Raw genomic sequence first — 278,874 nt, 5'->3', positions numbered from 1 at the left:
CATGAGCAAGATCACTCTGAAGAGTTCAGGTCCAACACTTTCTTATGGCTAGTCTCCTATGGGAGCAAGTCGTGCCTATGGTGATAGGAGTCCCTGGCTGTGTTCCACTACATACACTCCCACATCAAACTTTCTGGGCTCTGCACTGGCTGAAATTCTGCTCTTACCGGTTGTCTTAGTATCTCTTGTTTCAAATTCAAGTGTTCTTGGTGGTCTTGGGGGTTCTCCCTCTTCGATCCAGCATCTGTGTCTTCTCTCCATCCACTCTCAATGCTTTACCTCTGAAGATCTGCTAGAAGTGTGCCAGTCATCCGAGTGTCCTGGTCCCTTGGCGGCATATGTTCATCCTGGCCGTATGTAGTCAGTCATCTTGCCACTGTAACCAAAACTAAAAATGTTTAAATGTGAATATTATTAACCCCGGTCTTCTAGCCTTCAAAAATGACTGATTTATTATAGCCAATCCATCAAAAATTGATAATTAAACCTTATACATTTTCAGAGAAAAGTGTATTTGTTATTCTTCCCTTTTTTTAGTAATTGACTTTTGCTTCCCATGTTTAACTTGTGGCACCACTGCACTCCAGCCTGGGTGACAGAGTGAGACCCTGTCTAAAAAAAATAAAAAATATGGACACAAGCTGTAGAGTTAAAATAAGGTTGTATCCCTTTATCACAACATGTGCTAAGACGAGTTTTAAATATAAAAGTATAAAGACATAAGATAAAAAATTCATAGAAATTGTAAAAAAGAAGACAATATAAACTTGAGATGGGGAAATAGTTTCAAGCATAACAGCAAAGACATAAAGTGAAATGTTTACATGCTTGACTACATAAAAGTATATACATCAAAAACATAATTAGCATAAATAAGACAAATTTAATGAGGAAAATATTCGCAGCATCTCTGACAAATACTTAATGCGTGCATTAACATAAAAAGAAAATCTCAACCTCACAAAAATAGTGCAAGCTAAAACAACTGTGAAATAGAGATTCACTGATCACATTGGAAGGGTGTTTAAAAATGGCAATACTTAGGGTTGGTCAGGGTTAGGAAAGTGGGCCTCTCGCACTGAATTGGTGGTACAATCTGTCTAGCTGAGAGCTTGTCAATATTCATAAAAGTGTTGAAAATACACACATACATATGGCCCATTTAGGAAAACAGCCGTGTGAAGAACACATCAAATTATGGTTCTTAATAGTGAGAAGCTGGAAACAGCCGAATGGGTGAAGATAGAGGGTTGATAATGCAGTTATCAAATGATGTGTCCATTGCAAACAATGAAGCAGGAACTAAAAGATAAGCAGGCTGTGTTGGGGAGGAAGAAGAGTGGAATTAACAAGAAGGTTCTGGGGTGTGAAGGAGGGCAGAGGAATGCAGTCTCGATAAGCAGATAGCAAGCAAATAAAGGGGAGGCCAGCATTGGCAGGGAGACCGACTCAGGCCCAGGAATTCTTGTTTTGAACTCAGCTTCCTGCTAGTAACAACTTGGCTAATGAGTCTTGCTAACCAAAGTACTGAACTCCCCCAGCACTAATTGGCCTCCTCCACTCTCTAAGGTCCCAGTTTCTTCCAGATTAAGGACCAAAAAGAAAGTTTCTTTCTGTGCATCCCTTCCCTCTGGCCTTATTAGTGGAGACGCGGAAGACAATCAAATCTCCAGCCTTGAATTGCCTGAACCCAGGAGGAGGAGGTTGCGGTGAGCCGAGATCACGCCATTGCACTCCAGCCTGGGTAACAAGAGCGAAACTCCGTCTCAAAAGAAAAGAAAAGAAAAAAAATCTCCAGCTGCCTCTGTGGGAACCTTTGTTTTTCTTTTTTTTTTTGAGACCGAGTTTGACTCTTATTACGGAGGCTGGAGTGCAATGGCGCGATCTCGGCTCAGCCTTCTGGATTCAGGCAATTCTCCTGCCTCAGCCTCCTGAGTAGCTGGGATTACAGGCACGCACCACCATGCCCAGCTAATTTTTTTGTTTTTGTTGAGACAGAGTTTCGCTCTTGTTACCCAGGCTGGAGTGCAATGGCGCGATCTCGGCTCACCGCAACCTCCGCCTTCTGGGTTCAAGCAATTCTCCTGCCTCAGCCTCCCGAGTAGCTGGGACCACAGGCGTGCGCCACCATGCCCAGCTAATTTTTGTATTTTTAGTAGAGACGGGGTTTCACCATGTTGACTAAGATGGTCTCGATCTCTTGACCTCGTGATCCACCCACCTCGGCCTCCCAGAGTGCTGGGAATACAGGCATGAGCCACTGCGCCTGGCCTTCTCTCCTCTTCCCTTCCTTGCTCCCGCCGAATGGGCTGCTGGCAGCGGGGCAACTCGGAGGGAGAAAGAAGCAAGGGAGGCTGTGAGTAAGAGACGCTGCTCAGGAGGGAGCGAGGGTGACACTACATTGCCCCTTAAGGAACTTAGACATGTTGTTATCGAGGCTTCGTAAATGACATCATATGTGATAAAGAGAAGAATCGGCCAGGCGCGGTGGCTCACGCCTTTAATCCCAGCACTTTGGGAGACCGAGGCGGGTGGATCACGAGGTCAAGAGATCGAGACCATCCTGGTCAACAAGGTGAAACCCTGTCTCTACTAAAAATACAAAAAATTAGCTGGGCATGGTGGCGTGTGCCTGTAATCCCAGCTACTCAGGAGGCTGAGGCAGGAGAATTGCCTGAACCCAGGAGGCAGAGGTTGCGGTGAGCCGAGATCACACCACTGCACTCCAGCCTGGGTAACAAGAGCGAAACTCCGCCTAAAAAAGAAAAAAAGAAAGGAGCTGTGGAACGTGATTTGCATACATAGAGCCAGTCCCATCCGGAGGCCTTTTGTATACCCAGTGTCAGTCAGTCCTTGGCCACTGGTTGCCCTTCTGTTCCCCAAGGCAGTGGGAGCTGAAAACGGTGTTTAACTTCTCTGGCCAAAAAAGGGACAGTTATGACTGGACGCAGTAGCTCACAACTGTAATCCCAGCACTTTGGAAGGCCGAGTGGGCGGATCACAAGGTCAGGAGTTTGAGTTCAGCCTGGCCAACATGGTGAAACCCCATCTCTACTAAAAATACAAAAATTAGCCAGGTATGGTGGTGCGCACCTGTAATCCCAGCTACTCAGGAGGCTGAGGCAGGAGAATTACTTGAACCCAGGAGGTGGAGGTTGCAGTGAGCCCAGATCATGCCACTGCACTGCAGCCTGGGCAACAGAGTAAGATTCCATCTTGAAAAAAAAAAAAAGCAGGGGACAGTTATGAACCTTTAGCAGCCAACACTTACTGCAGCTGGCCGGTGAGGATGGGTGCATCAGCCAGTGAAAGGCACCCACAGCATCTGCTGGTAAACATGAAGGTGCTCATGGCTTTCCTCCCGACAATTCATTCTTAGCGATACATCCCAGAGAACCTTCATCTCTGTGCCCAAAATTATGTGTACAAGAAAAAAGTCATTTCGGCATTGTTTAAAATGATAAACTAGAAGTAACCTAAATGTCCTTCAACAGAAGAATGGATAAACAAATTGTAGTATATCTTTACTAGAGCAGTAAAAATAATGAACTTGAATATATGTATCAGCATGGATAAATCTCAAGAACATAATTTTAGCAAAAAAAGAGAGCAAACTTAACACATACTAGAGGACACCATTGAAATAAAATGGTAAAATCTGTAAAACGATGTTAAATGTTTTCATGGGTGCATGAAAAGAACTTTCAAATAAAATTATTAAAATGTGTGTAAGAATGACCAAGTTGGTCATGGTAGTTAACTCCAGGGAAGAAGAAACTAGGATGAAATCAGCAGTTTGAAGAGTCTCTCAACTGTAACACTAATGTTTTATTTAAAACATGACTGCATGTACTCAGGCAACATTTTAAGATTTATTAAAATTGAAGGGTACATACATAGTGATTATTCTTTATTCTATATACTAGTTTGTAATATTCACACCATTCTACTTTTTTTTAAATTATACTTTAAGTTCTAGGCTTCATGTGCAGAAGGCGCAGGTTTGTTACATAGGTATACATGTGCCATGGTGGTTTGCTGCCCCCATCAACCCATTATCTTCATTAGGTATTTCTCTTAATGCTCTCCCTTCCCTAGCTCCCCCACCCCCTGATAGGCTCCAGTGTGTGATTTCCCTTCCCTGTGTCCATGCGTTTTCATTGTTCAACACCCACTTATGAGTGAGAACATGTGGTGTTTGGTTTTCTGTTTTTGTGTTACTTTGCTAAGAAGGATGGTTTCCAGCTTCATCCATGTCCCTGCAAAGGACATGAACTCATCCTTTCTTATGGCTGCATAGTATTCCATGGTGCATATATGCCACATTTTCCTTGTCCAGTCTGTCATCAGTGGGCATTTGGGTTGGTTCCAGGTCTTTGCTATTGTACACAGGGCTGCAATGAACATTCGTGTGCATGTGTCTTTATAATAGAACAATTTATAGTTCTTTGGATATATACCCAGTAATGGGATTGCTGGGTCAAATGGTATTTCTATTTCTAGACCTTGAGGAATTGCCACACTGTCTTCCACAATGGTTGAACTAATTTACGCTCCCACCAACAGTGTAAAAGTGTTCCCATTTCTGCACATCCTCTCCGGCATCTGTTACCTCCAGACTTTTTAATGATCGCCATTCTAACTGGCGTGAGGTGATATCTCAATGTGGTTTTGATTTGCATTTCTCTAATGACCAGTGATGATGAGCATTTTTTCATATGTTTGTTGGCCTCATATATGTCTTCTTTCGAAAAGTGTCTGTTCATATTCTTTGCCCACTTTTAAATGGGTTTGTTTTTTTCTTGTAAATCTGTTTTAGTTCTTTGTAGATTCTGGATATTGGCCCTTTGTCAGATGGGTGGATTGCAAAAATTTTTTTCCCATTCTGTTGGTTGCTGGTTCACTGTAACAATTGTTTCTTTTGCTGTACAGAAGCTGTGGAGTTTGATTAGGTCCCATTTGTCTATTTTAGCTTTTGTTGCCAATGCTTTTGGTGTTTTAGTTATGAAGTCCTTGCCTATGCCTATGTCCTGAATGGTATTGCCTAGGTTTTCTTCCAGGGTTTTTGTGGTGTTAGGTCTTGTGTTTAAGTCTTTAATACATCTGGAGTTAATTTTAGTGTAAGGTGTTAGGAAGGGGTCCAGTTTCTGCTTTCTGCACATGTCTAGCCAGTTCTCCCAACACCATTTATTAAACAGGTAATCCTTTCCCCATTGTTTGTTTTTCTCAGGTTTGTCAAAGATCAGGTGATTGTAGATGTGTGGTGTTGCTTTTGAGGCCTCTGTTCTGTTCCATTGGTCTATATCTCTGTTTTGGTACCAGTACTATGCTGTTTTGATTACTGTAGCTTTGTAGTATACTTTGAAGTCAGGTAGCGTGATGCCTCCAGCTTTGTTCATTTTGCTTAGGATTGTCTTGGCTATGCAGGCTCCTTTTTGGTTTCATGTGAAATTTAAAGTAGTTTTTTTCCCCAATTCTGTGAAGAAAAATAATGGTAGCTTGATGGGAATGGCATTGAATCTATAAATTACATGGGGAGTATGGACATTTTCATAATATTGATTCTTCCTATCCATGAGCATGGAATGTTTTTCCATCTGTTTGTTTCCTCTCTTATTTCCTTGAGCAGTGGTTTGTAGTTCTCCTTGAAGAGGTCCTTCACATCCCTTGTAAGTTGTATTCCTAGGTATTTTGTTCTCTTTGTAGCAATTGTGAATGGAAGTCTGCTCATGATTTGGTTGTTTGTCTGTTATTGGTGTATAGGAATATTTGTGATTTTACACATTGATTTTGTGTCCCGAGACTTTGATAAAATTGCTAGTTTAAGGAGATTTGGGGCTGAGATGATGGGGTTTTCTAAATATACAATCATCTCATCTGCAAACAGAGACAATTTGACTTTCTGTCTTCCTATTTAAGTATGACCTTATTTCTTTCTCTTGCCTGATTTCCCTGATCAGAACTGCCAATACAATGTTGGTAGGAGTGATAAGAGAGGACATCCTTGTCTTGTGCTTATTTTCAAAGGGAATGCTTCCACCTTTTTACTTTAAAAAATTACAGGCTTAGTGCAGTGTCTCATGCCTGTAATCCCAGCTCTTTGGGAGGTCAAGGCAGGTGGACAACCTGAGGTCAAAAGTTCAAGACCAGTCTGAGCAACATGGTGAAACTCTGTCTCTACTAAAAAGACAAAAAATTAGCTGAGAATGGTGGTGCACGCCTGTAGTCCCAGTTACTTGAGAGGCCGAAGCCAGGAGAATCGCTTGAACCCGGAGGCAGAGGTTGCAGTGAGCCAATAGCACCACTGCACTCCAGCCTGGGCAACAAGAGAGAAACTGCATCTAAAAAAAATTCAGAAAAATCTATTTGTGTAGTTATATTACATCTACAGTGATGCTTCTTGTATATAATAGTTTGCTGTGAATATTTACCAGATTTACCCATTTCCCCTTGGAATGAACACCAAACTCCCTAATAAAAAAAAAAAAACAATGCTTTCAATCATCTTGTGCATGTCTCTCTAGGGACCTTGAGACAGTTTCTCTGAGATATATGCCCAAGAGTGGGATTTCCCAGGTCATAGGAGATAGATATATAGGTGAACGGATGAATAGGTAAAATAGATATAATTAATTTTACTAACTATGCTAAGTTGCCCTTCTGATTGCCTCTATCAGTTTACACTACTATCACAATACAGGATATTTTCATTTATCCAACATCCTCATCAATACTTGGTATCATCTGACTCTCTCGTGTTCTGATTGGTGTAAAGACTATCCCATTACTTCTCTGATTACAAGTAAGATTTAACGTCTCTTCATATCTTGTTAACAATTTGGGTTTTCCTTTCCAAAATTCTCTTTTCATATACCTTACCAACTTTGTTCTGGATTTTCTTCCTATTAACATTTTTCTTTGGTAGAAGTGTCTTATAAACCTAGATATCAATCAATCCCTTATTTGTTGTAAGATATTGAAAATATTTGTGTCTGAAAATATCTCAAAATCACTTTGTCTGATGTATTTTCTGGTAACTTTGTCAATGATCCTCTTTCTTAAACAAAAGCCATAAATTTCAACTTTGTTTCTTAAAATTAAACTTTCTATTTTGAGGTAATTGTAGACTTACCTGTAATTGTAAGAAATAATACTGAGAGATCCAGGATATCCTTTACCCCGTTCTTCCAGTGGTCACAGCTTGAAAAACTCTAGAACAATTTCATGACCAGGATGTAGACATTGATACGACCAAGATATGGAACACTTCCATCACCACAAAGGCCCCTCATGGTGCCCTTTCATAGCCATGCCCATTTCCCTCCCAACCCCTTCCTTGCCTTAACCACAGGAAACTACTGATCTGTTTTACATCTCTATAATTTTCTTATTTCAAAAATGTGATGTAAGTGAAATCATACAGTATATATTTTTAGGGGATTAGCCTTTTCCACTCAGCATAATTATCTGGGGATTCATCCAAGGTGTTGCAAGTACCCATAGTTCATTCTTTTCGTTGCTGAATAATATTTCGTGGTGTGGATGTACACAGTTTGAAGAACACCTGGGTTGCTTCCAGTTTTAGGCTATCACAAATAAAGCTTCTATGAATATTTGTGTGTACATTTTTATGTGACTGTAAGTTTTTGTTTTTTTTTGAGACAGAGTCTTGCTCTATTGCCCAGGCTGGAGTGCAGTGGCATGATCTTGGCTCACTGCAAACTCCACCTCCCAGGTTCAAGTGATTCTCATGCCTTAGCCTCCCAAATAGCTGAGACTACAGATGCCCACCATCAGGCCCAGCTAATTGTTGTATTTTTAGTAAAAATGGGGTTTTGTCATATTGGCCAGGCTGGTATTGAACCCCTGACTTCAAGTGATCCACCTACCTTGGCCTCCCAAAGTACTGGGATTACAGGCACGACCCACCATGCCCAGCCTTGACTGTGAAAGTTTTTATTTCTGTGGCATAAATGCCCAGGAGTGCAATTCCTGGGGTGTACAGTAGTCACTTGTTCAGTTTTACAACAAACTGCCAAACTGCTTTCCACAGTGGCTGCAACATTTTCTATTTCCTATTGGAACATTTTCTATTCCTAGCATTTAGTGTTGTCACTACTCTTTATTTCAGCCATTCGAACAAACGTGTAGTAATGTCTAATTGTGGTTTAATTTGCCTTTCCCTAATGCTTTATAATGTTGAACATCTTTTCATGTGTTTGCTGATTATATATGTATATTCTCTTCAATAAAATGTCTGCACATATATTTTGCCCACTTCCTATTGGCTTTTTAAAAAGAAATTTAAATTGATACATAATAATTGTACGTATTTATGGGATACATAGTGATGTGCTACATATAATGTATAGTGATCAGATGGTAATTAGCATGTCCATCATCTCAAACGTTTACTGTTTCTTTGTGTTGAGAACATTCAGTATCCCCCTTCTCGCTATTTGAAATTAAATATTAACTATAGTCATACCTAACAGTGCTATAGAACAGTAGAATTTATTACGTTTGTGGAGTTCTTTATACATTGTATTAGGTTGAAGTGAGAGCAATTTCAGTTTTTGCCATTACTTTTAGTAATGTAATAATTTTTACATTAATAAATAATAATTCTTTTAATAATTACTTTGAATGACAAAAACTGTAATTACTTTTGCAACAACCTAATAGATAATAGTCCTTTGTCAGATAATGCGGTTTGTAAATGTTTACTCCTGGGCTGTGGCTTGTCCTTTCATCCTTTCAGCAGGATTTTTTTTTACAGAGAAGAAGACTTTATTTTGATAAAGTCCAGTTTTCAACTTTTCCTTTTATGGATCATGATTTTGGTGGAAGACTAAAAACTCTTTGCCTATCCTTAGATTCCCTTGAAAATCTCTAGGAAATTTCCTCTTTTTTTTCCATAAGAGTATTATACTTTTTATATTTAATTTCATGATCCATTTTGAGTTTTTGAATAATGTCTAAAACTTGGTCAAATTATATTTGTCTGTCTGTTTGCTTGTTTTGCCTATGAATGTCCAATTGCTCCAGGACCATTTGTTGAAAGGGCTATCTTCTCTTCATTGAATTGCTTTTACACCTTTGTCAAAAATCAATTGGGCAAGTTTCTGGGTTCTTCAGTCTGTTCCATTGATTTTTGTGTCTATCCCTCCAATACCCCAGTCTTTTTTTTTTTTTTTAAGTTCCTGGATACATGTGCAGAACATACAGGTTTGTTACAGGTATACATGTGCCATAGTGCTTTGCTGCACCTATAAACCTGTTACCTAGGTTTTAAACTCCACATGTATTCCTCATCTATGTTCCTGCAAAGGATATGATCTTGTTCTTTTTTATGGCTGCATAGTATTTCATGGTGTATATATACCACATTTCTTTATTCAGTCTATCACTGATGGAATTGTGTGGGTTCCACTTCTTTGCTATTGTAAATAGTGCTGCAGTAAATGTATGTGTGCATGTGTTGTTACAACAGAATGATTCATAATCCTTTGGGTGTATCCCCAGTATATACCCAATGGGATTGCTGGATCAAATGGTATTTCTAGTTCTAGATCCTTGAGGAATTACCACACTGTCTTCCACAATGGTTTAACTAATTTATATTCCCAACAATGTAAAAACATTTTTATTTCTCCATAGCCCCACCAACATCTATTGTTCCTTGACTTTTTAATAATTGCCATTCTGACTGGCATGAGATGGTATCTCATTGTGAAACAGAGAAATAACACCACACATCTACAACCATTCTCTGCATCTACAAATGCAGAAAAATGCATTTTGATTTGCATTTGCCTAATAATTGGTGATGATGACCTTTATTTCATGTGTTTGTTGGCCATATAAATGTCTTCTTTGGAGAAGAGTCTGTTTATATCCTTTGACCACTTTTTGATTTTTTTTTTTGGTAATTTGTTTAAGTCCCTGTCTCTAAGAACCTGTTTTATGAATCTCAATGCTCCTATATTGGATGTGTATCTATTTCAGATAGTTAGCTCTTCTCATTGCATTCATCCCTTTACCATGATGTAACACCTTACTTTGTCTTTTTGATCTTTGTTGGTTTAAAGACTCTTTTATCAGAGACTAGGATTGCAACTCCTGCTTTTTTTTTTTTTGCTTTCCATTTGCTTGGTAAGTTTTCCTCTTTCCCTTTTTTTCAAGCTTATATGTGTCCTTGCATGTGAGATGGGTCTCTTGAATATAGCACGCTGATGAGTTTTGACTCTATCCATTTTACCAGTCTGTATCTTTTAATTGGGGCATTTAGCTCATTTACATTTAAAGTTAATATTGTTATGTGTGAATTTGATCATGTCATCATGATGCTAGCATGTTATTTTGCACACTAGTTGATGCAGTTTCTTTGTAGTGTCATTGGTCTTTATATTTTTGGTGTGTTTTTGCAGTGGCTAGTACTGGTTTTTCCTTTCCATATTTAGTGCTTCCTTCAGGAGCTCTTTCAAGGCAGACCTGCAGGTAATGAAATCCCTTAGCATTTGCTTATCTGGAAAGGATTTTATTTCTCCTTCACTTACGAAGCTTAGTTTCGTTGGATATGAAATTCTCAGTTGAAAATTCTTTTCTTTGAGGATGTTGAATATTGGTCCCCACTCTCTTCTGGCTCGTAGGGTTTCTGCTGAGAGATCTACTGTTGGTCTAATGGACTTCCCTTTGTATATGACCTGACTTTTCTCTCTGGCTGCCCTTAACATTTTTTTTTTTCATTATGACCTTGGAGAATCTGATGATCATGTGTCCTGGGGCTAATCTTCTTGTGAAGTATCTTATGGTGTTCTCTGTATTTCCTGAATTTGAATGTTGGTCTGTGTTGCTAGGTTGGGTAAGTTCTCCTGGATAATACCCTGAAGTGTGTTTTTCAACTTGGTTCTACTCTCCCTGTCTCTTTCAGATGCTTGAATCAATCATAGGTTCAATCTTTTTATGTAGTTCCATATTTCTTGGAGGGTTTGATTCTTTTCATTCTTTTTTCTCTAATCTTGTCTGCCTGTCTTATTTCAAGATAGTCTTCAAGCTCTGAAATTCTTTTCTCTGCTTGGTCTATTTGGTTATTGATACTTGTGGTTGCATTGCGAAGTTCTCATGTTGCATTTTTCAGTTCCATCAGGTATTGGTGATATTTCTCTCTAAACTGGTTATTGTGGTTAACAGTTTCTGTAATGTTTTGTCGTGGTTCTTAGCTTTTTTGCATTGGGTTAGAACATGCTCCTTTAGCTCAGTGAAGTTCATTATTACCCACCTTCTGAAGCCTACTTCTGTCAGTTCTTCTCTCTCAGCCTTCTCTCAGTTCTGTGCCCTTGCTGGAGAGGTGTTGCAATCATTTGGAGGAAAAGAGGCGCTCTGGTTTTCTGAGTTTTCAGTATTCATTCATTGATTTTTCTTTTCATCTTCATGAGTTTATCTAGCTTTGATCTTTAAGGTTTGGATGGGTTTTTTGTGGGGACTTTTTTGTTGATGTTGTTTTTGCTGTTTGTTTTTCTTTTAACAGTCAGGCCCCTCTTCCGTAGTTTGCTGTGGTTCACTCCAGACCCCGTTCACCTGGGTCCCCCTCCTATACCTGGAGGTGTCATCGGAGGAGGCTGCAGAATGGCAAAGATGGCTGCCTGCTCCTTTCTCTGGGATCTCTGTCCCGGGGTGGGGCGGGGGCCAGACTCGATGCCAGCGGGAATGCTCCAGTATAAGGTATCTAGCAACCCCTGCTGAGCGTTTTCACCCAGTCAGGAGGCACTTGATCCCAGACCTGCTTAGCAAAGTACTGCGGCAGCCCCTTGGCAGAGTGGGTGTGCTGCGTTTGGTGGAACCCTCCCATCTGGATGGCCCGGATTCCTCAGAGCTGGCAGGGGGATAGACTAAGTCTGCGGGTCCTGGAGACCATGGCAACCCCTCCATCCAGGGGCTCAGTCCCGGGAGGTCACAGTTTTGCCCCTAAACCCTGGCCTGGAGTTGCTGAAATTCCTGCAGGGAGGCGCAAGGAGGCGCAAGGAGGAATGGGTCAGGATCCAGCCGCAAGAGGCACTCTGGCCACGATCTACCACTGCTGTGGTGCAGCCCTGCGCTGTAGGGAATTCCTCCTGGGGCCAAACCATCCAGTCTCCCAGCACCGGCAGGGCAAAAAATGGCCGACTGGAGCAGCAGTGATGGCTACCACCTCTTCTCTGGGAGTGCAGCCTCTTTTTTTTTTTTTTTATTTTTTTCAAGATGGAGTCATCCAGGTTGGCACCCAGGCTGGAGTGCAGTGGTCAGATCTAGGCTCACTGCAACCTTTGCCTCCCAGGTTCAGGTGATTCTCCTGCCTCAGCCTCCCGAGTAGCTGGGATTACAGGCACCCTCCATCATGCCTGGCTAATTTTTATTTATTTACTTATTATTTACTTATTTATTTTGTATTTTTGTAGAGATGGGGTTTCATCATATTGGCCAGGCTGCTCTTGAACTCCTGACCTCAGGTGATCCGCATGCCTCAGCCTCCCAAAGTGCTGGGATTACAGGCGTGACTACCTCACCTGGCGGGGAGCTCAGTCTTAGGCAGCCCCTTCCCACAGGGAACTCAGTAGCCTTAGGCAGTCGCGGGCTGAGTGGCCGCTGAGAGTCTGCACAGCCCTGTGCTCGGGACCCAAGGCCCTTGTGGCATGGGATAACCAAGGGGATCTCCTGAGCTGTGGGTTGCACAGATCCATGGAAAAAGCATGGTTCCCTGGACAGCAGAGCACCATCACTCACCACCTCCCTTGGCTGTGGGTGGGAGCTCCCTTGCCCTGTGTGGCTCCCAGGTGGAACATTGCACCACCCTGCTTTTCTTCACTCTCCATGGGTCACACCATCCACCTAGTCAGTCCCAATAAGAGGACCTGGATACCTCAGCTGCCTTGCAGAATTCACTCACCATTTTCATTGTTCTCAGTGGGAGCCTCTGACTGCAGCTCTTTCTAGTCAGCCATCTTGGTCCCTCCCCCCTGCATTTTCTTATAAATTTTAGAATACTCTTGTTTATATCTAAAAAACAAAACAAAACAAAAAAACCCTGCCAGAATTTTGATAGAAATTTAATTAAATCTAAATCTCAATTTGAGGAGAATTGGCCACTTTACTATGTTAACTTTCACAATTCATGAACATGTTCCGTCTCTCCATTTATCTAGGTCTTCTTTATGTCTTTCATGTGTTTTGTAGTTTTGAACATAAAAGTCCTGTACATGTGTTTTGAAGATTTACATCTATTTTCCTGAGCGATTGTAAATGCTTTCGTATTTTTAAGTTTGGTGTCTGCATACTTATTGCTACTGTACAGATATACAGCTGATTTTTGTATGTTTATCATGCATTTTGTGACCTTCTGAACTCACATAAGCATTTTTTAGGTTTTTAAAGAAATTTCTTGGAATTTTCTATGTCGTCTGAAGATGGTGACAATTTCATTTCTTCATTTCTGTTTGTATGCCTTTTATTTCCTTTTCTTATCTTACTGCCCTGAACCTTTATTGAATGAGAGTAGTGACAATGAACATTCTTGATTTGTCCCAAATTTTCATGTATTAAAATTTAGTCTTTCCTCATAACCTCTAGTATAATGTTAGCTGTAGGTTTTTCATAGATGCTTTTTATCAAGTTGAGGAAATTCCTCTTTATTCCTCTCCTTCTGAGTTTTTTGTTTGTTTTTTTTAAATCATGAAAGTGTTAAATGTTGTCAAATGAGTTTACTTTGTCAATTAGTGGGATCCTGCAATTCTTCTTTAGGCTGTTAGTATGCTGGATTGGATTGATTGGCTTTCAAATACTGAACCAACTATGCATACCTGGAATAAACCCAACTTGATCATGGTGTATAATTTCTTTTATATATAAGGATATTGATCTGTAGTTCTCTATGTGTGTATTCTTCATCTGGTTTTGGCATCAGGGTAATTTCTTCTCTCTCCTTTTCTATTTCTGGAAGAGATTGTGTAGAATTTGTGTTAATTCCTTTGATGTGTTAATTCATTTGATGGAGATCTCCAGTGAAACCATCTGGACCTGTACATTTCTTTTGAGGAGTTATAAAATTATTTCAATTACCTCAATAGCTGTGAGTCTACTCAAATGATCTATTTCATATTGGATGAGTTGCATTAGTTTGCATTTTTTTGAGGAATTCATTTATTTTACTTTCATTGTTAAAATTATGTGTGTAGAATTGCTAATAGTATCCTCTTATCTCTTTTATGTCTGCAGGGTCTGTAGTGAAACACCTCGTTTCATTTCTTATATTGTCTTCTCTGTTTTTCCTTTGTCAATCTTGCTAGAGATTTGTAAATGTTATTGATTTTTACAAAGAACTCTCTTTGCTTCATTGATTTTTCTCTGTTGTTTTTTATGTTCAATTTCACTGATTTTTGATCCTATCTTTATTACTTCTTTCCTTCTGTTTGCTTTGAATTTATTTTGTTCTTTTCTAGGCTTAAATGGGAACTTAGATTATTGATTTGAGGCTTTCCTCTTTTCTTTTTTTTTTTTAATTTTTTATTGGATTATAGGTTTTGGGGTACATGAGCAGAGCATGCAAGACAGTTGCATAGGAACACACATGGCAGTGTGCTTTTCTTTCCTTCTCCCCTTCACCCACATTCGGCATTTCTCCCCTGGCTATCCCTCCCCACCTCCCCCTCCCACTGGCCCTCCCCTTTTCCCCCCAATAGACCCCAGTGTTTAGTACTCCCCTTTCTGTGTCCATGTGTTCTCATTTTTCATCACCCGCCCATGAGTGAGAATATGCAGTGTTTCATTTTCTGTTCTTGTGTCAGTTTGGTGAGGATGACGTTCTCCAGATTCATCCATGTCCCTACAAACGACACAAACTCATCATTTCTGATTGCTGCATAATATTCCATGGTGTATATGTGCCACATTTTTCCAATCCAGTCTATTATCAATGGGCATTTTGGTTGATTCCAGGTCTTTGTTATTGTAAACAGTGCTGCAATGAACATTCGTGTGCATGTGTCCTTATAGTAGAACGATTTATAGTCCTTTGGATATATACCCAGTAATGGGATTGCTGGGTCAAATGGAATTTCTATTTCTAAGGCCTTGAGGAATCGCCACACTGTCTTCCACAATGGTTGAACTAATTTACACTCCCACCAACAGTGTAAAAGTGTTCCTTTTTCTCCACATCCTCTCCAGCATCTGTTGTCTCCAGATTTTTTAATGATCGCCATTCTAACTGGCGTGAGATGGTATCTCAATGTGGTTTTGATTTGCATCTCTCTGATGACCAGTGATGATGAGCATTTTTTCATATGATTGTTGGCCTCATATATGTCTTCTTTCGTAAAGTGTCTGTTCATATCCTTTGCCCAATTTTGAATGGGCTTGTTTGTTTTTTTCCTGTAAATCTGTTTGAGTTCTTTGTAAATTCTGGATATCAGCCCTTTGTCAGATGGGTAGACTGCGAAAATTTTTTCCCATTCTGTTGGTTGCCGATCCACTCCAGTGACTGTTTCTTTTGCCGTGCAGAAGCTGTGGAGTTTCATTAGGTCTCATTTGTCTATTTTGGCTTTTGTTGCCAATGCTTTTGGTGTTTTGTTCATGAAGTCCTTGCCTACTCCTATGTCCTGGATGGTTTTGCCTAGATTTCCTTCTAGGGTTTTTATCATGCCAGGTCTTATGTTTAAGTCTTTAATCCATCTGGAGTTAATTTTAGTGTAAGGTGTCAGGAAGGGGTCCAGTTTCTGCTTTCTGCACATGGCTAGCCAGTTTTCCCAACACCATCTGTTAAACAGGGAATCCTTTCCCCCTTGCTTGTTTTTGTCAGGTTTATCAAAGATTGTATAGTTGTAGATATGTTGTGTTGCCTCCGGTGCCTCTGTTTTGTTCCATTGGTCTATATCTCGGTTTTGGTACCAGTACCATGCTGTTTTGATTACTGTAGCCTTGTAGTATAGTTTGAAATCCGGTAGTGTGATGCCCCCCGCTGTGTTCTTTTTGCTTAGAATTGACTTGGCTATGCAGGCTCTCTTTTGGTTCCATATGAAGTTCATGGTGATTTTTTCCAGTTCTGTGAAGAAAGTCAATGGTAGCTTGATGGGGATAGCGTTGATTCTGTAAATTACTTTGGGCAGTATAGCCATTTTTACGATATTAATTCTTCCTAACCATGAACATGGAATGTTTCTCCATCTGTTTGTGTCCTCTCTGATTTCGTTGAGCAGTGGTCTGTAGTTCTCCTTGAAGAGGTCCCTTACGTTCCTTGTGAGTTGTATTCCAAGGTATTTTATTCTTTTTGTAGCAATTGTGAATGGCAGTTCGTTCTTGATTTGGCTTTCTTTAAGTCTGTTATTGGTGTAGAGGAAGGCTTGCGATTTTTGCACATTGATTTTATATCCTGAGACTTTGCTGAAGTTGCTTATCAGTTTCAGGAGTTTTTGGGCTGAGGTGACAGGGTCTTCTAGGTATACTATCATGTCATCTGCAAATAGAGACAATTTGGCTTCCACCTTTCCTATTTGAATACCCTTTATTTCTTTTTCTTGCCTGATTGCTCTGGCTAGAACTTCCAGAACTATATTGAATGGGAGTGGTGAAAGAGGGCATCCTTGTCTAGTGCCAGATTTCAAAGGGAATGCTTCCAGTTTTTTCCCATTTAGTATGATATTGGCTGTTGGTTTGTCATAAATAGCTTTTATTACTTTGAGATACGGTCCATCGATACCTAGTTTATTGAGGGTTTTTAGCATAAAGGGCTGTTGAATTTTGTCAAATGCCTTCTCTGCGTCAATTGAGATAATCATGTGGTTTTTGTTTTTGGTTCTGTTTATGTGGTGAATTACGTTTATAGACTTGCGTATGTTGAACCAGCCTTGCATCCCTGGGATGAATCCTACTTGATCATGGTGAATAGGTTTTTTGATTTGCTGTTGCATTCGGCTTGCCAATATTTTATTGAAGATTTTTGCATCTATGTTCATCATGGATATTGGCCTGAAGTTTTCTTTTCTTGTTGGGTCTCTGCCGGGTTTTGGTATCAAAATGATGTTGGTCTCGTAAAATGATTTGGGAAGTATTCCCTCTTTTTGGATTCTTTGAAATAGTTTTAGAAGAAATGGTGCCAGCTCCTCTTTGTGTGTCTGGTAGAATTCGGCTGTGAACCCGTCTGGACCTGGGCTTTTTTTGTGTGGTAGGCTCTTAATTGCTGCCTCGACTTCAGACCTTGTTATTGGTCTATTCATAGTTCCAGCTTCCTCCTGGTTTAGGCTTGGGAGGACACAGGAGTCCAGGAATTTATCCATTTCTTCCAGGTTTACTAGTTTATGCACATAGAGTTGTTTGTAATATTCTCTGATGATGGTTTGAATTTCTGTGGAATCTGTGGTGATTTCCCCTTTATCATTTTTTATTGCATCTATTTGGTTGTTCTCTCTTTTATTTTTAATCAATCTGGCTAGTGGTCTGTCTATTTTGTTGATCTTTTCAAAAAACCAGCTCTTGGATTTATTGATTTTTTGAAGGGTTTTTCGTGTCTCAATCTCCTTCAGTTCAGCTCTGATCTTAGTTATTTCTTGTCTTCTGCTGGGTTTTGAGTTTTTTTGATCTTGCTCCTCTAGCTCTTTCAATTTTGACGATAGGGTGTCAATTTTGGATCTCTCCATTCTCCTCATATGGGCACTTATTGCTATATACTTTCCTCTAGAGACTGCTTTAAATGTGTCCCAGAGGTTCTGGCATGTTGTGTCTTCGTTCTCATTGGTTTCGAAGGACTTCTTTATTTCTGACTTCATTTCATTGTTTACCCAGTCAACATTCAAGAGCCAGTTGTTCAGTTTCCATGAAGCTGTGCAGTTCTGGGTGGGTTTCTGTATTCGGAGTTCTAACTTGATTGCACTATGGTCTGAGACACTGTTTGTTATGATTTCAGTTGTTTTGCATTTGTTGAGCAGTGCTTTACTTCCAATTATGTGGTCAATTTTTGAGTAGGTGTGATGTGGTGCTGAGAATAATGTATATTCTGTGGATTTGGGGTGGAGAGTTCTGTAAATGTCTATCAGGTTTGCTTGTTCCAGGTCTGAGTTCAAGCCCTGGATATCCTTGTTGATTTTCTGTCTGGTTGATCTGTCTAATATTGACAGTGGAGTGTTAAAGTCTCCCACTATTATTGTGTGGGAGTCTAAGTCTCTTTGTAAGTCATTAAGAACTTGCCTTATGTATCTGGGTTCTCCTGCATTGGGTCCATATATGTTTAGGATCGTTAGCTCTTCTTGTTGTATCGATCCTTTTACCATTATGTAATGGCCTTCTTTGTCTCTTTTGATCTTTGTTGCTTTAAAGTCTATTTTATCAGAGACGAGTATTGCAACTCCTGCTTTTTTTTGCTCTCCATTTGCTTGGTAAATCTTCCTCCATCCCTTTATTTTGAGCCTTTGTGTATCCTTGCATGTGAGATGGGTTTCCTGGATACAGCACACTGATGGGTTTTGGATTTTTATCCGATTTGCCTATCTGTGTCTTTTGATTGGTGCATTTAGTCCATTTACATTTAGGGTTAATATTGTTATGTGTGAATTTGATACTGCCATTTTGATGCTAAGTGGCTGTTTTGCCTGTTAGTTGTTGTAGATTATTCATTATGTTGATGCTCTTTAGCATTTAGTGTGATTTTGGAATGGCTGGTACTGGGTGTTCCTTTCTATGTGTAGTGCCTCTTTCAGGAGCTCTTGTAAAGCAGGCCTGGTGGTGACAAAATCTCTGAGTACTTGCTTGTTCACAAAGGATTTTATTTTTCCTTCACTTCTGAAGCTCAGTTTGGCTGGATATGAAATTCTGGATTGAAAGTTCTTTTCTTTAAGAATGTTGAATATTGGCCCCCACTCTCTTCTGGCTTGTAGTGTTTCTGCCGAGAGATCTGCTGTAAGTCTGATTGGCTTCCCTTTGTGGGTAACTCGACCTTTCTCTCTGGCTGCCCTTAGTATTTTCTCCTTTATTTCAACCTTGTTGAATCTGACGATTATGTGCCTTGGGGTTGCTCTTCTTACAGAATATCTTTGTGGTGTTCTCTGTATTTCCTGCATTTGAGTGTTGGCCTGTCTTGCTAGGTGGGGGAAGTTTTCCTGGATGATGTCCTGAAGAGTATTTTTCAGCTTGGATTCATTCTCTTCGTCCCCTTCTGGTACACCTATCAAACGTAGGTTAGGTCTTTTCACATAGTCCCACATTTCTTGGAGACTTTGTTCATTCCTTTTTGCGCTTTTTTCTCTAATCTTGGTTTCTTGTTTTACTTCATTGAGTTGGTCTTCAACTTCAGATATTCTTTCTTCTGCTTGGTCAATTCGGCTATTGAAACTTGTGCATGCTTCGCGAAGTTCTCGTATTGTGTTTTTCATCTCCTTTAATTCATTCATATTCCTCTCTAAGTTATCCATTCTTGTTATCATTTCCTCATATCTTTTTTTAAGTTCCTTAGTTTCTTTGCATTGATTTAATACATGTTCTTTTAGCTCACAAAATTTCTCATTATCCACCTTCTGAAGTCTAATTCCGTCATTTCGTCACAGTCATTCTCTGTCCAGCTTTGTTCCCTTGCTGGTGAGGAGTTTTGGTCCTTTCTAGGAGGCGAGGTGTTCTGGTTTCGGGTGTTTTCCTCCTTTTTTCGCTGGTTTCTTCCCATCTTTGTGGGTTTATCCACTTGTCGTCTGCATAGTTGCTGACTTTTCGATTGGGTCTCTGAGTGGACACCCAGATTGTTGATGATGAAGTATTTCTGTTACTTGGTTTTCCTTCTACCAGCCTAGCCCCTTCGCTGTACGACTGCTGAGGTCCACTCCAGGCCCTGCTTGTCTGGGGTGCACCTCTAGCAGCTGTGGCACAGTGAGGGATGCTACCAGTTTCTTTTTCTGCTATCTTTGTCCCAGGATGATGCCTGCCAAATGTCAGTCTTTTGGATATAGAGGGGTCAGGGAGCTGCTTGAGGAGACAGTCTGTACTTTTTGGGAGCTCAATTGCTGAGCTGTGAGCTCTGTTGTTCATTCAGGGAGGTTAGGCTGCTATGTTTGATTCTGCTGCAACAGAGCTCATTAAAAAAACCCTTTTTTTCTCAAATGCTCTGTGTTGGGGGGTTCGGGCTTTATTTTTCGATGTCCGTTGAGGTGTCCTGCCCAGCTAGGAGGCAGACTAGCCACTGTTTGCCTGCCGAGGCTCTGCCCTGCTGTTGTGTGATTCGCCCTGTTCCTGCAGGCTCTGCTGTGGTCTCCGCCACGCCCTGCGGCGGAGTCTCTTCGTTGTAGCGTGTTGCCTCGGCAACGGCAGGCTGCATCAGCAGTGGGCGTGTATCTCAGTAGGGACAGGTTGCCTCGGCAACGGCTGGCTGCATCAGCAGTGGGCGTGTATCTCAGTTGGGGCGGGTTGCCTCGGTAGTGGTGGATGCCCCTCCCCCACAGAGCGTCTCGGACCGTCTGCTGGGTATAGTTTGAAATCACGGTTTTGTTCGTCCCACTGGGTACCCCAAACACTCTGTCCCTGCAATCCCCTGGGCTGGGCTACTGTCCAAGTCTCATTCAGTCTCAAGTCCAGCCCTCTCAAGTCTCAGGTTGCCGGTTCAACAGGGCACCCGGACAAGCGTGCCCTGTGGGGATTGCTGGGTAGGGCCGACCGCCGCCGCCCCAGCTGCTGGCTTCGCCAGGCAGACATACTGCCTGGCGTCCCGTGTCTTTTTTATACTTGGGAGTTTCCCCGTTCTGTGGGCAACAAGGATCAGTCTGGAAATGCAGCTCCGACTCACCTCTTTGCAGATTCAACGAGAGCTCCAATCCTGGGTTGTTCTCACAGTGCCATCTTGAGTCCTCCTCCTCCTCTTTTCTAATATATGTATTTGATGCTATACATTTTTTTCTCATTGCTCTTCTAATTTTGTTCCATGAATTCTGATATATTTTCATTTTAATTCGGCTCAAGGTAGTTTTTAAAAATTACACTTGCAACTTACCCATGGATTAATTAATGTGTTGTTTAGTATTTGAGTGTCTGGAGATTTTCCTCATCTTTATTACTGATTTCTAATTTGATTTCATTGTGGTCAGAGAACACACTCTATGATGTATGATTTCAATTATTCTAAAATTGTTGAAGTTTGTCTTATGCCCTAGTATATGATCTATCTTGGCATATATTCGGCGGTACGTGAAAATAATATTAGTTCTGCTGATTGAAGGGGGTGCTCTATAAATGTCAAATAAATACTCTCGGTTACTGCTGTTGTAGAGTTATCCCGTATCCTTACTGATCTTCTGTCCAGTTATTCTATCACTGTTGAGAGAGGGGTTTTGAAGTCTTCAGCGATAATTGTGGACATTCGTCACACATCAGTTTAATCAGTTCTTTTCTCACATATTTTGCATTTCAATGTCATGATGAATACATTTTTAGGATTCCTATATCTTCTTGGTGGATTGAATCCGTTATTGTATCATAGCCCTCTCTGTCACTGGTAATTCAAAAAAAATTTTTTTATTATACTCTGTTTTGGGGTACATGTGCAGAACATGCAGGGTTATTACATAGCTATACACGTGTTATGGTAGTTTGCTGCATCCATCCCCCCCGTTATCTACATTAGGCATTTCTCCTAATTTTATCCCTCCCCAATCCCCCCACCTCCTGTTATCCATCCCCTAGCCCCCCGATCCCCGACAGGAGCTGGTATGTGATATTCCCCTCCCTGTGTCTATGTGTTTTCACTGTTCAACACCCACTTGTGAGTAAGAACATGCGATGTTTGTTTTTCTGTTCTTGTGTTACTTTGCTGAGAATGATGGTTTCCAGCTTCATCCATGTCCCTGAAAAGGGCATGAACTCATCTATTTTTATGGCTGCATGGTATTCCATGGCATATATGTGCCACATTTTCTTTATCCAGTCTATCATTGATGGGCATTTGAGTTGGTTCCAAGTCTTTGCTATTGTAAACAGTTCTGCAATAAATGTATGGGTACATGTGTCTTTATAATAGAATGATTTATAATCCTTTGGGTATATACCAGTAATGGGATTGCTGGGTCAAAGAGTATTTCTATTTCTAGGTCCTTGAGGAATCACCATTGTCTTCAACAATGGTTGAACTAATTTATACTCCCACCAACAGTGTAAAAGCATTCCCATTTCTCCACATCTACTCCAGTATCTGTTGTCTCCTGACTTTTTAATGATACCCATTCTAACTGGTGTGAGATGGTATCTCAATGTGGTTTTGATCTGCATTTCTCTAATGATGAGTGATGATGAGCATATTTTCATATGTTTGTTGGCTGCATAAATGTCTTTTGAGAAGTGTCTGTTCATATCCTTCACCCACTTTTTGATGGGGTTGTTTTTTTTTCTTGTAAATTTGTTTAAGTTCTTTGTAGATTCTGGATATTAGCCCTCTGTCAGATGGATAGATTGCAAAAATTTTTTCCCATTCTGTTGGTTGCCAGTTCACTCTAATGATTATTTCTTTCGCTGTGTCGCTGGTAGTTTTCTTTATGCTGAAATCCACTTATATAGCCACTTTTCTTTTCATTAATGTTTATATATGTGTTTCTCCATTCTTTTCCTTTCAACCCGCCTAAGTTGTTGTATTTGAATATTTGAGGGGAGTTTCTTGTGGATAGTATAGAGTTGGGTAATGTTTATTTTGAATCCACTCTGCCAACCTCTGTCTTTTAATTGGAGCATTTAGACCGTTTGCATATAATATAATTATTAATATGTCCATACTTAAATTTCCCATTTTATTTTTTGTTTGTATTAGTTTTCTCTGTTATTTATTTCTTTTTTCTGCCTTCTTGTGAGTTGCTTTAACATTTGATTCATGTATAGTGCTTTTGAGTGTATCTCTTTGTATAGTTTTTTTGTGGTTGCATTAAACATATACACATATTGTATCACATTTCACTGTTTTCATCATTTTAGCATTTCTAGTGTGGAACTTACTTCCCTTTAATTAATTCACTGAAATGAAAACCAGCTACTGCTAACCATTTTGTACTCCTCATGCAGTAGACCACCAGAAAAAGATTTGAGTCATTTTTTAACTGAGATAATTGATATTGATTATCATGATGATTTTTGCTACTACGTAATTGAAAACGATACAGAAAACAATATGTCTTAAACTTAGGACATTCACTTGGATACGCCATGAACTTTCATATTAATTCCATAAATAGTAATAAATGCTAGTAAGCATTTTAGTCATAACACAAAGCAGAATAACTAAAACGTTTAATGGGTGAAGGATTAATTCATTCTACCAGTCATCAACACAGACCTCCCAGAGTGATAGCCTAGATGAGGGAGATCTGAAATAGGTAGTAGAAAGTCAAGCTAATTATCTTCAGTCTTTGGAACAACTTATCATAGTACGGACTGTGTCTTGTTTTGACTAGACTCTTGTAAAATATTTCCAACTCCTAACTGGCCACCACCTTTGAGGGGATTCTGACTTATGGGCTATCTACTCACCGTATTTGGGAAGGAATGAGACTGTTCATTTTAACAACAACACAAAGAGGCTCCATATGACAGGATGAGAGCTGGATACAATGGGGAACTGCAAGTGGATCTGAGCAGCACAAGGCGTGGACTGCATTGCACATGAGCCACAGGCACCTGCTCATTTCTCTTGACAATCTCCTTCTTTCTGAAGTCATCCCCCGCCTCCTGGACCAAGTCACTACTACTGACAGCCTTACCCCTCTTGTGGGAGATGGGGTGTGCTGTTCAGCACAAGGAAGCACAAGTGTGTGTGGTCCACCATTCTCTTTGCCAAATTCCTCACAATGGATACAACCCCAGTTTTTGACCCAGATCTGTGTGAGCCATAGACAGATTCATACACACAACACTTATAGTCAGCCAGGGCTTATGCAGATAAGGAAGAAAGTTAGAAAGAAATACACACTAGTTACCATAATATATAACTTACATTTATTATATCTTCTCATTACAAATTGTAAATCTCTTTACTAAGAGAAAATAGATCACTCCTATATTGTCAAGATCTTTAACAACTGCAGATATTTCTGATTCATAACCTTGAGACAATAAGTGTTTGTATAATTTCCTATTTTTTGTAGGAAAACATACGTGTTACTCAAAGTTATAAAGTCTTTGCCATCTGCTATTGACTTTATTGCTAATATTATTGTCATGAACCCACTTTCCATGACCTCTTTTGGTTTTGATAAACTAGCATAAAAGGTTATACAGCCTTTTAGAATTAAAAGTGTTGCAAAAGTCATGCCTCTTAGTGAAAAATTATGAAGTAAAATAAGCAAAGTAAAATGAGCAAATAACAGATGAACTTTAAGCACACAGCAAAATATTGATTTTCCTTCATAACACCAAACTTCTTATCCCTTATCACCACTCCAGCTGCAATTCCGGGAGGAGAGTGGTGATAAGGGATACATGGGATTCAGAAATGAGAACCTTGAGGTAGAAATTTCTGCCAAGTCCCTCACTGCAGGGGATGGAGAACACCTTCAGTTTCTCAGCAGAAGTCACTGGACCCATGAAAAGGAGACTCTGCCCTTGAGAAGTCTAAGCACTGCAGCCTTCATGTCCTTGTTCTGCAGACTGTAAATAAAAGGGTTCAGCAGGGGAGTCACCACTGTGTACATGACAGCAGCCACTGTAGCCTCCTCTACTGAGTTGGAGGAATGAGGGACACAGATAAGCCCTGATCACCGTCCCAAAGAACAGAGCAACAATAGGGAGGTGGGAGCCACAGGTAGAGAAGGACTTGCACCGTCCCTGGGCCGAGAGGACCCTGAAGAGGGCTGAAATAATGTGGATATAAGAGGCCAGGATGAACATAAAAGGGATTAAGATGACTGCTCCCCCTAGGAAGAGGAGCACAAGCTCATTGACCTGGATATCAGAGCAGGACACCTTCATCAGTGGTCCCAAATCACAGAAGTAGTCAGGAATTATCTTCTCAGAGCAGAAGGAAAGCCGGAAGATGAGGAAGGTGTGAGTCATGGCGACAAGACTCGTGAGGGTCCATCAGGCAGTCACCAGGAGGGCACAGCGGCGGAGGCTCGTGATCATCAGATAGTGGAGTGGGTGGCAGATGGCCACGTAGCGGTCATAGGCCATTGTAGCCAGGAGAAAGATGTCCATGTCCCCAAAAGTCAAGAAGAAGTAGAGCCAGGCCAAGCACCCTGCATAGGAAATGGACCTGCTCTGGGTCTGGATGTTGGCTAGGGCCTTGGGCATGGTGGTAGAGGTGAAAAGGATGTCTGCACATGACAGGCTGGTGAGGAGGAAGTACATGGGGCTGTGGAGGTGCATCGGTGCCAATGGCCAGGACGATGAGCAGGTTCCCAGCCACAGTGACCACGTACATCCACAGAAACAGCAGGAAGAGGATGTGTTGCTGCTCTGGTTGGCTCAAGCCCCCAGAGAAGGAACTCAAAGACGCTAGTCTGATTTCCTGCTTCCATGGGCTCAGAGGTCAGAGGAAAAAGAAATCTTGAGTGAGCCCCATTACAATTCCGTTAAAATATTTTACTTTAGATTGGTGAGCATGCTATTCTCTGAGCTTTATGGAAGAAGAAAGTGTACTTTTATTGGCCATCTATTGTGTGCACTGTAAATTTTTATTGAAATACACTGCATACACTATGCTAGAAAGTGTGGGAGATACAATGTAAGGTAATTAAAATGCATTTCTCATTTGTTTTTCTACACTCTTTCCTAACCCAAATTTCTTAAGTCGTACTTTCTTTTTCTTTAGCTATACTCTCAGAGGAGTTAAGGCGCTTTCATTCATTCATTCTACTGACTCTGGACCTGGCATAGCGCTAGGTAAATAAGATAGTGATAACCCTTAACCTCAGGATTTTTTTTTTGGTGGGGTAGGGGGGCTATGGAGTGCAGTGGTGCAATCTTGGCTCACTGCAATCTCCACCTCCCAGGTTCAAGCCATTCTCCTGCCTCAGCCTCCCAAGTAGCTGGGATTATAGGCACACATCACCAAACCCAGCTAACTTTTGTATTTTTAGTAGAGACAGAGTTTCACCATATTGGCCAGGCTGGCCTCAATCTCCTGACCTCATGACCCACCTGCCTTGGCCTCCCAAAGTCCTGGGATTACAGGTGTGAGCCACCGTGCCTGGCCCAGAATTTCTGATCTAATGGGCTGGACATAACTGCCTCTATTAAAATCTTATAAGACTTGGATTCTGAGTTTCCCACCCATTCACCTGCTTTCAAAGCACTCTCAGACCCCAAGACTGCACCTGCTCTGATTCATCAAGCCCAAAACTCCGTATACTCTGAAGATGCAATTTCATATGATCTATTCTTCCAGAAACCAATTCAACAAACAACTATTTAGTAAAGACCCACTGTGTACAGATTACTTTTTGAGGTGTCAGTGAAACAACAAAGAACAAGTCATATTCTCTAGTCTGCAGAATCTAAAACACTGGTGGGTCTCCACACACAGACACACACACACACACACACACACACTTTCTGATGCAAGCAGACTCAGGCACAATAGGAAGACTTTCTGGGCCACAGTTAGGACTTTACCAGATGGACGTGGACAGCACATTGAGGCAAACTCTTGAACTGAGGCCAGAAGATAGGAAGCCCTGGAGAGATCCAGAGATGGAGAGCAGGAGCTTTGAACATGAGATGAAGGGGAAAGGGACAGCAGGCTGAGATAAATGGGAACATGTGTTAAGGGTCACATTTGGGAAAGTTCTGAATGGCAAGTAAGGAATTTGGAAACTTCTCTTTTTTTTGAGATGGAGTCTTGCTCGTTACTCAGGCTGGAGTGGCAGTGGTGCAATCTCGGTTCACTGTTGCCTCCTGGGTTCAAGTAATTCTCCTGCCTCAGCCTCATGAGGAGCTGGGTCTACAGGCATGTGCCACCATGCCCAGCTAATTTTTGTATTTTTAGTAGCGATGGGGTTTCACCATGTTGGTCAGGCTTGTCTTGAACTCCTGACCTCAGGTGATCTGCCCACCTCAGCCTCCCAAAGTGCTGGGATTACAGGTGTGAGCGACCATGCCCAGCCTGGAATCTTATTCTATATGGTATAAGGAGCCACTAAAACTATATGAGCAGCAGCCATGTCAGGGCTTGAACAGGTGCAATACACGAAAATCCTGTTCCCATCCCCTATGTGAAACCAACAGAGCATTAGACACGGAGTTGATCATCAGATGGAGAAAAAAAATTACCTTTGTTACTAACAAAGACGAGGTTGGAGAATGTGTCTCAGCTGTCTTTGCTAAGTGATCCTTTTCATACTCTTCCAAAATTAAGTATATTTTCCTTTTCACAGGCTCAGCTGGACAATCACAGGCCTCCTCCACAAAGGAAGAGCCTGCACCTACAGAAAGTAAAACTTGGAAGGAAGAACAGAACAGGATGTGCCCTGAAATCAGATTCCTGAAGAGAAGGGAGAAGCTGAAGGCCAAAACTTAGCAATCAGGTAACTCGCTCCAGGGTAGGACCAGAGAAAACAGCCAGGGCTGTTCTGATGGAAGAGGCCTTCCTATGGATAGAAACAGCAGCAATAGGCCGGGGGCGCTGGCTCAGGCCTGCAATCTCAGCATTTTGGGAGGCCTGGGTGGGCAGATGAGCAGATCGCTTGAGGTCAGGAGTTTGAGAACAGCTTACAACATGATGAAAACCCCGTCTCTACTAAAGATACAAAAATTAGCCGGGTGTGGTGGCGGGTGCCTATAATCCCACCTACTCGGGAGGATGAAGCAGGAGAATTGCTTGAACCCTGGAGGCAGAGGTTGGCAGTGAGCCAATATTGCCCCACTCATGCCAGCCTGGGTCCAGAGAGTGAGACTCTGAAAAAACAAAAACAAAAACAAAAACAAAAAAATTAAAAAAGACAGGAAAGAAGGGAGGGAGGGAGGAAGATCAGCAACAGGGAGTGAATGGCCACTGTGTTGGGGTGACTTTTCTTTCCATCTCTGATTGGTCAAATTCCACACAAATGCCACCTACTACTTAACATTTCACAGGTCATTCTATGAGAAAAATGCTGTCCCTGCACCAAGCTTCTGCAATATTTTGCCTTCACGTTTATTTTCATCCGCACTTGACCATTTTTGTACCCTGTATTACTGACAGATTCTTTAACATGCTATGTCTTCCACACAGTAGCTGTAGTAGTGTCCTGAATACAAAAAAATGAAATAAATCTTAATTAAGTGATTAGAGTTTCCATTTACTTTTCTACTTTCGTAGGGCTTACCTTCCTTTCCTGAATTTATTCCTCTAAAGGCTGAGAATTTTCAAACACGAGTTTGGGTCGATCTAATTCAGTTCAATTCCGCAAACATTTATCAATCTTCTCACCCTCTGTATATGCATCTCAACTGTCTTTACCCCGAGAAGAAGTGCATTCTGTATATTTTATCTACGTAAACACCCTTGGGCTGAATGGCGTGAAGTGTTAACTCTTGACCAGTGGTGATGGCTTTGAGGATTCTGTGAAAGAGAGAAGTTTTAAAACGTAATTTTATCAAGTCACAGATGAAACATTCAGAGACTTTTGGTATCCTTTTCAACAAGCACATATCCATAAAGAAAGAATAAAAAGGGTACAAAGGGAACTACACTTAAAAAACAGTGCAGTAGAACCATTCATACTGAATGACATATCCGGGACTGAACAGTGAAGTCCTTGTGTCTCCACTAAGAACCACACAAAACGAAGACAAGGAGGGGACATAAGCTCAGACATGTATACTGTCACTGAAACGGAGACTCAGTAACATCCCACATTAAAAACAAACACACACCACCTTGGCAATGAGTGGAAGACGACATCATGAATCAGTCCCCTCAATGTGGGAAGTAAAGGCCAAGTAGCAAAGTAGGCGAGTAGGGCAGGGAGTAAGGCAGAGTGCCAGAATCTACAAATCCTCAGCTGACATTCGAGCCTAGAAAGAGGGCGTAACCCTGAGGGACCGTTGTTATGTACAGATCTGAGGAAACAGGGCAAGAAGTAATGCTGAGCCAGAGTGAAGAGGACAGGTAAGGCCCTTGTACAGAGAAGCCTCACGCACTAAAACAGCCTTCATCATGGCAGCAACAGAAGGAGTCCTCGAATAGAGGATCTGGGCAAGTTACCCTAATCTCGCTAAGTCTCTGGTACAGAGAAAAAGCAAATTGTTCAGATGTGAATCATAACTAATGACTACATTGTTGGACCTATAGGGAGAAATACAAAAAAGGAACCCCTGAAAAGTCAAGTTTTTATTTTTTATTTATTTATTTTTGTTGCATTTTAGGTTTTGGGGTACATGTGAAGAACATGCAAGGTAGTTGCATAGGTACCCACGTGGCAGTATGATTTGCTGCCTTCCTCCCCTTCACCTATATCTGGCATTTCTCCCCATGCTCTCTCTCCCCAACTCCCCACCCCACCTCTTCCCCCCAACTGACCCCAGTGTGTGGTGCTCCCCTCCCTGTGTCCATGTGTTCTCATTGTTCAACACCTGCCTATGAGTGAGAATATGCGGTATTTCATTTTCTGTTCTTGTGTCGGTTTGCTGAGAATGATGGTCTCCAGGTTCATCCATGTCCCTATAAGGGACACAAACTCATTGTTTTTGATGGCTGCATAATATTCCATGGTGTATATGTGCCACATTTTCCCAATCCAGTCTATCATGTATGGGCATTTGAGTTGGTTCCAGGTCTTTGCTATTGCAAACAGTGCTGCAGTGAACATTCGTGTGCATGTGTCCTTATAGTAGAACGATTTATAGTCCTTTGGATATATACCCAGTAATGGGATTGCTGGGTCAAATGGAATTTCTATTTCTAGGTCCTTGAGGAATCGCCACACTGTCTTCCACAATGGTTGAACTAATTTACACTCCCACCAACAGTGTAAAAATATTCCTATTTCTCCACATCCTCTCCAGCATCTGTTGTCTCCAGATTTTTTAATGATCGCCATTCTAACTGGTGTGAGATGATATCTCAATGTGGTTTTTTATCAGAAGAGAACTCACTAGGAAATTATCTCTATTGAGAAAAAGTCCAATACAATATGTCTTCAAGAATTTTCTTTTTTCTTTTTCTTTTTTTTGAGATGAAGTTTTGCTGTTGCCCAGGCTGGAGTGCAGTGGCGTGATCTCAGCTCACTGCAACCTCCACCACCCAGGTTCAAGCGATTGTCATCTCAGCCTCCCAGATAGCTGGGATTACAGGCGTCCACCACCATGCCCAGCTAATTTTTTGTATTTTTGGTAGAGATGGTATTTTACCATGTTGGCCAGGCTGGTCTTGGACTCCTGACCTCAGGTGACCTGCTCACTTTGGCCTTCCAAAGTGCTAGGATTACAGGCATTAGCCACTACACCCAGCCAAGAATTTTCAGTCATAAAACTAATTGTGAAGGAGTACTAAAAAGAGGAAGTAAGTACACTCAGAGAATATATGCCCGAACCACAAGAAGGTGTGAAACAGGAACTGAGAGAAGTCTGGAAATAAATTGAAGCAATGTCACTTATTTTATGAACACTAAGTTACAAAGACTTAAAGAATGAACAATACAGAAATCACTATAAAGGACATAAAGGCTATAAATCAGAAAAGCAAAAGAAACAAAAATAAAAATCGGGTAAAAGAATTAGAAAGAAATTGGTATAGAAGACTGACCAAGAAGATTCAGTATATTATAAGCAGAATTCCCCCAGAAAAAAGTAAACTTTGGAGTAGAAGATGATTTAAAATTAATTTCAATGAACTTCCTAGAAATAAAAGAAGACTTTAGTCTACATATTGAAAAGGTATATATCTTGGAAAATTGATATAAAATAGTAAATTCCAAAAAATATCTTAGTAAAATTGTTAGATCTTTAAAATAAAGAATTCTTCATGTAACCAGTTCCTCCTCCTCCACCAAAAAAGAAAAAAAAATCAGGTTGGCATCAGTTTTGATAACATTCTATACCAGAAAATAATAAAAGAACACTTACACTATGGAATACTATGCAGCCATAAAAAAGGATGAGTTCATGTCCTTTGCAGGACATGGATAAAGCTGGAAACCATCATTCTCAGCAAACTGTCACAAGAACAGAAAACCAAACACCACATCTTCTCACTCACAACTGGGTGTTGAACAATGAGAACACATGGACACAGGGAGGGGAACATCACATCCTGGAGCCTATTGAGGGGGTGGGGGTTAGGGGAGGGATAGCATTAAGAGAAATACCTAATGTAGATGACGGGGTGATGAGTGCAGCAAACCACCATGGCACGTGTATACCTATGTAGCCTGCACGTTCTGCATGTACCCCAGAACTTAAAGTATAATGAAAAAAAACAACCCAAAGCTTACAAGAAACTCAGAAATATAGAGATGAGCCAGGAGTTTGATAGCAACCAATCTGTACTTTAAGGGTTACAAGCAAAGCATTTTGAGCATAAAGAAACTCAGGGATTATTGTTCCATGATTCTTTCTGGGATTTCTACTGGAAAATGAGGTTCATATAATCCAGATGATGTTCGAATATACTTAGCAAAAATACAAGTGAAAAGCATTGAATATAGATTTACTGTAAAACTAAAGTAGGATCAGAATGTGGGGCTAAAAGTGGCAGGATAATACCGAAATGCAATATATGCTAATAATATGCAAATAACTAACCAGTAAATGGGAAAAGGAAGAAAGTAGGACGTGTAAGTCTCTGACTCTCTCTTAGGAACACTTAGGAGGAAAGGAATATCATATTAAGCAAATAAGTCAAATAGAAGCTTAAGCTTGTTTAAGAAGATAAAGACTACTCTTGAAAAAAAACAGGAGAAGAGAATAAAGCTTACAAGTTAATTTTATTATTGCATATAGTAAGGAACAAAAGATACTGTAAAGAAAGAAGAGACTAAAAGTATTAAGATATTAGCATTATGAAAACTTCCTATGATCAGAAAGAGAATGCCAGACCACATACCAAAAAAGCATAAAGCCATATGGCACATGGAGGCCTAACACATCAGTCATGTTAATTAATGTAAATGAACTTAATGAACCTTTTAATAGAAAAATGCTTTAAATTGACTCTCAAAGCAAAATATACTATTTTGTATATAAGAGACATTGCTAAAATAAAGTAATTCAGAATGATTGAAAAGGAAATGATAGACAAAAGCACAGGAGGCTAATGTGACCCAAAGAGCATGATCCTTCTATCAAAACAACAGAATTCAGGACAAAAACCGCTAAACAATATGCAGGCTACTTTATAAAAATAACACGATCACAATAAAATTATTTTAAAAAATCTATACTATCTGGGTACCATATAAAACAGAAATTTTCTTAAAGTAGAAACTATAAAAAATACACAAAGAAACAGAAATGCAATAATAAAAAGAGAAAGAAGCTTTTGTCAGGCAAGGCAGATCAAGTGATTAAAAAGAAAGGATAGAAAATATCAAATAAGGCTGGGCGGGGTGACTTACGCCTGTCATCCCAGCACTTTGGGAGGCCATAGTGGGTGGATCGCAAGGTCAGGAGTTCAAGATGACTAGCCTGGCCAATATGGTGAAACCCCATCTCTACTAAAAATACAAAAATTAGCCAGGTGTGATGGTGCACACCTGTAATTCCAGCTACTTGGGAGGCTGAGGCAGGAGAATCACCTGAATACAGGAGATGGAGGTTGCAGTGAGCCAAGATCATGTCACTGCATTCCAGCCTGGGCAACAGGGCAAGACTCCATCTCAGAAACAACAACAACAACAAAAAAACCCCAAAATAATATGTGTGTGAATATATGTGTGTATATGTGTATATCACTATGTTTTGATAATGGTAATAAATACACTTTACTTTCTTTTTTTAATTAATTAATTTATTTTTTTTAATTTTTATTTGTTTATTTTTTTATTGCATTTTAGGTTTTGGGGTACATGTGCAGATCATGCAAGATAGTTGCATAGGTACACATATGGCAGTGTGTTTTGCTGCCGTCTTCCCCTTCACCCACATTTGGCATTTCTCCCCAGGCTATCCCTCCCCCCCTTCCCCCCCACCACTGTCCCTCCCCTATTCACCCCAGTAGACCCCAGTGTGTAGTACTCCCTGCCCTGTGTCCATGTGTTCTCTTTTTTCATCACCTGCCTATGAGCGAGAATATGTGGTATTTCATTTTCTGTTCTTGTGTCAGTTTGCTGAGAATGATGGTCTCCAAATTCATGCATGTCCCTACAAAGGACACAAACTCATTCTTTTTGATTGCTGCATAATATTCCATGGTGTATATGTGCCACATTTTCCCAATCCAGTCTATCGTGGATGGGCATTTGGGTTGGTTCCAGGTCTTTGCTATTGTAAACATTGCTGCAATGAACATTCGTCTGCATGCGTCCTTATAGTAGAATGATTTATGGTTTTTTGGATATATACCCAGTAATGGGATTGCTGGGTCAAATGGAATTTCTATTTCTAAGGCCTTGAGGAATCGCCACACCGTCTTCCACAATGGTTGAACTAATTTACACTCCCACCAAAAGTGTAAAATTGTTCCTATTCCTCCACATTTTCTCCAGCATCTGTTGTCTCCAGATTTTTTAATGATCACCATTCTAACTGGCGTGAGATGGTATCTAAATGTAGTTTTGATTAGCATTTCTCTAGTGACCAGTGATGATGAGCATTTTTTCATATGTTTGTTGGCCTCATGTATGTCTTCTTTAGTAAAGTGTGTCTGTTCATATCCTTTGCCCATTTTTGAATGGGCTTGTTTGTTTCTTTCCTGTAAATCTGTTTGAGTTCTTTGTAAATTCTGGATATCAGCCCTTTGTCAGATGGGTAAACTGCAAAGATTTTTTCCCATTCTGTTGGTTGCTGATTCACTCTAGTAACTGTTTCTTTTGCCGTGCAGAAGCTGTGGAGTTTGATTAGGTCCCATTTGTCTATTTTGGCTTTTGTTGCCAATGCTTTTGGTGTTTTGTTCATGAAGTCCTTGCCTACTCCTATGCCCTGAATGGTTTTGCCTAGATTTTCCTGAAGGGTTTTTATGGTGCCAGGTCTTATATTTAAGTCTTTAATCCATCTGGAGTTAATTTTAGTGTAAGGTGTCAGGAAGGGGTCCAGTTTCTGCTTTCTGCATATGGTTAGCCAGTTATCCCAACACCATTTATTAAACAGGGAGTCCTTTCCCCATTGCTTGTTTTTGTCAGGTTTATCAAAGATTGTATGGTTGTAGATATGCTGTGTTGCTTCCGATGCCTCTGTTCTGTTCCATTGGTCTATATCTCTGTTTTGGTACCAGTACCATGCTGTTTTGATTACTGTAGCCTTGTAGTATAGTTTGAAGTCCGGTAGTGTGATGCCTCCCGCTGTGTTCTTTTTGCTTATAATTGACTTGGCTATGCGGGCTCTCTTTTGGTTCCATATGAAGTTCATGGTGGTTTTTTCCAGTTCTGTGAAGAAAGTCAATGGTAGCTTGATGGGGATAGTGTTGAATCTGTAAATTACTTTGGGCAGTATAGCCATTTTCATGATATTGATTCTTCCTAACCATGAACATGGAATGTTTCTCCATCTGTTTGTGTCCTCTCTTATTTCATTGAGCAGTGGTTTGTAGTTTTCCTTGAAGAGATCTCTTATGTTCCTTGTAAGTTGTATTCCTAGGTATTTTATTCTTTTTGTAGCAATTGTGAATGGCAGTTTGTTCTTGATTTGGCTCTCTTTCAGTCTGTTGTTGGTGTATAGGAATGCTTGTGATTTTTGCACATTGATTTTGTATCCTGAGACTTTGCTGAAGTTGCTGATCAGTTTCAGGAGTTTTTGGGCTGAGGTGACAGGGTCTTCTAGGTATACTATCATGTCGTCTGCAAATAGAGACAATTTGGCTTCCTCCTTTCCTCTTTGAATACCCTTTATTTCTTTTTCTTGCCTGGTTCCTCTGGCTAGAACTTCCAGTACTATATTGAATAGGAGCTGTGAAAAAGGGTATCCTTGTCTAGTGCTAGATTTCAAAGGGAATGCTTCCAGTTTTTGCCCATTCAGTATGATATTGGCTGTTGGTTTGTCATAAATAGCTTTTATTACTTTGAGATATGTTCCATCAATACCGAGTTTATTGAGGGTTTTTAGCATAAAGGGCTGTTGAATTTTGTCAAATGCCTTCTCTGTGTCAATTGAGATAATCATGTGGTTTTTGTTTTTGGTTCTGTTTATGTGGTGAATTACATTTATAGACTTGCGTATGTTGAACCAGCCTTGCATCCCCGGGATGAATCCTACTTGATCATGAGCGATAAGTTTTTTGATGTGCTGTTGCAATCGGCTTGCCAGTATTTTATTGAAGATTTTTGCATCTATGTTCATTATGGATATTGGCCTGAAGTTTTCCTTTCTTGTTGAGTCTCTGCCGGGTATTGGTCTCAGGATGATGTTGGTCTCATAAAATGATTTGGGAAGGATTCCCTCTTTTTGGATTATTTGGAATAGTTTCAGAAGGAATGGTACCAGCTCCTCTTTGTGTGTCTGGTAGAATTCAGCTGTGAACTGGTCTGGACATGGGCTTTTTTTGTGTGGTAGGCTCTTAATTGCTGCCTCGACTTCTGCCCTTGTTATTGGTCTATTCGTAGTTTCAGCTTCCTCCTAGTTTAGGCTTGGGAGGACACAGGTGTCCAGGAATTTATCCATTTCTTCCAGGTTTACTAGTTTATGTGCATAGAGTTGTTTGTAATATTCTCTGATGATGGTTTGAATGTCTGTGGAATCTGTGGTGATTTCCCCTTTATCATTTTTTATTGCTTCTATTTGGTTGTTCTCTCTTTTCTTTTTAATCAATCTGGCTAGTGGTCTGTCTATTTTGTTGATCTTTTCAAGAAACCAGCTCTTGGATTTATTGATTTTTTGAAGGGTTTATCGTGTCTCTATCTCCTTCAGTTCTGCTCTTATCTTAGTTATTTCTTGTCTTCTGCTAGGTTTTGAGTTTTTTTTATCTTGCTCCTCTAGCTCTTTCAATTTTGACGATAGGGTGTCAATTTTGGATCTCTCCACTCTTCTCATATGGGCATTTATTGCTATATATTTTCTTCTGGAGACTGCTTTAAATGAGTCCCAGAGATTCTGGTATGTTGTGTCTTCATTCTCGTTGCTTTCGAAGAACTTCTTTATTTCTGCCTTCATTTCATTCTTTATCCATTCAACATTCAAGAGCCAGTTGTTCAATTTCCATGAAGCTGTGCGGTTCTGAGTTCGTTTCTGAATTCTTAGTTCTAACTTGATTGCACTATGGTCTGAGAGACTGTTATTATGTCAGTTGCTTTGCATTTGCTGAGCAGTGCTTTACTTCCAATTATGTGGTCAATTTTAGAGTAGGTGTGATGTGGTGCTCAGAAGTATGCATATTCTGTGGATTTGGGGTGGAGAGTTCTGTAAATGTCTATCAGGTTTGCTTGTTCCAGGTCTGAGTTCAAGTCCTGGATTTCCTTGTTAATTTTCTGTCTGGTTGATCTGTCTAATATTGACAGTGGAGTGTTAAAGTCTCCCATTATTATTGTGTGGGAGTCTAAGTCTCTTTGTAGATCGTTAAGAACTTGCCTTATATATCTGGGTGCTCCTGTATTGGGTCCATATATATATAGGATCGTTAGCTCTTCTTGTTGTATTGATCCTTTTACCATTATGTAATGACCTTCTTTGTCTCTTTTGATCTTTGTTGCTTTAAAGTCTATTTTATCAGAGATGAGAATTGCAACTCCTGCTTTTTTTTGCTCTCCATTTGCTTGGTAAATCTTCCTCCATCCCTTTATTTTGAGCCTTTGTGTATCCTTGCGTGTGAGATGGGTTTCCTGGATACAGCACACCGATGGGTTTTGGCTTTTTATCCAATTTTCCAGTCTGTGTCTTTTGATTGGTGTATTTAGCCCATTTACATTTAGGGTTAATATCGTTATGTGTGAATTTGATACTGCCATTTTGATGCTAGCTGGCTGTTTTGCCCGTTAGTTGGTGCATATTATTCTTTCTTTGTTGTTGATGCTCTTTAGCATTTGATATGTTTTTGGAATGGCTGGTACTGGTTGTTCCTTTCTATGTGTAGTGCCTCTTTCAGGAGCTCTTGTAAAGCAGGCCTGGTGGTGACAAAATCTCTGAGTCCTTGCTTGTTTGCAAAGGATTTTATTTTTCCTTCACTTATGAAGCTCAGTTTGGCTGGATATGAAATTCTGGGTTGAAAGTTCTTTTCTTTAAGGATGTTGAATATTGGCCCCCACTCTCTCCTGGCTTGTAGAGTTTCTGCCGAGAGATCTGCTGTGAGTCTGATGGGCTTCCCTTTGTGGGTGACCCGACCTTTTTCTCTGGCTGCCCTTAGTATTTTCTCCTTCATTTCAACCTTGTTGAATCTGACGATTATGTGCCTTGGGTTGCTCTTCTTGCGGAATATCTTTGTGGTGTTCTCTGTATTTTCTGGACTTGAATATTGGCCTGGCTTGCTAGGTTGGGGAAATTTTCCCGGATAATATCCTGAAGAGTATTTTCCAGCTTGAATTCATTCTCTTCGTCACATTCTGGTACACCTATCAAACGTAGATTAGGTCTCTTCACATAGTCCCACATTTCTTGGAGACTTTGTTCATTCCTTTTTGTGCTTTTTTCTCTAATCTTGGTTTCTCATTTTATTTCATTGAGTTGATCTTTGACTTCTGATATTCTTTCTTCTGCTTGGTCAATTTGGCTGTTGAAGCTTGTGCATGCTTCGCGAAGTTCTCGTGTTTTTCAGCTCCTTCAATTTGTTTATATTCCTCTCTCTAAGTTGCCCATTCTTGTTATCATTTCCTCGAATCTTTTTTCAAATCTTTTTTCAAGGTTCTTAGTTTCTTTGCATTGATTTAGAACATGTTCTTTTAGCTCACGGAAGTTTCTCATTACCCACCTTCTGAAGTCTGATTCTGTCATTTCATTACACTCATTCTCCGTCCAGCTTTGTTCCCTTGCTGGTGAGGAGTTTTGGTCCTTTGTAGGAGGTGAGGTATTTTGGTTTCAGGTGTTTTCCTCCTTTTTGCGCTGGTTTCTTCCCATGTTTGTGGGTTTATCCTCCTGTGGTCTGAGTAGTTGCTGACTTTTTGGTTGGTTCTCTGAGTGGACGTTCAGATTGTTGATGATGAAGTATTTCTGTTACTTAGTTTTTCTTCTAACCGTCTAGCCCCTCTGCTGTATGACTGCTGAGGTCCACTCCAGGCCCTGCTTGTCTGGGGTACACCTGTAGCAGCTGTGGAACAGTGAGGGATGCTACCAGTTTCTTCTTCTGCTATCTTTGTCCCAGAATGATGCCCACCAAATGTCAGTCTGACCAGTCCTTTTTGAGGTGACTCTTTGGATATTCAGGGGTCAGGGAGCTGCTTGAGGAGACGGTCTGTACTTTATAGGAGCTTGAGTGCTGAGCTGTGAGCTCCATTGTTCATTGAGGACTGTGTGGCAAATACTTTTAAGTCTGCTGCAGCAGAACTCATAAAACCCTTTTTTTTCCCTCAGATGCTCTATCTCGGGGCATTAGGGCTTCCTTTATGAGTATCTGTTGCACTTTCCTGCCCAGCTAGGGGGCAGTCTAGTCACTATTTGCCTGCCGAGGCTCTGCCCCGTTGGCATTGGCTCCGCCCTACTGTGGCGGGCTGTGCTCTGTTGCCTTGGGCTTCGGCCTGTTGCTGAGGGCTCCACCCTGCTGTCGTGTGCTCAGCTCTGTTGCCTCTGTATTGGCGGAGTCTCTCTGTTATGGCGGGTTGCCTCGGCAACGGCAGGCTGCGACAGCAATGGGAGTATACTTCTGTAGGTGCGGATTGCCTTGGCAATGGGGGACGCCCCTCCCGCACTGAGCTGCGCCGTCCCAGGCTCAGTTGCTTTCGCAGTGAAATTCTCACCCCTGGGTGTATGGAATCGCTACCCTGCTTGTCCCTGTGGGGGTGGGACCTGCCGAGCCTGGTCACCTGGCTTGCCGCCTCAGAGCCCCTCTTTTTTTTTCCTTTCCTAAGTTGAAAGGTTGACTCTCTCCCAGGTATTTCAGTCGCCTGCTGATTGGGGACCTGGATCCCTGTGATTTCCTGTGCAGCGACCCACTGTGCCGGCTCAAATGTTGCCTCCCGGGAATCTCCTGGTCTGGGTCACTGTCCAAGTCCCGTTCAATCAGATGGATATACTAATCTGCCCTCCCAAATCTCAGATTGCCGGTTTAACAGGGCATCCAGACCAGTGCGCCTTGTGCGGAGTGCCGCTGCGCTGCTGCGCCAGCCGCAATGGCAGTCCTGGCCAAAACAGCCACGGCGGCGCTCGGTGTCTCTCCTCCACCTGGGAATCCCCCAGTTCTGTGGGCAACAAAGATCCGTCTGAAAATGCGGTGTGAACTCACCCTCTGAGCCTTCACTGAGAGCCACAACCCCGAGCTGCTGCAACCCCAAGCTGCTCCTACCCCGCCATCTTGAAGAGTCCCCCTAACTTCTCTATTTTAAAACGTATTATAGTTAATACTTTCCTTCTCCTCTGAAGAGTGAGATCCTTCAGGGAAGAAACCATGTTTTATTCATTTTTGCATCCCTGCCTCTTGGTATAATGTCTGTCACACACAGACCCTCGATAAATACCACGATTTATTGAAGAATAAATAATGAGAGAAATAAATATGTTAATTAGCTTGATAGTGGAAATTATTACATGAAGAGGACACATCAAATGAACCATTCATTCATTCATGCAATGTGACTTAAGGAATATTATCAAAAGCAAATAAACTACATTGACAGCTCCTTTAAGCAGTTGGAATATCAAATTTAGAATCTGTTATCACTCATTAGACAAGCTGAGATCTGCTTTAATCATGGGTCTCCTTTGCTTACCTTAAAAGCTGATTTCATACCCACACAACTGCCTGTGTCCATGGCAACTGAAATGCATGAATTCCTGTTCTGAAACATAATCTCTCTAGAAGGTCAGGCCCTCTATTAAAACTGTAGGTTACATTTATATCTTCCAAGACAGGTATTATCACAAGCTTGCATAGGTGTCTGTTTCCAATAGGAAATGGCAATTTCATTCATCATCTTGTTTACAAAGTAGCTTCCACTTGGCGTATAGTGAGCTGTTGATAGATCTTGTGTGGTGGGAATCCAGGAGCACATCAATTGCTGAGAGAGCCACCAATAGTGAGGGTAGAGCCTATGGCATTTTCTTTATGTGTCAGCTGGTATTACAATCTCTTTGCCCCAGTTTAATAAAATGGCAGCTCCATCTGTGCTTTAAGTAGACTTCTGGAGGTGAAGACAGCATCGTGTATCCACGTCCCTCAGTGAAAGGATCCTATGTGGGAATGGCTCCTATGTGAGGATGCAGATCCTATTCTTCAATGTTGTTAACCTAATCTTATGACCAAATTAAGACTTAATGTAATATAGTGACTTGGTCAATATATGCTGCAAAGTGGTAGAGGTGTGGCTGGAACCACAACCTTTCAATGTGAGGTGCCACACTCATCCTTTCATTGCATTTTCTTCCTGTTTATAATTTATAAGAACATGAATTTAATGAAACTGGGTGTAAACAGGACTTTTATATCCTGCTCTAGTGGATATGAAATAAATATATATCTTAAGTTTGAATGAAAAAATGTGTATTTTGTTCTCAGAGCAATTTAAGACTAAAATAGAGGATTTCAGGATTCTGGAAGACATTATCTTAGCTGTGGTTTGCAGTTTATCATAACATTAAATTCATGCTACCCATAATAAATTGTGGATTCTAGTTCAGAAAAATATCCCAAGCTCCTCTAAGTCAGATCTTTGTGAAATTAAAGTTCAAGGCAAGAAAATGTCATTTTTTAGCAATTCTCCATATCTCACCATGGAGGGATGTCCTATCACACAATGCAGGTGTGAGGGACCAGAGGGTGAGGGAAAGAGATTAGGCCTAGGAAAATATGACTGACTGTTATTTTAACCTGGGTAGTAAGTGAATTCTCTTCTTTGTGGATTTTATATTTTATAAGCTCTGCTCTCACATAAGGACTTTAAATTAGAACCTTACTATGACTAGCAAAAAACAGAGTTTTTAAAAAAGAACTCTGTCTTTACCAGCTTAACTTAGCTTCACTAAATGCCTTCTTGAAAAAGCAAAATTACCCCTCTGGTTGAGGCAGGCAAGAGGAAGGAAGCTTCCTGGGGCTTAGACAGCAACAGCTCCTTTATTCCTAACTTTTGGTACACTAGTAGCATAGGCATTTAACTTCTGACACTTTCTTTTATTTTTTTCGCTAAATTCTATTTTAGATTAAAAAAAACTGATGTAGTCAAAGAATATTGAGTGACTATAAGCTTATCTATATCCATTTTGTTCAAACATCCAGTCTCTTTCTGCAGAGAAACATTGTTGCTAGTTTCTGGTAACCATTTACCTGAGATTCTCTGTAGAGGGCAAGCGAGGGTTTATAATTGTCTTCACAGAGCCAAGTCCTAAAGGATGGACATGTACCTACAAGAGAGGGTGCAGCATTCCAGGAAGGGAGTGACATGTGCAAAACATTGACATATGAAGTCATAGGTACACAGCAAACCTAATGCTCCAAACCTCCTTTTACCAGGCTCATTATTTCTTCATTGTCCCTCGGCTTAAAAGTAGTTTTGCCTCTCCTTGAATTCATATAAATGGAATCATTCAGTACATACCTTTTTGCTTTATCACTTTGTTCACTCAATGTTTTGCCTATTTCTTAGCGTTGTTGTGTTTAGCAGCAGTTAATTCATTTCAATGTTGTGCCACATTCTATTGCATGACTCTAACAAAATTTACTCACCCATTTTCTTGATATAGGACATTGATTCTATATTCTAACTTTCACCGCACTGCTCAGTATTAACAGTTCACATTTATTTCTCTGGCAGATCTTGCATAGTTTCTGAGGGCATACCTCCTCCCAGAAGTAAACACAGTATTGGTTTGATCACTGGAAGGCGATGCCCCAAGGTCATTGCTCTTTCCTTTGGTCTGGATGACTCTGACAGCACAGATGATGTGGTTTAAGATCGTATCTGTGTTGTTATGCCTCCCTATTTATATTGCTAATGACCAAATAATTTTCATATTTTTAATCGTTCTATTATAAAGACACATGCACATGTATGGTTATTGCAGCACTGTTCACAATAGCAAAGACCTGGAATCTACCCAAATGCCCATCAATTATAGACTGGACAAAGAAAATGTGGCACATATATACCATGGAATACTATGCAGCAATAAAAAAGGATGAGTTCATGTCCTTTGCAGGGACATGGATGAAGCTGGAAACCATCATTCTCGGCAAACTAACCCAAGAACAGAAAACTGAACGCTCCATGTTCTCACTCACAGTGAGAGTTGAACAACAGGGGCGGGATAGCATTAGGAGAAATATCTAACATAGATGATGGGGTGATGAATGCAGCCAACCACCATGGCATGTGTATACTTATGTAACAAACCTGCATGTTCTGCACATATACCCCAGAATTTAAAGTACAGCTGAAAAAAAATTCATTCTGGTGATTCAAAAACCATATTTTCACCAAATTTGTGGATAAAAGGCTGTCTTTTTACATTATTCTGCTAAATTCTGAGAGCAGTGATATCACAGAAACCATCAGCACTTGTGCCCATTTTCCTCCATGGGAAATACTTTTCTGAAGTCTGTATGGACTATCAAGTTATTGGGAGCTACACCTCTTCTGTCTCTACAAAGGCCTTGATTAGATAGAGATCAGGAGTTATATAAAATCATGTCTGCATTACTCTCCTGCAGTTAAACTTATAACTCCTACCAAGTAATTTCTGCAAGGCATTTATTCTGCAAATTGGTGAGAGGAAAATGTTTTTGTATTTCCAGGTTGGGTCCTGCAGCTTGGACCTTCTGATGTGGTGACAGAGACAGCTATCCTGGGTGGGCCTGTCACTAGGAGGGACGAGTCTGCAGGAATCTCTGCTTAAAGTATTTCCTGAGTTGTGCCCTCCTGGCAAACCCAGCTGCCTTCTTAGTAGGCCCATCTATCCTCGGAAATGTTTTTCAGACTTCTGGACAAATCAAATTCCCTCCCCACTTCCTATGATAGCAGCTGCATGAATAAAAGCAAACCCAGCTAGCTTTCTAGCGTGATAAAATATCTGGAGACAAAAACACCAAGGAGCTTATGCAAATGAAGCCACAAAAATATTGAAGTTCAGCGTAAGCTGGTGTGTTATAAGAACTCAAAGGGTCATGTCTAGATGGTCCAAGGATAGATCACAGAATTTAAATTGGTACCCATAGAATTCAATTAAACCTGACAAATATTGACTCAGTGTCTAGTCTCATTGGGACACATTAGCAAGAAGGTAGGATGCAATAGGCAGGGTGAAATGAGAGGTGAATAAGACATAAATCCTGCTTTCAGGAAACTCTCAGCCTAGGGTAGAGAGGGTGGAGGGATATAAGAAAAATGACTATGCTAAACTATGGAGGCAGAAAATAGTAATGTTGAAGTCCCAGGTGCCGGGGTCAGACTGCTGCCTGGTCTCATCACTTAAATCTGAGTGACCTTGGGCACATTGTGTCTTTAAGCTTCAGTTTCATCATCTGTAAGACTGAGTGTAATGAGGCTTTCTACTTTATTTTTGTTGTTTTGAAAATTAAACCACATAAACTGTCCACAAAACTTAACTCAGCAACTGCCACATAGTGCTTTACAGATGAGAGATATGAAATGTCAAGGGAGGGACAAAGCAGGTAGGAAAGCTTGCACCCAATTGAAGAATTTAGAACAAACTTCAGTGAATAGGTAACATGGAAAACAGAAATAAGATATCAAGTAATGGAAACTGGGAAGAGACACACTTAATATATGTTCATAGTGGCTTCCTGTGGGGCTCAGTAGTCTCTGAGGTCAGGGTCCGTGTCTGCCACATTTGTCAACATGTCCCCAGCACCCAGCACCAGAGAAGGGCTCATTTATGACTAAAATAATAAATGATCTGGTAAAACAAATACCATGAGGGACAGAGGCACAAGGTATGCTTGTGGTAACCTGTAGAGGCAATTTCATCAGTGGTCTTGCTTCAGGTAAACCTGGAATGTGAGATTGGAGGCAAATTGTGTAGGGCTTTGAGCACAGAACAAAAAGCTAGGCCCACAGGCAGTGAAATCATTCTGCTTGCATTTCTATCCCTTCAAATTTTGAAGGAAATAAAAAATGCCACTGAGCTATACTGCAGAGTCAGCTGAATTATTATGAACTCATCTTTCATTTTCCTGCCATCAGTTATATGCAAATTAGACATTCTCTCATGCCTATAAATTGCTTAATCTAAGTTTGTGTCACAAATGATGCCAGTGGCTTCAGAAGTGGCTGGCTGATCTGACGATGAGGTTGATAGCGTCTGTAAGGATTATTTTCTAGAGCAGGCAAAGTTTGTAGCAATCAAATGCTTCTTAGATAAAGATGTTGTGTGACTTTACTGGTCTCAGATACACAAATATCAGGATTTGTTTTTAATCCCTGGTTCTCTTTAACTTGTTATGTGTCTCTTATGAGGTTGGTAGTCCAAAGCTACTATTGGTCAGTCCAGTAGTAGCTGCCTGTTGGGCTAAGTAGTCTCTGAGGTACGTGTCCATGCCTGTCATATTCATCAACGTATCCCCAATATTATGGTCATTTCCAAGCCTTTACTTCATCAGGCTTCAACGTTTAGTGTTTATAAAGACTTTTACAAATATTCTCCAAATGTAACATATTACTTACTTCTCAGAACAACTTTATTCTGTGGATTTTATCATATAACAAAGAAGTCCTAAAACTCAGACTCATTCATCTGATTCCCAGTAGCAGGCTCTCACTGCTCAACTCCACAGTCTTTGTAAAGCGTTCTGGCATGTGCTGTGTCCCGCGCTGCATGAGGGTTCAAAGACCTAAAAGGGAATGGTGGGGGATGAAGAAAAACATGAAGATGAACATAGAGAAAAGCGGGGCCAGGTGGTCCGGGAAAGTGAAAGTATCAGTTTCTTTGGCCCCATTCTACCTCAAAGTACTTTATTTTATATATTCACAAAGTATATAGCAGAGGGAGGGTGCAGTTACCCAGAACAGCCTGTGGTTATAATTCTCATACTTCAGTTAACATACCTCAGCTAACAACTGTCTTGCAGCAAGGTCAGTGAAAGCTGGTTATCTTTCGATAGGTCCGACTGCTCTTCTCGGAGACATACACATTTCCCTAATATGGTTTCACTTCTCTTGGAGTTCACCCAAAGTTCACAGCAGCCTAGCTGCTGATCACCCCAGAGCGGGTGGGCTGCTCTGGCTCTCTGCAAAGCATCAGTGTTTTCTGAGCTCTCCAGTCTTCCTGCACTGACTGCCTATGTGTGCAATGCTTCATCTTCAAGACACAAAATGGTTTCTCACTTCTTTGGGGCTTCCTTTATATACTTGATACAGCTATTCTTCTCTTGATCACTTTTTATTTTAAAGTTCAGTTATGGCTTCTTGTCTTTGACAGAAAAACAACAGAGAAAATGATCTGATAATTAACTGGGTTACCTTTCATAAGATCTCTTGATCTGATAATGGCAGCAGGCCCAGCCAAAGCTATGAGTAAGATTCTAATGCAGAAATCAAAAGACGTTCATCTAGATCTTCAGGTGGAAGAATTAGGAGAAAGAAGGCAAATAAGTGCCTGCTACTCCATTAACAAGTATGTTCCTACCGGAAGCTGAGAGCAGCATAGGGTGATGTAGTAGGAAGTGTATGTGCTTCACAGTCAGGCTCACCTGGGTGAACTGTCTCAGCTGCTCTCAAGCCATCCAAACTTCATCTTGATCTTGAGCTGAGTGCAGATGCCAACACTCAGTTTTCTCATTTGTAAAGTGGAATTAGTAATAGTTATATAATATTCACTCATTTCAATCATTCACAAGTTAACAGATATTTACCGAATACCTATTATGATACAGGCATTATTCTAGTAATTGGGAATGCCTCCAAGGATAAATATAAAAATATGGCTGGGCGCGGTGGCTCACGCCTGTAATCCCAGCACTCTGGGAGGCCAAGGCGGGTGGATCACGAGGTCAAGAGATTGAGACCATCCTGGTCAACATGGTGAAACTCCATCTCTACTAAAAATACAAAAAATTAGCTGGGCATGGTTGCGCGTGCCTGTAATCCCAGCTCCTCAGCAGGCTGAGGCAGGAGAATTGCCTGAACCCAGGAGGCGGAGGTTGCGGTGAGCCGAGATCGCACCATCCTGGGTAACAAGAGTGAAACTCCCGTCTCCAAAAAAATAAATAATTAATTAAATAAAAATATATGCTTACTATCTTGATGGACTTGGGGTCTACGGAAGAAGTCAACATTTTATAGATAATTATGCAAATGACCAAAATGTTGATGAAGGCTATGGGGGATGATACAGTTAGAAATTTGTCCTTGGTCAAATCTCATGTTCAAATATTATAATCCCCAATATACTGGAAATATTAGAGATGGATTAGTGGGAGGTGATGGATCATGGTGGTGGATCCCTCATATATGCCTTTGTGCTGTACTCATGATAGTGAGTGAGTTCTCATGAGATCTGCTCATTTTTAAGTGGGTAGCACCTTCCCTGCCACATTCTCTCTTGCTTCTGTTTTCACCGTGTGAAGCGCCTGCTTCTGCTTTGCCTTCTGCCATGAGTAAAAGCTCCCTGCGGCCTCCCCAGAAGCCAAGCAGATGTTGGTGCCATGCTTTTACAGCCTGCAGGAAAAAAAAAGCCAATTAAACCTCTTTTCTTTATGAATTACTCAGTTTCAGGTATTTCTTTATAGCAACACAAGAACAGCCTAATACAGGAAAATGAAAACATCTTGATTTGGGGCAATGTTTGGGAGATCAAAACATCTTGATTTGGGGGATATTTTAAATAAAAAATATTAATTTTGGGGGAATCAAAAAGTTCTAAAATTGAGACAAAAAGGATGAACAGGATGAGTTGCCTTACAGGGTTGTTGAGAGGATAATGGGCTTTGCTTATTGGAGTGCCTAGCATAGCAACTGAGTAATAGCAATGAGAATGATAATATTGGACTCGGTAACTGCACACTCCAGGCACTTTGGGGTACTTCTAGAAGTGAGTGTCCCCATCACATTTCCCTTTCCCAGCTCAGATCTCTTCTCTGCAGAGATTTATTCTAAGTTACCCTAAGTCATGCTATGTTGTTATTGAGTGATGTAAAATCAGTCCTGAGACTGATAGAAATAACACAGGAATTAGTTATTCCAATCTATGCTAAGTAACTAATAATTGATACAATATCCCATCCTGAGAGCAGCTTTTATTAAAGGGGAGAAAACGTAAGAATGATTTTTGAGAATGGAAAAGGCACCACATAGTGTGAATGTGTGTGCGTAGGGGAGGAAGGGACAGAGAATGTCAAACAAAAGGTTTAGGAACTCTCAAACTGAGGTTACTAGGAAAAGGTGGGGGTGTCTGAAAGCATTCTGGTGCTTCCTGAGGAACTTATCCAGGAAGCCTATAGGGTGTGTATTTTCTGATGGCAAAAGTGGTTCCTGCCACATTCACAATCCATGAAGTTCTTTAGTTAAACATGACCACATTGATAGTCCCTCATGTTTCCATGGAGTTTGGGACTGAGGTTGTTCCACAGTCATAGTCACCTCTGATTGTCTCCTCAGTCTTGGAGACTGACTAGTGTGGGCTGTGCTGGTAAGAACATACTGTTTCTGTATTGTTGGGCCTTCTGATGACTGAGAGCAAATAGACTCATCTTTCCATTTGGCATCTATCTAGAATTTTTGAGCACCTGTTAATTCTTGATCCTGCGTTAGAAGTTGTGGATAAAGAATGAATGAAAAATCATTTCTGCTCTCAAGGAGTTTACAGTCTAGTGTTTTGACAGAGCAAAGTAGCAGGACCTATGAAAGCACAGATGAAGAAATTAGTAACTTGGCATAGACATACTCGGAAAGGGAATGTATTTGGGGAGGCCTTGAAATGAGGTCTACCTACCAGAAAGGTGGGTGATATATTCTAGGCAGGGCATATCCTGTGAAAATGCCCAGCAGAATGAGAAAGAACATATTTTTCAGATGAAGTGATCCATGAACCAGACATATTTAAGAATCATTAGTTAAATATATTGTTTCAAGATCCTTTGAGTAGTTCAGAAAGAGAGAAGGAGAAAGAGAGAGAAAGAAAGAGGAGGAAGGAGAGGGGAATGAAGGAAAAAAGAAGGTAGGTAAGGAATAGGGCCATAGCTATCTCTGGTGGAGGGACATTGACTAAATGAAGTGAAGGCGGCATATTTGACTCAAAGGTTCACAGGTTAAAGATGCCCAAATTCTCATTAGTCTTAGGTACTTGGCCATGCTGTTAACCTAATTTTTCTTCATTTATGTATTTGTCCGTGTTTTCAACCTCATTTTTCCTTTGGCACGGAAGACACAGCCTGACAACATGTTCCCATAACTGATGATTCTTTCCTGGCCTCCTAATTCTAAAAAGCAGTGATTTTAGGGCTTGATAACCCAAGGGTTGAATCCCAACTCCTCCATTACTTCTCATATGACCTTGAATAAGTCTCTCAACATCTCTGTGCCTCATTTTCTTCTTACATACATAAGGAGGTGCTCCCTGTCTTGCATTGCTATTGTAGGGATCAGATATAATTTATATAAAGGTCTAGTGTGGTCCTTGATATACAGGAGGGATCCAGTGAATGGGTATCATTGTGATTATTTCTGTTATTATTTCTTGTTTTCAATAGTAATTGTTCTAGTATTATTTCACTTTTTTATGAGATTTTTCTATATTAAATTGTAAAATCTGTGGAGAACAGTTAGACGTTACTCCTCCCTAGGCACCTGACTGGTACTAAATGCTTAGCAAATACTTGGTAACTTACTGATAGAAAATCCTGTGGTGCTTGAAAATGTGGAGTTGACAGAGTAAATTCCTCTTGACTTTTCTGGTATAAACAATTTTATGTAATATTTTATATGCTACATAAAATTTATAGGAACTTCACCAAAGAGAAAAATGGGTAACATTCAATCATTAAAGTGATATGCAATCTCGGAATGATTCAGAAAGAGTCCTTGCTCTTGTGTATATTGTCAGAAAAAGAATGAGTTTCATCTACAATGAGGGACAAGATGCAGGGAAATATTTTGAGGGCATGCCATTAGTTGGATCTTACACATAATTATTTGTTTTGACCAAGGCTTCCTTCTAATAGGATTAATACTGAATAGAAGGCATTCTCTTTTATTAGAGAATTCCAAAAGTTAGTGTACATAGGAGTTACATAGAGAAGCTTTAAAGATGGGAGGGTTCTAACCCCAGAGATTCTGCTTCAGAACTTCAGTTCTGTTTGTGTCCACTTATATCCTGAGGTTCTGCTCAGGCTATAGACTTGTCCTGGGTCCTGTCCTCCCACCCTTCCAGCCTTGCCCTAGGGTGAGACACGGATGTGCTTGTGCTCTCACAGAGGCCACCTCAGCCAGTACTGTCATCTGATGGCCATTATTCTCAGCTGCTATGTGGCCTGCTGAGCCAGTGGATAATTATCCTCTTTAGTATCCCTGCAAGCAGAGCCAGCATTCAGGAATTTGCTAATTACTGTTCCCTGTTGACTAGTTATCCATATCCATCATGTATATACTTGGACACATTTAGTTTCAATATCAATTCAAATCCCAAGTCCACAGCTACTTACCGGAGTGGATGCCCATGATATATTTATGTGTTGCTGCCACCGCCACCACTGAAGGCTGAAAACACTAATAATTACTGCTACAGAAGCAGCTATTACCGCCTGACACTGACCACTTCCCAAGAGCTTCTGTGGAGGCTCCAACATTTCCCTTTGAAGTAGATTTGTCCCTTACTATGAATACAGAATCCTTGGCTCAGAGAAATTAAGTAGCATGTTCAAGGTGACAGTGTTGGTAAACAACAGAACTGTGATCCAAACCCAAATCTGTCTGATTTCAAAACCTCTGCTACTTCCACTAAAATGAAGGGAAGACAAATAGTGTCTTTTCATTGTTTGTGTTAGTTGAGTATGAATTGTAGCATTTCAAACTTAGGTCTGGATGATAAAAGAACCAGTTTTACTTTTTCAAGATGAGAATTTAGAAGGATTTCTCATATTTATTAGATTAGATTATGCTTATTCTTTTATTCCAAAGATTTGCTGTGAGCCAGTATGAGTCAGTGCCGTGCATTGTAAGGGAGCATAAACATCCTCAGGTGTAACCCAAGCCACGGGCTCCAAATGCAGAGTTTGAATACAAGAAGCAAAATACAGCCTTTTGAAATCTTTGTCCTTTTCTTTGTTAAGCCAGATAATATAATTTGCTACACATATTTCAAGGTACTTTAGAAATGGAATAGCTTCACCACGAGCCTTTCTGCAGAGGACAGCCTGAGAGTCAAGTGAGAAAGTGACAGCTGGAAGCTAGTCCATCTCAGGCAACAGAGGAAATCTACTGCATTGTGGAGTCCCGGGGACGACCGAATGGAAAACAAAGAGGGAGTGTGAGCCAGGGCTCTGCTGGTGGAGTTGGGAAGTACAGCTGCAATTCCGAGACACCCAGAGACTACACATGGGTAGAAGGATGCAGAAAGAATGTTTGCATCTTTCCTGAAAGATGAGCAGAAAACATCCCTCCCTACAAAATGATTGCAGGTGAAAACTTCCTGGATACTGAGAATAACATGCAAAAATAATGTCCTGTGCTGAGGAAATTTGAGCCTGAGTGTGCACTAAGGAATGACCTTTGAGAGGAACCACTCACACCTAGAAGTCATTCAGTAATGGGTGCTGGATGGAGTTAAGACACGAGGGTGGTGGGGACATGTACAGGGAGATTTTTAGAGGTATCAGAAGGACAGTCTTCTATAAATTCTCAGTATGGGGTCACTTCTCCGGTTGCAAATTATGTGTCTCCATTTCCTATTCAAATACAAATATGGTACCAGTGAAGCTTCCTGGTGTGAGGGAAAGAACATTAAAATCAGCATAGGATCTTATTCCTTGGGCAGTTCATGCCCTCTTTCAACCTCAGTTTACTATCTCTCACAAAAGGGATATGGACTATTTTAGTGCTTCTCAAACTCTAGGTGTGTGGAAATCACCTGGGAATCTCATCAAATGCAGATTCATGCCCAGACACGGTGGCACATGCCTGTAGTTCCAGCTACTCAGGAGGCTAAGGAGGGAGGATAACTTGAGGCCAGGAATTTGAGGCTATAGCATGCCATGACTGCACCTATGAATAGCTGTTGCACTCACGCCTGGGCAACAAAATGAGGCACCATTTCTTTTGGAAAAAAAAAAGAGAGAGATTCTGATTCAGTAGTTCTGGGCTAGGGCCAGAGAATCTGCATTTGTAACTTCCAGGTGATGTGGATGCTGCTATTCTGGAGTCCATGTTTTGAATTGTATGGGACTAGATTTTCTTCAAAAGCTCTTAACCTTGAAACTAGGTTAAAAAGAGAAGGAAACGAGATGCCTTGATGCATAGAATTCAATAATCTCAGAATTCTCAATGTTTAAAAAGTCTCCATTCATTTATTAATTTTTGAAAATATTTATTGCACCAATATTATGTTATAGGTACTTTTCCAGAAACCAAGTACTTTGCACAGTGAGAAAAAAAATTCCAAGATGCCTGCAGTTTGAAAGTTCAGAGAAGGGAGACAGGCAACAAACACAAAAAAAATAAGTGAACATGGTAATTCAGACAACGAGTTAGAGCTTTAGCTGACATGGAACTCCCATGAGGAAATGGACTTTGCTGTCTTGTTCACATATCTCTTTCTGTTGCCTAGAAGAAAATCTGAAACATAGCAAGTGTTCAGTAAATATTTGTTGAACAAACAAATAAATCAATTATGTTACATGCTATTTATCTAAAAACAACATACAATAGGAAAATATGATTCAGAGAGTGACAGAATGAATAGTGTGGGCGTTTTAGGTTAGTAAGCAGAGGAGTATTCTCTCAAGAGTTGGCATTTGAGCCAAGCATTGCATGACAAGAAGGAATTGACCATGTGCACATGGTTTTCTTTGGTTTTCCAAACAGAGAGAATGGCAAGTGCAAAGGTCCTGAAATAAGTTTTCTTGGTAAGTTCAAGACTCATCAAGGAGCCCTGTGGCTGGAGAGGCTGGTGAGGATGGCTTTAGAGGACAAGGAAAAGAGACAGACTTAGACAGAAGAAGGCAGGAATGAGGTCAGGAAAGGTCTTGCCTGTCATGGTCATGGATGTAGATTTTCTTTAAATGCCATGGGAAGATCATGGAGGCTTTTTATGGAAAGGCTGGATTAATGTAATTTCTTGATTTTAAAAAGACAAATCTGTCATAAAGGATCTAAGGGGCCGGGCGCGGTGGCTCATGCCTGTAATCCCAGCACTTTGGGAGGCCGAGGCAGGTGGATCACGAGGTCAAGAGGTCGAGACCATCCTGGTCAGCATGGTGAAACCCTGCCTCTACTAAAAATACAAAAAATTAGCTGGGCATGGTGGCGCGTGCCTGTAATCCCAGCTACTCAGGAGGCTGAGGCAGGAGAATTGCCTGAACCCAGGCAATTCCATAAAAAGAGGAAACTCCGTCTCAAAAAAAAAGATCTAAGAAGGCAAAGGTAGCAGAGGTATGTCAGGAGGCCATTTCAGTTGAGGGATATCACAGAATTCCAGCAAGAAATAAAAGTGCGTGCTTGAGGACAGTCTTAAAATAAGTAGATGTATTAAATATATAGATTCAAGGTAGACTTGGCAGGATTGACTGATGGATTAGATGCTGGCTGAGGCCAGTGGGGGTGATGGTTGAAGACGAATACAAAGAATAATCAAGGACTCTTCCTTGCCAACTCATTAGCTGATTCCGGAGTATGTGCTCCTTTTTAAGTTAACCTATTTTTGGACAGCTCGATTTGTAGGCAGAATTTTCATAAGTTGAGTTTAAATCTGTCTCCCTGTAACTACATTCACTGATCCAAGGCCTAGTTTTGGAATTTCACAGACCAAGTATACTGCCTCTTCTTTCCAATAATCCTCCATATGTCTAACGACAGTGATTGTAAACTCTTTCACACACACCATGGGTTTGATGTCCTCCAAGCTCAATGTGCTCTGTGTGTTCATGCGGTCCTCTATACCAGGCATGGCTTGACTTTGCTTCTAAGACATACTGACTGTGTGGATTAGAATCTCTTCATCATTTATCATTCCTGATTACTGGATGAAACCAGGTCTGGAATTGGTAAGAACTGAAATCCTCAATGACTGTTTCACAGATATTCTACATGTTGGAATCACCCAATGAGTTTTTAAAAATGCTAAAATCTGTGTCCCATCCCCAGCAAGTCTGATTTAGTTGATATAGGGTGCATCCCAGGCATTGAGAGTTTCATATGCTCTCCAGTTGATTCTTTTTTTTTTTTTTTTTTTTTTTTTTGATACGGAGTTTCGCTCTTGTTACCCAGGCTGGAGTGCAATGGCGCGATCTCGGCTCACTGCAACCTCCGCCTCCTGGGTTCAGGCACTTCTCCTGCCTCAGCCTCCCGAGTAGCTGGGATTACAGGCATGCGCCACCATGCCCAGCTAATTTTTTGTATCTTTAGTAGAGACGGGGTTTCACCATTTCGACCAGGATGGTCTCGATCTCTTGACCTCGTGATCCACCCGCCTCAGCCTCCCAAAGTGCTGGGATTACAGGCGTGAGCCACCGCACCCGGCCGTTCTCCAGTTGATTCTAATGGGCAACAAAGCTTGACAGCTGTTGCTGTTTTGATCCTTGCTATTCAAATATAGCTCACGAACCAGTAGCATTAGCAGCTCCTGGAGATTGTTAGAAATGTATGTAGAATCTCAGCCCTCTTTCTGAACTCTGTCCTACTGAATCAGAATCTGCATTTTAACCCAACCCTCAGATAGTTCTGCCCCATATTAAAGTTTGAGAAGCACTTGTATAAATTAGTGATTTTTTTTAACTTTTCCTTTACGTTCAGGGGTACATGTGGAGATATGTTAAACTTGTGTTATGGAGGCTTGCCGTACAGATTGTTTTGTTACACAGGTATTAATTCTAGTGCCTATGGGTTATTTCTCTTGATTCTCTTCCTCTTCTCATCCTTTACCCTCCAATAGGCCTCAGTGTCTGTTGTTCCCTTCTATATGCCTATATAGTCTCATCATTCAGCTCCCTCTTATAAATGAAAAAGTGTGGTATTTGGTTTTCTGTTCCTGTGTTAGTCTGCTAAGGATAGTCTTCCAGCTCCATTCCTGTTCCTGCAAAGAAAAGGATCTTGTTAATTTTTATGACTGCATAGTATTCCATGGTGTATAGGTACCACATTTTATTTATCCAGTCTACTCTTGATGGGTGTTTAGGTTGATTCTATGTCTTTGCTATTGTAAATAGTGCTGCAATGAACATATGCATGCATGTGTCTTTATGATAAAATGGTTTATATTCCTTTGGGTTATACCTAGTAATGGGATTGCTGTGTCAAATGGTAGCTCTGTTTTTAGGTTTTCAAGGAATCACCACACTGTTCTCCACAAGAGTTGAACTAATGTAACTGTCCACCAACAGTGTATAAGCATTCCTTTTTCTCTGCAACCTTGCCAGCACCTGTTATTTTTGGACTTTTAAAAATAGCTGTTCTGAATGGTGTGAGATGGTGTCTCATTGTGATTTTGATTTGGGTTTCTCTAGTGATCAGTGCTGCTAAGATTTTTCTTTAATATGCTTGCAGACTGCATGCCTGTCTTCTTTTGAAAATATACATGCCACCTACAGCATGGGAGAAACCTTAATTAGATTCCATTTGTCAATTTTTGCTTTTATTGCAGTCACTTTTGGCATCTTTGTCATGAAATCTTTGCCATTTGCTATGTCCACAATTGTATTGTCTACATAGGGGTTTCTTCCAGAGTTTTTACAGTTTTGGGTTTTATGTTTACGTCTTTAATCCACCTTGAGTTAATTTTTGTATATCCTGTAAGGAACAGATCCAATTTAAATCTCCCACATATGGCTAGCTAGTCACCTCAGCACCATTTATTGAATAAGGAATGCTTTCCTCATTGCTTGTTTTTGTCAGTTTTATCAAAGATCAAATGGCTGTAGGTATGAGGACTTATTTCTGAGCTCTCTATTCCATTTGTCTATGTGTCTGTTTTTGTACAACCACCATGCTGTTTTGGTTACTGTGGCCCTGTAGTATAGTTTGAAGTCAGATAGCGTGATGCCTCCAGCTTTGCTCTTATTACATAGGGTTGCCATGGCTATTCAGACTATTTTTTGGTTCTGTATGATTATTAAAATAGCTTTTTCTATTTCTGAGAAGAATGTCATTGGTGGTTTAATAGAAATAGCATTGAATCTATAAGTTACTTTGGGTAGTATGGCCATTTTATTAATATTGATTTGACACAGCAGTTGGGTAGAGCCTGCAGCAGCTCAGCAACACGTCTGCTGGTAGACTGTGACTAGACTACCTCCTTGCTGGGGAGGACATCTCTGAAAAAAGGCAGCAGCACACCAGGAAATTATAAATAAAGCCCCACCTTCCCAGAACAGAGCACCTGGGAAAAGAGGCAGTTATGAGTTCCACTGCAGCAGACTTAAACATACCTGCCCAGAAGCTCTGAATGGAACAACTGAACTCCCAGCATAGTACTTGAGCTCTGACAAGGGACAGACTGTCTCCTCAAGCAGCTCCCTTACCCCTGTATATCCAAAGAGGCACCTCATAAAGGAGAGCTATGGCTGACATCTGGCAGGTACCCTTCTGGGACAAAGATAACCGAAGAAGAAACTGGAAGCAACTCTTACTGTTCTGCAGCCCTACAGGCTGCAGGCAAGCAGGGTCTGGAGTGGACCTCCAGCAGTCCTACAGCAGAGGGGCCTGACTGTTAGAAGGAAAACTTAAAAACAGAAAGATATAGCTTGAACATCAACAAAAAGGACATCCACAGAGAGACCTCATTCAAAAGTCACCAATTACTAAGACCATAGGTAGATAAATCCACAAAGATGGGAAGAAACTAGCACAAAAAGGATGAAAACATCAAAAAACAGATGCCTTTCCTCCTCCAAGGGGTCATAACTCCTCGCCGGCAAAGGAACAAAGCTGGATGGAGAATGAGTCTGGTGAATTCACAGAAACAGGCTTCAGAAGGTGAATAATAACAAACTTCTCTGAGCTAAAAGAACACGTTCTAACCCAATGCAAAGAAACCAAGAACCTTGAAAACAGGTTAGACAAAATGCTAACTAGAAAAAAAATCTTTTTTTTTTTTTTGAGACAGAGTTTCGCTCTCGTTACCCAGGCTGGAGCGATCTCGGCTCACTGCAACCTCCGCCTCCTGGGTTCAGGCAATTCTCCTGCCTCAGCCTCCCCAGTAGCTGGCACTACAGGCGCGCATCACCATGCCCAGCTAATTTTTTGTATTTTTAGTAGAGACAGTGTTGCACCTTGTTGACCAGGATGGTATCGATCTCTTGACCTCGTGATCCACCCACCTCGGCCTCCCAAAGTGCTGGGATTATAGCCATGAGCCACCGCACCCGGCTTCAATTTTTTTTTTTTTTAAACAGAGACAGGGTTTCACCATGTTGATCAGGCTGGTCTTGAACTCCTGACCTCGTGATCCGCCTGGCTCAGCCTCCTAAAGTGCTGGGATTACAGGCGTGAGCCACTGTGTCCAGGCTGGGAGGGCATTTTAGGGCCGCCGATGTCCGAACCCAAACTCCTGAGCTTGGCAACACCATCATTCTGGAATTCAGTGTGGCCCAATAGAACGTCTGCAGAGATGAAACAGGTGGTATCTGTGCTGCCCGACACCACCAGCCACCAGCGAGCGCTGAGTATCTGAAGTGTGGCGCATGTGACTGAGGGGCTCAGTGTTTCCTTGTGTTTAATTTTAACTCATCTAAGTGTCAGCAGCGAAATGCGGCTGGTGTGTTGGACGGCGCAGCGCCGCAGGCTCGGGCTGGGGGTTCCTTCCTCACTCCACCTCACTCTGTCAGCACATGCTGTGAGCTCTCACTTCAAAACATAAACCCCGTCATTACTGGGACCTGGGTCCCAGCCCCCATCGCCTCTCACCTGAGTGGTTACAATGGGAGCAAGTGCAGCCCCTCCTTCCGCCAGCCCCTCCTTCCGCCTTTGCTCCTAGTCTCTTCTTAACTCATCGGCAAGAAGGGTCCTGCTAAGCTGCACGATCATGTCACTCCGCTGACTTCACAGCTCACAGCAAAAGCCTTTCTCCCTCCCTTTTCCTCCCCCTCCCTCATTCCTCCCCCGCCTCACTCCACTGCAGCCCCTGGGTCCTCACCCTGCCTCCACCTGCCAGGCAGGCTCCCACCCCAGGCACCTGCAGCTGCTCTTACCCCAGACACCCACCCACATAGCTCGTTCCCCAACCTCCTCCTGTGTGTGTCCCCCTCCCTAACCACCCCATTGACAACTTCAGCCTCACTCCCCACCCAGAACTCCCTCCACCTTCCCTGCTTCTTCAAAGTTCATCTCACCAAAACAGAATTTACTTTCTTACTATCTTCTCCCCCTAAGAGCACCAGGAGGGCAGGGACCTTTGTGTTGTTCACAGAAGCATCCCCAGCACCAACAGTGCCTGGCACAGAGTACACAGTCCAGAAATGTCTGCCTGACTGATGAATGACTTTGGCGGAAGAGGTGGGCAAGGAAACAGGTCACCTCTAACTGAGGTAGAGGTCATCCTAGCTGTGAAGAACACTGGGTAGCATTGTCCAGAATGCCAATAGACCCAGGTTCAAGGCCACCGAATGGCCCATGCAGGGCCCTCAGTGACTGAGTCTTCTTCCTGATCTAAGAAGTGGGAAGATGGATCTCCGTCTCACCTCTCTCATGGGGTAGCTGAGGACATAGTGAGATAAGCGCAGAAGCTGTTTGTGGGCCACGGGAAGTGGGGAAGGGAGTGTGCGGTGCATCCTGATGGGGGGTTCGCCCACGCAAGCATTTGGGGGACGTTAACTGCAGGAAACCAAGGGCTGCTTCCAACTCACTGAGAGACGGTGGTGGCCAACTGTAATTCTGCGATACAAAACAGCTTATTCTTGCAGTCCTTCTCATAGGGCAGCTGTAACCAGACAGAGAGAGTCCCAATCAGCCAGGCCCCGCCTTCCCCAGCAGCCCTGCCTCTGGGTGTTCTCCTTAGGATGCTTCGGGCTGTGCCTCCTGCTCACCCTGAGACCGGAGGTGAGGGATGCAGGCTGGGGTTGTGCATACACGGCCCGAAGAACAGGGACGATGACATTCCTGGATCTGTCCTATAACATGGGCACACTGTGACCCAGGCCTCTGGCCACGGTAAAAAGTGGGGTGACCTGCATGGAATGTGAGGTGTGCCCATTACATTCACATCATGGGAATTAAGCAGCACACACAGCTCACAACTCCCAGCATTTAGGGAGCAGACAGCTATGTGAAGAGAAGCTTCCTTAGTCTTTTCGGGTGTAGGCAGGAATGGGGGCTACCTAACTGAATATTGTCAAGGTCCAGGCCTCAGAGTTTCTCTTCCGTGTGGCTAGTCATCTCTGGGGTGTGTGTGTGTGTGTGTGTGTGTGTGTTTGAGACGGAGTCTTGCTCTGTTGCCAGGCTGGAGTGCAGTGGCACGATCTCGGCTCACCACGACCTCTGCCTCCTGGGTTCAAGCGATTCTCCTGACACAGTCTCCTGACTAGCTGAAATAACAGGCACCCACCACCACACCCAGCCAATTCTTTTTGTCTTTTTAGTGGAAACTGGGTTTCACCATGTTGGCCAAGTTGGTCTCAAACTCCTGACCTCAAGTGATCCACCCACCTTGGCCTCCCAAAGTGCTGGAGTTACAGGCGTGAGCCACTGCCCCCAACTTGGCTAGCTGTCTCTGTAAGCCATTTCCCTTGCCATCTTGCCTCCACATAACCAACTCATTCCGAAAGCCACATTTAAAAAGGCCCCATGGAGGTTGAAAAGCCCCTTTTCATGTTTTAAAAAATTCCAGTTTTCTAAAGTAGCTGGGTCTGTTTTTTGATTATGAAGAAAGGCAGCTCCTCTGCTGGAGGGCCTCTGCGTTTCTCTCCCAGCGGCCACCTCCGGAGCTTTCTGCAGGTCTGTTACCACGGCCTAGGGTGGCAATAAGAGCCCAGAGCTTGAAAGGAGACTTTCTACTTCCTGGGGAAGGGAGGCGGCATTTGCAGAAGTCAAAGCCTGGAGCTCTAAGTGGGCCAACAGTTTCATGCAGGGCTTTTTTGTTGTATTTTTAATGTAGACAAGTAGCCTGATCTTTTCCACCCAGCCCCAGTGAAAGACAATGGGGTTAAGCCAGCTAGACGCCCAGCTGGGGACACATTCTCTGGTAACAGCGATGTGCCTAACACCACGTAAGTTCTCCTCACCCATTTCACAGACTGAATAAATTTTTTAAACTCTCTGCCGTAGCATAATAGTCATCACTGGTTAAGGAAAGACATAAATAGATGTTAAGCAGCATATCATCTTAAGGCATCTCACCTTGAGATGATTAATTACACAGGCAAATCACACTAGGAATGGGACAAATCCATGAGGTGCCGCCTGAGATGGTGTACTGAGAAGGACACAACTTTACTTCTGTGATATTCCTGCCAAAAATGCAGAACCTGGCCAGGCTCATGCCTGTCATCCCAGCCAAGGCAGGTGGATCGCCTGAGGTCAGGAGTTCAAGACCAGCCTGGCCAACATGGTGAAACCCTGTCTCTACTAAAAATACAAAAAATTAGCCGGGTATGGTGACACACACCTGTCATTCCAGCTACTCTGGAGGCTGAGGCAGGAGAATCGCTTGAACCCGGGAGCTGGAGGTTGTAATGAGCTGACATTGCACCATTGCACTCCAGCCTGGGCAGCAAAAGTGAAACTCTGTCTCAAAAACAAAACAAAACAAAATGGGTAACCTGACTCTATGACGAAACATCAGACAAATTGAGGAACATTCTATAAAAGGACTGGCCTACACCCTTCAAAAACATGAATGTCATCAAAAGACAAGGAAAGATGAGAAACTTTTCCGGATTAAAGGAGATAAATGACAGCAGAACACGATTGATGATCCTGGACCAGAATTTTTCTTTTGCTATAAAGGGCATTAATAGGACAACAGGCAAAATTTGAATAAAGTTTGTAGATTAAATAATGGTATTTTATCAATGTGAATTTCCTGATTTTGATTAAAGACAATGCCTCTGTTTTATAAGGAAATATATATTGAAGTTTGTTTGTTTGTTTGTTTTTGAGAGATTGAGCTTGCTCTGTCGCCCAGGCTGGAGTGCAGTGGTACAATCTTGGTTCACTGTAACCTCCGCCTCCCAGGTTCAAGCAATTCTCCTGCCTCAGCCTCCTGAGTACCTGGGACTATAGGCTCCTGCCACCACACCTGGCTAATCTTTGTATTTTTAGTAGAGTTGGGGTTTCGCCATGTTGGCCAGGCTGGTCTTGAACTACTGGCCTCAGGTGATCCGCCCACCTCAGCCTCCCAAAGTGCTGGGATTACAGGCATCAGCCAGGGCTCCTGGCCGACAAAAGTTTTTTATGACACTACCCGCCTGTCTGAGCTGCACTGATGGGCACCAGCAGGAGAGGCAGGGGCACAGGTTTGGTGGGGCCATTCAGCCTGAAGGCCCTGGCAGGGAGTGAACAGGCAGGGCACCAAAGGGCATCCTCTGCAGCACAAGACAGGCTAGCTCCCATCTAGCTCTCACAAGGGACCCCCACCACAGCATCATCAGAGCTCCCTGCCAAGTGAGGCCCCAGGATGCAACATATGCCTGTGCGTCATGAAATACGCAGCAAGCACTTTTGTGAACATAAAGTCATGGCCCCAGAGACAGATGGAGACCTGTGTTACCCATGAGTGATGCCCTACACACATTAACACGATCACAGTGACCCAGTTTCACATTTGTACAGTGAGTCACCCAAATGCTGTCTGAAGACACTCCCTCCCAGTTCTAACATTCTTGGAAGTCAGGGGAGCAGATGCTTTCTGTGGGATCGGCTCTCAAGAGGGTTGGTACTGGCTGAGGGTAGAGTCACCGGGAAGATGGCAAAGGCTTCAGCGTAGTGGTCGAGGATGGGCTGGGGATGGTCCCTCTGTCTCTCAGGGGTCTCAAGTTGGTAGCTGACCTTGATGCTGGCATTGGAGAAGGAGTCCACCTCATGGAGCTGTGGGGTCACCATGGAAGGCAGGGTTAGAAGAAGATGACAGGAAGAATGCTTTTCTTTTCTCTCTCTCTCTTTTTCTTTTTTTTTTTTTTTTTTTGAGACAGAGACTTGCTCTGTCACCCAGGCTGGAGTGTGGTGGCGTGATCTCAGCTCACTGCAACCTCTGCCTCCTGGGTTCAATTGATTCTCCTGCCTCAGCCTCCCGAGTAGCTGGGATTACAGACCCCCACCACCAAGCCTGGCTAATTTTTGAATTTTTAGTAGAGACGGGGTTTCACCATGTTGCCCAGGCTGGTCTCTAACTCCTGATCTCAGGTGATCTGCCCACCTCGGCCTCCCAAAGTGTTGGGATTACAGGCATGAGCCACCGTGCCCGGCCTGCTATGATTATTTCAATCACCTCATTTGTAGGTCCGGGTATGTGCCCCTCACTGCATCACCTCGAATCCTTTCTCAATAGCACAGACCCCTCCGGACTCCCATCCAAACTCCTCCGCTGGTCTCGAACTCCTGACCTTGTGATCTGCCCACTCGGCCTCTCAAAGTGCTGGGATTACAGGCGAGAGCCACCTCGCCTGGCCACATTCTTTTCTCCAAAGGTATTTTTCTCACTGCCTTCTGACACCTGGCCAGGGTCTCTCAGTGCTCCAACCCAGAGCATCACATTCCCAGGACTGAGTCAGCCTTCATTAGGGAAGGAGGGCTCGAGAAGGGGGTTGAGACTGAAGAAGAAAATGAGGAGGAAGAGAATCAACAAAGAGAATGGAGAGGGACAGAGGGAAACCATGGAGTCAAACCCAAGGAACGCAGTGCTGGAAGCACCATGGAGATCCTGGGGCCAAATCCCTCACGGTATACAGAACAGAACCAGCTCGGCTGGGGAGAGACCTTGCCCAGTGCTGCATAGCCCATCGAGCTCTGTGTCTGGGAAGGGACAGGTCTGTTGTTTCCACCCCCCAAGTGGATAATAGACTCCTGCTTTGATAAAGCCACCGCACCACAGGAGCCTGCTCTGTGACCTGCGGGAGACAGAGAGTCATCTCAGAGACTGTTCCTGAGAGAGTAAACCTCCGTGACTGTGGCTGAGGAATCGTTCCCGAGGGGAGTGCTTGGGTGGGCAGTGAATTCCTGGGCTGTGAAAGCCGTGCCCACCACCTCCTTTCTGGAAACAGTCTCCTGATGAGTTTCAGGTAAGGAAAGAGAAACTCAGCCTAGACAGATTATCCAATCCCACCTGGGCCAGAGGCACAGAGTGAGGAGGGACAGAAGGGATGAGGAGAGGACACAGCCAGAGAGAAGGCAAAGGGCGTGTCCCCAGAGCTCCTGAGTACAGGCACACATGCGGGCATGGAGACATGGCTGCCTTTTTCTGAGTGTTTTTTTCAGAAACTCAACCCTTCAACCCTGAGAAAGGGCTCCAGCAACCCTCCTCCCAAGAGTGTCAGCCCTAAGCCGCTCAGAGTGTTGATGTAACATCAGAACACCCTTTTTGAGGCCGTTTGCATTTCACAGAGCCTGGAGACAAAGGAGCTACAGTTCTAATGGAGGGATTTCAAGCACCAGGATCTCAGACAAACACCCCCACCCCAGCCCACCCCCGCCCTGTCCTCTTTCCCTGCCTCCTACAGAAGCCAAGAAGGAATGACCATCACGCTGGGATGCGGGGGGCAGCTGGGCCACCTCTTACCTGACTCAGAGCTGATTGCAAAACACAAACTGACATTCACATCGCTTTTGAAGCCAACAGGCAGTGCACTGGGGGTGAAGGCCATGGATACATTCAGGCGAACCACAGGCCGGGAGCTGACCGAGACAGCAATGAGGATGGGAGGAGTGACCACAGGCTCCTGGGTCAGGCCTGGCTGGTTGGTTCATGTAGTCAGTGAGTCCATCAAACCTCCCCACACGCAGGTGCTGCCCTGAGTTTCTGCTTTTATGGGAAAGCACAACAAGCAAATAAACAGGGAAATACTATGCATTGGCAATGCTTGGATACAAAATAAAATACCCTTGTCCGGGTGCAGTGGCTGGCACCCACCTGTAATCCCAGCACCTTGGGAGGCCGAGGCAGGCGGATCACTTGAGGTCAGGAGTTTGAGACCATCCCGGCCAACATGGTGAAACCCCATCTCTACTAAAAATACAAAAATTAGCCAGGCGTTGTGGCGGGCACCTGTAATCCCAGCTACTCTGGAGGCTGAAGCAGGAGAATTGCTTGAACCCGGGAGGTGGAGGTTGCAGTGAGCCGAGATGTCGTCATTGCACTCAAACCTGGGTGACGTGACAAGAGTGAGATTCCATCTCAACAACCAAAGTTCTGCAATAAGGACTGGGGGCTAATGGTCAGAGATGGCCTGACTGACGAGAAGCATTTCGGTTGAGATTTGTTAACCGAAGAGCCAGCTATGTGAGGACACGGGGCAGAGCATTCCAGGTGAAAAGCACAGCCAGCGCCAAGGGCCAGTGGCAGGGACATTTGCGGTTTGGGGAGAGCAAAGGTCCGCGTGCCTGGAGCCTAATTAGTGAGACAGAGGAGAGGAGGAGGAGGTGGGAATGGAGGGCTGGGGAGGGCCAGGCCACAAAGAACCCTGCAAAGCCACGGTAAGGAACTGGGTTGTTACTCTAAGTGGGAGCGTGGAGGGGTTTCAGGTGCTGCTGTGTGGAGGATGGAGGCAGGGAAGGCTGCAGGCCAGTGTCCGGGGGTGAGGACAGCACTTATGCTGGGGGGTAGTTGCAGGCAGAGCCAACTAAGACTCGTTGATGTGGTGACAGGGGAAGGAAAAAGAGGCATCAAGGACCAGGTTTTCATCCTGTGTTTCTGGGTGGACAATGGTGCCACTTGCCATGACAGAAAGCCCGAGGGTGGGACAGATTTGGGGGAATGAAGGGTGGGTGGAGATAAGAGCTCCGATTTTGTTTGTTTTGTTTTGAGACGGAGGCTCACTCTGTCACCCAGGCTGGAGTGCAATGATGAGATCTCAGGTCACCGCAACCTCTGCCTCCTGGATTCAAGTGATTCTCCTGCCTCAGCCTCCTGAGTAGCTGGGATTACAAGCACCTGCCACCATGCCCTGCTAATTTTTGTATTTTTAGTGCCGGCTCCCTCCCTCAGTGCCTACTTTCTGCATGGAGCTATTTAGAGCGGGGCAGATGGGTGAGGCTGGGCTCAGGACCCCAGACCCACTGGAACACAACTGCCCGGCCTGGAGTGCCCACCGTGATGTCAGCAAGGCCGTCGCCACTGATATCAAAGCCACCAGCCATGGACATGCCGAAGTACTGCAGTCCTGGGGCCACCGCTGAGGCTCTGATCCGCTGTGGAGGCAGAAACACAAGGCATGGGGTGAGGGAAGGGAGGGGCATGGGACGGGGAGTCCCGGTCAGCGTGGCAGGCACCAGCCCCAGGCAGCCCCCAGTCTAGAAGCAGGAAAGAGTGGACAAGCTTTCCCAGAGGAAGTGGCATGTGCATGGAGCCTTGAAGGGCAGGTGGGACTTGATGTGGGAGAGTGAGGGAAAGAGTGAGGCATGGGGAAAGAGCAGGGCCCTCTGAGAAGCAGCCAGGGGCGGGGTGGGCCGCAGGGGGCTGGGGTACAAGGAGGCTTGATGTGTGGCTTGGGGTGGGGGTGTCAACAAAGGCTCTGTTTTTTTGAAGTGATGTAATCAGGATAACACTTTAGAAATGGCGCTGAAGGTTGGGCTTGGTGGCTCACTCCTATAATCTGGCACTTTGGGAGGCCAAGGCTGGTGGATCCTGAGTCAAGAGATTGAGACCAGCCCGGCCAACGTGGTGAAACCCCGTTTGTACTAAAAATACAAAAATTAGCTGGGTGTGGCAGCGTGTGTCCGTAGTCCCAGCTACTTGGGAGGCTGAGGCAGGAGAATTGCTTGAACCCAGGAGGTGGAGGTTGCAGTGAGCCAAGATCCACCACTGAACTCCAGCTTGGTGACAGAATGAGACTCCATCTCAAAAAACAAAAAAAAATGGCACTGAAGACACAGGGGGAAAGATGCAGAGGAGGAGGAAACTGGGCGGGCTGGGGGTCCAGGAGAGGGATGGCAAGGCCTGAGCTGGGACCACGGTGGTGGGGTTGGAGAGAAGGGGCAGGACTTGGGAGACAGCTAGAATCCTGAGGACGTGGGGACTGACAGGCTGTGAAGGGCGGGGGTGTGCTGGGGATCATCTGAGGTTTCTGGTGTGGGGTGTGGAGGGGGATGAGGTCTCAGTAGCAGCAGGTCTGGGGAAAGCAGGTGCTTTCAGATGGGAGGGAGATGCCTGGGGGCCATCCAGGTGGAGGCGCTCAGGAGGGTCTGGAGGTGGGTGAAAGTGCCTAAGAGATGTGGAGTGAGAGGCTGGCAGCAGACCCTAGGGCAGGAAAGACGAGGCAGGGAGGTGCTGCGTGGGAGACAGGAGCAAGGGACAGAAAGAGAAGCAGTGACCCAAGCCAGGCTGGAGGGAGGAGAGGGTGTAGGCCAGGGAAGGAGACAGCTGCTGCCACAACCTCCCTGCACCTGAGGGGCTGAGGCGAGGCCGTGGGCTGGAACCTCCCGCCAGCCTGAGTAACTTCCTTCTTTCACTGGATACTCCCAGCCCCTTCAGACCTGCCTGGCACTTGGGACTGAAGCCGCTTGGGGCTTGGGTCAGAGCCCCAGAGGAGAGGAAGGAGAGGGCCCCGTGGGCCACCTGTGAGGGGCTGGTGGAGAGGCCGTCCCTGTGTCCATTGTAAATATACAGACTGCCAGAGCCCGCTCCATCATCTGCTGCAAAACCCTCCAAGGGGGCCCCAATGGCCACATCTGTGAGCTTATCCTGACTGATATCCCCCACAGCCGCCATGGCAAAGCCAAAGCAGGCACTGGGGAACCCGGGGTGCCCACTCAGCATGTGTGACAGGGAGAAGGAACCATCCTGTAAAGAAGCAAACAGCTCAGCCCTTGAGAAGGGGGGCACTGGGTGCCTGCCCCATTGCCACCCAGGTGGCATGCTCACTGGTGGATTCTGATTCTCCAGCAGGGAGCCTGAGGCCCAGAAAAGGCCAGGGACCTTCCCAAGGTCACACAGTGAGCCCATGGGGAAAGCTGGGGTCATCCTGCCTTGAAGTTCAGGACCCAGAGCCTGCTCCTCCTACTCCCACAGGCAGGGGTGCCTTGCTGCAAATGGAGGCCCAGGCTTTACTCTTGGCTCTGCCACATACATGCCAGGTACCCTCGAGCACATCTCAGCGTCACTGAGGCTCCCTGAGCCCCAGCTTCCTCACCTGTAAGATGAGAGTGGCAGCTGCCTCCCATAGTTACTGTGAGAAATAAGTGAGATCCGGACAAAATGTGCTTTGGCAGCCCGAAGCTGTAAGAGATGTTGTTATCAGCCGGGCATGGTACCTCAACGCCTGTAATCCCGGCACTTTGGGAGGCCGAGGCAGGTGGATCACCTGAGGTCAGGAGTCCGAGACCAGCCTGGCCAACATGGTGAAACCCCATCTCTGCTAATAATACAAAAATTAGCCAGGCATGGTGGCGCATGCCTATAATCCCAGCTACTCGGGAGGCTGAGGGGGGAGAATTGCTTGAACCTACGAGGTGGAGGTTGCAGTGAGCTGAGATCGTACCACTGCACTTCAGCCTGAGCAACAGAGTGAGACTCAGTCTCAAAAAAAAAGAGAGAGAGAGATTGTCATTCTGCCTTTGGGTAAGAAAGAGGGAGCTGAGAGCAACACCAATGCCCCTGCCCAGCAGCTATCCATCCTGAGCACCTCCCCGTCACTGCCCACTGGTGCCAAGCAGGGCCAGGGCACTCCCAGCCTCCATCACCTCTGTACTGGGCTCAGTGCCACAGCCTTAGCAAGCGCATGAAGATGGCGGCTCTCCCACCTGCTCATTGAGACGGTACACATAGACTCTGCCTTCTTCTCCACGAACGTGGTCAAACAGCGCAGCCACCAGCAACAGGTCCATGGTTCCATCCATGTTGATATCCACAGGACACAGCTCAGAGCCAAAACAGGACCCCATCTGCACCGGGGAGGAGCTCAGCTCAGCAGGAGCCCCACTCCTCCACCCTGCAGCAAGGCTACCTCCACCCTGCAGCCCTGTCCTGCTTCCTGGACCACCCAGTTTGGGTCATTACATATCGATTTGCTCCCTGAGGTACCTGGATGAGCACTCCAGGCCCCAGGGTGGAGGACATGCCCAGCAATCAGACACGCGGCCCAGGGCCAGAGCCCTGGAGTGCTACTCCGGAGCCTGAGTTTGACCTGGACCTGGCCCACTGTGCACCCTGAGGCCCTCCCCTTTCCCTTGGGGCCTCCGATTCCCTATCTGTCACACCGGGTGGAGGCCTTTCCCTGCAGGTACCTGCTCTCCCTCCAGCACTGGCAGGAAGCTGGCCTCTCTGCCCTCCTGGAGCTCAAACACGGCCCCGCGATGTTCGTACCGTGGAGCCCCCGCGATGCAGGACAGGCTGCAGGCCTTGTGCAGCACAGCCACAGCGTAACCTGCGGCAAGGGTAGTGCAGCTGTTGACAGGTACTCCCACCCGGCCTCTCTCCCTGGCTCACCGCACCTTCCCAGTCAGGCCTTCAAAGAGGCCTGGGGAGGGAGCAGACTAGGAGAGACTATCTTTCTCGCTATATCAAAAATCAGCATCAGCGAGCCCTCTCACTTTGCCAGTCACACACTTCCCCATCACACCGATGTGAGGCACAAGCACTGTCCTGGATGCAGCTTTGCTCAAAATACTCGTTTGCACACACTCACTCCCCACACTCACACACATACCCTAGTGGAGTCTTGGTCTATCCCCCAGGCTGGATGCAGTGGCACGATCTCGGCTCACTGCAACCTCCGGCTCCCGGGTTCAAGCAATTCTCCTGCCTCAGCTTCCTGAGTAGCTGGGATTACAGGCATCCACCACCACACCTGGCTAATTTTTACTTTTTTTTTTTTTTTCTTTTGAGACAGAGTTTCGCTGTTGTTACCCAGGCTGGAGTGCAATGGTATGATCCCGGCTCACCGCAACCTCTGCCTCCTGGGTTCAAGCAATTCTCCTGACTCAGCCTCCCAAGTAGCTGGGACTACAGGCACGCGCCACTATGCCCAGCTAATTTTTGTATTTTTAGTAGAGACGGGGTTTCACCTTGTTGACCAGGATGGTCTCGATCTCTTGACCTCGTGATCCACCCGCCGTCTGGTTCAGGAAGCGGCCCAGCGGCTGGGTGTGTTGTAGAGCAGCGCCCCTCCCGACCAGTCAAAGGCCCCGAGGGCGCCCAGCAGCACCTGCCCCTGGAGGGGACAGGGATGGGGCCCAGATTAGCAGGAGGGACCCAGGCCAGCGCGGCTGACCAGGCTGGGAGGAGCGGGGCGTTCGGTGGCCTAGAGCCTGCCTGGCCAGAGATGCAGGCGGGAAGGTGAGATGGCAACACGGGGCTCCTTGCACTCCCTGCTCCGGGAGAAGCAAGCCTGGTTGCTAAGCTTGCCCAGGTCGGGTCCTGTTGACTGGTCTGTATTCAGGGGAACAACTGGATATTTGAGCACACAGAAAAAGTGACTTCCTGCCATAAATATGGCCACTCTTTCCTCTATCTCAATGGTCCAGATTACCGTGAGCATGAAGAAATGTTTCCCTTTATCCTAAAATGGCTCTTTCAGGCCAGGCACAGTGGCTTAGGCCTTGTCATCCCAGCACTTTGGGAGGCCGAGGTGGGCGGATCACGAGGTCAAGAGATCGAGACCATCCTGGTCAACATGGTGAAACCCCGTCTCTACTAAAAATACAATAATTAGCTGGACATGGTGGTGTGCGCCTGTGGTCCCAGCTACTTGGGAGGCTGAGGCAGATTTGCTTGAACCCAGGAGGCCGACATTGCAGTGAGCCGAAATCGCGCCATTGCACTCCATACTGGGTAACAAGAATGAAACTGTCTCAAAAAAAAAAAAAAAGAAGCGCTTGTTATGTACAAAGCCTGTGTGCTGAGAACTAACACTCTTATTCCTAGTTCCAATGAAAGGCGGTCTTTGGCCAGACAGACCCATACCCTTTAATTCGGGCGCAGCTTTGTTGCAGCTCTTTCCAAGTAAGTACTCCCAAGGGGCCAGCACCAGTGAGACTGCACGGCTCAGGGGACAGCTTGGGGCTTTCTCTCTTGTAGATGGAGCTGGTGGTTGGGATGGATGTGGGCATCATCCTTCTGAGAGGAGCCTGCTTAGGACCCCAGCTCTGATATTGCTCTCTAGGGAACTAACAGCTGGTCATAGAAACTCCATTGTGGTCATCAAAGGAGGTGTGGTACCAACTAGTCTTGCTATGAAAGGGAATGAATATGATGCTGTGGAGGGAAGAAGGCAGCGTGGGACCGGGAAGTAAGAGGGGGAAGAGTAAGGCCATTTGAGGAATGACTAGAAAATGAACCGCCCAACTATACAGAGTTCAAATATTCCACCTCATCCCAGCTGTGCTGCAGCCACTCAACATTTTGACATTCAGCTTTTATTTTTTTTTGTTTTTTTTTAAATTGAGAGAGTCTCACTCTGTTGCCCAGGCTGGAGTGCAGTGTGGCTTGATTTCAGCTCACTGCAACCTCTGCCGCCTGGGTTCAAGGGATTCTCCTGCCTCAGCCTCCCGAGTAGCTGGGACTACAGGTAGATGTCACACCTGGCTAACTTTTTATTTTTTTATTTTAATTATTTATTTTTGAGACCGAGTCTCACTCTGTTGCCCAGGCCAGAGTGCAGTGGCATGATCTTGCCTCTGCTGCCTGGGCTCAAGCAATTCTCCTGCCTCAGCCTCCCAAATAGCTGGGAATGCAGGTGGACACCACCACGCCTGGCTAAGTTTTTTTCTTTTTTTTTTTAGTAGAGACAGGGTTTCATTATGTTGGCCAGGCTGGTCTCAAAATCCTCACTTCAGGTGATCTGCCCGCCTTGGCCTCCCAAGGCGCTGGGATGACAGGTGTAACACACCGCGCCCGGCCTCGTTCCTCATAAGGGTCTGATGCCCTCTGCCCTAGTGTAACCAGTTGAAAGCATTCAAGTTCATTCAAAAAGAGAAAGGGGGATGGGTACGGTGGCTCATGCCTGTAATCTCAGCACTTTGGGAGGCTGAGGTGGAGGATGGCTGGAACCCTGGAGGTTGAGGCTACACTGAACCATGATTGTGCCACTGCCCTCTAGCCTGGGCGAGAGTGAGACCCTTTCTCCAACAATGGGAGGGAGGGGCCTCAAGGCCTGACACACGTCCTCTCAATTGCAGACCATCAGTAATGTATGTGAACACAGGCCCAGGGCTTTCTGACCACAAAGAATTCCTCTTCCACGTAAGTACTTATTATTGCAAAGCTATAGGTGGCAAAGCAACACCAGCTTTGACTTCCTACTCTGATTTTAATTTGCAGATACATGGGGAAAACCTCTTTGGAGCAGAATACCAGTTGCAAATTTGTGTCCCAACCAAATTTTGAGGTCTCCAGATTGTAGCAGTGAAGAACCTGACAAAGAGTAAGGTATTTAAAGGCCATTCTTTATCACAATCACATCTCCTCCTAGAGTGACTGTAGACTGTCAAGTATACAAACCAGAGTTCTATAAAAGGAGTAAAGACAGCTTCACCCTGGGAAAAGATGAGGAGTCAATCTTCACCCTGGGAAAAGATGAGGAGTCAATCTTCACCCTGGGAAAAGATGAGGAGTCAATCACCAAAGTCCTGTTCAGGAGTATCAGTCACTCAGCTCTTAAAGCAACCTGTCAGTTGTCTTCCTTTTGATGAAAAATAAGCAAAAGTTAAAACCCTGTCAGTAGGCAGAGACTTTCCCTTTGAAAACTGATAAATTCTGCTTCTCTGTGGGACTGATATAACATGCAACACTTCTTACACTGCCCCCTTTGTTGCTTACTATCTTCCCTTCTTCTCCCCGAGTCTCTTTTTTGGCCTCTGCTTTGCCTCAGCCTGTTTTCAGTTGTCTCATCTGTAGCCTGGTTTCCAAAGTGAGCCTTGATACCTGAAGCAGCAGGTTCTGCTCAGTATGACAGCTGAAGCCTGGGCTTTTTTTTTTTTTTTTTTGCTCAGACTACATAAAGTGTCAAGGCTCAAAAAATGGAAAGGAATTTACAGAATGGACTCTGCTGACAATTAGAAAGAGGGCTACTTATAAACATTTGTTTTCATATGTATTTTATTTATTTTTTAAAACAGAGACGGGGTCTCACTCTGTTGACCAGGTTAGATTTGAACTCCTGGGCTCAAGTGATCCTCCTGCCTCAGCCTCCTGAGTAGCTGGGACTACAGGCACATGCCACTGCACCCAGCTAGTTTACTTTTTCAAGGACATTTGTTATCAGAAAACTTAAACAATTCAACAAATAGGTCAGTTTCTATTTGGAAACAAAATTCTTGTTTGATAGATAAGTTGACTGGAATCTTGTGAGAATGGGATTCCACCCTGCTCTGGGGATGGAGACTGAAATAGCACCAGAGGCTTCAAGACCAGCCTCCTCTCACTTGGGGCAGTAAGACACACTGAGTTTACTGAAATAAACTATGCTGGCAGAGCAAGTCAGTGGCAGAGCTGAAGTTAAGCATTGTGCTATGGAAATCCTGGATCTTTTTCTTTACTTCCTTCATGGCAGGAGTGTTACATTTACTCTTGAAGGTCATTTGTTTCAGAAGCTTATCTGTAAGGTAATGCAGCCAGAGCACATTACTGTAAGGGTGATATTCACCCCAGCAGTTGTTGTTATCCTTCTTCATGAGCCTGTAGATCTCAAACTGGTAGTCACCTTCACCTGTAAACAGGTCCTCATCCATGGAAACGTCACAGAAAACCACAATCCCATCCCGTTCCAAGCGTGACAGGGTGTAGTCGATAATGTTGACTTGCAGCCCGCGGGTGGGGATGGTGCTTGTTTTCCCATTGAGGGTGTACGAGAGTTCTTTGAGGCTGGTTTTCTTCAAGAGCACATTCCCCCAGTGTAAGTCTCGATGCTCAAAGTGCAGTGATGCCTCTGCCACCGCGAGGGAGGCTGTGAGCTGGTGTAGGATGCTCTTTGCAGTAGCCATGGATGACAACTTCCTTCTCATCTGCTCTAAGTCAATCCCTCCAAACTCAAATTCCAGCACAATGAAGAGCTGGTCTTCTTTAAAAAAATCAGGCCGGTCATTTGCAGACCCTTTGGTTGAATGATAGTCATCCCAGGCTTTGAGGAGCAAGGGAGGGTAAGATCCTTGCACACAGTGCACTGAGTTCAGCCCAATAAAGCCTTCCGTGCGGTTGCACGCGTCACCAGACAAGAGGCTCAACTCTTTGGAGATGATGATCTCTGGCAGGATTTCGTCAAAGGTTTTCTGCTGGGATCCATTGACTAAATCTGGTCCTTCAATGGCAATGATTTTTACAGCGACAGGCATGTGATCGGCAATTGTCTGAAACACTTCGCCAAACACCCCTTCCCCAATCTTCTCACAGTGTTCCAGTTTTTCTGTGGGAAGGCAATGGCTAAAGGGGATGGGACCCTTCTGACTGCATTCCCCATAAACCTTCTCAGCATCAGATGCCTTTTTGTTTGAAGGAGTGTTTAAGGGGCTTAGCAAATACATAGAAGAGGAGCACCAGGACAGAGCACTGCTTGTTCTGCTCCGGGCAGGACGGTGTGAATATTCGGACAGAAGGGATCCGGAGAGAGAAGTGGCAGTGGTGTAGCTGCTGTGGACCTCCGACACATCAGTCACAATTTTCTTCTTGTGGAAACTGAAGGAGGCCCTGGTTTTGGTCCAAGAGCAGGCATTCTGTAAATGAGTCAGGTCCTGGGTGGGGAACGAATCTTTTCTCATCTTTTGGCCCTTTTTAAAGTGGTGGGAATGGAGGAGAGAGGTTTCCACTGCCTCCTGACGTTTGCTCTTCCGCCTTGGTTGAGTTCTCTCAGGCCTGTCGGGTCCTCCGGGCACAATGCAGCCGTTGCAAACCCTGGCCTCCTGATGTTCTATCCCCACGGCCTCCTGAAGCCCTTTCTCTGGACAAGAATCCTGGCCTGTGGCCCTCCTCTTGCCTGTGCTTGGCACACCGGAACCCTCTGGTCTATTTCCCAACGGTTTCCTCTTACAATAGGATCCCCTCATATTCTTTCCATCTGCCCCAAACTCTGAATCCTCAGGGGTTCCTCTGTTCATAAGGCCAAAGAGAGCTGACCTGAGGCTGGCACGGGTTTGGCGGACAATCCTGGCTCCTCCTGTCGCTTCCTCCAGGGAGCAGGGGAGAGATGCTCGGTCCAGGGAGACTTCCGGGAGGTGGAGGCCGTTCGGGACGGCAGACGCTGCAACCAGAGAGGTGGAGGTGCCGATGGAGATGACACTGTCCCTCGGCGTTGGGGACCCGGGGCGGGGCGAAGCGAGAGAGCTGAATAGGGAGGCGCTGGTGCCCAGCTCGTCGCCGTCCCTGGGCTGTTCGCACACGCTGAGGTCCGGACTGAGGCGGCCGGGGTGGCGGCTGGGGAAGGGCGGAAGCCGGAGTGGGCCGCAGGGGGTGCTGCACTTCTGCGGGGGCCGAGCTCGTAGCCGCAGGCCTCTTGGGGTCACGGTTAGGCTCGGCCGAGCTCGCAGCTTCCGGCGCTTTGGGGTCACGGTCAGGCTGGGCGGGTCCTTGGGGACTCGGCCGCCGGGATGCCTCCGCCGCCGCGCCACCGGGCTGCCCAGGAAGTCGGGGTCGTCGGGATCGTCAGGATCGTCAGACTGCGAGGGGCAGCCGAAGCTGGCGTCGTTGCTGCCGCTGCTGTCGAAGAAACGCCTCCGCTCCTGCGGCGGGAACCACTGCGCGGCTGCCCGGCCCTGCCGCCGCTGTCTTCTGCCGCCTGCAGCCCCGTAAGTGCGGAAAAGCCGGCTCCCAGTTCCCGGGAGCGAAGCCGCCATAGCCAGCGCCCGCCAAGGCGTTCAAACGCAAACACCGCGAGACTTCCGCTTGACGTGGACGCGCCCGCCGGCCGCGGGGGCGGGGGGGGGTAGCTCCCGGCACTACGCATGCGCACCTCGCCGGGGCTGGGCAGAAGAGTATGGCGGCTTCGTTTGTTCAGCTGGTTGTGGCAGTCGTTCTCGTTTCTCCACGGTATGCACCCCGAGTCAGGAGCGCCCTTGTGGGTACAGTCCGGATCAGGTAAGCGTGGCCGTCCCGAGAGGTCAGGGGAGGGCAGAGGGCCTGAAGCGGGTGATACGAGAGGCCGGGAGACTTTTTCCAGGGTTTCCCCTGCCGGCCAGTGCCGGCGGCTTCCAGGCCCTCCCTAGCTACTCCTGGGTCTCATCTGCCCCCGCTGGAGCTTTGCTTGGGCCGAGGGGAGCGCTGAAATTGCTGACACCCTGTATTCTGGGACCTTACGCTGCTCTGTGTCCTAAGTGTTGAACATTCAGTCTTTCGGCACGAAAAGGAATGATGTTAACTAGGCCTTGCTTTTCCAGCACGTGGAAGAATGGCAGTTAGTGAGCTGTGCCATAGCTTCGGATAAAGAAAATGTAACCGTGGCTGCAGAGATCTCTTTGGACCACTCTAAGGAGATATTTGAGACTGAAATGCTCCAGATTTGATTATCCAACTGCTCACGGACATCACCTGTAGAAGAAATAATAGCGTCTTTTCATAGTGTGTCCAAAATAGGTCTTTTGGTGCAAAAAAATCCTCTGTCCCAACCTGTTCCTTAGCTACCCTCAGGAGGGTGATTTACTCCAGTTACAGTACAGGAAATCTAGGGATTACCTGTGACTCCCCTTTCCTACATCCTCACGTCTATTCCAGCAGCAAGCCCTGCCATTCCAGTGCCAAAATAGATCCGAAATCCATTTACTTCTCTCCGTTTCCGCTGCGGTTGTAATTCAAGCTACTCGCTCCTGCCTAGGGCTGTTGGAAAAACCTTGAGACTGCCCTTTTTTTTTTTTTGAGATAGAGTCTCGCTGTCCGCTCTCGCCAGGCGCCAAGCTGGAGTGCAAGTGGCACGATCTCCGCTCACTGCAACCTCCGCCTCCTGGGTTCGAGCAATTCTGCCTCAGTCTCCTGAGTAGCTGGGAATACAGTCGCCCACCACCACGCCCAACTGATTATTTTTATATTTCAGTAGAGACGGGGTTTCACTGTGTTGGCCAGGATGGACTCGATCTAATGACCTTGTGCTCCCCCCGCAACCCGCCTCGGCCTCCCAAAGTGCTGGAATTACAGGCATGAGGCACTGCACCCGGCGAAGCCTGCTCTTCTTGCCTCTGTTTTTCCCACACCCTCTACAAATAATTCTCCACGTAACAGCTATCCATCTTCTAAGAGCAGACATTAGATTGTGCCACTCCTCTGCTTATTTTTTTTAAAAAAATAATAACGTAAGAATCCCAGCACTTTGGGAGGCAGAGGCAGGTTGATCACCTGAGGTCAGAAGTTCCAGACCAGCCTGGTCAACGTGGTGAAACCCCATCTCTACTAAAAATATAAAAATTAGCCAGGCGTGGTGATGAGTGCTGTAATCCCAGCTATTCGGGAAGCTGAGGCAGGAGAATTGCTTAAACCGGAGAGGTGGTGGTTGCATTGAGCTGAGATCATGCCACTGCTCTCAGCCTGGGCCACAGACTGAGACCCCATCAAAAAAAAAAACAAAAAAGTGGTGCTTGAGCACACTTAGACTAAAATTCATACTTTTTTTTTTTTTCTTTTTTAAATACGGGGTTTCACCATGCTGGTCAGGCTGGTCTTCAACTCCCGACCTCAGGTGATCCCCCCACCTTGGCCTCCATAGTGCCTGGATTACAGGCATGAGCCACCACACCTGGCTAATCCATACTGTTTTAATGGCCAGAGCAAGGCACTACTTGATCTGGTCTCTGCTTAATTCTTCAACTTCATTTTCTAGTCCTCTCTTTTCTCTCCCACTACCCCTTTTATAATTGAGTTATTCTGTTCTCTCCTATTCTTCTGGCTTGCCAGTACAGTATTATTCTGGCCACAAGACTTTTGTACTTACTATTCCTTGGCAAAACACCTCTCTCCCCCAGGTCCTCACGTAGGTGGTTTCTTCTTAAATTTAGCTCAGATGTTATTTTCTTAGGCCTTCCCTGATCACTTATGCTAAAATGGGAACTGGTAATCAGGTTATTAAGTTTAATGTCTTGCAGTGATCCAGGTGAGATTTGTGAGGTCTCAACTGAAGAAGTAGCAATGGATGGAGAAAAAGGAACAGGTGCAAGAAAGAATTTTAAAAAAACAATAGACTTGGCGCAATGGCTCACCCCCATAATCCCAGCACTTTGGGAGGCCAAGGTGGGCGGATCACCTGAAGTCAGGATTTGGAGACCAGCCTGGCCAACATGGTGAAACCCTGTCTCTACTAAATATACAAAAAAAAAAGCCAGGCGTGGTGGTGGGCGCCTGTAGTCCCAGCTACTCAGGAGGCTGAGGTAGAGAATCGCTTGAACCCAGGAGGTGGAGGTTATAGAGAGTCACTGCATTCCAGCCTGGGTGACAGAGCAAGACTTTGTTTCAAAAACAAAAATAAATAAACAATAAAAGGCCGGGTGTGGTGGCTCACACCTGTATTCTCAGTACCTTGGGAGGCTGAGGCTTGAGGATCATGAGGTCAGGAGATCGAGACCATCCTGGCCAACATGGTGAAACCCTGTCTCTACTAAAATACAAAAATTAGCTGGGTGTCGTGGCATGCGCCTGTAATCCCAGCTACTTGGGAGGCTGAGGCAGGAGAATAGCTTGAACCCGGGAGGCGAAAGTTGCAGTGAGCCAAGATTGTGCCACTGCACGCCAGCCTGGCAACAGAGCAAGACTCCATCTCAAAAAACAAAAAAAAAAACAAAAAAAAAAAAACCTGGGTGTGTGGTGGCTCACATCGGTAATCACAACACTTTGGGAGTCTGAGATGGGAGGATTGCTTGAGGCCAGGAGTTCAAGATCAGCCTGGGAAGCATAGTAAAACTCCATGTCTTAAAAAAAAAAAAGTAGCCAGGCATGGTGGTTCAGGCCTCTAGTCCCAGCCACTTGGGAGGCCAAGGCAGGAGGATCATTTGAGCCCAGAAATTTGAAGCTGTGGTGGACTGTGATTAAGCAGCCTCTGCATTCCAGTCTGGGTGACAGAGTGAGACCTTGTCTCAAAAAAAAAAAAAAAAAAAAAAGAAATTCTTATATTAAATACAATGAACAATCTGGGTGCAGTGGTTCATGCCTGTAATCAGCACTGTGGGAGGCCAAGGTGGGTAGATTGCTTGAGCCGAGGAATTTGAGACCAGCTTGAGTAACATGGTAAAACCCTGTCTCTACAAAAAATAGAAAAATCAGCCCAGTGTGGTGGCATGTGCTTGTGGTCCCAGCTACTCCAGAAACTGAGGTGGGAGGATCACTTGAGCCTGGAAGGTTGAGGCTAACAGTGAGCCGTGATCATGCCATTACACTCCAGCCTGGGTTACAGCGACCCTGTCTCAAAAATAAATAAATCAGTCAAGAACTGACTTTGGATGGCACAAGGGAAAAGAAGTTGAAGAATAGGCCGGGCACAGTGGCTCACGCCTGTAATCCCAATACCTAAGGAGGCTGAGGTGGGCGGATCATAACGTTAGGAGTGACCAGCCTGGCCAACATCATGAAACTCTGTCTCTACTAAAAATACAAAATAGCCGAGCGTGGTGGCTCACGCCTATAATCCCAGCACTTAAGGAGGCCGAGGTGGGTGGATCACAAAGTCAAGAGATCAAGACCATCCTGGCCAACATGGTGAAACCCCGTCTCTACTAAAAATACAAAAATTAGCTGGGCATGGTGGCGCGTGCCTGTAGTCCCAGCTACTTGGGAGGCTGAGGCAGGAGAATTGCTTGAACCCAGAAGGCGGGGTTTGCGGTGAGCCGGAATCGTGCCATTGCACTCCAGCCTGGGTAACCAGAGCGAAAAAAAAAAATAGCCAAGCGTGGTGGCGGGTGCCTGTAATTCTAGCTATTTGGGAGGCTGAGTCAGGAGAATCACCTGAAATAAGGCAGGGGTTGGGGGGAGGTGTGGGAGTGGGGTGCAGAGGTTGCAGTGATCCACGATGGTTCCACTTCAGCCTGGGAAAAAGAGTGAAACTGTCTCAAAAAATAAATGTTGAAGAATAACTGGATTTCTTGTTTGGGTAACTTGGTGTTGTGTTATGTATGTTGGGGCCATTAACTAATCCCAGAAATACCTTTAAAGGGAAAGTTAGTGAATGCCATTCAAAAAAAAATGAGTTCACACAAAAGAAAAAAAAAGATAAGAAAATAACTAAAATGAAAAAAAACCAAGGAAAATAGAAAAGCAAAATAATTAAAAAAAAAAAAGTAAAACAAAAATGAGTTCATATCTAAAAGATGTTTTGTTTTCCTCTTTCCTTTCCCCCTCTTCTAGTTACTAAAAGATGTAACTGAACTGGAAATCCTTGGTGAAATATATTTCAACAAATCTCTATGAGGGGCTGAATGCAGAGAACCACAGAACTAAGGTAATTTCTGCCTGGCCTCTGAGTAGTGCCTGAGGAAAGTGCCTCACCTTTGAGTGCCTGCACAGACTTTCTGTTGTTGCCCTTTGCCTGTTCTCAGCCTTAACACTTCTGATCTTGGCTCTGCCATCGCCTCCTTTGTGGCCTTGAGTGAGTCAATTTCTTGCCTGTGAAATAAGGCACTTGAGTAAGAGGCCTAAGCTGAGGAGTTCTGAGTTGAAGTAACTAGGCTGGAATCAACTGCAGTATATACTGATCTGAAAATGTATTGATCGGCTGGGCACGGTGGCTCACGCCTGTAATCTCAGCACTTTGGGAGGCCGAGGCAGGTGGATCACGAGGTCAAGAGATCGAGACCATCCTGGTCAACGTGATGAAACCCCATCTCTACTAAAAATACAAAAAATTAGCTGGGCATGGTGGCGCATGCCTATAATCCCAGCTACTCAGGAGGCTGAGGCAGGAGAACTGCCTGAACCCAGGAGGCAGAGGTTGTGGTGAGCCAAGATCGCACCATTGCACTCCAGCCTGGGTAACGAGTGAAACTCCGTCTCAAAAAAAAAAAAAAAAAAGAAAATGTATTGATCAAAAAACAAATTTCCAGCCGGGTGCCAGTGGCTCACACCTGTAATCCCAGCACTTTGGGAGGACTAGGCAGGTGGATCACTTGAGGTCAGATGTTCAAGACCAGCCTGGCCAACATGGTGAAACCCCCTCTCTACTAAAAATGCAAATATTAGCCATGTGTGATGGTGGGCACCTGTAATCCCACCTACTCGGGAAACTGAGGCAGGAGAATCTCTTGAACCTGGAAGGCAGAGGTTGCAGTGAGCCAAGATCACGCCATTGCACTCCAGCCTGGGCAATAGAGCAAGACTCAGTCTCAAAATAAATAAGTAAATAAAATTTCCTAAGTGTGAAATTGTTTTTTGTATACGTTAACTGTCTTAGTGTGCAGTATCTGTTTATAGTATTAAACAGTACTCAGGACTGCATAAGTCTTTTATAAAATTTAGACTAAATACTGCAACTCTTGGAATTCTTTTTGCAAAAGTATGACTAGAAGTGAAACTGATCCCTCTGATTTATGGGCTGAATGCTGTATGTGTTACCCTGTGTTTCATTCTCGTTGGCACTTGTCCGGACATAGCTTCAGAGGTGATCTGTCTGTGAGCTCTCTAGTTAGTAATGATTGTTTACTAGAGGGAGTGTCAGGAGAGTGACGCTGGCTACTAAATGTAAGGTCCTCTATTTTCCTCCCTGGAGGAGGAGACAGCAGCAATTGTGTAGACATGTCAACATGACATTTTTGTTTCTTTTTAAATAGTGTATTTCTTCTTTTCTTCTTTTTTGAGGCGGAATCTTGTTCTGTCACCCAGGCTGGAGTGCAGTGGTGCCATCTTGGCTCACTGCAATCTCTACCTCCATGGTTGAAGTGATTCTCCTGCCTTAGACTCCCAAGTAGCTAGGATTGCAGGTGCCCACCACCATACCTGGCTAATTTTTTTTTTTTTTTAAATAGAGACAGGGTTTCACCATGTTGGCTAGGCTGGTCTCGAACTCCTGACCTCAGGTGATCCTCCCACCTTGGCCTCCCAAAGTGCTTGGATTACAGGTGTGAGCCACTGTGTCCGGCTAAGTAGTGCATTAGAAAACAATGTGGAAGAAATAGAAGAGCCCCAGATTTTAACAAATAAAAGTAATAGCAAGAAAATCCAAGCCATACAGAGAAGGGTACGAAATGAAAAATAATGGCTCCTGCACTTTCTCGCTTCCTATGCCCCAGCAGGGAGGAGTGACTAATAAGTTTCTTCTGTGCACATTTAAAATTGATATATTTCCCCCTCTTAGTCACTGATGCTTTTATTTCTATAGGAGATTCCCCAAAACTCCTTTCTTTAAATCCAATATCCTTAGCCAAGTGTTAAGTCGTTCCTGACGATAATAAGCACCTGACACTTACAGCAACTCTGTGAGTATAAGTAACTGTGTATCCAAATGCATTGCAGCCACAGCAAGGGCGTGTGCTAGTTTTGCAGTGGGGGAGGCCGACCCGGGGTGATGGTCTGATTTCTTTGGTCCTTGCACTCTGCTGTGTTGGGGATGCTTTCCTTCACGGCCAGCACAAAGTTGCCACATCTCCACAGGCTATATTTTCACATGGCAGGATACAAAACAGGAAGAACTCAGAAGAAAAGGATTTTTCTTCATGTGCCTTCCCTTTTAAGGGATGAAACATTTCCCCAAAGCTCCCAGGAGACATCCTCTTATATCTTATTAGTGAGATCTGAGTCTCATGTCAGTCACTGGCAAAGATAGCTGTGTCATGATCACCTTAGACCAGTCATGAGTCTGAACAAAATCTGACAGGAGAGAGTGGGTGCTGGGCAGACCCGCATGTGTTTCTGGGTGCCAGCGTCGGTGTTTCTGGGTGCGCGCGTCGGTGTTTCTGGGTGCCCGCGTCGGTGTTTCTGGGTGCCCGCGTCGGTGTTTCTGGGTGCCCGCGTCGGTGTTTCTGGGTGCCCGCGTCGGTGTTTCTGGGTGTCCGCGTCGGTGTTTCTGGGTGCCCGCGTCGGTGTTTCTGGGTGCCCGCGTCGGTGTTTCTGGGTGTCCGCGTCGGTGTTTCTGGGTGCGCGCGTCGGTGTTTGCTGCAGGCAGTGGTACCCGGTGTCCCGCTTCACCTTAACCTCTACTAGGGCATTGTTGGGACACTTTGGGGAATCTGGGTTTAGAAGAGGCTAAAGGGAGACGGCTTTGAGAAATAAAGACATTTCTTCTACTCAGATCTGGCCTGTTTCCCAACTGTCACCTCGGGACTTCCTTTCATTTCCCAAACCCAGGTTCTCAAGTCCCCGTTATTCTCCTTAGGTAGAATATTAGAAGAATAATATTCCGGCCCTCTTTCTGTTATTCCTCCCTCTTTGTTGCTATGGCACCTCCCTATTCTCAAGGCCTGGGACTTCACTCCTATTAGTTCAGCTACCTGTGAGTGAAAGGGGATCTGGAAGGTCGACTTTAGGTCAACCAGCACTTGCAACGTAATTGGAAGAGGCCTTAAAGGTAAGTGTGTACAGCCCTTCACCCTGTACAGAAACCTCTCCAAAGCATCCCTGACCTTGGAGCTTAACCGTACGCATGAAGGGAACTCAGTGCTCTAGGCGGGCAGAGAAGTCTTCTTGGCTCTCTGGCTCCACCCAAGTCCTGGGAATTTGCTGTGGCCACAACTTGGAAGGGCCATACCTGGATCTCAGGAAGCACATCCCCTGAACTTTCCAGCTGAGCCCTGCACGAAGAGAGATGAGACTCCCGAAATTGGGAGGGCCTGTGGAAAACAAAAGCTGAGGCTGACTTCTGGTAGCTGAGCTCTGCAGGTAGAAAAGCTGAGGCTGACTCTCGTAGCCGAGCTCTGCAAGCAGTACACACGGATGTGATCTGCATTTATGATGTCCCTTAGGTAGTACACACTTTTTAGTCTGGTGAGGAGGAGAGCAGTACTTTTGTCATGTATTTTGTGTAGGGAAATGTATAACCGAAGCCTTTAGGGATCTGTGCAAGATGAGAAGGAGCCGTCAAAACGGAGTTCATTCAGAGTCATCATTTTAAAGAATAGGCCTGAGGCTCCAGGACGTAGAGCCACACAGCTGCATGACTGTCTCGCAGTCCTGGGTTGAGACCAAATTCCCTCTTTGAAGCTGTCAGGGCATCTTTAACAGAAGGTCACAATCTCCTGAGAGATCTAGCCCTTCTAGATAAGAGGCCCGAATAGTTTCTTATGAAGTCTCTGGATGATTGGATAATTTTAGATGATTTCAAATGCTGCGTCAGGGAATATTTCGCTTTTTGCTTGACTATTGTCGGTTAGTTTAATTATTTATTTTTTGAGATGGAGTTTCGCTCTTTTTATTCAGGCTGGAGTGCAATGGCGCGATCTCGGCTCACTGCAACCTCCGCCTCCTGGGTTCAGGCAATTCTCCTGCCTCAGCCTCCCGAGTAGCTGGGATTATAGGCACGCGCCACCATGCCCAGCTAATTTTTCGTCTTTTTAGTAGAGATGGGGTTTCACTATGTTGACCAGGATGGACTATTGTCAGTTTTGATCAATACACGGGATGTTTCCAAGTGCTCGTGTTTTCCTCCTTAAAATAACGTGTAGAATTTTTTCCTCATTTGCCTCACCTGATTCATTGGATGATCTTTGTCTTGTGTAGATCACCATCATCTTCCTGAAGGAGGAGAAGCACTCTTCTTTGCCTGTCATCATCAAAGGCAGTGTTGGTGGACTTCTGGTTTTGATTGTGATTCTAGTCATCCTGTTCAAGGTCAGTTCCACTCCTGTCACACAGGGAGGGAAGACTGGACTCCAGTTTGGTCACAGAGCTCCCTAGGACAGCCAGCCCCTGACTTAGAGCAGCTGCCCTGGCCCCCGGCCACTTTTTTCTCTTCCTTCAGCTACATACCCCCTTTTAGACAAATGAGTAAAACAGTATCTGTCTGCAAAAAGAAAACCCTAATTGAATAATAAAAAGTGATTTTATATCTATTTCTTTGGTACCTTCCTCTTCTGCTACCTAGGAGTTAAATAGGGCCTGGAAGGCCAACCCTAGACCAGCATTTATAACTTAATTGGAAGAGGCCTTAATGGTAAGGCCTTAAAAAATGTGATTGTTATTCCCCTATTGAAATCCTTTCCTTGCCTTCCCCTGTCCTAAGAGCAAACTCTTCTGCTATTTAAGATCCTCTCCTTTCTGTCCTTTATCCCTCTCTGCCCTTAAGTGTTGCTTTCTTTTCTTTTTGTTTTGAGACAGAGTTGTGCTGTGTCACCCAGGCTGGAGTGAAATGGTGCAATCTCTGCTCACTGCAACCTCCGCCCCCGGGTTCAAGCAATTCTCCTGCCTCAGCCTTCCGAGTAGCTGGGATTACAGGTGTGTGCCACCACACCTGGCTAATTTTCATATTTTTAGTAGAGACAGGTTTCATATATTGGCCAGGCTAGTCTTGAACACGTGACCTTAGGTTATCCACCCACCTTGGCCCCCCAAAGTGCTAGGATTACAGGTGTGAGCCACCATGCCTGGCCTTACTTTTTTTTTTTTTCTTTGAACAGAGTCTCGCTTCTTTACCTAGGCTGGAGAGCAGTGGTGCAATCTTGGCTCACTGCAACCTCCACCTTTGGGTTCAAGCAATTCTGCCTCAGCCTCTCCAGTAGCTGGGATTACAGGCATGAGCCATCATGCCGGGATAATTTTTGTGTGTTTAGTAGAGATGGCATTTCACCCTGTTGGCCAGGCTGGTCTCTAACTCCTGACCTCAAATGATTCACTCGCTTCGGCCACCCAAAGTGCCGGGATTACAGGCATGAGCCACCACCCCTGGTCTTTCTTTTATTTTTAAATAAAAAACAGGGTTTTGCTTTGTTTCGCAAGCTGGAGTCCAGGGCGCAATAATGGCTCACTGCAGCCTTGCAATCCTAGGCTTAGGCAGTCCTCCCACCTTAGCCTTCTCTGTAGCTGGAGATGTTAACTCAGGCGCATGCCACCACACCCAGCTAATTTTTTTATTTTAATTTTGTGGAGACAAGGTCTCCCAGTGTTGCCCAGGCTGGTCTCAACTTCGGGACTCAAGGGATGCTCTCATTTCAGCTTCCCAAAGTGCTGGGGTTACAGGCATGAGCACCTGGCCTTGCTCACAACAAGTCAAACTGTTCCCTACACAGGTTCCTGCCTCTGCACAGGCAGTTTCTCTTGTCCGGAATGGCCTTCCTGACTATTCACTGTGCTCACTGTCTTCCCGGAAAGCAGTCTAGAGATTCCCAAGTCCTCTGTGCTGGTTTCTGTGCTTTTGCTGTGAGCTCCCTTCTGGAAACCCCAAGTGGCAGTTATCACTGTTTTGTAATGATCTCTTTTTCTAGTAGATGGTGAGCTTCATGTAGGAAGCTGTGCTAGATCTCTTTCTCTCTTCAGCATCATAGACTATACTAAGTATTTTTGCATAAGTAAGACTAGATCCAGTACAGCTGAAATTATGCTTTGCATAATTAATGAAGTTAAAAAGGTTCAGGTGCCCAGGGAATGGGGGTTCAGAGGAAGGTGGAATCTGTTCTGATTGAGAAAGGAGCACCCAGGGCCTGGAGGGATTGGACAGTCCAGGAGAGATTCAGAGGAAGGTGGGACAAGGGAATAGGAAGCATGAAAAGCACAGGAATGCAGGGCTATCTAGGCAACAGCCAGAACGGCGGGTTTCTGAAACAGATGGGTATCTTTGGCCTGCAACTGGGCTTTCCCTTCCTTTGTTTCAGTGTGGCTTTTTTAAAAGAACACATCAACAACTGAACTTGGAGAGCATAAGGAAAGCCCAGCTGAATGCACAGAATCTGTTCGCAGAAGAGAATTAGGACTGCGCCATTACCATGGGGAGGGGCTATCAGCCAGTCCTGGGATGTCGAGACCCGGGTCCTTCTGATGACTTTTTCCTTCAGGATGATTTAGAGCAGCTTGAAGCTGTTTGTAGAATATCAGTTTTTAACCATATGTTGTCCCAGTAGTGTCTGTGCATTGTGCAAAAAGTAGACTTGGGAAACATTTGGTGTTAAAGTTACACTTTCTTTACAGTAGTGCCTTGAATCTGGAAATACAGTATTATTTATGATTTGCAGTACATTTTGTCTTATAGGGCGAGTTTTCATTCTTATTTTTAATAGTTATTGATTGTATCCTTTCAGGTAATTCTTAAGTATCAGTTTTTCAGATTTCCCAAAGAAACCCGTTGGGGTTTTAATTTAAACATAAAGGTTAAGTTTGGGAGCATTGATGTCTTTATAAAACTGCCTTTCTACTCAAAAATGTGACATTTCTCTGCTTGCTGAGATTTTTTTTTTGAGATGGAGTTTCGCTTTTGTTGCCCAGGCTGGAGTGCAGTGGCACAGTCTTAGCTCACCACAACCTCTGCTTCCCAGGTTCAAGTGAATTCTCCTGCCTTGGCCTCCTGAGTAGCTGGGATTACAGGCATGCGCCACTACACCCAGCTAATTTTGTATTTAGTACAGATGGGGTTTCTCCATGTTGGTCAGGATGGTCTCGAACTCATGACCTCAGGTGATTCTCCCGCCTCGGCCTCCCAAAGTGCTAGGATTACGTACAGGCATAAGCCACCACACCTGCCCCAAGATTTTTAAAAACACTCTACAGTAAAGTTTTATAATTTTCTTCAAAGTAATTGATTCAGATGCCCCCATCCCCCAAGCACTTGAACCTTTTTAACTTATAAAGACTTACTTCCAGCTGTATTTTTATTTATTTATTTATTTTGGGGACGCTCTGTCGCCCAGGCTGGAGAGCAGTGGTGCAGTCGTAGTTCACTGCAGCCTTGAACTCCTGGGTTCAAGCAGCTCCTCTGTCTCAGCCTCATGAGTAGCTGGGAGTACAGGTTCAGGCCACCACATCTGGCTAATTTTTTTATTTTTCTTTTGTAGAGATGGGGTCTAGCTATGTTGACCAAGCTGATTTCAAACTCTTGGCCTTAAGTGATCCTTCTGCCTTAGCCTCTGAAAGTATTGGGATTACAGGCATGAGCTACTGTGCCTGGCTTGTAGTATACTTCTTTTGTTGCTACTGTGCAACAAAAGTACATTTTTTTCCCCTGACTGCTTAGAGTTTGCACTTAGAACAGTTGGTGGTTTTGAATGTTTATCTTACCTGGCCATCCTGCTGAACTTTTTTTTTTTGAGATGCAGTCTTGCTTCTGTCACCCAGGCTGAAGTGTGGTGCCGCAATCTTGGCTCACTGCACCATCCACCTCTTGGGTTCAAGGGATTCTCCTGCCTCAGCCTCCCGAGTAGCTGGGATTACAGGCATGCACCACCACACCCGGCTACTTTTTGTATTTTTAGTAGAGACAGGGTTTGACCATGTTGGTCAGGCTGGTCTCAAACCCCTGACTTCGGGTGATCTGCCCCCTCGACCTCTCTAAGTGTTGGGATGACAGGCATGAGCTGCTGTGCCTGGCCTGAACTCTGTTTTTTAAATCACTTTTAAAATATATATATATATATATAAATTTTTTTTTTTTTAAAGACAGGGTTTCACCATGTTGGTCAGGCAGGTCTTGAACTCCCGACCTCAGGTGATCCACCCACCTTGGCCTCCAAAGTGCTTGGATTACAGGCGTGAGCCACTATGCCTGACCTTAAATCACTCTTTGAGGCTGGGTTCAGTGGCTCGTGCCTGTGATCCCAGCACTTTGGGAGGCCAAGACGGGTGGATCACAAGGTAAGGAGTTGGAGACCAGCCTGGCCAACATGGTAAAACCCCATTCCTACTAAAAATAAATACATAAATTAGCTGGGTGTGGTGGTGTACACCTGTAGTCCCAGCTACTTGGGAGGCTGAGACAGAAGAATCTCTTGAACACGGGAGGTGGAGATTGCAGTGAGCCAAGATTGCGTCACTGCACTCCAGCCTGGAGACAGAGTGACACTCCATCTCAAAAAAAAAAAAAGCCTTGCTTCTATACTTTTTAAAAATTGCAAATAAGGCTGGGTGTGGTGGCTCATGTTTGTAATCCCAGCACTTTGGCAGGCCAAGGTGGGCGGATCACTTGAGGTCAGGAGTAAGAGATCATTTTGGCCAACATGGCAAAACCTGTCTCTACTAAAAATACAAAAAATTAGCCGGGTGTGGTGGTGTTCACCTGTAATGCCAGCTACTTGGGAGACTGAGACAGGAGAATCCCTTGAACCTGGGAGGCAGAGGTTACAGTGGGCAGTGGTCGTACCACTGCACTCCAGCCTGAGCAAGAGAGCAAGACAGTCTCAAAAAAAAATTTCAAATAAGACCCCACTCCCATTGTAACAGGAAAGGCTTACATTGACTTACTGAGCTATGCTGATCTGATTGGTATTAGAGCAGTGCAGTTGTAATCAGAACTACATGAGGAACTAACTAGTCAGTGAGGAGGAAAAGACTTTTAAGCACAGACATGGTTAGAGTTTACAAATTCATATACTATGGCTTGGGCTGAGGTCTGTGACATACACCTGTAGTCCTACCTACTCAGGAGAATGAGGCATGAGAATTGCTTGAACCTGGGATGCAGAGGTTGCAGTGAGCCGAGATCGTGCCACTGCACTCCAGCCTGGGTGACAGAGTGAGACCCTGTCTCAAAAAAAAAGACTGCTGAGCTCAGCCATGGGACTACAGGTGCATGCCACCACACCCAGCTAATTTTTGTAGTTTTAGTAGAGATGAGGTTTCACCATGTTAGCCAGGCTGGTCTTGAACTCCCGACCTCAGGTGATCTGCCCCGCTGAGATCTTCGATTTTCTAGTAATGGAATTAGGCCTAAATAAGGTGACCAAGTTAGGTTTTCACAGCTGCTTGATTTCATCTCTCCAGTGACTGCATCCAAGGTTTAGATGTTACCATGAAGAAACAGGTTATTTGTACCTGCACTCATGATCCTGTACTGAGGGAAATGAAAACAGAAACCACAGGGAGAAGTTTCCCCTTGGTCGTGCCCAGCTGCTCTTTCTTCTACAAAAAAAAAGCCTTTTTGGTGCTAGGCCTTTTCTTTTCACGCTCTGCCTGGGACAGGAAGTGGTAAAGTTTGCATAGATTGGGGGACAATGTGTCATGCTATGGGTCCTCTCTCTACCCAGAAAAGGACAGAGGGACCAGCAGATGTGAAAACCTGAATCACTCACATTATTTATGCCTAGTTTGATTATGAGAAAACATTACTCTACATGGCTGAGGCCAGCAGTCTTTTGAGACAGGATCTTGCTCTTGTCACCCAGGCTGGAGTACAGTGGTATGATCTCGGCTCACTACAACCTCTGTCTTGTGGGTTCAAGTAATTCTGCCTCAACCTCCTCAGTAACTGGGACTACAGGCGCCGACCACCATGCCTAGCTGGTTTTTGTATTTTTAGTAGAGACAGGGTCAGGCTGGTCTCAAACTCCCAAGCTCAAGGTGATCTGCCCACCTTGGCCTCCTGCTGGGATTACAGGCGTGAGCCACTGCTCCTGGCCTCCAGCAGTCTTAAATGATTTGTACTGGCTCATTCTCTGCACATCTCTAATACATTTACAAGGAAGGGTATTTGGTTAATATTTTCTGAGTCTTCTAGTCATAATAGTGCCAGAATTTTACTGTTACTTGACCTAAGAACAGATTAGTACCTGGAATCAAAGGAAACTTTAATTTTATTAAAATTTTTAAATTTTCATTTTTGGAGACTGGGGTCTTACTTTGTTGCCCAGGCTGGACTTGAACTCCTGAGCTCAAGTGATCTGGAATAGCTGGGATTAAGGGCATGTGCCATTGTGCCTGACTTAGGGAAACTTTTCTTTTTTTTTTTTGAGACAGCCTTTTGCTCTTAATGCCCAGGCTAGAGTGCAGTGGTGTGATCTTGGCTCACCGCAACTTCTGCCTCCCAAGCTCAAGCGATTCTCCTGCCTCAGCCTCCCAAGTAGCTGGGATTACAGGCACCCACCACCATACCCGGCTACTTTTGTATTTTTAGTAGAGACAGGGTTTCTCCATGTTAGTCAGGCTGGTCTCAAACTCCTGACTTCAGGTGATCTGCCTACCTCGGCCTCCTAAAGTGCTGGGATTACAGGCGTAAGCCACTGCACCTGGCTGGGAAACTTTTAATCACTTCAAGCAGAGTCATCCTAATAGCAGAGTTCAGGAGGATGCACCTAACTGGACAATTCCCAACTTCTGTTGACTTGCCTTTGTTTTTTTTAGTGGAAGGAGATTTTGTAAAGTACACGAGTAATATCTAAGTACATTTCTCATAGTGAAATCAGTAAAAATGAAAATTTGCCTTTGTCACAACCTTGCTTCATTCAGTGCTCTTCCTCAGAAGCTGAGGTGACCTGGTTTAACATGTGTCCTTCTAAAACCATAATCTGAGCTGGGCACAGTGGCTCACACCTGTAATCCCAGCACTTTGGGAGGCCGAGGCAGGTGGATCACCTGAGGTCTGGAGTTCATGACCAGCCTGGCCAAGCAACATGGTGAAAAAAAAGAAAATTAAGAAAACCAAACCATACTCTGTGCATTTATAAGTATTCATATATATGTATATCTAAGTACGTAGGGTTTTTTTGAGAGGAGTTGCATAAACAGGATCACATATTTTGCCATTAGTGATCATTTGTGGCCATTTTCAAGGAACGTATGTCGGAAGCTAAGTGGTACTGCTAAATGCTGGGGGTTGGGTGGGGGAATAGAGGTATCTTCTTGGGCTAATGTAATCCTTGGGGAATTAATCACATAAGTTTATATAGCTCTTTACAATTCGTAAAGAAGGCTTTTAGCTTTTTCCAAGAGTGGAGTTAAAAACTTTTTGTAATTGCTGTGCAGTGCCAAAGTGCTTTCCAGAAATACTGGACCACTTTATGTGGTTATCAGCAGCATGAACTTGTGCTGGAATCTCCATTTTTACTTAATTTGTTTGCTTGATGGGTATATAATTACAGTTTCAATTTTACTTTTCTGTGATTGTTGGCAAGGCCGTGTATTTTTCTGTGAATTAAGACGACTTTTTTTTTCTTCTCTGCTTTTCTTTTTCTTTCTTTCTTTCTTTTTTTTTTTTTTTTTTTTGAGATGGAGTCTCGCTCTGTCTCTAAGCTGGAGTACAGTGGCACAATCTCAGCTCACTGCAACCTCCGCCTCCTGGGTTCAAGTGATTCTCCTGCCTCAGCCTCCCGAGTAGCTGGGTCTACAGGCACTTGCCACCAAGCCCAGCTAATTTTTGTATTTTTATTAGAGACAGCATTTCACCATGTTGACCAGGCTGGTCTCGATCTCTTGACCTTGTGATCCACATGCCTTGGCCTCCCAGAGTGCTGGGATTACAGGTGTGAGGCACCGTGCCCCGCTACTTTTTCTTTCTGGTCCAGTTAAAACAACATGGCCGGCCGGGCACGGTGGCTCAAGCCTGTAATCCCAGCACTTTGGGAGGCCGAGATGGGTGGATCACGAGGTCAAGAGATCGAGACCATTCTGGTCAACATGGTGAAACCCCGTCTCTATTAAAAATACAAAAAAATAGCTGGGCACGGTGGCGCATGCCTGTAATCCCAGCTACTCGGGAGGCTGAGGCAGGAGAATTGCCTGAACCCAGGAGGTGGAGGTTGCGGTGAGCCGAGATCGCGCCATTGCACTCCAGCCTGGGTAACAAGAGCGAAACTCCGTCTCAAAAAATAAATAAAAAATAAAACAACATGGCCCTAGTATTTTCTCATTAGCTTTTTCTGAACTGCTCCCTGCTTCTGGGATAGAAGAGGTGCATTGCTACCTCTGAACTTCTGAGCCTTTTTTGCATGTAAGGGTGATTTGACTTTAATAGGATTAGAGACCCATGTGCTGTCCAACGTGGGGGAACTATGTCTTACAGATGAAGTGGTTGGTGTTAGGAAGCAGCCATCATCATTGGTGCTATGTCTAAAAGACACTCTTCCTAAGTACCACAAGGGAGAGGACTCGCCCTGCCCAGAGCACTGGCAGGTGTTTTTGGGGTGATCTTCCCTCTCTTTAGAGTTGTGAGATCTGGGGTGAGTGAGAGAAAACACCACTGGCCCACTTTGGTTCTGCAAACGTTTTTGGTTTCTTAGTCTGGCAAAAGGCTGCCAGTCTAAGTGGAATTGGGATATGGGCTTGGGATTATATGTGCTTGGGATTATATATTTTGCCTCCCGGATGAAGACCTGCCTGACTTGGCTAGCTGGTTAAGGACACCATACCTCTAGGTTAGGGGTTTCTGACTGTTTTGTGTGCCACAAATCCTTTTGGCAGTCTAGTGACCCTTTCTCAGACATTTTCCCACATGTTGTGTTATGAAAATGTTGAACTATACAGGAAGTTGAATTTTACTGTGAACACCGGTCTGCCCACCGCCTAGTTTCTGTCGTGTGCATTTTCCCCTGCTTGCTTTACCATGTGTTCCCATACATTTATCAGCTTACTTTTAAACAATAAACGTTTACAAAAATCAATTATATTGAAATCTAATAATCAGAAGGTTTTAAAAAATGTATAGGCCGGGCCTGGTGGCTCACGCCTGTAATCCCAGCACTTTGGGAGGCCAAAGTGTGTGGATCACGAGGTTAAGAGATTGAGACCATCCTGGCCAACACAATGAAACCTTGTCTCTACTAAAAATACAACAATTAGCCGGGCATGGTGGCGCATGCCTGTAGTCCCAGCTACTTGGGAGGCTGAGGCAGGAGAATCGCTTGAACGCAGGAGGCAGAGGTTTCAGTGAGCTGAGATTGTGCCACTGCACTCCAGCTTGGTGACAGAAAAAAAAAAATGTATGTAGAGGTATATGTGTATCTAAAAAAAAAAAAGTATGTAGAGGTATACGTGTATCTAAAAAAAAAAAATGTATGTAGAGGTATACGTGTATCTTAAAAAAAAATGTATGTAGAGGTATACGTGTATCTAAAAAAAAATGTATGTAGAGGTATACGTGTATCTAAAAAAAAATGTATGTAGAGGTATACGTGTATCTAAAAAAAAAATGTATGTAGAGGTATACGTGTATCTAAAAAAAAATGTATGTAGAGGTATACGTGTATCTTAAAAAAATGTATGTAGAGGTATACGTGTATCTAAAAAAAAAATGTATGTAGAGGTATACGTGTATCTAAAAAAAAAATGTATGTAGAGGTATACGTGTATCTAAAAAAAAATGTATGTAGAGGTATACGTGTATCTTAAAAAAAAATGTATGTAGAGGTATACGTGTATCTAAAAAAAAAATGTATGTAGAGGTATACGTGTATCTTAAAAAAAATGTATGTAGAGGTATACGTGTATCTTAAAAAAGATGTATGTAGAGGTATACGTGTATCTTAAAAAAATATATATATATGTAGAGGTATACGTGTATCTTTCTTAATGCCTTAAAGCAGCAGGTCTAGAACTACCCTACTTCCAAAGCGGTGATAAGCTTACATTACATTTTGAGATACTTGCTGCAGCTGTGGTGTGACAGGAATATATGATTTCTGTTGGGATTAAGATCACAGGCTGGTGTGGTAGCTCTACCTGGAATCCCAGCACTTTTTGGAGGCCGAGGCAGGTGGATCACCTGAGGTCAGGAGTTTGAGACCATCCTGGCCAACATGAGGAAACCCTGTCTCTACTAAAATACAAAAATTAGCCAGGCATGGTGGCGGCGCATGCCTGTAGTTTCAATTACCCAGGAAGCTGAGGCAAGGGAATTGTTTGAACTCCAGAGGCGGAGGTTGCGGTGAGCTGAGATTGTGCCACTGCACTCCAGCCTGGTAACAGAGCGTGACTCCGTCTTAAAAAAATATATAGATGTGGCACATACCTGTAGTCCCAGCTGCTTGGGAGGCTGGGGTGGAGTATCACTTGAGCCCAGGGAGGTCAAGACTGTTGTGAGGCATGACTGTGCCACTGCATTCCAGCCTGGGTGACAGAGTGAGACACTGTCTCAAAAAAGAAAAGAGAAATCTATTAATATACACACAAAAATAAAAGTCACTTAGTCACTCTACCCCAGACACTTCAACTATACAGGCTAATGGGTGATTATAAATTTCATTTATTCTTTTTTTTTTTTGAGATGCGGTTTCACTCTTGTTACCCAGGCTGGAGTGCAATGGTGTGATCTTGGCTCATCACAACCTCTGCTTTCAGGGTTCAAGTGATTCTCCTGCTTCAGCCTCCTGAGTAGCAGGGATTACAGGCATGAGCCACCACACCCGGCTAATTTTTTTTTTGTCTTTTTAGTAGAGATAGGGTTTCTCCATGTTGGCCAGGCTGGTCTTGAACTCCCAACCTCAGGTGATCCACCTTCCTCAGCCTTCCAAAGTGCTGGGATTACAGGCATGCATCACCACACCTGGCCTCATTCATTCTTTGTTCATCATTCTACAAGCCTCAGTGACCACCAACTTCATGCAGGGCCTGTGGTCAGACTGGTAAAGGCCTTTCCTGACCGCTTGGCCCCTGCTTGACAGGTATGTACCAGACTGTGACATCGAGGGAGAAAGCAATGAATTCTCCAAATTGTACAGATCTTATTGTGTGGGTATTTGAGGAGGAGAGTGATCCAGGACCCCCCCACCCCACCCCACTTTTTTTTAAGATGGAATCTCTGTCACCTAGGCTGGAGTGCAATGGCACAATCTCAGCTCACCACAACCGCCAGGTTCAATTGATTCTCTTGCCTCAGCCTCCCGAGTAGCTGGGATTATATGTGCCTGGCAGTGCACCTGGCTAATTTTTGTGTTTTTGGTAGAGATGGGGTTTCACTGTCTTGGTCAGGCTGGTCTTGAACTTCTGACCTCGTGATCCACCTGCCTCAGCCTCTCAGAGTGCTGGGATTACAGGTCCCATGCCTGGCCAGGAGGGTTTCTTGAAGGAGACAGACACCTGTAAGTTGAGCCCTGAAGCCATGATGGACGGAGGAGAGACCCACCTGGGCAGAGACAGGGGGCTGTAAAGTGAAAACTGTGGTAAGGCACACGGGCCAACCTAGCTGAGGCTGAGTGTGCAGCGGGGACTGTGCGGTTGGGAAAGCAGATAGGACCCTGCATTGGATCCGAATCATGTACAAGGAACCATGGGAAGACACAGGCACACTGGCACACGTGTTTTACACGTGGGTTTCACACTCGTCCTCATGTCATGACCAGTCACAGTCCTGGAACTGAGAGTACAGTAGGTGTATGCATGTGAGAAATTTCACACGTGGGGAAACCAGCACCGGGAACTGGAATTAGAACAAGATGTGCGGAGCTCCAGGAGGTGCCGTGGTAGAGTCGTCACTGCTTAGTGGATTTGGTTGACTTGAGTTTGAATCTTTATTTCATTGTTTTTTAATGAGATGGAGTCTCACTTTGTCACCCAGGCTGGAGTGCAGTGGCGCAATCTCAGCTCACTGCAACCTCCACCTCCTGGGTTCAAGCAATTCTCCTGCCTCAGCCTCCCGAGCAGCTGGGATTACAGGCACACGCCACCACACCCACCTAATTTTTGTATTTTTAGTAGTGATGGGGTTTCACTATGTTGGCCAGGATGGTCTCAATCTCTTGACCTCATGATCCACCAGCCTTGGCCTCCCAACATGCTGGGATTACAGGTGTGAGCCACCGCGCCTGGCAAGTTTGAATCTTTTTTAGTGCCCAGTGGATGCTAGGATTTGGCTCTTCACCCTTTCAAGTGTTTGCTATCTCCGTAGTGTTCCTCAGTGGAAATATTGGGGGCTGGGTGCTGAGTAGCAACCCATCATGAAGGTGGGTTACACAGGTGCTGATGGACAGGAAAATGCCTCTGGCAGAGAGGAGCATCCTGTCTCCCATTGACTCTATTTAAACGGCATTAATAATGCATCTGCCATTTAAGTGGCTCTGTAATGTCTATTAATGGGATATGTTCATCATAGCAGGACCTCAGCAGCAGGAAGAGGATCAGTTGCATTGGGAGGCGCTTGGTGAAACTTCCTGCACCACCCTTTCTCACTCTTGTCTCTCTGGGCCTCCCAGCGCCTCAGGACTCTGCGGGAAGGCTGGGTCCGCACCTGCCCCTTATCTTGGAATGGCCTCCTTGTGTGCCCTAGGGTTACCGAATCTCCTCCTTCCAGGCCTTCCTGCTCCTTTGGGGTGGGAAATAGAATTCATCGTAAGGAAGTAACATCTGAGGCCGGGTACGGTGGCTCACACCTGTAATCCCAGCACTTTGGGAGGCCAAGGCAGGTGGATCACAAGGTCAGGAGTTTGAGACCAGCCTGACCAACATAGTGAAACCCCATCTCTACTACAAATATAAAAGTTAGCTGGGCGTGGTGGTGCGCACCTGTAATTCCAGCTACTGGAGAGGGTGAGGCAGGAGAATTGTTTGAACCCGGGAGGCGGAGGTTGCACGCCACTGTACTCCAGCCTGGATGACAGAGCGAGACTCCATCTCAAAAAGGAAAAAGGAAGTAACATCTGAACCTCTACTCCAAGAACCATATTTGTTACAGGATTTTGGATTGTTTGATTTCTATTTTGTTTCCTTTAATTCTGTGATGTTTTTTGAGTTTGTTGGAATCTCAGACTAAGGGGAAGGTGTTATTTCACCCTCACTAGGACTGGAGGGGAAGAGGGAACCCATGTGTCTTTGGAGGCTGCAGGGGTGACCAAGTGACACCTCAGGCTGCTGCTGGGAACACAGTGATGCTGTCAGCAACTCCCCTGCAGCTGACACTTTCCCTCTTGGAAGCTGCTCATCCCATGGAGAAATGAGAGGTTTTCTTTTCCTTTTTTTGAAAGAGTCTCTCTGTGTCATCCAGGCTGGAGTGCAGTGGCATGCTGTCAGCTCTCTGCAGCCTCAACCTCCTGGACTCAAGCAGTCCTCCCACCTGAGCCTCCCGAGGAGCTAGAGCCACAGGTACTTGCTACCGTGCCCAGCTAATTTTAAAATTGTTTTGTTTTGTTTTGTTTTAGAAATGAGAGTCTCACTTTGTTGTCCATGCTGGTCTCTAACTGCTGGGGTCAAGTGATTCTTCCACCTCAGCCTCCCAAAATGTTGGGATTGTAGGTGTGAGACACTGGGCTTGTAGAGGGTCTAGCCCTACAGGGTTCTGTGAGCCGCTCCTGGCTGATGCAGAGACAAGAAATTGTAGAAATAAATGACACAAGACCTAGACAGAGAAAAGAAAGTTTGGACCCAGGGGTCCAATTGCCCCGAATGCCAGAATGCTCTCACTTTTATTGAGTTGTATATCTGGGGGCAGAGTAGGTAGGGCGTGGCCTTGGTGGTCGGAGTCTGGGGACAGGGTAGATAGGGCGTGGCAGTGATAGGGTCAAGTACATCACGGGTCATTCAGGTAGGGGCTCAGGAATTTGGCACCCAAAGTGAGTTAAGGAACATAATGCATCAGCATCTTTTCCATACTTATCAAGAAAAAACTAAAACATTTAAGATTTATATTACTATTACTGATTATCTTTTTTTTTTTTTGAGACGGAGTTTTGCTCTTTTTACCCAGGCTGGAGTGCAATGGCGTGATCTCAGCTCACCACAACCTCCGCCTCCTGGGTTCAGGCAATTCTCCTGCCTCAGCCTCCCGAGTAGCTGGGATTACAGGCATGCACCACCCAATTAGCATGCAGCTAATTTTTTGTATTTTTAGTAGAGACGGGGTTTCACCATGTTGACCAGGATGGTCTCGATCTCTTGACCTCGTGATCCACCTGCCTCAGCCTCCCAAAGTGCTGGGATTACAGGAGTGAGCCACTGTGCCCAGCCCTTACTGATTATCTTTTCTAAGAAAAAAGGAACCAGGTGCAGAAGTAGAACATAAAGAGTGGACGTGGAATGTGACCACTGAAGCACAGCTTCACATAGAGACAGTTAACCCCTGGATGCCTGTGGGCCTCCTGACAGCGTCAGGCTTACCACAAGAGCTTGGAGAAGCGGAGTTTTCTCCTAACTTCCCCAGGAAGGAGATGTCTCGGGCATTTTGTCTCCTTCCCTAGCTGGCTAAACAGCGGGGCTGGCACTACCGCACGGCCGAGGCGCCGTCCAGCAGCCCTTATGGGAGCGTGACAGAGGGCTTAGGGCATCTTGCCTTAATGTCATTCATTTCACAATGTCACCCTAGGTTCATACTTAGACCTGATAGGCATTAGTAAAGGAATTAAGATCACCTATGAATAACTCAGATCACTTATGAATAACTAATAACTACTACGGTTATATTTCTAGTTACTTTCTTCTTCATTATTTATATGGAAATAGGCTGAGGCCTTTTGCTCCTACTTCGGTGCTTATGGGATCTCCCTGATACAGGCCTGGCCTAGTTTGTTTTTGAGCTTTCTTTTTTTTTTTTTTGAGATGGAGTCTTGCTCTGTCGCCCAGGCTGGAGTGCAATGGCACCATCTCAGCTCACTGAAACCTCTGCCTCCCAGGTTCAAGCGATTCTCCTGCCTCAGCCTCCCGAGTGGCTGGGATTACAGGCGCTCGCCACCACACCTGCTATTTGTATTATTTTTAGTAGAGATGGGGTCTTGCCATGTTGGCCAGGCTGGTCTTGAACTCCTGACTTCAAGTGATCCACCCAGGAAAGATGTGGACTCCTGTGAGGAAGGAGAAGAAGGGGTGTAGTAGTGAGGCAGTGAGAGGGTTATGCCTGCTCTGAAGACCAGCCATTCACCCCGGACCCCTGACTGGGGTGAGGGGAGTTTCTGGGGAGGCCTTAGAAAGCTTCCAATCACAGCAGAAGGCAAAGGAGGACCTGGCATGTCACATGTGAGAAGGAGCAAGAGAGAGGAGGAGGTGACAGGCTCTTTTATACAACTAGCTCTCTCATGAACTACCAGAGTAAGAACTCATTCATTATCATGGAGACAGCGCCAGGCCATCTAAGGGAGCCACACCTGTGACCCAACGCCTCCCACTAGGCCCGCCTCCCACATGCGAGGTCACGTTTCAACATGAGATTCGCAAGAGCACACATCCAAACTGTCACTCAAAAACAGCAGGTGATGTTCTCTCCAGTGAAGAACTCATCTTGGCTTCGGAAGTGTCCCTGACTTGGACTTTTTTTTCTTTTGAGCTGGAGTCTCACTCTGTTGCCCAGGCTGGAGTGCAGTGGCACTCCTGAGTTCAAGCGATTCTCCTGCCTCAGCCTCCCAAGTAGCTGAGATTACAGGCATGCACCACCACGTCCAGCTAACTCTTTGTATTTTTAGTAGTGACGGGGTTTCACTATGTTGGCCAGGCTGGTCTTGAACTCCTGACCTCAGGTGATTTGCCCACCTCAGCCTCCCAAAGTGCTGGAATTACAGGCGTGAGCCACTGTGCCGAGCCCTGACTTGGACTTTTAATAATGCAAATGTAAAAAGCAAAGTCCTCGTCTCCCCATTGGGCACGTGTTTGGCATGTGCTTGTGATGGTGGTGAGTTGCTTCAGCTGTGGAGACAGATGCAGATACTGGGGGGTACAACTTGTCAGTATTTTCCACATTATTTTGTGACCCACAAGAAAAAGTATATTCCACACCTGTATGCCATATGTGGACACTCATACTTGAAACAAAAGCTTCATGTAATACCCGCACTTTCTTAAATACACTAATATTTTCTATTTCTTTTGCGATCATTGCTCGCTACCACATTGAACTGCTGGCTCAAGCGATCCTCTTGCCTCAGCCTCCCAAGCAGCTAGGACTGCAGGTGTGTGCCGCCACACCCGGTCAATTGTTTTAAAGAGGTAAGGTCTCTATCACCCAGGCTGGAGTGCAGTGGTGCAATAGTGGCTCGCTGCAGCCTCAACCTACCTGGGCTCAAGTGATCCTCCTGCCTCAGCCTCCCAAGCACCCAGAACCACAGGTGCGCACTACCACCTCAAGCTAATTTTTTTTTATATTTTGGTCTCCAACTCCTGGGCTCAAGCAATCCTCCTGCCTCGGCCTCCCAAGGTGCTGGGATTAAAGGCATGAGCCACTGTGGCTGACCCGGCTAATTATGTATTTATGTCGAGGCAAGGTTCTGCTGCATTGCCCAGGCTGGTCTTGAACTCCTGGGCTCAAGCAATTCTCCTGATTCTCCTGCTTCAGCCTCCCAAAGTGCTGGGATTAGAGGCATGAGCGCCTGTGCCCAATCTATTTTTTTTATGCTGGTTGTCACCCAGTAATTTGATGTAATGACTCACTAGTGGGTCTGGAAATGGTCTGTGAGGCTATGCAGTAAGGGACCCGGTAAGGATGGGCCTGGTCCTGTCCCCAAGAGCCCTGTCCCTTCTAGATGCCACTCGTGGGTTTTTTGTTTGTTTGTTTTGTTTTTTGAGACGGAGTCTCAGTCTGTTGCCCAGGCTGGAGTGCAGTGGCGTGATCTCGGCTCCCTGTAACCTCTACCTCCTGGGTTCAAGTGATTCTCCTGCCTCAGCCTCCTGAGTAGCTGGGATTACAGGCATGCACCACCACAGCTGGCTAATTTTTGTATTTTTAATAGAGACGGGGTTTCACCATCTTGGCCAAGCTGGTCTCAAACTCCTGACCTTGTGATCCGCCCGCCTTGGCCTGCTCAGGTAGCCCTGTGCCGGGGTTGGCAGGGGCTCTTCTCCAGGGCAGCAGCAGTTCCGGCGACTTCTGCCAGCCTCTGAAAGTCCACCTTCCCTCTGACCTCAGCCCGGAGTGGCACCATCAGGAGACGGGCATGACGTCACTTGGTGGCGGCTGCTTTGGTGGGCATTGGAGCACTGTGTTAGCTGGGGGCTAAAGAGGAGGCTGGCAGGACAGCCAGGGTGACTTCAGCTCCTAAAATTCTCAGTAATGACTGGGGCAGGGTGGCAGCTCAAAATGTCTTCCCTGTTTAAAAAAAAAATCAGGGTTGTTTGTCCGTTCTTTCAATAATATGTCTAGAACTATTATGAGGCAGGCTCAGGGCTATACAGAGGTGTCCAAAGGCTAGGCCCCTGCTCCCCGGGAGCTTCCAGAGACACGGTCACTAAGCTAACAAGATCCTGTTGTCTAGTGACAGGTGCTCTGAGGGGAAGGTGGGGAATGGGGTAGAAAGTGGCTGGGCTGGGGCTGGGGGGCTACTTTTGGTGGGTGATGATAAGAACAGGCCTTTCTGAAGAAACAGCGGTTGGGTTGCGTGCTTCCCCAAAGGACAGTCTGAGCAAAATGCAGGTTCCCAGCCCCATCCGTGAAGATGTTAGGGACGGGGCCTAGAACTTGCCTTTTTCTTCCAAATGATTCCCAGGCACGTGGAAACTGGAGACTCCCCTTGGGGCTTTTGCTTTAGAATTGGACGTGGTGAATTTCAGTGTAGCTTCCAATGCCCGGGGTCTGTGGCTGGGGGAAGGGAGCCTCTGTGTGTGAAGGCCAGGAGTAGGGAGAGGAGCAGGGCTGCCTGTGGTCAGATTGCAGGATGCAGAAGATGGACGTGCACAGCTCCTCCCACGAGGCTTCACCTAGGGCCCTGCTTCTGTGGCTGCCAGGAATTCTCAACCTGCCCCCAGGAGGCCCTCCCTCACCCCCTCCCACTCCTGTTTCACTCCACATCTTGAGAGGGTTGTAGTCATAGCTGCATGGATTAGGTCTATATCTTGCACATGGGAACCATTCCAGACAACTGGTACATGCACACGCTCCAGGCATATTTTTAGGATCCTAGGGTGGGCTGCCTGTGTCTCCCCACCCCACCCCACCCCATCCACCCCTAGTGCGAGACAGAGTTCTTTATGCTGTGGGCACTCGGAACCTGCCTGACCACTGACTCCCCAGGAGCGTGGGCTTTTAAACCTGTGTCTGCTGTGACTAATAGAAATGCACACATCACAGCAGACACAGGCAGCCCGGGGTGAGACACATCTGGTCTTTTCCAGCCTGTGTGGGGGCCCCAGCTCCTCAACGGAGCAAGAAAGCATCTCCCTGGCAGGAGATCTGGAGCCAGGTGAATCAAGAAACCTGCGTGTCCACTTCCTGGGCGTCAGGCCTTTCCTTCCCTGGCCTCAGCTCCCCATCTATTCAATAGGAAGAACCCTTTGGGATTTCTTTGGAAGGAAAGGGGGATTTTATTTTTTTTAATAGCAGTGCTATCAGATCTTTGGTCGAGACCCCAAGAGAAGGGGAGATTTTGCTTTAAAAGGAGCCCTTCCCAGCTGGGCACAGTGGCTCACACCTGTGATCCCAGCACTTTGGGTGGCCGAGGCGGGCGGATCACTTGAGGTCAGGAGTTTGAGACCAGCCTGACCAACATGGTGAAACTCCATCTCTAGTAAAAATACAAAACTAGCTGGGCGTGGTGGCGCATGCCTGTAATCCCAGCTACTTGGGAGGCTGAGGCAGGAGAATCGCTTGAACCCCGCAGGCGGAGGTTGTAGTGAGCCGAGATCGGGCCACTGCACTCCAGCCTGGGTGACAAGAGCAAAACTCCGTCTTAAAAGAAAAAAAACATTAAAAAGAGGAGCCCCTCCCCCTTTCACTTCCTCTCCTCCGCGATCGCAGCTCTCAGCTGGGCCACAGCGTAGGCGGTCGTGCGTATCCGGGGCTGCGCTCCCAGGCTGCAGGGGTGTCAGTGTGTCAGGCGAGGAGGAGGAGGAGAAGGTGGCGGCAAGGTCGCGGTCCGAGGCTCCGGCGCTCCCTGCAGCCTAACTCCCAGCCCAGGCTTTCTCCGCTGCGCGGATAAAAGGCCGGCCTGCCCCGCCCCCGCGCCCCGGAGCTGCAGCTGGACTGGCGCAGACAGGCTGGGCGCCGAGCGCAGGCACCCAGGGCTCCCCATGAGCGCACGTGGGCCCGACTGAGATCGCGCCATGGGGCAGGCGGGCTGCGGGGGTCTCTGCCTGTCGCTGTTTGACTACAAGACCGAGAAGTATGTCATCGCCAAGAACAAGAAGGTGGGGCTGCTGTACCGGCTGCTGCAGGTTTCCATCCTGGCGTACCTGGTCGTGTGAGTTCTCCGCGGACTTGTGGGGGGAGGCGGGGAAGGGGCAGGGCGGGTACCAGCCCCCGTGTTCTTCCCCAGGGTCCTGGAAGTCGCCGGCGTGCACGCGGTTTTCCCTGGCGCCAGGATCTGTGAGCCTGTTGGGGCTGAGGTCCTCTTTGGGTGCTTGGGTGCAGGAGTCGGGGTTGGAGAGGGGTCCAACGCTCCCTGCACTGGCTCTGGGGTGATGAGATGTGGGCAGGGGCCTCTGGGCTCCTTGATTTACCAGGCTTTCCATGCGGCAGCTTCCCCTAGAGTGTTGGGGGCAGGGGTGCCGGGGGCTGGGTGGCAGCTGTTGCCCCAGGAGCCTCCCTGGGCCTCGGCCTGGCAGCTGACCCAGGCGCCGGCAGGTTATTTATAAACACAGGGTGTCACTGCCTACTCACGGCTGGAGCAACCCATCAGCCCGCGTGGCCCTCAGCTCCCTTCCCGTCAAGGTGCCCCATCCGCTGCCAGCCTCTCTGCTGTCCAGCTGGGGGTCCTGCCCAGAGGCCTCTATCTCTGCACCCAGCTCGGGAGGCTCCTTCCCCCGTCCTCATATCACTTGGCAGTTGCTGGCTCCGAAAGCCAAGGGGGCAACTCGTGGAGGCTGCTCTGCCAGGCGCCTTCGGGCCCTACCCTCAGGGGTGGGGGGTGAGCAGGTGGAGGGAAGAAGTGGGCTGGGCACTGGGAACATGCCCTGTTCATTCAGCAAATGCTGTGGAGTGCTCCTGCTTCCTCCTGGGAGGGCAGCCCTGACGCCTGGCTCTGCCCATGGGCCCAGCAGTCCGCATTGTCTGAGCTGCTTCCCCAGGCCGCAGGCCACCTCCCACCCAAGCGGCTTCATAGGCTCTGTGCTCTTCCTCAGCCAGGCCTGGCTTTCCTCCTCCACTGGCTTAGCACCCACTCATCCCCCAGATCTGGGCCCTCCAGTAACTCCCTCTCCCTTCTTCCCTGGCGTTCCCACAGGGTAATTATGAGGCTTATTTGGGGGATCATTTGCCTAACGTCGTTGTTGGTCGGGGATGTCATGAGGGTGAGCCCAGCATCTCTTACCTGCTTCCAGAATAGATGTGAAATGAACAAGGGAATATATGAATGAAGCTGCTTTGGCTGAAGCAATAGAAATTTAATTCTCACAGTCCTGGATACGGAAGTCTGAGATGAGGGTGGCAGCATGGTCCGGTTCTCACAGGGGCTCTCTCCTTGGCCTGCAGACGGCCACCCTCACGCTGTGTCCTCATATGGCAGGGAAGCAGGAATTCTTCAACCAAGTGCAAGTATTAAAATTAGGAGATCAGTGGTGGCCAGACACAGTGGCTCACACTTGTAATCCCAGCACTTTGGGAGGCTGAGGCAGGTGGATCACCTGAGGTCAGGAGTTCGAGACCAGCCCGGCCAACATGGTGAAACCCCCATCTCTTCTTCAAAAATACAAAAATTAGCCAGGCGTGGTGGTACACACCTGTAACCCCAGCTACTCAGGATGCTGAGGCAGGAGAATCACTTGAACCTGGGAGATGGAGGTTGCAGTGAGCCAAGATCACACCACTGTACTCCAGCGTGGGTAATAAGGGTGAGACTCCACTTATAAAATAAAAGAAAGCAAGAAAGAAAAAAAGAAAGAGAGAGAGAGAAAGAAAGGAAGGAAAAGAAAATTAGGAATTTGGCTGGGCGTGGTGGCTCACGCTTGTAATCCCAGCACTTTGGGAGGCCGAGCGGGCGCATCATGAGGTCAGGAGATCGAGACCATCCTGGCTAACATGGTGAAACCCTGCCTCTACTAAAAATACAAAAAAGTAGCCAGGCATAGTGGTGTGTGCCTGTAGTCCCAGCTACTTGGGAGGCTGAGGCAGGAGAGCTGCTTGAACTCAGGAGGTAGAGGTTGTGGTGAGCCAAGATCGCGCCATAGCACTCCAGCCTGGGTGACACAGCAAGACTGTCTCAGTAAAAAAAAAAAAGAAAAAAATATGAACTTAACATTAGTCAATATTATCTAACCTTAGACAGTTTGTGACTGGTTCCCATAACTACCTTTATAGCAAAGGAAGGTCTGAAAGCACGCATGCACTTAGTGTCGTCTCCTGAGTCTTTGTTAGTTGGGACTGTTTCTGAGTCTGTCTTTGTGTTTCAGGATATTGACATTTTTGGAAGAGTACAGGATTTTTTACATCATTTTTTTCTTTTTTAAGACGGAGTCTCACTTTGTCGCCCAGGCTGGAATGCAGTGGTGCGATCTCAGCTCACTGCAACACCGCCCCGCAGGTTCAAGCAATTCTCCTGCCTCAGCCTCCCAGATAGTTGGGATTGCAGGTGCCTGCCACCACGCCTGGCTAATTTTTTCTGTGTGTGTAATTTTAGTGGAGATGGGGTTTCACCATGTTGGCCAGGCTGATCTCAAATTCCTGACCTCAGGTGATCTGCCTGCCTCGTCCTCCCAAAGTGCTGGAATTACAGGCATGAGCCACAGTGCCTGGCCTAAATAATTTTTTTGATTGAAGTAAAATTCACCATTGTAACCATTTACAATGATGCAGTTCAGTGCTTTTTAGTACATTAACAAGGTTGTAACCATCACCACTGTCTAATTCCAGAACTTTTCCATCACCCCCAAACGAATCCTGTGTGTCTTACCGTCACAGGGTTTCCTGTATTCCCTGGCAATCAGCAATCTAGTTTCTGTTTCTGTGGATTTGCCTGTTCTGGATGTTTCCTATAAATGAAATTATATAGTATGCGGCTTTTTCTTCGGGCTTCTTTTACTTAGTGTAACATTTTCTGGGCTCACCCATTTGTGGCATCTGTCAGACCTCCATTCTTTTTTGTGGATAAATACTGTCCCATTCCGTGTGGCTGCCACATTTTGGTCATGCATTCATCAGTTGTTGGAAATTTGGGAGGTTTTCACACCGCTGGGCGCGGTGGCTCACGCCTGTAATCCCAGCACTTTGGGAGACCACAGTGGGTGGATCTCTTGAGGTCAGGAGTTCAAGACTAGCCTGGCCAACGTGGTGAAACCCCGTCTCTACTAAAAATTCAAAAATTAGCTAAGTGTGGTGACAGGTGCCTGTAACCTCAGCTACTCGCACTGCTGCACTCCAGCCTGAGTGACAGAGACTTTCTCTAAAAAAAAATAATAATAATGCTGCTAAGAACATTCATGTACAAGTTTTTTGTGTCGATATATTTTCAATTTTTTAATTTTAATTTTTATTTTTTTTGAGATGGAGTTTCACCCTTGTTACCCAGGCTGGAGTGCAATGGCATGATCTCAGCTCACTGCAACCTCTGCCTCTGGAGTTCAAGCAATTCTCCTGCCTCGGCCTCTGGAGTAACTGGGATTACAGGCATGTGCCTGCAATCACCTGGCTAATTTTTGCATTTTTTAAGTAGAGGTGGGGTTTCACCATGTTGGTCAGGCTGGTCTGGAACTCTTGACCTCAGGTGATCCACCTGCCTCAGCCTCCCAAAGTGCTGGGATTACAGGTGTGAGCCCCCGCGCCAGGCCCATGTTTTCAGTCTCTTGGGAATTTTCTGGCTCACGTGGTAACTCTATCCTTAACTTTTTGGGGAACTGCTAAATTGTTGTCTACCGTAGCTGCCTCATTTTACAACCCTGTCAGTGATGTAATGTACAGGGGTTTTAATTTCTTCACAACCTCTTCAACACCTGTTTTCTGCAGAGTTTTTAAAAGATTATAGCCACCATGGTGGGAGTGAAGTGGTGTTTTATTGTGGTTTTGATTTGCATTTCCCTAACGACCAATGGTGTTAAGCATCTTTTTATAGGGTTAATTAGACATTTGTGGGGTTTTTTAAACTTTTTTAATTAAAAAAAATTTTTTTTTCTTTTTCTTTTTTTTTTGAGATGGAGTTTCGCTCTCGTTACCCAGGCTGGAGTGCAATGGCACGATCCCGGCTCACCGCAACCTCCGCCTTCTGGGTTCAGGCAATTCTCCTGCCTCAGCCTCCTGAGTAGCTGGGATTACAGGCATGCACCACCATGCCCAGCCAATTTTTTGTATTTCTAGTAGAGACGGGGTTTCACCATGTTGACCAGGATGGTCTCGATCTCTTGACCTCGTGATCCACCCGCCTCGGCCTCCTAAAGTGCTGGGAAAATTTTTATTTATTTATTTTTATTAAACATTTGTATGTGTGTGTGTTGCTTTTTTTTTTTTTTTTGAGACAGAGTTTCACTCTTTTTGCCCAGGCTGGAGTGAAATGGTGTCATCTCAGCTCACTGCAACTTCTGCCCTCCCGGATTCAAGTGATTCTCCTGCCTCAGCCTCTCGAGTAGCTTGGATTACAGGCACCCAGCACCTCGCCTGGCTAATTTTTGTGTTTTTACTACAGGTGGGCTTTCTCCATGTTGTTCAGGCTGATTTCAAACTCCTGACCTCAGGTGATCCGCCCACCTTGGTCTCCCAAAGTGTTGGGATTACAGGCGTGAGCCACAACGCCCAGCCTGTGTATGTTTTTGTTTTGTTTTTTTTTTAGAAATGTCTATTAAAGTCCTTTGCTCGTTTTAAAATTGGATTATTTGCCTTTTTATTGCTAAATTCTGAGCATTCTCTATATATTCCGGATACTAAACCCTCACCAGAGGCATAATTGCAGGTGTGTCCTCCCATTCTGTGCGTTCCTTTCACTCTCCTGAGAGTGTCCTTTGATGCATGAAAGCTTTACACTTACCTATTTTTTCTTTTGTTGCTTGTGTTTTTGGTATGAAAAAGCATGGGATCTGCACTCTCATTTTATCATTTTGTTGTTGTTCTCAGTCTCACTCTGTCGCCAGGCTGGAGTGCAGTGGTGCGATCTCGGCTCACCGTGACCTCCGCCTCCCAGGTCCAAGCGATTCTCCTACCTCAGCCTCCCGAGTAGCTGGGATTACAGGCGCCCACCACCACGCCCTGCTAATTTTTGTAATTTTAGTAGAGATGGGGCCTCACTATGTTGCCCAGGCTTGTCTCAAATGCCTGGGCTCGGATGGCAGGCGAGAGCCACCATCACACCTGGCCTGTGCTCTGATTTTGTAGAAAGCCCCTTGGTTAGGGTTCGTTTGAGGTCTCCTCGTGATTAGTTTCAGGTTAGGCACCATTTCAACTAATCACAGCACAACCCCAGAGGGATGTATGGGAAATTGGCTTGCCTGGGGTCACCAAACCAGTATGTGGCTGAGCTGGTTTCAGCGCAGGTTTGTCCACTGGGGGCTTTTGAGTGGACAGTGGTCTTTGCCTCTTTAGAGGCCCCGCGTCTGGGGTTGCTTGTCACCTCTGCTGTTTGCGGGACTGCGTTTCAGGCAGCAGTGGGGGCTGTGGGCCCTCCCCAGGAGCCATAGCCTGCCCCCCCTCACCTGGGCCCAGCTGTGACTCCCACCCCACCCCAGGCCTGGGGAAGCTCCTGAGAAGGCAGCGGTGTGGCTGATGTCCCCAACTGTCCCCCTTCCCACAGATGGGTATTCCTGATAAAGAAGGGTTACCAAGACGTGGACACCTCCCTGCAGAGCGCCGTCATCACCAAAGTCAAGGGTGTGGCCTTCACCAACACCTCGGATCTCGGGGAGCGGCTCTGGGACGTCGCTGACTACGTCATCCCACCCCAGGTCTGAGTCCCCTCTGAGCACTGCTGCCAGGGCTGGCAGGGCTGGCCCGGTTTGTGGGTCACACAGGAAGCTTCTCGGATGCCCAGGGACCCCGATCCATGATCCATGGACTCCTTTGGCCCAACAGCTGCCAGGATCTGCAGACAGCGACCCTGTCCAGACTCTGCCTCCCAGGCCAAACTCCTGCCCTCTTTTCTGTGCCACGTGCCACTGCTCTATTTTATCTGAGTTTTTTGAGGACAAATGGGACCCAGAGAACTTTCAGGTCATTGTGAGTCAGTGGCCTGGCACAGGGAACCCCGCTTCTATGCCGCTGCCTCTGGAAAGAGCTCCCTAGCATGTTCAGTTGGCCTGGGCCAGGACCGGGGCAGCCTCATCACTGCCCCTACTTCTCCCAGACCTGGGCCCAGATCTTGGGGGCAGTTGGGGTCTGTGAGCCTGGAAGAGATCTGTCAGAGGACCTCTGCTTGGGGATGGTGGGGTCCATGAGCAGATGGGCAGAGTCTACCAATTTTTTTTTGAGAAAGACTCTCGCTCTCTTGCCCAGGCTGGAGTGCAGTGGTATAATCTCGGCTCACTGCAAGCTCTGCCTCCCAGGCTCAAGCAATTCTCCTGCCTCAGCCTCCCAAGTAGCTAGGACTACAGGCGCCTGCCACCATGCCTGGCTAATATTTTGTGTTTTTAGTAGAGACGGGGTTTCACTGTGTTAGCCAGGAGGGTCTTAATCTCCTGACCTTGTGATCCACCCACCTCAGCCTCCCAAAGTGATGGGATTAGAGACATGAGCCGCTGCGCCTGGTGGAGTCCATCAGTTCTGTGGCCCCATTATCTCCAATACCCAGGTCCATCCTCTTCCAAGTAGCTGGGAAGTGGGGGGTTCTTAAGAGGACAGGAGGAGGTTCCTTAGTGTCTCTCCGGTTCCTTAGGGAGAGAACGTCTTTTTCGTGGTCACCAACCTGATCGTGACCCCCAACCAGCGGCAGAACGTCTGTGCTGAGGTTTGATTTGGCGAGGGGCCCTGGCGTGGGGGTGGGAAAGCCGCTGGCAGTGGTTGGGTCTACTCTTCCGAAGCAGAGGTGTCTGCACTCCAAGGGTCCAGGAGGCTGTGTACGCCCGCACATGGTTCTGGCATTGTATGGGGGAGAAACAGGTTCTCGAAGAGTGTGTGGCCCAGGCCTCGGAAGAACCCCTGTTCTAACTCCTGGAGTGGGACCTGGCTCTAAGATGGGGAAACCCGCCCCCCCACCAGTCCAGGTGCCCCTTCTCTCCTGGCAGAATGAAGACATTCCTGATGGCGCATGCTCAGAGGACAGTGACTGCCACTCAGGAGAGGCGGTTACAGCTGGAAATGGTGAGGGCCTGGAGTGGCTGAGGGCAGAAGTAGGACCCGGAGTGGGAGGCTCCTGGCGCTGATCCTGTCCCACCCTGCAGGAGTGAAGACCGGCCGCTGCCTGTGGAGAGAGAACTTGACCAGGGGCACCTGTGAAATCTTTGCCTGGTGCCCACTGGAGGTGCGCTCCAGGCCGGTGTGAGTGGCTGCAGCCCTGGGACCCTGGGGAGTTTCCTAGCCCTATGCAGTGGGTCCCAACCTGAGGGTGGAGTCCTGCCCACCCTGGGAGCCATGTGCTGAGGGAGAAGTCAGGCTGTCCCAGCGAGGTCCGAAGACCTCCTCAGCAAAGCAAATTAACTGTCTTTGGGCAGAGGCTCCAGGGGACCCATGGCCCAGGCCTGGGGGAGAGGCGTGGGGCGGGGCCTCCTGGACAGGCTGTTCTGGGTTGGTTTTCAGGGAGCCGTTCCTGAAGGATACCGAAGACTTCACCATTTTCATAAAGAACTACATTCGTTTCCCCAAATTCAACTTCTCCAAGTATGTGAGCATGGCTATGAGGGGCCCGGGACTGGGCCTCCTTGGGTCTGTGCGTGGTGGGGTGTGCCTGGGGGGGTGGGTGTATGTGCACATGTGTGATATCTGCGTGTGAATGAATGGTGGGGGACACTGGGGCGCCCCTTCCCCCTGCTGTAAAGTAGGGTGCCGCTGGGGGAGCTGTCAGGACCCAGGTCGGGCAAGGGACCTTGTGGCTCCTGGCCAGGCCCGGGAACATGGAGTCCTACCTCATTTCTCCGCTGCGCATGGCCTGTACCCAGGAGCAATGTGATGGATGCCAAGGACAGAGCTTTCCTGAAATCCTGCCGCTTTGGCCCCAAGAACCACTACTGCCCCATCTTCCGCCTGGGCTCTGTGATCCGCTGGGCGGGGAGTGACTTCCAGGATATAGCCCTGGAGGTGGGTGGTATGCACGAGATGAGCCCTCCCGGAGGGCCTGGGGGCTTTGGGCCGGGCTCTGCATTGAGGATCGGGTGCCCATGAGGACTCCTGGGGTGAGGGTGGCCCTGCAAAGTCACCCACTCCCAGGGACACACTGTTTTCAGAATGAGCTGTGACACAGCCAGGTTTCTGCAGTGCTCAGGCCACGGGCACTCAGTGAGGGCCAGACTCAGCACCTGCTGTGCAGTTCTGTGTCCTCAGGGCCTCTGCTGAAGGGGAGCCACACGGAGCCCATTGGCGAATTCTGGCTGGAGTATGAGGTGCCTGTACAGAGGAGAGGCTCACCCTGGGTGGCTCCCTTCCCCCTGAAGAATGAAGGAGGCAGCCCCGGGGCTGGGTGATGTGGTGGTCTCAGCACCCCCATGGGTGGGACTAAGCCTCCCGGAGAGGCATCTGGAGGGGCTGACCTCATGCCTGAGCACCTCCTCTTGTCCAGCGCTGGTGAAGGGCCAGCCTGTAACACCCTCCATCTCCAGAAAGCTCCTCGCGCTGACCCTTGTCTCTCTTTTATCAAGGGTGGTGTGATAGGAATTAATATTGAATGGAACTGTGATCTTGATAAAGCTGCCTCTGAGTGCCACCCTCACTATTCTTTTAGCCGTCTGGACAATAAGCTTTCAAAATCTGTCTCCTCTGGGTACAACTTCAGGTAACAGCGGCCTGTGCCCCCTTCTGACCTGACCGTGATCAGTGGCACTCCTCTGGGTGCCAGCATGATGAGACCCCTTCCTGGGGGTGGGCGTCAGAGCAGGAAGTGCAGGGACAGATGGCCAAGGAGAGGTGGGGACCACAGCAGAGTGGCCAGCGACCGAAGCTGGGGGTGCCTTGGGGGAGAGGAGTGTGTGTTCTCACCTGTTCTCTCTGTAATGCTGAGGCCTGCTGCCTCTGCTGCGTTCTTTCCACCAGCGCTTTGTCGTGCCGGGGGTTGGTTGCTCAGAATGGGGCAGGAAAGCCTTGCTCCTCGGGGAATGTCTGGCGGGGATTTCAGAGCTAGATGAGTCTTGGTTTTGGCTCAGTGAGAGGGTCTGCACACCTCTCCTGGGGTTGCTGAGAGTCAGAGTCCCAGGAGTCCTCCGAAGTCCCCAGAGCAGATGCATCTGTGCTGCCCAAAGAGGGAAGGCCAGGCAGGCTGAGGCTTCCCCCGGCCTGTCTCCCTCAGATTTGCCAAATATTACCGAGATGCATCCGGGGTGGAGTTCCGCACCCTGATCAAAGCCTACGGGATTCGCTTTGACGTGATGGTGAATGGCAAGGTGTGTGGGTTCTCCTGTTCTGAGGCTGGGCAGGGTGGGGTGGGGGACATTGGGAGGGGCCCTGGGGACCCCGCTGTCCACCCAGCCTCATTCACTCACCTGTCTCTATCTTCCAGGCAGGGAAGTTCAGCATCATCCCCACCGTCATCAACCTGGGCTCTGGGGTGGCGCTCATGGGTGCTGTGAGTACCTCCCCCCCCCCCGCTTCCCACCCTCTGCCCTGGTGGCAGCATGGCAGGGAGAGGGAGGCGCAGCTCAGGACCCAGTGCCCCCAGAAAGAACCAGAGCTGGCAAGAACAGAGTGGGCATGAGAAAGACGGCTTTCTGGGGGTACACGCCCTGCCAGTGGTCCCCAGGTAGCAGCCACAGCCTGAGCCACTTTCCATAGCAGGGGGGCATCTGCCTGTAGCTCTGCAGCTGTGGGTGGGTTTGGGTCAGTCCCCAGCCAAGGCATGGCTGGGATGTCCCCAGGTCCCCACATGAGTCCCCGAGCTTCTAAAGTCTCCATCTCTACTTCTGCTAAAAGAGGGCAGGATTAAAAAAAAAAAAGAGGGCATGATTGGGCTACAGGTTCTGACCTGGGTGCTACTGACTTTTGGGGCTAGATAATTCCTTGTTGTGGACTTAAGCACCTCCTCTGAAGTGCCTGGAAACCTTCCACAGTGCACAGGGGGCGGTCCTGGGTGTCGCAGGATGTTCTGTTTATTTTGTTTTCTATTTCATATTTCACACTTTTCCAATCTAATACTATGTATTTTCCCAGCCCCTGAGGATGTTGATTTCGGAGACAGAGTCTTGTGTGTTACGCAGGCTGGAGTGCGGTGATGTGAGCATGGCTCGCTGCAGGCTTGAACTGCTGAGCTAAGCATCCTCCCGTGTCAGCCGCCCCAGTAGCCAAGACTGCACATGCACAACCACGCGTGGCTAATTTTTAAATTTTTTGTATAGTTGGGGGTCTCACTATGTTGGCCAGGCTGGTCTTGAACTCCTGACCTCAGATGATCTGCCTGCCTCGCCCTCCCAAAATGTTGGGATTCCAGGCAGGAGCCACCTTACCCAGCCCACTGTAATAAGAGCATTCCCAGTTAGTTTCTACCCACGAGATGTCAGGGGCACTCTCCCCTGCAGTTGTGATGACCAGAAATACCTGATGGGAAGCAAAATCCCAGCTGGCTGAGAACCTGCCGACTCAAAGGCTGAGAGGCAGGGAAGACGGCCCTGTGAGAGGTGGCCTTCAGCGGGGCCCAGTGGGGCCCAGCGGGGCTCGCAGGAGAGGAGGTGCAGTGGCTGAGGGCAGGGAGGGGTGTCCTGAGTCTGCTCTGCCCCTTGGTCCTGCCAGAGGTTTTGAAAGCCAGGGCAGTTATCAGTGGGTGGCTGATACCCATCCCGGCAGGTCCCTTTCCCAGGTTTCCAGCAACCTCTTCCCTCACTTCACTGCCTGTGGACGCAAAAGAGCACCACTGGCAGAGTCCACCGGGACCCAGGGTGACTTTTGTTGAGGCGGGAAAAATTGTGTCCTGTACCAGGAGTCAAACAGGCCATCTCCTGGGAGGGGGTCGAGGAAAGTAACCCCACATGGATCCCTAACTGCAGGCAGCACCGCGAGGGGCCTGGATCTTTGTGTCTGTTACTTTCTTAGAGAGGGCCCAGCTTCAGCCACCTCACTCGCTCTTCCTTTTCTTTTTTTCTTTACTTTCTCCTTCCTTTTTTCCTTCTCTCCTTCCTTCCTTCCCTGCCTCTTGCCTTCCTCCTCTTCCCTCCCTCCCTCCTTCCTTCCTGCCCCCCCCCCCACTTTCTTTCTTTCTGGAGACAGAGTCTCGCTCTGTCCCCCGGGCTAGAGTGCAGTCATGTGATCTCAGCTCACTGCAACCTCCACCTCCCAGGTTCAAACGATTCTCCTGCCTCAGCCTCTCGGGTAGCTGGGATTACAGGCATCCGCCACCACGCCTGGCTAATTTTTGTATTTTTAGTAGAGACGGGGTTTCACCATGTTGGCCAGGCTGGTCTTGAACTCCTGATCTCAGGTGATCTGCCCACCTTGGCCTCCCAAAGTGCTGGGATGACAGGCGTGAGCCTCTGCGCCTGGCTGGGTCATCATTTTCTTGTGATATGAGTAAAATGTGAGCACAGGACCTCTGGGGACAGACCCATGAACTGGAGGTGATAGCGCAGGAAGAGCTGGTGGTTAGGCTTAGGCGTGGGGGGTGGTCTCTGGGGAGCAGGGAATTGGTAAACAACACTTCTGGGATCTGGGGGATGTTGTGCAGCACCCAGGGTCGGGGGCAGGCTTCCTTGTCGGCCCATCCTCCAGCCCTCCCCACCTCCACCCAGCTCCATCCTTCAAGCCCCAACCCCACCCTGTCTGTGGGTAGAGTCGCCCTTTGCTGGAGAAGACGGGCAGCTGCCTGGCCTGCTCTGGTCCCACCTTTTCAGGAGGGAGGGGCCAAGCGGGGTCGTTTACCGATCATTTTTCTTTTTGTTTGTTTGGTTTTGTTTTGTTTTTTTGAGACGGAGTCTTGCTCTGTCACCCAGGCTGGAGTGCAGTGGCATAATCTCAGCCCACTGCAACCTCCGCCTCCCGAGTTCAAGCAATTCTCCTACCTCAGCCTCCCGAGTAGCTGGGATTACAGGCACCTGCCACTATGCCTGGCTAATTTTTATATTTTTATATAAACATGTTGGCCAGGCTGGTTTTGAACTCCTGGCCTCAGGTGATCCGCCCACCTCGGCCTCCCAAAGTGCTGGGATTCCAGGCGTGAGCCACCCTGCCCGGTACCCATCATCTTTCTTTGAGTGGCACCATAGTGTCTTTGTTGATTAGAACCCTTCCAACCCATCTCACACTGACTGCCACAGGGATCTTTCTAAATGCCAACATTCTGGCATGGTGCCTCTGCCACGCCTAAAGGATGAGGACCGATGCTCCGAAAACATCCTAAGGAGCCTGCAGGCCGGTCACCATCCACCTCCTCCCACTCTTCCCCCACTGGCCTGCTTCCCGGGCACAGGCTGTTTCTCCCTCGTGATGCCCTTCTACATCTTTGTCTTGTATAAACTCCTATTCAGCCCTTAAGGATGAAGAGGGACCCTCCCCAGGCTGAGTCAAGTCCTGTCTGGGTCATAATTGACATACCTGTCTCCTGCACCAGAGGGAGAATCCCCAGAAGGTCTCTCTAGTCCAGATCCCCCCTGTACCCCAATGTAGTCCCTGGCACGTGTGGGTGCCCAGCAGACGTGCTGAAGGAGCGATTGGGTAGGGTCTGGGTGGTGTGGGGTCAGGAGTGCCTGGCCTGAGAGATCCAGGAGCTCCAGTCCAGCTTGGGCTCCAGCATGGACCCACTTTGTGGTCTCGGACAAGGACGCCCCTTCCTGAGCCCAGTTTCCTCATCTGTTAAGTGGGAACAGTGGTGCCTCCCTTAAGAGCTATTACAGGATCAAAGGGGATGAAGGGGATGAAGCTGCCAAATGGCCAGTGCTCCCGGGAGCCTGGGATTCTGAATCCAGGCCCTCAACTCTTTTGCAGGGGGCTTTCTTCTGTGACCTGGTACTCATCTATCTCATCAAAAAGAGAGAGTTTTACCGCGACAAGAAGTACGAGGAAGTGAGGTCAGTTCTGCTGGGGGCAGCCATGTGGAGCGCCCCGCTGGCGTCCAGCCTTTACAGATATGATGTGGGCGGTGGGGGTGGGTGGCAGGGGCTGGAGGGTGGGGGAGGGTGAGGAGCGTTCAGAGTCCGTGCTCTGCAGAACTGGACTGGGCCTCGGCAGCCCAGCCGTGGAAGGAGAGGGTGCTGTGGCAGCGCAGCAGGAGGCGGAGTTCAGCCTCCGTCTGATGTTGGACCTGTCTCATCTCTGGGGGATGAGAGAGGTGGTTTACGAACGGTGTGTCTGCAGCACTTCTGTTTGGGGGTTTTGGACTTAGTGGTCCTGGTGGTCTGGGTTGAGGGACGCTGAGTGGTAAAGGAAAGGAAAAACAGGCATTTTCTTCTGCAGCAGTTTCCTGGGCAATGGGTTTGGCAGGGTGTGTTTGTTGAGTGCAGAGCACAGCATGGGTGGGGAACCCCGATGATGGGGTGGGAGGGGAGGGAAGAGGTTATGGCCTTTGGGGAAGGCTTTCTGGAGGCACGGGGATCAGAATGGGAATTGGGACACACACCTTAGTACTCGCTCGGTGCCCCCACAGCCTGGGACAGTGGGCGTAGGGGCCGCCTGTGTCATTCGCCGTGATGGAACTCAAGCTGTGGCCTGAACCCCAGCCCTGGGTTGCAGGGTGTGCCCTGACCCTGTCTGCAGGCTGAGCCGCACCCACAGTCCTCAGTGTGCTGCTGGAGGACGCAGGGGGCCTGCAGGGCAGGGATTCTCCCAGGCCCCCGTGTCGGAGGTACCACGCAGGGCCATCCCAGTTAACAGATTGTGTCTCGTCCAGGGGCCTAGAAGACAGTTCCCAGGAGGCCGAGGACGAGGCATCGGGGCTGGGGCTATCTGAGCAGCTCACATCTGGGCCGGGGCTGCTGGGGATGCCGGAGCAGCAGGGGCCGCAGGAGCCACTCGAGGCAGAGCGGAGCAGCGGTCAGAAGGGGAATGGCTCGGTGTGCCCGCAGATCCTGCAGTCCAGTAGGTGAGGTGCTGCTGGGCAGGGAGCCCGAGAACTGGTCCCCTTAGCTGCCGAGTCCCTGGATGGCCAGGGATGCGTGCCGTGCTGTGCCCGTGCTCAGACGATAACAGTGCCCTGTTAGCTGGCACCCGCTCTCTGTACTCTCGGTATATGTTAACTCTTTAAGCTACCTGAATGAGGTGGACATCAATCTTCCCCATTTTATGAGTGAGGAAACTGAGGCACAGAAAGGCTCAGTAATTTGCTCAAGTCACACAGCTGGTGAAAGCAGAGCTGATGTGAATCCCGCAGTGACTGTAGGATGTGGGTCTCCTGAGTCTCTGCCTCCGCCAGATATCTCTGCACTGCGGTCAGATGACCAACCCCCTTCCGTCCCTCCTCTGTGTACGATTCTGGGGCTGCCCCAGCCTCCTCAAGAGGGTGCTAGCCGTGCTGCCAGGGGGTCCTCAGGCCGCGCTCCCTGTTGGTGCTGGCTTCTCTGCAGATGCGGCTCAGCCTGCATGGGAAGGGTGCCTGGCTGAGTCAGGGCCTGTCAGAGGCCTGCTCCTCATCTGCTTCGTGGTGTGCCTGTGCAGTGAGCAGCAGGTGCCTGGCCCTCTCTGTGCCTTGTTTTCCATTTTTTCCCCTCCCAGTGGGGGCTGGACACAGACTGGGCTTCTGTGACTCTCTTGTAAACCACACTCCTGGATGGCCTTTGCCCTGGCCCCAGCTTTCGTTCCTTGCTGGTTCAGGGATTGGCAGCGTCCAGCTAGGAGCTGAGTCCAGGCAGGGGAGGAGCGAGAAACAGATGGGGATGGTGAGAGAGGGAGGCAGGGGCTGCAGCGGTGGGGAAGGAGGCTGGAGGCTGGGCGTCTGGATGGGGCAGGCCCAGAACCCGGCAACCATCCCGTGCTCCCTGAGCTCTCCCTTCCTCAGTGCTCACCTGAGCTCCTACCGAGAGCAAGCAGGAAGCCCGGCCACCTGGCTTGTCTTGGCTGAGCCTTGCTGCGGCTGTGGGCGGCTCCGGACTCACGGGCCCACGCTCCAGCTGCCACGGCAATTCCCGTTGCTCCTTGCCCGGGCAACTCCAGCGGCTTCTGCCCGAGCATCTCCACATGCTCGGCTTCCGCAGGAGCCCTGGCACACTGCGCTCTCTCTGAATGCTCCGTTTGCGGTGCTGCTGAGAGCTCTGCTTCGTCTGCTGAGGCCAGCCCACCCTCCGGCTCCAACAGTCCTCTGCCCTGTGTGCCCCTCCCGCCCACACACAGGTCTGGCCCCCTGCAGAAGGCACAGGCGGATCAGGAGCAGCGGCAGACCCCACAGATGGTGGAGACGTAGCCAGGGCTGTCAGCTACCATCAGTGTTGCCGGGGACGTTGGGGCCAGAACCAACCGCAGCTCTGAACTGGCAACAGGAGTCTGTGCCTGCATGAGACAGGGGCTTCCAGGCCCTCTCTCCTGCACTCTGGGATCTTGCTGCAAGCTTTCATTGTGTGAGGAGGGGAGCCTCCCTATGGCCAGAGGGGCTCAGAGCTGGAAGGAGACCCTGGAGCAGGTGTCCAGGAAAAGGGGCAGGCCAGGGCCTCAGTGGAACTAGTGCTTTAATCTTCTCTGAACAACCTGGCTGCACCTTCGCTCATTCACAAGTGCAGTAAACACGTATCCATGCATGCTGTGTGCTGGGCCCGATCCAAGAGGTGCTTAAACGAGATGCTGACCTGCCATCAGAGAGAGGGCCTGTGTCTATTTCCTCCAAAGTCAACAGAGGCGTCACAGCCAGGCCTGGCCACTCCTGCTGGCCTTTAGCGTCTAGCGGAGTTTCAGAAATCCCTTCTGAAATCCCTTCGGAGAATGATGGTTGCCCAGAGAGAGCTCTTGGACAGCACCCAGCGGGACATTTGGCCTTGCCCAAGGATAAAATTTAAAGGTGGCCATGGAGGCAAGCGGGAAAGGACTGGACCAGTCGGGAGGCAGGGGGCAGCTGGCTCTTAGGAAGAGAAGCCAGCTCCAGGGGAGTCTAGGTAAGATGGGGAAGGGGAGGCAGGGAGGCTTCTGCTCAGTCGGACTCCCCCAGCCTCGGGAAGCTGGGGGAATACGGACTTGAACAGATGGGAGGTGCATTTGCATTGGCACTGTCGGGCTTCCCTCTCATCAGAGGTGGGACCTGAAGTGCTAACAAGATCAAGGATGGGCTGAGTTAGGGAGGCCCTTGCTTCCCTCTTCCATCCCCACCTGTGTCCCGGCCACACCTACCTGCTGCACCCTCAGCTGCAGTCTCCCTCCATCGCTGTACAGCCTTGCTTTTTTTTTTCTTTTTGAGACGGAGTCTTGCTCTGTCACTCAGGCTGCAGTGCAATGGTGCCATTTCAACTCACCGCAACCTCCGCCTCCTGGGTTCAGTCTATTCTCCTGCCTCAGCCTCCGAGTAGCTGGGACTACAGGCATGTAGTACCACGCCTGGCTAATTTTTGTACTTTTAGTAGAGACAGGGTTTTGCCATGTTGGCCAGGCTGGTGTCGAACTCCTAACCTCAGGCGATCTGCCCGCCTTGGATTACAGGTGTGAGCCACCGTGCCCGGCTGAGCCTTGCTATTTAAAGTGGGGTCCAGGGACTAGAGCCTGCTGGAAATGCAGGTCCCAGGCCCCCTCCCTTCTCCTCCTAAATCAGAACCTGTGGTTCAACAGGATTCTGACGTGATTTGTGTGCACAGTGACGTTTGGGAAGCCTTGGTTCTGAGGGGAAAAAGCCCAGCTTTGGTGGACAGAGCCAATTTCGAGGTCAAATTTAGATGCATGCTATCAAGAGATCAAGAGGCTTTCTCCCCACCCTGAACCTAGCAGTATGCTCAGCTGATTTAGGTTAAAATATTTTGACTAGGTAATACTTATATGATTCAAAGTTTAAAAGGTGCAAAAGAATAGTCAGCAAAAAGCAACCCTCCCCCTCCCCGTGCCCCAGAGGCAGCCAGTGTTAACTAATGCAAGAGTCCCCCTGACTTTGCTGAGAACTTGCCTGGTTCCTTACACATTCACTCTGCACCAGTTCTGCACCAGTGAGGCTGGTGACCAGACAGCTCTCTGCAATTATAAAACTTCTCCTGATGCTGGCACGTAAGACTGAGTCTCCTCTGTCAAAAACAGACATGGTCGGGCGCATTGGCTCATGCCTGTAATCCCAGCACTTTGGGAGGCTGAGATGGGCGGATCACCCCAGGTCAGTTGTTCAAGACCAACTCGTCCAATAGGGTGAAACCCTGTCTTTACTAAAAATACAAAAACCGGGTGTGGTGGTGGACACCTGCAATCCCAACTACTCAGGAGGCTAAGGCAAGAGGATCGCTTGAACCCAGAGGGTGAAGGTTGCAATGAGCCGAGATCGCGCCATTGCACTCCAGCCTGAGAGAAAAGAGTGAGACTCTGGCTCAACAAACAAACAAAGGGACATAAAGTACATTTCCGTCCTGGGCTTGGGAGCTACTGTAGCTCTTCTCCTACCCCACTGTATCTGAGTTGTCTCCCTGTAAACCTGAGGTGAGAAGCTTGAAGCTCATCCCTCGCCACTGCCCAAGCCACCTGGCAGAAAAGTCCTCCAGGGCTGCCCCGACTCCATCAGTCCCAGCACTGTTTGGGCAGCTCCCTGGAAGCATCCTCTTTGGAGGGGTTCTCTCTGCACACAGGGAGGTGGGGTGAGAACATCCTTCCGCTGAGGCTTTGCAGAGAAGGGACCTGGCAGGTGTCTTCGAGACTTTTACGGGGGCCCAGGGGCATGGTCTCCAGAACAGCAACCTTCCTGGATGGAGCAAGCAACTTCCCCACTTTGGGTTGTCTGGGAAGGGAGCCTGCCACAAGCCCAGGCTGCTCTCTGATTAGAAAGTGAAGATCCAGGCTGGGTTCGGTGGCTGATGCCTGTAATCCCCGTACTTTGGTAGGATGAGGCGGGCAGATCACCTGAGGTCAGGAGTTGCTGACCAGCCTGGTCAACATGGCGAAAACCGGTCTCTACTAAAAATAAAAACAATTAGCTGGGTGTGGTGGTGTGCACCTGTAATCCCAGCTACTCGGGAGGCTGAGGCAAGAGAATCACTTGAACCTGGGAGGCGGAGGCTGCAGTGAGCCGAGATTGTACCACTGCACTCCGGCCTGGCAACAGAAACTCCGTGTCAAAAAAGAAAGTGAAGATCCAGGTGATCCACTTAGGTGTGTGACTTCCTCACTGAAGCAAACAAAGCCTTGTATTTTATAACTTGGTTAGTTTTAGGTTTGGGAGGAAGCAAAAAGGCAGGGGTCAGGGCTGCTAGTTTGTAACCAGATTTCAAAATGGCTGGCAGAAGCTACAGAACCTGAGGAAAGTTATACTATTTGTTTCAAATTGCAGCAAAAATGTCTTCCTACAGTTAGTAGTTCCTACAGCCAGGAAGTACTTATGGAGCGCCTGGGATGTGTCAGGTGCCAGACCTGACGACGCTGCTGAGGCAGGGCTGAGCATCACCAACACAATCCCTGCCCTCAAGGGTTTCCAGTCTAACGGCGAGTAGACCCTTAATCCAGTGATCATGCCTGTCATCCCGCAGGAAATGGGGTGTTGCAGAGTTCAATGAGTAGCCAGAGGTTTCCCCAAGGAGGTGACCTATGAGTTGAAATCTGAAAGGGTATAGCAGCCTAACTAGGTGACAGGGAAAGCATTCCAGGTAAGGGACACACAGGTGTGAAGAGGTGCTCTGACATGGGTAGGTGCAACTGAGAACCTGGGCGAGGGCCACAGACAGGAGGCAGGCTTGGTGAGGCTTTTGTTTAATCTTACAGTTGACTGTCGTTAACTGTAAGGGTTGTCCCTTTAGACTTCACTTCCTTAGAGGACTGACTCAGGCTCATTGTTTCCCCCAGCCAGCCACGAGTTCCAGTGGTCTCTTTACTGTCCATTGGGGCCCCATGCTCAGAAGAGCCAGGGATCCCATGACAGCTTCTGGACTGCCACTCTTCCAGTTTCCTTGTTTTTTGCACAGCTCCCGGCTCCCATCTTTTTTCTGCATAATCTTGGTGCAAGAGTGGGAGGCTCATTCATTTGATGGAAACTGGCTTTTAAATGGGGAGAAGTGAAGCAGGAACTCGAGCTCCTTTTCAACTTGGGCACTGGTAGCCTCATCGGGAAGATGAGTGTGCCAGCCTCTCAAGAGCTGCTCTCTGTTCTGATATTCCAGGAGCACGTGAAATGCCTGTGCTTATGGTCAGGCCTATCCTAAATCCAGCCATCTAACACTGAGTTACCCATGCCTTTGGGAATGCTGTGAGCTGCCCAACAGGAAATTTGTACGTCGGGTGCTATCAATGTCACACCACAGGGACCAGCCATGAAAGAGCAAAGTGACCTCCACGTCCGATGCTGGGGCCACCAGGACTGACCCATCATGGCTGTCTTTCTGCGCCCTCCCCCCGCCCCCCCACTCCACCACCTTCAGTTCTTCCATTCTCCGTGGCTGGCTTCCTGCACTGGGGAATGGGCTGTAAGTGGAGAACATTGTTCTTGTTTCCTTGAGCACCTCAGAATGGCATCTTGCCTGTCTGGAAAAGGGCTCCATTTGGCTCCACCCACTCCCCTCCCCAAGCGCTGCCGCTTTCCTTGGAGTGTACCCTGAGGGGATCCAAGAACCTGCTCTCCTGAAGACACTGCCTTCCTGCCCGCTGTCTGCCTTCCATTACACCAGGACACAATTAAATTGGGGAAGACGGCAGACACTTTCTGGGACCCACCCAATATATGTATTCGCTGACGCTCTTCTTTGGCCCTAAAACAATAAATTGTGTCAATTTCAAATGTGTTCTGATTTTCTCCCCTTCATGTCTTCATGTTTACCCCGTATTTTAAAGGAAAATGTAAGAAGGCAAGAGCAAAAGAGGCAGACACAAGAAACAATTAGCAAGTAATGTATAATGTATTATGTTCCTCATTATCTTGCAAAGAAATTCAAATTATGAAAACACTTTAAATGAACAACTTAAATGATAGGTTAGGAAGGCACTGATAAAGCAGGTACTTTGCATTCAGTGAGTGTAATCAACTCTAGAAATCATGTGGAATCAAGCTTTATCCTCTGCTGTAGGAACTTAGCAGATCTCAAAACAGTATAAACGCAGACATTCATTGCAGTGTTTTCATAGTAGTGAACATTTCAAACTTACTGCCCAATAATAGGGAGATGGTTAAGTACATCAGCTCACTCATCCCTCTTCCTTTTCCTCCTCTCCTACCAGGGAGGACTCCCTCTGCTTCTCCTTTACAGCAGGAATGAACCTTCCCTTCCCACTGGGAGGAGGCTGAGAGGATTGACGTGTGCAGAACTGCAGTGGTGGGCAGAGAAGGGCTGACTGGGGTAGGAAGGCAAAGCTATGGACTCAGCTTCTCCTTGGTGTCGTGTGTGTGGCCCTGAAGCCGACACAGAATTTAACAAGTCTGGGTCCCAGAGCCACTTCCATGACTGGCCATGGGCCACCCTGTGAAAAGGGGACTTGGATTCAAGCTCTCAGATCCCCTTTTAATTTAAAACAGATTCTTTTTTTAAAAAGTCCAAATGTGATTACATCACTTCAGACTAAAAACTTCCAAAGGCTTCCCCCGTTTGCTCTGAGATCGAGGCCAGAGCAAATGGGAAGTCACTGCAGCCTCAGTCTCCTAGGCTCAAGTGATCTTGATCCTCCCATCCCAGCCTCCTGAGTAGCTGGGACTACAGGCTCATGCCCCATCCCCAGGACTGCCCTCCATGATCTGGTCTGGGTCTACTCTGTGGCCTCTTCTCACACTCTCTAAATATGGGCATGTTCCCTCTTGCCCAATGGGTTGCAAACATGCACTCTCCTGAAGGTAACGCCTTCCCCACACTTGGCTGTTACTCACCTTTTGGGTCTCGGATGTAATGTTATTCCCTCAAAGAAGCCTTCCTTGACCTCCATCCCCTAAGTCGGGCTAGGTGTGCTATGTCTTTTTCATAGCACTTACTATAATTTAAGTATTTGTGAAATTAGGTAATGCTGGTCTCCCCAGTTAATGTTAAATCCAATGAGCAACATCTTGTTCACTGCTGTCATTTCTTTTAAGACAGGGTCCTGCTGTTGCCCAGGCTGAAGTGTAGTGGCACAGTTGTGGCTCACTGCGGCCTCTACCTCCCGGGCCCAGGTGATCCTGATCCTCTCACCTCCGCCTCCTGAGTAGCTGGGACTACAGGCACATGCCACCACACCTGGCTAATTAAAAAAAAAAAAAAAAGTTTTTTTCATAGAGATGGATGTCTATGTTGCCCAGGCACTGGACTCAAGCCATGGCCTCCCAAAGTGCTGGGATTACAGCGTGAGCCACTGCAGTCAGGCAATTACTATAATTCTAATGCATTATTTCTCAACTAAACACATGCACTTTATTCTAAGATAACCCTCCTGACAATAATCATGGATTAACACATATATAGGTGTTTACACCCTAAACCACCCAAAAGTTCAGCTTAAATGCCCAAACAGGTTTTTTGTTGTTTACGATGGAGCCTTGCTCTGTCGCCTAGGCTGGAGTGCAGTGGTATAATCTTGGCTCACTGCAACATCTACCTCCCGCGTTCAAGCGATTCTCCTGCCTTAGCCTCCTGAGTAGCTGAGATTACAGGTGCCCACCATCATCCCCAGCCAATTTTTATGTTTTATTTTAGTAGAGACGGGGTTTCACCACGTTGGCCAGGCTGGTCTCGAAGTCCTGAACTCAGGTGCTGCGCCTGCCTCAGTCTCCCAACATGCTAGGGATTACAGGCGTGATGGACTGTGACCAGCCTAAATGTCCAAACAATGTTTAATCTTCCCTAGTCATATTCTAAAAACAAAAACAGCTTGACTTTATTTTTTCTTATGGAAAAGACTGTCACTAAATAAAATGGAACTGAAATGACACCATTCATACCTGAAGTAGTGGTTAGAGGGAGGGAACACTGGCCTGTGAAAGGCACACCCAGCCAACATAGCAAGAGCAAATTAACAGACCTGCATTTGAATCCTGGCTCTGTCTCTTCCTACCTTCACCTCCTCTGGCAAAAGTTATTTAACCTCTCTGAGCCTCAGGTTCCTCACCAGGGAGTTAACAATAACATCTACCCTGTAAAGTTATTGCTAAAATTAAATGAGAGATTCGGTGTAAAAAATAGAAGTCACAATGCCAGGCATATGGGGAACTTTTTTCTTCTTCTAAGACAGAGTCTCCGTCTATCACCCAGGCTGGAGGGCAGTGGCATGGTCTTGGCTCACTGCAAACTCCACCTCCAGGGTTCAAGCCATCCTCCTGCCTCAGCCTCCCAAGTACGTGGAATTGCAGGCGTGCACCCCCACACCCGGGTAATACTTAATATTTGTATGTTTAGTAGACAGGGTTTCGCCATGTTGGCCAAGCTGGTCTCGAACTCCTGACCTCAAGTTTTCTGCCTGCCCTAGCCTCCCAAAGTACTGGGATTACAGGCGTGAATTACCACGCCCAGCCTAGGGAACTCTTAATACATTAACTGTTACTGCTTCTTAGGATGTTAATAATGAGTTCTTTCCTTATGCAGGCCCTTAGGGCCCATTTCTGGATGGCCTATGTGTAAATGCAAGGACTTAACACAAGGCTATAGCCAGTCCGCGCTCTCCAGGAGTCAAATCTTGGCGCTTTTGCACCAATGGCAGACTATGCGTTAAGGTAAGAAAGAACTCTACAAAGTGTCTCACGCTTCATTTAATCTGAAGAATATTACAGGCTCTTCGTCTTCAGATATAAATTATTTATAACGTTACAGAACAAGCAGCGGATCGAACCATTTAAAAACTAGGTAAGTCTACACGGTGTTAACTTCTCGCCAGAGTCCTCCCAATCTGGTGGTTTAAAAAAGTCCCCCGGGCCCCCATTTCAGTAGACGTGCACCATGCCATAGAGGAACGTCCAGAACAGGACGTAGGTGAACAGGCCTCCGATGAGGCCTCCTGTAAAGAGAGGTCTTCGTGATTTGAAATATTTGTTCCACCTCCTTCCCGCCTTGAGAATGAGGAGCAGGGAGAGCAGGACGGAGGCGAGCAGGTAAAAGATGAAGCCGTAGAGGCCGGTGAGGCCGAGGATGCCGGCCGTGGCCCCCGACAGCGCTGACACCGAGGTCCGGCAGTAATCCAGGACGGCGGCGTTGCCCCGCACGGCCGCCTCGCTGATGAACGGCGGCCCTTCCCGCTTGGCCACCACCGCGGCCATCGCACCCCCCGGGGCTCAGTTTCTCGCTTTCTGGCGGGACAACGCGGAGCTGTAGAGAAAACCAAGTTACAAGTGGCGCCCAGAGCTCGGCGAGTTGGGTTCACGCCGCCGCCGCCCCCTCCCCCGGAGCTTCCAAGAGCTGGCACCAGTCCTGGGCCTCGGACCTTCAAGAGACGCCGAGAAGGTTGAGGGTCCGGGCCGGCCGGGAGGCGGTGGCGCGTCTGCGTTCTCCGGCCACGCTGACCCAGTTACCTGGAATACGGCGCCGGACACCGTACTTAGCGTTTCTTCAGGCGGGTAGGAGAAAAGACTCCCGCGACGCCATCTTGCGCTGAAGGCTGCCGGGAGGTCCCGGACTGCGCACGCGCCCAGATCCCACCCCGCCCTCCACGCCTGCGCCGTGGGCGCCCCGGGCACGCTCCACCCCCTCCCCCCCAGCCCTTTTTTTTTTGCGCACGCGCCGGAACTTCGGAAAGTGGAGTGGCGCTTCGGCCGGTGATTGGCTGGCGGGTGTGCTAACTATTCATGAGGGGGCGGGCCGAGCAGGGCGGCCTTTGTTAAGCAGCGAGGGCGCGGCCGCAGGAACTCTTCTGCCGGCTTCTGCGAGTGGGGCTGGGCGACCAGAGTGGGGTCGAGATGTCCTACATTCCGGGCCAGCCGGTCACCGCCGTGGTGGTGAGTGCGCTTGCGCGGGCTCCTCCTCGTCTTGGCCCGACCCCACCTCCCAGAGCGGGAAACTGACACCCCAAGCAGGTTGACAAAGCATCGAACCCGGGGTTCCTGCGAACCGGCGGCCAGGGCTCGAGTCCTCGCCTTGCCGGAGCCGGACACAGCTGCCCCAGCCACGGAACAGGGACGGCCGGGACCCGAGAGCCTCCCTAGACCCTGGACAGAGCCCAGACCGCGCGCGCGGGGCGGGGAGGGCCACGGAGCCTGGGAAAGCGCCCCCTTCCCGGGCCTTCGTGTCCCCAGCCGGGCAGCTGAGGGGGGGCGGGCGCGGATCCCGACGTCCATGAGTCGCAGCCTCTGGAATGAGGAAATGCTTCTTCCATTGCAGCCTGCGCCGCCGCCCGGAGGGAGATCTGGGGGTGGGGCTGTCCCGAGCCTGCTGTGGCAGCCCCTTCCCCCTTTCTGTCCAGCCTTGCTGCCCGGCCCAGGGTGGGCGCTCACACAGCTGGGATGAGCATTTCCTCTTCTTGGATCTCCAACCCTTAAGGCAAAAAAAGTCCAGGCCTTCTTTCTGGCACTTGAGACCTGAGGAGACCCTCTGGGGACTAGCCTAGGCCCCTGTCCACCCTCTGGCTTGTTTTAAGTGCTGGGTACTATTAGATTAGGCAGAGGGAGGGAGGCTGGGATATTAGACTCAGACGCCTGTGTCAAGGTGGGACGGGGCCTGGAGGCCAACCCTTTGGCAGAGGTGGGGAGACCCAGAAAAAAGTCTGTCTGATGGTGCTCGGCCAGAAAAGACGACGTCAAGAAAGACTCAGGTCTCCTGTCCACCTCCCGAGAGCGTTGAAAGGGAAGAAATGTCCGCCCGGTGGCCCGGTGGGCAATGGGTCAAGTGAAAGTCCCTGCCCTGGAGCCGTGGGGGCCTGCTGTGTACTCTCAGATGGGTGTGTCCAGCAGTCAGGTGGGTGGAGGCAGAGAAGTCACTGATAAAGGTGGCACTCAGGCCCAGGCCCGGAGGAAGCATTGCCAGACCAGCTGACAGCTGTCCTAAGCTTCCCCTTCCCTGCAGCCCCACACCAGCCTGGAGCTTTTTTTTTTTTTTTTTTTAACACGGAGTCTCATTCTGTCAGCCAGGCTGGAGCACAGTGGCATGATCTTGGTTCACTGCAGCCTCAGCCTCCCTAGTAGTTGGGATTACAGGCACGCACCACCATGCCTGGCAAATTTTTGTATTTTTAGTAGAGATGACCCTATGTTGGCCAGGATGGTCTCAAACTCCTGACCTCAAGTGATCTGCCCACCTCGGCCTCCCAAAGTGCTAGGATTACGGGCTTGAGCCACCTCGCCCACCCAGCCTGGCTTTTCTAGGTTCCTAGCTGCCCCAGAGAGAAGGTACCAGGTTTGCTCTTTAGCTAGAAGTGGGGCAGGGGCAGGTGAGGAGCCAAGCAAGCCACCTTCTATGTGACCTCCCGCAGCAAATCAGTGACAGCCCTGTCCCCCAACCCAAAGGCCTGTATCCTTCTGACCACGTGGAGCAGGCCTGGAGAAGCTGTTCTGGGCATGAGGACACAGGCCCAGTGGGCCTCAGGGATTATGCTGCCTGTCCCCCTCCCTCATGCCGTGATTGGTCTCACAGCCTTCCCCAAAACTATAGGCCCATGCCCCCCAATTCTAGTAACACCAGGAACATGCCTGACGTGGTGTGTGTGGCCTGGCCTCTCCCTTGAGTCTTGGATTGGGGGTGGGGTTGGACAGGCTGACTCCCCAGTCTCCACTGTCTCCCATGTAGAATTCTGAGAATATTAAAGCCACTTAGGACTCTTCCCCTGAACTCTGGCTCCATAGATCCATCTGCCTTCTGGACACCTGCCCCACAGCTCCTGGTACTCCAACTCGACCTGCTCCTCCTCCTTCTGGGTCTCCATCTGGGTGATGTGTTCAGCCAGGCGAGGTGTCTGGATGCTCCTTTGGACTCCTCCTCTGCATGAGTGCTCCCCAAGGCTGTAGATCTCCATTTTCGGCATCCTGCTTTTGTGAGATGTCCGTTCCTCTACTGACCACGAGTAGTCATTCTAGCAGCAGAGCTGACCATGCCCTGCCCTACTCAATTCCTGAGAACTCCAGTGGGTTGAGGATCAAGGTCAGGCTACTCCTCACCCCCTCAGGCTACAAAGAACCCCCTCTTTGGGAAAGCTCTTTAGGTCTAGTCTAGTTCATCATCTTTTTTTCTTTTCCCCTTCCTGTTAAAACTCTCAACTTTTGGAGTGATCTGGTTTGGCTCCTAGCATCTGCCAACTGGAGGGTGCTTGCCAAGGGCTTTGAAAGGAATCTGGCACAGTTGGGGACCACAGCCCCAGAGCATGGTGGGAGTGTCCTAGAACACTCTGCACTGCACGAGAGCAGGGCCCAGGGCTTAGGGAGATGCCCCTACTCCCCTTCCAGGACAGGATGTGGCCCCAGCCATATACTTGCAGCCTCATCTCGACGCCTAGTTCTGTGTCCCGTGCTGTACACTCGTCTCACCAACACGAATCCACAGCACCTTGAAGCCTGTGCTCTCATCCCTGTGGCCGGCAAACCCTTTCTCCCCTTTCTATGCAAGTTTGGTCTCTGCTTTTCCAGAGCACCTCCTGGGAGATGGGCCTCCCACCCACAGAAGCCGTAGCACCCTGACCCTTGGGCCAGGAGGGGCTTAGAGCATATGTTGACCAAGACTAGGGCCTGAGACTCACAGGAGAAGTGGTAACAGGCTGCGGCCAGAGGGCTGCATGGGTGGGTCGATGTGGCCAAGGTCCTTGTGCCTCCCAGGCTGCCAAGCAGCTGGATTCCTGCAGGGGCCTGGGCCCCACCCCCTTAGCATGGTGCTGAGGCTGCTGCCCACACAGCAGCCTCATTCTCCACCCACCCACCTCCCTCAACTTGCTTTTTTCTTTGCCAGCAAAGAGTTGAAATTCACAAGCTGCGTCAAGGTGAGAACTTAATCCTGGGCTTCAGCATTGGAGGTGGAATCGACCAGGATCCTTCCCAGAATCCCTTCTCGGAAGACAAGACAGACAAGGTGAGGGCGTGTGGGGTCCTGGGACCGCTCCATGGGGCACTGGAGCCTGAGATGGTGGGTCTCTGCTTCCTGGGTCTGCATGGAAGGAGCAGACCTCATCTGTCAAACCATGTTCTCTTAGAAGGCATTTGGAAGTGACCTGGTGGGAATAAGGATGGGTAGGGGTGAGGATGGGCTGCCCAGACAGAGCCCCGGAGGGGCAGGAGGCGGCCATGAGCAGCACTGGTGCATGGTGGGGCAGCCACATTGCCCTGGCTGTCTCAGAATAGTCCTTACCGATTATGTGTGCTGAGAGAGGCTAGGTGCAGGCACGGAGGGACGGCTGGCAGTGTGCCGTGCTGCCTTCTGCTCTGTGGGTAAGGGGCCAGTCTGGTGACCGCAGGGCTGGCCCCTTACCCATAGAGCAGAAGCCAGCATGGTGACTTGGGCTGCCTTGTTCCAGGGCATTTATGTCACACGGGTGTCCGAAGGAGGCCCTGCTGAAATCGCTGGGCTGCAGATTGGAGACAAGATCATGCAGGTAACAGGTGTCCCAAAGGAGGTCTGGGCCAACAGGTCTGAAGCACGTGGGTGTGGGAAGCTGCCCTGGCCTCCCAGCTGGGAGAGACTCACCGAAGTTGACTGGGAACCCAGGCTGCCGTGCCCCAGAGAACACTGGCTTTCTCTCCTGTGTCTCAGCCCTGGGATGTTAGGCTGGGGGCCTGCTTGAATGACCTGGGCCCCCCAAGCCGTCTGCTTTCAGAGCCCCAAGGGTGGGGACTGAGGGGTGTTCTCTCCCTGGGCCAGGTGAACGGCTGGGACATGACCATGGTCACACATGACCAGGCCCGGAAGCGGCTCACCAAGCGCTCGGAGGAGGTGGTACGCCTGCTGGTGACCCGGCAGTCCCTGCAGAAGGCCGTGCAGCAGTCCATGCTGTCCTAGCAGCCGCCACCGCCTGCGACTCATGCCTGCTGCCTCTTTGAACAGTAACACCACTTCCACACTCGGTCCCCATCCTGGCTTCTGCTGAGCACTGGGCCTCAGCTCAGAAGGGCAACAGCTGATCTCAGAGGCCCATCCCCGGCTTGGGGCCTCTGGGACCAGCTTTCTTCCCTGGACACGCCTGGAGCTGAGTGGTAGCTGGTCTGCTGTGACCACAGGCTCAGGCCTGACCCTGCTGCCCGGCCACAGCAGTGGGTGGGCAAGTGGGAACCACCTCCTCTTGGGAGCTGCCAAAGCTGGGAAATGTGGGGGTGGAGGGCCTTTCCCAGTTTGTCCAGGCTGCAGAGAACGGCTCCATCCCCCACCCTTGTGTGTCCACCTCTACCCCCCAGTGCCTCTGCCCATTAGGGCACTGGCCACACATCCCGCCAGAGGAGCTATGAAGGTTCACCTAACAGGAGCCAGGCAGCTCCTGCTTACTCCCACTCCCCCAGGGGTGCTGGCCTCCCCAGGGTTCACCTTCTTACAAAATTAGCTGACATTTCAGGGCAGCTCAGGATTGCCATTTTCCTCTTTGCCTGTGGGTTTAACTTTTGTATTTTTTTTAATCACAAGTTTGATAGAAAAATATTTTTATCATACTCTTCGACACCCATTCTGCTTTTGAATGTAGCTTACTGATCATGTCTGCACACTTGGAAGTGCGCAGCCTGACTCCGTTACTGTGGAAGTCACTGCCGCCCTCCCCAACATCACATGCTCAATAAACAGTGCTAGAATTCACAGGGTCTTTGCTGGGGAATGGGCTGGGGTACCTGCAGGGTGGGATACTAGGGCCAGAGCTGTGGTTTTAAGGATGGCTCCATCCCCTCATTGTTCTGGGACAAAGGTCACCTCTCCAAGGCCTACCTGCCTGGCAAGCCTGGGCCTGGTGGGGCTGTAACAGCTGCCCTGTGCTTGCCCAGAGCCACATTTGTGGGAGCTGTGGCGGGACCCTGGGGTGCATGTGCTTTCTTGGTGTTACTGTGAAGCTCCTGCTTGCTCCTAACTTCCTCTTTGCAACCTAGAAACCCCTACCTGTAAGATTCTTCAGGACACTCTGGGTGTCACAGTGAGGAACACAACCCCACGTGTTCCTGGGGGCCATCATTGGGCCAGATGGGGGTGAGCCAGAGCCCAGCTGACCTGCCTACCAGCTCTGGGAAGGTGTTAGTACTCCTGCGCTACCGAGCATGGCCAAATCAGATTTTAAAGAAAACTCAATCATCTTTTTTTTCGAGACAGTTTCGCTCTTGTTGCCTAGGCTGGAGTGCAAGTGTGATCTCTGCTCACTGCAACCTCCACCTCCCGAGTTCAAGCAATTCTCCTGCCTCAGCCAACAGAGTAGCTGGATTACAAGCGCCTAGCACCACGCCCGGCTAATTTTTGTATTTTTAGTAGAGATGGGGTTTTGCAGTGTTGGCCAGGCTGGTCTCAAATTCCTGACGTCAGGTGATCTGCCTGCCTTGGCCTCCCGAAGTGCTGGGATTACAAGTGTGAGCCACTGCCCAGCTGGAAAAGTCAATAATTTGAAACCTCTCATTTTAAAAATTAAAGTATGGTACCCAGTAATACATTTGCTGGGTGGCACAAGTGAAACAGGTCTGTGGACCTGGTCTGGCCAAAGTCTGCAGAAACCAGCCCTTAAATTCTTTGAGGCTTGTTAGAACAAGACAGAGGAAGAACGTGCAGTGGGACCCTGACTGCCCTGGCTCCCAGTGCTGGTATGCCCTTCAGGACCTCAGCCACCCCACTCACATCCAGATGAGTGGCATGCCCTGGTAATGGAGAAACATGGTGCCTGGGAGACCTACCTGGCCCTGGGCGGGCAGGCGTCTTACACTACCCAAGAGGGCTCCCTGGTGCAGTGTGGGGTCAGCATGCAGCCACCTCGGGTCAGCGAACTCCACAACCTTATGCGCTTCTTTACGTGAGGGGAGCAAGGGCACTTGGCTCTGAAGGCCAGCACACCTGCCTTCTGTATAGCAAACACTCAGTGTGCAGAAAGGAACAGGAGTCAGGTTTTAATTCAAGATACAGGCCCCTCGTGCTAATCTTGTAGAAAAAACTCAGTGGACTGAAACTCGAGTCATATACAAGGCACGTCCTGGGACCCTCCCCTCCACCACAGAAAGGATGACAGCTTCGGGTGGAGGGAAGGGGGTGTGAGACGAGGGTTGTGCCATACGGATTGTGCAAGGTGGTCTCAAGTACAAATACTTGCCTGAGGCTCCCGAACAGGCTGGAAATTGGTGAGCCTCAGGTAGGGGTCTGGGGAAAGCAAGTAGGGGCCTGGCCTCCCTCCAGGGGAGCTGGTCGCTCTTTGGCAGGCCTAACAGACCTCTAAGGCACAGACCAGTAGCGGGAGAGAGGTGTGTCCTGTACTCCAGATGCTGGGTAAGGAGTAGCTGGGTGTGCTCGGATGGGGCTCATCTGACTGGAAGGTAGAGGTAGGAGAGAGCACAGAAGAGCGTAAGCCACTTCAAATGTCTCTCCAAAAACTCGGAAGGGAGTTACTATGCTAATCTGCTGGGCGTGAGTCCAATCCAGAACCGATCTGGTGGACACCTCGGGGCTCAGCAATGCTCTGGGTAAGGCCAGCTGTTAACTGCAGTCATGGGCGCTCAGTTATGTAGAAAGAGTGCATCAGGAAAGTGGCCTTCGGAGGAAGAACCCCACGTCCAAGCCCAGAGTCCTAACCTGAAGTCTGAGCCCCTCTACCAGCACCTCTGAGTCCACTGGTCGGCGCCTGGCTGCTTGGTCTGTGGGAACACAGTGGTGGCAGCAAAGTGCCCTTGGCGCTCCCGGCTGCAAGGTCAGCCCTTCAAGCTGCTCCCAGACACGCTGATAGTTTGGGGCAAGGCCTTCGGCTGCAAGCTCATTGCCCAGTCCTGCCTGAGACAGCTGCCAGAGCCTGTGCGCGCTGCCTGGAGCCTTAAAGAAAAGAGAGATGGTGGCATCAAGACGAAGGCGCTGCGTGCCTGCCTGGGGAGGCCTGGGGTGGGCACAGGTGAGGGCAGGCTGCTGAAAGGCCTTCAGCCCCGAGGAGCAGTGTGCTCCCTCCTTCCGAGCACTGAGTGGGCCCTGAGTGCCAGGACCCAGCCACTTCTCCAGCCTTCGCTGTGTGGGGCCTTCCCCACCGGGCACGAGGCCTGGGGCTGTGTACACTGGGTCCCTGGGTGCTAGTTGAGCTGGTCGTACCCCGGTCTCTTTCTGTACAAACAGAAATGCTGGACGAAGAAGATGATGTCGAAGAAAATGGAGAAGAGGCCAAGTCCAAACTTGGTTGGGTCTCCGAAGATCAGCGTCCACTGGTCTGTGAGCAGCCGGGGACGGAAGCTGGGGTTAGGCTGGCAGCTCTGGAAGCAGCTGGAGCAGGTGGTGGGAGGTGGGAGTCCCAGAAAACCACAAATCCACCAGCTACAAAGGCCCCTAGTGGGTCTGTCCGTGGGGGCGGCTGGGCTTGGATCCCAGGCGGGGGTGGAGGCTGGCGGAGGGCCCTGGGGGCACCGTGGCTGACTCACCGTTATTGTAGGACTGCAGAAACATCTGCAGGAGGCTGAAGCTGCCCCCGGTGAAGTCCAGCAGCACGTTGCCAATGCTCCAGCCCTCGGTGCTTTTGTAGTGAAAGTTCATGTAGGCCTGGTCCAGATGGACAGACAGATGGAGGGCGGTGAGGAGGCGACTGCCTCCTGCACCTCGTGACTATCCCTCCAAACAAGAGCGGTTCTCACTCCTCCCACTCGGGCCATGGCTCCAGGGAACACAGTGACCTTTGGGCTATGACAGGCCTCTGCCAAGAATAGTTTGGGTGGTCCTGGGGGCAGGGGCCGCATTTGCATGTACAGCAAGCAAAGCCCCCCCGCCCCGCCCCGCCCCCCACAACTCCAGCGGAGGCAGGCCAGATGCCGCCTTCCCGGCTCCTCCCCATCCCCGGGCACAAGGCTAGTTTCCCAGCAGCTATGATTCTTCTCACCTCCAGTGAAGGCTGTCCCCCCTCAGCTTGGATTTCATGCTATGCTTAGGGACTGAGTGGGGAGCCGAACTGCTGGTTTGGAAACCCAGCTCCATCACTGGAGCTTGCTGCCTTGGGGGAGCTACTACTTCTAGCCTTAGTTTCCCCATCTGTAGAGTGGGTTAACTCCCGCCGCAGGCCCGGGCGGGCCTTCCTGGGTCTGGGAGGTGGGTCTGTGGGGGATGCGCCCCAGTCTGACCGCCTGTGCCCCACATCCTCCCACGCCACAGCACCCTGTGTGTCCTGTGCTGCCACCTTTCCTTCCCCTAGCCACGCAGCAGCGCCCTGTGGGTCCTCTGAATGCTGCGACCTTCCCTCCCGGGTGAGGCAGGTCAGCCTCCACTGCGTCCCCGTCTGTGTACTGGCTCACCCTCTTCTGTACCCGCTGCTGCCCCTCCAGTCCTGGACAATTCCAAATGCCTCCAACTCAGGGACCTGCCTCCCCAGCTTCTTGGCCCGAAGCCTTCCCACCCTCAGGGACTGAGCCCCACTTCCCCAAACCGTCCCCTCCTCGGAAGCCCTCCTCAGCTCCAGGGACCTGGCCCCGGCCTCCCGGCTTCAACACCCTCAGTACTATTCCAGCAGCCCGTCCCCTCCCTTATCCCGCACTGTCTGGCCCCCTCCTCTGTGCAGGCTGCCCAGCCCGGAACGCCGCCGCCTCCTTGTCCACAGAACTCAGTCCTGCTTGCCCTGAGTGCAGCCCTGCCTCCCCCTCTGAGCCCTGTCCCTCCCAAGGCAGAAAACACGAGGCTCCCAGGGCTGGGGACACGGAACGGGGCTCCTCCCTCTGGGAATGGGGTGAGTTAAATGAGGCTCTACATCCCTGGGTGCCGCAACTACAGCCCGACCCGGTCCCAGCTGTGCTGGCCCCGAATCCCCGGGTCTGAGGACGGCTGCGCTCCTAGAAGGGGCGGAGCTCTGCACAGGAGGTTCCCTCCCACCTCACCTCTCCAGTCTCCACTGTGGCCCCCTCGGGCTGCCCTTGCTGTAGAAATGGAGGCAGTGGTGGGGGCAGAGCCAAAAGTATCAGGAAAGAATGCGGTGTGGGAAGGGGAACCACCCTCACGACGTCTGATGCTCAGGGGAGCATGGGGTCCCGGGAGCCTCCCCTAAAGACCTCATGTGACTCCAGCCAGAGGGAGAGCAGCAGGCTGGCTTCCCCATGCCCTGCTCCTGCTGGGTTACCCGACTCCCTGTGGCTTTCCGTCCTGTCTCCTCGCCCTGGCAGGAGCAGGCCGCACAGGAGCAGGCAGCACAGCAGGCGCACAGGAGCAGGCGCGCAGGAGCAGAAGCACAAGAGCAGGCCGCGTAGGAGCAGGCGCGCAGGAGCAGAAGCACAAGAGCAGGCGCGCAGAAGCAGAAGCACAGGAGCAGGCGCGCAGGAGCAGAAGCGCAGGAGCAGGCGCGCAGGAGCAGAAGCGCAGGAGCAGAAGCACAAGAGCAGGCCGCACAGGAGCAGGCGCGCAGGAGCAGGCCGCGCAGGAGCAGAAGCACAAGAGCAGGCGCGCAGGAGCAGAAGCACAGGAGCAGGCGCGCAGGAGCAGGCCCCGCAGGAGCAGGCGGCGCAGGAGCAGGCCGCGCAGGAGCAGGCGGCGCAGGAGCAGGCCGCGCAGGAGCAGGCGCGCAGGAGCAGGGTCCGGACCGTGTACCTCTTGCCCCTCCCACGCCGGCCATGTGAACTGGACCCCGGAAGTACCTGTGGAAAATACTTGACCAGCGTGACCGCGAGCTTGATGTAGGAGAAGCAGAAGAGAAACTGCAGCCACGTGGTCACCCCCACCACAGTCACGATCATGGTGAGGAATGCAAAGAGCCACGCCAGCACCAGGAAGCCGATGGCGGGCCAGGACACTCGCTGACCTCCATGCTAGGGGCAAGAGGAGAGGGCAGAGATGCAGACTCACACAGAGGACGCCTGGGCTGAGCAGGGTTGGCTCTGGATAGGTCGGGCTTAGAGGGGGGCAGAGGCTGGACCCTGGCCTTGAAGCAGCCCCTGTGAGGGGAGCCTGCACTGGGGTCATGGGGGGAACATCTGGGTCACAGAAAGCATCAACACCCAGGCAAGGTCCCATCCCCACACCAATCACCCCTTCTCCTCGCTGGGGTCTCCGCTCAGGCCACTGGGCTCTCACGCTCCCGTCTGCTTTGTTCCCGCCCGACAGAACTGGGCACCCCTCCACTCACTCGGGGGAGGAGGGTGGTGGAGACAAGGGCTCCGACCTCTGAGACCTGGTGCCTCTCCCGGCCAGGCACTGCCTCATTCCCCAAGCCGGAGGCAGCCCAAGGATCTGAGGAATCTGTCCCCCAGCCTTGCCTTTTCCTCAACACGGCCCCACAGCATTCCTTCACTCTCGCTTCACACCAAAAGCTAAGACTGGAAGGTTCACGCAGGTGGGACCAGACAGCACCCGGCTGGCCATCCAGTGTGAACTCCCTGAGAAGTGAAAGCAAAGCTGTCCCAGCATCAGTCTCCCGACCCAGCCCTGGCACAGCCCTGCCCTGCTGACACCCACGGCCTCCAGCAGCCAGGCTAACCTCTGGCTGCACTTGGGGCCCTCCTGACACCCTGAAGCCCAGCTGCACCCACCTGCTCAGGGTTCCTCTCAAATGCCCCCCGCCTCCGTGACTGGACCCCTGTAGGAGCTCACACTGGTCCCGTCCCTCCTCCATGGGAACCTCACTCATCCTTGAGGGCTTGGCAAGTGTCTTCCTCCACTCTCCTCCCTCCTCCCTGGTGGGGCTCAGGGCCTTGTCTCCTCCATGAGCTGTCTGCTCCTCTGCGCGCAGCTCTTGGCCTGAGTCTGATCACTGCTTCTCCCTGAGTCCCTTACCCCAGACTCTTGGACTCTGAGGGGTGTGTACTATGCCCACATGGGCCCTGGCCGAATGAACACACACCCTTCTCTTCCTAGGGTCTGCCATGTCTTGTGTCAAAGGTCAGGTGGGTGGCGGGTGTTGGCTGGGCAGCCTTTGGGGGCCAGGCCTGGACTCACCTCGTACAGGCAGCACTGCATGATGACGATCAGAGTGAGGACAACGGCATGCAGACTGAAGAAGACGTCGTTGCTGTTGACGGGGTTCACTCCATTGGGGTATTTGAGGAGAAACTGCTCCTGTTTAGCGGGTGGGGGAAGCTGGGTGGTGAGGGGCGCTGGGCTGCCATGCCGCAGGGGCAGGGCTGTGGGGCAGGTGAGGCCATACCTTGACGTAGGGCACCCAGAGGAGGCTGATGTTGAACACACTGTAGGCCACGAAGCCCGTCAGGTTCAGGGCCACGAAGTCAAAGCTCAGCCCGACGACGCTGCAGAGGGGTAGAGGGTGGGAAGGGGCATGGCAGGGCAGGGTGAGGATGGCGCCACTGCAGGGAATGGGAGGGACAGGCTTCCGGGCCACGGGGAAGGAGGGCTCGGCCCTTTTCATGCACGGCCCTGTCCTTAGGTTCCTCCTGCTACCACCATGGATGCCACCCAATCCCTGCTCTTGAGCGCCACTTCCCTCCTCCCTCCCTTCCTCCCATGCTAAGATCTCTCTGCTCCTCAAGTCCTGGCTCCAGAGGGAAGTTGGAAGGCCTGCTGAAGAAAGCATCCCCCTCCCGGCTCTCTGCTTCCACCCCTCAGGAGGCCCACGTGGCCCAGGTGATGGCAGGACAGCTTGTGTCCTCACTGCACACGGATGCAAGTCAAGGTGGGACCACTTTGTCTCCAAGGCTGAGTACACGGGACTTGTCACTGCAGTCCTCTGGGGCCGGATGGGCCTGAGCAGAGCAGGGAGGACTTCCCCCTCCCCTGGCCAATGTCCACTAGACTAGGGAGCCCTGTTTTGTTTCACAGGGAGGGGCTGACCTGGGCAACAGATGAAATGCCTGGCGCTGGAGTCCCTCCCAGGCTCTCTGAGCTTTCCCATCAAGAGAGCTTTCCAGAAAGGGCAAGCAGATGGAAGGGCAGAGGGGGATGTCTGAGGCTGCACCATCCCATCCTTGCTGGAACGCCCTGCTCCTAAAGGTGCCAAGACAGCCTGCACACAGGCCCAGCCGGTTACCTTTTCCGCCTCCAATTCATGACCACCTGAGGATAGAAGGAGATGGACCAGGCCACAAAGTAGATCCAGCCAATCACCTGGTTGATGATGCTGACGGCGCTGCTGCGGATCACCAGGAAGCGTATCCGCGGGCTGGAAAGGGGTTTGGACCCGGATGAGCTGGGCTTCCGCAGGAAACCCCCACACACCCAGCACGGCCCGATTCTTGTCATGTGAGACCTGCACACGCTCACGCCAGCCTACCTGGTCTGATTGGAGTGATTTCCATGCAGATAAATTGTAACTTGTCCAACATTTTGGGATGTCACTTGAAAAGAGGAATTTGTCACTCTGGGAGGCACCACAACCTGTTAGGAAGACTGAGCTTCAATCCGATGCCGTGTAGAGTTGCAGAGGGCCCTGCTGGCGTCTAGCTCCATGCTACACACCAGGGAATGAAGGAATGCATCACCCACAGCCCCACCTTCCTGTCCCTCCAACTCCCTGTTCACAGTGTTGCCCAGGTTGGTTTTGAACTCCTGGGCTCAAGTGATCCACCCGCCTCAGCCTTTCTAAGACCTGGGATTACAGGTGTGAGCCACCACACTTGGCCGAGACTTTTTTTTTTTTTGGTGAGATAGGGTTGTCTCCTCCGTCACCCAGGCTGGAGTGCAATGGTGACATCTTGGCTTACTGCAACCTCCACCTCTGGTTCATCTCCTGCCTCAGCCTTCCAAGTCCCGAGTAGCTGGGATTACAGGCGTGTGCCACCACGCCCAGCTAATTTTTGTATTTTTAGTACAGATGGGCTTCCACTGTGTTGGCCAGGCTGGTCTCAAACTCCTGACCTCAGGTGATCTGCCCCCCTCGGCTTCCCAAAGTGCTGCGTGTGCCACATCGCCTGGCCTGGGTGTGACTTTCTGAGCAGAGGTGCGGATTTGTCCTCCTGCCCTCCTCTGGCTTATCTCTGAGGGAAGGAGGAATGGCTCTTGTCCTCTCACTGAGCACGTTACCCCCCACAAGTTATTCAAGCTCTGATCTCAGGTTGCTCATCTGTAAAATGAGTTAACAAAATTGTCTACCTTGGCTGGGTGAGGTGGCTCACGCCGGTAATCCCAGCACTTTGGGAGGCTGAGGCAGGTGGATCACCTAAGGTCAGGAGTTCAGAGACCAGCCTGACCAATATGGTGAAACCCTGTCTCTACTACAAACACAAAATTAGCCAGGCACAGTGGCACATGCCTGTAATCCCTGCCACTCGGGAGGTGGAGGTTGTGGTGAGCCGAGATCGTGCCATTGCACTCCAGCCTGGGTAACAAGAGTGAAACTGTGTTTCAAAAAAACAAAAAAAAGTGTCTACCTTTCAGGGCTTCCATGAATAACATGATGTCCAGAAAGGCGACAGCACAGACCCTGGCACGCAGCAAGCTGGGCCACTGTGCTACGCAATACCATCACTTCTACTTCACTGCCACGAGGCTCCTCAGTGTCCACAAAAGCTCGTCTGCCCTGTGCCCAGCCTGGCTGCCAAGTGAGAAAGCAGAAGCAGGGCACAGACGAGACACTTGGCACAGAGGGCGTTTTCACCCTGCTTCAACATTTAGCAAATGCTCTGCTTCCAGAAAATGCAGCTGGGGGCCTGCCTGCAACATCCGATCTCCCAAGCACTCCTCCGGAGACTTTTTTTTTCTGAGGAGAGTTTCACTTTTGTCACTCAGGCTGGAGTGCAGTGGCACGATCTCAGCTCACCGCAACCTCTGCCTCCTGGGTTCAAGCAGTTTTTCTGCCTCAGCCTCCCGAGTAGCTGGGATTACAGGCATGCGCCACCACGCCTGGATAATTTTTGTATTTTTAAGAGAGACAGGGTTTCACCATGTTGGTCAGGCTGGTCTCAAACTCCTGACCTTAAGTGATCCACCTACCTTGGCCTCCCTTAGTGCTGGGTTACAGGTGTGAGCCACTGCACCCAGCCTTTCCTGAGGCTCTTAAATCCCCCTGGAGTGGTGGAGAAGAGGATGATATTCTTACTGAACCCCACTGTCTTCCCTGGTCCCCAGCTCCTGTGCTCCCTGGATAACACTCCACCCATCTTGCAGGTACTGTGAGGATCTGGCTCATTAGATTGCAGTGGCTACTTTTTTTTTTTTTAAAGACTAGCCAAGTGCAGCAGTGAGAAGCGGGGAAAGAGTAGAACAAGGAGTTTGATATGTAACTGACTGTCAACAATCAGTGGAGGTAACTCACTACCTTCAGACCAGCCAGCTTCAGCTTCTTAAGAGTCAGGGTCTTGCTCTGCAGCTCAGGCTGGAGTGCAGTGGTACAACCATAGCTCACTGATCACTCCAACTCCTGGGCCTGAGCGATCCTCCCACCTCAGCCTCCTGAGGAGGTGGGACAACAGGCGCTCTGCCGCACACCGGAGCAGCTTCCTAATGAGGACCTCTGAAGGACTGCCTCCTTGTTCTTAGCATTAGAAATCAGGGGCTTCAGCAGAACAAGTGAAATGGCATGGCGGCTGCTGCAAAGCCTGGAGTCCAACGTATGGTCTGTGTCCTGCAAGCTACGTCTTTACAATACGTGCCACTCCTGGCTCTGTAATTTTCCTGTCACTCACTTTTTCTTATTTTTAACAGATAATCCTTGTAGTGTTGCTTGCACATCTGTTAAGTGGCCACTGAATCCCTTCTGGAACTAGGCAGGGAGAAAATCAATAGACTGACTGATATAACACAGAATGAAATGATCATCGCTGCCTTTCACTGAGTGCTTCCTATGTGCTACGGATGACCCTAGACATTGTCTTTTTAAGATGGAGTTTCACTCATCACCCAGGCTGCTGTGCAATGACACGATCTTGGCTCACTGCAACCTCTGCCTCCCAGGCGCCAGTGGGTCTCCTGCCTCAGCCTCCGGAGTAGCTGGGATTACAGGCATGCACCACTACCACCTGGCTAATTTTTGTATTTTTAGCAGAGATGAGGTTTTACCATGTTGGGCAGGCTGGTCTTGAATTCCTGACCTCAAATGATCCACCTGTCTTAGCCTCCCAAAGTGCTGGGGTTACATGTGAGCCACCGTGCCAGGCCTCTTACTGTTAAAGATTTTTAAAAAAAACTGAACTATGACATATAGGTAGAAAAGTACACACATCACAGCTTGATGAAAAGTCTACAGCCTGAATGCATCCAGCTCCCAGATGAAGAAATGAAACATTCCCAAGTCCTCAGAAGCCCCCCTCGCTCCCTCCAGCCTCTCCTGGCCCCGAGGGTCACTGCTGCCCTGACTGACACTGTGGATTTGCTGGATCTACTTGTGCTTCATGTTTAAGAACTCCTACGGTCCAGGCTTTCTTGGTGTCAGATTTCCTTTCCTTAATATTATGTTTGCCTTACCTGATCTTCAGAAGACGATACTTTCGCCAGGTGTGGTGGCTCACATGGATCACACCTGTGATCCCAGCACTTTGGGAGGCCAAGGCAGGCAGATCACCTGAGGTCAGGAGATTGAGACCAGCCTGGCCAACATGGGAAAACCTTGTCTCTACTGAAAATACAAAAATGAGCCAGGCCTAATGGAGGGCGCCTAAAATTTCAGCTACTGGGGAGTCTGAGGCAGGAGAACAGCTTGAATCCAGGAGGCGAAGGTTGCAGTGAGCCGAGATCATGCCACTGTACTAAAAAAAAAAACCTCCAAAAAACAAAAAAACACGAATACATAAAAACAAAAACATGACTTTGACTTAGATATCTGGCCCTAAATGAAGCAATCAGCATGTTTCTCCCAGAGTCTGAATTTAATCTGAATTTTATCAAAGGGCTGCGCTGTTAGAACCCACCGGCACTGCATGTTAGCCTCACACCCTGGGCAAGAGGGGAGCTGTAGGGAACGGTGCTGTCTAATGAGGTGTTCATGGTGGGAGGAGACCTCCCTCTCATGCAAGGTCCCTTTGGCTGGATGCTCTGAGACCCTGCTCTCAGCAATGCTGTATAAAAATACAGCTTTTTATTTTTATTTTTCATATTTTAGAGACAGATTCTTGCTCCATCATCCAGGCTGGAGGGCTCTCTGCAGCCTTGAACTCCTGGGCTCAAGCGATTCTCCTGCCTCAGCCTCCCAAGTAGCTGAGGACTTCAGATGCACATCACTGAGGTAAGCGATGCTATATTTTTCAGATCACAGATTCCCACATGCTTGAGGCAGATTGTGTTTCATTCCTGTATGCTTGCTGGGGGGCTCAGAGCTGATCTGCAGCCCATCTCTACAAGCACCCCGAGCCTCACCACGTGGTCATAACGTGCCTCATGGATATCGATCTCATCCCTGCATCCTCATCCTGCCTCCACCAGCTCTATTAAGGTATAACTGACAAATAAAAAGTGGGTATATTTGCAGTACACAAGGTGATGCTTTGGTAGATGCATACATTGTGAAATGACTAAATCAAGCGAATTAACATATGCATCATCTCATATACTTACCTTTGTGTGTGTGTGTGGTGAGAACAGGAGTAGCTAGGACCACAAGTGCAAGCCACTGCACCCAGCTGTGGTGGGAACATTTAAGATCTCATCTCTTGGCAATTTTCAGTATGCAATGATGCATGACCATTAACTGTATTGCCACATTGTACGATAGCTCTCCAGATGTTATACATCCTGACTGACTTGCATTCATCTTGGTTTTTAAACCCTTGGTTACCACCTCCCTTATGGATGCTTTCTATCCAATTGAATAACAACTGGCTCAAACTCTCAGTAAGGTGGAAGCAGGGTACACACAAACAGATACATGCGTAAAACTACCGCTATTAGACCACACGACCTCTGGCACGGGGTTTTGGAATCAACACCCAACCAGTGGTGTCTCAGAATGGGGCTTCACAAACCTTGATGTGGACTCAAACCATCTGGGGATCTTGCTAGGCTACGGACTTTAGGTCAGTAGGTTTGAGACGGGCCTGAGGTGCTGATTTTTAAGTAAGCCCAATGCTGCTGGTTCTCGAATGCCCTTTGAGTAGCCAGGCCTTAGAAAATCATAAGGACTTTTCTATTCTTTTTTTTTTTTTTTTTTTTGAGATGGAGTTTGACTCTGTCGCCCAGGCTAGAAGGCAGTGGGGCTATCTGGGCTCACTGCAATCTCAGCCTCCTGGGTTCAACTATTCCTCCTGTCTCAGCCTCCCGAGTAGCTGGGATAACAGGTGTGTACCACCATGCCCAGCTAATTTTTGTATTTAATTTAGTAGGGATGGAGTTTCATCATGTTGACCAGGCTTGTCTTGAACTTCTGACCTCAGGTGATCTGCCTGCCTCGACCTCCCAAAGTATTGGGATTGCAGGCATGAGTCACCGTACCCAGCCAAAAATCATGAAGAACTTTTACATTTCCAGAACCGTTTCTGCCTCAGGTTTCTCACTATCATCTTCTTAATTCCATCTGATGGCATTCAATCCTCATCCCCAAGAAGACCAACGAAGCCGAAACTATAGATTTCCAGGATGATGGAACAGGGACCGCCTAGATCTATTGCCACCAGCTCTTAACTAAAATGTGTGTTTTGTTACCTAGCATTTCCCTACCCATCAGTTAACATTGGTTACTTACTTCATCGGGGAGCTCAAGGATAGTAATATTTTTGGAACGAAATGTGATTTCAAAAGTGATCACCAGGGTTGCATTTAATGGTGGCCTGTGGAGGACAAGAGTCTAATTACTGCTGAGAAGCGGAGGCAGGGAGAGCTCAGCTAACCCTCTGGATTTCACAGCTGGCCTTCCAATCTCATGCAATCGGGTTTAGGAAATGCTAGTGCTCCACCCAAGGGGTAGCTAGGTGGAAATCCTGCTCTGTAGGCTTTCCAGTGTAAACCAGGAGACCAGATGTCCGTCCCTTCAGGGCAGGGTGAGAAGAGAAGAAAGCAAACGGGATGTAATGACAAATGAGGCCTCTGGGGGCCCGGGACTGTGGCTTCCTGGAGGTTGTGGGTTCTGAGCAGGGCCCTGTGTGAGGGCCAGCGTTAGACTGGAGGAGGAGCGAGCTCAGGCAAGGCAGGGGGAGGGGGCAGTGCATGCCTGGAAAGCTGGGACAGGCATCTGACTGCAGAAGGCTGGGAGCCCCTCCTGGGCCCCAGCTCTGGGGTGAGGAGCTTGGAGTTAATTTGGAAGGCAGTGAGAGGCCTCTCGGGGACCTGGAGAGTTGTGGTAAGAGGGTGACTTGTGACATTTGCAAGGGAGGAGGTGCAGAGACAGGAGGAGGTAGGGGTAGGAAGGGCAGGCCAGCTAGGGTTTTGGTTTCAGGTCAGACCTGGCAGGAGAGGCGAGGAAGGGGGAGAGGTGTAGAGAGAGGACAGGACTCTAGGTCTTCATCAGGAAATCCTCATGGCCGGGAGGCAAGGACAGGGCAAAGCAGCTAAGAGTAGAGAAGGCAGAGGCAGCCTCCTGGTGCCGACCAGCCTAGGTCATGATGCTTGTGCCCCAGCCAGCAGAAAGCAGCAAAGAGACTCCCACGCCAGGCCCAGTGTGAGTGGCGTCACCCGACGCGGCCACTTCTGCTTCGCAGAGCAACCTCAGAAGTACCGTCCAGCAGCTCAGCCCCCTACCCCTTGGCCTTCAGGAATCTCTTCAAATATTTAGTCTTAGAATCGCTTTGAAGTCTGGCAACAACTGCTGGTCACGCAGAACTCTTCCCATGCAGGGAAAGGACCCACGTCTCTGGGAGAAGCACCCCTTCCTTCTCCTCCCAGGGCAAGTCAGGATTCAGGGTGGGGTCAGCCTTTGTGATCCCACCCTGCGGCCCAGGGCTGCCACTATCCCTTTCTCTATGGTTTGTCTTACAGGTAAGAGGCAAGAACAGTGCATCTGAAATCTATCCAGACTGAGCCGGGGTCAACCCTGTCCCAGCTGCGGGGTCTGAGCAGGGCTGAGCGCAGCGCCAGGCCTGGGAACTTACTGCAGGGTGATGCTGACGTTGGTTGAGCTCCCATTTTCCAGCTTTACAACGGGAGGAACAGTGAGGCTGACAGTTGACTCTGGAAGGACCAAAATCAATAACATGAGGCGCCAGGTCAGAGCTCGGTCCACGACAGGACACTGGGCCGAAACCCCCGACATGTGAACTCCTGAGCACTGACTCCCTGACGAGCCCTATTCTGCGATGGGCTGGCAAACACGGGCCCTGGTGAGGTTCTTTCCCCACCTGCTGCCAGAGGCAGAGGCAGAGGCACTCCAGCCTGGGCAACAGTGAGACTCTGTCCCAAAAAAAAAAATGATTTTTGTAGAGATGGGGTCTCAGTATGTCGCTCAGGCTGGTGTCAAACTCCTGTGCCCAAGCGATCATCCCTCTCTGGCCTCCCAAAGTATTGGGATTACAGTGTGAGCAAATGCCAGGGCCTCCTCCCCTCCCTGCAAGGACAGGCTCTGAGAGTCTTCGGCTGAGTTACTCAGAGATTGTTAGAGAACATGGAGCCCAAAAATCACCACAAAGGAATCCACGCATGATCTGGAATGCAAAAGGCAGCCCTGAACCACCTCTTCAGATGGAAAGCGCAGCACCTCCTCTGTTCATGGCGTCAAAATGGCCCTGAAGAACGGGACCAGCCCCTTTCCTGCACGAACAGACACACAGGGGCCCAGCTAATGAGTTTCTAAAGAACCCTCTGGGCTCCCTGACTCGCCCAGCTCCCTGGCTCTGGTCCCTTCCTAAGGCTATCTGTGCAGGGGCTGGAAAAGGAAGGGTGAATAGCTGTTTCAGTCTCAGATTTCTCCTCGGCTTTAAGGTGTTATCTCAGAATAAAGATGACAAACCGGCCCCTGGATGAGGGGGAAGCAGGTCTGGGTCTTAGAAATCCATCCTAGGGCCAGGCACGGTGGTTCACGCTTGTAAAACCAGCACTTTGGAAGAGCAAGGTGAGAGATCACGGGAGCCCAGGAGTTGGGAGACCCTGTCCCTACAAAACATTTTCTTAAAAAAAGAAAGAAAATCATTTTTCGAGGCCAACTAGCCCAGAGCACCTTGGTGGCAGGAGTGAGTCAGCCTCCTCGTGCTTCCAGTATTCTTAGGGCAGCCTGGTCCCCACCCCTGCTCCCAGGCGTGCTGGAGGCCCTACACTACACCTGCCCGTCTCACCTCCCCCACCTGACTGCCTTCAGAGTTACACACAGCCTAGAGGTCATGATCATGGTCTAGGCTGAGCAGGGAAGCAGGTGCATGACTGTGATGAAGAGGATACTTGTCATGGCAGAAGCTGTCAGCAGGCGCAGCTGTCGCCCAACCAGACCCCTGCACTCAGACCCCTCAAAGGCAGATGAGTTGGGATCTGAAATTTTACATGCTTGGGTTGGAAGGAAACTTTTTTTTCCAAGATAGTCTTGCTCTGTCACCCAGGTTGGAGTGCAGTGGCATGATCTTTGCTCACTGCAACCTCTGCCTCCTGGGTTCAAGCAATTCTCCTGTCTCAGCCTCCCCAGTAGCTGCGATTATAGGCATGGGGCACCATACCAGCTAATTTTTGTATTTTCAGTAGAGACAGGGTTTCATCATGTTGGCCAGGCTGGTCTCAAACTCCTGACCTCAGGTGATCTGCCCACCTCTGCCTCCCAAAGTGCTGGGATTCCAGGCATGAGCCACTGTGCCCAGCCCAGAAGGAAACTTAGTTACCCAGTTCAAACTCTGATTCTCCACCTCAATATTCCTACTTGGTAGTTTCTCTTCTGCAACCCGATCTCTGAGATCACAGGCTGAAACTTGCCCTCCAGGCCAGGCTCTGCTACAGGGAGCCTCTCAGACTCTGAGAGCTGCCTTCTCCATACTCAACACACGGGAATGCAGATGCAAGCTGTGTCCCAAGCCTGTAGGTCCCTGGGTGGAGACTTCCACAGGCCACCATCTCCAGCCCTCTCTTGGCTGGCTGGGCTCCTCAGAACAGGATGGCCTCCGGCCCTTGCAGAAGCCAAGCTGCTACAGGAACAAAAGGCAGGCCCTTCCTTATGTGGAGCCTCAGGGCCTGTAGCTGCTCTGGCTACCCTACCCTTCTTTTTCAGGCTCTCTGCTCTGAGGTCATTCCGAGGCTTTCATCAGGGCTTGCATAGCTGGGATGGTGCAGGACTTCCTGTACTGCCAGCTCAGTTCTGCCTAGAGCTGAGGACCGTGCCAGATAAGCAAGCCTAGAACCTGCCACTGCTCAGGACGGGATGCTGAAAGGGATGCCAGGCAGCCAGCCAGGCCTCTGGGTCCCAAGGGCTGTGCTGGAGGTAGTGGAGGTCTAGGTGAGCGGAAGATCCACATGGGCACAGAGCTCCTACCATCTTTGCATTATAAAATAGGAGGTTGTGGGCAGTGACTCACGCCTGTCATCCCAGCACTTTGGGAGGCTGAGGCAGGTGGATCACCTGAGGTCAGGAGTTCGAGACCAGACTGGCCAACATGGCAAAACCCCCTCTACTAAAAATACAAAAAATTAGCCAAGCTTGGTGGCGGGCGCCTGCAATCCCAGCTACCCCGGAGGCTGAGGCAGGAGAATCGCTTAAACCCAGGAGGTGGAGGCTGCAGCGAGCTGAGATCATACCACTGCACTCCAGCCTGGGAGAAAGAGCAAGACCATCTCAACAACAAAATAAAATACAGTAAGAGTTTGTGAACTCTCCAAGAACCAGATCAGAGAATGTTCATTTCCCCCTTCTTTAGCACCACAGAAGACTGAGGTGCTCAGTAACTGAGATACTGGGCTCCAAAGTCACACAGTTCCATCCTGGCTCTGACACTTCCTAGCTGTGTGACCATGGGTAAGGTACTTACCCTCTCTGAGCCTCCATTTCCTTATCTGTAAAATGGGGAGAATAACAAGCCCTATCTCAGAGTCACTGTGAAGATAAGATGCAGCCATGCTGGTAACCTGTTCTCCGCAGCCCAGATGCTAAATAATTGTTGCCGTTATTATCATCACAACTGCAGGGCATTCTTACAAGGTGGGAGGCAGTTAGGAAGCTGGCCCCAGAAACTTGAAATCTTTACATTGTATCAGAATTACAAAATGAGTCTTGACATCATGCTAAGTTCCCCCTAAAGAGAATCTGGTTTTTTTGTTTGTTTGGTTTTTTTTTTTGAGACAGGGTCTGGCTCTGTTACCCAGGCTGGAATCCAGTGGTGACCTGGAGTGGTCATGGCTCACTGCAGCCTCGACCTCCCAGGCTCAAGTGATCCTCCCACCTCAGCCACCCAAGTAGCTAGGACCACAGGCATGCGCCACCATGCCCAGCTAATTAAAAAAAAAAATTTGGGGCCAGGCGTGGTGGCTCATGCCTATAATCCCAGCACTTTGGGAGGCCAAGGCAGGAATACCACTTGAGGTCAGGAGTTTGAGAGCAACCTAGGCAACATGATAAAATTCTGTCTCTACTAAAAATACAAAATTAGCCAGGTGTGGTGGCACGCACCTGTAACACCAGCTACGTGGGAGGCTGAGGCACAAGAATCACTTGAACCCAGGAGGCCGTGGTTGCAGTGAACTGAGATCACGATACTGCACTTCAGCCTGGGCGACAGTGCCAGACTCCATCTCCAAAAAAAAAAAAAATTTTTTTTTTTTTTAAGTAGAGATGGGGTCTCACTCAGGCTGGTGTCACACTCCTGTGCCCAAGTGATCCTCCCTCTTTGGCCTCCCAAAGTATGGGAATTACAGGTGTGAGCCACCGTGCTCGGCTAGGTTTTTAAAATTAATTCTTATAGGCCTCTCGCCCACTCTGCACCTCCAGTACCAGCCCCTGTGCTACACTCCTAGCTCCCATTTTCTAACTGTACAACAGTGAGAAGCAGGCATTATTATTTCTATTTTAGATTTCGGGCAACTGTGTATTCTAAGAGGAAAGGAGTCTTACCACACAGCTTGAAAATGGTGAGGGCAGGACTCAAACCTAGGCCTGTCTAGTCCAAAGCCCAGCTTTTGCCACGAGGCTGCACTGCCCCAAGATTCCAGCCAGAGAAGTCAGAGACAGACAATTCTGAAGGCCAGTCATCTCACCTGTGGTCCTTAACCATTACTCCCCAAAGCAAAGAGAAGAAAGAAACAGCAAAGGCCGAAGAAGGTTGGAAATCCAGTTCCTGTGACTTGATTTGATGGTGGCTTCGATTCTTACTTTGTTTCTTTTTTGAGATGGAGTCTCACTCTGTTGCCCAGGCTGGAGTGCAGTGGTGCGATCTCGGCTTACTGCAACCTCCACCTCCTGGGTTCAAGCGATTCTCCTGCCTCAGCCACCAGGCACGCACCACCATGTCCAGCTAATTTTGTATTGGTAGTAGAGATGGGGTTTCGCTATGTTGGCCAGGCTGGTCTCAAACTCCTGACCTCAAGAGATCCACCGACCTCGGCCTCCCTAAGTGCTGGGATTATAAGCATGAGCCACTGTGCCCTGCGCATTCTTCTTTTCTAATGGCATTCAGGAAAGGAGGCAAAGTGATCTCATGCAGCACAGATCCTATGCGGGTCCCAGCTTTGTTACTTTCTAGCTATGTGACTTGGGAAAGCCTTCTACCCTCTCTGGGCCTGTTTCCCCTCGGGGTAACTGGGGTGGTGGTAGCTGGATTTTCTGTTTTTCTCTTAGGGGAGGGTATTAGCATTACTAATGGGGCTTTAAAGTATGTGTGTGTACATCCGGGGGACACAGACACACTCCAGCCCCAGTGTCACAAAGTCTGATCCAGCAGGGTGGGGACGGGGTTCTGACACTGACATCTGCATTGAGAAACACCGGGCTCCAGGGGCTGAAGGACCTTCCTTTCCCAGAAATTGCTTATCTGCAAGGTGTGACGACAAACATCACTGACTGTTCAACAAACCTGGAAGAGATGATGAGGTGGCCACTGTTTCTTGAGGTTCAAGACCTCAGATAACAGCGGGGTCTAGGCTCCAGGGAGGATTTGCACTATCTGTCAAGGTTCACTTGACATGTGAATTTAACATGTATCTAATTTTTTGTATTTGACCCAACAGACAAGCTAAGGATCAAATTAATGGGCCCAGTGCCCTTGAAGTGCTAAACATGGCTCTTTCCGGAAGGAATTCCAGAGATGTTTCGGGCAGTGGGAGAATTGCTAGAAGGGCACCGGCCTCAAACAGGCCAGCGCTGAAGGTCAGTCCTCCTACGAGGACGTGTAAACTCCATCCCAAGTGTGCTCCATGTGACCACTAGCCCTGCTGGGCTGCTGCACCCTGTTCCTCAGCCCCCTCTAAGGGAAAGGATTTCTCATCTTACAGGGGGATGCCGGGCAGACTCCCCAGGTGATCTGTGCCACCTCTTCCGCTTCCGTGGTGTTTCCCAGGACCCAGGACTCTCTCTTCGAGGTCCACAGGGCAGGGGCGCAGCCATTCTTTTTTTTTTTTTTTTTTTAAAGTCAGGGTCTCACTGTGTTACCCAGGCAGGAGTACAGTGATGTGATTATAACTCACCGTAGCCATGAACTCCAGAGCTCAGGTGATCTTCCTGCCTCAGCCTCCCAAGTAGCTAGGACTATAGGCACAAGCCACCACACACAGCTAATTTTTTTTACAATTTTTTTTGTAGACATGGGGTTTCACTATGTTGCCCAGGTTGGTCTCAAACTCCTGGCCCCAACAGATCTTCCTGCCTCGGCCTCCCAAAGCTATGGGATTACAGGTGTAATCGCTCCAGCCTCAGCCATTCTTTAAGACATTACCTCAGGTTGTCCGGCTCTGCAGTCTGACTCTGAGAACCACTTGTTCACTTTGATACAGTAAAGGCACAGATCCAGGGCAGAAGGCCACTTACTTGTGGAACTATCTGCTTCTTTGTGAAACACCTGGATTTCAGACCTGGGTCTGCCCCACCACCCCAGTGGCCACATGGCCGAAGGGCAGACAGAGATACATGGTCTGCACGCTACTAAATCCTTAGCAACAAACAGGTCAGACTACTCCTTTCTCCAGCCACCATTTCCCTCTTTACAAAGTTGACGTGCCATTTCTATACTTACCAGATTTCTCTATGAGCTTCAGGGGGAAAAGGATAAAAACAGTCAGCCAATTCCTTGTCATATTTCCCAATTTCTCAGAACTAGAAAGAAAAACAGCAAGAGAGAAGCTCACATGACTACTGAATCAGCTCAGGTCCCTGTAGACAATCCACCCTCTGGAACCATGGCAAGGGACAGCTCATAAAGGACTCCCACTTCACTGCCCTGACCTCACAGGCTTTGCATCACAGCCTCAGGACACCTAGAGAGGACTTATCTTTCTTTGATATACGGGAAACAGGCTCAGAGCAGCCGAATGGGTTGCGTAAAGTGCCCTCCTGAGGAAGTGAACACAGACCTGAATTTTTCCCTCTTCAACTGCTTTTTGCCACTTAGCAGAAAGAAACAATGCAGTTTTACTGGCTTGAGATTCTTTTCCTCCAAAAATTATTAAAATTGTGGTCAAATATTTGACCTTGTAAACCTACCAATCTCAAAAAAATCAATTTCCTTTCCTATCCTGGGATAAGAGTCTAAGGGCTGAGGATACCAACTGACCCTTAAGACTTAAAAAAAAAAAATTCTTTTTTGAGATAGAGTTTTGTTCTTGTTGCCCAGGTTGGAGTGTAGTGGCACCATCTCGGCTCACTGTAACCTATGCCTCCTGGGTTCAAGCCATTCTCCTGCCTCAGCCTCCTGAGTACCTGGGTTTAGAGGCATGCGCCACCACGCCTGGCTAATTTTGTATTTTCAGTACAGACGGGGTTGCTCCATATTGGCCAGGCTGGTCTTGAACTCTCAACTTCAGGCAATCTGCCCGCCTCAGCCTCCCAAAGTGCTAGGGTTACAGATGTGAGCCACCATGCCCAGCGAGATGTTTTCATTTGACAAGTGTCACCATTCCAGGATTGGCTGGGGTCACCTCACGAGGAGGGCGTGGGGAGGGATGAGCCTAGAGCAACTTCTTGGCTTAGCATGGAAGATGGGGTGCTGCATTCCTGTATCCCCAACACACAACACAGGCGAACCGTGGGTCAACAGCAGGCAGACCAGCATGGATTTCTGTAGCTTGGTCTCTACACTGCCTCGGCACACAGTGCTCAGGTCCTCCCACCCTGACAGCTTCCCAGGGCTCCTGCGAACCAGCCTGGCCAACATGGTGAAAACCCGTCTCTACTAAAAATATGAAAATTAGCCAGGTATGGTAGCGTGCGCCTGTAATCCCAGCTACTAGGGAGGCTGAGGCAGGAGAATCGCTTAAACCCGGGAGGCAGAGTTTGCAGTGAGCCAAGATGGTGCCGTTACACTCCAGCCTGGGCAACAAGACTGAAACTCTGTTTCAACTTTAAAAAAAAAATCCGATTGATAATGACATACAAGTAGTGGCTTGTGAAAGCTACAAGATGGAAATGAAGCATCTCCTGACAACAGGCTCTGCCTGGCATGCTCTTCCTATGTAAGTCCTAACTATCTCCCCGGCCTCATTTGGATGTCACATGTTTCAAGAAACAGCCATTCAGTCCCTTCCCAGGAGCAACTTGGGGCTGGAGTCTCCTGTGGCAGCTCCCCTCTGCCAGGGATGAATTGTTGGTCCTGTCCTCTGTTCTACCACCTGGAACTCCCTGGGTCTCCTGCTTCTGGAGAGGGTATATAGTGGTAAGGGCTGTGTGCACTGGAGACACTCTTGAACCTGGGTTTGCATTTATTAGTTATGTAACCTTGTGGTGGTCAACAGGGACGGTGGTAACTACCTCATAGGACTTAAATGAGGAGATATAAAGCATGCATTGTCAAGTGAGACTAAAATTGGCTGGGGGTGGGTTGGGCACCATGGCTAACGCCTATAATCCCAGCACTTTGAGGCCAAGGCGGGCGGATCACCTGAGGTCAAGAGTTTGAGACCAGCCTGGTCACCATGTGAAACCCTGTCGCTACTAAAAATACAAAAATTAGCTGGGCATGGTGGTGTCTGCCTGTAATCCCAGCTCCTCGAGAGGGTGAGGTAGCAGAATCACTTGAACCCGGGAGGCAGAGGTTGCAGTGAGCTAAGATGGAGCCACTGCACTCCAGCCTGGGAAACAGAGGCTGGAGACTCCATCTCAAAAAATAAATAAATAAAGGAAAAAACTGACTGGGGGTTGGGGGAGGGGGTGGTCAAAACAGCTATTACAATGGTTTGTGGTCACATAAACAAAAACAGGGTGTACCAGCGGTATTAAATTTTACGAGAGGGGGTGGGTAGGAATAGCGAGGTTGAGAAATGATGGTATAATGAAGTGGCTACCTCTGTTGCTCAGGGCGCCGAGCGAGCTCCCACAAAGCAAGGTTATCCTCCTCGCAGGTACTGGAAGAGGTAGGGCTCAGGTCCTCCCTTCGTCCAGCGTGAAAACCCGGAGGGGAGGGTTGGCTCTCGCCCTGCTCAGCCCCCCGGAGCCCCGCACTCCGCGCGTCCACCGGCGCTCCCGCAAAGGTCCTCGCAGCGTCTCCAAAGCAATCTCCAAGACTAAGCAGAAGGGAAGGGCTGGGAACCGCACCCACCTGGCAGCCCTCTGTCCCGGCCACCGCCGACCCCCGCCCGGGCCCTTCCACCCGGGGCATGTCCGGGGTCGCGAAGCCAGCACTGGTGGCAGGGAACGGAGCCCGGCGCGGCAGAGGACGCTGCACCGCGGAAGGCTGCCCCGTCGACCTGCTGCGCCCCGCCTGGGAGACGCGGGAGGCCGCGCCCGCTCTCACCTGAGCCCCCTAGGCTCGAGGACCCGACCTCGCAGGACTCAGGAGCCTCGCCAGGTGCAGCTCCCGAAAGTACCAGGTTCCCGGGGCCGGCTGGACTTTGGAGAGGCGGGTCCGCAGTCACTTGACCTCCGCCACCTGATTCGCCGATCGCGGCGAGGTGCGCTCTGGGATTTGTAGTTTCCACGCGTCTTAGGCGGGCAGAGCGCGGCTGGGTCGAGGCGGGGCGGGGTTCGGGGCTCGGGAGTGAGGAAGGATGAGGCCGCTGCCAGGGACGCACACAGAGGCTCTTGGAGCCGCCAGCGCCTCTCGGCTCCTTTAGGGAGAGGGGGTCAAACCGCGCTCCAAGGCGCGGAATCCTGAGCCCTGAGGGGCGGGGCCTCCTTTAAGTCCCGCCTTCCGCCTCCTCTCCGCCTATAGCAGAGCTCGCCTAGAGGGGTGCGTGGAAGCCCGCCTCCTCCGACCAATGGGAAGACGAGAAACCGCCAAGTTAGGTGTGACTGAAAGTTTGGCGGGCGAATCCCCGTCCCTTCCCCGCCCTCCCGGGTGAAAAGCGCGGACCGGGTTGGGGGACGGCTAGCTGCAGACTGGAGCTGCGCGGGTTGGGGCGACCATGGCTGCGCGCGGGATCACCCTCGGCATTGACTTGGGCACCACCTCTGTGAAGGCAGCTCTGCTGGGGGCCGCGCCCGACGATCCATCCGGGTTCGAAGTGCTGGCGAGCTGCGCCCGCGCTGCGCGGGCAGAGGCGGCGGCCGAGAGCGTGGTGGCCGGGCCCCAGGTGAGGTAGCGCCCCGAGGCCGCGCCGCCTCCGGGAGCCTCCTGAACGCCTCTTCCTACCCAGGAGGCCTCCCTGACAGCCCTTCCCTCCCAAGAAGTTTCCATTCCAGCCTGTCCCCAGCTTCTCCAGGGGCCCCTGTCCCTCTGCCTGCAGCCGCTTTGTTCATGATCCCTGAAGTCTCCTCCCGGAATCCTTCCCACCTGCTGGAACCGATCGCCCCCCGCCCCGGCCTTCTCCGGACACTTGGGCTTGGCGCTGGATCCCTGTGCTCTCCTGTCCCCTGACCTCGGAGGAACTGCCCTCCTGTGTGTGGAATGACACAGGCCTCCCTCTCACTCTCTGTGCCCTCTGCTCCTCACACCTGCCCTGTGACCTCAAGTTCAGGATTCAGTGTGTTGCCCAGGGCAGAGTCTATGTTTTCTTCCGGAAATCAGATGCAGAATCAGGCTCATTTCACAGAAGCAGAATGAAGGACTAAGAAGCCCTTGGTCAGCCAAAGTCCGCCAGCCTCAAAGGCCGAGACATGTTGCAGGAAAGACACCTTAAGAGCAGATAGACATTTTTTAAAATGTCTTAAAACTTTTTTTAAAAGGGTGAGGTTGATAATTATACACTACAGCTACTAGCTTGTGAAACCTACAAGGTAGATAAATGGACGATTTCAGGATTGTGGGCTCTGTTGGGAGCTGTAGGTGAAAAGATGTTACTCTTCATTGCTGAACTCCGTTAATTCCTTAAAAAGGAAAACTGAACTGTGATCAGTTAATTGACAACAGAAATTAATATCAAGGGACTTTCTGTGTAACCTCATATGACTTTTTTCTGGGCCTCAGCTTGTTCTCTGATTTAAAATAGGCAGCCCCTAAGGCCCCTTTCAACTACAAACCTTGGTTTTCTGAGGCAAGACTCCCAAGACTTTTTTTTTTTCTTTTTTGAGACCGAGTCTCCCTTTGTTGCCCAGGCTGGAGTGCAGTGGCGAGATCTCAGCTCAGTGCAACCCCCTGAGTTCAAGCGATTCTCCTGCCTCAGCCTCCTAAGTAGCTGGGATTACAGACATGCGTCACCATGCCTGGCCAAGTTTTGTATTTTTAGCAGAGACAGGGTTTCACCATGTTGGCCAGGCTGGCCTCGAACTCCTGATCTCAAGTGATCCGCCCACCCCAGCCTCCCAAAGTGCTGGATTATAGGCATGAGCCACCTCGCCCAACCGAGCTTTGTTTTTGCCAAGCTCTTGCCACATACCTGGACACAGTTGTTTAGGGTTCAGAGCCCATTAGGCTTAGAAGCATTTCTGAGGCTATGGATTTAGGAGCACTTTGTATTTACATAGAAGCTTTCAAAATGAGTTTGGTTGGGGCATCAGGGCATACTAGAAGGAGTCTCACTTAAAGGACTATGAATTGGTGGCAAAGTTGGCTCTGACCCTGGCGGGGTGAGCAGGAGAGCTGGGACTGGGGAGAGTAGGCTCAGGCAATGCCCCTTTCTCTTAAAATAGGGCAACTTTTTTTTTTTTTTTTTTGAGACAGGGTCTCGATCTGTCACCTAGGCTGGAGTGCAGTGGTGCAATCTCTGCTCACTGCAGCCTCTGCCTCCTGGGTTCAAGTGATTCTCGTGCCTCAGCCTCCAGAGTAGCTGGGACTGCAGGTGTGCACCACCACGCTTGGCGATTTTTTTGTGTTTTTAGTAGAGATGGGGTTTCACCAAGTTGGCCAGGCTGGTCTTGAACTCCTGACCCCAAGTGACCCGCCCACCTTAGCTTCCCAAAGTGCTGGAATTACAGATGTAGCCACCCTTCCCAGCATGGCCACTTCTTGAAAAGGACTTTTCTGCAGTCCTGCCCACTCCCCACCCCCAGCTTTCAGCAGGCTGTTCTGTGCTTACCAGCTCACCTTCTTCGCCACACTTGCCTAAGTAAGTGCTTAGCAGAGGCCAGTCATTACCCCACCCTCACCCCACGTAGGAATTGTGCTCTGGGACGAACAGCACTGCTGTGATTTCGTCTGCAGCAGGATAACAGGGTTTCTCAACCTTAGTGCTGCTGACTTTCTGGGCTGTGTAGTTTCTCTTGTGGTGAGAAGTGTCCTGGGCACTGCAGAATGTTTAGCAGCATCCTTGGCCACACTAGATGCTGGCCACACTTGCCCCTCTTCCCCAGATGTGAAAACCAATGTCTCCATGTTGTCAGATGTTCCCTAGGTGATAAAACCACCTGGAGTGGGAACCAGTGATGTATGGTAACACCTGTGGCAGGGTGCGGTGGCTCACGCCTGTAATCCCAGCACTTTGGGAGACTGAGGCAGGTGGATCACTTGAGGCTGGGAGTTTGAGAACAGCCTGGCTAACATGGCAAAACCCCATATGTACTAAAAATATAAAAATTAGCCAGGTATGTTGACACACATCTGTAATTTCAGCTACTCAGGAGAGTGAGGTGGGAGAATTGTTTGAACTCAGGGGGCAGAGGTTGTGGTGAGCTGAGATCATGCTGCTGCACTCCAGCCAGGGCAACAGAGTGACACTCTGTCTCCAAAAAAAAAAAAAGGCTGAGTGGGTGGCTCTCGCCTGTAATCCCAGCACTTTGGGAGAGACCGAGGTAGGCGGATCACTTGAGGTCAGGAGTTCGAGACCAGCCTGGCCAACATGGCAAAACCCCATCTCTACTAAAAATGCAAAAATTAGCTGGGTGCGGTGGTGTGGGCCTGTAATCCCAGCTACTTAGGAGGCTGAGGCAGGAGAATCAGTTGAATCTGGGAGGCAAGATTGCAGTGAGCCAAGACCATGCCATTGCACTCCAGTCTGGGCAACAGAACAAGACTCTGTCTCAAAAAAAAAAAGGATTAAATGAGATAGTGTATATTTTTCGTCATATTAAATTGCAATCTGGTGTGTGTGTTTCACATTTACGTCTCAGTTCAGACTAGCCACGTGTGGCTTAAGTTTTCAGTATTGGACAGTGCAGGTCTAAACAAATGTTTCTTCCCAGAACCTTTCTTCTTCGCCCATACCCCCATGTCCCCACCCTGCTCTTCTTTCCTCCTTCTGGGGATCCTGCATAGCCACCTGGCTCCTCTGCCTCAGTCTTTCACTTCCTCTTGGCTGTGGTCTCTGTTTCATGTAGAATCCTTGTCGGGCTCTGGGGCGGCTCCCTAGGAAAAGGCTGTGCTTCCTTTGCACTCCTTGCCCATCCTACCCCTCCTCTCTTCCTTCTTTCTCTTCCCTTCTTCCTGCGTGTTAGGAGCCAAGAGCTGCCCCGACCAAGGCCAACCAGCTAACAGGGGCAAATGAGAGGTTTTCCCAGGAGGGGAAGGCAGCCTCCCTACAGGGAAGTGAGAGGTCTGAGAACTCCACCTTTGGATGCCTTTTCAAACTTAACTTTGCTAGTTCCTCAAAGAGCTGACATTTCTTGAGAGCTGGGTCACAACTCTCTTCCTCTTGTTCTCTTCTGAACTTTCAGTGGATTCTTCTCGTTTTTTTTTTTAAGGTGGAGTCTTGCTCTGTCCCCCAGGCTAGAGTGCAGTGGCATGATCTTGGCTAACTGCAACCTTCACCTCCCTGGTTCAAGCAGTTCTCCTGCCTCAGCCTCCTGAGTAGCTGGAATTAACAGGCGTGCACCACCGTGCCTTGCTAATTTTTGTATTTTTAGTAGAAACGAGGTTTCTTCATGTTGGCCAGGCTGGTCTTAAACTCCTGACCTCAGCTTATTGGCCTGCCTCAGCCTCCCAAAGTGCTGGGATTACAGGTATGAGCCACCATACCAGGCCTCTTCTAATCGTTAAGTAGAAGTTTATTTTGCAATTTTGTTACCTGAAAGGGATCCCAATCCAGACCCCAAGAGAGGGTTCTTGGATCTCGCCCATGAATTCCGGGGGAGGAGTTGGTAAAGTGAAAGCAAGTTTATTAAAGTAAAGATTTAAAGAATGCTGCCTGAGCAGAGCAGCCCTGAGGACCACTGGTTGCACATTTTAATGGTTGTTTCTTGATGATATGCTAAACAAGGGGTGGAAATTCATGCCTCCCCTCTGTAGACCTTCTAGGGTAACTTCCTGACGTTTGCCTGGCATTTGTAGGCTGTCACGTTGCTGGTGTGAGTGTAGCGGTGACAGTGACCAGCAGTCATTCTTGTCGCCATCTTGGTTTTGGTGAGTTTTGGGTGGCTTCTTTACCACAACCCATTTCATCAGCAAGGCCTTTATGTGTCTTGTGCTGACCTGTTTCCTTCTGTGACTCAGAATGCTTGACTGTCTAAGTCACAGAGGGAAATAGGTGGTGTAACCCAGCAGGTCTCAGCCTAATTTTACCCAGCCCCTGTTCATGATGGAGTCGCTCTGGTTCAAACACCTCTGACACCTTGAGGTGATTTTTGTGTGCAGAAGTAATTTACTTTGGAAAAAATCATAATATGTGTTTCACTTATGGGAAATTCAGAATCCTCGTTCCTACCTTAAAAAAATTGTTTTTTTGAGAGAGTGTTTTGCTCTGTCACCCAGGCTGGAGTGCAGTAGTGTGATCTCGGCTCACTGCAGCTTCCACCTCCTGGGTTCAAGCGATTCCCCTGCCTCGGCCTCCCAAGTAGCTGGGACTACAGGTGTGTGCCACCATACCTGACTAATTTTTGGATTTTTAGTAGAGACGGAGTTTCACCACATTGACCAGGCTGGTCTTGACATCCTTACTTCAAGTGATCCACCCACCTCGACCTCCCAGAGTGCTGGGATTACAGGCGTGAGCCACAGTGCCTGACCCCTTTTACCTAAAATTGCAAATTTAGCTTATAGAACTTATTCCATTTAGTCTAACATTTTAACTATTATTATTTTTAAATCCATTAGATAAGTGCTCCATTAACTATTGTTTTTGATGGCCTTTGAAAGGCTGGGCATGGTGGCTCATGCCTGTAATCCCAGTATTTTGGGAGGTTGAAGTGGGGGGATCGCTTGAGGCCAGGAGTTTGAGACCAGCCTGGGCAACTTAGTGAGACCCCCATCTCTACGGGAAAAAAAAAAAAAGATAATACTTAATCCCATTTTAGTAAATTAAATGCCTTAAATGTTTTAAACTGCAGTTATACATTTAATGTGGTTTTTTTTTGTTTCTTTTTGTTTTCAGAATAATTAAGTAATTCTTATAAATCAAGTAAATACATACCTATTGGCTGGGCGTGGTGGCTGACGCCTGTAATCCCAGGACTTTGAGAGGCCGAGGCAGATGGATACCTGAGGTCAGGAGTTTGAGACCTGCCTGGCCAACATGGTGAAACCTGTCTCTACTAAAAATACAAAAATTAGCTGGGTGTGGTGGTGCATGCCTGTAATCCCAGCTACTCAGGAGGCTGAGGCAGGAGAATTGTTGAAATGGGGAGGTGGAAGTTACAGTGAGCCGAGATAACACCATTGCACTCCAGCCTGGGCAACAAGAGTGAAACTCAAAAAAAAAAAAAAAAAATATATATATATATATATATATATATATATATATATATATATATGTACCCTAAATGCTCTTATATGTTCCAAATCCTTTTTATAAATGTAAGCTTTGAACATATAATCTCAAATCTAGAACAGTTACTCAATTTCACATTTTAAATCAGTTATAGAGGTAATCTAGGCCAGCTAAATTTACTTAAAATGCTCAGTACCCCAAGATTCTTTAAACAAAAATATTAATAGCATAAGTGTGATTCTTTTAAACATGGATATATTTAATTCTCGATCATTCCACTTTGAAATTTAGTCACCAAGAAAATGATATTGTCATTCGGGTTGTTTTCCCAAGTGATTATTTTGCAGTGGCCTTCTTATTGTATTGATATTTCTTGCTGACTAGAGGCATCTACTAGGATGTGGTGGGACCTTGGGTCCTATTTATAGTGTCAGAGAGGGCTTAATCATTTAAAGGAAGAGGGACTCTCAGTGTCCAGGTTTCTTAGGTTTTTTTGTGATACCACTGTCAGCTTTTGAATTTGTCTGTAACTCCCACCCATTTGGACAGACTGCTTGAGTGCATTTGATATTTCCTTAACTCTAAGCTACCCATTACACCCTCCTCCCTGCCAGTCTAACCCTGAAGACCTTTGAACTTGTCCAAATTCTGCATTCTTTCTTCTTTTTTTTTTGAGACAGGGTCTCACTCTGTTGCCTAGGCTGGAGGGCAGTGGCAGAGAATGGGCTCCCTGCAACCTCAACCTCCTGGGTTTAGGTGATCCTCCTGCCTCAGCCTCCTGTGTAGCTGTGACCATAGGCACATGTGCCACCACAGCTAACTAATTTTTAAAATTTTTTGTAGGGATGACGTCTCACTATTTTGTTCAGGCTGGGTCTTGAACTCCTGGCCTCAAGTGATCCTCCTGCCTTGACCTTCCTAAGTGGTGGGATTATAGGCATGAGCCACTGCACCTGCCTGACCCTGCATTCTTTTCATATTCTGTCTCAAGGACCACTTAACTCTTAGAGATATGAACATGATACTTGACTAAATTCTGCTTATCTCTTATTGTTTCTGTTTAAATTCTGCTTATCTCTCATACATGGTTGTTCAAGATTATTCTGCCTAGAGAAGTTTTCAAGGAGGGAGGAAGTCAGAAGAAAATGCTAATCAGGAAGAGATGGTCCTGACTCTCTTCAATCTCTTTTCCATCCCTGGGAATTGGTCTCCTCCATCAGTCTAATGTAGCTTATAGAATTGCCCAGTCAGTCCTCTGAAAAGCAGCTCTGATGATGATCTCTGCCATCAGAAAGACCCAGGGGTGCCCCGTTACCTTTGGAAGAGCCCTTTGCCCAGAGGCCCCCATCATTAGGCCCCAGCTTCCCCTCCCTCTTAGCCCTATCTCCTACCACCCCTTCACACAGCCCGTCCCCTTTGACGCCACCTGCACGTGTTCCTGCGGCTTTGCCCTTAACCTGCTTCCCTCTGTGGGTTTTGGTTTCACAATCCAGGGCCTGACCAGACGGGGGAAAGCACAAGGGTTCTACCTAGAGACCCATAGGCCTCTCTTGTCCCCACTCTCCTGCCAGCTTCCTTCCTGCCGTGTTCACTGGTCTGACCGCTCCCTGTGCCTGGGGAAAGACTCTTCCTTTATTTCTTCTATTTTATATGTATATATAAAATATTATGTATATATATAAAATAAACATAATATAAAATAATTATATATAAAATAAAGATGTAAAATGATAATTATATGTAAAATAAATAAATGAACAGAAATATGTATTTTTGAGTTGGAGTTTCGCTCTGTCGCCTGGACTGGAGTGCAGTGGCACAATCTCAGCTCACTCCAACCTCCGCCTCCCGGGTTCAAGTGATTCTCCTGCCTCAGCATTCTGAGTAGTTAGGTTTAAAGGTGTGCGCCACCATACCTGGCTAATTTTTTGTATTTTTAGTAGAGACGAGGTTTCTTCATGTTGGCCAGGCTGGTCTTGAACTCCCGACCTCAGGTGATCCACCTGCCTCGGCCTCCCAAAGTGCTGGGATTACAGGTGTGAGCCACCTCGCCTGGCCCTATTTCTCCTGTTTATAGCACAGAGAATGCTGTTGTCAGCTCAGTCCTACCCTAGCGGAGGGCAGGCCCAGGCAGTTTGCTGCAACTCCCCTGCAGCAGCACCTCGGCTGTCAAGTGTCAGGGCGTGGGTGCTGCCCCTGACATTACTGCTCCAGGACATCCTCGGAGGCTGTGCCCCTCCTGCTGCCCATGTGTCTGCCCCTGCCCAGCGTGTTCTCTTCTGCTTCCAGGTGCGGGAACAGGATGTGAGTAGAATCCTCCAAGCCTTAAATGAGTGCCTTGCTGCCTTTCCCTGGCAGCTGCTGCGGAGCGTCGTGGGCATCGGGGTGTCAGGCCAGATGCATGGAGTCGTGTTTTGGAAAACAGGCCAAGGTATGCCGGGCTCTGGGTGCACTCAGGCTGGTGGCAATCATTCCCAGAACCGGAGCAGGGCAGCGCAGGGCTTTCCATGAAGGGTCGGGTTATTCTGCCGTGGGAACAGGGCCCTCTCTCTGGGAATGGACGAACCTGGGCTGCCTCCTGCATCGGTGAATGTTGTACAAATGTGAGGTGAACGGGAACTGCCCACTCTCACATCATCAGCGCGTCATCCACGAACAGGCAGATGGAGCAGAGTGTCTCCCGGATTCTCTGTAGGATTCAGCCGAGTGCCTTTTCCATCACTTTCTCTTTATTTGTATCTCAGAACATTAGTGCAGACAACCAAGAGATTAGCTGTAGCTGCAGGAGATGCTGAGGCACAGAGGGCACTCTTTTGAATTGGGGCACATTGGTTGTCATTTACATATTTTTGATTTTGAAAATTCCGTGGCATATCTTTTTTTTTTTTTTTTGAGATGGAGTTTCGCTCTTGTTGCCCAGGCTGGAGTGCAGTGGTGCGATCTCAGCTTACTGAAACCTCCACTTCACGAGTTCAAGCGATTCTCCTGCCTCAGCCTCCAGAGTAGCTGGGATTACAGGTGCCTGCCACCATGCCTGGTTAATTTTTGTATTTTTAGTGGAGACAGGGTTTCACCATGTTGGTCACTAGACTGGTCTTGAACTCCTGACCTCAAATTATCCACCCACCTCAGCCTCCCCAAGTCCTGGGGTTACAGGCGTGGGCCACCGTGACGCCCAGAGTATCCTTTTCATGGGCTCAGTTGCTAAGCATTTCTAGTTGGTCATCTTATGAAGTTGGCCACAGTACAGAGGTGGGTAATGTGTTCTATTTGGCCTTGAGGAGGAGAACTAAGCCAGTAAAACAACAGTGAGCACTTCACATGCCTGGTCCTGGCTGAGGACATCAGCTCATGATCTCATCAGATATTCCCAACAACCTGTTGACACAGGTCACACTGTTGTCACCATTGTGCAGATGAGAGGTTGATGTTCAGAGAGGTTAGAATAATATGCTTATTCTAACATATTAGGGTCACGTTTCAGCAAGTTAACTCTGCTTTTGAATTCAAGTCTGTCCAAGGAGCTTTCGAAGGCCAGGTGAGGGGGCGTTGTTGGTGGAGAACCAGAGCTGCTGGAGACACAGTGGCTCAGTGAGAAACTTCCCAGCAGAGTGTCCGGGGAAGGATGACGCTCCTGTAGGAAGCTGGGAGCTCCCTGTTACAGCAGGCACTAAAATAACTTTTTAAGGCTGGGTATGGTGGCTCACGCCCGTAAGTCCCAACACTTTGGGAGGCCAAGGCAGGAGGAAGATTGCTTGATGCCAGGAGTTCAAAACTAGCCTGGGCAACATAGTGAGACCCTGTCTCTACAAAAGATGCAAAAATAAGTGGAGTGTGCCACACATGTTTGTAGTCCCAGCTACTTGGGAGGCTGAGGTGAGAGGATCATTGGAGCCCTGGAGGTTGAGGCTGCAGTGAGTTTGATTGCTCCACCTCATTGCAGCCTGGGCTACAGAGCAAGACCCTGTGTCAGAAAAAAAACAAACTAAAAGAAATTATATTGGCCAGGTGCAGTGGCTCACACCTGTAATCCCAGCACTTTGGGAGGCCAAAGTGGGTGCATCACCTGAGGTCAGGAATTCAAGACCATCCTGGCCAACATGGTGAAACCCCTTGTCTACTAAAACTACAAAAATTAGCTGGGTGTGGTGGTATGTGCCTATAATCCCAGCTATTTGGGAGGCTTAAGGTAGGAGAATCGCTTGAACCTGGGAGGCGGAGGTTGCAATGAGTTGAGATGGTGCCACTGTACTCCAGCCTGGGTGACAGAGCAAGACTCCATTTCCCCCCCCAAAAAAGAAAGAAATTATAAAAGATTTAATTTAGACATACAGAAATAGGGAGAATAGTGCTATGAACCAACACATACCCATCATTCAGCTTCAACAAAATCAACATTTTACTGTAGATCAACATTTTAAGCAGAAGATGGATGGCTACTTTGTAGGGGATGTAGTTATGAACACTGGATTCATCCCTTTCTACTTGGAGAGTTAGCAATTTAGAGTGCCCTGAAGTGTGGGTGACTTCCCTGTCAGTGGGCCTGGCATCTAGTGATGTACCCTTTAATTGTTCCCAGGATGGGGCTGAGTAATCATAGAACCTGATGCAGGCTCTCTCTCCTCCCCTTCCTCCGTCCTCCCCTTCCTCCCTCGCGTCCGACTGTTGTCAGGCCAGCTGCAGCCATGGGAGCTGCTTGGCTCCAAGCAGTATGGGGAGCAGAAGGCGATTAGGGTGTCCGCGCTAACCTCTCAGAGGGAGTCTAGGTTGTAAAAGCTTTTAAAACTCCTTAATTTTACATTAACGAGAATAAATGTCCTTTTAATACTAAAACCCTTCCCAAAGAGGACAGCAGAGAGCTAATGATTGCGGCCCTGTCATGTGCCTTCCTTTCTGCTCGTCTCCTGGGCACTCTGACAGCCACACAAACCATCAGCCGCATTGTTGGAAAGAGCTGCTGAATATTTTATTGAGCCAGCCCACATGCCTTCTGGGTTTGTTTTCTGCTTCTGGGAAAAAGGAAAGCCGCAGCTTGGTGAGGGCCATACCTGTTTAGTGGAGTCAAGTGAAATTGCATTTGGGATCCAGCCTTGCTGATTTTAATGGCAGCCTTAATTCAGTTTGGTTTCTGTACCTACAACATATAAAGCCCTTTGCGAAGCCCCAGGGGAGAGATAGAAATGAAGGAATGAAGCCTCTACCTTCCAAAACACGGTCAACACAGACGGGCAGGAGGAACGTGAGCAGAGCTAAGTGCTTAAGAGGGGGCACCGGGAGTGTGCTGGCGGCGGGGAGAGAGAATGACGAGTGTCGTCTGAAAGGCCTGTGGTTACACTGGTTTCCAAACTCCATTTTCAGGCTCAGAAAAAGCAGCAGAGAAACCAGGATCTAAAAGAAAGCTAAAAGGCAAGCAGCAGACAGGGAGAAAGTATCTGGTAGTCAATAGTGGGCAAAGGACAGGTCAGCACGCGCGAAGAACCAGCAACTAAGAGAGCACAAACAGCCCGGTGGAAAAGTGGGCGAAGGGCACAAGCATTATTCCTAGAAGATGAAACACAAATGGCTGATGGCATCTGGAAAGCTGTCTAGCATCGTTAGTGACAAGAGCTGTACTGATGGAAACCGCGAGGTGTCATTTTCCACCCGCTGCATGCAAGAAATCAAAATGTTCAGGCATGTCAAGAGTTGGCAAAGGGAGTGGAAAACTGCTTCTTTTCTTTTGTTTTGTATTTTGAGATGGAGTCTCGCTCTTGTCGCCCAGGCTGGAGTGCGATGGCGCAATCTGGGCCCACTGCACCCTTTGCCTCCCAGATGCAAGCGATTCTCCTGTCTAAACCTCCCGAGTAGCTGGGATTACAGGTGCCCACCACCATGTCTAGCTAAATTTTTGGGATAATTTTAGTAGAGATGGGGTTTCACCATGTTGGCCAGGCTGGTCTCGAACTGCCCCCTCCGACTCCTAAAGTGTTGGGATTACTGAGCCACCGTGCCTGGCCTCCCTTTTTTTTTTTTTTTTTTTTTTTTTTAGACGGAGTTTCACTCTTGTTGCCCAGGCTGGAGTGCAATGGCGCAATCTCGGCTCATGGCAACCTCCGCCTCCTGGGTTCAGGCAATTCTCCTGCCTCAGCCTCCTGAGTAGCTGGGGTAACAGGCACACGCCACTATGCCCAGCTAATTTTTTGTATTTTTAGTAGAGACGGGGTTTCACCATGTTGACTAGGATGGTCTCAATCTCTTGACCTTGTGATCCACCCACCTCAGCCTCCCAAAGTGCTGGGATTACAGGCGTGAGCCACTGTTGCCTAGGCTGGACTGGAACTCCTGGGCTCAGTTGATCCTCCCACCTCAGCCTCCTAAGTAGCTAGGACTGCAGGCTAGCACTGTCATGCCCAGCTTCTTTCGTTGTCAGTGAGGAAATTTATAGGAAAATAAAATGGCTTTGGCCCCTAGATCTGGGATCTGAGATCAGACACAGCCATGAAATGGCTTTCTAGGGTACATGCCCTGCTTCGCTTCTTGGCAGGCGCCATTCTGCAGCAGAAGCCAGATGTTCATCTCCTCCCATGCGATCTGGGATACTCTCAGTTGCTGCTGACTTCTCTGGACTGGTAATTGATGACAACATTGTTTTGCTATTTTGCGGCAGTTGTTATGCTTCTGTTGCATCAAGGTGTGGCAAACATTCCTTGTTTGAGAAGAGAGAACAAAATATATGTAAGGGGATAGATTCTCTTCCTCACAGGCTTCCAGAAAAGCATTGAGACCATGCACAGAGTTAAGAAGCTGTGGGTTTATCACCATCATCATCATCACTAACATTTATTGAGCACTCACTGTGTGCCACGTACTATTCTAGATGCTTTGTGTGTGTTAACTCATTTAATACACACAACACACAGCACACACCCTTAACCCTAACTAACTCTAACTCTTCTGCCTGCTGCTAGCTCAAGAGTGACATGAACACACAGAGGCAGGTAGGCTGGGCACAATGGCTCACACCTGTCATCCCAGCACTTTCGGAGGCCGAGGCGGTGGATCGCCTGAGGTCAGGAGTTTGAGACCAGCCTGACCAACATGGAGAAACCCCATCTCTACTAAAAATACAAAATTAGCTGGGCGTGGTGGCACCCACCTGTAATCCCAGCTACTCAGGAGGCTGAGGCAGGAGAATCGCTTGAACCCAGGAGGCAGAGGTTGCAGTGAGTCGAGATGTTGCCATTGCACTCCAGCCTGGGTGACAAGAGCAAAACTTGGTCTCAAAAAACAAACAACAAAAACACATATGCAGAGCCGCCAGGATCAGGGGAATAGAGTTGTAAGTGCGTCCTACCTCTGGATGCACTTGCCACAATTGCCACCAAGATGCTAAATAAGCGTGACTGCCAGCTCTTGCCCCCAAGATCAGTTTTAGGGGAATTGTAAGAGAAAAACACCAAGAAAGGGGAGAGCACTGTGAGAAATCCTGGGGTGATGGGGCTTTTTCGAGCTGGTATGTGTGGGTTGATGGGTTGGGTGTGGGGCAAGAGGAGAGCCAGCTTGGCCTGCAGGAGGGTAACCTGGGAGGGAACCACTGGTCTCCTGGCTCGCCATGGCTGTAGTGCCTGCAGTGCCTGTTCTCCCCACTCCCCCGCCGCCACCACCACCTCCCGCCCCCGGCCCACAGGAGCTCAGCTATCTTCAGTAATCAAGGCAGTGGAGAAAAGCAGGTGTCCCCTTCAAATTCTAGGACCGATGACCTGTGACTTAAGGGTCCTCTTCACATTGTTTGTCCTTGGGGGGCAGAGAAGAAACCTGTGGGGGTGGATGAACTGGCTTTACCTGTGGTCCTATCTGTCCTTCCCAGCCACAGAGGTCGATAGGAACTGAGGCCTGGCCATTTATATTACCAATATTCCTGGGTAGCCAGTGTTCCCAGGAAGAACGAGTTCACAGGCCTGGATAACAGGGCATTTGAAGAGCACAAGGAAAATAATTGTGCTGGATATTTGCTGGAGATTCTGTCAGAAGCAGAACTGTTAGAATAGATACACTAGGCCGGGTGCAGTGGCTCATGCCTGTAATCCCAGCACTTTGGGAGGCTGAGGTGGGTGGGTCACATGACCAGTCTGGCCAACATGATGAAACCCCGTCCCTACTAAAAATACAAATAATAATAATAAATATATTTGTATAAAATTAGCCAGGCATGGTGGCGAGTGCCTGTAATCCCAGTTACTCAGGAGGCTGAGGCATGAGAATTGCTTGAACCCGAGAGGCAGAGGTTGCAGTGAGCTGAGATCATGACACTGTATTCTAGCCTGGGTGCCAGAGTGAAACTACGTGTACAAAAAAACAAAACCCAAAAAGAATGGACACACTAAAAATTTAAAACTTTCTAGATACACTAAATGATATTAGAGGAAGATATCAGCAAGGACAGAACAAAAGAAAACAAAAAGAACATAACACAAATATTAGATATGAAAATATAACTGAAATAAGATAATGGGTTGATAGCAGAATGGATAAAACTTCAAAACAAGCTAGAGAATGAAAGATCAGATTGAGGAAATCTCTCAGAAGGAAAAAGGAAGGGACAAAGAAGTAGAAAATAAAAAAGAAGAGCTACGAGATTTTTTTTGAGGTGGAGAATCACTCTGTTGCCCAGGCCGGAGTGCAGTGGCGCCATCTTGGCTCACTGCAACCTCCACCTCCTGGGTTCAAGTGATTCTCCTGCCTCAGCCTCCTGAGTAGCTAGGATCACAGGCACCCACCACTAGGCCCAGATAGTATTTGTATTTTTAGTAGAGACAGGGTTTCACCATGTTGGCCAGGCTGATCTCGAACTCCTGGCCTCAAGTGATCCACCCGCCTTGGCCTCCCAAAGTGCTGGGATTACAGCTGTGAGCCACTGTGCCCTATGAGCTAAGAGATACTGAGGACGCATCTAAATAATAGGAGACCAGAAAAGGAAAAATAAAAATGGAGAGGAGGAAATCTGTGAATAAATAATGGGGAAAAATTTTCTATAATTGACAAAGTAAGATGGAATGCCCCTGCCTGAAAAGGCCTATGGCATGCCAAAGAGGAGATAAGGAAAACTTCACAGCGACATATATTCTGGTGAACAGTTAAGGGTTTCAAAGACAGAATTCTGAAAGCTCGCAGAGCAAAAGATCAGATCCCATATGAAAGAAGGAGCAGACTGACGTTAGATTTTTTTTTTTCCAACGGCAACACTCCATGTGAAAAGACAATGTCGTTTTTTTCTTTTCTTTTCTTTTCTTTCTTTCTTTCTTTCTTTTTTTTTTTTTTTGAGACAGAGTCTCACTCTGTTGCCCAGGCTGGAATGCAGTGGTGTGTGGTCTCAGCTCACTGCAACCTCTGCCTCCCGGGTTCAAGCGATTCTCCCACCTCACCCTCCTGAGTAGCTGGGATTACAGGCACCATCATGCCTGGCTAATGTTTGTATTTTTAGTAGAGATGGGGTTTTACAATGTTGGCCAGGCTGGTCTCGAACTCCTGACCTCAGGTGATCCGCTCGCTTTGGCCTCCCAAAGTGCTGGGATTATAGGCGTGAGCCACGGCGCCTGGCCTGGAGTAGTGTTTTGAAGACCAGCTGTGACATAACAAACCACCTCCAACTTAGTGACTGAAAGCAGAAAGCACCGATTGTATCTCATGAGTTTTTGGGTCAGGGATTGGGCAGGGCTCAGCCCACTGCTGCTTCTACATGGAGGTGGTGGATGGAAGTGGCTTGTTAGTGTTCCTCTGGTGGACAGACTGGTCAGGGGCTCATGGTGACTTTCCTCAATGTCTCGTACCTTGGTGGGGAAGGCTGGAGGCTGGGCTCATCTGGAAACGGTCTGCCAACTGCTTTTTCCCCAGCTTCTGGGTAGTTGCAATTCCTTTTTTTTTTTTTTTATGATTAGACAGAGTCTCACTCTGTTACCCAGGCTGGAGTGCAATGGTGTGATCTCGGCTCACTGCAACCTCCGTCTCCTGGGTTCAAGTGATTCTCCTGCCTCAGCCTCCTGAGTAGCTGGTACTACAGGCGTATACCACCATGCTGACTAATTTTTGTATTCTTTTTTCTTCTTTAATTTTTGTATTTTTAGTAGAGACGGGGTTTCACTATGTTGACCAGGCTGGTCTCGAACTCCTGACCTCGTGATCTGCCCGCCTTGGCCTCCCAAAGTGCTGCGATTACAGGCATAAGCCTCTGTGCCCAGTGCGTAGGTGCACTTCTTACTTGGAGGCTGATTACCCCAGAGAGTTGTGTAAGAGACTTGGATGGGAGCTGCAATACTTCCTGTGACTAGCCTTGGGAGTCCCAAGACATCACTGCCTCCACATTCTCTTGGTCAAGCACGTCACCAAAGGGATTCTGTGTTCAAGGAAAGAGGATTCAGATGCCACCTCTTAATGGGAGGAATAATGAGGAATTTGTGACAATCGACCACAAATAGTGCTTCTTTTCGGTGGGGGGGGATGGAGTCTTGCTTTGTCACCCAGGCTGGAGCACAGTGGCATGATCTCGGCTCACTGCAACCTCCGCCTCCCTGGGTTCAAGCGATTCTCCTGCCTCAGCCTCCTGAGTAGCTGGGATTACAGGCACGTACTAGCAATGCCCGGCTAATTTGTATTTTTTTTTTTTTAAGTAGAGACAGGGTTTCACCATGTTGGTCAGGCTGGTCTTGAATTCCTGACCTCAAGACCTACCCGCCTTGGCCTCTCAAAGTGCTGGGATTACAGACATGAGTCACCGCGCCCAGCCCCAAATTAGTGCTTTTAAGCATTGAAGGGAAGGAACTTAGAACCAGACTGTTATAGCTAATCAAATTGGCATTTAAAAATGTTTCATGAAAAATATTTAAAGGCACCTGAACCTTCAGACACTGCCCAGAAAGACTGACACTGAAGTCAGCCTTGGGCAAAATAGCTGGATGAGAGCACAGAAAAATCCAGAGGATGTCACAAGACAAATGAAGTAGAGATGGTCAGATTTTTTAAAAGTCAATTTTGATGTCTAAAAATCTATCAGGGGCCAGGCACAGTGGCTCACGCCTGTAATCCTAGCTCTTTGAGAGGCTGAGGCAGGTGAACTGCCTGAGCTCAGGAGTTTAAGACCAGCCTGGGCAGCATGGTGAAACTCCCTCTCTACTAAAAATCCAAAAAATTAGCCAGGTGTGGTGGCATGGGCCTGTAGTCTCAGCTACTCAGGAGGCTGAGGCACGGAATTGCTTGAACCTGGGAGATGGAGGTTGCAGTGAGCCAAAATTGTGCTGGGCAACACAGCGAGACTATGTCTAAAGAATAAATAAATATCAATCAGCTAAGACCTAAAGAAAAGAGAAAATTTACTGGTAATCAAGTAGAAGGAAGTCTAAATAATGTCATGATGAGGGTTGGAAAGACAGAGACCAGGGGACTTGAGATTGTACCAAATGTCTTCTCTCTTTATTTTTTTTGACAGAGTTTAAAGGTACTTTTTTCTTTTTTTCTTCTTTTTTTTTTTTTTTTTTGCTCTTATTGCCCAGGCTGGAGTGCAGTGGCACGATCTTGGCTCACTGCAACCTCCGCCTCCCAAGATCAAGTGATTCTCCTGCCTCGTCCTCCCAAGTAGCTGAGATTACAGGCGTGAGCCACCATGCCCAGCCAAATGTCTTCTCTTATGGGATGTGGCGAAATATGATATCAACTTCAAAAAAAGAAGAAAAACAGACAAGTGGGACAAACGGAGGGAACATGAGACATGCCTAGGGTCCCACAGTCATTATGTGGTTGAGCCAAGTACCCACAGGTACACCAGGCATATCCTAGGACGATTAGCACGTGTTTTGTAACTCGCCAGCAGAGCAGCAACCAGGCCGTGCGGCGCTTTTTTTCCATCTTTGGTCATCTCTTTTGTTCCAGGCTGTGAATGGACCGAGGGAGGGATCAGCCCTGTGTTGGCACCCGGAGCTGTTAGCCACCTGATCACCTGGCAGGATGGCCGCTGTAGCAGCGAGTTCCTGGCCTCTCTGCCCCAGCCCAAGTCTCATCTCAGTGTGGCCACAGGCTTTGGCTGTGCAACCATCTTCTGGCTTTTGAAGAATTGGTACGGACAACTGCACCTTGACTCTGGCGCTGGGTTTCCAGGAGAGTGAGAATGGGCTGGGGCTGCATGGGCATCACCCCGCCAGCTGGGCTGCACCGTGGTGTATGTGGCCTGGCTCGATGGCGAGCTGGACCACGGCCTGGACCTGGACTGGGTCCAGAGCCGCATCCTTTTGCAGAGCGTTCTCTGTTGCTTATCCAGTTCCCACCCAGATGGGGAAATGAGGGGACAGAGGGGGCAGGTGACTTGCTGAGGGTCACAGGGTGAGTTCGCAGTGTGCTCAGGCCTGTGGGGGAGGCTGGTGTCTGCTTTCCTAGGCTTGCCCCTTCCTCCTCTGAGGCCCTTCCCCTGGGACTGACTCGGGTTGGCTTTGCTTGGAGCAGCCAGGAGGTCCCAATCCTAGGGACCCGGCTATATATGAGCCATAGCATGTGGGGTTGTGGCTGCCTCCGCCATGCCACGTCCAGTCCCGGCTGCCCACAGCAAGGCGTGGCACATGCTTCCGAGTTCATGTTATACCCTGTTGTGTTGTTTCTGGTTTAAAAAACAGCCCAGAGTTTCTGAAGCCCTACGACGCAGCCGGGACCGTCCACGACTATTTGGTTGCCATGCTGTGTGGCTTGCCAAGACCCCTGATGTCCGATCAGAATGCAGCCAGCTGGGGCTATTTCAACACCCAGAGCCAAAGCTGGAACGTGGAGATGTGAGTATCTCGTAGGCTGCTCATCCTGCTCCAGTCTGAAGAGCAATCCCAGAGCCAGTGCTTCAGTGGGAGCTCTCCCATCTGGGCGTGGTGGGGGCTTCCTAGAGGCCGGGACCACAGCCCGGCGCCCCTAACCTGTTCCACTCACAGGGCACGGGTGGGCCAGTGTCCGCGAAGCCCTGAGCCGGGGGCAGGGGCTCTAGCCATGCTGTCCTGCTCCTCCACAGCTGCCCAGGCTCTGGGGGGCTCTCCTCTGTGACCCTGGGCCCAGTCTGTAGATTTCAGAGTACAGCTTTCACTCTTTAATATTTAAAATTAGAGGGCCGGGCACAGTGGCTCACGCCTGTCATCCCAGCACTTTGGGAGGCTGAGGTGGGTGGATCACCTGAGGTCAGCAGTTCAAGACCAGCCTGGGCAACATGGTGAAACCCCATCTCTACTAAAAATGCAAAAATTAGCTGGGCATGGTGGTGCACACCACTAGGCAGGAGAATTGCTTGAACCTGGGAGGCAGAGGTTATAGTGAGCCAAGATCACACCACTGCACTTCAGCCTGGGCAATAGAGTAAGACGCCATCTCAAAAAAAAAAGAAAAAAGAATTAGATACAGTAGGCTTGAGGGATGCCTGTTAAGTTCTTTTTAAAGCATCATTTGCCTTTTCAGGTACAGAAGTCCAGTGCCCTGTAAGCCCACTTCCTTCAGGCCCAAATATGAGCTCTGAAATAAAACAGCCCTGTTAGTTCAGGTAAAGGACCTCCCAGAACATTTTGTGAAATCCACAGCCCCCTGTTCACTAACCCGAGTGATGAATGCATCTGATACTCAGGAGCTTGCTGGGGCCGGCTTTGGTTTGGACTGTGCTAACCACCCAGCTGCGCTGAGCCTCGGGCTGCCTCCTTTGCAGACATTTTGAGTTCCCCTTCGAACACAGGAGGCTGACTCCATCACTGTGTATGGTGTTTGTTTTCTTTCCTGGGCGGTGAATCCTAAGCTTGTGAAAGCCAGTGTACTCTATTTATAAAGCCTAAGATCATGGTTTTAAAAAAGCCAGAGAAGCTGCTGGTGACGCGCTGGATTCTGTCCTCCCTTCACCCACATACGTCCTTCTACAAGCACTTTCCCTTGTAGAATTTCCTGGAAACAAACAACAACAAAAAAGAAAGCAGCTGGGTGTGGTGGCGTACGCCTGTGAGCCCAGCTGCTTGGGAGGCTGAGGTGGGAGGATCGCTTGAGCCTGGGAGGTTGAGGGAGGCTGAGGTGGGAGGATTGCTTGAGCCTGAGAGGGTGAGGGAGGCTGAGGTGGGAGGATTGCTTGAGCCTGGGAGGTTGAGGGAGGCTGAGGTGGGAGGATTGCTTGAGCCTGGGAGGTTGAGGCTGCAGTGAGCAGTGATCATACCACTCCACTCCAGCCTGGGTAACAGGGAGACCCCTGTCTCAAAAAAAGAAGGAGCCGGGCGCGATGGCTCACACCTGTAATCCCAGCACTTTGGGAGGCCAAAGCAGGTGGATCACCTGAGGTCAGGAGTTCGAAACCAGCCTGGCCAACATGGTGAAACCTCATCTGTACTAAAAATACAAAAATTAACTGGGCATGATGGTGGGTGCCTGTAATCCCAGCTACTTGGGAGGCAGAGGTTGCAGTGAGCTGAGATCGCACCAATGCACTTCAGTGTGGGCAACAAGAACGAAACTGTCTCAAAAAAAAATGTGTCTGGGTGTGGTGGTATGTACCTGTAATCCCAGCTACTAGTGAGGCTGCAGCAGGAGAATTGCTTGAACCTGGGAGATGGAGGTTGCAGTGAGCTAAGATTGCACCACTGTACTGCAGCCTGGCAACAGAGCAAGACTCTGTCTCAAAAAAATAAAAAAGAAAGAAGGAAAGAAAATGAAGGAAGGAAGGAGGGAAGGAAGAAAAGGGAGGGAGGGAAGGAAGGAAAGGAAGGAAGGGAGGGAGGGAGGAAGGAAGGAAAGAAAAGGGAAGGAAGGGAGGGAGGGAGGGAAGGGAGAGAGGAAGGAAGGGAGGGAAGAAGGAAGCGAGGGAGGAAGGGAAGGGAGGGAGGGAAGGAAGAGGAAGGAAGCCCTAAACTCCAGAAACCTAAGTGTGGGTGGATGTGTGTGTCCACTTTTGTTTCACAGACTGAGGAGCTCGGGTTTTCCTGTCCACCTGCTCCCAGACATTGCCAAGCCTGGCAGTGTGGCAGGCAGAACTACCCGAGTGTGGTTTGAAATCCCAAAGGGGACGAAGGTGGGCGTGGCCTTGGGTGATTTACAGGCCTCTGTCTATTCCTGCATGGCCCAGAGGACAGATGCAGGTAAGTTGCTCTTTTGTTCTGTCCTCAGACTTACCCTGCCGCCTCCTAACCACCAGCTCTGTGCGAGTCTGCAGGGCACGCAGAGCTTAGCAGCCTTGGCATCCTGCTGGAGTTCATTATTCTATAAAGATGAAAAGCACTCTCCTCCTTGCAGGTCAGATCCTCTGTTGAGGGAGCTCACAGGCCAGCAGGACAAGCTCTGTCCCTGAGCGCTGGCCATCTGTGCTGACCTTCCTGGGGCAGGGGGAGGAAAACGGCTGCTTCTAGCTGTCTGCTTTCTGTGTGACTGTGCCCTAGAAAACAGATGAGCCAATGAGGTTTTGGTTACTGTGTGTTTGTTGGATCTGATTAAAAGTGCAGAATATTTTCTGTATTCGTGGTAAGGGAATCATGGTGAGGTAGAGGCAGCAGTGTTTAGGGCAGGGGTTGGCTCTTTAAAGGGCAGAACATATATATTTGTTTCTTTTTGAGATGGAGTCTCTGTCGCCCAGGCTGGAGTGCAGTGGTGGCCCACTGCAGCCTCCACCTTCCAGGTTTAAGCAGTTCTCCTGCCTCAGCCTCCCGAGTAGCTGGGATTACAGGTACATACCACCACACCAGGCTGATTTTTATATTTTTAGTAGAGATGGGGTTTCACCATATTGACCAGGCTGGTCTCGAACTCCTGACCTTGTGATCCACCCACCTTGGCCTCCCAAAATGCTGGGATTACAGGTGTGAGCCACCGTGCCTTGTGGATCATGCAGACACTGTTGGAAATGCTCAGCTCTGCAGTTGGAGTTCAAAAACAGCCATAGACGATATGTAAATGAACAGGGGTAGCTCTTTTCCCATAAAGCATTGTTCATAGACACTGACGTGTGAATGCTATATAATTTTTTTTTTGAAACGGAGTCTCACTGTGTCACCAGGCTGGAGTGCACTGGCATGATCTCGGCTCACCGCAACCTCTGCCTCCCCGACTCAAGTGAATCTCCTGCTTTAGCCTCCTGAGTAGTTGGGACTGTAGGCACGCACCACCACATCCAGTTAATTTTTGTATTTTTAGGAGAGATGGGGTTTCACCATGTTGACCAGGATGGTCTCGATCTCTTGACCTCGTGATCCACCTGCCTCGGCCTCCCAAAGTGCTGGGATTACAGGCATGAACCACTGCGCCCAGCGATGAATGAATTTTTAAATGTGGTATATACACATAGCTAAAAAGGATTGAGCATTGGATAAAGAAAAACTTAAGTACATTTACATTTTAAAGAATCTATTTGAAGATTCAGTGATTTGTGAATCAGGGTAGTACCAGACCACTAGTACTCTGTCAGGAGAGGCAAGAGGGGAAATTTTCATAAAGTAGTTACAGAAGCAAGGCAAAACATTTTCTGTGCCAAACAGGGATATATTTTATTATTGCTCTGAGCTCAAGATTTTGACCAAGGCATAAGAATGCTTAAAAAGCAGATCTGATTAATCTGAGAGCCTGACTTTTATTAACAGTTACCTACTTCTCCTTTTTTTAAAATTTTTTTTATTTTTTTGACTTTGGGTAGGAGGTAAACAAGCAAACATGTCAGCAGATTCAGTGTAGGCAGAGGAAGGTAGAAAGAGAGGTTAGAAACCTTTACATGCCAATCAAAAATATATCCCATCGTTTCTGAGCTGTCTGGAATTTGTTTGTTTAGGTTAAAACTTCCTTATTGTGGCATCAGAATTCCAAATTATTTTTGGGAAGATTCACTCATTTATCTGCAAATGTTCTGACTCCCTGAATTTAAATAAACCCATTATTTTCCGTCTTCCTGGAACCTCTTCTACTGGAGGTCTTTTATTTATTTATTTTTTGAGACGGAGTTTCGCTCGTTACCCAGGCTGGAGTGCAATGGCGCGATCTCGGCTCACCACAACCTCCGCCTCCTGGGTTCAGGCAATTCTCCTGCCTCAGCCTCCTGAGTCGCTGGGATTACAGGCACGCGCCACCATGCCCAGCTAATTTTTTTGTATTTTTAGTAGAGACGGGGTTTCACCATGTTGACCAGGATGGTCTCGATCTCTTGACCTCGTGATCCACCCGCCTCGGCCTCTGAAAGTGCTGGGATTACAGGCGTGAGCCACCGCACCCGGCTTGGAGGTCTTTTATTAAACCCAATTTAGTTTCTGTCTGACCCAGTCAGACACCTAAAGTTTCTGTCATGACTACCAGATCCAGTCCAGATTTTAAAATGCCCAAATAACTCGGTGAACTTACACAAGTTGTGGAGTTCGTATGTCCAAGAGGGCTTACTGGGGATGACCTCCACATGTGCAGCAAGAAGCGGGGAGTAAAGCGGCTCAGTGGGTGCCTGTGGCTGTTTGCCTATTGCTTCCAGAGGTCATCACGTGCTAGATGGGTGGCTTCAAATCTGGTTAAATGAAAACTTGACCAGGCGAGGTGGCTCACACCTGTAATCCCAGCACTTTGGGAGACTGAGGTGGGCGGATCACCTGAGGCCAGGAGATCGAGACTAGCCTGGCCAACATGGTGAAACCTTGTCTCTACTAAAAATACAAAAATTAGCTGGACGTGGTGATGTGTGCCTATAATCCCAGCTACTCCAAAGGCTGGGACAGGAGATTCGCTTGAACCTGAAAGGCACAAGTTGCAGTGAGCTGAGCTCACACCACTGCACTCCAGCCTGGGTGACAGAGCAAAAGGAAAAACTTAAGTACCTTTAAATTTTACGAAGTTTATTTGAGCCTTCAGTGACTCATGAATCAGGTGTAGCATTAGACTACCCACTGAAAAGGGCCTGAGGGAAGATTTTCATAAAGTGTCTGCAGAAGCCAGGCAGAGAAAACCATTTTGACCGGTGAGAGTGAAAAATTCCTAGTTAAAGGTTAGTTGCTGGTTTCTGACTGGTGTAGTTTCCAGGTTCATTTTACTTTTTACTCTGGGCTTTGGTTTGTTCACACAGGAATGGATGGTACTAGTGCCACCTCTGTCTAATGGCTTCCTGCTTAGAATTTTTTCTTTTCTTTTCTTTTTTTCTGAGATGGAGCGTCACTCTGTCGCCCAGTCTGGAGTGCAGTGGTGTGATCTCGGCTGACTGCAACCTACGCCTCCTGGGTTCAAGTGATTCTCCTGCCTCAGCCTCCCAAGTAGCTGGGACTGGCAGGTACACGCCGCCACACCTGAGTAATTTTTGTATTTTCAGTAGAGGTGGGATTTCGCCATATTGGTCAGACTGGTCTCAAACTCCTGACCTCAGGTGATCCACCCGCCTCGGCCTTCCAAAGTGCTGGGATGACAGGTGTGAGCCATGGTGCCCAGCCATTAGAATTTTTCAAACAGCACAGATAAATGCTACAAAATGTGAAAGTGAAAAGTGTTATCCCTTCCACCTGAGGGGACAGTAGAGGGCATGCTGCTTCTGGTTTATAGTCATGGTAAGAAGCTTGACGTGGCAGAGAGCAAAAGTTATTGGCTTTCTGAGGCTTGTTTTTGCCCTCCTTGCTTTTGACCCTGAGTAGGTGTGAAACTTGGATGCTGAACTCTGGCCCCTAAACAGATTGAGAAAAGCAGGCTTTTTAGCTAGGTCTCATGAGAAATGGAGAAGGCATTGCTGAAACAGTCCCCAGGCTCGGTGCTGGGTCCAGATTTCCCCCCGCTGGTGACAGGGAAGGTGTTAAGAGGGTACTTTCGGGCCGGGTGTGGTGGCTCACACCTGTAATCCCAGCACTTTGGGAAGCTGAGGCAGGCGGATCACCTGAGGTTAGAAGTTTGAGACCAGCCTGGCCAACATGGTGAAACACCATCTCTACTAAAAATACAAAATTAGTCAGATGTGGTGGCAGGTGCCTGTAATTCCAGCTGCTTGGGAGGCTGAGGCAGGATGATAATTTGAACCCAGGAGGAGGAAGTTGCAGTGAGCCGAGATGGCTCTATTGCACTCCAGCCTGGGTGACAGAGTGAGACTCTGTTAAAACAAACAAACAAACATGTATATATATATCTCCTTTGATCAACATCTCTTCAACACCTTGCCCTTCAACCCACCGTGGACATATTTTTTTAGTAGCTGAGATTGCAGGCATGAGCCACCATGCTCACCATGCCTAATTTTGTATTTTTAGTAGAGATGGGTTTTCTCCATGTTGGTCAGGCTGGTCTTGAACTCCTGACCTCAGGTGATCCACCCACCTTGGCCTCCCAAAGTGCTGGGATTACAGGTGTGAGCCACCACGCCCAGCCACCATGCCCGGCCACCTGGACATATTTTTAAAACCCCCAGCTTCTCTCACTGCCAAACTGTGACTTGTGACCTCTGAGTCAGCCGGACAAGCCTAAGCTCTGCTCTCTCTGGACCCCAGTTCTCAACATCAGCACCTCGGTTCAGCTGGCAGCCTCCATGCCTTCGGGATTCCAGCCTGCGCAGACTCCCGACCCTGCGGCCCCAGTGGCCTACTTCCCATACTTCGACGGGACCTACCTGGGGGTGGCCGCATCCCTCAATGGGGGCAACGTGCTAGCCATGTTTGTTCACATGCTGATTCAGTGGACAGCAGATCTAGGTAAGGTGTGGCCCATATAGCACTGTGCTCTCTGCCTGTCCTTTCTACATGGCAGGTCTCAGAGCTTCATGTGCGGTTTCAGCCTCCACATTCAGGTGGCAGGCCCTGGCAGGCCCTGGTGTGTTTCTCCCGTCCTTTGGGATCTGAGCTTGCAGCCACTGTCCTCTCATCCTCTGAGCTGCCGTCACCTCCTCTCTTCTTTGGGTCAGGCACTCTGTATGTGAGCCTTGACTGTATACCCTCACCTCAGTCTCCCTGGCTTTCCTCCACCCTCCCTGCTCCCTTCTCTTATTCCTGGGGTAGAATTTATGGGGTTTTCTCTGCTCTGCATGTACAGATGCTTCTCGACTTACAATGGTTCTTATTTTACCTACAATGCACTTATATCCAGCTAATTCTGACCCCTAGTAAGTGTGATGTAGACATTTCTCTCTTTCCTTTTTTTTTTTTTTTTTTTTTGAGATGGAATCTCACTCTGTCACCCAGGCTGGAGTGCAGTGGCGTGATCTCAGCTCACTGCAATCTCTATCTCCTGGGTTCAAGCAATTCTCCTGCCTCAGCCTCCCGAGTATCTGGGATTACAGGCGTGCGCCATAATACCCAGCTAATTTTTGTATTTTTAGTAGAGACGGGGTTTCTCCATGTTGGCCAGGCTGCTCTTGAACTGCTGACCTCAGGTGATCCACCTGCCTTGGCCTCCCAAAGTGCTGGGATTACAGGTGTGAGCCACTGCACCCAGCCGGCATTTCTTAAAGAAGCACAGTGTGGAGTGGAACCCAGGAGAGTGGCCTTGGTTCCCTGCTGTGTCCTAGAGTCATTATTTATCCCTGGCAAGTCCCTTCCCTTCTGCGTTTTCCTAGCTCCATGTCTTATGGTTCTAAGCCCGTGGGTTAGAACACTCAACAGCTCAAGGGGCTTGTATCCTGCTACGTCCGTTATAAGTGAATTGCAAGGGAAATTATCCTAAGTTGAAAATGCATTGAATGCACCTACCCTATGAACATCATCGCTCAGTCTAGTCTACCCTAAATGTGCTCGGAACACTTACATGAACCTACAATTGGGCAAAATCACCTAGTACAGAGCCGATTTTATAACAAAATGTCAAGTATCTCATATAACATGTTGGCCACTGTACAAAGTGAGAAACACGGTGGTTTATGGCTACTGGAAGTCCGATTTCTGCTGAATGCATGTGGCTTTCACTCCATTGTAACATCGAAAAACAAAGTTGAACCACTGTAAGCTGGGGACCAGGTGAGATATGTAATCTCCCTCTTCCAGGAGACGTTCCCTTTGGCAGCACCTAAGCTAGAAATGAAGTTTCTATTCAGGTCTAGTAAGTCATGGCCATCAGATGCGATGGTTACATCAAAGTCAGAGGATGGTGGAAAACAGAATGGAAGGCAGGGTCCAGGCAGTACGTGGAGAGCTGGGACTGCTCGTGCAGAGGTGTTCCTGAGTGACGTCAGTCCCTTCGGGCTGGCCAGGGACGTCAGGATTGCTGGGGGCATTCTGCCTCCTTGGCTGGGATCTCCTCAGGAATGCTTTATTTTTATTTTTTAATTTTTTGAGACAGAGTCTTGCTCTGTCGCCCAGGCTGTAGTGCAGTGGCGTGATCACGGCTCACTGCAACCTCCGCTCCGTGGGTTCAGGTGATTCTCCTGCCTCAGTTTCCCAAGTAGCTGGGATTGCACCTGTGATTTTTGCATTTTTAGTAGAGATGGGGTTTCACCATGTTGTCCAGGCTGGTCTGGAATGCCTGACCTCAAGTGATCTGCCTGCCTCGGCCTCCCGAAGTGCTGGGATTACAGATGTGAGCCAACACACCCGGCCTTTTTTTTTTTTTTTTTAATTTGTTTTAAAAATGCAGAGCTGGCTGGCCAGGGTTGGTGGTTCACTCCTGTAAACACAGTACTTTGGGAGGCTGAGGCGGGTAGATCACTTGAAGTCAAGAGTTTGAGATCAGCCTTGCCAATGTGATAAAACCTTGTCTCTACTAGAAATGCAAAAATCGGCCAGGTGTGGTGATGTATGCATGTAGTCCCAGCTACATGGGCGACTGAGGCAGGAAAATCGCTCGAATCTGGGCGACAGAGGTTGTAGTGAGCTGATAGGATATGTGCCACTGCACTGCAGCCTGGGCAACAGAGCAAGTCTCAGAAAAAAGCAACAAAAAAGAATGCAATGCTAACATGGTGTCAGGGAGAAAACTCCGACTGGGATTCTGGCTTGACACTGAAAAGCGAATCGCAGGATGGTCAACACATCCCTTCTCCCTGTGGTTCGGGTGCCCTGTGCACGTTACATGGGTGGCCCAGTGACTGGTCTGGAATCCTGGGATTTCTAATGCTGGTAATGACGCTATAGCATCCATGATGATAGTTATTAATCAGTACATGCATTTGGTCCCGTTGGTTAGGAAGCCTGGGATACAGTTAGGGCTCACAGCAGCACTTAGGAGACCTCACCATGACATCTGGCTGGGGTCTGCACTTAGATGGCTAGCGGGGATCCAGGGCAGAGTACAGCTAGCCTGGCTGTAGGAGTCCCTGAGCCCAGAACCACCAGCTGCAGTGTGGGGAGAAGCAGCAAGGGAGCCCCTTCTCGCCCTGTGGGAATTCTGTACCACCTCTGCCTGCATCAAGGGGGTTGCGTTAGCTAACACAGATCTTCCCTGTCTCCGGCAGGCCTGGAGGTGGAAGAATCCACAGTATATTCCCACATCATCCAGGCAGCTATGCAGCAGACAGACACCCACCTGACCATCACCCCAACAGTGCTGGGGGAGAGGCATCTGCCGGACCAGCTGGCCTCAGTGACCAGAATCTCCCCTGACCTCTCCCTGGGGCATGTGACCCGGGCCCTGTGCCGAGGCATTGTTCAGAATATGCTCTCCATGCTTCCCGTGCGGCAGCTGCAGGAGTGGGGCGTGCAGCGCGTGGTGGGGAGTGGGAGTGCGCTGTCCAGGAACGAGGTGCTGAAGCAGGAGGTGCAGAGGGCTTTCCCTTTGCCTATGTTCTTTGGGCAGGATGTGGATGCAGCTGTCGGGGCAGCTCTGGTCATGCTCCAGAGAAACCTCAGCCAGAAGGAATCTTAGAGAAAGCAAATGCGTTCACCAAAGGACTGCTGCGAATTTTACCTGATTCACATTCCTGACACCATCTGTGGGTCATCCTTTCCCTGCATAGTTCAGTGGACAGCTTTTAAGCAGCACCTGTTGTCCCATCTTGACCAAGAACATACCTTCAGGACATACTCTAACAATGCAGCCAGAAGCCATCAGCCAGATCCCAAATTAGTGCCTTCCGAAAGAGACCCACTGGGAGCTACTTGCAAATGTCAGTGTGGGAGAGAGAGTGTGAGAGCACAGCAGCCAGCCTCCTGGTCAGCAGGCTCATCTGTGGCTCAGCTGCAGAGAGCAGATAAAGGTGAGTCTGGTGGCCGTGGCCCCAAGTGAGAAAAGACCTGCCCCATGCCCTGCTTTGGATGATTGTTTTTGGAGACCTGAAATCACATGCACTTCTGGAAAAGTTGCTTCTCTCCTGGAACGTGCCATGTGACCAGAGGCCCCTTTCCTAGTCTCATCCTCCCCTGGCCACAGATGCTAAGCAGGGGCAGAGAGTGAGCCAGGCGTGGTGCAGCAGCTGGCTCAGAAGACAGTGCGGGGCTGTATGCTGGGCTGGAAAGCCTGCCGCCCCTGCGCTGCCCAGGTCTTCATAGCACAACTGCCAGGAAGGCAGGTTGCAGAGAAGGCGAGGCGGATGGCATGAGCAGCAAGGGGCACCGATGCTGTCCAGCCCACACCGCTCTGGCACGTCATTCCCAAGAGCCTGACGAGGCACCAGCAGGACTGATTTCCGGGAGCGTGGCTGGGCAGGTGTACTTTTGCTCCTGCCTGCCCCAGAAGCCTTCACAGGAAGGGATGCAGCCAGGCAGACTCCTGCCAGATGGGGCAGGTGCTTTATCCAAAGAGAACCCTGTATCCCATAGGCCTAGGCTCTCCTTCCCTTGGTGTGGGCTTTGCAGGCCCATTGTGTGTTCCTGGCTCAGCAGAAACATGCGTGAGTCAGCATTCCTGTAGGGTCCCAGAGCAGCGTAAGCCTTCCTGTGATTGACAGGGATGGCTGTGGGGTAGCTTCCAGGAGGAGGCCACCTTTGCCGCATCTACTCCCAGACCCCCAAAGGAGCCCAGGCTCAGGCAGGCCTGGTCCAGAGGCACCCAGGCAACCATGAGTTTGGGAAACAGTCATATTCCCTCTTTCTCTCACTATCCATCACAGGTATGAAACATATTGTCTTTTTATAAGTGTCATATTATAAATTATGTGATCATCTGGAAGCTCTGAGATGAGAGCAAAATGCCTGATCATGCTGACTGAATGTCAGGTACTAAAGCCCATTCTTGGCTGAGCGAGGTGGCACCTGCCTGTAATCCCAACACTTTGGGAGGCTGAGGCGGGCAGATCACGAGGTCAGGAGTTCTAGACCAGCCTGACCAACATGGTGAAACCCTGTCTCTACTAAAAATACAGAAATTAGCTGGGCGTGGTGGTGTGCACCTGCAATCCCAGCCACTCTGGAGGCTGAGGAGGAGAATCACTTGAACCCCAGAGGCAGAGGTTTGCACCACTGCATTCCAGCCTGGGTGACAGAGGAAGACACTATCTCAAAACAGCAAAGCTGGGTGTGGTGACGGCATCTGTAGACCCAGCTACTCGGGAGGCTGAGGCAGGAGAATCACTTGAACCCAGGAGGCACAGGTTGTGAGCTGAGATGGCACCACTGCACTCCAGCCTGGGTAACAGAGCAAGACTCCATCTCAAAAATAAATAAACAAAATAAAATATAAAAGCCCATTCTTCCAGAGTCTTGTGCCTTAAATAAAACACACACCTCTGCTTTGGGAAGACTATGCTGCAGCCAGAGCTTGGTTTGGGAGGTTGAGATGCTCTGGGGGAGCATTCGTAGGTCATCCTGAGAAAAGCTTGCCATGGTGTCCTACCAGACAGACGCCTGCCAATTACCCTGGAAAGTTGTACACAGTAGTCCCCCCAGATCCTCAGTGTCACTTTCCACGGGTTCTGTTATCCATGGTCAACCACCGTCTGATAATATTAAATAGAAAATTCCTGAAACAGTTCCCATGTTTTCCACCGTGTGTCGTTCTGAGCAGTGGGACAGAATGTCTGCTGTGTTGTCCGAGACGAACCATCCCTGTGTCCAGCACATCCATGCCACGGACACCTGCTCAGCAGATCGCCCGTTCTGGCATCACAGTGCTTGTGTTCAGGTCACTCTTCTTTTACTTCATAAGGGCCCCAAAGCACCAGAATAGTGATGCCAGCTCTTCAGATATGCCAAGGAGAAGCTGTAAGGAGCTTCCCTTAAGTGAAAAGGTGGGAAGAAAAAAGTCATGTGCTGAATCTTCTATCCGTGAAATTGTAAGGAAACAGAAATTCATGCTAGTTTTGTTTTGTTTGTTTGTTTTTGAGACACAGTCTGGCTTTGCTGCCCAGGCTGGAGTGCAGTGGCATAATCTCAGCTCACTGCAACCTCTGCCTCCTAGGCTCAAGCAATCCTCCTGCCTCAGCCTTCTGAGTAGCTGAGATTACAGGCACCTGCCACCATACCTGGCTAATTTTTTGTATTTTTAGTAGAGACGCAGATTTGACCATGTTGGCCAGGCTGGTCTCGAACTCCTGACCTCAGGTGATCCACCCGTCTCCCAAAGTACTAGAATTACAGGCGGAGCTACCACGCCTGGTCTCATGCCAGTTTTGCTGTCACACCTCAAACTGCAAAAGTTACATTCACAGTGTGTGATAACTTTTATTACACTGTCTTGTTAAAACTGCTCTACTTTGGCTGGGCATGGTGACTCACGCCTGTAATCCCAGCACTTTGGGAGGCTGAGGCGGGTGGGTCACAACTGAGGTCAGCAGTTTGAAACCAACCTGGCCAATGTGGTGAAACCCCGTCTCTACTAAAAATACAAAAGTTAGCCTGTCATGGTGGCAGGCACCTGTAACCCCAGCTTCTTGGGAGGCTGAGGCTCAAGAACTGCTTGAACCTGGGAGGTGGAGGTTGCAGTGAGCTGAGATTGCACCACTGCACTCCAGCCTGGGTGACAGAGCGAGATTCTGTCTCAAAAACACAAATTGTTTTACTTTATTGTTGTTAAATCTCTTACTGTGCCTAATTTATAAGTTAAATTAGCAATATCTATGTATGAAAAAAACATGGCATATACAGGATCCAATACTATTGGTTTTAGGCATCTGTGGAGGATCTTGGACACATCCCCTGTGGATAACAGAGGGCTACTGGATTTTCTTTTTTCCTTTTAGCTCCCCTGTACAGAGACAGAGGAGAGGGAGATTCCAAAACCAAAAGGGAAGGTCCCTCCACCTTTTTTTTTTTTTTTTTTTTTTCCAGACAGAATCTTGCTCTGTCACCCGGGCTGGAGTACAGTGGTGCAATCCCAGCTCACTGCAATCTCCTTCCAAGCTCAAGCGATTCTCCTGCCTCAGCCTCCTGAGTAGCTGGGATTACAGGCATCTGCCATCACACCCGACTAATGTGTGTATTTTTAGTAGAGACAAGGTTTCACCGTGTTGGCCACGCTGGTCTCAAACTCCTGACCTCAGGTGATCCACCCACCTTAGCCTTTCATAGTGCTGGGATTACAGACATGAGCCCCCACGCCCAGCCTGCTACTGTAATTCTTCTCTCAGCCAGAATGAGTTTAAGACGTCGTCACTGGAGCCCCCGAGGAAGGCGCATGAGAGAGAGTCCTGTCTGCTGGGAGAAGCCAGGCCCTCTGACCTCAGGGCAGCTGCCTCGGCTGCCCAGCATGCTGTGATGGAGCCTGCGAATGTAAGGTTAGGAACTGATGGACAGCTGGCATGCTCAGGCAGCCCAGCCTTGTGTCTGGGGTGGCCCCAGAACTCTGTCCCCTTTCCAGACTGTGTGTCCACTCTGCTTCTGAGAACAGCTTTGGAGGGTCTGTGCTTGTCAGTGGACAGACTTCGGGTGCTGCTTCCATTGCCTGCAGCCTGGAGCCTCGTCTGGGTGGGGATGAGTGCAGCAGCCTAAAGTCACAACCACTTGCCGCTTCCGCCCTCCTTCCCAGGAGGTCCCAGTAGGTGGTTTGAGGCCAGCTCGCTCCTGAAGTGGTGAGCTGGCCCCAGTGCTGGCCACCTGTATCCCGATGTTCAGAGCCCACGGCAGGGCTGCACTTTCCCTCCTGACCCACTTCGGCCAGTGGCGTGTGACAGGGAACGCGGGTCACTCCTGGCAGAAGTCTTTAGGAGCCGGTGAGTTATTTGCCACGCTCCTTTGCCACGAGTGACTGGCAGTGCCCCAGAGAACAGCAGCTCTGTCAGCCTGGGGCCCTGAGTGAGGATGGCAGGCTGCAGAGCCCTCACCCACCAACGAGGGACATGCAGTGGGACTGAGAAATACACCTTTGGGTCGGGCAAGTTAGCTCCCGCCTGGACTCCTAGCGCTTCCAGAGGCCGAGGAGAAATTCATTCCCTACACAGGTGACATTGAACTTAACCTCCCAGAGTTTCCATCCACGGTTACTTATGACAATTCGCATTTTTTTGAGAAACTGCTGTGTACTGGGATCTGATCTAAACTTTACTTGTTTGATTTCATCTTTTTGTTTTTTGAGACAGAGTCTTACTCTGTCAGGCTGGAGTGCAAGTGGCACGATCTCGGCTCACTGCAGCCTCCGCCTCCTGGGCGCAAATGATTCTCATGCCTCAACCTGCCAGTAGCTGGGATTACAGGCACGCAGCACCACACCCAGCTAATTTTTTGTATTTTTAGTAGAGACGGGCTTTTGCCATGTTGCCTCGGCTGGTCTTGAACTTCTGGCCTCAAGTGATCCACCCACCTCGGCCTCCCAAAGTGTTGGGATTATAGGCGTGAGCCACCTCACCCAGCCTCACTTAATCTTGGTAATAATCCTACAAGGTGGGTAGCGTTATTCCCATTTTACAGATGGAAAAACTGATACACAAAGTTAAGTAAATTACCTGAGGTCACAGTGCTAGGATTCAAATCCCAGAGCCCACTCTTTAGCATCTAGGCAGAGGGGTCAGGCTAGGTAAATGCATTTACATTAAAATGATTGTCATTTCCAGGGTGTGACAGATTGGTGTAACTTGGTCATAGGGTGAATGAAAGGATGTTGATGGGCGTTTTGGCTGGAAGTGCTGGCCACACTCTGAACAGTCTTGCATGCCAGGCTGAGGGTTTTGGACTGTCTCTTTTAGACAGCGGGGTTTGGAGGACTGGGGCCTTTGAGGAAGAGCTGAGGGTGCGGACACTGTATTGGAGGACAGGCGTTCCAGGAGGCAGCCAGCTGCAAAACGCCTGAAGAGACAGACTCAGTTCAGGGCAGGGGAGGGGCCTACAGCCCACCAGCCCCTCCTTCCCCTGCCACACACTCCTGGCCTCTGGTCCTGGACTCTGTCCATATCCTGTGTATGTGGCTTTCATCTTCTCTATTTTTCTCTTCTTCTTCCCCCTCTTCCTCCTTTTTTTTGAGACAGAGTCTTGCTGTGTCCCCTAGGCTGGAGTGCAGTGGCGTGAGCTCAGCTCACTGCAATCCCTGCTGCCCAGGTTCAAGCGATTCTCCTGCCCCAGCCTCCTGAGTAGCTAGGATTATAGGCATGCGCCACCACACCTGGCTAATCTTTTGGTATTTTTAGTAGAGATGGGGTTTCACCATGTTAGCCAGACTGGTCTCAAACTCCTGACCTCAGGTGATCCGCCCACCTCACCCTCCCAAAATGCTGGGATTCCAGGCGTGAACCAGCACGCCTGGCTTAGCTTTCTCTTCCTCTGAAGTGGAGTGAAAGCTCCATGAGAGCAGGTGCCTGTTAGGCGTCCTCTGCCAAGGCCCATGTTTGGCATGTCCTCCTCGCAGGGGAAAGTCCTTCCCCTTGTCTGAGGCGCAGCCCAAAGGCCGTGTACCCACGGCACAGGTCTTCCTGGTGGCACATCTACCAGCTTCAGGGGAAGCCAAGACCCCGCTCACCCTTTGTTATGGCCTCTTGGCCCGGGAGCCCCTGGCCTGTGCCTGTTACAGGGTGCCCTGCCCTGCCTAGTGTCAGAGACAGCCTGTGCAGGTCTTCCTTTCCCGTCTGTCTTGGGCTCCTTGAGCTCAGAGACCACCCTGTTCCCCCCACTGCTCTGCCAGAGGATCTGCAGAGCACCTGGCGGGCCCTCGGGAAAGAGGGGCCCACCTGCCCACCTGCCCTCTCCCCTCAGTCACGGTTTGAAGTGAGACAGCCCTTGACATAGAAAGGCTCACTTGCGTGACTCATCAAACATTCAGCAAACCTTGTTTTTTTCATTAAAAAACAATTAGTCATAACTTTGAGCTAATGGCCGGATACAGCTCAGCAGTCAGCAGATGTGGTCCTCATGCTGAAGTAATGAAGATGAGAACAATAGTCTCTCAAGCCTGCCTAGAGCTTTGCCAGACTCAGAGCCCATTCACACCCACTCTCCTTACTAATCCCAGAAAAGCCCAGTACGGCAGGTAGGGCAGGTGTTCTTGGCTGTTTTGTGGAGGAGGAAGCCGACCCAGGGTTCAGCTGCCAGCCCAAGTCCATATACCGGCATGTAGCACACACGGGCCTCTTCCGTGCCAGGTCCGGTCTCGGACCTGCCGCCTCTCCTTGTCCCTCTCATTCCCAGTCCCTGCCCTGGGACACAGGGCTCCAGTGTTCTGTGCTGAGTGGGCGTCTGACCCCTTCCCGGCTCAGACTTCAAGCTCCAGCCACTTCCAGAGGGTGCTGACCCTCTCACAGACCCCTGCCCTCCACGGGAGCTGGTCTTTTAGACCCATGTGGGCACTCGGTGGCACGAACACAGATACCAAATGCAGAAAGGAGGGTATTTTTCTTCCAGGTTTGCTGTTTGCCATCTGGATCTCTGATCCCCGAAGCCTTGTGAAATCTCAGAAGCAAGACACAAAAATCAGGGAAGTTAAACCTCAACGCAAGATGTAGAAAGCCCAGGATGAGACTAGCAGAGCCGACCCTGTGCTCCGGCAGGTTACAGGCACCTGCCGCCGCCCTGTGGCCACTCTCTCACCCTCAGTCCCCGCTGGGTTCCTCCCGGAGATGCGGTGCTGGTGGGCCCCAATTTTGATCATCAGGCTCTGTCAGCACATGGGTATTTGCAGGTTTCTATCTGCTCCACAAAGTCCAGACTCAGACTTTTTTTCGTTGTTTGTTTTTTCGGTCTTCCATTTTTTGAGACCGAGTCTCGCTCTGTTGCCAGGCTGGAGTGCAGTGGTGTGACGCCACTATGCCTGGCTAATATTTTTGGATTTTTAGTAGAGATGGGGTTTCACCATGTTGGCCAGTATGGTCTCCATCTCTTGACTTCATGATCTGCCCACCTTGGCCTCCTAGAGTGCTGGGATTACAGGTGTGAGCCATGGCACCCAGCCCAAACATTTTTTTCTTTTGAGACAGAGTCTTGCTCTGTTGCCCAGGCTGGAGTGCAATGGCACAATCTCGGCTCACTGCAACCTCCACCTTCCAGGTTCAAGCAATTCTCCTTCCTCCTTTTCGATGCCCGCCACCACATGCCCAGTTAATTTTTGTACTTGTGGTGGAGACAGGGTTTCGCTGTGTTGGCCAGGCTGGTCTTGAACTTCTGACCTCAGGTGATCTGCCCGCTTCAGCCTTCCAAAGTGCTGGGATGACAGGCGTGAGCCACCGAGCCAGGCTGGGCCTCAAATCTTGAGAGGGACCCAGGTAGGTGAAGAAAAGCAATCTGTTCCCGCTGGCCACTGTCAAGAGCTCAGCTTAAGTCAATGTGCCCCCTGATGGTAACAGCAACAGAAAACTGCCGCGCATTAGTGACGTTAGCGGGCGTGTAGCGTCCGTTGGGCCAGACTTGGCACAGCGCCTGCTGGTGGGTCCGCAGATGCTTTTCCTGAACTGCCTCTTGGCCGCATCAAACCTGAACTTGGAGATACACCCTCCCTCCCAGAAGTCATTAAAACTTCTCTACTCACAAAGAGTTTTAATGGGTACATCATTACACAGTTGCAAGAATATCCTGTTTGAAATTATGACCCAGAAAACTGCACTGATGGCCATGATGGCCAGCCCGGAGGTCTCGTCCCCGCCGCCATGTCGAGAGTTTTAGAGGAATCATTCGGTGATGGTGCTGTTCAGATAAAGCCACTAGCCAAGCCCACAAGCAGCTCCTGAGTGCTGCTTCAAGCAAGGCACAGGCCAGGTTCGGAGACGGGATGGGAGGCTCGAGAGCCTTACCTCACCCTGGAGACGCTTAAAATCTGCAAAGCGAAGCACAAGAAAATCATGGTGTTGGCCGGGTGTGGTGGTGCACGCCTGTAATCCCAGCACTTTGGGAGGCCGAGGTGGGTGGATCACGAGGTCAGAAGTTCAAGACCAGTCTGGCCAACATGGTGAAACCCCAGCTCTATAAAAATATAAATTAATTAATTAATAATAATAATAAAAAGAAAATCATGGTGCTAAATGTCAATACAGGATTTAGAATGCTCCAGATGAGACTAGTATCGCCGTCACCGTCCTCAGGCAGTTTCATAGCCTATCTGTGCTTTATTTCCTTATCTGTAAAAGGGGACAAACTTGTACTCACCTCATGAACTCTTTGCAAGGGTCTGATGAGATAGTGCAGATGAAGCGCTCGTGCCAGCGCCCAGGACTTGAGACGCACTCAGCACACATGCACAACCATTGTCATGTATTGTGGCCATAGGTTCTGTGCCAGTTGCCGTAGGAAGCGCATTGGGTGAAGTTCCTGTAGGAGTTTAGAAGTGAGCGCTCCTGGAGCTGGGTGCTGTAGCTCGTGTCTGTAATCCTAGCATGCTGGGAGGCTGAGGTGGGGATCACGTGAACTCAGGAGTTTGAGATGAGCCTGGGCAAGATGGGGAGACTCTGTTGCTCCGAAAAAACAAAAAATACAAAAACAAAAAAAACACCACCACCCCCAACAACAACAACAAAAAAGGCCAGACGTGGAGGCTCCCGCCTGTCACCCAGCACTTTGGGAGGCTGAGGTGGGTGGATCACGAGGTCAGGAGATCAAGCCCATCATGGCCAACATGGTGAAACCCCATCTCTACTAAAATACAAAAAAGTTAGCCAGTGTGGTGGTGTGCACCCATAGTCCCGGCTGCTTGGGAGGCTAAGGCAGGAGAACTGCTTGAACCCAGGAGGTAGAGGCTGCAGTGAGCCGAGATCACACCACTGGAGTATAGACTCCAGCCTGGCAGACAGAGCAAGACTCCGTGGGGAAAAAGAATTAGCCAGGAATGGTGGTGTACACCTCTAGTCCCAGCTACTTGGGAGGTTGAGGCAGGAGGATCCTTTGAGCCCAGGAGTGGAGGCTGCAGTGAGCTATGATTGTGCGTCACTGCACTCCAGCCTGGGTGACAAAGCAAGATCCTACCTCTTAAAAAAAAAAAAACAAAAGAAGTGAGCTCTTTTTGCTGGGGCCCTTGAGGAGGAGGACTTTGGGAAGAGGTGGGATTTGAGCGTCCCTGGGGCTCACCTTGCACCTGAAGATGGGTTAAATGGAGTACTGGGGCGGAGAGGGTAAGGAAAGGGTGGGGGCAGCACAGTTAGCGTGGCTGGGAAGGGGTATGTCCAGATGGCAGAAAGTGGGTCATGGTGGGAGAGCAGACTGGGTCTGTGGGCTCAGGCTGCGGGGGTGGGGCTTTGCTCGGCAGTGGGAACCCCTAAGAAGCAAGGGGGCATGATCAGAATGAAGCTCCAGGACTGCTGATCTGGAAGTGATGGGTTGTGGGAGGCTGGGAAAGGAGGCACTTCTGGTTGTTCAGGTGAGAAGGAGCTTCCAGGTAGAGGAGGGATGGAGCCACAGAAACAGCCCAGAGAAGGCAGAGAAGGAGAGGTCAGAGGTAACAAGGGGCACCGGGTTTGGTGACCAGAAGGAAGTTGGTGCCTTTACAGGCAGGGACGTCTCAGGGGAGTGGATGTGGAAGGAGGAGGAGCCAGTCCTGGGAGATACTGGGGGAGGGGCTTGTGGGCTTCACCTGCAGATTCCAGGAGGCAGGGATGGAGCTCAGGGAAGAGGGCCGGGTGGACACTGGATGAAGCAGTTGGTGACTTGGACACATTAGATGGGTCCTGGGAGGGGCTGGACAAAGGTCTCCAAGGACGGTGGTGGAGCGGGAGATGGTAAGGCTGCGGACAAGGTCCTGGGAGCCCTGTGTGTGGGGAAGGGCAAGAGGACGAGAGCCACCAAGGAGTCCGGGCCGGTGCCACGAGGGCGGGAGGAGGGCCAGGGTTTCCCCTGCAGGCTTCGGGGCAGGCACGCACCCTGTGGATGCCCTGCAGACTCTGGTGATACTGTCAGCACCAAGAGCGCTGTTAACAAGGGGGTGGACACGTTCAGTGACGTGTGCTGTGTTCATTGGAGACAGCGTTGTTTTTTTTTGTTTTTTTTTTTAAATGGAGTCTCGCTCTGTTCTGAGTGCAGTGGCACCATCTCGGCTCACTGCAACCTCTGCCTCCCAGGTTCAAGTGATTCTCATGCCTCAGCCTCCCAAGTAGCTGGGATTACAGGCATGCACCACCACACCCAGCTGTTTTATTTTTATTTTTATTTTTAGTAGAGACAGGGTTCCACTATGTTGGCCAGGCTGGTCTCGGACTCCTGAGCTCAGGCACTCTGCCTACCTCAGCCTCCCGAGTAGCTGGGATCACAGGCATGCACCGCCATGCCCAGCTATTTTTTTGTATTTTTAGTAGAGACAGGGTTCTAGTATGTTGGCCAGGCTGGTGTCAAACTCCCAAGCTCAGGCAATATGCCCACCTTGGCCTCCCAAAGTGCAGGATGACAGTCATGAGTGCTGTGGTTACTGGAGGCAGAAATCACTTTGGAAGCTAAGGCAGTGGTTCTGGAGAAGTGTGACCCTCCCCTTTCCAGCCCCCGCTCTGTCCCACATCATTAGAAGGAAATTATCCCAGAGGACTAGAGAGGTGAGGGGTCCCCACTGCTGAGTCTCTCAGATATTACAGATCTCACTTCTGGGTCTATGTGTGCCCAAAAGAATAGAAAGCAGGGACAGGAACAGATGTTTGCACACCTGTGTTCATGGCAGCATGAGTCACCGTGGCCAAAAGGTAGAGGCAAGCCAGGTGTTGATCAGCTGGTGAGTGGATGCACAAAGGGTCCGTCCGCCGCATGCCCCAGGGGACTATTGCTCAGCTTTAAAAGGGAAGGAGGCCGGGCACCATGGCTCATGCCTATAATCCCAGCACTTTGGGAGGCTGAGGTGGGTGGATCACAAGGTCAAGAGATCAAGACCATCCTAGTCAACATGGTGAAACCCCGTCTCTACTAAAAATACAAAAAATTAGCTGGGCATGGTGGCATACGCTTGGAGTCCAAGCTACTTGGGAGGCCGAGGCGGAAGAATTGCTTGAACCGAGGAGGCGGAGGTTGCGGTGAGCCAAGATCGCGCCATGGCACTCCAGCCTGAGCAACAAGAGCGGAACTCCATCTCAAAAAAAAAAAAAAAAGGGAAGGAAATTCTGTCGCAGGCTACAACACGATCATGGGGACATTATGCTAAGTGAAAGAAGCCAGTCACAAAAACACAAATACTGTGTGATTCCTTATCAGAGAACTCCTGGAATAGTTAAATTCATCAAGACAGAAAGTTGAATGGTGGTCGTTAGGGGCTTGGGGCTGGGAAGGGCAGTTAGCATTTAATGGGTGCAGAGTTTCAGTTTGGGATGATAAAAAGGTTCTGTGCATGGATGATGCTGATGGTTGTACAACGGTGTGAATGTGCACAGTGACGCTGAACTGTATATTGAGAACGGTTAATACAGTTCATTTCGTTACATACATTTTGCCACAATTTATAAACAAGAATGAATTCTAAGTTTCATATTAATTGAAGCTTACATGGCACACAGCATAAAAAGGTGTCTAAGAACCTGGGCTCGGTGGCTCACGCCTGTAATCCCAATACTTTGGGAGGCTGAGGCGGGTGGATTATTTGAGGTCAGGAGTTCGAGACCAGCCTGATCAACATGGTGAAACCCCATCTCTACTAAAAATATGAAAATTTGCCAGGTGTGGTGGCACACGCCTGTAATCCCAGCTACTTGGGAGGCTGAGGCAGGAGGATCGCTTGAACCTGGGAGGTGGAGGCTGCAGTGAGCTGAGATTGCGCCATTGCACTCCAGCCTGGGTAACAGAGCAAGACTCTATTTAAAAAAAAAAAAAGTTGGCTAAGCAAGGGGTATGTGGGGTATGGCATGGTGGCACAGGCCTGGCTTTTACACCCAGACCAACAGTGCGGCCTGGGCAGTTACTAATTATCAGTGGTCTAATTGCCTGATCTCACACATTTCTCACCTATAAAGTGGGTATGACAGCCTTTGCCCAGGGTTGCTGTATGGCCTGCAAGAGTCAGTTTGGGAAAGCTCTTTGTCAACTGTCCTGCGGAATTGATGGGGTGGCCACACTTCAATGCCATGGCTCAGGTGACCAAGGTAGGGCTGAGAGGGCCTCTCCGGCGGGGGCTGCTCACTGCAGGCTGGACGGCCCCATGCAGCTTGCTGGAGTCCTGTGGCTTCTGCAGAGCCTTGGGGCCGCAGCCTGGATGCCTCCCTTATCCTGTCCTCACTGCCCTTCCCAGCCGGGGTCTTGTGGGGAGTGAGTCCTGTGGTTCTAGCTCTCCATGGTGTGTGACTCTCTCCTGCGCGTATCTCTCTCGGGGGTCTTCTCTTCTGTGCATTTAGGGTGGTTAGAAGTGGAGTGAGAAAACAGTCATGGTTGTCTGTGTTCTATGGTTCCCCGAAGAACCCTCCGTTGGGAAAGGCTGGGACCTGGTTGACCCAGAAGCCCCACTCGCCCTCAACCCCTACTCCAGGTTTGGGCAGCCAGGAAGGAGAGGACTAAGAGAGTCGGGAATGGGTTCAAGGTTGTGCAGAGTCACAAAGCCAGCACTGTGTGATGGATGGCAGGACCGTCCACTCCTTCTTCATTTTGAACTCAGGACGGTTGCAGGACACTGGTTTCACCGTCGCCGACTGTGAATGTGCATTTGCGGAGCTGTTTCCCAGACCTCTGAGTGCGGGAGCCTCGGGTTTGGGTGGCGGAGCAGCGCCCTCCTTCCCTGAGAGCAGAGGATGCAGGTCTGGCCGGCTCTGGTAAGTGCTCTCCAGCCCTGGCACGCCTGGAGGAGGGGCAGCGGCTAAGTGGTTTCTGAAAAAGGGCAAAAATGATGGGAAAAGCTTTGGGATCCTCTGGGAATCAGAGCCGCAGCAAAGGCAGCTGCTTGCATTGCTGGAAGCGCTTTTCCTTGAGCTCACAGCCCACAGCCCACTCCTGCCAGAGCAGGGCAGCAGCAGCCGGGGCAGGGCCCGGGACCTCACGGAGGCAGGGAGGCCACTCTTCTCCCACACTAGCCCCGCTCTCCCTTCGAGCAGCAACCGCCTTCAAGCCCACAAGCACCCATGGGTCTGAGGTGTGCCTGCGTCTAGCTGGTGAGTCCCTTTCTTTGTGTGATGGCCTAGGCAGACGTTAGCTGTGAAGATGGCATAGTGAGAGTGGCCAAAACTGCCACTTTCCAGCTGTGCGACTATGGGCAGCTCAACTCACCCCTCTGTGCTGCGGTTACCCCATCTGAAAACGGGGATAGTAACAGGTCTTCCCGCAAGGTGGTTTTGAGGCCGAAGTGAGGCTGTGGTGCACTCCACCTGGCTCCTCGTGAGCACCTGGGAGGGGGGCGGACGTCGCTGTCACCATGGCTGCTTCTTCTTGTAGCCTTGCTGCTGAGGTTGCTGGCATGTGGCTGGAGGCTTTCTCTGTGGAGTGCACGAGCGCAGGGCTGGGAAGCAGGTGTCCTGGGTTCTGGGGCTTCTCTTGTCTCTGTTTGTTCCTGCCTCCTGGGTTGGAAAGCCCGCAGCCCACCACCACCCTTTGAGAGAAGGGACTCTTGAGAATAACCAGGGCTGGGCCCTGGGCCAGTGTTCTCCCAGCTTCCAGAAAGTCCCCAGTGGTGAGCAGGAGGTGCTCCCAAGAACTTGGAGGGCTGCTTGTTAGGGATGGATGCTTTGGGCAGAGAGGGGAGTGGGGGAGCCATGCCCCAGGTTGTCTCACCTGCACGGGGGAGAGAAGGGATCCTTCCCCCAGATGGTGGACAGTGTCTGTTCTGGCTTTGGAGTTAAGAAAGACTCAGAGCTCAAACCAGATCTCTGGGCAGCATTGATTTTGCTAGGATTGTCCTTTAGACAAGACTCACAAATTCCAGATTGATGAGTTTGTGAGTCTTGTGTAAACCAGAATCACCATCTCCATCACACAGCCGACACTCGTTTGCTTAAATCACAGCCGAAGTTCCCTGACCACTGTAGAATGTTTTGCGGGGACAGGTGCGTCACCGTGGGCTCAGGTGCAGGGTACACTCTAGGCCTGGCAGTGGAGGACTCTCCTGCCCCTGCTCCCCCACCCAGCCCAGGGCACATGGTTCCTGTCCCACCCTGTTTCCTGGAAGAAGCTTGGTTTCCAGGAGGCAATCAGGTGCAAAGTGTGCAGCATAGAGTTAGCATCTGTCGCATGACTGAATGATAGCACAATCCGGCTGCTTCCTGTCGGCTGGGTTTGGTGGGACTGGGGCCCGTCGGAGGAAGAGGCAGCGCTGCTTACAGAGAACATTGTGAAAGGTTCACAGAGGCTCCGGGTAACAGGTGCTCCCTCACTGGCTGCTAGGGCTGCGTGTTGGGGATGCGCTTATTCTTGGAGACCATAGACATCTCTGGGACAGCCAGGTGTGGGTATGGCCTGGGTCTTAGTCATACTGCATTTTGGGGTTCCTAAGCTGCTTGAGTGGGAGGGTGCTTCAGGTTCAGGTCTTACGCCTGGCCTCAGGGGTGAGAGGGCCTCTTCTGATTGCCCCTCCAGGCCCTGCTGCGGGGTCTGGGTCTGAGTTAAACAGCTGAGAAAGAGCCCAGACCTCCAGCACGGAGGTAGAGTATTGGAGATGCTCTGGAGCCAGCCTGCCTGGCATCAAGGCTGGGTTCTGCCTCTGCATGACCTCAGGGGTGTGACATAATTGCCCCGTGCCTCAGTTCCCTCATCTGTGAAATATTTCCCTCTGGCGCACGTTGTGGGAATTGAAGGAGTGAAGGAATGTGAGTGCTCAGAACCGTGTTTGCTTTGTGCATAGCACCTGCTCAAACCCGTCCATTATTCTGATTCTCATTCGCTTCTGGTGCCTTTTAAGTGCTGCCAGGCTCCCTGTGCTGTGAACAGTCCTTGCCAGGGCGTTATCTTCAGAAAGCACAGACTAGCACCCAGCCCCCAGGCTCCCAAAAGCTACACACTGCTTCCCGGCATCCACACAACATTGGGGTTTGAGGTCCTTGGAGTTTAAGCTCACAGCCATCTGGTTCCAACCCTGCACCTGTCTTCCTGTCCGTGACTTCCTCTTCTTCAGCTGCTCTAGAGTTCCTGCTTCTTTCCCACAGGCTCAGCTCATCTGTCACCACCTCCACAGAGCCCTGCCCAGCACCCTGCCCCCTACTCCTCCTGGCAGTCCCTCTGGCCGGCCAGGAGCAGGTTTCTGTCTCCTCTGGGGCTGACTCCTCTCTGTGCCTCCAGCACAGGGCTGGACTCCAAGGAGGAGGACTCAGTAGATGGGTGTCGAGTGATGGGATGAGGGAAGTGGCTTTCTGTGGCCGGGGTCACTTCCGGCTGCAGGGTGTCCGCCTGACGGGTGAATCAGAGCCAGACTCAGGCCTGTTGAGAGTGGATCAACAGGCAGGCAGGGAGATGGCTGGCAGCCAGTGCTGGTCCTGCTCACAGCCTGCGTAGTGGTGAGGCCACCTCTGTTTTTTCACGGACCTGGCTTGAGAACCTAGCTGGTTCATGGCCATGGCCCCAGCCATGATCTCTGCAGTTTCGCTGCCTGGATTCTCACTTGCAAATGCAGGACTTGGGAGTCTCTCTGAGCTATTCTGGCCTGGGAGGCTGCCTGATTACATATTTTTTAAAAAAGCAAATGCAGCACTGGAGAAGCCTCTTGTCCCTTCTGCGGCTGTTTTCCAGAATCTAGCCACTGCCAGAGCATTAGTCTTCCTAACTTCCTAAGGAAATGGGGATTAGAAGGGTCTGATCGCTCTCATTTCCCCCTCGGGCCCAGCACCCAGTGAACCTTCTTTTTTTTTTTTTTTCAGACGAAGTTTCACTCTGTCGCCCAGGCTGGAGTGCAATGGCGCCATCTCGGCTCACTGCAACCTCCACCTCCTGGGTTCAAGCGATTCTCCTGCCCTCCCAAGTAGCTGGGATTATAGGTGCCCACCACCATGCCTGACTAATTTTGTATTTTTAGTAGAGATGGGGGTTTCACCATATTGGCCAGACTGGTCTTGAACTCCTGAACTCAGGTGATCCACTGGCCTCGGCCTCCCAAAGTGCTGGGATTACAGGTGTGAGCCACCGTGCCCGTCCCAGTACAACTTCTTCTTAGATGGATCAGGCAAGGTCCCTGCCCCAGAGGTGGTCACAGGGCATGGGAGAGATGGAGAAAAACAGCAGTGACCGACAGCAATTGCTAGGCCAGACGGTGGGCTGTGTGGGATGGACAGTCAGTGGGCCAGGCCACTCTGCAGAGGATGGCAGGAAGCGTGACCAGGGCAGGGATTTGAGGGCTTCACGGAGGAGGCAGCATCAGTGCTGGATCCTGAGGGGAAGCAGTGTCTGAGAGGTGGTAGGATTTGTGAAAGGGCAGAAGGAGGAAAAAGGCCCTAGGTGGAGACCCGAGGGGAGCAGAGGCTATGGGAGGAATGTGTGGGCCAGCCCTGGGTGCCAGGGAGTGGGGATGCCCAGCCACAGCGAGAGGGAGCCTGGGAATGGGGCTGGGACAGGGAACGGGACTCGGACGAGAGTGGAAACTCGTGTCCGCTCACGTGACCAATGACACGTGCTACTGCCCGCTCATCTCCAGGTGTTCAGGCCTGGAAGACCCACCAGCTCCAAAAGCCTAAATGTTGCCATCTCTACTCAAAATACAAAAATGAGCCAGGCATGGTAGCCCATGCCTGTCATCCCAGCTACTCGGGAGGCATGACAGTCACTTGAACCTGGGACGCGGAGTGCAGTGAGCCGAGATCCCCCATTGCACTCCAGCCTGGGCGACAGGGAGAGACGCTCTCTCAAAAAAAAAAAGCCTAAACTTTCAAGACCAGGATACTTGACACATACTGATTCATGAAAATGACGAAAAAACACAAAATCCAAAATCTCATATAAGCTTAGTGGCTGTGGCCACCAGGTTGAAGAGCAGAGGTGAGCCAGGCCCCTGGCTGCCAGTGTGTGGAGCCGTGGTACTGCAGGGCCCAGTGCAGTGTGTGCAGCTGTGGCACCGCAGGGCAGGCCCCAGTGCAGTGTGTGGAGCCGTGGCACCTGAGAGCAGGCAGTGCAGTGTGTGGAGCCGTGGCACCTCAGGCCCCAGTGCAGTGTGTGGAGCCGTGGCACCTGAGGGCAGGCAGTGCAGTGTGTGGAGCCGTGGCACCTCAGGCCCCAGTGCAGTGTGTGGAGCCGTGGCACCTGAGGGCAGGCAGTGCAGTGTGTGGAGCTGTGGCATCTCAGGCCCATGGTGCAGCATGGGTGTGCCAGTCTCTGCTGCTCACCGTGTTCCAGGCATAAAGTCGGCTTTGTCATTTGGGCGTCTCATCACTGAGAGCCTCCCTGAATTCAGCTCGCCATGGCCACCCTGGCTGTTTCCCTTGTTCTGTCTGGGGAGGGAGGCATCGCGGTGGTTATCAACCTCACTCTGCAGAGTGGGCACCTGGGGCCCTAAGAAGAGGAGGGATGAGTCTAACCCAGAACGACAGATGGCTCCGAGCCGGGGCCTGTCCCCACTCCACGGCTGACATCCGTGGCCACAGGACTTGCCTGGGCACTGTTAGCCTGCTCACCTCTGGGGCCTCTGGGGTGAGAGGTTCAGTCCTGACAACACCTTAGTTCTAGGGTGCTGGTGGCAGCAGCCAGTTGGAGTTTTGGGTGACCCTGCTTCACAGGACCCTCGGCAAGGAGGGCAGGTGAGGTCTAAGCAGTCCTCAAGCTGGGACCAACCCCGGCATGCTGGCTGCCTGCAGGCTGCACACGGGGCCGCAGAGGATCCCACAAGGATGAAGAAACAGAGCAGCACAGACTCAGGGGTGGCCGCGGCCCCACTCCAGCAGGACGCCTGCCCAGATGCCCCAGATGGAGACCCCAACCCTGGGCCACCCCCAACCAAGCCCCACCTCTCCACGGCCAGGAGCTTCGCCTGGCTCCTTGGGAAGGGCAACTCAGAGGAGGCTTACCCAGCGGGTTGCCCCCATGAGGAAGGTGAGCTGGCCTCCTGTCCCACCATCACAGTCAGCCCTGTCATCACCATCCAGAGAACCGGGGATGGCCCCACCTGTGCTAGGTAAGTCTGTGTCTGGAGACCCCTCCCTGCCAGAAGCCCCACTGGCCATAGCGATGCCACAGGGTGGTCTGGCTTCTGGGCTAAATGTCACAAAGCCAGGGGGCTGGAGAGCCTTAGAGGTGGTCTGGTCCAGCATCCTTCCTCCTGGGACCTCATAGGATGCACAGTCACGGGGCTGGTGTGCTGGGTCTAGGTGTCCACGGCTGCAATCCCTACCAGCCACAAACACTTGGACTTGAAGTCTAAAAGCTTCTTAGAGAGTACAGAACAGCTCCAGTGAGCTCCAAGGCAGGGCAGGGAGGCCATAGGCTGGCTGATTTCCGGGGAGTGTGAAACCACCTTTTCCCTCAGCAGGGGCTGTCTGTACCCCTGCCACCAGTGCCCCCCGTCCCCACCAGGCTCCTGCCTCCTGAGCGCCCGAGCAGATGGAGAAGCCAGTGGTCTGGGAGTAGGAGGATGACTTTCTAGATGGTGTCTATAGAAAGGGTGGGGGCAGAATGGGGACACACACGCCCCACTGTCCCTGTTATATTGGTTTTCTGTACAGTCACCTAGATGGAGGGGGTAGCTTTTATTTTTTATTTTATTTTTATTTTTATTTTTTGAGATGGAGTCATGCTCTGTTGCTCAGGCTGGAATGCAATGGCATGATCTCGGCTCACTGCAACCTCTGCCACCTGGTTTCAAGCGATTCTCTTGCTTCAGTCTCCCGAGTAGCTAGGATTACAGGCCCGCACTGCCACGCCCAGCCAATTTTTGCATTTTTAGTAGAAACAGGGTTTCACCATGTGGGCCAGGCTGGTCTCGAACTCCCGACCTGGTGATCCGCCCACCTCAGCCTCCCAAAGTGCTGGGATTACAGGTGTGAGCCAGTGCACCCAGCCAGAGGGGTAGCTTTTATGTTATTTTTCCCCCTTTTAGTTTGCCTTGGGGTTACCTGTGTGTCCTTGACAAGCTCTGAAGGCCTGAGGGCCGAGCAGAGACCAGGGTATGAGATGGGGGCGTTTTCTGGCCTGCAGGCAGCTGTCCCAGGACTCTGTCGCTGCCGGCACTGAGAAGACCCTCAGGCTCTATGATCGCAGGAGTATCTTCGAAGCCGTGGCTCAGAACAACTGCCAGGAGCTGGAGAGCCTGCTGCTGTTCCTGCAGAAGAGCAAGAAGCACCTCACGGACAGCGAGTTCAAAGGTGGCCCCGGCATGGGTTCCGGCGGGGGGGCCCAGCCCCAGCCAGCCTGACCCGCCCTCCCTCTGTCTTTCAGACCCGGAGACGGGGAAGACCTGTCTGCTGAAGGCCATGCTCAACCTTCACAGTGGGCAGAACGACACCATCCCCTTGCTCCTGGAGATCGCGAGGCAGACGGACAGCCTGAAGGAGTTCGTCAACGCCAGCTACACCGACAGCTACTACAGGGGTGAGGAGGGCAGTGGGCCGGGCACAGCTCAGTCTGGCACACAGGGAGCCAGGAGGGCATGACTGTGCCTGGGCCTGCTGGCTCCCCTGGGTTCCTTATTCCCTGTCCCAGCCACTGCGTTGGTGGCTCCGAATCCTAGGGGGTCCCTGCCTCCCCCATCTGATGTCTCCTCCCTTGGCCCTGGGAAGTCCCTGCCTCCCCTACTGACTGGAAGGTCTCTGTCCCTGGAAGTCACAGCCTCCGGCCTTTCTCTCTGTGACTGTTCTTTGCCCCAGGGGCAACCTTGACTCCTCTGTCTTCCAACTGTTCCCAGGGGTCTCCTGCCTCAGGGCCTCGCTGGGCCCCTTGGGGGATTCTGGCCTGGCCTCCTGCAGTGGAGGGTCCTCCAGGCACTTTCTGTCCAGATCCTCCAGCAGCAGCTGCTGCCTGCCCAGAGCCCTTCCCAGCACCTGCCCAGGCAGCCCCGTGGGACTGCGATCACAAGCCCACCATGCTCGTCCTCCACAGGCCAGACAGCACTGCACATTGCCATCGAGAGGCGGAACATGGCACTGGTGACCCTCCTGGTGGAGAACGGGGCAGACGTCCAGGCTGCAGCCAACGGGGAGTTCTTCAAGAAAACCAAAGGGCGGCCAGGATTCTACTTCGGTAGGGAAACTCTGTGGCTGACCCTGCCTTTTTGGCTTTTGCTCGGGGGAGGTTTGTGCAGAGACAGAGGGAGTCCTGGCAGGTGGCTCAGGGACAGCTGGATCTCCCTCCTGAGGCCCACCTGGGCCTGTGTTCATGCAGGTGAGCTGCCCCTGTCCCTAGCCGCCTGCACCAACCAGCTGGGCATCGTGAAGTTCCTGCTGCAGAACTCCTGGCAGCCGGCCGACATCGGCGCCCGGGACTCAGTGGGCAACACGGTATTGCACGCCCTGGTGGAGGTGGCTGACAACACTGCCGACAACACCAAGTTTGTGACAAGCATGTACAACGAGCTTCTCATCCTCGGGGCCCGGCTGCACCCCACGCTGAAGCTGGAGGAGCTCACCAACAAGAAGGGGATGACGCCGCTGGCTCTGGCCGCTGGGACGGGCAAGATCGGGGTAGGAGGGGTCCAGCCCAGGCTGCTTCGATGCAAGGACGGTGGCGTGGGAGGGGACTGTGGGCTCGCTGCAGAGGCCGGCATCACTCTCTGCACATGCAGGACCTCTGATTCTGTCGGATCAGCCTTCAGGGCTGTTAGAATAAGACCGAGAAATTGGGAGCCTTGGGCAGAACCCTGCATGGCTGATGTGACCATTTTGAATTTCCAGCTCTGAGTATCAGCAACAAGACGTGGTGGGGCGGGGTGATGAGCGATGGAGGTGGGACAGTCTAGGGTGGGACAGAACAAAAGCTGTTGTGGTGGGTGCCGTGACTCACGAGTGTAATCCCAGCACTCTGGAAGGCCAAGGCGGGCGGATCACCTGAGGTCAGGAGTTTGAGACCAGTCTGACCAACCTGGTGAAACCCCGTCTCTACTAAAAATTAGCCGGGTATGGTGGCGGATGCCTGTAATACCAGCTACTCAGGAGGCTGAGGCAGGAGATTCGCTTGAACCCAAGAACCAGAGGTTGCAGTGAGCTGAGATTGTGCCACTACACTCCAGTCTGGGTGACAGAGCAAGACTCTGTTTCAAAAAAAAAGAAGAAGAAAAAGCAAAAGAAAAAGCTGTTGGTGTTTTTCCATGACAAGCAGGAACTGCTTTAGGTGACATCGCTGGTCTCCAGCTTCTGGCCTCAACTGATCCTCCCACCCCAGCCTCCCAAGTAGCTGGGATTACAGGCAGAAGCCACTCGATCTGGCTCTCATTTCTTGCATTCTCTTTATTTCTTTCTGGCTTGAGGTTTTTGAGAATGAACCACCATGTCCTTCATGGTGAGATGGTAGAGCTGAGGCTTGCGGTGAGGCGACACCGGGCCTGCTGTAGTGCAGGTAGCATCTGAGGCAGCGGCTGGTTGATTTTTTATTTTTATTTTTTAAGACAGAGTTTCGCTCTTGTTGCCCAGGCTGGAGTGCAATGGTGCAATCTCAGCTCACTGCTCCTCCACCTCCCGGGTTCAAGCGATTCTCCTGCCTCAGCCTCCCAAGTAGCTGGGATTACAGGTGCCCACCACCATGCCTGCCTAATTTTTTGCATTTTTAGTAGGGACAGGGTTTCATCATGTTGGCAAGGCTGGCTTCAAACTCCTGGCCTCAGGTGATCTGCCCACCTCGGCCTCCCAAAGTTCTGGGATGACAGGTGTGAGCCACCATGCCCCGCGTGCTGGTTGATCTTAATGGTGGTCAGGAAGGGGGTGGGGACTCGCCTGGGGCTTGGGCGGGGCCACCAGCTGGGCTGGGAAGTAGAGCTGTTGTTCGGGTGCTGTCTGGGGCTGGGCCCCAGCTGGCCTCTGACGGGCTCTTGATCCCTGGGGGCAGGTCTTGGCCTATATTCTCCAGAGAGAGATGCAGGAGCCCGAGTGCAGGCACTTGTCCAGGAAGTTCACGGAGTGGGCCTATGGGCCTGTGCACTCCTCTCTCTATGACCTGTCCTGCATCGACACATGTGAGAAGAACTCGGTGCTGGAGGTGATCGCCTATAGCAGCAGTGAGACCCCTGTGAGTGGCCGGGCAAGCCAGGGAGGGCCTCTTGGCCTCTGCACCCCAGCCCAATCCCAGCCCCATCCCAGCCCAATCTCAGCCCCAGCCCCAGTCCCAGCCCAATTCCAGCCCCAGCCCCAGCCCCTGCTCCAGCTCCAGCTGGCATCTCATGAGTGAAAACTACTGCCTGGGCCCAGGCCCTGCAGCCTCAGATCCCCATTCACGCCCACTGAGTTTTCCCTAAGCAGAGCAAGCACACACGATGATCGTCCCATCAAAATGGAAATGTTGCGGAGATACCCACACAAAATGGACCCACCTTTGATACTATGTCAGAATGCGTAGTTTCATTTTGTTCACGTAAATGGGATCAGGCTATACAGAATATGCAACTTTTTTTTTTTTTTCACTTCATGGTAGGGCTTGTAGTTTTTTTTTTTTTTTTTTTTTTTTTGAGACAAGGCTTTGCTCTCGTCACCCAGGCTGGAGTGTAGTGGCGCCATCTCGGCTCACTGCAACCTCCGCCTCCCAGGTTCAAGTGATTCTCCTGCCTCAGCCTCCCAAGTAGCTGGGATTACAGATGCCCGCCACCATGCCGGGCTAATTTTGTATTTTTAGTAGAGATGGGGTTTCACCATGTTGGTCAGGCTGGTCTCAAACTCCTGACATCAGGTGATCTGTCCACTTTGGCCTCACAAAGTGCTGGGATTACAGATATGAGCCACTGCGCCCGGCCAAACTTATTTTATTATTATTATTTTATCTTATTTTTTGAGATGGAGTCTCACTCTGTTGCCCACAGTGGAGTGCAATGGCATGATCTTGGCTCACTGCAACCTCTGCCTCCAGGGTTCAAGCAGTTCTCCCACCTCAGCCTCCTGAGTAGCTGGGATTACAGTCACCCACCATGATGCCTGGCTAATTTTTATATTTTTGTAGAGATGGGGTTTCTCCATGTTGGCCCGGCTGGTCTCGAACTGCAGACCTCAGGTGATCCCCCTGCTTTGGCCTCCCAAAGTGCTGGGATTACAGGCGTGGGTCACTGTGCCAGGCCTATTTGAACTTTATCAAAATTTCTGAATATGAGACATTTGCCCCGAAGCATATTTGTAATGATGGCGTCTGGCATTGTGCCCTCCCCTTGCAGGAGGGCCTCCTAATTCCCTGCCGCCCTGCCTGACCCAGGCTGGAAATGTGAGAAGTGAGGACCCAAAGGCTCTTTCCTGCCTGCCCTCAGCCCCCATGCCAGGCTCCGCCTGAGCCAACTACTTCCCATTATGGAGGGCTCTCGGGAGTGAGTTATTAGACACATGGGCACAGGCTGCTGGGTAGTGCTGTGGGCCATTCAGTGAACACTTAGAGCTTGTCACTTTCACCCCAATCCCTGCGCCTTTGGGGACACTGACGCCAAGAGGCCGGGTCCCTCGGTGAGCTGCAGCAGTGCTGGGACCAGCCCCAGGCTCTGGCTGCTGCTGGCTCAGACCTCCGGTGAGCCTCAGCTGTCCCGTGGGCCGAGGGCGGTCCTGCCTGGACTGTGCGGGCGACAGCTGTGGGGAGCACCACAGGCTGGTGTGGGAGTGCCAGGCTGCTCCTGCTGCGGGAGGGAACCTCACTTCTCTTTGCTCCCTCTAGAATCGCCACGACATGCTCCTGGTGGAGCCGCTGAACCGACTCCTGCAGGACAAGTGGGACAGATTCGTCAAGCGCATCTTCTACTTCAACTTCTTCATCTACTGTCTCTACATGATCATCTTCACCATGGCTGCCTACTACAGGCCGGTGGTTGGCTTGGTGCGGCCAGAGGCTCAGCCTCATGGGCAGGGTTGCGGGTGGTGGGGAAGGGGCATGGACATTCCAGGCAGACTTCCCCGACCCCAGGCCCAGGCTCTGCCCTGGACTCCTTCCCAGCTTGCTGGAGCAATGGAGGGATCACCTGTGCCCATTTCCCTGCCTCAGGCTGCACTGGGGACCTGCCCCTTCCCTGTTCTCAGTCCCTCTCCTTTAACTTAAGGTTCTGGGGGCTGAGTGTGTGGTCACTCAGGTCCCTGATTGCAGAAGAGGTGTGCTTGATTAGAAAGCACGCAGGGGCTGGGTGTGGTGGCTCACACCTGTAATCCCAGCACTTTGGGAGGCTGGCGGGGGGGGAGGATCACCTGAGGTCAGGAGTTCGAGACCAGCCTGGCCAACATGGAGAAACCCTATCTTTACTTACAATACAAAAATTAGCCAGGCTTGGTGGCTCATGCCTGTAATCCCAGCTACTCAGGAGGCTGAGGCAGGAGAATCGCTTGAACTGGGAGGCAGAGGTTGTGGTGAGCTGAGATTTCACTGTGACACTCCAGCCTTGGCAACAAGAGCGAAACTCCATCTCAAAAAAGAAAAAAAGAGAAATCATGCAGGAATTCGGGCAGGAATTCGGGCTTGGGACACAGCTCACCCCTGGCCTGGGGGTCTGCAGGGATGTGGCTGGTGTAAGCCTAGGGCCCACCATCATCCTGCTTGCCTGCCCTCTTTTATTCACTCATTATTCATTCCCTGGATTTAGGCTTTTGAGCACTTCCATGCCAGGCCCTGGGCCATCCATCAAATCAGCCTAAGACCAGACTTTTCCCTCTGCCAAGATCCAAGAATCCCTGGAACTCCTGGACTGCTCCTTCACATGCCGTACCCAGGCACTTAATTTGCTGCCTTTGTTTCCAGGGCACTTTACAAATTTACTTTATTAAAAAAAATTTTTTTTTGCGACAGAGTCTCACTCTGTCCCCTAGGCTGGAGTTCAGTGGTGTGATCTTGGCTCACAGTAACCCCTGCTTCCTGGGTTCAAGTGATTCTCGGGCCTCAGCCTCCTGAGTAGCTGGGATTATAGGCACCTGCCACCACACCCAGCTAATTTTTAGTAGAGACAGGGTTTCACAATGTTGGCCAGGCTGGTCTTGAACTCATGACCTCAAATGATCCACCTACCTCAGTCTCCCAAAGTGCTGGGATTACAGGTGTGAGTCACCATGCCCAGCAGCAAATTTACTTTAAAAACGCAACTTCAGGCCGGGCACGGTGGCTCAAGCCTGTAATCCCAGCACTTTGGGAGTCCGAGGCAGGTGGATCACGAGGTCAAGAGATTGAGACCATCCTGGTCAACATGGTGAAACCCTATCTCTACTAAAAATACAAAAAATTAGCTGAGCATGGTGGTGCGTGCCTGTAGTCGCAGCTACTCAGGAGGCTGAGGCAGGAGAATTGCCTGAACCCAGGAGGCGGAGGTTGCGGTGAGCTGAGATCGCGCCATTGCACTCCAGCCTGGGTAACAAGAGCGAAACTCCATCTCAAAAGAAAAAAAAAAAGAACTCAACTTCACAATTGCATGAAATCCTATTTCTATCCACCTGTTAAGGCCACATAATGACTTCCTTTTAAGAGAAACATGTGCTAATAAGGCAAGCTAGTGAACTAGAGCTTATGAAATCTGGATGGTGACCCACTCCAGGAAATGGCAACTGAAACACAAGGGTGACACCCGTGCGTGTGTGCAAATGGTCCCTCCCTCCATGGTCAGTGGGCGTTCCTGACACTGGTGGGAGACCAGGAGCTGGCCATGGGCTGGGGGGCAGCAGGATGCGTGTGGCGTGGGGTCTGTGAGAGTGCCTCCACCTGTCCATCACCCTGCTCCCAGCCAGGAGGAGCTTCAGGCCTGCCGGGACACTGTTTGGGAGGCAGCACAGCATTGTAAGATGCTCTGCTTGGCACCTAGAGGCTGCCACTTTGGGGAATCAGGCCCACAGTGGGGTCTCCTGGCAGGTGCTCCCCTAATAACACACTATCTCTGCATGTCCTTCCCCTGATGGAGGCTGTGCCTTCGGGCAGGAGTTATGTCTGCATCCCAGGGCTTGGTACGTGGTCAGTGTTTGTTGAATGAACGAATGATCACATGGAGTGACAAACTTCTCTGCATCTCACAGCCTCCCTTTAAGATGGAAAACACTGAAGACTATTTCCGAGTTACTGGAGAGATTCTGTCTGTGTTAGGAGGAGTCTATTTCTTTTTCCGAGGGGTAAGTCTTCCTTCCCACGTTATGAGTTTCCATTATCACCAAGGCAAGAGCAGCCCTGACCACTCACTCACTTTTTTATTCATCAGACACCTAATGGCCCTGCTTGCAGAGCTCAGAGATGCTGAGCCGAAGATGAGAGCCCTTCAGGCAGTCACCGCGGGGGTGGGAGGGTGCTCAGGGCATCTCCACAGGCCCAAGGCAGGCAAGTTGAAAATAGACACTCCGGCCTCTCCATGGAATGTAATGTTTAATTACAGAGGCAGAGTGGAGGCCTCTTAAGTGAGGATCATGACTGGTAGTTATTTAATTAATCACACCAGTCTGTGAAAGCTCTGGACAATGAAGGAACTCTCCATGCATACTGGAATTGCTTTTGCTTTTTTTTCTGTCACCCAGGCTGGAGTGTAGTGGCATGAGGTCAGCTCACGGCAATCTCCACCTCTTGGGTTCAAGCGGTTCTCCTACCCCAGCCTCCCTAGTAGCTGGGATTACAGGCAGCTGCCACCACACACTGCTAATTTTTTTGTATTTTTAGTAGAGGCGGGGTTTCACCATGTTGGCCAGGCTAGTCTTGAACTCCTGACGTCAAGTGATCCACCCATCTCAGCCTCCCAAAATGCTGAATTACAGGCGTGAGCCACTGTGCTGGCAAGGAATTGTTTTATTTTTAACTGGAAATTCAAACATGTGGAATCCTTGGCCATTTTTTTTTTGTAATGCAGGAGTAATCTTTTCTTTGAATGTGGGACCCACTGTTTCAGATTTTTCATCGCCTTTCTTGCAACACCGTATTTATATCATCTAAGATTTCTAGTTTCAGCTTCTTTAAAGAAGAGTGAAAATTTAGATGCATAAAAAATGTCTGAATGTAGAATTTGAGATGATCGTGTTTTGTTTTGTTTTGTTTTTTTGACTCCAGAAACCCTTGTAGTATTTTAACTTGAATTTTTATGAGATGGGGTCCTGCTCTGTCACCCAGGCTAGAGTGCAGTGGCACGATCATGGCTCGCTGCAACCTCTGTCCCCCAGGCTCAAGTGATCCTCCCATCTCAGCCTCTGGAGTAGCTGGAACTACGGGCAGGCGCCACCACGCCAGGCTCCATTGTGATTTTTATCCCCCAGTGTTTTTGGTGGAAGCTATACCCATTTTTTTTAAGTCCCTCATCTTTATGGGATTGTTCTGTCATTGAACTTTGTCTTCACAAAGCCAACTGCTTTTCACACTCACAGTTCACGTTACAATAAAGCACAATGCCACAGTAGGTAGCAAGTGTGGCGGGATTGGCAAGAGCTGGTTGACCTGTGGGAGGGAGCAGAGTGTGGGGATGTCCTGGACAGGACTCCTGGCTGACAGTGGCAGCTTCTTACAAGAATTTTAATTTTAAGGCTTACTTAAAACCAAGAAAAAATTATGCTTGGGGGGTGAAAAAATTAAGAAAAAAGTGGCTCATGCTTGTAATCCCAGCTACTTAGGAGGCTGAGGCCAGGAGTTTGAGACCAGCCTGGGCAACATAGTGAGACTCTGATCTCTTTAAAAAAATGAGGAAAAGGCTGGACATGTAATCCAATTACAGGCTCACGCCTGTAATCCAAGCATTTTGGAGGCCAAGGCGGGTGGATCACCTGAGGTTGGGAGTTCAAGACCAGCCTGACCAACATGGTGAAACCCCGTCTTAAAAAAAGAAAATTAGGAAAAGGCCAGGTGTGGTGGTTCATGCCTGTAATCCCAGCACTTTGGGAGGCTGAGGCAGGCGGATCACGAGGTCAAGAGATCAAGACCATCCTAGCCAACATGGTGAAATCCTGTCTCTACTAAAAATAGAAAATTTAGCTGGGCGTGGTGGTGCCCATGTGTAGTTCCACTACTCGGGAGGCTGAGGCAGGAGAGTTGCTTGAACTTGGGTGGTGAAGGTTACAGTGAGCCGAGATCACGTCACTGCACTTCAGCCTGGCGACAGAACAAGACTCTGTCTCAAAAAAAAAAAATAAAAAAGAAAAATAAATAGGAAAAAAATCACCAATTAGAAGAAAGAAATTTGCCCAATTCGGTATACAACTGATAACATTTTGGTGATTTTCCTTTCTGTCTGCACTTCTGGGTATATTTGTAAATCCACTGTGTATTTTTTGTTTTTGACACAGAGTCTCGCTCTGTCACCAGGCTGGAGTGCAATGGTGCAATCTCAGCTCGCTGCAACCTCCGTGTCCTGGGTTCAAGCGATTCTCCTGCCTCAGCCTCCCGAGTAACTGGAATTACAGGCACCCGCCACCATATCTGGCTAATTTTTTGTATTTTTAGTAGAGACAGAGTTTTACCAAGTTACCCAGGATGAAGGTCTCAAACTGCTGTCCTTGTGATCCACCCTCCTCAACCTCCCAAAGTGCTGGGATTACAGGCGTGAGCCACTGCGGCCACCTCCACTGTGACTTTTAGCAATCTGTACTGACGGGGTGACCTAGTGTTACCCCATTGGCCTGATCCATGCCGTCCCACCCTTTCCACAATCTCTGCTTTCACATGCTCTGCCACCCCATCATGGCGCCATTTAGGAAGCATCTGAGTGCTGGGGACCTTCCTCTGTCTGTTTACCTGCAGATTCAGTACTTCCTGCAGAGGCGGCCATCGCTGAAGACCTTGTTTGTGGACAGCTACAGTGAGATGCTTTTGTAAGTGACGCTTGCACTCATTTCCAGTCCAGTCCCAGGTGACAGCAGTCAGTTATCACATGAGCTCTCATTTACACTGGGCCTGGTGCATAGTGGGACCTCAGTGAACATGTTGAAGGAAAGGCGGAAGGCACTCCATGGATACTCATGGGCTGGGCGGGTGACTCATGCCTGTAATCCCAGCACCTTGGGAGGCCGAGGCCGGGGGGCGGGGGTGTCGGATCACGAGGTCAAGAGATCTAGACTATCTTGGCCAACATGGTGAAAAATACAAAATATCTCTACTAAAAATACAAAAATTAGCCGGGTGTGGTGGCACATACCTGGAGTCCCAGCTACTCTCGAGGTGGAGGCAGGAGAATTGATTGAATCCGGGAGACGGAGGTTGAAGTGAGCTGAGATTGCGTCACGGCACCCCCACCTGGCAACAGAGCAAGACTCTGTCTCAAAAAAAAAAAAAAAGATATTGTGGGATGAATGAATCCTGAGGGCCACTCTGTGACAGGTGACAGGGATGGACAAACTGTGCTGTGAATTACAATCCAAGTGAGAATACTCCTGTTCACCTTTCTACTCATTGTCCATCCATCTGCCATTCATGAGGTTGGCCCTGGAATACTGGATGAAACAGACATGGTCCCTGCCTTCAGGGAGTTTCCTGTCTTTAACCGGGTCGGGGTTCTTCGACCTTGGCACTGTTGCTATTTCGGATTGCATAATGCTTAGTGTGGTGGTGGGGGCTGCCCTGTGCCTTCTAGAATATTTAGCAGCATCACTGGCCTCTACTCACAGATGCCTGGAGCTCTTCCCTGTCCCCGAGTCTTGACAATGAAGAACCTCTCCAGATGTGGCCAAAGGCCCCTCACTTTTTTAGGGGGTGGTGCCAGAATCGCACCTGGTTGAGAACCACTGCTTTAGGAGGGGACAGATGAGTGAAAGCACCGTTACAGAACAGTGTGGATGGTGCGGTGGCTCACACCTGTCATCCAGCACTTTGGGAGGCCGAGGCGGGCTGATCACTTGAGGTCAGGAGTTCAAGACAAGCCTGCCCAACATGGTGAAACCCCGTCTCTACTAAAAATACAAAAATTAGCTGGGCTTGGTGGCACATGACTGTAGTCCCAGCTACTCAGGAGGCTGAGGAATCACTTGAACCCAGGAGGCAGAGTTTGCTGTGAGCCAAGGTTGCGTCACTGCACTCCAGCCTGGGTGACAGAGCGAGACTGCCTGAAAAAAAGAGAGAGAATGCCTGGGCTGAAGGAATTAGCGCAGCCCATCCCTAGCCCCTGTAGTCTGGGCCTCTGAGCAGCCTGTGGCCTTTTGTTTTGGGGGCGCCCAGCCTCCCAAGTTCCTGTGATGGAGCTTTCTGCCCCTCCCCCCAGCTTTGTGCAGTCCCTGCTCATGCTGGCCACTGTGGTGCTGTACTTCAGCCACTGCAAGGAGTATGTGGCTTCCATGGTGTTCTCGCTGGCCATGGGCTGGACCAACATGCTGTACTACACCCGCGGCTTCCAGCAGATGGGCATTTACGCCGTCATGATAGAGAAGGTGGGTACCCTGTGCCCCAGGGAGTCTCCTTGGACCCCGCTTACCTCGTGGGCACGGGAGACGCTGTCCCATGAACTCCACCCATCCTCTCTGTCTTGTCCAGGAATGGGCTGGCTTAGCTCCCAGCCCATTTTCCAAGAATCAAGCAATCTGGCCTTGACCTGGTTGTGTGTGGGGGGTCCCCTGAAACTTGACCCCTCTGCATACCAGGCCTCAGTCTCCCGACCGGAACGAAGGCTATGGGGGAAGGGTGGATGCTCCCTCAAGACCCCTGAACTGAGAACCAGTAAACCAAACCCTCCTGGCGTCCTCAAGATGCACCCCCCAGGCTGACCAGCCCGACCCTCCCCTCGGCTCCTCCTGGGCCTGGACTCGGCTCTGATGAGCCCGCTCTCTCCTGCAGATGATCCTGAGAGACCTGTGCCGTTTCATGTTCGTCTACATCGTCTTCTTGTTCGGGTTTTCCACAGGTAATGGGCTTGGTCAGGGCTGCGGAGAGGGTAGGGCTCCTGCTTGCCTGGACCTCCTGAAGACTCTGCCAGGAGATGAGAAGGGTAGGCAGGTGCATGTCTGCGGTGACAGAGAGGGTAGGCAGGGGACACACTGTAATGAGCCACAGAACTTGGACAAGTGATTCATGAAATATTTTAATCAGGCCGGGCATGGTGGCTCAAGCCTGTAATCCCAGCACTTTGGGAGGCCAAGGCAGGTGGATCACAAAGTCAGGAGTTTGAGACCAGTCTGACCCACATGGCAAAACCCCATCTCTACTAAAAGTACAAAAATTAGCCAGGCATGGTGGCGCATGCCTGTAATCCCAGCTAGTCAGGAGGCTGAGGCAGGAGAATCTCTTGAACCCGGGAGGTAGAGGTTGCAGTGAGCTGATATCACAGCCTGGGTGATAGAGTGAGACTCCGTCTCCAAAAAAAAAAAAGTTGTAAGTAATTTCCCAGGCCAGAAGGGTGCTCGCCTGTTGTATAACATTTTGGCTCAGTTGTTTTTTTCAACTTTTAATTTTGACATTATTTCAGACTTGCAGAAATGTTGCAAGAATAGAACCAATACCTTCCCTGTACTCCTCACCCAGATTCCCCCAAATTACCACATTTATGTTATCACTTTCTCCAGCCCTGCACACGCGTGTGCGCCCACACACACATGTATGCCACACGTGAAAAAGACTCAGAGTAAGTTGCAGATATGATCAGCCCTGTACCAAGAAACACTTCAGTGTGTATTTCCTAAAAGAAATAACTTATTTGACATAAACACAGCTGAAGGAACACAGGCAGGAAGGTCACATTGATTCACGCTATTATCCAACCCACAGCCCTTGTTCCAATTCCATCAATTGTCCTATGAAGGTCTTTAGCAGAAAATGAGAATCCTGGATCATGCATTCCGTTCCATTGTTATGCTTCTTTAGTCTCCTTTAATAATTAATCGACTAGTTAATTCATTATTTTTCCAGACAGAGTCTCATGCTGTTGCCCAGGCTGGAGGGCAGTGGCGCCATCTTGGCTTACATTCAGGCAATTCTCATGCCTCAGCCTCCAGAGTAGCTGCGATTACAGGTGCTACCACCCCTGGCTGGTTTTTTTGTATTTTTAGTAGAGATGGGGTTTCACCACATTGGTCTAAGGCTCCTGACCTCAAGTGATTTGCCCGCTTCGGCTCCCAAAGTGCTGGGATGATAGGTGTGAGGCACCGCACCCGGCCTTAGTCTCCTTTATCTAGGGCAATTCCTGGGTCTTCCCTGGTCATTGTGACCTTAGAGTTTGTAATGAGTAGAGGCCGGTGGTTTCGCACAGTGTTTCTCGAGCTGGGTGTGTCTGATGGTTTCCTCATGATTACAGCCTGGTGTGCGCTTTTGGCCAGAGTATCAAGAAACACTGTATGTCTTCTTCAGTACTTTTTTTTTTTCCGTGATCCGCCTGCCTCGGCCTCCCAAAGCACTGGGGTTACTGGCGTGAGCCACCGTGCCCGGCCCTTCAGTACGTTTTATTGGGAGTCACATGACGTCTGTCTCACCTCTGGAGACGTTAGCTTTGATGACTTGGTGTTGTGGGTCGGCCAGACTTTTCCACTGTAAAGCTACTATATTTACCTTTGTAATGGATACTTTTCAGGGAGACGCTGGGAGACTGCATGAATAACCAGACTTCACCCAGGAGTCAGCATCCACTGATGAGTCTTACCTGAATCACTTCATCCCATCACGGGACCAAATGATGACTTTTTTTTTTTTTTTTTGAGGTGGAGTCTTGGCCTGTCACCCGGGCTGGAGTGCAGTGAAGCGATCTCAGTTCACTGCAGCCTCTGCCTCCTGGGTTCTGGCGATTCTCCTGCCTTGCCTCCTGAGTAGCTCAGATTACAGGTGTGAGCTACCCAAAGGGCTGGGATGGCAGGCCACTGCACAGCCTCCACATCATTTTTTGAGCACTTGAGTCTGCTTTGATGCTCGTCCGAGTTCCAGAGTTACATGGTTCACAGGGCGCACCCCCCCTGTCCCTACCCCGGAGTTTGTGTTAGAATCTCTGGCTGGGAGGGATGGGCAGCTGGATCTGAAGGCCTGCATTTCAGTAGGTACAGAAGGGACTGACTGGGCCAGTGGGGGTTAGTGGATACTGGTATGTAGAACTGCTGTGGAAGCTCTCAGGCTCTGCGCCCCACTTCCCAAAGAAACATGCAGAATGTCGGAAGAGGCCAGTCTACTCTGGGCTCCTCAGTGCTCAGGGTTGCATAATGTACCTCTAAGGGATGCAGGCAAACAGGGTGTGACGGACAAAGCAGGTGTGGAGCCAGAGCTGACAGGTACGGTTAAGCAGGTTGTGCACTGCACAAAGGTGCTGGCTACATGCACATTGCACATATAGATTTATACATCTATATATGTATTTTTCTAATAGATGATGGTAAAGTTCATAAAACAATATATTGTAAAAATTTTTTTGATAGTTTTAGAGAAGAAGTGCCTTAAAAATAACTTCTCACAAAGGTGCCACATGGCTGAGCAGGAGGGTGTATGTTGGGGACTTGGGGTATTGGCTTCTATCCAGCAGCACCCCACCCTCCCCATGCCCTGTAGCGGTGGTGACGCTGATTGAAGACGGGAAGAATAACTCTCTGCCGAATGAGTCCACGTCTCACAGGTGGCGGGGGCCTGGCTGCAGGCCCCCCGATAACTCCTACAACAGCCTGTACTCCACGTGCCTGGAGCTGTTCAAGTTCACCATCGGCATGGGTGACCTGGAGTTTACCGAGAACTATGACTTCAAGGCTGTGTTCATCATCCTGCTGCTGGCATACGTCATCCTCACCTACATCCTCCTGCTCAACATGCTGATCGCCCTCATGGGTGAGACGGTCAACAAGATCGCGCAGGAGAGCAAGAACATCTGGAAGCTGCAGGTGGGTGGGGGGGTGGCGGGGGAAGTTGAGCAGCCAGGAGGGCGAGGGTGCTCTGTCCACTGCCTTACACAGCTGGGCACATGAGCCCTGCAGGAAGCCCAGCCAGGCCGGAGGATACAGCCTCAGCACCTCCCTCCATGGACTCCCAGCAAGCTCCCCTGGCCAGCATCTGCTCAGGGCAGATTAGCTCAGCTGGTGTTTCTAGCCCGCATGCTTGGCTGTGGCCTGGGTGGTCCTGGAGGGAAGGAGGAAGAGGGCTCAAACCACAGGGTATCCACCTCAGAGGAGCCTGGTGTAAGGAGGGCACCAGAGGCCAGACTCAGGGGAGCAGCTAGCACAGGGCAGGGCTGCCAGCTACCTTTCTGAGCCCTGTCGCCGACATCTGCATCCCCAACTACTAATAATAAGTTTCGTTCTTATTAAGAAGCACTTTCTCTGTTGTAGGGACTATACTAACTGTCTGTCCTACTTGAGCTCATTGAATCCTCACAACAGCCCTGGGAAATGGATTCCATTACTGTTCCTTTTTTTTTTTTTTTTTTTTCTGAGACAGAGTTTTGCTCTTGTCGCCCAGGCTGGAGTGCATTGGTGAGACCTCGGCTCACTGCCACCTCTGCCTCTTGGGTTCAAGCGATTCTCCTGCCTCAGCCTTCCTAGTAGCTGGGATTGCAGGTGCCTGCCACCATGCCCAGCTAATTTTTGTATTTTTAGTAGAGACGGGGTTTCACCACGTTGGCCAAGCTGGTCTCGAACTGCCACCCTCATGTGATCCATCCACCTTGGCCTCCCAAAGTACTGGGATTACAGGTGTGAGCCACTGTGCCGGGCCATACTGTTCCATTTTTGAGTGAAGGCACTGAGGCGTAGGCGTAGCAAAGCTGGGTATCTGTGCACAAGGCCACACAGCCAGTGACAGAGCCAGGACCTGGCCCAGGCGGTCTCACCCAGGGCCCTGCTCTCAGCCCCTTGTGAGCTCCTCAGGGTGGGGTCTGGGGCATTCCGTTTCATGCCTTGGGCTGCCCTGTGTAGGCCCAGCAGGCACCAGTAGCACCTGGACAGGTCTGGGCTGGCCAGGCTGGGCTCCCAGCATAGAGCGTGTCCCCACCAGGCTCCGGAAACAAGGCCAGCGTGGAGGGCGCTGGATACCAGCCCAGAGGCATCTGGGGCTGGGAGAGCCCCCGGGAAGATGGGTCCTGGCAGCCACGGGGCCCTGGGATGCAGCCTCTGCCCCTTGGGCCTCTGTCCTTGCTGTCTTCCTGCAGAGAGCCATCACCATCCTGGACACGGAGAAGAGCTTCCTGAAGTGCATGAGGAAGGCCTTCCGCTCTGGCAAGCTGCTACAGGTGGGGTACACACCTGAAGGCCAGGACGACTACAGATGGTGCTTCAGGTAACCCCAGTCAGAGCTTGGGAGTTTCGGGGCTCCCTGTGGGCACAGAGGCTGCCTCAGGGCCTGCTGAGCCCGTCATGAACACGGGGTGCTCTCCCAAGGCCAGCTGTAGGGATGAGGCCCATCCAGAGCTCAGCTATGGGTGTGCACGTGACCCCTCTGAGATCTCAGCTGGTGGGGCCCAGACACAAAATTCCAGAAAATTCCAGGTGCCCAAAGGGGTCATCTAGTGAGCAGGGTCAGAGCCTGCCATCCAATATTTAAAGTCCCTGGGCTACCCGGGATGGTCAGAGATCACATCTTTGGGGATGGTGTCCAAAAATCAAGTCCTCTCTGCCCTCCCTACCCACTGTGTCCTGATGTGTGTGCTTCTTGGGCTGGGCCTGTGGGCAGAGCGCTAGGACCAGGAAGCTGTCCCAGCTCTCAGGCTGCCCTGACCCCTTGCCCTGCAGGGTGGACGAGGTGAACTGGACCACCTGGAACACCAACGTGGGCATCATCAACGAAGACCCAGGCAACTGCGAGGGTGTCAAGCGTATGCCAAGCTTCTCCCTGCGATCAAGCAGAGGTGAGGTGGGTGGGGCCAGTGCTTAGCGCCTCCTCAGCTGGTGGCCCAACATTGGCAGGGGGAGCCTTGCAGGCCTTTGCCGGGCTCCTCACCCCCCAGGACCTGGGCACTGAGCAGCCCCTGATGTCAGCCATGTGCACATACTCCTGGGCTGACATGAGTGCCTCACACATGCCGATGCAGCTGACAGCGCACTGGGCCTGTGCAAGCAGCTGGGCCAGCACCTCCAACCCACGCACCTGTCCTCAGCACCCCGGGGGATGCAGCCAGTCCTGCCCTGCCTCCTTGTGTGGGTCGCCCTGCCTCCTTGGCCCTGATCCTCACCCTGCATGTATTCATGCCACGTCAGAGCTCTGTGGGGCGGTGCAGACACAAACAGGCACATGGGAACACATGTCACTCATGAACACATCCGGGCAGGTAGAGAAGAGGGGAGGGAGAGAGAGGAAAGGGGATGCTTTCAGTAGAAAAACCCCAGGAAGACCAGGTGCGGTGGCTCATGCCTGTCATCCCAGCACTTTGGGAGGCCGAGGTGGGCAGATCGCTTGAGGCCAGTAGTTCGAGACCAGCCTGGCCAACATGGTGAAACCCCATCACTACTGAAAAAATACAAAAATTAGCCAGGCCTGGTGGGGGACACCTGTAATCCCAGCTACTCGAGAGGGTGAGGCAGGAGAATTGCTTGAACCCAGGAGGCGGAGGTTGCAGTGAGATGAGATAGAGCCATTGCACTCCAGCCTGGGCGACAGAATGAGACTCTGTCTCAAATAAAAGAAAAAAATAGAAAAACTCCAAGGAAAATTACTACCAGAAAGAAAGGTGTTTAACAGTTACTGGTAAACATTTAATAGAAAACATTAAAAATGTCTAATTGAGGACATTTACTTAAAAATGAAGCAGGCCTAGTTTATAGTGGACACATTTTGAGTTATAATGACAACCCTGCACACTTTGTTTTGAATTACTTTGTATTTCATTGTAAAAAATTGTGGTAAAATACGTATCATTTTAAGTGTACAATTCAGTGACATTAAGCACATTCACATTATTGTACAACTATCATCACTCTTTCCAGAACTCTTTTTTTTTTTTAGATGAAGTCTCACTCTGTTGCCTAGGCTGGGGTACAGTGGCATGATCTGGGCTCACTGCAACCTCCGCCTCCCAGGTTTAAGCAATTCTCCTGCGTCAGCTTCTGGGGTAGCTGGGATTAGAGGTACCCGCCACCACATCTGGCTGATTTTTTGTATTTTTTTTAGTAGAGACAGGCTTTCACCATGTTGCCCAGGTAGTTCTTGAACTCCTGACCTCAGGTAATCCACCCACCTTGGTCACCCAAAGGGCTGGGATTATAGGTGTGAGCCTATAATCCTGGCCTTTTAAAATTTTTAATTTTTAAAAATCTTTAGCTGCTAGGTTTGTGTTATTTATTTATTTATTTTTGAGACAGAGTCTGTCTCTGTTGCCCAGGCTGGAGTGCAGTGGCATGATCTTGGCTCACAGCAACCTCCGCCTCCCAGGTTCAAGTGATTCTTCTGCCTCAGCCTCCTAAGTAGCTGGGACTATAGGTGCACGCCTCCAGGCCCGGCTAATTTTTGTATTTTTAGTAGAGATGGGGTTTCACCATATTGGCCAGGCTGGCCTCGATCTCCTGACCTCGTGATCCGCCCTCCTCAGCCTCCACAGTGCTGGGATTCCAGGCGTGAGCCACTGTGCGGCAGGTTTGTGTTGTTTGCAGGATTGCTGTTTTCCGCTGCCTAATGTCCTATCCCTGAAAAACATCTGCTGCGTGTAGGTTGCCTAGTTCTGTGATTGCTGACAGCAGGATGGCTAGCACAGTACTAGATACTCCATTAGAGCTGGAAGGGAAAATCTGTTTTATTAAAGGCTCATTTTTAGAAAATTGCTGGAGGCCTATCGGTTTTTCCACAGGCCTCCTGCAGTCATGTGATTTTCCTGAGTTCAGTCGGAAGTTCTCCCCGCGTCATGCCACCATGCTTATTGATGAGCTCTTGGTCAGCTGTTAACTGGTCTGACTTTGTCAGAGAGCTACCGAAAGGCAGCTTTGCATATGATTTGAGCGGTTCTTCAGCATCACTCTTGCGGATCTTTGACGGATTCGCTGTTTTACTTTGCAGTTGATTTGCATCATGTTTGCATGACGTTGTTGACAGTTTACAACATTGCACAGACACTGTGATATTTATAAACACATCGACCCAGTGACAGGGATGGACGTGTTAATTAGGGCAGGGATAGGGGATGGTTGGAGGTTGCCTGACTTCACATTTATAATTTCTTTTCTTTTTCTTTCTTTCTTTTTTTTTTTTTTTTGAGACGGAGTTTTGCCCTTGTTGCCAAGGCTGGAGTGCAATGGTGCCATCTCCGCTCACTGAAACCTCTGCCTCCCGGGTTTAAGTGATTCTCCTGCCTCAGCCTTCTGAGTAGCTGGGATTACAGGCATGGGCCACACACCCAGCTAATTTTATATTTTCAGTAGAGATGGGGTTTCTCCACGTTGGTCAGGCTGGTCTTGAACTCCTAACCTCAGGTGATCCGCCCACCTCCGCCTCCCAAAGTGCTGGGATGACAGGCAGGAGCCACCGTGCCCGGCTGCTTTTCTTTTCTTTTCTTTCTTTTTATTTTTTTTTGAGACGGAGTCTTATTCTGTTGCCCAGGCTGGAATACAGCGGGCCTAGACCCGGAATCCAGCTTCCTTGGTAGTGCTCGTCACCCAGAGCTGCCCTGGTGTTGAGCCACTTATCGGGCAGTCCTCAGCGTTGCTCTGGAGACCTCCTCTCTCTCCCACTTGGGCAGGGAGGAAATGGAGGCCAAGAGGGGCAGGCGATGGGCTCTCTTGAGTCCACAAGCAAGTCGGGGTGGGGCAGAGGAAAAGAATTGAAAGAGCCACCAGAGTGCACGAGGCTCTCTGAGCAGTGGCAGGAAGAGGACATGGCACGATCCAGCTGTCGCAGGGAGCACTCGCATGCCTGGGCCTCCTTTTATCCGGGGATTTGTGAGGCCAAGAGGCAAGTGTTTGTTTTGCTGCATCCAAGGTAGTAATCGTGTTTTACCCTTCAGTTTCAGGCAGACACTGGAAGAACTTTGCCCTGGTTCCCCTTTTAAGAGAGGCAAGTGCCCGAGACAGGCACTCTGCTCAGCCCGAGGAGGTTCATCTGCAACAGTTTTCAGGGTCCCTTAAACCAGAAGATGCTGAAGTCTTCAAGAATCCCATCGCTTCTGGGGAGAAGTGAGGACCTGACACAGAAAGCACCGTAAACACTGGGCCCCCAACCGCCTCAGGGGGCTGCTAGGGGAACTCCAGTGCTCGGTCAGCAGCATGGCCTGGTCCGGGCCTGCTCAGCATGTTCCCAAGTCTGCACTGGACAAGTGTGGAAGGCATTGTTGGAAGCACGAGGAGTGACGTCCATCCAACCGCCACTGTCCCCACATGAACCTCCAAACAAGCTTTCAAGTTCTTACTCACTTTATTCAACAGTGTGGACTGTCAGTCTCTCCTGGGACATGTTGCGCCCTTGTTTCCTTTCCTTTTCTTTTCTTTTGAGACAGAGTTTCACTCTTGTCTCCCAGGCTGGAGTGCAGTGGCGCAATCTCAGCTCACTACAACCTCTATCTCTGGGTTCAGGTGATTCTCCTGCCTCAGCCTCCCAAGTAGCTGGCACTACAGGCATGCACCACGAAGCCCAGCTAATTTTTGTATTTTTGGTAGAAACGGGGTTTCACCATGTTGATCATGTTGGCCAGGCTGGTCTGGAACTCCTGGTCTCAGGTGAGCTGCCCGCCTCGGCCTCCCAAAGTGCTGGGATTACAGGTGTACGCCACTGCACCCAGCCTTCTTTGATTTTATATTACTAGGAGCAAAAATAAATGAAGCCCAGTAAAACACCTTTGGGAACAAAAACTTTTCTTTGCTGGAAAACGCAGAAGCCCTTCCTCTCTGTAGCGTGCTTCCTTTCCTACCTGCCCAGGGTGGCCTGGGGGGCGATGTTGTTTACTCCCCAGGAAGGCAGGGGAGGCTGGTCCCACTCCTAGCTCTGGCAGAATCAAGCTGCTATAGGAGTGTCTTCTTCATCCTACTGGATGATGAATCACAGCCTCAAAAATAGTAGCTCTATTGCTGTTCAGGTAAAAGTACAGAACCATGTCCCAAAGGTACCTGGTGAGAACATTGGAAAGATCTTCCATTTGCAGGGCCCCCCAATCCTGCTTTCCCAAAACAGCACCTGCTTCCCCTCCATCCATACTGGCATCCTCAAATAAATGTATACGCATACATATATATGGTGTCAAGGCTGAAGTTTGTGCCGGGTAACGGGCTGGCAGAGCTCACTGGCCCTGTGTAGGCTGCTTGTGCATGCGTGTGTGCACACGTGGGGGTGTGTGTGGCTGTGTGCATGCATACAGGTGCACATGTGTGCATGTATGTGTGTGTGTGCCCTATTCCATATGGCCAGGAGCCTCTAGCAACTCTTCAGTTGTTACCCGGGGTGAGGGCACCCTTTCAGGCATACACCTTCCACAGTCAGCAAAGTTTGGTCCATGGATCCACCCTGGCCTCCAACTGCTTTTTTTTGTTTTGTTATGTTTTGATTTTTTGAGACAGAGTCTAACTCTGTTGCCCAGGCTGGTGTGCAGTGGCGCCATCTTGGCTTACTGCAACCTCCGCCTCCCAGGTTCAAGCGATTCTCCTGCCTCAACCTCCGGAGTTGCTGAGATTACAGGTGCCCAGCACCACGTCCAGTCTAATTTTTGTATTTTTTTTTAGTAGAGACAAGGTTTCACCATGTTGGCAAGGGTGGTCTTGAACTCCTGACCTCAAGTGACCCACCCCCCTCAGCCTTCCAAAGTGCTGGGATTACAGGTGTGAGCCACTGCACCCGGCCATGCCACCTGTTTTTGTAAATAAAATGTATGTTTTTTTTGGGATGGAGTCTCACTCTGTTGCCCAATCTGGAGTGCAGTGGCGTAATCTTAGCTCACACGACCTCTGCCTCCCAGATTCAAGCAATTCTCCTGCCTCAGCCTCCTCAAGTAGCTGGGATTACAGGTGTCTGCCACCACGCCAGGCTAATTTTTGTATTTTTTTTTTAAAGTAGAGACAGGCTTACACCATGTTGAACAGACTGGTCTTGAACTCCTGACTCAAGTGATCCACCCACGTTGGCCTCCCAAACTGCTGGGATCACAGGCATGATCCACCGTGCCCGGTCATGCAACCTGTTTTTGTAAATAAACTTCTAGTGAAACACACCTGCAGTCATATATTCACATAGTGCCTACGGTTGCATTCCTGCTACAATACAGAAATGAATACTTTCAACAGATACCAAATAGTTTGTAAAGCCTAAAATATAAAAAACTTACCTAAAACATCAAACACGTACTATCTGGCCCTTTACAGAAGGGTTTACTGACTCTTCCTTTACAGAATAGAGCTTAAGAAACAAATACCTGGGAAGAGAGATCTGTTCCAGACCGAGCAGCTTGTGCTAGTATCTGTGGAGAGTAGAATGAGTTATTTAGTTGTGGAGTTACTGGATGTGGGTTCATGAAAGGATGGACTTTGGCTGAGGCTGGGGCTTGGGCCCTACCAAGAGAGGTGTTTTTGGGGGAATACTGGAATCCTTCTTCCCCATTCTTTTTTTTTTTTTTTTTTTGAAATGGAGTCTTGCTCTGTTGCCCAGGCTAGTGTGCAATAGCTTGATCTTTGCTCACTGCAACCTCCACCTTTTTGGGCTCAACCTCTCGAGTAGCTGGAATTACAGGTGCGCACCACCACGCCTGGCTAATTTTTGCATTTTTGGTAGAGATGGGGTTTCACCATGTTGGCCAGGCTGGTCTCGAACTCCTGACCTCAGGTGATCCGCCCACCTCAGCCTCCCAAAGTGCTGGGATTACAGGTGTGATTCTCAGTGCCCAGCCCCTCCTCCCTGTTCTCTAGTTTGGCTTCTGCCTGACCACAGGGGTCCCCACAGAGGCGCCAAGGGCTGGTGCCCAGGTGCCCACGTGTGACCGTGAAGTGAGCGTGGAGCCTGCAGGAGGGAGGCAGACAGCCAGGATGTGGGGAGTGTTTATGAAAGTGCTCCATGTGCATGGTCCTTTAAGTCTCCTAATAGCTCATGAAGACACTATTATTAGTTCCGTTTTATAGATGAGAAAATCAAGGTTCCTGCAGTGAGTAAGGCCGCACAGCCAGTAAACACAAGGCCTGGATCTGACCCCAGGCAGTCTGACTCCAAAGCCTGGGCCTTAACTGCTGTGTCAGGCTGCCTGGCAGAGAATGTGCAGGGGCAGGCCGGCCTGTCCTGGGCCAGAGGGAGTCAGGAGGGCTTCTTGCTTCCTGTGTGGGCCTGGGACTCTGTGCTGTACCTGTAGGCCTTTCCTAGAAAATGTGTGGGTGTCATACAGCTGCAGACTTCTGCAAATTGTATCCGCTTTGTGTGTTTGCTTTTTGAGACAGAGTCTTGCTCTGTCACCCAGGCTGGAGTGCAGTGGTGTGATCTCGGCTCACTGCAACCTCTGCCTCCTGGGTTCAAGTGATTCCCCTGCCTCAGCCTCCTTAGTAGCTGGGATGATGGGAGCCTGCCATCATGCCTGACTAATTTTTGTATTTTTAGTAGAAATGGGGTTTCACCATGTTGGCCAGGCTGGTCTTGAACGCCTCACCTCAAGTGATCCACCAGCCTCGGCCTCCCAAAGTGCTGGGATTATAGGCGTGAGCCACCGTGCCCAGCTGATCAGCTTTTGAATTTACTCAGAGCTAGAAGGGATCCTGTGGGCATACTTTTCCAAAACTAATAATAGAAATTTTTTGTTATTAGATTAGAAACCTGAGATTGTTCAAGGAAGGACATACCTACAATTGGAATGTTTCCTTTCTTTCTTTTTTTTTTGAGACGAAGTCTTACTCTGTCACCCAGGCTGGAGTACAGTGGTGCAATCTTAGCTCACTGCAACCTCCGCACCCCAGGTTCAAGAGACTCTCCTGCCTCAGCCTCCCAAGTTGCTGGGACTACAGGCACGCAGCACCATACCTGGCTAATTTTTTTGTATTTTCAGTGGAGACGGGGTTTTACCAAGTTGGCCAGAATGGTCTCGATCTCTTAACCTTGTGATCTGCCCACCTCAGCCTCCTAAAGTGCTGGGATTACAGGGTGAGCCACTGCACCTGGCTTCTTTTCTTTCTTTTTTAAAAAATTCATAACCTTTATTTTAATTTAATTTTTTTTTTTTTTTTGAGACAGAGTTTTGCTCTATTGCCCAGGTGGGAGTACAGTCTCACTGCAGCCTCAAACTCTTGAGCTCAAGAGATTCTCCTGCCTTAGCCTCCTGAGTAGCTGGGTCTAAATACATGAGCCACCAGGCCTGGCAACTTTTTTTCCCCCTGCAGAGATGTGGTCTTGCTCTGCTGCTCAGGCTGGTCTTGAACTCCTGGCCTCAAGCACTCCTCCCTCCTTGGCCCCACAAAGTGCTGTATTGCAGTGCCAGCCATAGGAACTGACCAGCTTTATTTTTAGAGCAGCGTTAGGTTCACAGCAAAATTGACACAAAAATGATATAGAGAATTCTCATACACCTGCTGTCCCCACATACCCGCAACGTCCCCAACTACTGGCATCCTGCACCAGAGCAGTTCATTGTTACAATTGGTGAATTGACATCGATACATCATTATCATCCCAAGTCCACTGTGGGGTGGTAGCTCACGCCTGTAATCCCAGCACTTTGGGAGGCCAAGGCAGACAGATCACCTGAGGTCAGGAGTTCGAGACCAGCCTGGCCAACGTGGTAAAACCCCGTCTCTACTAAAGATATAAAAATTAGCTGGGCATGGTGGCATACACGTGTAATCCCAGCTACTTGGGAGGCTGAGGCAGGAGAATTGCTTGAACCTGAGAGGTGGAGGTTGCAGTGAGTTGAGATCAGATCGTACCACTTCGCTCCAGCCTGGATGACAGAGTAACTTCATTTCACACACACACATGCATCCAAAGACCCAACAAAAAACAAAGTCCACTGGGGTCACTCTTGGGGTTATAGATTCCATGGGTTTTGACAAATGTATGACCTGTGTTTACCATTATAGTATCATACAGAGGAATTTTATTGCCCTAAACATCCTCCATGCTCCACCCTCTCCCCAAGCCCTTGAGCTCCTGGCAACCACTGAGCTTTTTCTTTTATCTTTTTTTTTTTTTTTGAGACGGTTTTGCTCTGCTGCTCAGGCTGAAGTGCAGTGGTGGTATCATAGTTCACTGCAGCCTTGACCTCCTGGACTCAAGTGATCCTCCCACCTCAGCCTCCTGAGTAGCTGGGGCTACAGGTGAGAGCCACCACACCTGGCTCATGTTTGTATTTTTTGTAGAGATGGGGTTTTGTCATGTTGCCCAGGTTAGGTCTCAAACTCCTGGTCTCAAGCAATCTGCCCACCTCGGCCTCCCAAAATGCTGGGATTACAGACGTGAGCCACTGTGCCTGGCCAGCCACTTATCTCTGTCTCCATGCCTTTGCCTTTTCCAGCATGGCATGTAGTTGGCATCATCATACAGTACATGGCCTTTTCAGAGCAATTGATCTCACTTAGTAAATTATGCATTAGCATTGCCTCCATGTCTTCTCATGACAGGAGAGCTCATTTCTTTTATTGGAGGATAGCATTCCATTCTCTTGGATATGCCATGCATTTTTTTTTGAGACGGAGTCTTGCTCTGATGCTAGGCTGGAGAGCAGTGGCACAATCCCCGGCTCACTGCAACCTCTGCCTCCCAGGTTCAAGCAATTCTCCTGACCTAGCTTCCAGAGTAGCTGGGATTATAAGCATGTGCCACCACACCCAGCTAATTTTGCATATTTTGTGGAGATGGAGTTTCACCATCTTAGCTAGGCTGATCTCAAACTCCTGACCTCTGATGATCCACCCGCCTCTGCCTCCCAAAGTGCTGGGATTATAGGCATGAGCCACTGCGCCTGGCTGGATGTACCACTGTATCCATTCACCTACTGAAGGACATTTCGGTTGCTTCCAAGTTTTGGCAGTTATGAGTAAAGTTGCTATAAACATCCACGGGCAATTTTTGTGTGGACCTAAGTTTTCAGCCTCTGAGTAAACACGAAACAGTGTGACTGCTGGATTGAATTGTAAGAGTATGTTTAGTTTTGTAAGAAACCACCAAAGTGTCTTTCAAACTGGCCGCACTGTTTTGCGTTCCCACCTGTGATGACTGAGGCTTCCGGTTGCTCCTCGTCCTCATCAGCATTTGACACTGTCAACATTTTGAGTTTTGGTCATTCTAATACGTAGGTAGCGGTCATTGTCTTCCTCCTCGTTTTTCTGTTTCTCTCTCGCTTGCTCTCTCTGTGTTTCATTTAGACTTACTATCATTGACCAATGTGTTGTATGTGTTCACACTATAGCACGTTATGCTTTTGTTCTGATCATATTCCTTTTTCACTTTTCTGTTCTTTTCTTTCTTTTTTTCTTTTTTTTTTTTTTTGAGATGGAGCCTAACTCTGTCACCCAGGCTGGAGTGCAGTGGCACAGTCTCAGCTCACTGCAACCTCCTTCTCCTGGGTTCAAGTGATTCTCTTGCCTCAGCCTCCTGAGTAGCTGGGACTACAGGCATGCACCACCACACCTGACTAATTTTTGTATTTTTAGTAGAGACAGGGTTTCGCCACGTTGGTCAGACTGGTCTCGAACTCCTGGCCTCAGGTGATACACTCACCTCGGCTTCCCAAAGTCCTTGGATTACAGGCATGAGCCACCATGTCCAGTCTCTGTTCCTTTTCTTTACTAATGTTCTTATAAAACAAAATAGTAAAAACAGGAATGAAACAAAAAAATTGTTTTACATCAGGCTATCAATTCATATATTTGTGCTTTTTAAGTTTATTTTTAATGGACAAATGAAAATTATATATATTAACAACATACAGTGTGATGTTTTGATTTATGTATCATGTGGAAGGGCCACATCAAGCTGTCCAGCACACGCAACACCTCGCTTTTTGTGTAATGAGAGCACTTCAAATCCACTCTCTTGGCAGCCCCCCACCAAATCTATTGCTTTCTCTGTCTTCACGTCCTTCCCTCCATCACCTGGAAGCAGGATGAGCCACACCCAGAATCCACCGTGGGCAGCTGCTGATCTCTCCTGGGTGGCTCCAGGACCCTCTCCCGGCCATCGTCGGGGTCAGGGAAGTCTGCCTGGCTGCCCTCTCCCTCCTCACTGCACCAAGGAGGGCATTTCCTAGAGTGTGTGAAGGGCCGAGCCTTCCTTGCTAGCCCCCACCCTGCAGAGGCCCCTTTCCCCTTCTCCCATTGTTGGGGTGGAACTCTTGGGCTTGCTGCTTGGCTTGATATCTGCAGGGTTTGGGAATTTTGGGGGGCAGGAGGGTCTGCTCAATGCTGCCAGGTGTGTCCTCTGTAGGGTGTTTCACAGAGGCAGCGACAGCCCCTGCATCAGACAGATGGAGGCTGCTGGCTAAGGCATCCGCTCTGACCACAGTCTGGCGGCTGAACACACATGCGGCACCTCAGTGCTCTCTGAAAGGCAGACCTTGGGGGAGTGGGGTTGGGGCAGGAATACCCGGGGGCTGCCCTCTCCCTTTCCATCTCCCGCCTGCCTCCCACCCCAGGCCCTGGCCCCGTCGCCCCTGCTTGTGCCAGTTGGGAAGTTTCCTTCTCAGGACTGCCGACTCTCAGGCTCCGTTCGTTCCGTCCACTGCCAGTGCAGGATCTGTGCTCACGGCGAAAGGTGGGCACAGCATGGCTTCTGGCTGATACCACGAGTGAGGAGTCAGACACTGTCGGGCAGCAGCGTCTTCATCCTTCCAGGCTCCCAGGCACTGGGGAGGCTGAAATGAGCACTAAAGGTCACCTGTGCACTGGCCGTCGGGGTGGGCCATGAGAGGTGGGCACCTGTAGACCGGAGGCCACACACCCCTGTGGCTGCTGTGCGGACGCCAAACACGGGACAGAAACCTCACCCAGCAAGGGTCAGCTGGAGTTCAGAAAGGCAGAGGCACGACCGTGGTGGGGCGGGCTGTGGGGGCTGGCTCAGCCCAGGGGTCCTGTTCCTTTCCTTCATACTGGTGACAGTGTCCCCACCAGGCCACAGGCCATGAGCCCTCTGAGGCTGGGCCACACCGCCCTGTGGGACTAAGGAGTCAGGGCTGCCCCAGCGGCCTGGGGCCACTCAGTGGGACGCAGTCTGGCTTTGTGGCCCGTCTCTCTTCAGCCAACTGAGTCTGTGTGCTGCCTCTCGCCACTCCTGGAGCGCACTGTGGCCTGGCCTCTGAGCTGCTGCTGGCGTGGCTTTCTCCTGTGGCCTCCTCCCTCCTTCCAAGTCCTCAGAGGCTTCTCTTTCCCGAGTCTACCGGCTGCACCATCAGAGGGACTTCCTCCCGCCTAGGGGTCTCAGCCCTCTTTGTCCTGATCCCTGACTGGTGGGTCACGGTTCCTGCCTGAGCCTGTGTCCCCTGTGGCCGCGCATTCCCAGAGGGTGGACATGGCCTTCTCCAGTTCTGAATCCCGCTTCGCCCACCTGCCTCCTGGCCACGGCCTCTCCTGTGGGCTCTCTCAGTTCAATGCATCAAATGGGGTTCCCTGCAGACCACCCAAGGAAAGCAGCTGCTCCCGTGTGTTTGGGGTGGGACTGGGGTGGGCTCGGGCTTCCTAAGTTGTGACTGCAGCTCCATGGGGTGACCTGGCTCCTGCTGCCTCTCCCCTCCTTCATTGCTGGGCACAGAGTATACCTCTGGGTGGGAGACACGGGCCGTTTTCACCAGCTCCCACCTGCCCTCTGAGAGAAGGTATGAACACAAGCAAAATGGACGCACTGACACCTGGCTGCAGCCTCTTCCCCAGGTGCCTGGGCCACCAGAGGCAAGCCAGGACGGGGCTGAGTCGGGAGAGGGCGCGTGAGGAATGGGGTGGGAGGCTGTGCTCAGCCTCAGCTCAGGCTTTCCCGGAGTTTCAGCCATGGTGATGAGATTTCAATTGTGAGTGGGAGCTTCAGGACCCCCTGACCTCAACAGCAGAAGCAGAGTCCCCCGCTTCACCCACACCTGCAGGCCCAGTCCGCCCTTACCAACCGCATGTCCTGCTCTCCCGCGGCCTCTGAGCCTGACCTCCCTCCGGCTGCCTCCTGGCCCAGGCAGATGGAGATGATGAGGGACTGAGAGGCTCACAGCCGGGGATTTCCCTGCCAGGCGCCAGCTCCGCCATGTCAGCAGGGACTTCCTGCTGGGACCCAGCCGGGTCTTGCCCGCATCTTGCCCTGGGGAGCAGGTGTGTGGTTCCTGAGTGACGAGAGGCAGTCAGGGCCATCCTGACCTCGCTCCACCCATTTCGCAGCTGCAGCCTGGGCCGGGAGACAGGGCACAGCATCCTCCTGCCATGCTCTGGCCTTGGAGATAGGCTGCCCCGGCTGTGGCTGGGAGGACACATGAAGACGACAAAAACAATGATAGCTAAGAGCAGACATGGATCACTGAGTTCTTGCTACGCACTGGACCTGTCCTGGCCCTTCCTTCCCTTCCCTCCCTCCCTCCCTCCCTCCCTCCCTCCCTCCCTCCCTCCCTCCCTCCCTCCCTTCCTTCCTTCCTTCCTTTCTTTCTTTCTTTTAAATGGAGTCTCACTCTGTCACCCAGGCTGGAGTGTAGTGGTTCAATCTCGGCTCACAGCAACCACTGCCTCCCAGGTTCAAGTGATTCTCCTGCCTCAGCCTCCCATAGCTGGGATTATAGGCACCCACCAACCTGCCTGGCTCATTTTTGAATTTTTAGTAGAGACAGGGTTTCACCATTGGTCAGGCTGGTCTCGAACTCCTGACCTTGTGATCCACCCGTCCCGGCCTCCCAAGGAGCTGGGCTTACAGGTGTGAGCCACCGTGCCCAGCCTGCTCTGGCCCTTTCTACCCTCACCTGTTGAAGCCCCATGGTAACCTTGCAAACTGGGTTTATGAAGCACATTTCACAGATGAAGAGATTGAGGCTCAGAGAAACGACTTGTAAGGTCAGACAGCCAGGAAGGGATGAGGTGGACACTGAGGCCTGTGAGGCGTGGCTGCTGGTGGAAAGCGTTAAATGGGGACTTCTGTCCCCGAGAGGCCTCATCCCAGGAACTGACTTTTGTTTTTTGAGACGGAGTCCCACTCTGTCTCCCTGGCTGGAGTGCAGTGGCACGATCTCAGATCACCGCAACTTCTGCTTCCCAGGTCCAAGTGATTCTCCTGCCTCAGCCTCCCGAGTAGCTGGGATTATAGGCGCCCACCACAACGCCAGCTAATTTTTGTAAATTTAGTAGAGACGGGGTTCCATCATGTTGGTCAGGCTGGTCTCGAGCTTGCGACTTCGTGATCAGCCTGCCTCAGCCTCCCAAAGTGCTGGGATTAAAGGTGTGAGCCACCACGCCTGGTCATACAGGAACTGACGAGGGCTGAGTCCTGGGGCTAGGCGCCCTGAAGTCAGCAGGGCATTCTCTCTCAGGAAACAGAGCAGAGCACTGACCCTCCACTAATCCCTCCCACCCCTGTGATCTCTTCCCCTCTTCATGGCATCCTCAGAAAGCAGGTATTATGATTCCCATTTCCTAGCTGGGAAAACTGAGGCCTGTGTTGGGATGTACCTGACCAGCATCAAATGCCAGAGCTGGACGAGTTGGATCCAGAACTTCGACCTTGGCATCTGGTGCCTCCTCTGCCTTTTCCCTGGTAGGTGTTAGGGATGTGGGTGTGGGGGTGACTCACACAGGCCACGTGGGCGGGAGGGCACTGCAGCTGCGGCTGGTGGGCGTGGCCCGCCTGGTGCCTAGGGCAGGTGGCCCAGCCAGTTCTGCCTCTGACGCCTCATTCCAGCCATCCCTCTGCCTGCCATGACAGCTTCCCGCCACCCTAGCCACAGTCCCACCCGGGGGCCTTGGGCCCCGGACATGTGGTGATCTCAGTGCAAGGGTTGCGGCGACCACCCAGAATCTTATCAGGTGAGTCCTCCCTGCACGAGGCAGCTGCTGATCTCCAAGGCCCCTGGGGAGCCCAGAGCGCGGCCCCCAGAGGTCCTCTGGGCTGTGTCTGCCCTTGGCCAATATGCCTTGGGAGGAGGGTTGGAAGGAGCTCAGGCCCCAGCAAGAAAAGCAAAGCCGTGAGCTCTGGGCTGTAGGGCTGTGTGAGGCTACAGGTCCTTATGGACTCAGGCACGTTTCTCTGAGGTTTGGAAATCCTGGGGAGGGAGGGAGAACATCTCAGTATCAGCCCCGTTGAGGGGCAGAGGTGAGGCTCCTGACTCCCTAGGCCAGCCCAGGGATGTGGCTTTCTGGGGCAGGAGAGTGATGGAAGTCCAGGATGGGAGGAGGTGGCCCACAGGATGGGAGAGGGACCCGCCAGCATCTCACAGGTGCTGAGTCAGCAGCTGTGGCTCCGAGGCCTGCTCTGTCGCCCAGGAAAGGCCATTTCAGTGTCAGGGACTGGGAGAGAGAGGGTCAGGGCATGAGAGAGTCGACCAGGTGAGAACGCAGGGTTTACAGGGTGACTCAGGGAGCTAATGACAGCTGCCGTGGCTCTCGTCTGGGGTTCCCCGAGCCTCTCCTACCCCAGCTGCCCGGGGCCATGCACATTTGTGGGCTCAGGGAAGGGAGAGAGCAACCGGCTGGCAGGGCCATGGAGTCCTTGGGGACCTTTTGGCCCACTTCTTAGAAAGGAAACCCGAGGTCCAAAGAGGGGCAAGAGACGCGTCTGTCCTCTGCCTCCTTCTTGCTTGGTGCATCCCAGCATTTCAGTCCACCACAGCCCACGTGGGGCTGGGGAAGCCACAGAGGCTGCCCTATCCTCATCAGGCCGGGACTGGACATGGTAGGGCTGGTGCCCAGCCTTCCCTCCCCGAGGACTGCTCCCCTGCCCGGCCTCAGGGTGCCCACTCTTCAGGGCCCAAGCTCCCCTCGCCACTGTTGCCCCCGTCCTGGGCCTGCTCCCTTTGAGTTGGAGGGCGGGGGACTCTCTCCAGCCTGCTGACACCCAGCTCAGCTCCAGACACTTCCTCCAGGAAGCCTTCCTATTGGGGTAGGATGACCAGTGGCCCCACTTCACCCCACCCGGCTTCTTCTTACAGGAACACATCTTCCTGCCCCACCTGTGTGTCTCCAGGTGAGTTCCCTGAGGCTGACTCGAAAACGGCACCCCCTGACTGCAGAGTTACCACTTGTTCATACAACCCTTTCCCCACCCATGTCATCCCTCTGTGGCCAGCTGCCCCCTTCCCCGTCCCTACGGCCTCCACAGCAGCCTCCTCCAGGCCCCTGGCTTCTGGTCTCCTGCACCCTCCAGCAGCCTGCTCTCTTCTGTGTAACCCAGAGCCCCTGAGCCCCTGCACCCAACTCCTAGCAGCCCCTGGGGGTCAGTCACAGCTCTTTTTAAATGTTTAATAAAATTTTATTTCTTTTTATTTGTTTTTTTGAGTCGGAGTCTTGCTCTGTGACCCAGGCTGGAGTGCAGTGGCACAATCTCCGCTCACTGCAGCCTCCACCTCTGGGTTCAAGCAACTCTCCTGCCTCAGCCTCCTGAGTAGCTGGGACTATAGGCGTGAACCACCATGCCTGGCTGAGTTTTTGTATTTTAGTAGAGATGGGGTTTCACTATGTTGCCCAGGCTGGTCTTGAACTCCTGAGCTCAGGTGACCTGCCCACCTCAGCCTCCCAAAGTGCTAGGATTATAGGCATGAGCCACCGCGTCTGGCTAAAGCCACAGCTCTTATGTGGTGTTTGAAGACTTCACGAGGCCCAACCTGCCTGCACGCCTTTTGCTGGCAGGGTGCCTGTGAGCTCCCAGGTTCTCCAACCACACAGCAGCTCCTGACCCCCCACCCAGGCTGTGCCCTCGGCTCGCCCGCCCCTTGTCCACACAGCAGCCTGTAAGATCTCTCCAGGTCTTGTTGGAAGATGTATCGGTTCCTCTTCCCCAGTCTGCACACCCCTCTGAGCTCAGTCCATACTGAACATCAGTAAAGCAGGTCTGGACTGAGGGGTCGGCCTCCTCCACCTGGGGCCAGGGGACTCAGCTGGGCCCTGCAGGTGAGAGGCGAGTCTCATGGACAGCCAGCCATCAGCTCTTCCAAGTAGCTTTGGGCGGGTCGGGGAGATGATCGCTGTGTTGGCTGCAGAGACCACCTGAGCACTGGGGAATCCAAAACACCCGAGGAGCTTGAAGCTGTGTTATTAGGAGCATAACATCTAGAGCAAAGGAGGTGATAATCTTGCTCTGTGAAGGTCAAACCTCTTTGAGAGCTGCTGTGAACACGAAGTCTGAGAGGGACCTCAAGAAAGCAGGGCTCCTCCTCCTGGGGACTGGTCGACTGGAGATGGTGTCTTGAGAGAGGCTAGGGCGTGGGGGTCTCTACGGGGTTACCATGGTGGTCCATAGCACAGGGGTGCTGGAGCAAGGAGCTGGGGAGCTTTGGAGACAGCTTCTCTGTCCTTGAAGAAAGGTTGGTGACCTGAGAAGGGAGAAGTGAGCTTCCTGTCCTAGGGAGTGTGACTGGGAGCTGGATGCAGCCACAGGTGGGTCCTAAGCCCTGGAAGCTCCCCCTGTCCCCTCGGCCTGAGCATCTGCCCTGTGGTTGTGTTCCAGCCATGAACGTCTACCCCAAGGAGATGGTGCCTCTCATGAGCAGGAGAGTCGCTGCCCCTGGTGGGAACCCTGCCGTCCTACCAGAGAAGAGGCCGGCAGAGACCACCCCCACAAAGAAGAGGTGGGTCTGGAAGGCCTAGAGCTGGGATCCTGTGAGGGGCACCAGCAGGGGCCTGGCACCCCAGGAAGCCCTTGCCTTGGGGAGACCTGAGACACTCAGTCTCGCCTGGGGGGCCTGGAGTCTGGCGAGGTATGGCTGGGGGTGGCGCAGGCAAGACCACAGCACACTCTGGTGGTCAGATGGACTGGCACGGTCAAGGAAGCTTCCTCGAAGGGATTGGGGGGCTGAGGCAAGCGCTGTCTGGAGGGCTCCTGAGGGAGGTGAGGGATGGCTGGAGCCATCCTTGAGATGCAGGAGCAAAACACCAGATGGAAGTTCCGGGTGACCTGGACCCTCTGCCAGGCGCGGTCTCCACACACACCGAGGCTTTCCATCCGCTGTGCAGCAGCCAGGTTATTCGAGCTGTACAAGGAAAGGGGACACCAGCAATGGCTCCAACCACAGGGTGACGGTTGATTGGGATCCAGTCAGCACAGTGCGCAGTGCAGCCCTGACACGCGTCCGTGCTCGGCACGTGTCAGCACTGAGTGTTTTTGTTACTGTCACCATCCTCATTGTCGCCCTCACTCGACGGGGCCTCTGGGAACTGGGCAGGGCTGAGATGATCAGCTTTTCTTCTTGGCTGGGGACACGGAGGAGGCCTGGAGCAGAGAAAGGACCTCTCTAGGGTCACCCGTCCCACCCTTCCACGGCCCCCAGCTGATTTGGTGCTTCTCCAGCTGTCCGCCAACCCAATTCACCTGTGCGTCCCCTGAACCTGGGGTGGCCCTACCCCTTCTGCCTGTATCCCAGGCCCGCTTTGGGCCAGGGGTGCGCTTGGTGCTTCCCCTGTTAGTTGGAATTACAATCACTGAGGTGTCCTGTGTATCAGCCCTGGGGTTGGGCTCAGGATTAGGAATTTAGACATGGAGAGAAAATGCCCACGGATATTCAGTCTGGCAGAAGGGGAGTCCAGGAGACAGTGGGAAGCGCCCAGAGACAGGTGAACCAGCCAGTGGGGCCCAAAGAGTGGCAGGTTACTCTGATCCTGTAGGCAGTCTCAGGGGACTTCCTGGAGGAGGTGGTGCTAGAGAGGATGTGGAGCAGAAGGGAAAGTGCATCTGGGGCAGAGGGATGGGGAGCAGTGCTCAGGGCAGGGCCACTGAGGTGGGGAGTGTGGTGTGGCTGGAATGCTGGGCAGTGGAGTCATCTCTGGGGAGATGAGTCCCCTTGGAGCTGGGTCTTGGGGGTCAGTCAAGGAACTTGGACGATCCTGAGGGCAGTGGGATCCATGGAAGGCTTTTATGTGGGAGGGAGGGCATGGCAAGATTTGGATTTTGGAGAGGTGACTCTGGAGGATCTGTGTGGAGGACGGATTGGAGGAGAGGCTGATGGCAGGGAGACCATGAGGAGGCCTTGAAGTCCAGGGGACAGGTGGTGACAGCTCAGCCTGGGTGGTCAGGGCAAAGCAGAGGGAACAGTAGAGAGGTGCCAGCATCACAGGGTCCGAGAGATCCGCCACGGGAGGTAATCGAGAAGGAGGAATCCCAGCAAGAGGGCCTGGAGGGATGGCGGGGCCGTCTCTGATGAGGCACAGCAGAGATCCGGCCAGGAGAAACGAGCCAGGCTCAGCTGTGAAATGCTGGGGAAGAGGTGCCTGAGGGGCACCCAGGTGGAGGCTCCATCTTGGAATGCAAGAGGGAAAACTGCATGGAAGTAGAGACCAGACAGGTGTCGCATGGGGCCACAGGGGCAGCCTGGTCTGGGTGGGCTTGTCCAGGAAAGGGCAGAGACATCCCTGAGCTAGGCTGGCAAGGACCGGCTCCCTGCTCCCCTCCCCCCTCCCCCCCTCCTCCTTCCAGGGGAGGTTTGGACTTCGGGAAGAAGTGGAGGACAGAGTTCCGGGAAAAGTCCATCCTTCCTCAGCAGGCCCCGTCAGGCCGCCTTTTCTGAGCCTGTCCCCCATTCCCAGACTCAACTCCAGGCTCGGCTCTGCAAAGCCTCAGCCCCGCCAGGGCCGAGAGTGTTGTGCCCTTTGCCTCCCGAATTGGTGTCCACTCCTCTGCCCAAAGGCTCTCCGAGGGCCCTCATGTGAAGGTTTGGACATCCTCCTCAGAACTGAGTAGAGGACTTGGTCCTAGAGAGAAACAGAAAAGAAAAGAATAAATTAAAGGCAAGGCACAGTGGCTCTTTCAGGCTGGGCACGGTGGCTCATGCCTGTAATCCCAGCACTTTGGGAGGCTGAGGCGGGTGGATGACTTAAGGTCAGGAGTTTGAGACCATCCTGGCCAACATGGAGAAACCCCATCCTTACTAAAAATACAAAAAATAGCCAGGTGTGGTCGTGGGTGCCTGTAATCCTCAGCTATTCAGGAGGCTGAGGCACGAGAATTGCTTGAACCCGGGAGGCAGAGGTTGCAGTGAGCTGAGATTGTGCCACTGCACTCCAGCCTGGGCGACAGAGCAAAACTCTGTCTCAAAAAAAAGAAAAAAGAAAAAAAGAATGACTTATAGGTAAAGAAAGAGGACAATGCGGACCTCTAAGGAAACAGGCGCTAATGGTGGAGTCAAAGGCACTGGGGAGGGTGGAGCAGGGAGAGACTTTGGACTTGGGAGTGCTCCTGGACCATCCCACCGTTCCCCCAGAGGAGCTATCATCTTGGCTTCCTTCCTGGACCCTGGAAAGGTGATGCCCAGGGTCAGAGACGCAGACTGATGGAGGCGGCAGGGGCACTGGCCTTGTGGGGCACAGAGCACTTGGGCATTTCTTGGGACAAAGCAAATGGCCGGAAGTCTCCTTCCCAGCCCTAGGCTGCTCAGGGATAGTTCTTTGACTAAATAGTATGATCTACTCAGCTGGGTCAACCACAGCCAGCTGGTGGCCTTTGGTCAGGACAGAAGGAAGGAAGAAGCAAACAGCATCTACAGCAGGTCAGGAGCCAGGATGCCACAGGGCGAGGCCTTGCCACGTGCTTATGACTGTGGGTGGGATGTGGCGCGTGCAGTGGCCGGGAGTGCAGGCGCAGCACAGACCCGCATTGTCTAGCGGCTGCTCTGCCGCAGGAGTCAGGTCCTTGCCCAACAGCTGGGTCCTCCCAGCCGTGCTCTTTTCACTGTCTTCTCACATCTGGTGCTCCAGCTACCAAGGGCTTCCTTCTCCAGACACAGGCCTCCCTTCTCCCAAGACTTTCTCATGTTGTTCTGCCTTCAGGGCTTTTCCCAAACCAGAGACTGATGTCGAGACACAGACCAAATTCCACCCTCCCGGCCAGAAGGCTCTTTTCTTGGGGATGATGTCTTAGCTCTGGTTGAGATCTCTGAGCCTGGGGCCCTGGAAGGTTCATCTCCTCCCTTCTGTCTCCCTGAGTTTCCCGCACAGAGGATATTAGTAGTTTTTGAGTAAGCAGATGAGTCAATTAAAGATCAGGCAGGAAAATGAGAGGGGTGGGTGAGCTGGTGAGTGGGTGAGCCGGTGAGAGGGTGAGCCGGTGAGAGGGTGAGCCGGTGAGAGGGTGAGCCGGTGAGCAAGCAGCCCAGTGGCTCAGCACAGCCCTCCCATGCACAAGGACACTGTATGGAGCGATGGGGAAATGTCTTCCTTTCCCTCGGGCTCTCAGCCTCAGGTCTGGAGTGGATAGAAGCTCTTGTGATATGGCTTTCTGTACCCACTTTGGGCCCCTGTGGACTCTGGGAGAAGGCCTTGAGTAGGTAGGGAGGCAGGGCAGTGACAAAGGACTTCCCCTCATCTTGTTGTGAGAGATTGGGACGGGAATGAGGCTCTGGAGAGGTAAAGGCTTTAAACACCTGAGAGCACAAGGGAAGTCACCTGAAGGATGCAACCTCCCAATATTGTGGTTTAAGATTATGTTGGTTTATCTGCTTATTGGCCCTGTCCACCTAGCCTACCCTCCCAAGTGCTTATTATCTATTCATCCATCATTTATTCACCCATCTGTCATCTATTCATCCATCAATCATTTATTCATCTATCTACCCATCATCCATCCACTCATCTACCCATCATCTATGTATCCATCCATCATCTGTCCATCCATCCATCCTCCACCATCCATCCACTCACCTACCCATCTCGCCATCCAACCATCCATCCATCCATCCACCCATCCATCCATCATTCATCCACTTATATACCCATCCCATCATCCATCCATCATCCATCCTTCTATTCAACCATTATCCATCCATCTATCCATCCATCCATCCATCATCCATCCATCCATCATCCATCCATCATTCATTCATCCATCATCCATCCACTTATATACCCATGCCATTATCCATCCATCCATCATCCATTCCTCTACCCATCCATCATCCATCCATCTATCCATCCATCATCCATCATCCATCCGTCCATCATCCATCCACTTATATACCCATGCCATCATCCATCCATCATCCATCCCTCTATCCATCCATCTATCCAACCATCATCCATCATCCATCCATCCATCACCCATCCACTTATATACCCATGCCATCATCCATCCATCCATCATCCATCCCTCTATCCATCCATCTATCCATCCATCATCCATCATCCATCCATCCATCCATTATCCATCCACTTATATACCCATGCCATCATCCATCCACCATCATCCATCCCTCTATCCATCCATCTATCCATCCATCATCCATTGTCCATCCATCCATCATCCATACACTTATATACCCATCCCATCATCCATCCATCCATCCATCCATCCATTCATCATCCATCTATTCATCTGTCATCCATCCATCCCTCATTCTATCATCTCTCCATTATTCATTCATCCATTTACCTGGGCATCTATACAACCAACCATCCTTCCTTCCACTCACTTGTCCTTCACTCATTATCTATCTTCCTACTCATTTACTGATGAAGTCTTCTGAGTGTTAGGACCAGTGCTGGGAATCAAGGGTAATTCAACGTGGTCTCTACCATTGAGGAATGCACAGCTGTAAGATGGTGTATTTTGCAGAATGTGGAAAGTCGTGGCCTCACTGTACTATTTCTCGGTCAGTTCTGACCAACTCACTGGAGCAGGAGCTCTGGAAGGGACAGAGATTTTGTCCAGTTGTTCACTACTGTATCCCCAACTGCAGGAACAGTGCCTGGCACATTGCAGATGCACAGGAAATATTTGTTGAGTAAACAGCACTGAGGAACGCAGACAGGTAGCATGGGATGGGCAGCAGGGGAGGGACTGGGCCGGCTGTCTTGGGGAAAATGCTGTGGGTACAGGACTTAAAGCTCTGTCTGGACATAATTTGGCAAATCTCTACCAGGATATTTTGGGGCTCAGCCACCATCAAATGTGTTGGGAGCTTCTGGGTCAGGCTGCTGTGGCAGACTGGAGGCTACTTTAGGGCGAAAGCCCTGGGGCACTGCAGGGCTGCAGGGAAGTGGCAATCAGACTGGTTGACCTCTGATGACCACTTCAGCTGGATGTTCCCTAAAAGGACGATCCCAGAGCTGCCCTGGTTCCAGAGTCCAGGCCCTAGGGGTTATCTGGCCCAACCATCATCCATTCAGGTGACGATGACTGGCCCGGATGGCAGGTGATTTTCTGGGGTCACCCAGGAAGCAGAGGCAGAGCTGGACTAGAACCCAGGCTTTCGGTTTTAAGGCAAGGGTTCAACTCCTCCCTTCATCTTCTCTTTTGGAAGACGAGTTTGATTGGCAGCTCGGGTCAGAAGGTTGCTTCTGGTGGGCAGGAGACTGGCAGGTGAGGGCCATCGTGTGGGCCAGGCCCGCACTCCCCACCACGTGTCTCCATTTTTGGGTTCATGTCGACCTTTCCAGGCTTGCCTGTGCTGGAAAAAAGGACAGGGCTTCCTCGGGCAAGCCCAGGGTCTCTCTCTTGCTTGCCCCACCCTAGGAAGCGGCTATGCCAGGCACGCTCCCTCTGTAGCCAACCCCTGGGGCTAGTGTATCTGGAAGAAGGCTCTGATTGCTGAGGTGGGAGCAAAGCAGTGTGGATTGCAGTGTGGACTGTGAGCCCGGACATCAAGAAGCAGGTTATTTGACCAACTTGGCTTTCACCCTGGGGGGGCCCATGGAGGAGCTGCCTCTCCAGGCTGAGCCTCACCTGTCTCATCTGCAGAATGGGGCCACAGTCCCTTCCCTGCTGCCCTCCCTCCTGGGTCTGACATGGCTGAGACTGCCCTTTGGGAGCTCTTCTGTAGTCCTGTGAGGAAGGAAGGGCACAGGTTGGTCCTTCTGGGCCTGAGAATGAAGGAGGCAGCAGAGGTGCTTAGGACCCCATGTGTCTGGAGAGGCCCTGCTGGTCAGGAGGCCACAGTCCCCGGCCAGGCCACAGAGGCTGCAGCTGTCCTGTAGCAGCAGCAGGGCAGGGGTGTTGCTGCCACCAAGGCTGTCCCCAGCCTGATCCTCACAGTCTTGGCTGTCATCTCTGAGCGTGTAATCATGGTTTCCAAGGACATGGGTGCCTGTGTTTGTGGGTGTGTCTGAAGGTGGAGCTGGGGCTGTGTCTGGCCGGGAGTCACATCTTGGGTGTATGTCTTACTTCTCATAGGCCAGTGTCTCCCCTTCCCTGGGGCTCAGCCTAGCCATAGGGCCCTGGCCTCTGTCACTCTTCTCCCCAACCAAGGAGAAAGCTGCCCTTGCCCTTCCCCTCTCCCCTTCGCTGCTCCCCTCCACTGCCTGAGATGGCTTCCTGGGTTTTCCTTCTCCACAGAGAATTCCCAGCCCTGTCCTCTGACCTCTCAAGTCCTCCCTGCTCTAGATTAGTATTTTTTTTTTTTTTTTTTGAGATGGGCTTTTGCTCTGTTGCCCAGCCTGGAGTGCAATGGAGTGACCTTGGCTCACTGTAACCTCCACTTCCCAGGTTCAAGTGATTCACCTGCCTCAGCCTCCTGAGTAGCTGGGATGTTACAGGTGTGTGCCACCACACCCGGCTAATTTCTGTATTTTTAGTAGAGACGGAGTTTCACCATGTTGGCCAGGCTGGTCTTGAAATTCCTGATCTCAAGTGATCCACCCGCCTCGACCTCCCAAAGTGCTGGGATCATAGGCATGAGCCACTGCACGTGGCCTAGACCCAGCTTTGAATCTGGGCTTTGCCACCTGTCTGCTGCATGACCTTGGGCAGGTTGCTCTACCTACAGACAGAAGCCACATGTCTCCATGGGAGGCCTTCCTCTCCCTGACTTTGTGAATTAACAGCTAATTGGCGCTACAGGACAAGAGGAGACTAGAAGTCGTCCACCCTCACCTGCCCTCCCACTGAGACAAATGCATATCTACTTCCCCTGCGCATTTATGCTTATCTTATGTGAAGCACAGATTTACTGAGAGTGAAATGAATCCATAACTGACCGTTTCCTCTACTCGCCCCTTTTCATGTGCCACACGTGTACTCAGGAAGCAGAATCAAAGCCTCAGAAGAATGTGGCCCTATGCTCCCTTTTTTTTTTTTTTCTTTTTGAGATGAAGTCTCACTCTATCACCCAGGCTGGAGTGCAGCAGGTGTGATCTTGGCTCACTGCAATCTCCGCCTCCCTGGTTCAAGCAATTCTCCTCCTGCCTCAGCCTCCCCAGTAGCTGGGATTACAGGCATGTGCCCCCACGCCTGGCTAATTTTGTATTTTTAGTAGAAATGGGGTTTTGCCATGTTGGCCAGGCCGGTCTCGAACTCCTGACCTCAGGTGATTCACCTGCTTCGGCTTCCTAAAGTGCTAGGATTACAGGTGTGAGCCCCTGCTCCTGGCCTGCTCCCTCTTTTTTTTTCTTCCCTCCTTCCTCTCCTGCGCACTTTCCCCCTGTAAATATCGAAGCCCTCAAATCCTGCTCATAGGAGAAAGTGCGGCCACGGACCCCACTGTGTTACATCTCGTTTACGGGTATGTCCTCAACTTTGGCTAAATAACCCTCTCCAGTAACTGAGTTCGCCTCAGTCCTGTTCTGGGGTTTTATACTTGACCAGCAGCTTCCCGGTGTCCGTCTGTGAGATGCAGGTGATGACACTGAGGGCTCCCAGGAGGGCTGGGCGGGGCCATGTGGGCTCAGAGGTGGCGGGTGTGTGCTCAGCATGAGGGCACACTCTGTGGCTGGAGGCAGCAAACAGGCCGACAGGCTCTGCCCAGCTGGGCCCTCACAGGCTTCCTCCATGTTCCCTCAGTGCACACTTCTTCCTGGAGATAGAGGGGTTCGAGCCCAACCCCACGGTGGCCAAGACCTCTCCCCCTGTCTTCTCCAAGCCCATGGACTCCAACATCCGGCAGTGGTGAGTACTGGCCCAGCCCCCACCCCCACCCTCCTCACCCCCGCCTTGGGCGCAGCCCTCAGCTCCAGTATGGGGACAGTGACTCCCCCTGGGCCACAGGGCCAGGCCTGGCTGTGGGAGGTTACTGCTATTATCAAACTTAATTATTGGCCGGGCGAGGTGGCTCACGCTTGTAATCCCAGCACTTTGGGAGGCCAGGGCAGGCGGATCATGAGGTCAGGAGATCAACACCATCCTGGTCAACATGGTGAAACCCGTCTCCACTAAAATACAAAAAATTAGCTGGGTGTGGTGGTGCACACCTGTAGTCCCAGCTACTTGGGAGGCTGAGGCAGGGGAATCACTTGAACCTGGGAGGCAGAGATTGCAGTGAGCTGAGATTGAGCCACTGCACTCTGGCCTGATGACAGAGCAAGACTCCATCTCAAAAAACAAAACCAAAAACTTTACTATTATTATTAATAATTATTATTATTATTTTGACTTCATCTTTTTTTGAGATGAAGTCTCACTTTGTTGCCCAGGCTGGAGTGCAGTAGCCCAGTTTCAGCTCACTGCAACCTCCACCTCTGAGTTTAAGCATTTTTCCTGCCTCAGCTCCCAAGTACTGGGATTAGAGGCACATGCCACCACCCCTGGCTAGTTTTTGTATTTTTAGTAGAGATGGGGCTTCACCATGTTGACCAGGCTGGTCTTGAACTCCTGACCTCAAGTGATCCACTGGCCTTGGCCTCCCAAAGTGCTGGTATTACAGGCGTGAGCCACCGTGCCCAGCCCATTTTAAAACTTTAAAACCCTCTCCGTTCCCTCCCCCAACACCTCTAGCATCTCTGGCAACTGTGATGACATGGACTCCCCTCAGTCTCCTCAGGATGATGTGACAGAGACCCCATCCAATCCCAACAGCCCCAGGTAAATCTGGCCCTCCCCCTCCTCCCACTGTGCCCACCCTTGAGGCTGGGGATGCCAGAGAAACAGGATAGGGATCCTGCAGGAAAGAGAAAGAAGCCAGCATTCCTGGGGGTTGGGAAAGTGGGGTCACAGATCCATGATATGTGGGAGATTTGGGGAGAAGGAGTAGGGCGTTGAATTCCCTAATACCCATTCATTCTGAGATGTTCAACAGCAGGCTGCAGTGGAATAACGTTAGCGTCTATGTGAATTAAAATACACTCGTGCCCAACACCCATATGCATTCTGCAAGAACACATACAGACAAAGAGATGTTGAGGCATTACCACAGTTGCTTATCTGCAGGGGGAGGACAGGGAGGGATCGATTTAAAAAGTTCAAACAGAAAACAGAACACTGATGTTCTCACTGGTAAGTGGGTGTTGAACAATGAGAACACATGGGCACAGGGAAGGGAACATCACACACTGAGGCCTGTCGGGGGTTGAGGGGCTAGGGGAGGGATAGTATTAGGAGAAATACCTAATGTAGATGACGGGGTGATGGATGCAGCAAACTACCATGGCACATGTATGCTTGTGTAATAAACCTGCATGTTCTGCACATGTACCCCAGAACTTAAAGTATAATAATAATTAAAAAGTTCAAACAACACAAAATATGCAATCTCACATTTTTAAGGCAATGTCTATTAACAGTTAGGCATGTGTCCTTCCTGACCATTGCTGCATGCATCCAAATACAGATATTTTGACAAAATGTGATTGCCTCTGCATTATGAGGGGCTCCTGATGGGTCTGCACAGAGCCGAGTGGGTTGTGGGCCTAGTGACAGGCGTGGGGCCGGCGCGGCGCCCTGTGGGCAGCTCTGACAGGGAAAAGAAGGGGCTGAGGTTGAGAGGACGTGTGTGGCGAGCTGGAAACACTGTCTGGCTTCAGTGCACACCAGGCGAGGGAAGCGCAGAGGAGGCGGAAGCGGCGGCTGAAGAAACGCATCTTCGAAGCGGTGTCTGAGGGCTGCGTGGACGAGCTGCTGGAGCTGCTGGTGGAGCTGCAGGAGGTTTGCAAGCGGCGCCGAAACCAGGACGTGCCTGGTCAGTGGCTGAGCCTGGCGGAGGGTACAGGGCTGGGGTCCTGCTTGGCTTCGGGTGCCCACCTTCCCCTCCCCTCAGCAACCTGTGGGGCTGGAGTGTGAGGAGCCCTGCATGCTGGCTAGGGACTCTGAACTTGACTCTGAGGGGGACAGGAGCCACAGAAGGGTTTGGGCAGGTGAGATCGTGGTCTGACACTGTGTGGAAGGTGGGGGTAAAGCTGGAGAAGGCCATCGTCCAGGCAGGGCTGGGACCCTGAAGCAGGGTTTGAGAAGGGGAGGGGTTCTGAGGGGCTCCCCAGGTGTCGGCATTGGCAGGACTCAGGACCTGGGGAGAGGGGGCGAGGAGGAGAGGGGAGTCCAGCATGGTGCCGTTTAGGCTTGGGTAACTTGGTGGATGCTGGAGCCCTGGCTGTCTCCAGGACCAGGACAGTATCAGGTTGATGGGGAGTCCATGAGCTTTATTTGCAGGCCACAGGGAGGGAAGGGGCAGGGTGGAGACAGAGATTCCAGGGTGGGAATGCACAGTGGGAAGCCATACAGTGGACACAGAGGAACAGGCCTCAGAGGAGGCTCCCGTGGGCCACAGAGAGCAAGGAACCCGCAAAGGAGATGGCAGAGGAACAGCTGGAGAGGGAGGAGGAGAGCCGCAGTATGAGGTCTGGGAGCGACGTCTGGAGGTCTGCAGCTGCAGTCCCACCTCCTCCGGGCTGTGAGGGCCCAGGGCAGTGGGCCTCCCCTATAGCTCCATCCCTGCCTGCAGACTTCCTTATGCACAAGCTGACGGCCTCAGACACGGGGAAGACCTGCCTGATGAAGGCCTTGTTAAACATCAACCCGAACACCAAGGAGATAGTGCGGATCCTGCTTGCCTTTGCTGAAGAGAACGACATGCTGGGCAGGCTCATCAATGCCGAGTACACAGAGGAGGCCTACGAAGGTACCCTGCCGCCAATGGGCTTCGCCTCGGGGTCCGAGGGTGGGTGCGGGGCTGCAGGGCCACTGCCAGCCACACCACGTGGAGCCACTGCTGCCACTGAGAAGCCCCAAGCATGCAGCACGGGGCCAGGGACGCTGCAGGCACCCCTCTTTCTTCCTTCACTCTGCAAGTAATTTTGAGCACCATTTACATGCCAGGCATTGCTTTTGGCAGTGCCATCTGCTGGCGAATAAGAGATTAAAGTCACTGCTCTAAGGCTGGGCGCGGTGGCTCACACCTGTCATCCCAGCACTTTGGGAGGCTGAGGCGGGCAGATCACCTAAGGTCAAGAGTTCAAGACCAGCCTGACCAACATGATGAAACCCCATCTCTACTAAAAATACAAAAATTAGCTGGGCATTGTGGCAGGTGCCTGTAATCCTGGCTACTCAGGAGGCTGAGACCTGGGAGGTGGAGGTTGCAGTGAGCTGAGATCCTGCCACTGCACTCCAGCCTGAGCGACAGAGCAGGACTCCATCTCAAAATAAATAAATAAAGTAAGTCACTGCTCTAAATAAGGTAATTTTAGATTAAAAATGCTATGAAGGCTGGGTGCAGTGGCTCAGGCCTATAATCCCAGCACTTTGGGAGTCTGAGGCTGGTGGATCATGAGCTTAGGAGATCGAACCATCCTGGCTAACGTGATGAAACCCCATCTCTACTAAAAATACAAAAAATTAGCTGGGTGTGGTAGTGTGCACCTGTAGTCCCAGCTACTCAGGAGGCTGAGGCGGGAGAATTGTGTATCTGGGAGGCAGAGGTTGCAGTGAGCCAAGATCACACCACTGCACTCCAGGCTGGGTGACAGAGCAAAACTCTGTCTCAAAAAAAAAAAGCTAGTGAAGATAGTGTGACAGAAAGTGACTGTTTGGGAAGGGCCACTTTAGAGTGGACAGTCAGGGTGGTCACCTTTGGCCTGAGGCCTGCATGAGGAGAGGGACCAGGGCGAGAGCTCCCAGACAGGACTGGGCTTGGCATGCTTGAACAGTGGAAAGAAGGCTGGAAGTGAGGCAGGAGAGCCGGGCACGGGCCACTGAAAGTCAGCTGTTAGCAGCATCATCATTAATTGTCCCTGTTTGGGTCTCAGTTTTGTGGATTTCCTTGTAAGTGGGCCAGAGACGGGGCTGGGAGACCAGGTTTGGGAGAGAGGTTCCCTGCCAGCAAATCCACTTGGGAAAAGCAGTGAGGTGTGTCCTTACTTGAGTTTTGGAGTCAGCAAACAGCCCTCTAGGGTCTTATGAGGTGTTTGTGGCAAAGGTGATTGGCTCAAGGATAACTGGATGCGGTCCCGTTGACATGCCAGGGGCACTCAACAGTTTAGCATTTTATTTTTTTTTGGAGGAGGAGTCTCACTCTGTCGCCCAGGCTGGAGTGCACTGGTGTGATCTCTGCTCACTGCAACCTCTGCCTCCCGAGTTCAAGTGATTCTCCTGCCTCAGCCTCCCACCTAACTAGGATTATTTTTTTTGTATTTTTAGCAGAGACGGGGTTTCACCATGTTAATCAGGCTGGTCTCAAACTCCTGACCTCAGATGATCCACCCACCTCCGCCTCCCAAAGTTCTGGGATTACAGACATGAGCCACCATGCCTGGTCACATTTTAGCTTTTTCCAGGTGGGAATCTAGCTTGGGCCTTTAACCCTTCTCATGGGAGAAAGTAATTGTGATCTATTATTTGAACTCTGCAGATTTTCAAAAGCATTTTTGTTATATATAAGAAGTCAAAGATTGTGACAAACTAGAAGGTATGCAGTGGAGGAGAGGAAACCTAGGGAAGGTTGCTGCTACTGAGTGCTAAACTGCACACTGAGCTCCCTGGTAGCCAAAGCAAAGAGAGAAACTAGATGAACCATATCATATTCTCAGCCTGTCTCTAGGGAGTTGACAGCAGTCCCGTAGACAGGAAGGTTCAGGCCAGTGCCTTAAGCTTGCTTGTCCTAATTCTCCTCCCTTCTCAGTCCCCTTGTCTCCTGCTTTCTTCTTGTCAGTATTGCAGGATTTATTAGCCTTTGCTAGCAGCATGTTTCCTTTGAGGGCAGGGATGAAGTCCGCTGAACATAGTTGATTTCCTGGTGCCCTTACGGTCTCACATAGGAGATGCTTAACATGTATTTTTTGAATGAGTGAATAAAAGAAGGTTGTTAGTGTTTCTATTGAGGCTTTGCTGTCCTGGTCACAAACACATTCCTCTCTCTGTTCTCGGCCTCCCCTTTTGCTTTCCTTCTTTCATGAATCTGCCTCTTGCTGGGGCGAGGAGGTCTGGGGTGCTGTGGGCACCTACTCTCTCTCTGAATGGTGGGAGGAGCCATTTATTCCTGTCTTCCTGGAAAGCAGATCCACCACCCTTCCACCCTCTCTGCTGATGCCTCCCTTCCTCTCAGCGTTTCCTGCACCTGGAGCAGAGGGGCTCCGGGACCAGCAGAGCAGCACTATTCCACACTTTGGGCAGGTTATCATGCTTCTCTGAGCCTCAGTTTCCCCACTGGGCAAGGGCTAACATTTCTCCCCTATGCTGCTAAAGAGGAACCAATCACAACTTTATTAATATCATTTTAAAGCATTTTATCAGAGGCCTTCAGAGTTTTACTTTTTAAAGCAATTATTCAATTAAGACATTTTATAAAAGTTTTAAACCTAAAGTTAAGATATTAGCATAATAAACCTCTACACATCCATCATCAGATTCAACAAAACAGTTTATTTTTATTGTTTTACTTTATCTTATTTTTATTTTTGAGATAGGATCTCACTCTGTTGGGTATGCTGGAGTGCAGTGGTGTGATCACGGCTCACTACAGCCGTGACCTTCCCGGGCTCAGGTAATTCTCCATCCCAGCCTCCTGAGTAGCTGGGACTATAGGTGTGCACCACCACGCCCAGCTAATTTTTCTATTTGTTGTAGAGATAGGGTTTCGCCATGTTGCCCAGGCTGGTCTCAAACTCCTGGGCTCAAGTGATCCTCCTACCTCTGCCTCTCAAAGTGCTGGGATTTCAGGAGTGGGCCACTACCCTGGCCTAACTATTTTTAACTACATCCACATCCCATGAATAGAGTTTCATTGTAAAGCAGTCCAACATTTCAGATAAGTTTTTGTTAGGGCCTTTACCCATATGCTTTGAGGAGTTTCCTAGGCTTTTGACATATGTGCGTGTATACGTGCGCACAGGAGAGATTTTATTTATTTATTTAACATAAAATAGTATCATACTGTCTGTATTCTACAAGTTATTGTTGTTTTTGATTGACTATATGTCTTAGAACACTTTTTTTTTTTTTTTTGGAGATGGAGTTTGGCTCTTGTTGCCCAGGCTGGAGTGCAATGGCATGACCTCCGCTCATTGAAACCTCCGCCTCCTGGGTTCAAGCGATTCTCCTGCCTCAGCCCCAGGATTAGCTGGGATTATAGGCGCCTGCCACCATGCCCGGCTAATTTTTGTATTTTTAGTAGAGATGGGGTTTCTCCATGTTGGTCAGGCTAGTCTTGAACTCCTGACCTCAAGTGATCTGCCCGCCTCAGCCTCCCACAGTGCTGGGATTACAGGCATGAGCCACCGCGCCCAGCCTTAGGGCACTTCTTATGCCAAAATGTGAAAGTCTAGCTTCTTTCCAGCAGCTTAGTCTGCGCCACAGCTAATTTCACTGCCCCCCCACCCCCAATGGCAGACAGTCGTCAGGCGCTTCCAGTTGTTTTGCTGTGACAATGTTGCAGTGCACGTTCTTGTCTATGACCCTGTGCACAGATGCACGTATGTTTTAGAAAACACTTTGCATTGGAATATTTGGGTTCAAATGCATGCACATTTAAAGTTATAATAGTGTGACTCACACCTGTAATCCCAGCATTTTGGGAGGCTGAGGTGGGCGGATCACCTGAGGTCAGGAGTTTCAAGACCAACCTGGCCAACATGGTAGAACCCCATCTCTACTAAAAATACAAAAATTAACCAGGCGTGGTGGGTCGTGCTTGTAATCCCAGCTACTCAGGAGGCTGAGGCAGGAGAATTGCTTGAACCTGGGAGGCGGAGGTTGCAGTGAGCCCAGATAGCGACATTGCACTCCAGCCTGGGCGACAGAGTGAGATCCTGTGTCAAACAAAACAAACAAAACACCCCAAACCCAAAAGCCTTTTTGTAAGCCAGTGTGCCAGCCTTCTCTTTGTGGTTTCTGCCTTTCGGACCTTGCTTAAGAAGAAGCAAGATCTTCGGATCTTCCCTACCAAAAGGTTAGTTATAAATTCCTAATTTTTTTTAAAGCTTAATTCTTTAATTCACCATTTATTTACAGCATGGTGGCAGCTCTTTGGGAAATGCTGTTTCTGTTGGTACATGTTGAGACCCTCCCCTCCTCCCAGCCTCTGTCCCCTCCATCTGAAAGTTCTCCAGCCTCTAGCAGGCTGAATGCCTCTCCCTCTGCCCTTCCTGCTCAGTCTCCAGCATACAATTCACTTCCCGCCAGGGCCAGATGCTAGCCTTACCTGAGACACCCTTCTCCCCAGCCCATGGTCCTTAGGGTCCTCGGACGTCCTGCTTTCTCCACTCTTCATGTGCCCTCTGCCTCTTCTTAGCTCAGGCCTCCTCATTTTTTTCGGCTGCCTCTAATGCATCCTCCAATTTTGCAGCCCGAGAGATCTGAAAGCACCCAGGCACCAAACTCCAACTTCTGGTCTGGCCAGTTCCCTACTTCAAGGCCTTCTGTGACTTTAGCGCTTAGGATAAGCTCCACCCTCTTAGCCTGGCTTAGGAGCTGGCCCCACCCAACCTCCTAGACTTTTGAGGTCCCAGGTGAGAGCCTCTGGGAAGACCCCGATGCTCTCTGGCTGTGAAGGGCCCTTGCTCTTGGTCCCCCAGCTCCTGCCCCTCTCTGAATCATGGCACTTAGTTCTCAGTGGCACTGTGGGCTTTTCTTTTTTTTTTTTTTTTTGAGATGGAGTCTCACTCTGCTGGAGTGCAATGGATCGGTCTCAGCTCACTACAACCTTCACTTCCTGGGTTCAAGCGATTCTCCTGCCTCAGCCTCCCGAGTAGCTGGGATTACAGGCACGCACCACCACGCCCAGCTAATTTTTGTAATTTTAGTAAAGACGCGGTTTCACCATGTTGGCCAGGCTGGTCTCGAACTCCTGACCTCAGGTGATCCACCCACCTCGGCCTCCCAAAGTGCTGGGATGATAGGCGTGAGGCACCTGGCTCAGCCACTGTGGCCTCTTGAGGAAAATCAGGGACACTGCGTCTGTGCACCCCTGACCCCTGAACCCCCCCACCGCCCCCGTACTGGTGCCGGAGCTCGAAGCAGGCGCTCCTCATGCGCTCCTTGGGCCGTGGAAGCCTGAAGGAAGCAAAGAATAAAGCTGGGATTCCCGGTGGCGGGAGACACAGTGAAGAGCCCTGATTTCCCTGTGGTTCGCGGGAGGGTGTGGCGGCCACAGAGGGCGGGCGGGCCAGCCCCCTCCCCCGCCCCCGCCCCCCGGTGCTGAGGCTCCCGCGCCCACGTCCCCCGGTCCGCAGGGCAGACGGCGCTGAACATCGCCATCGAGCGGCGGCAGGGTGACATCACGGCGCTGCTCATTGCTGCCGGCGCCGACGTCAACGCCCACGCCAAGGGGGCCTTCTTCAACCCCAAGAACCAGCACGAGGGCTTCTACTTCGGTGGGTGCTGCCCCCGCCCAGCGCCGAGTCTGGGAGGAAGGAGGAGGGAGAGGGAGGGAGGGAGGAGGGAGAGGGAGGAGGGAGGAGGGAAGGGGAGGAGGAGGGAAAGGGAGGAGGAGGGAAAGGGAGGAGGAAGGAGGAGGGAGAAGGGAGGAGGAAGGAGGAGGGAGAAGGGAGGAGCAAGGAAGGAAGAGGGAGGAGGAATGAAGGAGGAGGGAGAAGGGAGGAGCAAGGAAGGAAGAGGGAGGAGGAATGAAGGAGGAGGGAGAGCGAGGGAGGAGGGAGGGAGGGAGAGCGAGGGAGGAGGGAGGGAGGGAGAGCGAGGGAGGAGGGAGGGGGGATGGAGAGGGAGGAGGGAGAAGGAGGGAGGGAGGAGGGAGAGGGAGGTGGGAGGAAAGAATAGGGAAGGGGAGGAGGAAGAAGGAGGGAAAGGGAGGAGGGGGAGGTAGGATGGAGAGGAAGGAGGGAGAGGGAGGAGGAAAGAGGGAGATGGAGGAGGGAGGAAGGAAGAGGGCGGGAGGAATGAGGGAGGAGGGAGAGGGAGGAAGGAAGGAGGGAGGAAAGAAGAGGGAAGGAAGAGGGAGAGGGAGGAAGAGAGGAGAAAGGGTGGAGGGAGGAAGGGAGGGGCAGCCTCGCACTGCACTCCACCCCCACGGTCAAGAGGCTCTGGTGCCCCAGAGGACAGAGCTGGGCCGGGAAGAGGCTGGAAATGTCCATCTGGGAGGACACCAGTGTGGACCAGAGAAGAAGGGTCTGGGAGGTGGCGGGGGGAGGAGCCCACATTCTGGGGGTGTCACCTGGTGGTCTTAGAAGCATGGTGCTGGACATCCCTCTGAGGAAACAGAGACCTGGGAGGGAGGCCAAGGAGGCAACCGCATTTTACAGGCGAGGAGACCGCTCTGCGAAGGGGAAGGACTTGCCCCAGTGTAGCAGGGCATTGACTTCAACGTCCTGGCCTCCAGCCCTGGCCTCCGCGCCGGGGTCCAGTGCCTCTCAGGACTGCAAACAGGGAGTGAGAGGACCAAACTCCTCTGCCCGACAAGTTACAGAGTCCAAAAGCAACTGGGGTTAGGATGCTCTATGAAAAAAAATGGAAATGCATAATGTAGACAGAGTGAAATCCAGCCGTTTAGAGCACAGTTCTGTTCATTTTCACAGCATGGACGGTTGGCTAACCACCACTGCAATCAGGACAGGAACCAAAGGCTCAGTCACACCCAAAAGTTCTCTGTGCAACTTTGTTGCAGAGGAAACCCTTCCTCCCATCCAGTCTTGCCTGACTGGCATCACCCATCTGTTTTCTCTTCTGGGTGTTTTGAAGATGGAGTCTCACTCTGTTGCCCAGGCTGCTGGAGTGCAGTGGCACAATCTCCGCTCACTGCAACCTCTGCCTTCTGGGTTCAAGTGATTCTCACGCCTCAGCCTCCTAAGTAGCTGGGACTATCTTCTGGGTAGTTTTTTTTATCAGCAGGACTAGCTAGCCTGCACTCTGGGCAGCCCTGGGTATCCGGGTCTGGGTGTTCCGGTCTGGGTGTCCTGGCAAACAGGGTATTGTCCAGTTCCTAGTGTGTACCATTGCCCTGCACGGAGAACCTGGTTGGAGCCAGTGTAATATGACAGGAAATAAGTGCTCTTCAAAAATGCAGAGTAAAGCAGAAGACAGGAATTAGGAGTTCTGTCTGGGGCAAGAGGGGGTGGATTTTAATTTAATTAATTAATTAATTTATTATCATTTTTGAGACGAAGTCTCCCTCTGTCGCCCAGGCTGGAGTGCAATGGCTTGATCTTGGCTCACAACAACCTTCACCTCCCAGGTTCAAGCAATTCTCTTGTCTCAACCTCCCAAGTAGCTGGGATTACAGGCATACACCACCACACCCAGCTAATTTTTGTGTGTTTTTAGTAGAGACAGGGTTTCTCCATGTTGGTCAGGGTGATCTCGAACTCCCGACCTCAGGTGATCCGCCTGCCTTGGCCTCCCAAAGTGCTGGGGTTACAGGCGTGACCCACCGCCTTATTTTAATTTTAATAGAGTTAAACAGTTCAATTTTAAATAGAGTTAAATAGTTTTAAATTCTTTAGTTTTAAATAGAGCCAGTTAGGCCGGATCACTGAAAGGTGATGTTTGAGCAAGTACTCGAAGGAGGTGAGGGAGCGAGGGACTGGCTGTCTACGAGCAGAGGGAACAGCCAAGCAAAGGACCCGGGCTGGCCGCGTGTTGGAGGAAAGCCATTGTCAGGGGGAGTGAGTGATGGGAGAGGAGGAGAGGTCAGAGGACACAGGGCTTTGTGGGTATCGTAGGAATCCGAGCTTTTATTCTGGGGGAGGCGCTAACAGTAACAGGTTGGTCTGGCTGCTGTGCCCAGCAGGGAGGCCAGTCAGGAGGCTGCGCACTGATGTAGCTTCAGCCACCCCCACAGAAGCAGGAGATGGGGAGAGGACCAGGGAACCTCACTTGCCGATCCTGCTGAGATAGGATGTGGGCCCCAGTCCTGGGGCTTGGGGATGCTGCTTGCGGCCCAAGCCAAGGACCCAGAACCCAGCTTTGGCGCCCTCCTCTCCCAGGCGAGACGCCCCTGGCCCTGGCGGCGTGCACCAACCAGCCCGAGATCGTGGAGCTGCTGATGGAGCACGAGCACACCGACATCGCCTCCCAGGACTCGCGGGGCAACAACATCCTCCACGCCCTGGTGACCGTGGCCGAGGACTTCCAGACGCAGAACGACTTCGTGAAGCGCATGTACGACACGATTCTGCGGCGCAGCAGCAGCTGGGAGCTGGAGACCACACGCAACAACGACGGCCTCACGCCACTGCAGCTGGCGGCCAAGCTGGGCAAGGCCGAGGTGCGGCCCGGGGAGCGGTAGGCGGGGCCCGGGGACTGAGGGGCGGGGGACGGGGTCGGGAGGCACAGCGGCCACTCCCTCAGCCCCCGGGGCCCCCGACGGGGGATCCACAGAGCACAACCGCGGGCTTGGGAAGGTCCCAGCCTGAGGTCCAGAAATGCAGTGTCTGCCGAGGTGGGTTTGTTCTGAGGGGCCCCACGGAGCTGGCGCCATGCGGCCTGTGCACCCCATCCCCACATTTCTGTCCCCAATCCGCCACGTTTCCATCCCTTGTCCTGGAAGGGCTGCGCTGGGGGAGCCTGAGGCTGAGGTGACACCGTAGCCCCCGCAGGGCTGAGTGGGTGGCCCTCGGGGACTTCTGCCCCTCATGAGGACGGGAGTTTCAGGACTGCTGCTCCGGCCCGGAACCAATGGGCTGCCATTTCCCAGTTATGGAGAGACCCCAGCCTGGCTGTCGGGTTGGAACTCCGTGCCACGTCCCCAGCAGAGTGTGGCTGCTTCAGGCCCTTCTTTCCTTGTGTGAGGCGGCTGAAAAGTCTAGGCTTGGCTGGGAGCCTTGGTGAAGGCTGGACGGATCTCTTTCAGGGGCTGGAATAATGGCTGGGCCTCATGTTCTGGGGGACTGATCCTGGGGACCCAGCGTGTTCCGCAGCCTCACTTTCTCTGCCCTCTGCGAGGAGGCCGTGGCTCCCAGAAGCCGCAGGAGGACGCTGGGGGGGGGGGTGGCTATTGAGTAATCACAGCGGTGCCAGCCTCGGGGTACCCACCCCCGTCAGCTGCCCTGAGGGTCTTGGTCCTGTCCCAAGTGGCCAGGGCTGGGCCCCACAAGGGCCCTTTTTATTCTCCCGTGGGGGAGGAGGAGCTGGAAAAAGGCTTCAACAGAGGAGGGATTGTGTGGCTGCCTCCCCGCGACTTCTGCCCACCCTCAGGGCCACAGTTTGCCGAGGCTTTGAGGAGTCAGCTTGTGGTTGCAGATGGAGCTTTCTCCAAGGCCAGCTTCCCTGTGTGCCACTGTGGTGTGTGCTGTGCCTGCCGCCCCAGCCCAGGGAGGAGGCTTCCTGCATGAAGCATGGCCCCAGGAGCCCTTGTTCTCTAGGCTCACAGTGTGCCCGCTGTGGCCAGCCTGGGGGAGGCACCTGTCCGCTGCTCCCCTCCTCTGTTCCATGTCCTCCAGAAAACTTTTCTGGATGCTGCCCAGGTTGCCCACCGTCCTTGGGCTTTTACAGGCTGGGGTGCGGGACAGAGAGACTTGGCCTTATCCCTAGGAGCTCTCTGGCTGGGCTCTCATGACAGACGGGATGGAACCCCCTGGGTCAGCTGAGACCAGGCCTTGGACGCTGTCCTTCCCAGCAGTCCCTTCCTCTTGGGTCTTGAGTTGGTGCCCTAGGAAGCCCATGTCCCCATCCTGGGGTGACCCAGGGCTCACCTTTCAGGAGGTAAGAAGCCAGAGAGCAGCAGCTCTGCATCCAAAATCTGATCCCTGCACTTGGATTCACCCAGGAAGCTTTGAAAAATAGACTCCAGATCCCACCCTAGAGATTTCCAGTTCATTAACTGATGCTGTGGGGTTTTTTTTGTTTTTGTTTTTGTTTTTTTGAGACAGAGTCTTGCTCTGTTGCCAGGCTAGAGTGCAGTGGCTCGATCTCGGCTCACTGCAACCCCCGTCTCCTGGGTTCAGGTGATTCACCTGCCTCAGCCTTCCGGAGTAGCTGGGACTAAGGTGTGCACCACCATGCTCAGCTAATTTTTGTATTTTTAGTGGAGACGGGGTTTTGCCATGTTAGCCAGGATGGTCTCCATCTCTTGACCTTGTGATCCTCCTGCCTTGGCGTCCCAAAGTTCTGGGATTACAGGTATGAGCTGCTGCGTGTGGCTTTTTTTGAGACAGTCTCACTTCATCGCCCAGGCTGGAGTGAAGTGGTGTGATCTCGGCTCGCGGCAACCTCCGTCTCCCAGGTTCAAGTGATTCTCCTGCTTCAGCCTCCTGAGTCTGTGATTATAGGCATGCACCACCATGCCCAGTTTATTTTTATATTTTTGGTAGAGATGGGGTTTCATCATGTTGGCCAGGCTGGTCTCGAACTCCTGACCTCAAGTGACCCACCTGCCTCAGCCTCCCAAAGTGCTGGGATTGCAGGCGTGAGCTATGGGAATTTCTGTTTCCCAGTGACCCTAATACGGAGCAGAGTTTCGAAGATCACTAACCTACCAATGTCCCATGGGCCTCCCTGTAGGGGGTGGTGCCTATCGTCACCGCCCATCTGGCCAGAGTGGTGAGCCACAGCTGGAGGGGTCTTGGCTAAGGGTGGGCTGGGGGCAGCTGGGAAAACTTCTGGCTTCTTCTCAAGTCCAGAACAAATGGAAACTGGTTCTAAGAAATCATCAGCGCCTCCATTTTTCACTGAACCGGGGCTGCAGCTGGTGTGAGGATTTCGAGCTGATTGTGCAGCTTGCTGCAGCCTGCACAGAACCTTCACACCTTTTTCCCTGGTATTCACAACCTCCCATGAGATGGGCACAATGGCAAGCTTCATGCATGTTCCACAGATAAAGATGGGGCCCCGGGGCCACCGTGCCAGGCGCAAAGGCAGGTCTCCACCTGTCCTGGGCCCAGCCTGCCTCTGGCTGGCCCAGCCCTGCTAGCCACAGCCCCTGTTCTGCAGCTGACGGCTGTGCCTCATCCTGTCCTAGATCCTGAAGTACATCCTGAGTCGTGAAATCAAGGAGAAGCGGCTCCGAAGCCTGTCCAGGAAGTTCACGGACTGGGCGTACGGACCTGTGTCGTCCTCCCTGTACGACCTCACCAACGTGGACACCACCACAGACAACTCAGTGCTGGAAATCACTGTCTACAACACCAACATCGACGTGGGTCTCTCGGGAAGGCTGGGCAGGGCACCGAGGGCTGGGCCTCAGGCCAGGGGCTCACAGACGCTGGGAAGACCCAGTGCTCCCAGCCCTCCCCGCCATGTCTGCCTCCCACGCTCCTTTGCCTTAGTGGGCAGAGTCAGACACAGAAGGGGAGGCCTGGGACAGATGCTGGGCCCAACTCTTCCTGGTTGACCTTGGACTGTAGACCTGAGTGGTGGTGATTGGGGGGGTCTTCTGGACCCAGTATCCAGGGCGGTGTGGATGTGGGTGTGAGTGTGGGTGTGGGCGAAAGGGTGGTTGGGGCTGATCCTTTACATATTTTGTCTCTCCTATCCCCTGTTGCTGTATATGACCAGGCTTAGAATGCTTTCTCTCCCAAAAACTTGTCCCAAATGAGGGTCAGAGAGTGCACTGCTGGAGAAATCAGGGGGGCCTTCCTGGAGAAGGCTAGCAGGAAGAGTTTGGTGCAAATGAAGGTGAAGAGAGGAGCAGCTGGATGCTGCCCAGGTTGGCCACTGTCCTGGGGCTTTTATAGGGTTTATAGGCTGGGGTGCGGGATATAGAGACTTGGCCTTATCCCTAGGAGCTCTCTGCCTGGGCTCTCCTGACTGATGGGATGGGAATCCCCTGGGTCTGGTGAGACAGGCATCGGACACTGTCCTCCTGTGAACAGGAGCACCTGTCCACTCTAACAGGTGAAGCGTGTTCAGCTTTTGGGGGAAGCGGGGCAGCAAAACATTCCTCCTTCATGTTTTACCAAGAGTTGTGCTTCTCAGAGTCTCCTGGCCTTGGGTCTTCCCAGCGCCTCACAGCAGCCTGGCTGGCAGGACAGGGATTGTTCGCAGTTGTATAGGTGAGGAGTCTGAGGCCCAGAGAGGGTCAGGCTGTCCCGAGGTCACACAGCGAATGAGGGGCAAATTGGGGCTGGAACTGCTGTCACCACCTCCTGCCCACTTCTAGCCTTCACTTTCTGCTGTGCTTCGGGTCCTCCTGCTAAAACCCGGGCTCTGGCGGCCTTTGCTGCCCAAGCACCCTGGGGAGGAGCCTCAGGAGCCGTCATCACCCTCCCAGCATTTCCAGCCAAACCAGTCCACTGGGCGTAATCATGGCCCCTTCCCCCAGGGCGACGCTGACTGGGAGCTCCCACCGGCCTTTTGAACTCGGTGCCCCCTCCTCCCTCGCCTCCATGTGACTGCTGGCCTTCCCCCGCAGAACCGGCACGAGATGCTGACTCTGGAGCCGCTGCACACGCTGCTGCGAATGAAGTGGAAGAAGTTTGCCCAGTACATGTTCTTTCTGTCCTTCTGCTTCTACTTCTCCTACAACATCACCCTGACCCTCGTCTCATACTACCGACCCCGGGAGGAGGAGGTATGTGGGCCCCTTGCAGGGGGAAGAGTGGGTGGTCACAGCTGGAGCTGCCCCACGTGCAGACGGGGAAACTGAGCCCCAGGGAGGCCAGGGGATTTGGGTGGGCCCCCAGTCGTCCTTCACACTTTCTAGGGAACTGAGTTTGTCTCCAGTGTTTGGCTGGGCTAAGGCCCAGGTGCTGAGTCCCAGGTAGACCCATGTTGGGGGAAGTTGGAGAATTCAGAGACTCAGGCTCAGCCCAGGGTCTCTGTCTAAATACAGAACTGGTCGGGTATTTCTGCTGTGAGGGCTGCAGGAAATGGGAGGGGGCTAAGCACTCCCTGCCTGCTGGGCCTCGGTTTCCCATCCGTCACATGGGGCACGGAGCCTCGGCTTTATTAACTGTGCTGTGAGGCCATGTTGAGTGTTTGGATACAGAGGGTTCTGGAAAGGCTGTTGGAGTAGAGCATGAGGGTGCTTAGCACGGATTGGATGATACTCCTTGTTGTAGAGATCTGGGCTTCCATCAAGGGTGGGGAGGGTGGGGATCAGGGAGTGGCTCTTCCTTCTCTTGACCTGTACAGAGATGGGGTTTCACGCTGGCCTCTGACCTGGCTTGAGCGTTTTTCCTGTGTTTCGGCTGCTCTAGTGTTGGGGCCAGCTCAGCCCTTCTTCCTCCCTATTCTGACCACCCTTCCTCCTTCCTCCCAGGCCCTCCCGCACCCCTTGGCCCTGACCCACAAGATGGGGTGGCTGCAGCTCTTGGGGAGGATGTTTGTGCTCATCTGGGCCACGTGCATCTCTGTGAAAGAGGTGAGTGGCCACTCGGCCCTTCTGTACCGTCCCTTAAGGCGGGCAGGCGGCAGTGGGCCTGGGCTTCATCCCTGTCTGCTCTGCCATTACAGCTGGGGAGCTTTGGGGAGGCATTTCCTTCCCAAGCCTTAGCTCTCTGAGTTGGAACAAATGAATAAAGCTGGCCTATCCTCCCTACTCCATCCATCTACTTCTCTATCCATCTGCCCAACTCTCCACCATTTACCCTCCCAGCCCCTCAATGTCCATCCTCCTCTCCACCAGCATCACCCATCCAATCACCTGCTCTCTTTCGTGGAACAAGCCACTCATTCATTCGTTCACATGCCCACTCATCCTTACCGACCATCCTTCTATCCTTCATCCAACCATCTTTCCATCTCTCCATCCATCCCTCCCTCCATCCCTCCCTCCCTCCCTCCCTCCATCCATCTATCCATCCATTTGTCTGTCCATCCATCTCTCCCTCCATCCATCCATCCATCCATCCATTTGTCCGTCCGTCCATCTGTCCATCCATCCATCCATTCATCCATTTGTCTGTCCGTCCGTCCATCTGTCCATCCATCCATTCATCCATTCAATGAATCAACACATATAATCTGAACACCTATATATGTGTGGCCCTGGAGGAGGTGATAGGGATGGGACAAGTTTACCATCTTTGAGTTCATAGCCTGGTGGGGGATATAGTATGAGCACAAATATCAAGACTTGACAGTAGACCAAACAAGACCCTAAGCTGGGTTCAGGTCAGTGTTCAGAGGAAGGGAGGTGAATTTTATCTGGGGCCAGGGGATGGCAGAGATGCTTGAAGGCAGACATGGCACTAATTCTGGTGGAGTAGGATTGGGCATGAGGACCATGGGGACAAGGTCACTACAGGGTGGGTGTGGGGAACAGCATGAGCAAAGGCTCAGAGGCTGGATTTGGGGAATGGAAGGTAGCTGTACATTGTACCACTTTGCAGGTTCTGGGGTGAGAATAGGGTAAGGAGTGAGGGAGGTGAGATTTGAGGGCGCACCCACCTTCACCGTGGAGCTGCCTACGCCCCCCCAGGCACAGGTCCCCTTTCATATCCGTCACCTGGGCTCGAGCTGGGCCTTCACACATTCAGCCCTCACTGAGTCTCGGTCCTGGGGAAGCACCCCCCGCTCCCCGCTCAGCTCCCCCAGCGAGGGCCATGAAGAGGGTGCCGATTTTCTCTCCTTCCTGGCCTTAGGGCATTGCGATCTTCCTGCTGAGACCCTCGGATCTGCAGTCCATCCTCTCAGATGCCTGGTTTCACTTTGTCTTGTAAGTAGGTCTGGCGCCTTGGTTACCATCTCACAGGCGGGGCTGACGTCCTGTGTGGTGGCCGCTGCGTTCCCCTTGAACAAGCATCCCAGGCACTCTGCCACAGGGTCACGCCAGGGATCTCCTCTCGCTCCTAGCAGGAGACACATGGAAGCCGTGGACAGAATCAGAAAACTTCAGGGCAACCAGGCTCGGGGTCTCACGCCTGTAATCCCAGCACTCTGGGAGGCCGAGGTGGGCGCATCACCTGAGGTCAGGAGTTTGAGACCAGCGTGGCCAACCTGGTGAAACCCCGTCTCTACTAAAAATAAAAAAATTAGCTGGGCGTGGTGGTGCACGCCTGTAGTCCCAGCTACTCGGGAGGCTGAGGCAGGAAGAATCGTTTGAACCCAGGAGGTGGAGGTTGCAGTGAGCCAAGATTGCGCCACTGCACTCCAGCCTGCGCAACAAGAGCAAGACTCTGTCTCAAAAAAAAAAAAAAGAAAGAAAGAAAAGAAAGAAAACTTCAGGGCAGTGCCCACCATCTACTGGTGGCAATGGCCCACTCCACCTGTCACAGAGCCCCAGGCAGAAGGCAGCATGGGGAAGGCAAGAACAGGCTTAGCGTCCTGTTTCGGTTTTGACAAAGGGATGTTCCAGTCACATGGGGCCCTAAATCCCCTGGTTATGGGGGCCTAGAAGTTGCTGTCTGTGACCTGGGCAGATCAGGACTGGAAGGTACCTGAGAAATTATTGATCTTGTCTGTAGACACCATCAAAGCTCCCAGGGCAGGGAGGTGAGTCACTCAGAGTCACACGAAGCTCCAGCCCTTGGTCATCTTCACTCCAGGCTAGTGCTGGGTTGATGATCACAGGGTCCTAGGCAGAGAGCCCAGCTCAGCAGCCTCTGCATGAGTTCACGTGTAGCTGACATCACGGGAGTGTGTGACCTCTGCCTCTGAATGAGCAGAAATTGATTTAGCGTTGCTGCTGTGGAGCGGAACAGATTCTGCAGCTTGGGATGAAGAAAATCGGACTCAAAAGCTCTTTAGACCCTACCCAAGTCTCTCTTCTGAACATTTGGGAAGCTGGGTCTCTAGGACCTTGAGTGTTTCCAAATACCTAGATGCTCTATTAAGTAGGTTCCCCGACTTCCAGAGGCATGAATTGAGTTCTTCATCCCCGAGGGCAGGGGCGGCCCCCAGATCCTGCAGGAAATGGGTCAGCCAGTACTACCCCACGATGCAAACCATGTGGGAGGAACTATTATGATTCCAGACAAAATCCACTTACACAGATACTGGTTTTAGTGCAGACAAAAAGCGCCAAGGCATTATCTTGCTCTTCACTTTTTTTTTCTTTTTTTTTGAGACGGAGTGTCACTCTGTAGCCCAAGCTGGAGTGCAGTGGCACAATCCTGGCTCATTGCAACCTCTGCCTCAGCAATTCTCCTGCCTCAGCCTCCTGAGCAGCTGGGATTACAGGTGCCCGCTACCACCACTGACTAATTTTTGTATTTTTAGAAGAGACAAGGTTTTTACCATGTTGACCAGACTGGTCTCGAACTCCTGACCTCAAGTGATCCGCCCACCTTGGCCTTCCAGAGCGCTGGGATCACAGGCATGAGCCACCGTGCTCAGCCTCTTCTGCTTCTTGTTTTGTTAGTGTAGAGGAAGGTGTTGACATTCTTCTTCATTTCATTCTGAAAAGCAGTTGATCAATCAGATGGTTTTTCTTACAACCTTGCCTGTGTCGTCACTTTGGTTAACTATGTTATAACTTTGGAAACTGCCTAATGTTATAAGTAAGACAGTGTTTGTATCTAGATGTCTTCATTATGGACTGTATAGTAGGTTTTGATTTTGTGTGTTTGGGATATATTGTACTTAAAAACATTTTAATTGTGGGCAGGGCACGATGGCTCACACCTGTAATCCCAGCACTTTGGGAAGCCTGAGGTCAGGAGTTTGAGACCAGTCTGGCAAAAGCTTGTCTCTCTACAAAAAATATGTCTCTCTCCAAAAAAGCTGTGTGTGGTGGCATGCACGGCTACTTGGGAGGCTGAGGCAGGAGAATCGCTTGAACCCTGGAGGCAGAGGTTGCAGTGAGCCAAGATCATGCCACTGCACTGCAGCCTTGGCAATAGAGGGAGACTCCATCTCAAAAAAAAAAAAATTAATTGTGGTGAAGTACACGTAACATAAAGTTACCATCATAACCATTGTTTAACCATACAAATCAATACTGTGAAGTACATTGTCGGGCAGTCAGTGTCGAGAACCCTTTCCGCCCTGCAAAACTGAAACTCCACACCTATTAATCAACAGCCCCTTTTCCTCTGCTTCCCTCCGAGCACCGCCCCCCACTGTAATCACCATTCTTCCTTCTTTTCCTGTGAATTGAACTATTTTAGGTACCTTATATGTTGAGTCGTATAGTACTTGTTTTTTTAGGATTAGCTTATTTCACTTACCATATATCATACTTTAGAGAGATTTGAGGCTGGGAGCAGTGGCTCATGCCTGTAATCCCAGCACTTTGGGAGACCGAGGCAGGTGGGTCATCTGAGGTCAGAAGTTCGAGACTAGCCTGGCCAACATGGTGAAACCCCGTCTCTACTAAAATACAAAAACTAGCTGGACACTGTGCTGCACACCTGTAATTCCAGCTACTCAGGAGACTGAGGCAAGAGAATTGCTTGAATCCGGGAGGCAGAGGTTGCAGTGAGCAGAGATCACACCACTGCACCCCAGCCTGGGCAACAGAGTGAGACTCAATCTCCCACGCACACAGAAAGATTTAAAAAGTAGGGTTTGGGGGACTTGTGATTGGCTTATAAGTATAGATATTGGCAGCTTTTGTCATTTTGGTTAAAAATGCAGTCATTTGCCACATCTTTGGTCTACTCTAGAAATTCTCAAATCAATGTGGGAATCAGAAATTCTGTGGGTGACTTAGATTATTTTTCTGCATATTTTTTATTTGTAGAGACAAGGTCTCACTGTGCCACTCAGGCTAGTCCTGAACTCCCGGCCTGAAGTGCTCCTCCTACTTCAGCCTTCCAAAGTGTTGGGATTACAGGCGTGAGCCACTACACCCGGCCCGTGTGGGTAACTTAAAAAGTATACGGCCTCCTGGGTTGTACCCTAGAACCTTCTGCGGCCCTGTGGATTTGCATTTTTTTTTTTTTTAAGTCCCGATCAGCTGCAGTCAGCCTACCATGGGCTGTGATTGGCCTCTGGTGATGCTTCTACAGGCTGAATTCTACAGTGGCTGCATGGATCTGGGGCAGCCTGATACCCATCTTTTCAGCGCCCGTCACCAGGGTGACTGTTCGGGGGGTGTAGGGGAGGTTTGGGGATGTGCATGTCTTTGCTCTGATGCCGAGGAGTAGTAAGTAAGGCTGGTGTTTCCTGTGTCTCCTGAACAGTTTTATCCAAGCTGTGCTTGTGATACTGTCTGTCTTCTTGTACTTGTTTGCCTACAAAGAGTACCTCGCCTGCCTCGTGCTGGCCATGGCCCTGGGCTGGGCGAACATGCTCTACTACACGCGGGGATTCCAGTCCATGGGCATGTACAGCGTCATGATCCAGAAGGTGCGTTGGGAGCCGCGTCGGCGGGAGGGCCCTCAGAGGACGGCCACTTTTCAGATGGGGACACTGGGATCTGCAGAGGCAGAGGGGCTGACCGAGGGGTGGCCACTGCTCTTTTTCCCAAATGCTGTGGTCTCCCTTTGCTTTCAGTCAGGCTTTAGGTGTCCAGACCTTAAATCCCCTGGGCTTGTGAGGCACTGGGGAGGGGATGCTTTGTGGAGTAATGTTCTCACCCCCGGCAGTGGCATGCTGGTAAACATTTAACAACCACTCTGTGTGCGTGCGTGCGTGCGTGCGTGTGTGTAGCTGGAATATGTATATATAGGTGTGTATTTGTATACACATACACTTATCATACATTTTACTATTAAAGGATGTCTATCATGCAATTTGCAAATAGTGAAAATATACAATACAATTTATTGTAAATTTCACGTAGCCAGTTGAGTCTTAGAATAATTTGGTGTGTTTTTTTTTGTTTTTTTTTTTAAGACTGAGTCTTGCTCTGTCCCCCAGGCCGGAGTGCAGTGGCCAAGTCTCAGCTCAGTGCAACCTCCTCCTCCCGTATTCAAGCAATTGTCCTGCCTCAGCCTCCTGAGTAGCTGAAATTACAGGCATGTGCCACCACGCCTGGCTAATTTTTGTATTTTTAGTAGAAACAGGGTTTCACCATGTTGTCCAGGCTGGCCTTGAACTCCTAACTTCAGGTGATCTGCCTGCCTTTGCCTCCCAAAGTGCTGGAATTACAGGTGTGAGCCACTGAGCCTGGCTTATTTGTTGTCTTTTATTGAATTCTAGTTTTTGTCATCAACCTTTAGTTGCAGTTGACAAAAGAGTGCTGTTTAGACATAAATGTTGGTTGCTATTCTTCTTTATAAGCAGTGGTGAAAGTGAAACAGTTAAGATTTATGTTGAACTAAAAAATTAGCTGAGCATGGTGGCGCGTGCCTGTAATCCCAGCTATCAGGAGGCTGAGGCAGGAGGATTGCCTGAACCCAGGAGGCGGAGGTTGCGGTGAGCCGAGATCGCGCCATTGCACTCCAGCCTGGGTAACAAGAGCAAAACTCCGTCTCAAAAAAAAAAAAAAAAAAAAGATTTATGTTGAACTTTACTTGTTTATCAATGATGTGAGCAACTTCTTTGCTGAATTGGATGAGAGTTTGCAGACACTGGAAGAATATTTTATTGATATGTGTGTGCTGTACACAGTGTAAAGGCTGCAGACAGAAGAGATTTAAAAATGTGATGTGGATTAACACTTTCTCAATCACTGTCTTAAGGATTGAGCCACTGTACCTGGCCTGTCTTTTTAAAAATATATAACTTATTTAATTATAAGTTTATACAGTTTAATTTTTTTTGCAATGCAAGGATTTCTTATAGGTATATATTGTAAAATGATTTCCAATTTCAGTTAGTTACCACGCCTGTCTCCTCACGTACTTGCTATTTCTTTGTGTGTGGTGAGAACATCTATGATCTATTCTCTTAGCAGATTTACAGCACACAGCACAGTGTTGCTGACTGTAGTCGTCGTGCTGTACATTAAATCCCCAGAACTTACTCATCTTCTAACTGAAAGTTTGATTTAGTTCCGAGTAATGGCTGTGTTTAACAACCAGCTCACAGGCTTCAGGAAAATGTAACTATCAGCTCTTGCAAGCTGTTGTGAGCTGGCTCCAGCATGCCACTGCCCCCAGGAAGTGTGAGGATTCCAGATGTGAAACCTATGGTGAAAGGCACAGGGCAGATCACAGGGAGAAGAGAACCTGGGGCTGGAGCAGGAACAGAAGGCTTCCTGGAGGAGGCGGGATCCAGAGCTGAGCCTTGGAGCATCAGGAAGATTTGGTTGGGGGAAGAGAGAATGGCCCATGTGAAGGGACAATTAGGGTCGGGGCTGGGAGAGGGTGGGAAGCAGGAAGATCAGGGTATGGTGAATATGTGCTTGCACCTTACACTTGAATTCTGTTTCTTTCTTTGTAGGTCATTTTGCATGACGTTCTGAAGTTCTTGTTCGTATATATAGTTTTTTTGCTTGGATTTGGAGTAGGTAATTGATTTGTAAATAATAGTAACTCCCACATTCGTAAACACTTTATACAGATGTCAAAATGACAAAGTGCATGGTGGCCTCAGCAACACTTACATCAGCTACCAGTGGGGCACTTCCCATGCTTGCAATTTTTTTTTTTTTTTTTTTTGAGATGGAGTTTCGCTCTTGTTACCCAGGCTGGAGTGCAATGGCCCGATCTCGGCTCACCGCAACCTCCGCCTCCTGGGTTCAGGCAATTCTCCTGCCTCAGCCTCCTGAGTAGCCGGGATTACAGGCACGTGCCACCATGCCCAGTTAATTTTTTGTATTTTTAGTAGAGACGGGGTTTCACCATGTTGACCAGGATGGTCTCAATCTCTTGACCTCGTGATCCACCCGCCTCGGCCTCCCAAAGTGCTGGGATTACAGGCTTGAGCCACTGTGCCCGGCCCGCTTGCCATTTTCGAAGAATTTTCCAAGAATCCATCCATCTGTCCATCTAATCATCTATCCATCCATCTAATCATCCATCCATCCATCCATCCATCCATCTAATCATCCATCCATCCGTCCATCTAATCATCCATTTATCCATCTGTCCATCTAATTATTCATCCATCTAATCATCTATCCATCCATCCATCTAATTATCCATCTATCTAATCATCCATCCATCCATCCTTCCATCCATCCATGTAATTATCCATCTCAACAACTTGATCAAGGGGGTCATCACCCCAATCATCAGGTACCTGAGGCATAAAGACTCCAGGATTCAGACCAGTCCAGCCACTCATAATCCAACTTTGCCATGTGGTATATACCTCCTGCTTTTCCATCATTGCTCAGGATCTAAGAGGTTCTGCAGGTGTTTTCAACCTCAGTCCACAGAAACTAAAGTTCACAGAAACTCGACTGATGGTCTTTGCAAAATAGGAGCAAAGTAATGCACGGAGATAACTTCCTTTGGCTTTCACACTGTGTTACTCTCACAGTTTGCTTTAGACAACTGTGAGAGCCTCTGGTCTGCTCGGACCAGGAAGGAGCCCCCTCTTAAAATCTCTCCATTTACAACAGAGGGAACAGCACAATCTGGTTGTATTTCTAACCTCTGCATAGAGATACAGTTTTCTCCCACATACCAGTTGCTTTTTTTTTCTTCAGTGACCATTGACATTTGAAATTAGGCAGCTGTTTCCATCTGTCTGGTACCTTTTCTGGGTCACAATTTGCTTATTTATTTGCTTCTTCAACTGCTTGTTTATGCATCCGTCTATTTACTCATTTAATTTACTCATCTATTCATCCATCCACTCATCCATCTAATCATCCATCCATCCATCCATCCATCTAATCATCCAATCATTCGTCCATCCATCTAATCATCCATCCATCCATCTAATCATCCATCCATTCATCCATCTAATCATTCATCCATTCATCCAGTCATCCACCATCTAATCATCCATCCATCCATCAATCTATCCATCCATTCAGCAGTGAACCTCTACTGTGGTGTGTTGGAAAGAAGGGAAGTGTGAATCTGGTCCTGCTCATTGGGAGCTCATGACAGAGCATTAGGAGGAGACTCACGATCTTACAGCTTTGAGGGAGGTGACCCAGACTAGAGGAAGTCAGGAGCTCAAAGACAAGCTGGGAAGCCAGGGACACACATGTGGATTATAATTAGCAGCTCTGCAAAGCTGCAGATGATCAAGGGCAGACTAGGTGTTAGAGGAAGGAGAGAAGACTCCGGGCTTTGTTAGGCAGAGGACTTTCTGCAGGAGGCCAGGGCAGATACACCAGCCTGATGAGACTTTGGGAGGACCTGAAGCTGGAGATGATTAATGGCCAGAGAGAAGGAGGCAGCAGGCTTGTTGTGTGGGCAAATACATGCAAGCTTGTAGAGTAATTTGTCAGGCAGAGAGCTGAGGAGAGCACCCTGTTATGTTCCCCTAGCCCTGGCCTCGCTGATCGAGAAGTGTCCCAAAGACAACAAAGACTGCAGCTCCTATGGCAGCTTCAGCGACGCAGTTCTGGAACTCTTCAAGCTCACCATAGGCCTGGGTGACCTGAACATCCAGCAGAACTCCAAGTATCCCATTCTCTTTCTGTTCCTACTCATCACCTACGTCATCCTCACCTTCGTTCTGCTCCTCAACATGCTCATTGCCTTGATGGGAGAGACTGTGGAGAATGTCTCCAAGGAGAGCGAGCGCATTTGGCGCCTGCAGGTGAGTCTAGGCAGAGACCCCAGTGTGGGGCCTCCCCAGTTCAGCACACGGTCATTGACTACCATCAGCACCCATCTAATCATCCATCCATTCATCCATCCATCCATCCATTCAGTCATCATCCATCCATCCATCCATCCATCCAATCGTCCATTCATCTAATCATCCATCCATCTATCCACCCATCTAATCATCCATCCATCCATCCATCCACCCATCTAATCATCCATCCATCCATTCAGTCATCATCCGTGCGTCCTTCCATCCATCCATCCAATCATCTATCCACCTAATCATCCGTCCATTTATCCACCCATCTAATCATCCATCCACCACCCATTCATCCATCCAATCATCCATCCATCTAATCATCCATCCGTCTATCCACCCATCTAATCATCCATCCATCCATCCACCCATCTAATCATCCATCCAATCATCCATCCATCCAATCATCCACCCATCTAATCATCCATCCATTCATCCATCCATCCATTCATCCAATCATACATCCATTCAATCATCCATTCATCCATCCATCCATCTATCCAATCATCCATCATCTAATCATCCATCCATCTATCCATCCAGTCATCTATCCATCCATCCATTCAGTCATCATCTGTCCATCCATCCATCCATCCATCCAGCAGTGAACCTCTACTATGGTTTGTTCTCAGGTCTGGGGTGGGGCCTGAGAATCTGCAGAAGCTCCACAGTGTTTGTTCAGGTTTGAGGAAGCTTTAGCCTATGTTCTTTGAGTGTCGGGTCTAGGAGGTGTGGCTGTGCAACAGCATGTGTAGAAAAACTCAAGCTTATAGGGGTGCTCTGTTCAGGGGTGACTGTGTGATGTGTGGATGTCGAAGTATGACCTTAGGTTGCATTAAAAGAAATATGGCATCTAGGACAATGGAGGTGACACTTCTGCTCTATTTCATCCTGGCCTTAACACTTTTTACGTGCCGAGGAAACCAATACATAGGATGGGTCCAGAGATGGTAACCAGATTTGGGAGAAGACTGGAGACTGTCTTAAGAAATGGTTGTTGGCGGCCGGGTATGGTGGCTCACCCCTGTAATACCAGCACTTTGGAAGGCTGAGGTGGGTGGATCACCTGAGGTCAAGAGTTTGAGACCACCTTGGCCAACATGGTGAAACCTCATCTTTACTAAAAATACAAAAACTAGCCGGGTATGGTAGTGCGGGCTTGTAATCCCAGCTGCTCTAGAGTCTGAGGCAGGAGAATCTCTTGAACCCAAGGGGTGGAGGTTGCTATGAGTCAAGATCGTGCCATTGCACTCTAGCCTGAGTGACAGAGCCAAAACTCTGTCTCAAAAGAAAAAAAAAGAAAAGAAACTGTTGTTGGAACTACATTTGAAAAAGGTGAGAGTTCCTTCAGTTATCTGCAGAGCAGCCTGTGGAAGAGGGAGCAGACCCCTTCTGTGGTCCCAGGAGGCAGATGTACATGGGGCACTACAGGGAGAAAAACTTTCATGTAACCCATTTCTCATTATTAAGGCCCTCCTTTATTTTTTTTTTTTGAGACAGGGTCTTGCCCTGTCACCCAGGCTGGAGTGCAGTGGCGCATCTCGGCTCACTGCAACCTCCGCCTCCCAGGCTCAAGCGATTCTCCCACCTCAGCCTCCCAAGTAGCTGGGACTACAGGCATATACCACCACGCCTGGCTCATTTTTGTATTTTTGGTAGAGATGGGGTTTCACCGTGTTTCCTAGACTGGTCTTGAACTCCTGAGCTCAGGTGGTCTGCCTGCCTCTGCCTCAAAGTGATGGGATTACAGGCGTGAGCCACCTCGCTGCCTATTAAGGCCCTCTTAATTGGATTGTTGATATTGTTGAAGAGAGACTGGAAAAACGAGGAGTACAGGACAATACAGAGGGGATTCCAAGCTTGGAAGAGTGTGGGACTAAATGGTGTTTGAACCATCCCCTACCGTGGGATTCTAGGATCCAGCACTTTCTGATAGGAAGCTCCTGCTTTCGGAAATATTATTTATATCTGGTGCCCAGGCTGGAGTGCAATGGCACAACCTCAGCTCACTGCAACCTCTGCCCCTGCCTCACAGGGTTCAAGTGATTTTCCTGCCTCAGCCTCCCAAGTAGTTGGGATTATAGGTGCCCAACACTATGCCTGGCTAATTTTTGTGTTTTTAGTAGAGACGGGGTTTTGCCATGCTGGCCAGGCTGGTCTCTAACTCCTGACCTCAGGTGATCTGCCTGCCTCAGCCTCCCAAAGTGCTGGGATTATGGGTGTGAACTACCATGCCCGGCCTGATTTTTTGTCTTTGAATCTGTAGATCAGCCAAACCCTTGGGATCTATGCATCAAGCATGGGGCAAGGGTGAAGTGTGCACCCTAGTGGCATGTATGCTCTTGTGTGTGGTTGTGAGTGTGCATGCATACTCCGTAGAGGGTGTGCCCTGGTGGGGTGTGTGCTGTTGTGTGCGGTTGTGAGTGTGTGCCCTGGCTGTATGTGTGCTCTTGTGAGCGGTTGTGAGTGTGCCTGCATACTCCGTATGCTTGCTTATGTCCCCAGAGAGCCAGGACCATCTTGGAATTTGAGAAAATGTTACCGGAATGGCTGAGGAGGAGATTTCGGATGGGGGAGATGTGTAAAGTGGCCGAGGAAGATTTCCGACTGTGTTTGCGGTAACAGAGGGCCCTGGGGTGGTGGGCTTTAGGGTGGGTAGAGAGAGGCAGGTCAGCTTGCTCACCATAACCACAGCTACCTTCTGTCCCAGGGCCTCTCAGAGGAAGGAATTTGTTTATGGGGTTGCAGGGCCTGGGATGGGGGTTCCCGAGCTCCAGAAGGGAAGGGAAGGAGACTGGCAGCAGTGGGTCCCCTCTCTGCTTTTCTGGAGGTGCCTCCAGGGTCTCTGTCCTTTCACTGTCTAGTGTGGGGAGATCTTCCCGCTTGGCACTCCTTTTCCTGCTGTGTACCCTGTGTGAGTTCCTGTGATCCCGGAGGATGTGAGGCACGTTTGCCCCTGGCAGACAGAAGGTGACATGGCTGCTTTGACAGATCTTTTTTGATTTTTAAAAAAAGTCCTTACATATCTCATGACCACCTTTTCTTATTTTTCTTTTAAACGAAGTTTCACTCTTATCTCCCAGGCTGGAGTGCAGTGGCGTGACCTCTGCTCACTACAGTCTACCAGGTTCAAGCAAATCTCCTGCCTCAGCCGCCCAAGTAGCTGGGATTACAGGCACGTGCCACCACACCTGATAATTTTTGTATTTTTAGTAGAGATGGAAGTTTCATCATGTTGGCCAGGCTGGTCTAGAACTCCTGGCCTCCAGTGATCCATCCCCCTCAGCCTCCCAAAGTGCTGGGATTACAGGTGTGAGCCACCACACCCGGCCCCATGACCACCTTTTCTGATAAGCCCACATCCTCCTTCCCTGATCCAGCTTCTCGAGCCTACAGACCACCTTTTTTGAGTATGACCAAACCTTAACCCACTTCTCTGCTGAAACCCCAGCCCCTGGACAGCAGCATTTCTGACTGCAGTCGTTACCCTAAGTATTTCTGATGTTGCCACGCTCTCTCTAGAGATGTTCTCTGAACGTGAATTTAGGTCAAATCAGTGCCAGCCATTCTGTTCTAACACCTCAGATGCCACCCTCTCTCATTGGTCATGGGTCCTAATCACATGCTCCTAGTACCTCCTCAACCCTTGTGACACTTGGAGTTTAATCTTCACGCCCTCACGGCCCGGGCCCTCCCTCTGTCTGTCCCTGCTTCCTCGTGGGCTGTCACCCGTCAGGTACAGCTACACAGACTGAAGTTGTACCCTTTACACCCGTCCAAGCAACTTGCAGGATTTCCGAGTTCCATACAGTGGAAGGAGAGCTGAGTCTTTGAGACCCGGGGAAATGGAGATGGGGATAGAGTTGAAACTCTAACAACGCTGGTGTGACCACTCGGGGCAGGGGTGCTCCTGATCTCTAGGACAGACAGAGGGGAGCTGTGTAGACACCGGGACTCCCCGAGCGCAGGGCTGTGTGTTTGTATCCAGTGAGGCAATGGCGAAATAGTAAGAGCGATGGCCACACTTGCAGGATCAATGAGGTGAAGTGGACTGAATGGAAAACACACGTCTCCTTCCTTAACGAAGACCCGGGGCCTGGAAGGCGAACAGGTACTATTGCTTCGAGGTGACATGGCATCTGCTCCTGTCTGAGACCATGTGACCTGGGGCAGATCAAGTCTAAGGCTCCTGATTTCCCCATCTGTCAAATGGGAGGGTTGAATGGAAATGCTTCTTAGGTCTCTTCCAGCTCTGACTTTTGGAACCTGAGTTGGAACAACTTTTAGAATGGTATAGCCTTAAGCCATAGAAACACATCAGGCAGAGGGATGTATTTCTAAAACATATATATATATATATATATATATGTATACACACACACACGGTGGTGTTTTTTTCAGATGGAGTCTGTCTGTCACCCTGGCCAAAGTGCAGTGGTGCAGTCTTGGCTCACTGCAACCTCTGCCTCCTGGATTCAAGGGATTCTCCTACCTCAACCTCCTTGAGTAGCTGGGCTACAGGTGTGCACCACCACCTCTAGCTAATTTTTCTTTGTATTTTTAGTAGAGATGAGATTTCACCATGTTGTTCAGGCTGGTCTTAAACTCTTGACCTCAGGTGATCCGCCCACCTTAGTCTCCCAAAGTGCTGGGATTACAGGCGTGAGCCACCGCATCTGGCCTCTAAAATATATCTTTTTTCAAAAGCAGATTTCAACAAAATCCAAGAGTCTTCCAGGAACAATAGCAAAACCACTCTCAATGCATTTGAAGAAATAGAGGAATTCCCAGAAACGTCGGTGTAGAAGCATAACCCAGAGCTGGTGTGCACGTGGGCTGTCTGGTGCTGCAGGCGGAGTCAGGGACTGCTGAGGGCTTTGAGGAGTGGTGGAGCTCTGCTGGCCCAGACACAGAACACACCCTCATGCTGAGTGGGTGTCTGGACTGAGGGGCAGTTGGCGGTTTGTGCCAGTGGGAAACAGCCTAGATTTTGTTATTTGGCAAAGAGCTTGTGTAAACCCTCAGCCAGCCACAGTCTGGAGCCTCGGACACCCCTAAAGTCCTGGGTGAAACCTCTGGTTTTACCAATTGCAGGTCGGCTTGGCTGGGAGAGGTGGGGGGCGGGGAACAGGCCTTGAGGAGCAGGCTTTCCTCCTGTCAGCTTCCCCTTGTCAGCCCTGGCCCCAGTCCACACATTCTACCATCTCACAGGGTTGTCTGAATTTGTGGGAGACCCTTGATCCCATCCCAGAATGTGCGAGGGACGGAGGTAAGCCTGATATCCTGGGAGAGGAGGGGAGTGAGCTTTGGAAATGACCTTCGGGAGCTCTTCAGGGAAAAAGGAAACCATCCTTGGAGTGAGCATCCCCTGAAACCCCAAGGATCAAACTGTCGCAAAGGGAGAGATGTTTTTAGTAGCATAATTAACACAGGGTTTTTATTTTCAGCATGGAAAAGACATTTCAGTTAAGAATGAACATTGCTACAATGAAGTATTGATTTTGAAAGTGGAGACAGATTAGTGGCTTTGGGGCTGGATGTAAGTATTATATATTTGGCCTTAGGGTTGGCAGAGAAAGACAAAAAGCTTTTCTTCACGCACACAAAAGTCTGCATAAAACGCGCGGGGCAGGTCCTGCTGGGCCGCCGCAATCTGGGTGAAAGGGCCTGGCTCTTTTCCTTGTCCCCGCCTTGCAGCAGGGCACGCCACCGCACTGGGATCCTGGCTTCCGCAGAAGCATAAATAGCAGCTGCTCTGTCTCTACCGTATTAGAGCTCAGCAGTCAGCATACCTCAGTAGGTCTCAGTGGGGGAATTTAACAAAATGCCTGAACTGCTGTGGTACTAAGTATTTTTTTTTAACTGTGAATTTTGAAGCTGAAGGGGAATCTTGTGAGAGAGAAACATTTGCCAAGACTTTGGGCTTATTTTTAGGTCCTCATCCTCTGATGTCCTCCCTTGGAAATGACACGGAGTCAGTCTGGGGGCAGAGGGGAAGTGGAGACCGAAGGATTTTCTGGGTAACTGGGGCCTAAACCGTTAGAAAATCTCCTCTGCCTCCATTATCTGGTGAAAGGATTCATGTAAAAATTACAAAAATGGTAACATAAGTTTTAATGTTAAATGGCAGAAATAGAAATTTGGCCTTTGGATGACATGGCAATTGATGAGTTACTCTGGTTTAAGGCAGATTGAGGAGTCCAGGCCTGGCAGTGCATTTGGGACCAGTTTCTCTGCTCTGGGCCACTCCGTGTGCCAGACTGGCTGAGCAGGTGGAAACTCAGCCTCCGTGCCCCTGATGGGGCCAGTTGGGGAGAGGTGGTCTGGGGTGTGAGAGGCATCACAACCCCAGCAGCCCCTGCACTCCCAGCTGACCTAGGGAGGAACCGTGTACTCTTAGCCTCAGTGGTCAGACCAGGCTCTGAGGGGGAACAGGGCTGGGCATGGGCCCCTGGAGAAGAGAAGATTGGAGGGGCCTGTCCTGGGGCAGAAGGAGTAGATTCGTTCTAGAATGGGCAGAACTACTCAACTGAGGAAGACTTCGGCTCAATCCAATCCAGCAACTGGCTCAGATGTTGGAGATGTTTAAGCGAAAGCTGGTTGAGCACTTATGAGGCATGTTGTTGAAAGTGGTAATTGGATGAAGTTTAAGGTCCCTTAGCCTGGAGAGTCTACCAATCAGAATTCCACATGTGGAGTCAGCTACCTGTGTTAAGCCTGAACAGACCTCTTGTTTGAAAGGAAGTGGTTTAGATCCATGGTGCCAGGTTCTACACCACAGAGCTAGGAATTCCAGAACTGCTTTGCTCAGATATTAATGGATAAAGCCATACCCACTAATGGATAAGGTTATCTGTTATGGATAAAGCCATATCCAGAATTGCTTTGACTCAGATATGAATGGGTAAAGCCAATGACTGATTTCTATTTGCCTAACCTTCCAGCTTTTGTCCAAGTGAGAAATGGAGAGCCAGAGGGATCTTTCTCATCTCACATCATGGAGCGCTGCTCTCTGTGGGTCTGGATGGAATTTGTTGGCAAGACCCTTTTCTTTTCTTTTCTCTTTTCTTTCTTCCTTCCCTCCTTCCTTCCCTCCCTCCCTCCCTCCTGCCCTCCTTCCCTCCTTCCTTCCTTCCTTCCTTCTCTCTTTCTTCTTTCTTCCTTCCTTCCTTTTTTTTTTTTGACTGAGTTTCGCTCTTGTCACCCAGGCCTGAGTGCAGTGGCGCATTCTCAGCTCACTGTAACCTCCACATCCCGGGTTCAAGCAATTCTCCTGTCTCAGCCTCCCAAGTAGCTGGGATTACAGGTGCCTGCCACCATGCCCGGCTAATTTTTATATTTTTTAGTAGAGATGGGGTTTCACCAGGTTGGCTAGGCTTGTCCTGAACTCCTGACCTCAGGTAATCCATCCGCCTTAGCCTCCCAAAGTGCTGGGATTACAGGTGTGAGCCACGCGCCCAGCCACAAGACCATTTTCTATACTGGAGATTTTTCCCAACAGTGTCCACCCCAAAAGGCTTTCATCCAAAAGGTCTGAGCCTAGGAAAGTTCACCAAGGCAGAAGGAAGCAATGAGTCAAGAAGCATCAGCATCAGAAGGACCACTTCCTTCACTTCACTCCCAGAGACTCACACTCCGAGAGGAGCGTGTACCTGTGCAGAGTCGGGCAGGAAGTCCTGTCAGCACTGTGAAAGCTGGAGTGTCCTGATTCTCGGACCACAGATGCCTCCCTGAGCCATTATTTATTTTTTAAAAGCACCATTATTCCATAATGTTGAGTCCTTCTTTGTGGTTGGCATATGCTGGAGGGAGGACTATTTTCTCAGATGTCTCATTTGGCAGTCCACATTGTCCCTATGCTCCCCATGACTGGTTGAAAATTTCAGTGTGCCCACAGGGGTGTGCAAAACCACACACACTGCACACCTAAACACACACAACCATCACCCCACCCCCACACATGCCCACACCCATACAGCCACCCACCCACACCCTGTGCCCCCAAACACACCCACGCATACACACCCATACACCCACACACACCCCAAACACACCCACGCATATACACCCACACACCCCCAGACACACCCACGCATACACACCCATATACCCACACACACCCCAAACACACCCACCCATACACCCACACACACCCCAAACACACCCACACATACCCACACACCCCCCAAACACACCCACGCATACACACCCACACCCCTCCCCCCACATACACCCACAGACACACCCATTGAAGTCCCATCAGGACTTCTGAAAAACTCCGTGATTAACATTTCATTAATTTCAGGGGAAGGCATTTTCCAGGGATGGAATCTCCCAGGCTCAGATAGTGCCTTTGGCTGCAAATGCCCTGTTAGCTAAACATTTCCTCAGGAAAATTTCCTTATTCTAGATGTTATGTGATATATCTGTTTGGAATTCAGGGTGCTTAGCCTTCCTTCCAGGGACGTGGGAGAAGCGGCCGGAGGTTGTACTGTGAAGTCATTCAGCTCTGGAAGGCTCCTGCCTGAGAGAGCCCAGTGTTACTGATGTTCCTTTCCTTCCTCAAGGCCTGGTGACCTGTGTCCTTTTGCTCTGGGCAGGGCCCGGGTAGATGGGCCGTTGTCTGGGCCTGTAAACTGTACTTGACTTCTGCATTGATTTACATACTTTTTACTGTGATCTTGCTTCCTCACACAGAATTGTCACCCCAATCCCCTTGAATGAGCTGGATACTTGTCAATTCTACTTGAATGACTTGTTCTTAGTGTTGTGTGTGTGTGAAACTCTGTGTTCAAGAAAGAAATCATAAAAAGAGTAAGAACATTTTTGTGCCATTGAAGAAATGGTGTTTTGATTTCTAATAAATATTTATTTTGCTTCTTACGGCCATGCTTTATCCTTGTCTTAGGTGTGCCAATGTGCAGACTGACTAGGACCCCTAGAGGGTTGCTAAGAGGGGTGGGTAAAGGGAAGGCCAGTTTTGGGGCCTGAAGCATTATCATTGGCTCTGGCTCAGGAGCAGAGCCAGCAAGCCAGAAGACCTGTCACCTTTGTACGTGTTTACATCTCAGGTTGCATTCACATCGGGGAGCCAATTTGAACCACTCAGCAGCTCCAGAAGCAGTTTGAGTAAAAGGAGACTCAGGGTTGAAGTATGTGCTCACAGATTCACAGCCACATGATGTCAGTGGTTCAGGCCACAAAACCCCTCAGAGAGTGCCCTATCAGCTCCTGCACAGCAAAAGAAACTACCATCAGAGTGAATAGGCAACCTACAGAATGGGAGAAAATTTTTGCAATCTACCCATCTGACAAACGTCGAATATCCAGAATTTACAAGTAACTTAAACATGTTTACAAGAAGAAAACAAGCCCATCAAAAAGTGGGCAAAGGGTATGAACAGACACTTCTCAAAAGAAGACAGTTATGAGGCCAACAAACATGAAAAAAAGCTCAACATCATCTAATTTGCATTAGAGAAATGCAAATCAAAACTACAGTGAGATACCATCTCACACCAGTCAGAATGGCAATGATTAAAAAGTCAGGAAACAATAGATGCTGGAGAGGCTG

General features: G+C 49.9%; 11 protein-coding genes, 2 long non-coding RNA genes and 1 pseudogene across 51 annotated transcripts; 8 read left to right on the top strand and 6 right to left on the bottom strand.

Annotated features, from left to right (window-relative positions):
• Positions 1 to 24,293: 24,293 nt before the first annotated feature.
• Positions 24,294 to 25,493, bottom strand: LOC100411878 (olfactory receptor 1P1-like; annotated as a pseudogene).
• A 31,230-nt stretch (positions 25,494 to 56,723) lies between these two features.
• ITGAE (integrin subunit alpha E) lies at positions 56,724 to 68,584 on the bottom strand (the record flags this gene model as incomplete). The annotated part of the gene is given in 11 exon segments (XM_078375411.1): positions 56,724 to 56,878; positions 58,121 to 58,194; positions 61,170 to 61,514; positions 62,297 to 62,317; positions 62,924 to 63,101; positions 64,483 to 64,613; positions 65,980 to 66,204; positions 67,164 to 67,304; positions 67,647 to 67,843; positions 68,471 to 68,497; positions 68,500 to 68,584. Coding segments are annotated over 11 exon segments (1,446 nt in total), but the record flags the coding sequence as incomplete, so codon positions are not given.
• Positions 68,585 to 71,439: 2,855 nt separating this feature from the next.
• On the bottom strand, positions 71,440 to 74,216 carry HASPIN (histone H3 associated protein kinase). Its single transcript, XM_002747838.6, has one exon. It carries the CDS (start codon positions 74,181 to 74,183, stop codon positions 71,808 to 71,810), a length of 2,376 nt encoding a protein of 791 aa, XP_002747884.1. The 5' UTR covers positions 74,184 to 74,216; the 3' UTR covers positions 71,440 to 71,807.
• A 99-nt stretch (positions 74,217 to 74,315) lies between these two features.
• P2RX5 (purinergic receptor P2X 5) lies at positions 74,316 to 121,772 on the top strand. 21 transcript variants are annotated; one of them, XM_078372509.1, is made up of 17 exons: positions 74,316 to 74,424; positions 78,664 to 78,757; positions 82,963 to 83,073; positions 107,640 to 107,790; positions 108,717 to 108,788; positions 109,066 to 109,141; positions 109,222 to 109,318; positions 109,577 to 109,657; positions 109,936 to 110,074; positions 110,632 to 110,765; positions 111,276 to 111,369; positions 111,486 to 111,551; positions 114,893 to 114,975; positions 115,794 to 115,985; positions 117,230 to 117,981; positions 119,890 to 120,157; positions 121,159 to 121,772. In XM_078372509.1, exons 9-15 carry the CDS (start codon positions 109,946 to 109,948, stop codon positions 117,297 to 117,299), a joined length of 768 nt encoding a protein of 255 aa, XP_078228635.1. In that variant the 5' UTR covers positions 74,316 to 74,424; positions 78,664 to 78,757; positions 82,963 to 83,073; positions 107,640 to 107,790; positions 108,717 to 108,788; positions 109,066 to 109,141; positions 109,222 to 109,318; positions 109,577 to 109,657; positions 109,936 to 109,945; the 3' UTR covers positions 117,300 to 117,981; positions 119,890 to 120,157; positions 121,159 to 121,772. The 21 variants fall into 21 exon arrangements, with proteins under 21 accessions (XP_078228635.1, XP_078228638.1, XP_078228629.1 ...); XM_078372512.1 differs by lacking the exon at positions 82,963 to 83,073 and having other exon boundaries at positions 109,222 to 109,301; XM_078372503.1 differs by lacking the exon at positions 82,963 to 83,073.
• On the top strand, positions 91,984 to 92,644 carry LOC144582543 (uncharacterized). The gene is made up of 2 exons (XR_013535443.1): positions 91,984 to 92,082; positions 92,119 to 92,644. It is a non-coding gene; the product is annotated as an uncharacterized LOC144582543 (long non-coding RNA).
• A 99-nt stretch (positions 121,773 to 121,871) lies between the features above and the next one.
• Positions 121,872 to 125,544, bottom strand: EMC6 (ER membrane protein complex subunit 6). Of its 2 annotated transcripts, none has more exons than XM_002747837.5 (2): positions 125,366 to 125,544; positions 121,872 to 125,250 (listed from the first exon to the last, which is right to left on the bottom strand). In XM_002747837.5, the coding sequence occupies exon 2, from the start codon at positions 125,199 to 125,201 to the stop codon at positions 124,869 to 124,871; it is 333 nt and encodes a 110-aa protein (XP_002747883.1). In that variant the 5' UTR covers positions 125,202 to 125,250; positions 125,366 to 125,544; the 3' UTR covers positions 121,872 to 124,868. The 2 variants fall into 2 exon arrangements, with proteins under 2 accessions (XP_002747883.1, XP_008994647.1); XM_008996399.2 differs by having other exon boundaries at positions 125,454 to 125,544.
• Positions 125,545 to 125,720: 176 nt separating this feature from the next.
• Positions 125,721 to 128,037, bottom strand: LOC118153673 (uncharacterized). 2 transcript variants are annotated; one of them, XM_035299469.3, is made up of 3 exons: positions 127,769 to 128,037; positions 127,563 to 127,663; positions 125,721 to 126,411 (listed from the first exon to the last, which is right to left on the bottom strand). In XM_035299469.3, exons 1-3 carry the CDS (start codon positions 127,892 to 127,894, stop codon positions 125,721 to 125,723), a joined length of 918 nt encoding a protein of 305 aa, XP_035155360.1. In that variant the 5' UTR covers positions 127,895 to 128,037. The 2 variants fall into 2 exon arrangements, with proteins under 2 accessions (XP_035155360.1, XP_035155362.1); XM_035299471.3 differs by lacking the exon at positions 127,563 to 127,663 and having other exon boundaries at positions 125,759 to 126,411.
• On the top strand, positions 125,758 to 130,635 carry TAX1BP3 (Tax1 binding protein 3). Its single transcript, XM_035299472.3, has 4 exons — positions 125,758 to 125,876; positions 128,809 to 128,928; positions 129,371 to 129,448; positions 129,715 to 130,635. Exons 1-4 carry the CDS (start codon positions 125,838 to 125,840, stop codon positions 129,850 to 129,852), a joined length of 375 nt encoding a protein of 124 aa, XP_035155363.1. The 5' UTR covers positions 125,758 to 125,837; the 3' UTR covers positions 129,853 to 130,635.
• A 1,255-nt stretch (positions 130,636 to 131,890) lies between these two features.
• CTNS (cystinosin, lysosomal cystine transporter) lies at positions 131,891 to 153,729 on the bottom strand. Of its 2 annotated transcripts, XM_002747836.6 has the most exons (13): positions 153,615 to 153,729; positions 153,166 to 153,384; positions 150,903 to 150,982; positions 144,867 to 144,945; positions 143,525 to 143,609; positions 138,188 to 138,291; positions 137,945 to 138,076; positions 137,108 to 137,207; positions 136,900 to 137,019; positions 135,603 to 135,773; positions 133,416 to 133,533; positions 133,093 to 133,207; positions 131,891 to 132,825 (listed from the first exon to the last, which is right to left on the bottom strand). In XM_002747836.6, the coding sequence occupies exons 3-13, from the start codon at positions 150,961 to 150,963 to the stop codon at positions 132,708 to 132,710; spliced, it is 1,203 nt and encodes a 400-aa protein (XP_002747882.2). In that variant the 5' UTR covers positions 150,964 to 150,982; positions 153,166 to 153,384; positions 153,615 to 153,729; the 3' UTR covers positions 131,891 to 132,707. The 2 variants fall into 2 exon arrangements, with proteins under 2 accessions (XP_002747882.2, XP_035155358.2); XM_035299467.3 differs by lacking the exon at positions 133,093 to 133,207.
• LOC144582542 (uncharacterized) lies at positions 134,574 to 135,645 on the top strand. Its single transcript, XM_078372516.1, has 2 exons — positions 134,574 to 134,704; positions 135,135 to 135,645. Exons 1-2 carry the CDS (start codon positions 134,700 to 134,702, stop codon positions 135,643 to 135,645), a joined length of 516 nt encoding a protein of 171 aa, XP_078228642.1. The 5' UTR covers positions 134,574 to 134,699.
• On the top strand, positions 141,896 to 145,752 carry LOC118153675 (uncharacterized). The gene is made up of 2 exons (XR_004743107.3): positions 141,896 to 142,072; positions 144,754 to 145,752. It is a non-coding gene; the product is annotated as an uncharacterized LOC118153675 (long non-coding RNA).
• Positions 153,730 to 154,189: 460 nt separating the features above from the next.
• On the top strand, positions 154,190 to 184,333 carry SHPK (sedoheptulokinase). 2 transcript variants are annotated; one of them, XR_008481445.2, is made up of 8 exons: positions 154,190 to 154,392; positions 162,124 to 162,265; positions 171,733 to 171,916; positions 172,467 to 172,619; positions 174,757 to 174,932; positions 179,274 to 179,474; positions 182,165 to 182,905; positions 184,010 to 184,333. XR_008481445.2 is itself a non-coding variant. In XM_002747835.6 (7 exons), the coding sequence occupies exons 1-7, from the start codon at positions 154,225 to 154,227 to the stop codon at positions 182,572 to 182,574; spliced, it is 1,434 nt and encodes a 477-aa protein (XP_002747881.2). In that variant the 5' UTR covers positions 154,190 to 154,224; the 3' UTR covers positions 182,575 to 184,333. The 2 variants fall into 2 exon arrangements, 1 of the variants encoding a protein (XP_002747881.2); XM_002747835.6 differs by having other exon boundaries at positions 182,165 to 184,333.
• Positions 154,190 to 222,911, top strand: TRPV1 (transient receptor potential cation channel subfamily V member 1). 7 transcript variants are annotated; one of them, XM_054255632.2, is made up of 21 exons: positions 154,190 to 154,392; positions 162,124 to 162,265; positions 171,733 to 171,916; positions 172,467 to 172,619; positions 174,757 to 174,932; positions 179,274 to 179,474; positions 200,645 to 200,961; positions 201,981 to 202,147; positions 202,221 to 202,373; positions 202,881 to 203,021; positions 203,163 to 203,461; positions 204,819 to 204,998; positions 206,613 to 206,771; positions 208,937 to 209,029; positions 211,626 to 211,696; positions 213,079 to 213,244; positions 213,648 to 213,714; positions 216,333 to 216,655; positions 217,918 to 218,045; positions 218,498 to 218,613; positions 221,695 to 222,911. In XM_054255632.2, the coding sequence occupies exons 7-21, from the start codon at positions 200,678 to 200,680 to the stop codon at positions 221,865 to 221,867; spliced, it is 2,520 nt and encodes an 839-aa protein (XP_054111607.1). In that variant the 5' UTR covers positions 154,190 to 154,392; positions 162,124 to 162,265; positions 171,733 to 171,916; positions 172,467 to 172,619; positions 174,757 to 174,932; positions 179,274 to 179,474; positions 200,645 to 200,677; the 3' UTR covers positions 221,868 to 222,911. The 7 variants fall into 7 exon arrangements, with proteins under 7 accessions (XP_054111607.1, XP_054111606.1, XP_078228625.1 ...); XM_054255631.2 differs by lacking the exons at positions 154,190 to 154,392; positions 162,124 to 162,265; positions 171,733 to 171,916; ... (1 more) ...; positions 174,757 to 174,932; positions 179,274 to 179,474 and adding an exon at positions 182,398 to 182,905; XM_078372499.1 differs by lacking the exons at positions 154,190 to 154,392; positions 162,124 to 162,265; positions 171,733 to 171,916; ... (1 more) ...; positions 174,757 to 174,932; positions 179,274 to 179,474 and adding an exon at positions 186,235 to 186,358.
• A 9,570-nt stretch (positions 222,912 to 232,481) lies between these two features.
• TRPV3 (transient receptor potential cation channel subfamily V member 3) lies at positions 232,482 to 278,183 on the top strand. Of its 9 annotated transcripts, none has more exons than XR_008481444.2 (19): positions 232,482 to 232,618; positions 235,254 to 235,374; positions 243,507 to 243,611; positions 244,437 to 244,523; positions 245,462 to 245,616; positions 246,376 to 246,552; positions 252,098 to 252,238; positions 254,804 to 255,084; positions 257,776 to 257,952; positions 259,168 to 259,326; positions 260,017 to 260,118; positions 261,341 to 261,414; positions 264,824 to 264,989; positions 266,970 to 267,036; positions 268,978 to 269,252; positions 271,806 to 271,918; positions 273,332 to 273,411; positions 274,748 to 274,839; positions 276,245 to 278,183. XR_008481444.2 is itself a non-coding variant. In XM_054255623.2 (19 exons), exons 3-19 carry the CDS (start codon positions 235,256 to 235,258, stop codon positions 273,839 to 273,841), a joined length of 2,418 nt encoding a protein of 805 aa, XP_054111598.1. In that variant the 5' UTR covers positions 232,482 to 232,618; positions 233,740 to 233,774; positions 235,254 to 235,255; the 3' UTR covers positions 273,842 to 278,183. The 9 variants fall into 9 exon arrangements, 6 of the variants coding, with proteins under 6 accessions (XP_054111598.1, XP_054111600.1, XP_035155343.1 ...); XR_008481443.2 differs by having other exon boundaries at positions 274,011 to 274,839; XR_013535442.1 differs by having other exon boundaries at positions 274,008 to 274,839.
• The last annotated feature ends 691 nt before the right edge of the window (positions 278,184 to 278,874 follow it).

The sequence above is a fragment of the Callithrix jacchus genome, chromosome 5, assembly GCF_049354715.1.
Source record: "Callithrix jacchus isolate 240 chromosome 5, calJac240_pri, whole genome shotgun sequence".
Taxonomy (NCBI): domain Eukaryota; kingdom Metazoa; phylum Chordata; class Mammalia; order Primates; family Cebidae; genus Callithrix; species Callithrix jacchus.
This window is presented reverse-complemented; position numbering and strand designations above follow the sequence as displayed.

What these genes read in the sequence shown, in the direction of transcription:
- SHPK (XM_002747835.6), top strand. Translation starts at nt 154,225, where the DNA reads ATGGCTGCGCGCGGGATCACCCTCGGCATTGACTTGGGCACCACCTCT. An exon ending in GCGTGGTGGCCGGGCCCCAG is followed by an intron (nt 154,393 to 162,123) that starts GTGAGGTAGCGC and finishes TTCTGCTTCCAG; the next exon opens with GTGCGGGAACAGGATGTGAG. An exon ending in GTTTTGGAAAACAGGCCAAG is followed by an intron (nt 162,266 to 171,732) that starts GTATGCCGGGCT and finishes CTTTTGTTCCAG; the next exon opens with GCTGTGAATGGACCGAGGGA.
- HASPIN (XM_002747838.6), bottom strand. Translation starts at nt 74,183, where the DNA reads ATGGCGGCTTCGCTCCCGGGAACTGGGAGCCGGCTTTTCCGCACTTAC.
- EMC6 (XM_002747837.5), bottom strand. Translation starts at nt 125,201, where the DNA reads ATGGCCGCGGTGGTGGCCAAGCGGGAAGGGCCGCCGTTCATCAGCGAG.
- TRPV3 (XM_054255622.2), top strand. Translation starts at nt 235,256, where the DNA reads ATGAACGTCTACCCCAAGGAGATGGTGCCTCTCATGAGCAGGAGAGTC. An exon ending in CCAAGCTGGGCAAGGCCGAG is followed by an intron (nt 255,085 to 257,775) that starts GTGCGGCCCGGG and finishes ATCCTGTCCTAG; the next exon opens with ATCCTGAAGTACATCCTGAG. An exon ending in GATTTCCGACTGTGTTTGCG is followed by an intron (nt 271,919 to 273,331) that starts GTAACAGAGGGC and finishes CCACACTTGCAG; the next exon opens with GATCAATGAGGTGAAGTGGA.
- TRPV1 (XM_078372497.1), top strand. Translation starts at nt 195,674, where the DNA reads ATGCAGGTCTGGCCGGCTCTG. An exon ending in GATGGCCCCACCTGTGCTAG is followed by an intron (nt 200,962 to 201,980) that starts GTAAGTCTGTGT and finishes TCTGGCCTGCAG; the next exon opens with GCAGCTGTCCCAGGACTCTG. An exon ending in CACGGACAGCGAGTTCAAAG is followed by an intron (nt 202,148 to 202,220) that starts GTGGCCCCGGCA and finishes TCTGTCTTTCAG; the next exon opens with ACCCGGAGACGGGGAAGACC.
- LOC118153673 (XM_035299469.3), bottom strand. Translation starts at nt 127,894, where the DNA reads ATGCCGAAAATGGAGATCTACAGCCTTGGGGAGCACTCATGCAGAGGA. An exon ending in CCCAGAAGGAGGAGGAGCAG is followed by an intron (nt 127,664 to 127,768) that starts GTCGAGTTGGAG and finishes TAATATTCTCAG; the next exon opens with AATTCTACATGGGAGACAGT. An exon ending in GGCCACACACACCACGTCAG is followed by an intron (nt 126,412 to 127,562) that starts GCATGTTCCTGG and finishes TTTTGCCTTAAG; the next exon opens with GGTTGGAGATCCAAGAAGAG.
- CTNS (XM_002747836.6), bottom strand. Translation starts at nt 150,963, where the DNA reads ATGACAAGGAATTGGCTGACTGTTTTTATCCTTTTCCCCCTGAAGCTC. An exon ending in AATCACTCCAATCAGACCAG is followed by an intron (nt 138,077 to 138,187) that starts GTAGGCTGGCGT and finishes ACCCCTTTCCAG; the next exon opens with CCCGCGGATACGCTTCCTGG. An exon ending in TGGTCAAGTATTTTCCACAG is followed by an intron (nt 133,534 to 135,602) that starts GTACTTCCGGGG and finishes CATCTGGACCAG; the next exon opens with GCCTACATGAACTTTCACTA.
- TAX1BP3 (XM_035299472.3), top strand. Translation starts at nt 125,838, where the DNA reads ATGTCCTACATTCCGGGCCAGCCGGTCACCGCCGTGGTG. An exon ending in AGCCGGTCACCGCCGTGGTG is followed by an intron (nt 125,877 to 128,808) that starts GTGAGTGCGCTT and finishes TTTCTTTGCCAG; the next exon opens with CAAAGAGTTGAAATTCACAA. An exon ending in CGGAAGACAAGACAGACAAG is followed by an intron (nt 128,929 to 129,370) that starts GTGAGGGCGTGT and finishes GCCTTGTTCCAG; the next exon opens with GGCATTTATGTCACACGGGT.
- P2RX5 (XM_054255635.2), top strand. Translation starts at nt 102,037, where the DNA reads ATGGGGCAGGCGGGCTGCGGGGGTCTCTGCCTGTCGCTGTTTGACTAC. An exon ending in TCCTCTGGGTACAACTTCAG is followed by an intron (nt 110,766 to 111,275) that starts GTAACAGCGGCC and finishes TGTCTCCCTCAG; the next exon opens with ATTTGCCAAATATTACCGAG. An exon ending in ACGTGATGGTGAATGGCAAG is followed by an intron (nt 111,370 to 111,485) that starts GTGTGTGGGTTC and finishes TCTATCTTCCAG; the next exon opens with GCAGGGAAGTTCAGCATCAT.